The sequence below is a fragment of the Molothrus aeneus genome, chromosome 2 (genome assembly GCF_037042795.1).
Source record: "Molothrus aeneus isolate 106 chromosome 2, BPBGC_Maene_1.0, whole genome shotgun sequence".
In the NCBI taxonomy this organism is placed as follows: Eukaryota; Metazoa; Chordata; class Aves; order Passeriformes; family Icteridae; genus Molothrus; species Molothrus aeneus.
The window spans coordinates 54,237,548-54,525,905 of NC_089647.1; the positions used below are offsets into that span (position 1 = coordinate 54,237,548).

The 288,358-nt window shown below is 39.1% G+C and overlaps 4 protein-coding genes across 12 annotated transcripts in view; 3 read left to right on the forward strand and 1 right to left on the reverse strand.

Moving 5' to 3' along the window:
• The first annotated feature begins 52,758 nt into the window (after window positions 1–52,758).
• On the forward strand, window positions 52,759–77,080 carry HTR2A (5-hydroxytryptamine receptor 2A). Its single transcript, XM_066571258.1, has 3 exons — window positions 52,759–53,346; window positions 57,274–57,474; window positions 72,060–77,080. Exons 1-3 carry the CDS (start codon window positions 52,926–52,928, stop codon window positions 72,872–72,874), a joined length of 1,437 nt encoding a protein of 478 aa, XP_066427355.1. The 5' UTR covers window positions 52,759–52,925; the 3' UTR covers window positions 72,875–77,080.
• A 10,228-nt stretch (window positions 77,081–87,308) lies between these two features.
• Window positions 87,309–97,955, forward strand: ESD (esterase D). Of its 2 annotated transcripts, none has more exons than XM_066545003.1 (9): window positions 87,309–87,350; window positions 88,753–88,828; window positions 89,769–89,857; window positions 91,195–91,293; window positions 93,838–93,962; window positions 94,289–94,408; window positions 94,586–94,684; window positions 96,487–96,654; window positions 97,730–97,955. In XM_066545003.1, the coding sequence occupies exons 2-9, from the start codon at window positions 88,761–88,763 to the stop codon at window positions 97,808–97,810; spliced, it is 849 nt and encodes a 282-aa protein (XP_066401100.1). In that variant the 5' UTR covers window positions 87,309–87,350; window positions 88,753–88,760; the 3' UTR covers window positions 97,811–97,955. The 2 variants fall into 2 exon arrangements, with proteins under 2 accessions (XP_066401100.1, XP_066401101.1); XM_066545004.1 differs by lacking the exon at window positions 87,309–87,350 and adding an exon at window positions 87,540–87,798.
• Window positions 97,956–99,753: 1,798 nt separating this feature from the next.
• On the reverse strand, window positions 99,754–216,259 carry LRCH1 (leucine rich repeats and calponin homology domain containing 1). 6 transcript variants are annotated; one of them, XR_010783159.1, is made up of 21 exons: window positions 215,923–216,259; window positions 162,620–162,764; window positions 159,563–159,689; window positions 154,167–154,272; window positions 153,535–153,671; window positions 152,197–152,324; window positions 150,272–150,356; window positions 145,857–145,962; window positions 143,998–144,110; window positions 142,445–142,512; window positions 141,302–141,388; window positions 138,416–138,452; window positions 137,603–137,716; window positions 136,244–136,291; window positions 134,963–135,035; window positions 129,102–129,206; window positions 124,690–124,799; window positions 121,053–121,190; window positions 119,508–119,585; window positions 111,715–111,972; window positions 102,267–102,369 (listed from the first exon to the last, which is right to left on the reverse strand). XR_010783159.1 is itself a non-coding variant. In XM_066545001.1 (20 exons), the coding sequence occupies exons 1-20, from the start codon at window positions 216,161–216,163 to the stop codon at window positions 102,256–102,258; spliced, it is 2,163 nt and encodes a 720-aa protein (XP_066401098.1). In that variant the 5' UTR covers window positions 216,164–216,259; the 3' UTR covers window positions 99,754–102,255. The 6 variants fall into 6 exon arrangements, 2 of the variants coding, with proteins under 2 accessions (XP_066401098.1, XP_066401099.1); XR_010783158.1 differs by having other exon boundaries at window positions 129,102–129,209; XM_066545001.1 differs by lacking the exon at window positions 111,715–111,972 and having other exon boundaries at window positions 99,754–102,369; window positions 129,102–129,209.
• Window positions 216,260–278,782: 62,523 nt separating this feature from the next.
• The window catches only part of RUBCNL (rubicon like autophagy enhancer), a 23,081-nt gene continuing 13,505 nt past the window's right edge, over window positions 278,783–288,358 (forward strand). For 2 of the 3 annotated variants that reach the window (XM_066571269.1, XM_066571282.1), the window contains exons 1-4: window positions 278,783–278,808; window positions 279,373–279,481; window positions 281,647–281,755; window positions 283,832–284,497. In XM_066571269.1, coding sequence (XP_066427366.1) covers window positions 279,410–279,481; window positions 281,647–281,755; window positions 283,832–284,497 — 847 coding nt within the window. In that variant the 5' untranslated portion in view covers window positions 278,783–278,808; window positions 279,373–279,409. Of the gene's footprint in view, window positions 278,809–279,349; window positions 279,482–281,646; window positions 281,756–283,831; window positions 284,498–288,358 lie in introns of those variants that run through there. The other variant, XM_066571276.1, reaches the window with a different exon arrangement.

Consider the following 288,358-nt stretch of genomic DNA (forward strand, 5'->3'; position numbering starts at 1 on the left):
TCATTAAGTGGAGAGGAAGAATTCTCATGCTGAGCAGAAGGGGATTTCAGAGCTAGGAAATTTACTCTAAAAGTTGTTTTCTTGTCAATCTTTTATCTTCTTCAACAATTACAGGGTATGGAAATAGCTCAGAACAGCACAGCAGCCATCACTTTATGCAAACGTTCCCTTTCAGTAGATTGAACTGTGTAAAGAGACAAGTACGTGGAATGTTGGTAAAAATGTCAAAACTTGACCTAGAATTAATTCTTATATTATTGGCCATGAGATAATATAAAGAGCTCCAGAATTCTCTTGCAATGAATTGCTAGATAACTGTCACAACACAATTAACATCTTTCTTTTGTTCTTGCCAATTTTTCAAATCTGAATGTTTATATTATTGACTTCAGGCTTGCAAAGCCTGTTTCCTGAGGCATAGGGAAATGAACAAACTGTTAATAAAAAGGCAATAAATCCTCCTTGAAGGATGAACATTGTCTTTCTGTACATCCCTGAGATGCAACAGCAAGTATCTTTCTCCCCTTTTGTATCGAGCTCAGTATTTAACCAGCAGCCTGCTACAGACCTTTCTGTGGTGTGACATGAATTGGGGGGCACTGAGAAGTGCCCTAAAACCTCTGTCCTGTTCTCACTGCTTGTGCTCCTCTTTCTCCAGGAGGAGCACCCAGGTGAATTGTTCCTCCATCCTTCCTCTCTATCACCTCTCTGGTGTTTTTCTAAGGGGATGTGTTAACCCCACTGCTAACAGCACAGAAATGAACCTCATCATGGTTTATGGAGGAAATCTTGCAAGGATTAAGGATAGGGTTAGACTCGGTACTGGAAGATGTACTCCTGAGACTTACAGTGATGAAGGTTGGAGGACACCACCTGATCCAACATGATCTGTTTCCTGAGCCAGGAGCTTTGATACTGTTACCTCCACACTAAGCTGGATCCCCTGGGCCTGACTAAACACACTCTTTGAGAAGGGCATCAAAAAACGGCTGCAGAAAATGAAGCGACAGAGAATTTATCGTCTCCTTTGTACCCAGTGGCTTATTACCTTCCCTGCTAGAAATTTGTGTCTAATTTCTGCTTTGAATTTGGCTTCACTTCCAGCCACTAGCTCTTGATGTGCCTTTCTCTGCTACATTAAAGAGCCATTCAGTAACTGGTATTTACTCCCCATGAAGATTCTTACATGCTATAATCAAGCTGTCTTCTGATCTGTCTGATAAGATAAACAGATTGAGCTCTCACTGTTCTCTCTTTTATTTCCCCTTCCAGACATCAAAACATATCTGCAGCTTATTTCTATATCCTTTGTAGTATTTCAATATCCCTTTTAAAATGTTGACATCAGGACTGTATACATTATTCCATATCAGTCCCAATAATGTCACACAGAAAGGAAAGTCAATTTCTTCCTCCTACTCACTATTCTGTTGTTTATAATGACAAGAATTGAATTAGCACTTTTTGCCTCTGTATCACACAGGAGCTCCTGCTACTCCATTTCCTCTTAGAAGCCAATGCTATTTTCAGTCAGTGCTTTTCCAGGGTACAGAACACCTTTCTACAAGAATGGCTTGCACTGCCTGCTTTGAAATGAATGATTTGGTTTATCTAGGGTTTACCCAACCATACTGGAGGTGAGCCTCTTCTTGATTTTTGCAGTCCTGTTAATCTTGCCAGTACTTAGTACTGCATCACTAGGGATTTTGTATTAGATTACTAAAAAGGTGAGACAATTATACACCATGAAATTTCTCACCAGATTCTACAGAAGTTCCTAGAAATAACTCTGTCTGATAAAGACTCCCAATGACAATTTTTTTGAGATCTTTGAGACAACATACATTATTTATTTTGTTGATACCCTAGAGAGCTCCTTTGTTCTTCACCATATTGTGTGATACTAATCTGAGCAATTTGTGGAAGTCTGAATAACACCACACCTGTTTAATTGCCACTGCCAGCAGAACTTGTAATCTCATAAAAAAATGAGAACAGAGTTGTCTGAAAACAGCTGGATCCTTAAGGTATATTGACTGTCATTAATTGCTTACATTCACTGTGTACTTATTCTTAGGTTAGCTGGTGTGCTACTTTGCCTGCAGCAGATGTACTTAAATGTCTGTGCAATTTAAAGATCGTCCCACTGCACATTTAAATATTGCCACAGGAGAAGCACTTTCAGGGTCTTGCACACTTCAACTGATATTGCAAGGTTTAGTGGGAAATTACTCTGCTTACAAATGTAAAATATATTTATCATCTCTTGATTGCAAGTAGTGCAGGACTGATAGTTACAGGAATATATGTAATCTACATCCATTGATGTCCTGATTTCAGATGGGATAGAGTCAATTTTCTTCCTAATACCTGTTTTTGGATTTAGCATGTTGATAACACACTGATGCTTTAGTTGCCACTGAGTATTGCTTACACTAAGCCAAGGACTTTTTTCGTGTCTCATGCCATGCCAGTCAGCGGGAGCACAAGGAGCTGTGGGGAAATATGACCAGGACAGCTGACCTGAACTGGCCAAAGGGATATTCCATGCCATAGAACATCCTGCCCAGTATACAAATTGAGGGTAGTTGTTCCATAGGGACTGATCACTGCTGCAGGATGGGCTTGGCATTGGTCAGTGGGTGGTAAGAAATTATATTGTGCATCCCCTGTTTCTCTTTGGTTTTATTCTTTCTCTGTTTCCTTTCCATTAGCGGTGGTGGTGTTGTTATTAATAGCATTAATATATTTCACCTTACTTCAATTAATAAACTGTTCTTACCTCAATACACTGGTTTTACCTTTTTCTGATTCTCCTCCTCATCCCATTGGGCAGGGAGGGAGAGTGAGTGAGCAGCTGTGTGGCACTTAATTGCTAGCTGGGGTTGAATTACAACAATTAAATGAGGCAGTGTGACATCCTGCAGCAACATACATTTCATAATTCTCACCTCACTCTGCACTTTCTGAACAGAGTCTGTAAAACCTTTTTTAGTATCTTTGCATTTTCAGCACCATTATTAAAATTCCCATCTAGTACGTAATCCATACCAGTGCCAGGGCTTCTTTTGTTCCAAAAATATCAGTTCCTTGATACTGTCCTCTAACTCAGAGAGATACAGACTTTCCCCAATGCCCACCACTTTCTATTGGTTGCATATTCTTATAAGGTATTTCCTGGTTTAGCAGTGACATGTATGAAGCAAATTTCAGGACCCCACAGAACCTCTCAACCTTGGACCTGCTTTTTGAAGAAGGTGATGAATGACAGCACATCACCTTCAAATATATACTAAAATTATCAGAAAAGCACTAAATTCTAATACCTCTGTATGTTTTGTGCAAAGAACCACAGCAAATGCTAGATATTTAATGTAGTTTACCATCTTGTGACTGAGACTTTAGCTGACCTGCAACACCTTGCCACACAGAGTTTTTAGCATACAACAGGAGCTTAGAGAGCTGACCTAGGTGTAGACACCTGAATTAAAAAGTTTTGGGCATGCACAACTAAATGAATGTGTCCTGATTTTGAGCTGAGTCTCACCCTTCTGGTTCCTTCATGACAACCTGGAACTGAGCCTTTTTATTTTCTTCTTTAGTTCCTTATATTTATTTTAGAATGTTGTCATCTCATACTGAGTTAATTGCCAAGATGGGCTAATCCTCTGAGGCAAATGTGGTCTCTGTAGCCCCTTAAAACTTTTCAGTCTCATAGTGATGGTGTGTTTTTTTCCTTTTAGTTAAACTGCCCATTCTCAACATGTTTTGAAGCATTTTAGTTCCTTACTTTTACTCTCAAGAGTAAAGTAGTGTTAATTTTACCCTTTTTCATATCTTCTCAGCCATGCAGTAGCACTGCAGATGTTGAGGCAAAGTCCTATTCTTTAAAAATTCAGTTCTGCTTTTGTACCACAGCACCAGATGTATCTCAGAAAAAGACATTTGTCATTAAAAGAGAAGTCTGGCCTTCAGTCCACAAGGCCACCGAATTAGTACAGCTTTCTTCTACACAGTCTGACAATTCTTCAATTGTCAAATCATAATTTTCAAATTATCTCATATAACAACATGACTGAAGAAGGGTTAAATCTATGTCCATTTGTTCTTTTTGATGCTGGAAACATCTTTTTAGTTTCTCATACCAAGCCTCGATATTATGTGTGAGATTCTACTAATAACCCATTAGACAATGGGCTCTTTTTCACCCATTAGACCTCCTTTTTCTGTGCTGTTTGTTCCCATTAGCAAGACAAGAACAAAGAGTTGAGCTTTGTACTTGAAATGGCATGAAGTGTCCTGTGCAGCCACTCATATTTCCAGCACATTTTGATCCCTGTCCTTGATACTGCCTTTACCCTCTTAATTCCCAAACAAGTTATGTCTTCTGTATGATGGGATATCTTGAACTAGACACCTCTGCTGAGCTACAGGAGTGGAGATACCCATTTGAATCTTTTGTGTTTGGGTCCCCTCAGTCCACAGGACTGAGCTCTTGGAAGATTGGGATGTGTGGCTGAAATTAAAGTGGGACAAAGAATAAGTTGGAAATATGACAACATGGGTTGTAAGCAAGACCTGCTTTTGCATTGTTGAGGGTTGAAGGTTTTGTGATCAACCAAAATATATTGCAATATTGGGTTGCCATGCAATACAGCTGTGTGTAAAAGGCAAGCTGTCACTACCCAGATGAAAAGTAGACCCTGCTGTCTTACTGCATTTTCATAAAACAAGTTTGTAACACTAACTTTTAATTTACAAGCAGATTGATTGGTCTTGTACATTGAATATGCCATGTGCACAGAAAAAAATGTCAGCACAAGGCCCTGTAAGATGGCACCTGTTTCAAGCTCTTTCACCTAAACTCTCTACCTCTGGAAAATACACTTTACCACTATAATTTCTATTTTGGTCTTAAGGAAAAACTGGGTTTATTTATTATTCCCTAATCCTGCATTCCTCAGAATCAAAGGGACTAGTGATTGGCAGAGTTTAATCCATAATTTTGTGTTTATATTTTAGTTATGCAGTTCTGAAATGATATTTTAATTCTATGCCATGTCCATCAAGTAATTCTGTAGTAAACTGCAGGTAAATCTGTATTGAGGGCTATTTCCAATGAATCTCACTAACCCAAATATTTATCCAGCAAGTTCCTCTTGACTCCAATGTAGAAAAGTCTCTGTCTCTCTGTCCCTAGGAGACAAAGTACAGGTCAGAAAATGCATTTGAGGCAAACAAAATTATTTGACCATAATCATTAAACGATTGGCTAAATAGACATATTTGACCATTTGTTCTTCATTTCTGTTTTATTATCTCCAAAGTCATAAAAGAAAAGTTGCCAATGTAGTCATCTAACCTTCCTTGTTACATTGACAAAAATAGTGATTCTGAGGCTTCAGCTGGGTCCACACTTGATATCAAATTTGTACAGTTTATAAGAAGTTTGTCCAAAAGGGCAAATTTACTTCATAATTAGAAGTGTTCTAAAATCCCCTTACCTTTCTGATTATAAAATAGGTTCTACATTCCCCATAGAAATGGATGCTAATTAGGGGAACTTTTAACCTCACAATTACACAGAATCAAAGTTTACAGGCTTGCCCACGTGAGAAGACACTGATTAACATAAACTCTCTGTCAAGCGTTTTTAATCTTTTATTCATTATTTGCAGGACTCTGCTAAATCAGACCTTAGAATTCTCACTTGACTTTCCAGGGGAAAAAGCAGATTTATTCTCTGCATTTCTCACTGAGATTGAGAATAGTACTGATTTTTTCTCACTTGAGTCATAGCATTCTTTGAAGATTAAAAAATTAATGAAATTTTGATTACTAGTATTTATACATGTCTAGAAGTGAGCCCCATCACAAGTATTTTTCACAGATTTAAGGTTAATAATGAATGATTCAAAGGTAACAGTCATGACTTCTTACACCATAGCCTAGAAGGTGCTATGGGACTTTCTAGGGACTCATCCTTGTGTTCTGCGCATTCTTCATCTTTCCTTCTTTTCTTCTGTTCTGGAAAAACTGTTTGCTGTTGTTTCTCTTTAAGTCACCCCCTGCTCATTTTTTGTTATTTGCACTTACTTGTCTCTATCTATCCTTCATCCAGACCTGGTGCTGTAACGCTTCTCAGGCAACATGAAATTGTGAAAAATGGATTCATGCTGTTTCACACCTTTCAGCACAGTTTTTAAACAAGAGAAAATCAAAACAAAAGCTCTTTTTTAAGTGAAAAAAAAGCTGAGTAAACCAATTACGTTTCTTTCTTATCTTTTTATTGTTTGTGCAGGTTCTTTCTCCTCTCTTAACTCCCTCTCTTGAATTTCTCCTTTCTATCTATAATAACTTATATTTTAAACTTAGGAAGACAAATTGCCCAAACTGTTGGGCTTGTTCATGGGAAAGACTTTGCCAAAATAAACTATTTTTCAGCCTTTTCAGAATATAAATTATCAAAGCCACATTTCAAGGCCTGGACAAAATCCAGCAGGTTGTTTATAAAAAAGTAGTCAGACAGATCCTCTCCTCTAAGTAAACTCCAGTAAAAGAGAAAAAGAGAAGTAAAAGTGACATTTGAAAAAAGGTACCTCCAGCAGCATCTCCATTACCCTGCCTGAGATGATTTTCTTATGCCATCCCCTTCCCAGAGACTTATGGACAGAAGACTTGCTCTTTCCAAACCCTTGAAGGTGGAAATACTGAAAAACCCACTGTTACTCCATGATGATGTATTAGGTTAAGCATGGTACAGTGATAAACTGTGGCAGACACAAGCTCTTTGTCATAGTCCATTGCTATGTTGCAATATTTTCAATCTATTCTTAGGCTTCCTTGTGCTACTGACGCATTTTATTATAAACTCTTCATTTTTTAAGGTTTACACTGCAGTTCTGGCCTGTATCATTGTGACTGGTACATGGTTCCAGGCTCTATCCTAAGAGATTTTATGGTCTATGAAAGAATTCATACTCCAAGTCAAATATTTCAGTTGCAAATTCTGCCTCAGCATCCTTCAGGCACCACATCGACACACATCTGTGTTCTCACCACTGCTGTCCTCTGATTTTTTTGTACTGTAACCTTTTGAACAGAGTAGAGAGATGTGACAAGCCACAGCTTCTTATTAGGAAATAGCTGATCCTGTTGGATGGAATGAAATCTGTGCACCCTGCTGTCCTTCTTGGGGGACTATTCCAGCAAAATTAAAACCTCTTATAAATTGCACGGGTTTGGCATCAAGAAAAAAACATCTAGAAATTTGGCTTCCCTGAAGTGCTGAATGATTAGCTTTTCCTGTGGTGGTGAAAATAATGTGTAGAAACTGGCTAAACTTTCTCAGGGGAATCCCTGAGCTTCTGAAAGAATCAAAGGAACCCTACAAAATCAAGAAAGAAAGCCATGAGCTCTGCAAGCTCTTTCCAAAGGTAAAAGGAAAGCACCCCAGTGCTCACCAGAGAAAGGATATTGCTGTGAGGATGCTCACAGTAGCTTTGACCAACCTCACTGCAGTCAGTGAACAAATCACACTGAAACCTCCTGTTGTGGCTGACAAAGATAGTAAGGGCTGAGGAATGAGCAACCAGGATCTGCCCTAGCAAAGAGCATTAGATGGGGTCCCTGTCCCATCTCCCAGCATCTGAGAAGATGAAGCATTTTGTCTCTGAGTACCCTCATCAGGCAGAGTCCCTCCACTCACAAGCATTTGAACCTTTCTGCAAATGTGAAAGATGGCACAGAAAAATCTAAGGAAAGTGCTGTGTAAACTGCAATTGTATCCTGATCCTTTGAGAGGGCTTAGCAAAAATCCATCTCATTCCATTCACCTCCAACTTACTGATGTCTATGAGGCAGTTGTCCATGGGTTGTTTTGTGTTTTCCCTTCACTCATAGTTTTGATCAATTGTAGCAACTACCTACCTCTAAAGAGCTGACTGAGACTCTAAGAATCCTCTTCCCTGCTCCAGCATGAAAACACCATCTTTAAAACACTTCTGTGATTCACAGCTTTTAATTTAAAGTTTATCTAGCTCTTGTTCAATGATCTCCATACTCCTCAATACCTCTCAGATCACAGAGAAAGTCTCAAGCCAGGAATCTTTGCCACAGAATAAAAAACTCTCTCTGTCCTTCTGGGCATCTGTCACATGTCTGAAATATAACAATGACTAGAGAGATTCTGAGTACAGAGCCTAAGCTGAGAAACCTCTATACAGGAGTTCTCTTCCCTTTCAGTCATGTGGGAAAGTGCCACAGTGCTTGTAAAGCAAATATTCAATTTGCATTGCCATCCACAATGCCAGTAATTAACTCACTGGCTAATTTGTTTTTAGCTGCATCTAATGGATTCAAGATGAAACATGTTCTTGTTTTATAATGAGCTAGTCTTTGGTATACTTCCTTCTTGCACTGAATCTGAATAATTTTACAGAATGCCCATGTTTACAAATTACTTAAAGAGCAAAAATGAAATGTTGCATGCAGAGATATTCCCATCTTTCATAAGATCTGACGTGTTTCTACTGCAGCTCAGTTTTCAAGTTATACCTATTATTGAATGCTATGGATCCTCTTTTCCTATTCCAGCAGAAAATTCTGAAACACAGAAAGCACTGAAAGGCAATTCAGTTGCTATGAACAACCCAGAATTCATCTCCTCTTGTTAAACAGCAAAAGTGGGTAGCAATATGAGTTTTAGAGGTCAGTAATACTCGCAGTCAGGAAGAGGCAAGACCTTCTGGACTCACAGGAAGAGGCTCTTGATCCCACTTTTCACAGGATGACATTTACTGGAGCATTTATTTCCTCCTCTTTCCTATACACCCCTAAGATAATTTTACAAACAGCCACATAATTTGAGTTGTATCAGCAACCTCTCTTCTGCCCAAGGTCAGAGGGAATCCAAGGAAGGGTTGAGTGAGTTCAACCAGAATTATTCCCAACAGTGTATAGATCCAGTGGTTCAGAAAACACAAAGAACAATTACGTTGTGCCAGAGTCTCACATCCCATTGCAAGAGCTGGCCATGAGATGTTTTATCTTTAAATGCCACTTGTGCCTTACAAATTCATTAACAGAGGAATTTACTTGCACTTCAGTTGTTCTCTTCTTTACGTAAGTGACCTTAGAGGGTTGCATAACCCAGCACAACACTGTGATTCACTGCAATGCTCTACCATATTTAGTCTTATTAGCAGCTATTTGAGAAACGCTGCTGCTCACTCTGGAGAGACATCATTTATAGTGCTATATAAAGGTCTCTATATTTTTTCCTCATGAAAAGGATTGCTGCAGCATTCTTATCTGTAATGCGATCCAGAATAGGAAAGACTCATTGATTTTTGAGGAGGTGTTTTCAATATGGTGACCTGTTCCATACTTTCATTTGAAGTGTAATTATAGAACAGAAGACTAGGATGGGAAGTGCATGTTGTAGAGGAAAAAATCAAATGCACATTTTTTCTTGACATTTACTGAGAAAGGAGCCTTCCCTGTTTTCTAAATGTTAATGAACAGCTCACACAAGAAGAACCAGGGCATTTCTTCACAGAGTTAAACACCTACCACGCTGACACCAATTGCAGTGACAGTATTCTGAAAAATAGGGTGAAGGCTGAATTTTTGCTCCTGATGTTAGCTTTTTTACAGGAGAGGAACAACCAGAAGACAGATCTTCACTGCATGAGCATTTTAACATCAAAGTCAAGGAATAAATCCCTCGTCACCTCGTCCTCCCGCACTATGGCAGGCATTTTCTGGATTTTGACAGAGCTAGTCCTAGTCTTGTTGGTGCAAGTGGAAGAGGAAAAGAAAACTTGGTGCTAGTGTTAGTCTGTTTGCCAGAAAACCCATAATTTTTTCAACTTTAATCTGTGAATTTTATAATTTCTTCTGTCTCCCAAAACTTGAGACAATCAGATTTGGCAATCTGCCAATTTTAACAGGAAATTATTTTTATTGGAAAAGATAAACCTTTGATTCTGGTTAATCTTGATTTTTTGTTTATGGGGAATGTCCATTTCCTGCCCCATCAGAGCAAACCTCAACCAGGCCTTACAGACTTTATCAGAAGCAATATAATTTTTAAGCTGTGAAACATTAGGAAAATCCTGAGAAGTGAAGAGCAAATTCCATATACGGCATCTTCTACCAAAAGTAATATTCAAGGGTATTTCCAGGAAGAAGCACCATCTTTCGATATTTGGATCTTTATGACTTTTTCCTTTTTCCATAGAGAAAATGGAAAATGAGGTGCCTACATTGCATATTGCTATCCAATATATTGCCCATATTGAATTCTTTTAAAATAAGTATTTTTATTCTTTATGATCAAGTTATGCCTTTTCTTCTGCTATATATGATGTACATAAAACCTAAAAAGCCAACAGAATTGCTTGGTAGTTTTATGAAACTTTTAAAATGCAATATTTATTAACTTCACCATTATTAACTTTTTTGTACTATTTTCAGCATCACAGTTGTTTGTCTGAGACTTGTGGAAGAAAGAGAAAGAAGCTAAAATAAAGGGGATTTTTTTTTAATATAGGGTAGGGGATAAAAGAGATGGATCAATTCCTAACCATTTAAACCTTGGATTCATGTGCAGTAAAGACTACACCAGTACTGTCAATACCATGAAGACCGATAAAGCCACTGTGTGATATGATAGAGATTGGATGTCAAATACTGCTGGAGGACACACATACAAATATATCTTGCCTTTTTTAGCCCCTCCATCCTCAGGGGGAATATGCTTCTCAAAACCAGATGTTCTCAAATCAGCAGGGCGACAGGGTTGTCATTGTCCTGATCACAGCTCTGCAGCCACCTCCACTACAGCTATCACTCAGGAGATGTTGCCACATGTTTCCACCCATCAGACAACTACCAGATCTCATCTCCAGAGTGTCAGGAGCTTCCTGCAGTCAGAAGATTACAGTGTGATAGCAGGTCTAGATGAGTCAGCCCGGGGGCTAGAGAGATGACAGATAGGATGGAGCAGTGCTCAATCATGACCTCTCAGAGCAGAGTCCTGTGAAGCAACTTGCATTTGTTCTAACAGCTGCCACCTCTGAACATGCTGAACCCAAGAACCCCCTCCATCACAGTTTCCTTGTGCTGTCTGTCTGAAGTGGAGACAGGAACAACAGGGAACCAAACAAACAGGACTGGACATCAGGAAATATTACTTGGAAGGTATCACAGAGCTGGAACAGATCCCTGAGGCAGTTGTACAAACCCCACCCTTGAATGTTTTTGGGATTCATCTGGATGAAGCCAGAGGTGCTAATTCTGAATTGGTGTCCATCCTCTTTTGAGTGGAAGGCAGGGCTATATGACCTCCTGAGGTAATTTCTGGTTTTAAGATTTTGTGAAATTCACCTTAGGTGTCCTGTAGGTAGCCAACATCTCTTTTCACACTAATTTATAAAGGAATTGAAGCTACTCCAGGCACTGATCACATGTTGCCCATCTAAACCTCACAACACTGGGTTAATGCTTTCAGGTAAAGAACAGGGATCACAGTTCTGATGACTGCTGTGATTTCAGTGATGAACTTTTCTTTGCCCACTTCTGTGATTACTTTACTTAGCTAGAATTTACAACTGCTTTCTTCTTGCTGCAGGTCTGCTGGTTTATCAAAAACTGTTGAATTTCACTGTTAATTCAGTCCCCTATCCCACTGTCCCTTAGACCTGCATATCAGACAGAAGAATCTATAAAGACAATGGAAAAGAAAATGACTCTGGGGTAGTAAAGAAAAGGTAGCTACAACAGCAAGTTGTAAACATACACTTTTAAGCAGAGTTGAAGGAATAGTTAGTGTCTTTTTGTCACACTGAAAGAGATGGAGCCCTGCAGAAACCTGCTGTGACCCCACTGATTATGTCTTTTTTGTGGGCTGTTAATGAATTGAAAGTACATATAAATTTGCAGATAACATGAAGGAGAAAAGTGTATAAGCACTCTGTAGGATAGGTTCAAAACTAAAATTGATCTGGATAAACTGAAAAAAAAACCCTACCAAACCCAAAGCAGGAATTCTGCAAAGATAATAGCAAAGTGGTCCACTAAGGAGACACTGAATGAATGAGTCTAAAATGGGAAATGGTGTAGCAGGGAGAAGTACTACAGAACATAATGGATAAGTAAGAACCTGCAGGGTAGAAAAGACAGCTCTCTATCTCTATTAACAGGGGAGTTACACATAAGACACTGGAAGTAATTATTCTGCTCTCTTTGTAACAGAGTAAGCCACAGCTGGATAGTGGGTCCAGTTGTGAGCCTTGCACACTGAAGAAATTTAAAATTATTGGAGCCTACAAGAAGGATAAGGAACTTAGTAAAAATTATATAGGAGGAAAGAATTTGATTTGTTGTAGGAATTTTTGGTTATGCAAAGGATTGCTGGATTGACTTTACTGTTTGTGATGTCTGACTGAAAAAATTTAAGATCTGATTCCTGCCCAAAACAGATGGATGGACTGCATGATATCTTTGATGTCCTCCTCTGCTCTTCCAGGACACCATGAGTCGGATGCAACTGCATTGTGTTCTAAGGAGTTATCTTGTTAATCCTCTTGGAAATCCCTTAGCCAGTTTTGTGGATAATTCTGTGAGAGCAGTGTGAATGAAGCAATTAAAACTGATGACCAGAGGGCAAAGAAATACTGCCAGAAACTCCTGCTCAGATCAATGCTACTGGCTATATTTAAATCCTACTTCATCTGACACCTTGCCCCAGTATCCTGCATCATCCCCAGGACACATATGTATTTCTGGGAATTGCTTAATTCAGGCTCTCCAACTCCCTTCTCCTCACACACGCAGCACATCCTGCCACACACACTCTGATATCCCCCCTACTGAATTCTTTTGCAGAACCTAAAGTGGCCTCAGAAAATTGGCATGTCGTAGGCAAAAGGTTTTCATCTTTCTGTATAAGAATTTATTGCTGGGTAGCCATGGGAACGTGGCTTCCTGCAACTCCAAGTCTGTGTAAATGTACATCTTATTGTTCTAGTTCATGAGCAATGAGTTATGATTTGAGAGGTAGAACAGAGGGTGAGAAACCTCAGGAAAAAGCTCTCTACAAAGAAGATGTAATCTTAATACTTGCACAAACTTCATTGCTGTGGTTTTTCAGCAACTCACAGATTTTCTTATATTTTATATTTTCAGTTCTTGTCTTAAAATTTCCCCACCCCATAAAGAAGAAAAGCATTATATCTTTCTGCAGATTGGGGTGAGGGCTGGAAAACCAAACAATGTCCATGACTGAGATAACAGTAGCAAATCACTCGACCTGCAATGCTCTGCCAGCATGTCCTACCCTTTCAGGGCCTACATCATTTCCACTGCTCTGTGTTATTCTGATCTCATGTTAAACTTATTTCATGGCATATTCTGTACAGTCTGCAAATCCAAAAACTGATCTGTGAGAAAGTGTCATTGTCTAATGGCTGTCCAAGTGAAAAATAGAGAATAGCATCATCTATTGGCTGCTCCAGGTTTTGGAATCCTACACCCCTTTATATCCATCCCTGTGATATAATTCTGACTTGTTATTACTCAAAATGGAGCCCTTTGTCTCTGAGTATTCCCCCTGCATAAACTATTCTATGAGATCTTCTGAATAAGTTGGACCTTCACTGGGGAAACCAGACTGACTCCAAACATTATAAAGTGCATAATTTTTGGTGTGATTTCATCTGTTGTTGATTTTGTGGTTCTGCTCCTGGGAACAGTTTGGTGAGTGTTGTACCGGTAATAGGTATGCATATAGCTAATAAATAATGATTGTAGTTGCTGATTACAAGCTACAGTTTTATTGTATCCTGTGATATTTAAATATACACTAGCTGTTAATATTAATTACATTGGTAGATATACACATATACATGTACTTTTCTGGCACAACCTTTGAATAACTTCATATGTACATTAGCCTTATTAGAAATAAGTATACTTGCTATAATAATAATAATAATAATAATAATAATAATAATAATAATAATAATAATAATAATAATAATAATAATAAAATGAATCTTACATTTCCTTGTATGTTATGAAACCATAACAAGATCACAAACTCAAACCTGGTGTCACTGCAATAACCCTTTAAGTCATGACTGTTGCCAAAAAGGAGGTACACAGAAATTACTATCAATACCAACAGGCTTATAATTTTGACCTTTCTTACTTTATTTTCTAACATGCATCAGAAAACTACGAATGACAGCAGTGGAAGAAGTAAAGCATCATAAGAATACAGAGTACAGCCTGGTTACTGTCCTTGCCAGTGGCTGTAACTCTCCTGATGAGTGGGACCATTTGATGCAGTGTAGACATTACAGAACTGGTTCCCAATGCAGGATTTGAGGGGAAAATAGTAGAAGAAATGTAAGTTGAGGGGTGAAGAGAATTTTTCTGCAAAGTCTAGCGGTTCTGGTAAAAAGCAGCCAAATACTGTAGTTTCAAAACAGGCAGCAGCAGAGGAGAGGAAACTGAGGCCAACCTGAGAGATGGGAGAAAGCAGAAATTAAATAGCAACCATTCAAAGGCACATGAGTGGGGAGAGAAAGGACCTTCAGACTAAAGTACCAAAAAGTAGGGTGGGCTGTTGTGATCATAGGCAGGATAATCATTGCTGGTAGGGGGACTGGGAAAATGCTGTCCTTCAGCCCTCCTCTTCCCATCCTCATTCTAGCCTGGGAACACAGCAAAAAAAGTCTGAACCTCTAGGCCAGTGACTCATTTCATTGCACACAGCAAAGCTGGTCATTTGCTGGAAAGGCTTGTCCTCCTGGATCTCCACATCTATCTGGAGTGGGGATTTGCATCAATATTACAGAACATGACACACAAGAATCTTGTACATCTCTGGAGCTGATGTCAAATAGCTGATTTCATCACTGTTAGATACACTCAGAAACTAGCTGTTCCATCAATAGGGAGCAGCTTTTCTTCCTGGACACTTTGGCTTCTTTCCCTGTCTGTAGTGACACATTTGCACATGCTGGAGTTCATTATACTGCCTGTGGGTTTTGATGTAGTTTGGCAAATAGATAATTGCAATCCAGCATTAGTGCCCATTTGTTCAGAATCACTGTCTCACCAACAATGCACAGTAAGGGCTTGCAAAAATTAAGGAAGTTGGTAAAACAGGCTTTTATTTCCAAGTTCTTCTGTCTGGATGAGAGGAGTCTAAGTACATTCAACTCCACTCAGTGATGTATTCTGGTTCCAACAGCACTATAGCCCTGTCTGCAGGACATGTCCCAGGCTTTCCTCCTTTTCAGTGGCTAGTCCCAGTGTACCATCACAGTGAATCAGAGACTTCACAGCCCATGACAGGCAGAAGCTCACTCTTCTTGCCATCAGAAAGGTAGTGATAGACTTCTCAGTCACACAAATCTCCTTTCATTGATAAGAGCTCATTTTAATTCCCACTGATCTGATGCATAACCTAAGCCCTTCCTGCAGCACAGGCTAGTCCAGACAGAATGATATTTCCCCATGCTTTAAATGAGTTCGCCTGGAAGAGCTCATAATAAGGAAAAATGCACTGAGTTGCATTCACTGAGAGCCTTCAGCTGCTCTTTCTTCAAATTATTTCATCAAAACTAATGAAAAGTTGATCCAATTTCTTCTAGCTTCACCTCACTTCATCCCTGAATAGTACTAAATCATTAGCAGAAATTGGTTTAAGCATTAATATTTCTGGAGGGAAAAACTGTTTTGTAGTGCTGTCACATTGTATTTGTGGGGGTAAGCATGAATGATGTGTGCCTGCCTGTCACAGGACTGCATTCCTGGCTCCTCCTCCAGGTCTGTGAGGTCCTGTCCCCTCCTCACTCACCCACTACTGGACTTCATAGTCACCACATACTCCACAATGTTAATCCAAGAAAAAAGCTTTTTTCTGCCCACAATCATGTCTCCCTATACACTCAGCAAGGGATGGTTGTTGGGGCCCAAAGCAAGACACAAAACCCCAAAGATTTGAGCATATCAACTAACACCATCAACTTCTCTCCAGTCTTGCACTGTCAGAGTTTCCAGTTCTGCAGCCCTGGGGAAAAAAAATGGAGTAATAGGTCTCTTGGGCTTAGATTTGGGAGTAGACAGCTATGTTTGGTATTGTCAATAGAGCTGTGGCTGTCAGAGCAGTCATAAAATGGTTGTTTCTAAAAGGCAAGGACCAATGTTCCGAGATAAGCCTTACGAAATGAAATTGTCTGGTTAAATTTTCCTCTGTGCACTGAGGAAGCTGATGGGGGGCACTAGCAGAAAATTTTCTGCTTTAAGGATGTTTTAAGGATGCCATATCAAAATGCTAGCAGCACATACATTTGCAAAAATCACAAGTGCATAACTTGATTTTGTGGACAAATTGTGCAACTGTCTGCATTCTTGCTCAAACAGAGACCCCAATCGTATACCTAAGCCTTGCTTTAAATTATTTGCATATGTATTTGTCTTTAGAGGCAGCCATACCACTGTGATAGGGAATATAAATGATGTTTTTAATTTTTATGGATTCCAGTTTCATTCAAATTTGACTTAGCTGCCTGCTCACATCTCAACAGATAAAATCTTGCTGGCAGGAATAAATGCAGCTTAAATTCTGTGATGTGAATTTGGCTTCTGCTTATTTTTGCTCCTTGATTTAAAAAAAAAAAAAACAACTCACAGGGTGATCATTAGACATACATTAGTTATTAGCTTCAGCTTTGAAGTTATCTACAAGGACTCTCAGGTACATAACAAACCTGTTACTCACATTACAGCTATCTACGCAATATTCCTCATTAAAGTGGAGATGTAATACAGCTTTATTGAGGATGCCTTTTCTCTTTTTCTGGACAGCTGAGGAGCTGGTAGAGGCATGGAAAGGTGGGTGACTGGTGCTGATAGTCTCCTTGTGCTAAATACTACCATAGGGAGGTAAGATCAGCAGACCTGGCAGAGGAAGGCAGTGGAGACAAGGATGGCCCTCAGTGCATGGAATATGTGAGACTGGTCTGGATGGGTGAGGAAAACCAAGAGCTCACCTGCGGTCTCTGAGCCCGATCCTATTCTAGCCCTAGGAAGGAAGAGGGGGTCTCCTTCCCTAGACAGAACAGGTTTGCTGGTCAGGGGAGGACATCTATTCCAACTTTGTGATCTTGAAAGAGACAAAAGCTTTTGTCCATGTAAGGACTTCTCCTTTCAGCCCTTGCCAAGGGTGAATGCCCAATAACAGGAGAAAACAAATGATGGCAGGAGAGTAGAGGGAAGATCCAATCCTTAATGTGAATCTTGTTTTTCCTTCCCTGGAAAGCTCCTACAGCTGGGATGTGAGTCATACTTCCATTTACACTCTCATGCCTTTTCTAAGGATGCTTTGTGTCACCACTGTGCAGTAGAGGAGCCTCAATCTCTTAGTTAAACCCAAGCCTGTGTGTTTCTGGTTCATAAGCAAGATTCCTAAAAGCTGAAGAACTGACACTCATTAAGATGACTAGTCCCTAAAATAAGGTAGTAAAAACAGGTTTACCACTCAACTCTGGGTGTATTAGCTCAAGGAACTATTAAAATGTATTTACTATTGTTGAATCCCTCTGAGAAAATTAGGTTAACACTTCATACAGATTAATCAATTACTTTGCTTCAACCTACACATGTCAGATCTCATTTCATTCTCATATACTTTACATCAGTGATTATTTGAAGAAGGAAAGTACCAAAGATAACAGAGGAAGAAGTGTATGTTGCTGTGTGCAACTAAATTTTATACTGAATAACACAATATTATTATCATGAAACTGAAAGATCAGTATTAGATTGTCTTCCTTTTTTATACAAACAAAAACTTAAATATAAATCCACTTAAAATTTAGTACAAAAGTACTGGGAAAGGAAAGCAGAAAAAAAGAAAGCAAAATTTCTACAAGATTTTCTAAATGATGCTAAATCTCTAAATTATATTTGTCTGAATCATGGTCAGTCAATATCCCAGCAGATGGTGCCTGACAATTTCAATCCTGTTATGAACAGTATCACCAAAACCATTCAGTCTTCTGCATTGTGCAAAATCTAGCACACAGGGATAGTTGCTGCCAAATCCTTAGTTACCTTCTCACTTTTGTCACCTATATTATTTTTGAGACCACAGGGCAGAAATTAGAAACAGAAGTTCGTGGTCTTCCTGTACTATGAAACAAAGCAATTTTATTGAATGTTTGCCCACAGTGAAGGACCACAATGATTGTGAAAGCAGCACCATAAATAACAGAGAGGTGGTAAAATAGTGTCAAGAGGCTTTCATTTTAGCCAAAAGTAGATCAATGTACTTAGAACTTTAACACTGATCAAAAGATAAGATGAGACATCATCAGATTTCACTGGTTTTAGCAGGTCAGAAGAGTGTTCAAATTATTAGCTAGATAAAAGAGGGACACTTTGTAAAACTGCAAACCACAGGAAACCAGATACTGATCTTCACATTAGCACTGAACTCAGTTTTCCTGAGGCACTGTGTGAGCAAGCAGCTCTCATCTCCAAGGAATGCTCTCTGCTCAGGTAGCTGAGGAAGACTCAGGCATATTCCCAGTTAGCTTATTGCTAACAAGAGGTTAAAGAGATCCTGCTAACATTGTACATCACTGAGCACCTTAAAACTGGAAGTAGATAATTAGCAGCTGATAATTTAATAGAGATTCCTGAACAGTGCCTGGAAGTTCTCTAGGAGGGAGGCTCAGCTTACAGGTCATCTTGTCAATAACTTTTACCCTAAAATAAAGAACCAACCAGACTAAATAACCATGTGGAATGGGCATAATGGCACTGATTTCATAAACTGCAATATTTCACAAAAAAAGCTACTAAATATATTTACAGAATTCTATGAGATGGGAGATATTGTAGCACTCTCTTAATACCGAAAATCCTTTCATACACACTTGTTCAGAAAAGGATATTCAAAGGTAAATGAAGGCTCCCTAAGACAGGCCCCTTCATTGTTGGAAATCTAGTGTCATTAATATACTCCAAGAAAACAAAATGAGAAATTATTAAATCTTCAATTAAGCACTATCAGATATATTATAACTATATAAAAGCAATACCATGTAAGATGAATTGTTAAACCACTGAGAGAAACAGTGGATAAAGGAAAATTATTTAATATAGAGTATTATAAAATTACAGATGTTTCAGTCAAGAGTAATATGCCATTATGAGATGGTCAGATGCTTTCCTGTCACTGGTAAGTGCTGTTTCCACCTTCATATTACATACCTGAGGTAATGCCAACAGACCACAGGGGGCCCTTAAAATGACTACAGACCACTTGGCAAGAGGGTTTGTAGCCCCCATAAGATAGGATGACACATCCCATTGTAGCTAGACTCTTTTTGCTTTTTAAAGCTGCTCTAATTTATCTCTGCAGTTTGCAGAGAAAAATCAGCAGACAGAAAACCCTCAGGCTAAAAAAAATACTTTCTTCTGTCAAATTCCATTTAACTTTGTTTGAGTTATAAACTGTTAAAAACCACAAGATCCCATTAAATCTTGAAAACCTCAAGAAAACTTATTTCCAGCAAAGTGACAAAACAAGTTTAAAAAGAGGGAAGGAAGAGGATGTATTTGTTTATTGCACTGCCAAGGAGCACCAGTGGGTTCTGGGAGACACTAGACCATGGGAGCCTGCATCAGGTCTGGTTGCTCTGGTCACACCTCTGGCCAGCTGGAGCACTGCGCCACTGTGCCAGTAAGGCTAAGTCCCACACGATAGCCTGCTCCTGAGGAGGTAAAGGTTAAGGTTATAAATATTCCTTTCAAGTTTTTTCTTAAAAAAAAAAAAGCTAAATTTATAACCCCTGAATAATCTTGGTTCTCTAATTAATTCTTCACATCCATCATGATATAGTCTACTTTTATTCCTCTGAGCTATTTTTTCCCTTGTTGTGATCCAATTCATCCCACGTAGTGTAATGATATTCCTTGCAGAGGGGAAAGAATAGTGATAGCACATGCAGCCATGATGTGATTATTCCTGCATTCAGTGGCCATGTAATGCAATGCTGATCAGGTGTTTTTCCCCCCACTACAACATACATAAATACTGGTGAATCATTATGCATTTGGTGAATTTTCTTTTATATTCTGAGCATTTTCTTCTAACTTCCTGTTTTTGATGTGTCACAGAGTGTTTTGTTTCATTTGGTTTTGTCTATAAACTTCCCTGCAGTCAGAACTATTGTGTCATTTAATCAATGCCCCTAGCATCATAAAAATTTTATTACATTTTTCTCACTACTAGCATACTTTAAAATGTTGCAGCTATCTTAAGTGATGAGCTAACAGAAGTTTTATTGTGAGATTACTTCCTCTTTGAGACTTTACTGATGGAAATTTTTGCCTGATAAAAAACGTTTCTTTAATTTTTTTTTTTAATTCATATTTCTGCCTTATAACTCCTTGCCTTTGTTTCTCTCTTTTAAAAGCACCTTCACCAGGTTCACTGCTTTATACTACTCAAAACTTGGCAGGCAGTAAAGTTTTCAGTTAATCAGCATATACACAAATTAAAGCTTTAATTTAAGTTTAAAGCTTTTAATTTAGCTCCTCGAATATTTTCTCCCAAGTACCAGACATTTTGACAGTGATGTTGCAGGGCTCAGACACTGCTAAGTTCTTATGAACAATTAATCTGAGCACATAATTTAGCTTCAGAGCATTCAAAAATCAGAATTCAACTACAACTGAGTAAGACTGCAACCTGCAACCACTGTTAGAAAAGTAAAGGCAGATAGAAGATTATTACAGGCAATTTTAAGATAGCTAGTGAGCCTTATTTTAAGAGATTTTTTAACACTTTCCTTTCTTGTATCAGTGAAAGGAAGATGAATCAATCATGAAACCTGGCCAGAAGAACAGAGAGTCACGTAGCTCTTAGATAAGCAGTGGTTTCAGCATAGAATTCAGCACCATAAAATGTGCTTTTAAATGAAAATTTTAAAAAAGGTTGTGGAATCCCCCTCACTGGGGGGAAGAACCATTCAAGAACCATTTGTATGCAATCCTGGGTAATGTCCTTTGGGATGAACAGGAAGGTTGGACCAGGTGACCCACTGTGGTCCCTTCCCACCTGACCCATTCTGTGGACACAACCACAGGACCTCCAAAAAGGAAACATCTATTATTCTAATACGGCTCTGAAATGCACACTTGAAATTAAGAAATCACAGACAAGGCTTCATGTTTGAACCTTTAGAGAACCTTTAGACCATTGTATGGCATTTATGTGCAAAACATCCCTTCACTTACAGGTCAGGCAGATTGCACAGAAGTGAGAAACTCCTAAAAAGACTAAGGAAGAGCTGTGCCCTACATGGATTTCAGATATTTTACTGCAAAGTAAAATAGTACACAGTGTGTGCAGAGAAGAGCTTTGAACCTGGGAATAAACCCTTTTACTTGTAGAAGTGAAAGGTCTTTGGCAGATGTCTTACCAGAAACTCGATATTTCTGTCCAATTTCTTCAGCTTATGAGGACAGAAGGACTCCAGCCCCATCAAGCTCAGTACACTGAGTGTCAGCCTGTCCTTGGTTGATGAGGAAGCTGGAGACAGGAGAAGTGATGGGCTCGCTTCATATTCAACCTCCAAGCAAAGCATTTTAGAGACAACTGGGGTGGAAGATAACATGAAGAAGAAAAATTTGAAACTTGCCTCACAATTTTGCTGTCAAATCAAAAAAACCATCAAAAAGTTAGGAAGAGCTGAGGGAATTATAACTCCATGGAGACTTTGTACAACTGGAGTGGAACTGTCTGTTTCTGAAGATGGCTCCCATTCCTCCAAACCCCACAGGTGTCTGAGGGGAGGGCCTCAAACATCAGATCTCAAACATCAGTTTAAATCTACAGAGGACACTTAAAACCAAAGGATATAGCACTTCCTTATAAATTGTTTACAAAAATTATTCCATCTGCCATAGCAATGCAGAAAGCAAAGAACTGCATCTGAATTTATATCACGCATGCAACATTTCTTATCTGAAGAGTTCTTTATGCACAATGTTCATCAAATGCAGAGTTAACTACTGTCTGTATCACAAAAGGTATTTGTTATCCCCACATACTGTGGACTGGAGGGACTGATTATATTGAAGTAGGAATCTGCATATTGATTGCACATTGATTAGAAGCAGTTGATGACATTGCTTTGTCGTGTGGCTGATGACAGTAGAGATCGTGATAACAACATTTTATCAATTAATCAAGATATAGTCCTTAAGCTGAATCAGAGGAACAAGCATTCCTGGAATTAGTATAGAAGTGACTTGGTATGGTTAAGTAGAGAAAGCAATAGCTACCATAAGACTTAATGTACTTAACAGGAACACATTTTCTTAATTGCTTGTAGGCATGTACATGATGATAATAAATTCCTAACATGAGACAAAAGAAAACTTTTGAAACACGTAGCCAAAGAAAAGAAAACAGCCATCACAGATCTCTACCATATATTGCACACAATTTTTTGAAAGCAGGTCATACTAATTTGACAAGAGAATGAATAATATTATTCCAAGTTTTCCGTAAAATGTTTTATCATCTTCAGAAGAGAACAATTCCGGGCATCCTTCACAAAGTATTAACCTGCTGTTCAATTGAGAAGGATTTTAAAGCCAACATAGAAAATGGCAAACCTTTTTCTATGGCCACTGATGATGCAAACCATGGATATACAAAAATGTTTATGATAAATTTGTTTGTTGCTGCATGATCAACATGGGAATATTCCGTGATGTTCAGGACACTGAGAGAACTGAAAGAAATGCTTGAAAATGTGAAAAGTGTGTACTGCACTCCACTAGCTTCAATTTGGTCATAAATCATCTGTGACAACATTATGACTCTACTGCTAATGATGACTTTGGGATACACCTTTCTGCCCACAGATAAATGGAGAAGGATAACAAATGGCTTCTTGCCAATTGCCTTCACCTATACAATACAGCAATGCATGCAAAAGATAAATCAACAGATACAACTTGGACTGTGTAGCAAGGATTTTGACTTTTTTTCCTGGAATTCCAAGTTTCAGAACTATTGGAGGTCCTAAATTTGGTCAGTCTGAAGCAGTGAGGTAGGGTAGCCTGCACTGTGGATCTTTGCATGTCTTGTGATTGACAAAATATTAAAATGGTTTTCTGTTAGATGGAGTTCCTATAGAATGGTGGGAATTTCTGCCTTGAAACTTTTAAGTTATTTAAAAATTGTACATTTTGGGAAGAAGAAGACAAGTTTTTGGTGGCTTTCATTTCTCTCAAAAACTGAACAGTTCTTACAACCCATCCAAAATTATAATACTCCATATGTGATGAAGTTTATGAACTCATAGAAAAGTAAAATATAATAGAAAAAACATCAGGTTTGTTGGTCAAGAATGCCATTCCTATTTAAAAGCATGACATGACAAAGCAGGTGGAAGTGAAACATTATTTAGAGACATAAAATCCATATAAATTTCTCTTTTAATTGAGGAAAAACAATGTATCATCCTAATCTATTCACTTCCTTAAAAAATACAATTACTTTTTAAGGCAGACATAAAGATTCCTGAAAGGTTGAAACCTGACAAAAAGCTAGATCATAAAAATATATACATGTAAAAAAATGGTGTACTGAACAATTCAGTAAGAGATTTATACATATTTCAGGAATTTTACATTAGAAAATAGATAATATTCAACCTTCAAATCTTGTTTCAGTTTATTAAACCATATGGGCTAAGAACCACTTTATTATGTCCAGCTTAAGCTATATCCAGATTAGTTCTTCCAGCTTTGAGGGGATTGTTTCAGTGAACTAGTTTCTTTCCAGTTCTTAGATATCCATTCCATAAAGCTGTCTGCTCTACTCTTAATTTTTGCCATCAGTAAATGTTTCACTAAGATATTTTCTCAAGCAGAAACATTGTCTGTAGAGTCATCAGCTTTTTATAGAAATCCCATTTATTTATATCTCTCTGTAATGTATCCATGTGAGCTTTTCATTGCATATGGGGAAAACAAGGAACTTTTGTGTTGACAGATTCCATGCAATGTATTGACATTAATGGAATGTGAAACACGTGGGCATAAAAGCAAACTAAATGAAAATGGCTCTTAACATGTGTGTTTATTTTGCTAGCACATGGTTTGAGAAATGCACATGGATTTCAAATGTCTGTGCCAAAAATCATCTGGTTTTGTGCAACAAGTTTTAAGCCTTGTTGACAGAAACATCTAATGGACACACAGCTGCAGCAAGGAGAGGAAAAAGGAGTGGCTTTTGTTGTAGAAAATAAGATAAAAACACCAAATAGGATAATTTTCATTTTCTCCACTCCCACTGCTTACTTTTCTTTTCATACATGTTAGCACACTTCTTGTATATAAACGTAAAGAAAAATATATATGTTTCTTTGAAATAAAAATAAATAAATGAAAGCACCCGAACTTGGAGTTTTAATTTTAGTTCCTCCAAAGGTGTTCACAAGCTCCACTGACACAAAAGCCCCATCTCTGACTGCTTGGTACAGAGCCCAGTGCTGTGTGCCAGGTGCCAGGAGCACTCTCAGGTTGGTGTGAGGAGGCTTTTCTGCCTCCCTCTCTGCAGATGCCACAGGACTCTGGCAAAAAGGACAAGAACAGGCACTCCCTGTAGTCATCCTTCATGAGAAACTTAACTTGGTGGCAGACCCATGGCAACAGATTTTCCATCATGCCTTTTATGCAGCAAAACAGCTCTGGTACTAAACCTCTTCTTGCAGCTGGGCTTAACTTTGTGAGAACTCTGACAGGGAGCAAAGTCATCCTCTTTGACAGAGAAAGATCCCCAAAGAGAACTCGAGTACATGCATGGAGGGAAGTGATTAGAACTCATATTTCAAAGCTCTCTACATAAGGACTATGGGATTCTCTCTTTGTAGTTGCATGCTTATTTTTTTTCCCTCACTGCAGAAAAAGGAAATGTGAAATACATTCCTAAAGCCTGACATGAACTACATTTTCAACTTACTCAGGTTTACAGAGGGGCAGGTAGCAGATCTGTGACTTCAAGCTAAGGCCAAGTTCTGTCTAATGTTTTCCTATGCAGCTGTGATTTGGGAAAACAATACCTCCCAGAACTTGCAATGCAGGTTGTTGTTCCTTGTGCATGCTCACTGAGATTAATTTGACCAGAATTAGTTGTTTAATCTAAAGGTTTCTAGCTAGTTTTATCCCAAACTTATCCCATTATAATTTAGGAAGTTCTGCTCAGCTGAAGAATTAATAGGTAGGATGAAGGAAGACAAACAGTCAGGGGAGTGATGGTGTAGGTTAAGAGCTTGAAGCAGGTGTGAGAAGCCCAGTTAGCACCCAACAACAGAAAAAACTATACTTAAACCCACACTCAAAAGAAAAATGAAGAAATGAATGAAAAAATGAAAAATGAAAAATGAATCACAGTGTGATTTACCATTCTCTAACCAAGACAAAAGAAAAGAAAAAAAGGAATATAAAAGTTGGCAGAAGAAAAGCAGCTGCTGAGGTAAGCACTCTCAGACTCAAAGGAAAAACTGGAAAAATTATAAAAGTGGTCAGAACAAAGAAACTGTGACACCTGGACCAGAAAGCTGAATGCACACACAGCCTGTGGCTTGGTACTCATGTATCCCTTGGCATTCCATGCACACCAAATACCCACTGCTCCCAACAGACAAGTCAGGTGATATTATTATCACTGCTTAGTTTTGTGCAATTTTTTTTTTGCTCCCAGAAAGTTTCTCCACTAGATTTTTACTATCTTAACCTTCATTACCAACTGTTTGATTACTTGCTATCTGGGTTTATCCCTTCTACCACAGCCATGACAGTGAAGCAGAGAAAAAAGGGTGAGAGACCAGAAGAGGAACAGCTTAGGTGAGGGCAGAATTTCTTTCTAAAGGGAAAAGTTGTAGGTGAGAAAATAGTAACTGTAAGACAGTGTTCAGTCAGTGGAGAGAAGTTTTAAGTGCAAATTAAAGCTCAGAAATAAGTGTAACTCTGAAAGTGGGGTTGATGCCAATTAAATAGAAATGCAGTCTGAAACTCTCTGCAGAAGAAACAACGGTTCCACAGCTCTGTCACCAAAGTCTGTTTCCTTCACTAGAAGATGCCTTTCTCATTAAAAAAGCCACACTGCCTTGTTCTCATCTCAAAATAACTCAAAATTTTCTTCCTTTGGTTATGACTGTTCTGTCCTTTGTCATGGCAGGAAACCGAGTTAAACTGAGTTGCTGTTGTAATTTTCTGGAGTCAATTTGAGGTTCATGAATGTACATCAGGGAGAAATATATAGAGCACCATGGGGTATTAGCATGGACTCTGTGAGTAATATCCCCTCTTCTCCACATCTATCCCAAAATAGTGCCAGAAAACAAGCCCAGAACACTACCAGTACTTACTACTATTGAACTTATAACTTTGATTTCTCAAGCAATTTACAGATGATGGAAATGCACGTAACAGCTCCAAAATCCAGCCTCCAAAATTATCTCTGCCACTTTTGACCATATGTGTCCTAAATATCACTTGTTTTCTTCTATGAAAATTATGATTAGGAGACTCAGTGAGCCCTATATTTTTTAAATTACTCCACAATTATTTCCCTCTGTTTGCTACTTTGTAGCTCTTACTATTTCCTGTGGCACAAATCTCCATTCCCTGTCAAAGGACTTTGTTACAGCTTTGCCTTATAAGACCCTGACTGGAGATTGCACCAGGATATACAGCCAGGTAGAACCAGGGATCAGCTTGTAAACAGACCACTTGTTGGTCTGTTTACCACTCTGTCACTGTCTCTGTTAACAAAGGAAGGACATTACAGAAAAAAAAAACCAAAACCTGGGAGGTTATAGTAGGTTAGAAACTGACTATGAATAAAAAACATACTGCTGCAAGAAACTTCAATCCCATTGTGTGATGTATAAACATCATAAGTGGCAAAGGATGAAATTTTTCTGTTCCACACAGTACTGTTGAGAACCTGTCTGGAGTACAAATTTGTAAAAATATCATGAAGATCACAGAAGAAAGTAACACTGTTTCTGAGAGCTTTAGAAAGCAGACTGATAAGAAATTGTTTTCAAGAATTTTGTTGCTTCTATCTAGAAGAGAGAGACATAAAGAAAAAGAGAAATAGAGGTCAAATGTTTCCCACATCTTCCAAAATAAACAATTTTCATAAAGGACCGCAATCAATGGTTTCATTTTGCACCAGGCATGGAATGGAAGCTTCTTTGCCACAGAAGAGAAATAATCAAATATAAGAGAAAACACCTTCCAAAGGTAGTGATATGGTAAAACATGGATACTAGGAATATATGGCACTTCCAAAGCAGTGCAAGAACATGCACCTAATCTTCCCCACAGAAGGAAAGTGGATAAAAGGACTTCTTCAACACCCTTACAGGATTAATATTTTCTTTCGTTTGTGCACAACATAAATTCTACACGCCAAACTTTAAAGTATCCCACCAAGCTACCCCCACAGCCAATTCAAAAATGTTGCTGTCATCACTGGAAGCCCCTAGACAATTTCATTCATCAAATATTTGTTGGTATTAGCTGCCAACTAGACAGCTGTCCCAGTAAAGTCCTCCCTTTCATGGTTCCTCTTCTTTTGCTGGCAATGTTTCATACTAGTCTAGTACATATTGTATATAATCACATTTTTCTCCTCATTTCCGCTTATAGAAATTTGCTGTCTTCACAGAACTCAAGCACCTTTTGCTTTATTTTATAGTGTATATAATATAAATATATTATCTCTATAAACCATATGTTAAGCTGACTTTTACAATGGAACAGCTGCCTTGGGTTTGGTGGGATGGTTCAAAGAGCTCTCAAGAGCACTTACTCTAAAATCACTGGAGCAGGTTTGCATTCCTCTGACAGAGCCCCCAGTAAATGTTCAGCAAGCACATACCTATTCATGATGTGATGTGAGCCAGGTGTAAGAGGAAAACAGGATGGACATATGAATGGGGAGGTGTTGTTTCAGTGACTGATACTGAAAAGGAATTATTTTTAAGCAGGAGGTGTTGATTGCTGCTTTAGTCCCAGGCTAGATTTTAACAAAATTGTGTCACATGCACAGTTTTTTCGTGCCTTAGCTTTCTGACTGAAAAAAGGATTAAATGAAAAACTAATGTGTAATGTACTCCTAAGGATTTATCCTGTAAATCTGTGGTACCCAAGCTCAGCTGAGATCTGTAGTCAACATCTTAAACCCCTTATCACCTATAGTGTTCACACACAAATTATATTCCCTTCAATCTCATAAATTCCAATTAGCTTTAACTCTGATGCCTTACAGTTTCTGATTAAGCAGATCATAGTATCTACTTTGCTGCAGAATCCCTCAAGAAGGAAAGTAGAGCATTTGAATGATAGTCTGATATAACGTTAATAACCTACAAGCATTATGTTCAGAGCTGATATCCTTAATTAAGAAAATTACAGTTGTCCCACTTGAAAGCTCCTAAGAAATAATAGGACAGATAAAAGTTAAACATTTACAAAATTAAAGCAGCTCTTTAGCAATGTAGTTTTGATGACTTCCCTTAAGAAAAATTCTTATCACAAATGTATTTTGTGCTAGTGTAGTTCACCAGAAATTCAGGAGCTAGCATCTGAATTATACGCTTATGGTTTTAACTGGAAAAGTACTGAAGGGTTTACTGCATTGCTTCTATGACATGTTGCCTGCAACCTGGGGAACACACTTTTCTTTAAGTTATTGTTTAGTCTTCCTTTATCTAATGCTGCCTTTAAAGGTACAAAAGCCAGCTGCTTCTCACATTTTACAGTTGGTGCCATTAAAGACAATGATCTGCCATACTCTGTGCTTTCTTCCCTTCTGTTCTAGGCTTCTCCTTTTTATCCCCAGCCTTTATGTTATGGCTACCAATTTGCTTTGTATTTCTTGCAGGCAAACCTTTGTGATTTTTTTCAATTATGCAGATTTACTCTGTTCCTCAGACAGGCTTTTTGAGTGCTACCTTGGAAATTCAATTTGAATTTTCCTGGGCTAAACTCAGTTTGACTGTATATTCCCAAATATTTTTTCAGCATTACAGCACTCTATCTTCTTAACTCAAAGAGAGGCCTATCCTGTGTCAACAACAATAACATCCATTTCCACTACTGTAACTCAAAGCCAGACTGCTTGCCACATCTGTCTGCACTGAAGCAAACCCTCCAGAATGATTTAGTATTCTTGCAGACAGGTAGGATGCTATATATACAAAGAGTGATGTGAAACATGTTGAGCTGGTTTTAAAAGTATCCTTTCCATAGGAAGTGTTGACCAAAAATTTAAGAACCAATATATTTTGCTTTATATAAAGCAAAACCTATAATGCATGGATTCTTTGCCATCAGCTTCTTCACTTGTTTTTCTTCACTTTCTCTCTCCTTCTTTCTGCTGGAAAAAAAGTAGGGGAAAGAGTGAATAGGAAGCAGTGGAGTAAATGGGACAATTTCTCCAATTTTCCTCCTTCTAAAAAGTCTCATTCTCTGTTTTCTTGCTCTTCCTCGGCCTATCACAAGCACAATTTTAAAATAGAAAGGAAGAAAGTAAAACAAGTCCTGGATCTTTTCTTTTTAATTTTCCCTCTCCCTTACCACTAGGAAGGGGAATAAACTAAAGAGATGCACATAAGAATGAAGGGATCTTCCATATTTTCAAGACAATCTATGCCAAAATCTTCCCAAATTAAATTAGCTTATTCAATTCTGATCATGAATATCTCTAAGGTACAAGATACAGTTGTTTTCCTTTAAGTAAAGTGAGCAACTTGAGATGTTACTTTATGTCTGAAGTTTGACTTTGATATTCATTAAAGCTCTTCTCCTTCCAAAGGTGACAGAGAAACAGCAGCTGTGGACAGCTTAGTTACAGCTGAATCTGCAGTAATGCCTTCTGCAGGAATCCCCCTATCTTTAATATTCATGGAGTTTTTACCCTCTGACTGTCTCTTTTCTCAAATTCAATTTGCTCTCAGCTCTTTGCAGCACAACACATCTCCCCAAGGAATTCACCTCTGTATTTCAGAGGGATATTTGGCTTCCCTACATGCACAGAGATTGCATCTCCTCTGCTGCATCAGAAGATGCTCAGATCTGTGTGGGAACTGGATTTGTTGTGCATTCAGTGGTTGCTCCGTGGAAGATTCCTAAGCTATGGAAGAGCAAGGATCAACAAAGAGTCCATCTTCAGGAGAGCAGGGCAGAAATTCAACCCCATTGCTCTTGGGATGGGTGGCTAACACAGCCACCTGTTTGTGGCCACACCAAAGCAGGGAATATTCTGGCAATGGGGCCCCCCACAGCTCCTGCCATCCTTTTCCCTATGCAACCTGCATTGGTGTCAGACACCCACAACACCAGACAAGCACACAAGGGAGACCTGCAGCTCCAAAGCACTGAGCAATGAGCTCTGGATATTTATGGTCCCCACCGATGCAGCATCCCCAGTGTTGGGCAGTGCAGGTATCAGGCACAGCTCACAGCTGGGTGGGTGACAGAGGGAGGTTTGTGCTGCAGGCTAAAGGCAAAAGTACAGTTTGGGGTCACATCTGTACTTTCCCCCAGGACTTCCCAGAGGATGGCATCTGCCAAAACACAGGCATATGTTCTGTTAGCCAGTGTCAGCAAGCTGTGTGGTGATGGCCACATTTCTCCTTTCAGAAGCAGAGGACTTTATCATAGTAAATGACTACAGTACTAAAGCAAAAATCATTAATTGGTTAAACCCCTCTGAAGAATTAGATCTGAATTTCCATTTGTCTACTTTCTTGGAGGAAAAATAATGAAAACTAATGCTATTTTATAGCTAGGACAGAAAACAACTGACAAAATTATTCTGAATGTTGAGAGGTTTTCCTTTCTTATAACATTATAGCAAACTTTCTCAAACTGAAAATGTTACAGTGAAAATGCAATGTAGTTCTGCTTGCTCTGCTATAAAGAACAGTAATTCCTCCCAGGAGAGGACAACAGCACTCCAAGAACTTTTGCTGTCCTAGATACAAGGTTTCAGCTATCACCTGGCAGAAGTGATATATTCAGGAATATATTTGGGAATCTTTGCTAGAAGGGAGAGAAAAGAGCAAATACCTGCAACTCCCATGAGATGCTCTTGACACCTGTTGCAAGGAATTAATAAGAAGTGATTTCATCCCACAGCTTCTATGTTCCAGTTGAATTGTCTGTGGTTTCCAAGAACTACTGGGACTGCGTGTCTGGAGGGTCAGTTTTTTAATTACATTTATTTTCAAGTTCATAAGTCTCAAACATATTTTCAACTGTCTGCCTTAGACCACTACCAAGGGGATTATCTTCTGCACAATAAATATGATCTGGTTTCAGCCACCAGGACACAAGACTGGGGCCGAAGGCTGAGCAGGTCAGAGAGGAACAGCCACCCACAAACCCCAACGCTAGTGCAGCATTGTTTCGGGAGTGGAGCAGCACCAGGCAAGTCTGAGGTACTCTAGGGCCTGGTGACAGTCAGAGGAACAGCTGCAAGTACTGGCCAGCTCTTCCAAGCTGCCTCTAGCACAGCTCTGAATGTCTCACCTGGACCGGTGATCTGACCATTCAGAGAGTGAATTCATTTCTTTATGAGTCAGAATTGATCAACTGCTCTACAGAAGCAGGTACAGAAACAGGTATAGGTATCTTTCAGCTGAGCTCTAAAGTAAAAATTTCAATCACAGAAATAGAGATTTCATAGCATCTTCCTAAGTGTCCTGGTATTGATCAGTGTCTGCATACTGCACCTCTGGTAGTTTCCTTTTGTGTGCATGAAGTCCTGTCTTAGGTATCTCACAGAATGCAAGATTGGGGTCTTATTATTTTGTGGTCTCTTAGGACAGAAGACTACTTCAGTTCCATAGGCAAAGGAAGGAATCCTTTACAAAGAAAAGGTACAAAGTCCCCCAGTTCCAAAGTTTGGCACTGAGAAATATTTTTCATATATATATATTTATGCAGTATGTGCAAACATGTACTATACAACAGGATGTTATAAGAAGTAGGGTACTAATTTGGTATGCAAGTAGGAAATGTCAAATTAAGTTTTCAAAACTTGATCAAGCTCAATGTTTGAAGAGACTTGACTTACTTGTTGATTAAATTCTAGTCCAGCCTGTTTGTTAGACTTGTTACCTGTTTTCTTTAAGCAAAATGTAGTGATCAGACAAAGAACTCAAAGAACAGTCTCTTTTGTTTTCACTGCAATTTCCCAGCTTTACCAAAACTGTCTGCTCTCAAATATTTTTCTCAGTCATATTCTACATACCTACACAAGTTATTTTGTAAAATGTATCCAACAAGAAAATGTTCCCTTTATAAAAACATAAAATAAAATATAACAACCCCAAGCCATGTGAACTCAACCTCCCTTATACCCTTTGCTTTCACCAATAAAACACCAGTACCTTGGTTATCACCTTTGCTCTGACTCTGTGTATGATTCAAAGAGTATCCATAACAGCCCAGCTGGTGTGTAAACAACTTCTAAAAGTTAATGTAGCAAAAACTATGGAAGGATTATATGCTGCACAGTAAGTGTGCTCTTAACTTTAAGGGGCATTGCAATTGCTCAGCATTATGCAAAGTGTGAATCAGCATAAAGTAGGTAAGAATTATTTTTGTTTTCACCAACACTTGAGGCTCTAAATTATGTTGAGTGCAGCTAAATATAGGATAGTTCTTTGCATAGGGAACAACGTATTGTTGCAGAGGAGTGCCCATATTTATAATCACCTCTTGACAGAGGTTAAAAAAGTCTGCTTGTAAAACGTTTTGTAGTTTTCTGTAAAAAAAATTGTTTCTTATCAGTCTATTTAATTTCTCTCTGGCAAAAAAATGTATTTATTTTCCTCAAGCTGTGTTAGTTTTACCCATTACAGCAATCAGTAAGCTATTTCCCTGTCTTTATCCTGATCTTTGAGATTTTCCACACAATTTTCTCTCCTGGTCCTGGTCAGGAGGGGGACAAATTGCACAGCTGGACTTGGGGAACTTGACATGTAGCCAGCAGAACGTCTGCTGGAAATACTCTGTCTCCTCTTGGAAGTGTGTAAGGTGATTCTCAGTATACACGTGCTCAGGAGCAAATAATCCCTGCAGGTGGTGACCAAGGTGATCATGCCAGTACTTGCATGTATAGATAAACCCATTAAGGAACTACATGGAAATAGACAAGTTTATCATTTATTCTGAGCTGAGCACTCAATTCCCAGCTTACCTCAAAGGCAGAAACTCTGTTTCAGGTCACCCTTTATTCAATAAAAGTTATTTTGCTTTTCTGTCAAGTGCAGCAAATTATTTAAGCCTCAACTTTAGTGGAAGGGCAATTTAATTAATTCACAGAGTTAGTCTTTTAATTGGATTTGGGTGAATCAACTTTTCTGAAACTCAGAAAAAGGGGTTGTTGGCTTGACTTCACAGATGCTATTCTTACATTTCAGCTAGCACCAGAAGCAAGGTTATTTCTCTCTGAGGATGTCAGTCTGAGACAGTGGCATCCACTGCATTTTTATTATCTTACTAATATAAGAAATGAAGAAAATTGAATGTTAAAATCAAACTCTCTCCTTCTGGATGCATTTTTAAATGATGGAAATATTAATTAGACTGACACCAAATTGAACATCAGGCTATATCCTTAACTGTCAAGCAAAAAAAAAGTCAATTAAAGGGGAGAATATTTACATTTTGGTGATGAAATATTCTTGACAACACCATCATGCAGCTGTAGTTACTAATCCACCTGAGCTGAGGCTGGTAGATGACACCAGAGTGATGTCTGCAGAAGTGTTGTCAGTTGCCTATGCTGTATTAAGTAAAGTAAATTCAGTAAAACAATGAAGAACAACCAGACTAGTTACACTAAAATAAAAGTAGGTTCCTCTTGTAGTCTGGCAGGACTAGGTAGTTGAGGACATATTACAAAACCAGGACTGAAGCAAATAAAAAACTCTCAATGACAAATTCCTAACCTCAATCTTGAGATGCAAGACATGCAAGAGATGCACTCTATCAACAAGAAGGGAAGGATTCCCTGCCAAGGGAAGTATTTGCCTTTATCTCTTTTTGAAGCAGTGAATTCTTGAGTCACTGGGAGACACAGATCTATTATAGTCTCATTTCTAAATATTATGAGCTTCTGGCTGGTGCTGTAATATAAAAAATGCTCCTGCTTTCACTTCCCTTTCCTTCCCAGTGCACAGACAGGAATGGGCAGTGTGTTTGTGTTTATGTACCATGTAAAAGCCTCATCTGAGTCTGGGACTGAGCACATGGTCCCTGATGGCCCCAGAGATGGTGTGAAAAAAGAATAGGACACTGTTCTTTCCTCCAGAAGTTTCTAAGCCTGATAAGGCAAGAAATACTGTAAAAATAAACAGAATGCAAAGGGGTGAAAAAATGGTATCCTGCCTACCCACAGCCAGAGCTGCAACTCTGCTTCGCTTAAAACCATGCAAGGTGGTTTTGCACCTGCTTCTGCAGGACCAGCAGTCAGAGAAAGACCCTCACAAGGGGGACATTCTGCTAGCAAAGAGACTATGTATCTGAACTTCTTAAAAAACATAAAAAACCCAACCCAACAGTAACATAACTTTCCTCTAACAGCAATATAAGACAAAACTGGAATTCAGGTAAGACAATGAATTCGCATTCTATGGCTGCACTTGTAAACACCAAGGTAGATGTTGACATTTAATTTTCTCACATTTATCGTCCTAAGAGAAATTATACATTCAGTTTACACAGATTTATTGCCTTAATTGCTTAGCAGCTCTTGGTATAATATTTAAAAGGTCACAAAAAAGTTTTTAATACATATTGTGAGGTTCTGAGTCTCTGTGAATTATAGTTACAAAGCCTTCCCCCTAAAACAAAGAGCAGTCTAGATGTGAATGTGCACAAATGAAATGGCTTCAGACGTGGGAAGAAGAGGTAAAGGCTGTTTTAAGACACACGCACAAAAGCACACTGGTGGAGGTAAATGCTCTGGGGGTAGAAATATGGGTGCACAGTTGCATCTGAAGTCTTCAGGTGTGAACTTCTAATTGCCTTTCCTAAGCAAAGCCCCTGTAAGGGAAGGGAGCTTGTGGTTCTGTTCCTAGGAAAGTCTGATAAGATCATCCACTCCCAAACCCTGGGACTCAATTCATGTTTGTAGTAATGGGAAAATTAGGGGGTTTACTCAATATAACTTTTTTGCACAAAGCTTTGCTCTCTTTCAAATGCTTTCAGATTTGGAGGAAAAAAAAAAACAACCTTTCTTTTTATTAATCAACTATATATTCCTTTTTTTCCCAATGAAATGTCAATATTTTTAAAGAACATTTATTTTCCAAACAGTTCTAGTAGATATCTTATGCCAATGACTAATTATGCAACTGATGATCATTTAGAGGTTAATCTCTGATCTTGTGTAGTGCAGGTTAGCTCTGCTGAAGTCCAACAAGCCACAGTCAGGCAGTGAATTTTCCAAGATGCTGTGAAATCCGTAGCACTGCACCTCTCTCTGTCCTCTCTCTGTTGATGCCAGCCTCTTAACCTGCAGTGATTAATGTACTGAGTCTTATACATCTCCTTCCCCATTCAGATCAGCGCCGCATGCACCACTGGCCACGTGAGCATGGGCAGGAGTGTATTCCTTCTTCTAAATTCCTTTGCACATTTCCCACTTACAAAAGGCCTGAACAGCTTATGAGCTGCCCACTGTGGCTAGACAGGAAATTGCTTCAATCAAACAATTTCGACTCTGAGATGATGATATGTACTGTGATTTCAGTGCAGGACTCCTGCTGCTAATTTAGCTTAATAGGAACGTGCAACATCACAAAATCGTTTGGCAACAGCAGAGTTAGGATTCCAACCAGAGCTGTTGCCATGACATGAAGGGGAGTTTAATCTTCTAAAACAGGGAATGTTTTAGCTGGAAATGCTATTGACTGTGAAGAATTTAATCTGAAAATAAGGATGTGGAGTTTTTCAAACTACAGCATGTACATTACCAAACCAGTATGGCATTACACTGACCATACTGTAGTTTCTACAAATCCTACCTTAATACCATAATTAGTACCTTTATTTTGAATTCAGCTTTTCATCTGACTTTGATGGAAAACGAAATGTCAGGAAATGGTATTCTCTGTGCTTCTGCAGACCAATATTGCTCTTAACAAAATTCCCTGTTCCTGTACAAGTAGAAAATACAGCAGCAGGTTTTGTTGGTTTTGTTGTCATCTTCTAGACCATCAGATTAGAAATTAGAAAAAAACCTCTCCAGACATTGAATCCAATTTAATGCAAAATACTTGCTGTCATCTGCCTGTTTTCTAAAATCCTTATTAACAAAGTTTTCTGAGGTGGATTTCTCCAGAAAGGGAAGGAGGCAAGACGATGAAAGAAAATTGTCTCTTTGCTTCAACCTGTTTTTAGTCTACCCTTTTCCTTGCTATTTTCATTTATTCTGCAGAGAGTTCTACAAATACCTCATGTTTCTATTGTCCCTTCTTGTATACCTTTACTAATAATCCAACAAATTGAATCTTTCCTGTTGAATTAAACCCCTGCACTTGTTGGGGTTTGTTTGAGACCTGGTATGTTCTGCATCCATTGTACAATAATACTAAATTGTGTATGTCTGCACAGGCAGACTCCATCTTTGATCCACAGAGCTTCATTGGGTAGGAATGAAAACCAAACAGGACACTCCAACCAAACTTGGGTGAAACTACTCTACCAGCCCTCAAATCCATGTATAATTCCAACCTGCTTTCATTTTCACTAAGAGACCAGCCTCTTACATGAAATTTAAAGTTCTATCTAGAACTTTCATTCCCAACTACTCTATGCTGGATTTACTCAAAAAAACCCAAACAAACAAAAAAAAAAAAAAACAAACAACAAACCAACAAAAAAGCCCAACAACTCTCACTGTACATTTGCATCAAATGTTCAGGAATGATAAAGTAGTCAGCACCTCTCCACTCACAGTAAGTCCTCCTCAGATTGCATCCACCTGTCCTCTCTCAGGGTGTGTTTAATGCTTTATCACTGCTGTTTCTCAATGCCTCTTGTCCTGCCATCCCTACGTGGCTTCCAGGGTGGGCCACTGCTTGGCCAATAACACTTGAGGAGAGGATGAGGTGGTTTCTCTCTCTCCAACAGTGCTGTAGCCAAAGCAGGTCACAGCTGGAGGCATTGCCTTTTCCTAGCCTGGCTTCTGTGTGCTCTTCTGCCACCCTTCAGACCAGACTAGCTAGAATAAGGGACTGGGAATTCTAAATCCTTTAGCAGACCATCTAAAGTGATAAGAACACTTTAAGCAAGTGTTCTGCTTTATTATGAGAGCTCTGTAGCTAGACCAGTTGCTGCTGCAGACAGAAGATTTATTCATCTTAAGTGAGAAAAGAGACTTGCTTTTCAAACCAAAAGAGGATTTTTAAAATTTTATTTAGTACAAAGCTTAAACTATTAAGCTGTTCCAGTGTGGGTGTAAAATATAGCACCAGATCCAGTGCAATATTTCATAAATAAATCTGAGAAGCAGAGACATGGGACTCCTTGCAATTTCAGATCAGTTTTTGAAAGCAATTTCTCAAGACACTTCTGTGGCAGGGAGTACATGCACTCAGAAAAGCAGCACAGTGAGTGAGCAAAGGAGTCAGAGCTAGGGTAGCCAAATGTACAGACTTCTGCAATGAAAACACATTCAGTAACCCATAAAACATACTGATAGGGCTGAAATCAGCAGGTGTAACAAATATAGATAACATTCCACAGGCCATGCACCCCATGGGCATCAACTGCCCTGTAAGTCTGCCCAAGCACAGGTTCTTCTTTTTTATTTTTCCAGGAGTCAAGAACAATTCAACATTTCTTGAGGTTCTGGGACATAAACAAGCTGTCACAATTACACTTGGGGCAGTCCTACTTTGTTTTGCTCATTTATTTTTATGTGTAGGACAAGGTAAGCACCTACAAATATTTTCCTGCCCAGAGCAGGGAGGGGGATAGTTGCTGCTTCAGCAGCTTGAATTGCTTCACACAAAGGAACTGCCCTTGCTCCTGTGCTCAAGCAGTCATGCAGTTAACACTTATGCAAATGTCTGTCCATATACCATGGAACTTCCAGCTGGACCCTGTGCAAAATAGGATTGCTTGTAGGGTCCAAAACCCTGCCCAAGCACACGCAGCTGGAACAGGGCATGACGACACCACTGTGACTAATGAATGCAGCCTATCAAATAATCAAGGGACTTCCGACCTCAAATGCGTTTGGGAAACCTACCACTGGGCTTTGGGAAATTAGATTCATTTTTTGTCCTGGATGCTTATGGGTGTGGCAGTGCCAAAGAATTAAAATAGGAAGGGTTGAGTTTGCTTAACCCTTAAATACTTGTTTGCTGGACATTGCTTCCAGCAGGAAAGTCTGGACTGCACATTTAAAGAAAAAAAACAGAATATAGAAACATGGCTAAATCCTATGAGTAATAGAGCAGCTTAAGAAAGGTGTAAAAACTGCTCAGAAACAGAGCAAAACAAAACAATCATTATTTTTGCACTCTAGTCTGTTCCTAGTGGGTTGTTTACAAACCCCAGTAGGTTTCTTGATGCTTCCTCCCTATTGTTTTCTGGGGAGTAAGAGTGTAACACTGCCATGTCAAGTTATGTCAAACACATGCTGGTGGAAGACCTTTCCCTCTTAACGTTCACTCTGCTCCACCTTACCATGCCACATCATCCTATAGCAAGCCATTGTCTCAGTACAGAAGGATTTCCCACATCATTAACTGTCTTTCAAGTTACAAATCCAGCTTTCCATGTTCTCCGCTGTACCACAAGGATTGCTTTTCTCACCCTGCACACCAAGCAGGTGATCAAGTCAGTTGACAGTGGTACAGGTCCGCTTTTTTCCCCCCCGCTGTCCCTTAGCTGCCACTGATGTATCACTTCCTGCTACTGACTGCCTACTTGGCCTCCCCAGTTCAGCCTTCCCATGTAATCATTGCTACACCTTCTTCAGCATCCTCCTCAAAAGTACCTATTTCCCACTGATCCCCTGTCCTCCAATGCTTTTGTCTTGCTTTATCCCCTTCACCTGTCACAATGTCCTCTCATGCCTTATTTTTCCCAAATCTTTTTAACACAGATAGAGTTAATGATGAAATGAAATAGGTCATAAAAGGGAAGGGCAAAAGCTTCTCATTCACTTCCTTTTTTTTTTTATCTCCCCTGTTTTTAAGGGAAAAAGTCCAAACACAATTTAAAGGACTGAATATGGCTGAAATTACACTGGAGGCAACAATCTGTTCCAGCTCAGAAGGTGGTGGGAAAAGAGCCCAAGCAAAAGCAAATTGTCTATCTCCTACTGTAAAATGGAAGAACAATAGTATTGTCTTCCATTCTGTATGCAAGGGTTTGGCAAACCTGTCCTGGCTGCTGTATTACCACCAAAGCTGAAATACTAAGACATATGCCCAGTGAGAAACTGTAAAAGCAGAGCAGCAAGAAGGATGCGGGGGCTGCAGGAGGGAAGATCTGAAAGGCTAACTATGAATACAACTGGGCTTAAACACATCTGCAAAAGAAAAGGGACAACTATTTTCCTATCAATATTTGAAGGGTCTGCACACCAAGGGGAGTTACCTCCTCCAGGAGAAAGGATGCAATTAGTAACAGTGGATGAAATCACAAGGTGAATTTAAACTGCCCATTGTCAAGAAGAAAAAACAAAACCTCTTTACAAAGGAAGATATTTTAGGAAGCAGGCATCCCATTGCTTGGAGTGTGGAGAACTAAACCAACAGAATCACATTTCTTGTCTCAGTTCTATACAGCCAGGGGCACTCAGTAGCTGACCTAATAGGGTTTTTGCATCTGTTCACTCCATTTTCTGGATTAAATTATTACAAATTCACTATTTGTATGTATTTATTAAAACTGTTTCCCATTGTGCTCTCAAGATAGAGCCTGGAGAGGAGACCTTATAGGACCTTTCAGCACCTAAAGGGGGCTACAGGAGGACATTTTACAAGGATATGTAGCAATAGGACAAAAGGAAAAGGCCTGAAACTGAAAGTGGGCGGCTTTAGATTAGACATTAGGAAGAAATTCTTTCCTGTGTGTGTGATATGGCACTGGAAGAGGTTGCCCAGGGAAATTGTGGATGCCCCATCCCAGGTGGTGTTCAAGGTCAGGACAGATGAGGCTTTGAGCAACCTGGTTTAATGGAAGGTGCACCTGCCCATGGTTGTCAGTAGACAATCTTTAAGGCCCCTTCCAACCTAAACCATTCTATGGTTTTGTGGCTGACCCTCTGCTCCATGTCCCACAGCCTGCTATCACTTCACTTTTCTCTGTTGCCAGCACAAGTGCCACTTCAATTATTAACGAGGAGTGGGGTTTTTTGAAGCTTTTCTTATCCAAATATATTAAATCTGTCTTGGAGTTGTATTACTGTGTAATTAAATTTAATGCATTTGAGTTGGAGGCACAAATAAGGAGGATGCTGCAGTAGCGGTGTAATGATGGGATTTTTCTCCAGCTGATGACACACACCGGCGTGTTTCCAATTTTCAGATTGTGACTCTAATGGCTCATTCCTGTTCTTTAGCAGGGGGCATGTGTGAGACAGAGACACAGTGTGCAAGCACTGAGTGCTTGTTTTGTAAAAGTCAGGAGCTACACAGCATTTGTGAACCCAGATCACCCCAGAAAATGGGTGGGGGGACATTCAGAAAGCAGACTTCAGGTGCTAATTTGGTATTTAGTTTGGACAGTACAGAGCTCACAGATCTCCCTTGCCAGCACACACGGATGTTATGGGAACTTGGAACAACATAGCTAAACATCTAAAGAACAGCAGGAGGATGGGAAAATTAGGAGTCCTGTCCTAGACAGCTGCAGGAAGGAGGTTCACCATTCTTCAGCCTCATGTTTGTGTTTTTCTGGAGCTCTGGAAATTTCCAATCTGGGCAGTGAGGTGGGTAGCACAGACTTACTTATTTTGGAGAACCACCTACAAGTCCCAGTAAGTAATGTTACCCCCATGCCAGGAAGCACTTTGAAGATTGCAGCCCATAAAATAGGATCTGGATCACATCTTTTCAGATTCACTGAGATAGTTAACGCATTTTGACACAGGAACATCTGCCCCGCATTTTCCAGATTATGTTTTGTGGGAAATCAGTCCTGCATTAACTTCATATTAGTGGGAACATTAATGAATGGTCAGTGAATTCACTGTGAGGAAAAAGTTCTTGCTCTTACAGAGTCTTCCTTTATTTGTCTTGGATCATGCCACTTGCTTTGCTCACATATCACTAGCACAGAATAAGTCAAGCCGGATGCACCATTTCAGCAGCCTGATATTTAAGCACATATTTACAGGAAAAAGGTATTCCCTGAGCAGCTCTTGACTCAGGATTCGGACTCTGGCAGGCTGGCAGGGCCCAGGGATTTCAGCCATTATACAGGGCCACAATACAAGGCTCGTCTCCTGTCAAGCATTTGGGTGGATGCCCGATTTATTTGCAGAGGCAAATTTTTGGCTTGAATCTTGCATTTTAATGCCATGCATTAAATTAAACACTACACAAAGAACATCAAGGAAGCAATTCAGCTGTCTTGTGATGTACTGATTCTGCCTACCAAGTGCAGGTATGTCTCATTGCCTTGAAATTTTCCAACACCACAGAACATTTTGGTTTCTGTTCCCCTCATGGTGGGCTTCTTGGGCACAAGCTATAAAGCACAAATGGCATAAGTGTCCGCCTTACAGCAAAAATGTCTCTTCAAAGTCAACACGCTTTAGGCACTTCTGTCATTTTCACTCCCAAAATGCCCTTCACACAACTTCTGACTTCAGTAAACAGTATGTTGCTAAGAAGTGAGTTGTGTTCATAATAACTCTATGAGGCAACCAGGAAAGGAGATACATTTTTCCCACTGCCTTTTCTCCCTTGGACTGTGCAGTCCCAAAACGCCCTATAAATAAAACCAGACACATATAAACATACAGGCTCCAACCTCTGCCAAGCAGTCTGTGATGAGACTTCCAGTGGCACCCAGAGCTGGTCACTTCAACCCAAAGAGCACAAATCCCTGCTCTCAATTTGCTCCTCATTATAACCAGTGCAACTAGTTATGACTTCCTACCCACACAGTTTCTACTGTGCACACATGTCCATTCCAAGCCTTCCTTTGTAAAAGCAGGGTCTTCACTGTTTTTTCTCAGACTGTCATGGAATTTCAATTGTTCCAGGTATTAAAAGTCAGGAGAGTACACTGGCACAGTGCCTTGGGAAATGGCAGTAAGATCACTAAGGACCAGATTCTGGACCTGGCAAAGATAAGCTGTTTTCCTTCGGGAAACATGTTAGAGTGAAAACAGGAGATTTTCCATCTACGTTGATTTACCAGTGGTTTGAAGGACATTATGGTCCTTTGGCAAGCTCTCCTTTTCTTAGCACAAACACGGGTCTAAGTTACTTGGAGCAGTTTTTGTTCTACAGCATGCCTGACAAACACATGGAAACAAAACAGTCTAAGAAATTCTGAAGAATAAATGGGCATTAAAATTAGTACTTGATAGTGTATGATAGTGTATAAAATTAAAATTTTAAAGAAAATCATGGAACATGAAGACTCTTTTGGAGTTTTGGTTTTTGTAAGTTTTTGCACTTGAAGCAACAAACTTCAAACCATGGATGTGGGAAAGGGTCATTCCTGAGCTTACAAGAGAGTTTTTGTCAAAGATTCATCTGATGCTGCATGCCTGATACCTGACTCATGGATCTGTGCATCAGATCATATCTTCCTCCTCTCCCCTTTTTTTCCTTCATCCCTCAAACACCAAATGCTTCTCTAGTTTCCTATACACCCTTCACTTTCTGTTCTGCAGGTCCTGCCACCATGCAGCCGTCCTTGCTCCTGGTATCTCTTCACCTTATCAGACTGAACACCTACTTTCATATATGCATTTTGAAATGCCCTCCTTTTTTGCCCATGACTCTCTCACCAAGTGAGAGCTCTGTCACAGTTAGTCACTGCCCACATGTCCCAGGAATTGCTGTCTGGGCTTTCCAGGCTGCCTCCCACCCTTCCTGTGGCCAGCCCAAGGATGCTCATGCATCCTCCCTACCCTTGCACCCATGGAACTGGCAACCTTGATGAAGTTTTTCCTTGGTGGTATCTCACAAGGGATAGCTGCCAAGGCTACACAATGTTCTAGCAGCCATCCTCATGAGGAATATGCATGTTTTGGGAAGTATTCTTATCCACATTAGTCCTAGTCTGTGCCCAGACACACATATCTTCCTTGCTCTGGGTTGTGCCGGCACATCTCTTAGGACTTTCTCACAGATGACCAGGACAGAACAGCAGCTATTTGGGATTTATGGGTGTGCATTAACTCAGCGACCCTGCATGTACCACAGAAAGCTGCAGTGCCCTACAATGTATTAATAGACACTCTAAAAACTTGTGGCTGGAAGAGAGGGGATAACTCACCATTCAGCACTTTCATGCTCCTAATGGTAATGACTGTTCCCTCATTCCTTTCTCTCATCAGCAGCTCTCAAGGAAGCATCATTAAGATGGCATATTCCAGTACAAGAAAGACATCAGGCTCAGTTCATTTAAAAGACATATTTCAATAAAGCTAATTTAACATTCAGATCAGAGGTGCCCTCAGGGATTCTTGTGCCTGCCCTGCATGGCTCTAATACTCAGCTGTAACCCATGTTTGCACAATATGGGTAAGTAAAATCTGGAGAAGCCCAGTGAGTGTGGATTTTCTTAAAGGACTCTTAACATGTCAGCCTTTTATTGCACTCCATAATACAGTGGTGTTCTGACATATGTTAGAATAGTATAAATTAAATTACATAAAGCAATCACTTCTTCACTCGTAGCCCAATTCACAGTACTTGCTTCTCAGGCAGAAATTGAGAGTAAACTTGATATTTGGATCCTCAGTGGACTCAAAAATGAGTCAGAAGAAAATTACATCTAAAATGTTTACAGAGATATCAAACTTCACTGGAAAATTATTTTATATTTTAGTAGTATTCCACTTGTTTCTTTAAGTGATTAAGTGCTTTAAATAAATACTTTTGATTGCCTTAATTGTGCTAAAGAAAAACATTTGGATTCCAGTGATATTTAGGAACTAGAACACAGATAAAACAGTGTCTAATAAACTAGATAAATAATAACAGCTCCTTTTGCAAATCAAGCTGTTGGGCTTTGTGCTCTCTCTAGGACCTTCAGAGCAGAATTCTGCAGGCTCTGAAGAGAGTACCTGTTTACATGTTGTATCTAAAAAAGAAGGTGGGAAGTAACTCCATCACTAAATGAAAAAGATGCTACATTTCCCCCAGAACACTTTAAATTATAGTAAAACAATTCTGTGAGAAAGACAGTATTACAAATACTGGAAGTTACAGCAAAATATCAGCACAGCTGTTTGAGTCAACTAGTTCAGACAGTGTCTAGATGTAAAAGACAATTCACATATCTGTAGGTAACATAATTCTTGTACTGCATTTCATGGATCTGTCATGGTTTCCACTGTTTTAGGAACCAGACATTCCTATGAAGATACAATCAACAGCTGGAGATGTGAATTGCCACCTTACATGAAATGAGTAGAGGGTGGGATCCAGCTCAGCAGCCCACTGAAAGACTGGCCCTAAATTCACTGCCACAGCATCGATGGCAGCAATCAATCACCTTTCCATGGAAGTAGCTGTTCCTCCATGCACCTACAATTAAGGTGCACATCTGCCTTGAACAGGCAAACTGGATCCCAGCAGGTAATGCCAACCAACACTCCTGGCAAGCCATAGTCACAATATCATGACTGACATTTAAGGGTTCCAGCAGCCAGTGTGTCTGCGTTACTTGTTTGCACCTCCTTGCCAGTCCACATTGCCCAAACAACCTTGATTTAAAGCTGGACTATTATGAATCAAGAAAACAATTTTGCATATTTCCCACAAAATTAGACCTACTGGGGAACGTCTTTTACAGAACTCTTGCTTCCACCTATTAAGGCTCTTCTAATCAGTAAACTGATTTCTATAACTAAACAAAACCTGATAGCAAAAATTTTAAGTTTGCCATTGAGGAATAATTGCATATTTCTAGAAATACAGCACATATTCAATAACAGACATTCATGCTAATTCATGCACTGCATAATTTTTTCCACTTTGATGTTTAAAAATTACACACTGTAACTTAACTTGGAAAAATGTGCTGTCCTAGGAATAACAGAGGAAAAACATAACAGCAGTCGCCTGCCAGATGTAATACAGAGTTGTAGCAAGTAGCAGCTACATTTATTTATCTATATATTTTTATATATGTAAAACTTCAGGGCTGCAGCTGTTTGATTCTGCCAAATGTATGGAAAGTAAAAATATTTTAATCATCACTGTTATGGTGCTCACCTATTTCACAGCTCTGTGGTACTGTCTGCCATACACTGATGAACCCATGAACCTCTAGAAAGTACAAATATATTTGAGTTAAGCCCTGCCACCAGGGCTCAGCTCAATGCTGCAAATCCAGAAGAGATGACCTACATCTTTGGATTCACAATTGATTCTTTTTCTTTTAAATGCTTCTCCATCCATCAATGTCCAAGCATAAATGTAGGAGAGTCCTTATGGATTCATTTTAGTCTTGCATTTCTGTTTACATGTTACTAGAGAAATAAGAGCAAAACAGTAGCCCAGAGAGATAAATATGGCCAAATCATAGACTGGAACACACACACACAAAAGAAACTGCTTTTGTCTTCCTTTTGTTTTCCCTTTCCTTTGTACTAATCATCAAAGTGATGGAAGTTTTATAAAGATGGAAAGGAAAGGAAAGGAAAGGAAAGGAAAGGAAAGGAAAGGAAAGGAAAGGAAAGGAAAGGAAAGGAAAGGAAAGGAAAGGAAAGGAAAGGAAAGGAAAGGAAAGGAAAGGAAAGGAAAGGAAAGGAAAGGAAAGGAAAGGAAAGGAAAGGAAAGGAAAGGAAAAAGGATGAAGTGCCCCCACCTTCTCCTGCACTGTCTATCACCTGATAAAATACTTTTTAGCTGTAAGGTTCCCCAGAGATCATGCTGTCTTGGCAGAAAGGTCCCACAAAGCCACCTTTGCAATATGGTGTATTGGTTTTGGTCGCCCCATTAAAAAGCTGCTATTTCACTGGGTAACAGCTGACAGGAGACAAGCTTTGGATGATGACCAGTGTTAATTGTGGGCAGCAAGTGTATCTTTAAGGTGTAAGGAGAAGCAAATCAAGTGGAAAATACTCACTACTGCTTGGAAGTTTAAACTGAGGAAAAAGATAGTGGAAGAGGTTCAGGTATTAATGCATGGAATATGGAGCTTTATAAAATGGAATTTGCAGTGATGTGTGTCAGGATGCAGTAAAATTTTACCTACAGAAAAACTGGCCAAATTGTAACTCAGCTGACTATAATACAACATAATATTGTCTCAGAGCAAGCCAACCTATCAGCTAGCAGAACTGAAATGAAAATATTCAAAGCAGAACAAGTTTTAGTAAATCAAATGTCCGCAGATGCCTCTTGCGGTATGAAGGGTCATTGTCAGGTATATAAATAGTTAATATTTACAGATGAGAGCAAGATATGGAGAAGGACCTTTCCCTTCAGGTTTCACTAAAATAAAGCATAGATTTTTAGAGAGGTTTCTTTAAATAAGGCAGAGTTCCTCCTTAAAGCATCAGAGGCCTTTCATTGCTTCAGCACAAAAGCTTAGGGACATTCCCCAACAGTTCAGCCTCTGGTGGGAAATAAAGTTTCCACAAAATCAAATTTCTATTCAAGGAAAAAACCAAATCACTTTTGCTCAAAGCATTCAGGTTTCCTCTGGGAAAATAAAAACAAAGTATTTTCTTCAATACATGGGCTTGACCCAAACCAAATATTTCAGTTTATTTTTTAGCTGAACAAGAATATATTATTTCAACTCAGTTCAACTTGAAACTGCCTCTGGGTGTGCTGTCATGGTGGATATAAATTGCCCAGGAGAATCTGGGAATAAGACAATTTGCATCACAGCTGGTTAGCTGGCTCATAAGAAAATATTATTAATACAACAATATTAAAATATCATATTTAGAACAACAAGACTGAAGCAATATATTTGGATGCTTCCAAAACAAAGTTGTTCATAACTTTTCCTCCCACTATGAAATTTTGATACAGGGAAAGAAATTTTTAAATGGGTAAAATAGCAAATGAGAAAAATAAATAATTCTGACTCTAATTTCCAGCCAACTAATCATTCCATCAGTTTTTATGCCACAGTAATTCTATTGACCTCCACTGGAATGACACAACCTAAAGGGGCTGAAGGTACAGTGTTACCAATCTGGCCCCAGTGCATGGGTTTAGGCAGATAAAAGATGTGTCTTAAGGTGCTCTGGGTTCTCTCTCACAAATGACTTCCCCTTGGCACTGTAAGTATGCACAGGAACTTGTAGATCCTGAACTAATAATGTGGTTAGAAAGGATGACATCCTACAAATCTTCAGTAATATGGCACATCTTCCCAAAACACATGGATGAATGAGCCAATCAGGTTTTTAAAAACAAGCTATGAATTCAGCTTCACTTGGGATTGAACAGAGATTGAAACTAGCATTAGTGTGTGGGATAGACAAAAAATTTAGAGAGCTTCAGTTATATATATATGTATATTTTCTTATTACTTAGAAATTGTAGTTAGACTGAGTTATTCCAGCTTTCCCTTCAGCCTCAAATTCTAATACTCAGTTGTCATTCAAAAACAATCCAGAGCCAATTATTACAGACATTCTGTTTCACAGCAAAGACCATGCCAGTTACTCACCTCAGGTTTACAGTCACCAGGACACAGGGCTCTGGTGCTGTAATATCCAGCTTGCTCAGGACCATCACCTGTGAACAGCAAGGTTGAGGGATGCTGTTCCAGCATGATTTTCAGAAGGCTCATGTCAAGATGTTCTTACCTCACTACAATGGCATGGGCCTAGAAGGCTGAGAGGTCCAGAATGAGCTCAACTGCATCAAAAAGAGGGGAGGGTTTTTAGTTATTAGTCCTGGTTTGTAATAACTAGCCTCTGATTCACATCCAACAGCCCCTGATGAATACAGAGACACCAAACTGTAGTAGTGTCAACAGCAACACAAATTATTCACATTTCACTTGCCTCACTTTTAGATATCAGAGTGATTGATTGGCATCCTCAGTTACTCCTACATTTACTGATTACAAAATCTATTCAGAATTTCTGAGCAACTCAGAAACCAGGGACTTTTACACCTGAAACAATCCTGAGAACACCAAATTTGAATTATGTAAACTAGGTTTTTAACTTCTCCTCTTTCAGATGAAAATTGTTGAAAAGCAGCATTTCTAGGAAGTGTTTATGTGCACCATGCCAAGCATAAAATCCCTGCTGAAGAGAACAAAATAACGTCCTACAAAAAATTTCCAAGCAGAGCTAGGGAACAGGGGAGGGGCTGTCATGAATTTGTTACGTTGTTGCCTTCCAGAAATAAAAAAGCAATATGCAGTCTGTTCCCATGCCAGCTGTGTTTCTAGAGACTGCTTTCTGTCTACCACAACCACATTATTGCCATTTTAAGCTAAGATTTCACTTAATTTCCATAGGCTGGGGCAGAGCGCAGCTGCCTGCTCTCGGTGCAGACGCGCTGCCGGGGACTGCAGGTCGCAGCGTGCAGGGCTCTGCTGCTATCCACCTGCAAGCTCCTTGGTTTAAAGTGGAAGAGCTTGGCACCTACACCTTTCCAGAGCTTTCCACCTTGAGGAAAAGCAGTGGTCAAGGCTGGTTTGGACATGACTGATCACCTAGGAGTTGTTCCATACCAAATTCTCAAGGTAGAGCTCACACTTTGTTTTGCAGATGGATGAGAGCCCTGGTATCCTCTTTTTGTTGGGCTCTGCAAATGAAGATTGGACACTTTTTTGCTTGATACCTGCAGTGATACTTTATGGAAGGAAAACAATTTTCAGGTTCTTGGGAGAAGGTGAGATGAGTAACTTTTGCAGTCAAAATAAAACAAAAAACCTGAGATAAATGATAAACTCATGATCAGTTGCACATCCAACACACTTGCTAGAAGACTAAGATCACAGATTTGTTTCTGATATGTCAACCTGCGCAAAACTGGTTTCTGATTTATCAATGCTTCATGTGCAAACCTAAAAGAAAATTTAATAGGCCTGTGCCTCAGTTTCACATATGTCAAACTGCTTTCTGTCAGGAAAGCTAAGTTTTCAGAAGGTACTCAGACCTTGTGGTAGATACTCATGTGTCTACAGCTACACCAAAATAAATAGTGCAGTCCGTAAATGGAGAGCTTACAACTGTAGCTGCAAAGGTCTTACGCAAGGCAACATTCAGCTGGCTTGCACTTCACTTTTATGTTCTTGATGTCCTGAGTAGAGCTGTAGTTTTAAATGAGTCATTGCACACCCCCAACCATACTGTTTGTCAAGGTCCAACTCAGGCCAAGTTTGGAAGAAATTAACTTCTGTAGCTGGTATGCAAATATGACAAGAAGTCAATTATCTCACTTCATAAATAGTGAACAGCCAGGGCTCATTGATCTCTCCTGCAGAGCAGTGGACTGTTTGCCAGGGTCTTTGCTTTCAGTAGTAGCTCTCAAGGTTACTCCTCAGAGTTGAGAGATCCTTTGACTCAAGAGATTCTCAGTAAATGAATAATAGCATGCTTAACTCTGAAATCTTAGCTAAGTGACACAAAAGATTGATTGTGCACATATAATCTTTGAGATATTAACTGTTGACTAAGTCTAAGTTTGGAATTAGGCACACATAAACTCTCTTCTAAGAAGGAGTTTAGAACACAAGGAGGTCTTTTCTGAACCTCATGACTCAACAGGAGAGTCTCCTTCCCTGCCCATTTTGTCTGACCCTGTCCTTTATGCCATAAATAATCAAGTGCACCTTGTCATCAGATCTTATTAAACCTTCTCACATTTACCATGAAGCTTGGCAAAATCACTGAGTTATATCAAGAAACATATTGCTACTCTTTCTTAGGAGTGACACGCATGACACACCCACGACTGCTACGCTATAGCTGTCAGAGCCCAGAGCCAGCCTTCTAAGAAAGCAGCAGGACACCTGGGCTCCTCACAAAGGTTGTATGTAGCCCTAGCCAAGGGGTCCTGAGCCCTATTCTGCACAGTGGCTGCATTCAGCAGGAGTGGAGCCCACCCTCTGTATCAGATATGCACTCTCACGTTCGTGGGGATGGCCACCAAACCCTCTGGAGCATGGATGGCAAATTCACTTGGTGAACACAGTAAGCCATTTGGTTATTGTATGAAAGGAGAGAGAAAAGTTCCTTGTCCAGCTTCTGGACGAGACTGCCAGGGCTAAAACATTTCTTGCTAAACTCAGCATTACCATCTTTTTTTTTACCAGTTTGTGTTGTCTGATAGTCTCCTAGCCTCACCTGTGGGACTGGGAAATTTAGTATTGCCATGACGCATTTCCAAGTCCCACATGGGCATTAGTGGGAATTACTGCCTCATCTGCCCAGTCTTGCTGGGTTCACCTGTGGGTAAAACTGGCTCCAAAAAACTTTACTGCGAAAGGCTTTCTGTAACTGTGCCCCACTGATCTAAATGGGCTCCAGTGTGTGCCTGAGACTCACTTTGATATGGGTTTGGGTCCATGAAGAGATTAGCACATGTCAGCTGAGCTGTAGTAAGGCTCCATGTGTCTGAAGCTCCCCGAGATCTGCAGCAGGGTTAACAGTGCTGCACACAGAGCTGAGCTATGGGAGCAGCCTGCAGCTCCCAAGGGTCTGCCAGGACCCACGGGTGCCCAGTGACACTGGCACCTCTCTGAGCTCTCACTGTGAACTGCCTGAGCCTGCCTGTTTAAAGCCATTGCCCTCACCATGAGGGAAGCCTGCAGTATATTTCAGGATGTGTGGGTGAGCAGCAAACCCACTCAGCCAAACTTTTGACAACTACTAAGTCTCAGAAAGTCTGGGAACTGTTTTTTTTTTAGGTTGAAAATTGAAGAGTTGGCTATTTCTTCATGTATGTCCAGGCAGCAGAAGTAAAAGGCAGAAGCAGTGTCAGGCTGTTTTGTTACCCCTTTGCTCTACACACACTTTGCTTCACAGAAAGAACTGCTTCATTCAGGATGCCTGCTTGGGACAGGCTGCTGGAGTTAGCAGTTACATCTATCTCCTGACAAATGAGTATGACATCAGAGTGACTCCAGTTTTTTATAAATATCTATTGCCAGTTTGATTCATATGTCAGCACAGACCTGGAGTTAAAACTGAAGGGGGCTGCATATTATGCCTGCCTTTTAAGGCTGGTGGAATTTCCCCTCTTTAGGGAAAAAACTTCTCACTTACATATTTCACTAATATCTACCATTGCAAGCCTTAGATTTTGTCTCTCTCAAGCCTGCATCCTGTAAATCCCTGTAATTGCATGCAGCTGTTTGTGAGCCACCCGCTGCAAATTGAAAGCGTGTGCTGAAAAAGCCCCCAAGCAGAGAACCTCTAAAACAAGCACTGAAAAAGCTGCTAGTTTACCAAAAAGACCCTCTCTGCTCTGCCCTCCCCTGCCCTCCTCTGCTGTTGCTACCTTGCAGTTTCTGACATCCAGAGAGTGGGAGGTCTGACAATCCGAACAAGGCAGCAAGGGAGAAATTCCATTCCTGTTGCAATCAGTAATTCCTCCGTGCAGGCTGCTTTCTCGGGAGCGTGTGCGCGCGCTTTCTTTTGTGTCACTTCAAGAAGGGCTCTGATATCATTATTACTTTAAATATAGCTTGCCCTGGGGCGGGGAAATGCACAAGGAAAGAGCCGGCGAGCAGCCTATCTCTCAGAAGAAAAGAGCAAGCCTTGCAGCACAGGAACTGGCTTCACTCAAGTGTGCAGTTTAGAAGTCAAAAAACTATTTGAAATACCACCATTTGGAGGAGGCTGAAGAAAAAAGACACAGAACTGGCTAAACGCAGCGAAGAATATTGTAAACCAGGGTGCAAAGTGCATATATTGGCGGTTTGAAAGTGGGCTCTGAAGTGCAATGTAAGTCTTCCTTAAATTGTATTCTTTTATAACAGTATCTAGTTGTTTAATTTCCATTCTGAAGCCATGCTGGGCCAAAAGGTACAATTAGCTACAAAAATCAGCATGGAACAGAATGTGTAGTCTCTGATATGAGGCTGAAAATGGTTCTGAAATACAACAGAAGACAGAGACTATCAGCCATATTATGGAAGATGCACTATAAATAAGAGCATATTTAATTATTTCAAGAAAAAGACGCTGGATGGAATAATTAATCAACTTTCTTAATAGAGAAGCAAGAGCTTTGCTATTTAATACAGCAAGATATTTTAATACTGCTGTGTTTAAAATTGTGTGATAGCAGTTACCAATAGCAATAAGATGTAGCTCCAGAGGGGAGTCCTAGTAGTTGCAAAAGTTTTATGTCTTTTATTTCTCCAGCATTTTTGCTCTCTGAAGCCTCAAGTCCACATTCTGTATCCTACAGCCTGATTTTACTTTTCAGCTGGATTTTCAATAAATGCCAACACTGGACTTCCTCTGGAACTGAAAACAAAACATTTCAGCTTTTGGAGTAATTCTGGTATGTTTTTCTACATCGCACCAGTGGCAAAAATACAGTTGACAAAAGATTGTGCACCCTCAACTTCTGGCATGGAGAGCTGAGGAATATAATGCCCAATGGTGACAAAGGGTGCTAATTTCCTGTTTTTCACAATTTATGTCTGTGGTTTTGGACTTAGCAATGGATATTCTTTGTGATGGAGAGAGCTCTGTGAACCCAACTGCAAACTCCTTCATACAAATAAACCATGAGAGAAGATTCTACAGAAATGTTTATGGAGCTGGAGAAAATATATCACATCTCTGCAACTTGACTGTGAACTCTGACAACCTAACCAATCTTTCATGTGAAAGTAACATGAGCCCATCGTGCTGCCCTTCACAGAAAAACTGGCCGGCTTTGCTGACAGTGATAGTGATTGTTTTAACCATTGCTGGAAATATTCTTGTCATCATGGCTGTTTCACTGGAGAAAAAACTACAGAATGCCACTAACTATTTTCTAATGTCACTTGCAATAGCTGATATGCTGCTGGGTTTCCTTGTCATGCCTGTGTCCATGTTAACTATACTGTATGGTGAGTATTAGCTGTGTAACCTACTACATGTATTGATAAGCCTTAAACATTGCATGCAATAACATCTTGTTGTCATTATGATTTCATTCTCCTACCACAGAAAATTGTTATCACTCCATATAAATTGAAATGTGTGTCACTGGTTAATGGGTGGAACAGGTGAAGTTTCCTATTTTATTTTTCCAGCTACAGGCATTTTAAACACAGTCCATAACATCAGTTTATTACTCAGTTGTCAGATGAATTGTCTCTAAGTGTATATGAAGATGCTTTATTCTTTCTACTGCTTTCAGGTTTTTTCCCTGGCTCATAATTTTCATATTCCCAATGAGAATGTAGGGTCCTGCCAGTTACTCTGTTCTGCAAATATGCACTGAAACACTAATGACCACTTTTAGATTCAAAGTAGGCAGCCCCCTTAATTAGTTTTAACGAAGTAATACAAATGTAAATAATTTTCTTATCAGCAATACCCTGCTTAGACATCTACTTACTAGCAAATGCTGGAATAAATATTGCAGGAGTTAAGAAATGGATGGGCATTCATTCTGCCTGTTTAGTAACATTTAATGCAAAACTATTATTTCTTAAGAGAAGTTATTTAAGTTAATAATGACTCACAGTTCATGCCCTTGCAGGTGATTAAGAGCAGATCTTCTCATTTTCACCAAAATCATTTGCAGCACAGCTCATGCCAGAACAAGCAGCACCCTATGTGTTCAGCACCAATTTTGTCAGGCTGTTACTGTCCTTAAACTTCAGAAATGGTCCTTTCAATGTTACTGAATTGCTGCAGCCAGGAGGAAAGTAGATTGTTTGGAAAGATTTCTATTACTTCACTACTTTTGGACTTAAGGTCCAAACATGAGCCTGTTCTTAAGGGAGATTTAATCCAGAGAGTTGGAAGTTTATTTTCCATTTTCAGCGTCTCTACACAGATCGCCCCCAGTAGCATTTGCAAACCACATTTGGCATCAGTCATGGTGCAATACCGTGATTTACCGTATTAGTGTGCGATTATCTTTGGCGGGAGAAGCAGCGTGAAACAGGAATTGTCCGATGGGTGAGATTTGAGTCGTGCCTGACACCCTGAGACAAGCAACAGGGACTCCTGCTGGCCGGGCTCCGCTGCCGAGGGAAGAGGCGCCCGGAACCCGTGTCTCGGGAGGGATTTGGGGCTGGCTGGGGCGCTGGATGCCGTTCCCGCACGGCGGGAAGCCGGAGCCCCCGAACCGGGCGAGGCTGCGCCGCCTCCCTGCAGACGGCCGGGGCACCGGGGAGGGGCTGCGCTGGCTTTGCCTCCTCTCTCCCTGCTCCTTCCCTGCTAGATCAGCAATGGAAGCAGCATGACTTGGGGTGAAAAATCATCTGGTGGCACGCAGTGGTACCAGGAGAACCATCTTGGTGTGGTGCACCATCAACTTCCAGGATGATCAGTGATGGCATGGAGGGAAACCTCCCCTTCCATAGGTGCATTTTCTTGGCTGCAGCTGCTCAACTTGAGCCACATCACCTATGCTGACAGTCTTGAGCTCGAGGAGGCCTTTGCACATACCTGCTCTGCCAGAACACCTCCAAGCCTGTGGAACAAGAGTGCCCCACCACCCCTTCTGCAGCCCTTGAAGGGGTATGGCTCTTGCTTTGCCCAGAGATGATTTTCTTGAGAGGTTTATAGCTGCTGTGGGCAATTCTGGTTTGGGTGCCCAGCCATGCCAGCCATGTGTCTGTGCCAGTCTGCACCCTTTGGGCTGGGCAGGATTCTCCATCCACCCAGCAGCCCCAGACTGCTGGGAAAGGCAGCACCCAGTAAGTCCTGCCAAGGTGGACGTGACTACAAAGCAGAAAACTTCTGTAGGATGTTATCTACACCCCTATTAAGGGGGCACCTTATTGCATCCAGAGTTTTCTCCTCTCATATAGTTTCCTGAATCTGTAATCTCTAAGGAAGTTTATCTGGCAGATGCTGTTTTATGCCTCCCTCATCCTGGTTTATTGCAAAGATGAGAAGTCTAGAAGGATATGGCAAATGTGTTCCCAAAGGAAGAGAAGATGCATGTTGTCAAGTGTAAAAATACTTTAATGGTTTTCCCTGTGTAAACTGGCCTGGCCTGACAGAGAGATGCTACTGGGAAGTCATGCCCCTGAAAGCCAGCCATCACATAACACACTCCAGGGACCAGACTTCCCAACAGAAGAGCAGAAAACATGATAAAATACATCCATAACTGCTGTATGGCTTGTCAGGGTCAGCTTGTATTACAGCAACCCAAGAACACCAAGAAATAGGTCTCCTCAGGACTCACTGAGACTAAATGTCATTAGGCACAGACCTACCTCCTCCACCTCTCCTTCCATTCCTGCTGTTGCAAATTTTGTACTGTATCTCCAAAGGAGACGGGCAGTCCCCAAAATACTTACATATTCTCACAATGTGAGTTTTGGCTTTGCCCCGTGCCACTATCATGGGCAGCTTGGATAATATCCTCTGAATTAAATCACTACAAGATAACTGCAAAACTTGCTCCAAGGAGAGCTATTAGTGGTTCACTGCAGTAATAGAAGGGATTTTGAATGGGGGTCCTGCAGGGCTCTGCTTAGCCTGGGTCTGCTTAGTACTGCTCTGAACAACATGTATTGTGTGTGGAGTGAGAGCTTATACAGCTTTCCAAAAGCACCAAGCTGGGAGAGGTTACAAGCACTCAGGGGGACAGGATGAGAATCATCAACAAGAATCTGGACCCCTGAAGAGAAACCAACAAACAACATTCAGTGAGGATAAGTGCAAAGGTAAAGCAAACCAGCTTCTACTGGAGAAATTTGTGAGGCCTTCAAGAATGCTGAACAAGATCTGGCTGTCAAAATGTATCATTAGCTAAATGTGCTTCACTAGCATGATATTTTCATTAAAAAGACACTTACCATTCCAGGTTGTGTAAGTAAAGACACTCCCTTCAAGATGCATGAAGAAGTCTTGTATTTCACTTAGCACTCAGGAGGGCTTTGCAAGAGTACCGAGTCCTCTTTTAGTCACTGAATGATATACAAGATGCAGATAAATTAAACTCATTCTAGGGCAGAAAAACAAGAAGGAAAAAAAGTTTTAAAAGCATGATCTGTAAGAAAAAGATAAAGTACTAGGTTTTTCTTAGACTGGAGGACAAAAAAATAAACACAAAACTAGGCAAGCCATGATAGCCATCTCCCAACAGCTTTGAGAAAGGAAAGTAATCAATTCATCTTCATAGGTAGTGGAAAAAACAAGGAAAAAGTAAGGGCTTAATTAGCAGCAAAGAAGCTGTAGGTTGGATATTGGTAAAAACTAATGCATCTGCTTTGGCTTGCTTTCCCTGGAGGAGCCTATCAATATTCATTGACAGAGGGAATATCCTTATTTAGGTATGTGGTAGAGGCCTAAAGACAGGTAAGATAAATATCACTGGTATGCAATAAATAATTTTTCTTCTTTAGCTTCCATTAAATCCAAAGTTTTACTTTCAGAATTAAGGCAGCTTTGCATATCAGCAGGTGTTGAAAATGCAGTAATTACATGGATAGAAAGTCTGAAAGCAAAATTGAGAACTTGCAGATTTACAATGACAAAATTGCTTCTCTTTTCATAGATTTGCTGCCAAAAATGTTTAATCATAGCACCAAGCACTAGCATTATGCAAATAGAATTAAAAAGAAAACACATATGCTGCCTGTAGCCTGGGAAAGAAGCAGAGTTAACCCCAAAAGCTACTGTTAAAAAGCTGCAAACAAATAAAAATATTTTCTTAAAACAGTGTCAGGCAGCTTCTAAATGTATCACTTACTACTACATAGTACTTACTACTATCCTCTTAGAAGGATATATGCACTAAGGCACATGTCACAACAAGGGATATATGCCCCATCTTTAGCTGATGCCAACTTTCTCTTGTGCAGGATACGAATGGCCTCTGCCTAGGAAGCTGTGTGCCATTTGGATCTACCTGGACGTGCTGTTCTCCACGGCGTCCATCATGCACCTCTGTGCCATCTCGCTGGATCGCTACATCGCCATACGGAACCCCATCCACCACAGCCGCTTCAACTCCAGAACCAAGGCTTTTGCCAAAATCATTGCTGTTTGGACCATATCAGTTGGTAAGTGAGGCAACATTTCAGCATGTAATTGCAGCTTTCCAGCTTTTGAGAGGATTTGATGTATATACTGCAGTTTAAAACTTTATTCTCTGCCTGCAGTATTTTGCTTTCCACTTCTATGAAGTGCTGTAATGTAGTAATTATGCAATGGAAGCCAACAACAGTGGGAAATGGAGGAGACCTGAGCAGCACTGAAAGAATACACATCAGTGATAGCATGACCACATTCAAGTTTATTTTAAAGATATGTTGATTTCCCATACTGATGAATCATCATTACCTAAACATCTGAAGAGAAAAAAAATATATCAATTGAAAAAAAGTATTTCCCTCTTATATGTAAGTCAGTTGTTCCCAATTTCTTATTTGGGTAATTTGCTTAGAGATTTTTCTCATGGGCAGATCTTCTCTGCCTTTCTCGGTGTGTATGGTGGGGAATTTATGCATCCTATTTAGGAGAAAACAGATACTGTGTGCAGTAAGAGTAGTCTGTCCAGAGGACAGTTCAGAGTTACAGTCCAAAATAGGTATTCTGAATGACCTAGTACACAAATCTCTTTTTGCACTGGCAAAACCCAGAGCCTCAAAACTAGGCAGGGGAACACTGATCTTTTATTCCCCTGGTGGCAGCATTTCCAGGGCAGTCTTATGGTACAGGAGTTGGGAGAGTTTGGTGTCTGATGCCATCAGGAATTTCCTCACACAGCTGGGGTGGAGGTTCTCAAATGCTTTGAAAACACTTTCAGTGCTTGTAGACCCTTGAGCATTGGCAGCTCACTTGTATTAGAGGCGGGAAAAATTCACTCTTTTGCCCTGGAAGAGATGTGAGCTGTCAGCAATCAAAGGAAATTAGCTCCTTTCCTGGCTAATACAAATTATTGCAAGTGGTAACAGTGATCCCTTACCACTCTTCCCAGAGGAGGGAGAGGAGATGATGCTTAACATGCTGCCAGCCTGGCTCTCTAAATCATCTCCTGACCTCTCTCTTGATCCTGACCCACAGTCTGAGAAAAAGCAGTCTAGGATTGTTAAGATTTAAAATACTGTATCTTCTGCTGCACAGCAAGAAATTATGGGAGTCTTCACTCAACAGGAGAACAGTTTTGCATTCTACACAACCTGATGAGGCTCAACAGCATCTGGCTCTGGGATGCATTCACCTGATGAGATGTAGATGTCTAGCACTGGCCAGGTGAACTCCATCCTAAACATACCTAGTTCTCAACTATGAAGGAAGCCTATAGCAACTCAGATGTAGATGTCTTCATCTAGATTAAATGAAACATATCTTGTCTCTTCTACAGTCACATTTTTTTAACATTACCTACTCTGTCCAGTTTTTCCAGTTTTTGAAACTGCTAAGTGCAAGTATTTTCAGTGCATTTCTCTCTATATAGCATAAATAAGTCAAGCATCCCTTAAAATTGTGCATATTGTGTTTGTCTGCACTTTGTGTGTGGTGCTTTGTGCTTAGTGTGTGTGAAATTACTGCCCTTTTTAAACACAAATTCACAGAATTATCAGAATGACCAGGGGCAAACCAGTGGTCCACTCTGCTCAGCATCTTTTCTCAGACAGGGGCTTACTGACAGAGTATTTGAATTAGCTCACTATTAAAAGGAATCTGGAAAAAAAAAAGTTATTTTAGCTCTATTAGTTAGAACATGGTTTATGTAGCAGGAGGGTTTATTTATTTGATAGCTTGATATTTTGTTTCAAAAGTTATGTCTTTTCCTTGCAGTAATAACTAGTAACATATCCATTGTAAAAACACCTTTTCTGCTCTCTGGAGAAACTGTCTTCTAACAGTGATGAGTCACAGATGTTACTTGTTATTATCATGGCAAGTGATAGCAATGTGGTCTCTATTTATAGAACTCTGAAAAATACAACTCCTTATTTTATTGGAAGCCACTCCAGTGTGGCATGAGTGAAGAGGACAGAGTCCTGCTTTACTGCAGCTGGATGAGGACATGTGTAAAGGAACAGTGGATGTCAGGAAAATAGGAAGGATAATAGGATAACTCCATCTCATTCACACATTTTGTGTCACCAAAACAGTGACTCCTGCAAATACTTCTAGCTGATTTGTTGGGCCTGAACCCAACTCACCTAGATTATAACTTCTAGTGTACCCAATTAATTACACTTTTGTTCACTAAATTTATAATTTTCCTTTATTCACTAAATACGCAAATATATTTAGTCAATTTTAACCAAAGGCAATCAGTGATCTTCCTTCCATTGGCTTCAGTGACATATGAAGCATTTAAAAAACAGCAGAAAAAAAGCACAGATAGTTTAGTTTACTTGACTTCTAAAATCTTGATTTTATCAGTTTAAAAAAAGTAAATTGTGGTAACATTTGTTTTTGCATTTAGTGGAAGAAGAGCATTTAGCCAAAAGCCCTTGTTTCACTAGACCATGTAATGCCACAGGCAATTGGTTTAAAATAGATTCTAATTACTGTAACAGATTCTAATTGTGTCTTTAATTCTTAAATCATCCAGTGTGCACAGTGGTTAGATAATTAGATTATTTGTAGCTGTTGAAGGCAAAAGCTCATTAAACCCTGAAAATTATTCCATTTGTTTTAAAGCACAGAGGTCATTATTGAGAACAGGTGTAAAAAGCCAAAGGATTTTCCCTTGCTGGAAAAAAGTAGAATTTTGAATGGAAGTGGAATCTATAGAATTGTAAATAGAGCCTATACTGAAAAATACATGTAAAGTACCTTTGGGTCCTAAATGGGCCTGACAAAGGCATTGCTCTGCAAGAGGCCAACAGTGCATCACCCCTTCTTGAAAGGGTAACATAAAAGAATTACAGGCATGAATGTTAAGTCCTTATATATAACATTCCTCATTTCCTATTTCTCTCTATTCCTCTGTTAATGGTCTAAGTAATGTGAAGTCTGATGAAGCCCAGGCACTCTAAGCTGAGTTTTCTCTTATCATTTCTCACTCAGCCTACACATCTGTTCACTGCCTTCAGGCAGTCTCTGCACTCCCCAGTCACTAACAACTTAGATTTATTCAGTACTTTTCAAGCAGAAAAAAAAGCCCAACATGGATCTGGATGAATCTGGTAAAATACCTCCCACCACATAACTCTAAAATTTTGCCATTGCTTTTGAGGCTTCGAAAATGAGAAATACTGTGGCATGTGAAGCAACTTTCTCCAAAGTGCAGGGTGAAGTTAGCTCCAGGTGTACAAATCAAGCCCAGTGCAACTGAGCCCCCAGATAATTTGGCAGTGTGACATTTTATGCCGATACAGAGGCTTACACACCCTTCACAGGCAGCCTGCAATTTCTCTGCATGGCTTCTTGCTGCCTTACAGCATTTGGAGGCCAGGGAAGCAGCAGGGATTGGGAGAGTTCAACTACCAGTGCCTCTGGATTGTGTTTTGTTGACAGCTTTGGCCTCCTTAGGCTCAGTCTTCTTTCTGTCAAGGAGAGCTTTCATTTGAAAATCCCTTTACAGGTTTCAAAAGGCACAAACAGCTAATAAACTGCAGGCTGAGAATCCCTGTCCTGAATCTGCTGCACATCCATTTCTTCCAGGTGACATAATTTGCCATTTCAATCAATTCTAATTTATGGATGCCTTGGCATAGGAAAAGATCATTTTCTAAAACATGGAATATACTGCCAAAATATATAAAATTGCAAATAATTACACACTGAACAGTACTCTGGCAATATAGATTTAAAGCTTAGCACCTAAATTTGGAATTGCTGGAGCTAAACTTAAACCATCTACTACACTATCATTTCCCTAGGGAACATTTCTTTTATTTTTATCACACTCATGAAACCATCTCTCAGAGACTGAAAATACTGTTTGCTCACTCCACCTGCAGGATCTCAGGGGCAAACATTGTAGGTTTTATGTTTGGGCACCCTGGGACCTTTACAATTTGTGGATGTAGATGATGCCATAAAAATAAAATAAAGTTGAAAAAAATTGTTGCACAACACACAGAGAAATTTGCGTCAATTATAGTGAAGGGTGTTGGCCTGAAATATCATGAATAAAGTATTAGAGCTTCAGAACCATCTCAGAAATAGAATCTTCACTGTATTTCTTCACAGAGACACAATGTATGAGGCTCAGTAGTCAGCAGCAATTATGTCAGTAGAAAGTTCATTGCCATACTAATGACTCCTACAGTAGGGACAACTAATGAGAACAGGCCCTTCGTGTACAGGTTGTCTGGGGTTCAGTTCCATGGAAAAGGAACATTCAGTGCTGTGATGCACATTCCTGAGTTGACTAGCACATGTATTCTGGTCATGAGGCATTACTTCAGATAGTTCTGAGAAAGACACACGAATGTCCTATTTACTTTGATGTAAATTATCCCCATGTTTTCCATGTAACAGAACCCTTTGCTTGATTTGCTCTTCCCAGAAGAGTGAACACATCCACCAGACCATCAGCTTACCACACATATCTCCCTCCCATAACTGTGAAGGTTTAAAAACCTTGCATTTTGAACTTCTATACAAAGTTAAGGAAATGATCAGCATTCATTGCGTTTTGAACTTGTATATGTTTGTTCATCTGACAAGGAGGTGTTACTAACATTTTACTTGTCTTTATGGAAAAAAAATACTTAAAGGAATGTTAATGATTGAAGTGCTTTCTAAATTCTCCAAATTTGGAAACATAAAGATATGAGACACAGGCATGTGTTCATAGGGACACATTTGCAAACCAAAGACACTGAGCAATCCAGCACTCATCTGGATGGGAGAATATATTATACCAGTAAATACGTGTCATCAAAGGAAGAATAATTATTATGTATATATTGACCATGTTCTTTGGGTAATTACTTTAGGATGAGATTAAAGGTTTTGCCTATAAAAAAGGTACACACTCATTTTGTGAGCAGTCCTTTTGCAAGAAGCAATCTGCCTTTCAGGTGAAAAAAGGAATGAGGGGTGGTCATAACCTTATTGTGTGGCATTTCTTTCTGCTTTGGTTTTATTTTTAAAGGCAAGTTATAAACAGTAGAGCTGTATTTTTAATAGAAAAGAGCCTGCTTAGTCAAGGTGCAGATGAAAGAATTAGTTGTTTTTAAAAAAAAAAACAACTTGTCTTTGTTTTGAAGACCATAAGGACTGTGTTCTTCTTCCTCTTGAAGCTACCAGCAAGAAGCATAAAGTTCATTTGGACCAGACCTGTCCTGTTATGAGGGTTTTTTGAATGAAAAAAAATAAGTTGGTGGGTGCCAATATGGCCTGCAATCAGCCAGTCTCTCTTTGTAGGGTATATCAGAGTAAATGGAACATTTTAAGAAAAAAGGCAGTATCTCTAGTCAGAGGAGCTGGATTTCTGCATAGAAAATGCCACATGCAGCACAAATGATAACAAAAGAACAAGGTACAAGGAATTATGTTGGGATTCATAAATTCTGTTGTCTGTACACTGTGACTGCATTTAATCACCTTCTAAATTAAAAATGGTGCTGCACATTAGCACAAGTAGCACAGTGTTGCATAAACGAAAATGTCAAGAAAAGAGAAAATTTCATTCATTTTAAAATTATACAGAAAGATTTCACAAGTTCCTTTATTTATTATATTTGGCTTAAGCCAGATATTGTGTTTTATGACATGAAAAAAGGTTCATGTATCACAGAATTCTTTAAAATTAAAGGCTTACATTTATCTTTACCAGCAGGAACATTGCAAACTATTGAACACTTAGGCTGTAATTAACTTTCCCCACACATTATCTGGCCTGTGCCATTGGCATCATTTCTAAGCAGAAGCCCAGCAAAAAAAAGTCAAGGGTTTTGTCAGAACTGCAACAACATATTCCTAATTACCTGAGACAAATTTAGAAACACCTGTCTGGTGATTTTGCCTATGATGTCCTCCAGGGTCATTGATGGAAAATAGCTTGTTGAGCTCCTGTGATGTCCTGAAAGCAGGCTGTAGCATTGTGATAAAGGCTTTCTTTTCTGCCTGATCAAAATTGGAATCTGTGTATTTCACAGTATTCAATCCTGCTTTTATGTAGGAAATAAATCACACCCACTGGGAAGACTTATTTCCTTTTGGCAGAACATAGCCCTTGTTACAGCTTCTTGTATTTGATCTGAGTATTGAAATGTCAAATTGACCACTATTGCCAGGATCATAGTCTGAACTGAACTGTGCATATCCTGAGAGAAAAACTGTGATTTTAGGTCCAAGGTGCACTGAGTGAGCAGTGTAAATTTCCCCTTACAAGCGCAGAAGTACTCAGACGTTTTAGATTGAAAGTTCCCCAGTTAAATCCAGGCCTGCCTTGCACGCTACTGCAGGGCATGAGGAGGTCACTCCAGCATTTCTTGTTGCAAGAACAGATCATGTATTTATTTTTCATTTCCAAGGTGCTTTGTGACACTTAACAGAAAGATGAGCCTAGGGATCATGCTGTAGCACCCACACAGGAACCAGTAGATGGTGGAAATATGGGCAGATACAATCCCTTCAGATATGCTCTCTTTTTCTCTCTTCTTCAACCCTGTTATCTTGTAAGTGTGACCAGGGCATTGGCTGGTCTAACAAAGTTCAGTCAGGGTGAAGGGCATTAGCTACAGGGTGGACAGTGAAACATAAAGCACAGGATCCTGACTCATCATCTTCAGACCTGTGCAGGTCTCTAAGCTGCTTCTCATTCTGTTTTTCCTTCCAAATTATCCGTCATGTCAGGACATCTATCCCAATAACTGTCCAGCCACTGCTGCAGTCTTCTTGTATAACTAGTAAGAAGCTGACAATTTGCTTATTGAGCAGCTTCTGCAAGCAACCACAAAAGGAGTCATGGAGAAACAACTGGGACATGGTCTGAGGTCTAGAAAATCCATAAGAATTACAGGTTTTGTTATCTCTGCCCTTCAGATGGATAAGACTGAAATTATTGTAAAAAAAAATAATTTAAAAGTTTATCTGATAGCTACATTCAGCGTCCTTTTAAACTACACAATGAGGCCAAGTAGCACTGCTGAAGAAATCTCAGAGATACTAACAGAAAGGTCCATTCAGTTCAGTGGAAGATTAGGGCACAGTTAAGGAAATTATCAGCATTCAACAAATCACACCATATAATAATTAAAAGACAGAGATATAAAAACTGGAATATCAGGGGATCTTATCACTTAGACTGCTCTAGGAGGCATTATTTGCTTATGGTAGTGGAATATCTGAGATATTTCCGTAATTTCTGGCTTATTGCTGCTATAAGTATTTTTTTTAAGCCTTACTGTGTGTGTAGCATGTAAAGCACATAATAAATTAGCCCAAGGATCCTTTAGAAGCTTCATAGCTAAAAAGACAAACTGATAACATCTGATCTAGGAAGATCCTGTAAAAAAGGTATGGTATTTCCTTCTTCTCAAAGCACTATTATCCCCAAATCTGCTCCCCTAGGGGCCTGAACAGTGAAATGCTGCGAGGCCATCTGACATGGAATACAGAAAGCTCATATGCTAAACAGAGGGGGTATCACAGGTAGCTGGAGTTGATCCTACACAAGGTTCTTTTCCTTTGCAAATTAACATATTTACCTAGGCCAGTGCCAACCATAAATTTGTAACTTTTGAGTAGAAATTAAACTGTTGCTACTGGGAACTTAAAAACACCAATGCAATATAAACAATATTAATTGAGTACACAGAAAGAAAAAGGGTGTTTCACCTGCTCTGTGCACTTTGCTGAGCCACAGAAGCAGCAGCCTCAAATAGCAGGAGGAGAACCTTGTCCCTCTGTACAGAGATAGGCTGGAGACATGTGGAACCCCTTGCAAATTTTCAGACTAAATATTAAGTGCTACATTGTAAGGTCAGTTACTTTTTACCACTTCTAATCACCACGGATGAAGGGTGTCCTTAGCCTACAGTTGTCATTAGCCTACAGTTGGCATTAGCCTATGTCCCCTGGAGGGGCACATCATGCCCAGCTCCCTTCCAGCTCCCAAATGGCAGCAGAATTGTAGCTGCTGTCCACCTTGGACTTGGGCTCTACTCAGCCAGCATCCTCCAGGCAGGTTGCTTCCTCACCTTCTTTTATTTATTTCTAGCTGTTTGATAGGTGTAGATTTCTATATGCCCTTTAGTGACTGGGTAACCACCTTAGACAGAGAGATAACAGCTTCTCTTAATTGGAGATCTCTGTGAGAAGCCAAAAAAACACCTTGGAGGAAGCCTCTGTCCAAATGAAAAATAATGTCCCCAGTTGAAAAGCAAAGACTGTATTGGGGAATAGGCTCCACTGGAAACTGCTGGGCAAAAGGTTGTAGCTCCCTCAAATACTCAGGAGGCCTGAAAAATCCGAAAAGAAAATTAGGGAACCAGACTGTAAACAAGTCCTACAGTATAACTAGCAAAGAGAATTTGAGGAGTGCATAGGCAGGAAAAGCACTTAAAGCCAAAAGCAAAGAAACTATTTCCTGCTGTTGTATTCTTGCTGCCTTTAGGAAATAGGGCTGTGTGCACATTTTGAGAATTATATCAAAGCAGAAAGCGACCCATCAGCGGCTTCCTCTCTCATAATTCAGCTCACTCTGAATGCCAGAGTTTCTATAGAGCTGGGTCAAAAAGGGGCACCTGTCCTTAATTTCTTGCACTATCCTTCCTGTAATTCTCCTCTAATCCTGTTAATAGTTATTTTATTATCACAGTTCTACAAATTAATTTGGAGACACATATCTCTGTTCTTGTTAAGAAATAGGCTTCAGGACCAAGGACATAAATGGGGAACATACTAGGAAACACAGACTTCTCTGATTTTGTTTTTCTAAAGTGAAATAGATAATTTTTGGAATAAATTATCATTCGCCATACTTTTCTCGTATAAAAAGAATTGAATGTATCTCCTGCTAGGCTAAATAATATGTTTCCTTAGAGATTTTCTGAGCTGTCAAGAACAAAGCTGTTTCAAAATTAATGAAGTAATCCAGCTGTTACCTGGCACCCCCTCTACATGATGTTAAATTTGTTTTCCTTTCACTTGTATTAACTAGAATGCGTGTGACCAAATGAAGTGTTCCATGGGAAAGATACAGAAAACCAGCTTCATGTGTGCCTTTGAATAAGTAACTAAATTTGGTCTACCAGCAGTTACAAGGAAAATGCATGGACTCACTCTGATTCCATTCCTGTGAGTACAGCCTCTTGTGATGCAGAAAGGAGACGATGCTCCCCAGGACTGTGACTCACTTAGCTCTTGAGGAAATCCATCTGAAAACAAACATTATGTTGGGATTTGTGAGAGAATGCTCCTCATCCACTTCTGCCTCCACCAACACATGTACCTACCACCAGGGAAGGATTCTGTGCTGGTCTCACATGTGAGGAGAAATTCTAGCCCAGGACTTTGGGGACATTGTCACGCTGACTAGGGAAGGTAGAAGCTTTTTAACGTTCATGCTAACTAGATGCAGCCTCAGATGGTAATTCCCAATCCACACCGAGGTTTTCAACATCCCCTCTTCCCAGGTGGAAATCTCTGCTTCTGCACTGCCACCCATCAGCAACCTGCACACATTGGAAATATGGCTGGCACTACTCTGGCAGCAACAAAATTATCACAGTGAAGGGTTTGTCATGACTGGAAAAGAGTCAGTGGGGGAATAACATTGTCAGGTGCATGCAGAGAGCAGCTCTTTGCAGGTCTGAGGAAACAATGATGTAATGACAAAATAATGAAATGTCATGATGTACCAACCATAATGGTGAGTGTCAAATGCCAAACAGAGACACAAAGCCAAACTGAGCAGCTCCTCTGCAGATGTTTAAGTGGAAGTAACTGTTGCTAAACTCCAGCTCCTCATATAAGATCCAGACACATAGCCATCCTTGATACTCAGAGGAAGACATGGTCCATGGTGCTTCTGCCACAAGTGACTCACCGTGGCTTGTGTTCCTTGAACAAATATCCACACAGGGAACCATGGCTGCCCAAGGGAACAAATATTCTTTTGTGTGGTTAATTAAGTCAAAAATGTTTAAAAAAATGTGATGGCAGTGTGCAACAAGGAGATTTTTATACAGCATGAAACTGAGGTTATGCATTGCATGCCTTGGGATGTAGCAGGTGAGTTATACATGGACATCTGTTTGCTGGTTGAATGTGTAGATGTACCAACAGAGGATATTTTCTGAGCACAAACAGGCACCAGATACCAGCATGGTCTTTTCTAAAGAAAGTAGACCACATGGCCACATTGAGCTGCTTGAAGGAGACACTGGCCTTCTCAAGCAGCAATCCTTTCAGAGGTCCCCAATGTCACAGCACATCTTTGTGCAGTGGCCCATGAGCTGGCCCATGACCTGGTATGTATGAGTCAATATGACTGCCAAAACCTGAGATGGGGAGAGTTTTTTGTTTTTCATGAGAAAGTGAACAAAAGTGCCAAAGGTTTTGAGAAGCTGTAGTGACATTTCGAAAAGGTAGTTCCTAACCCTTAGACATTTATTAAGGCACAGAATAATGCTCATTTGTATTAAACAAAATTGAAATAGATATATGCAAGGTGAAAGCATGTGACCAACAGTTTCTGCTTAAAGGAGACTTCACTGAAAAAACCTTGACCTTATCAATTCACCTCCCCCTCCTTATCTTCACCCCAAGTAACCCAAGTGTGCCACCCTACACACACATTGTAAATTATGGCTTTGATTTATGGATAGTCTCAGCAGCTCAAGGCAGCTGCAAACCCAGTTTACCTGTCCAGTTAAAGTGGTTTTATGGCTGCTGTATACCTCTGAAGCCAGCAATGTGTAGCACTATATCAACCTTTGTCAATTTCAGCAGACTTTTTGAGAGAACAAAAAGGATACCATTGCTTTACTTTTAACCTTTGGTGTTTGCAAGAGCCTTTTGTCATTCTGAAACTATGCCCAAATTCTTGAGGTTTAATGCAGAATTTATTACTCATCTTCCTTGTTTGGGATCTGTTGTGCGGTTTATTAAAATCCACAGTTTGAAACAGCCACGTGTGTATAAATCATACCATCTAAATAAACCACCTTGTGCCAGAGGAACATAATATTTAGGGCTTGTTGACAAGGGAAAATGTTCCAAGTGTGAATGTCAACTGGAAATGGAGTGGCTAATGTACCTTACATTACAGTGCTTGAATGAAGTGCTCCTATTCTGTGCTGAATGCTTCCTTGTGCCTCAGTTTAGTTCTTTTGAAAGCCAAGGAAGATAAATCATAAAAAAAGCCCTCAGGGGATACCAAGATTTTTTCTAGACTGACCTTGAACTAGTGGGAGCATGGAATGGGCAGGGTGTGGAATAGCTTAATGTTACAGCCCTTCCAGGTTGTTTCCTCCAGATCTACTGTTGGCACATGCTTCACTTCCCAACCACCTGTTTGTCCCTACCTGGTAGCTCTGCATGATCCTTTCTCTGAAGCTGATTTTCTTCTTATGACATTTGAATGCACAGGCACCATCTGTGTCTCCTTAAACATTCAGTCACCAAGAGCAGGGAGCTGGAAAGCAAGGACAAGTAAACCAGGGAGTATACATCTGAACCATCCATGTGAAACAGATCATTCATATTCAACTTTTAAAGAATTAATTCAGTCAGTTGCAATAATGCTAATGCAACTTTAGACTAGGGCTTTTTGTTATGGGTTTACAGGACAAACTTCATCTTGACCAAATGTGACATGTGGGTGATATTCTTGGCCATATGTGATGATTCCTAAAAATCCCATCAAAATAGTGGATGTGAGTTGCACATGGAAGCTCTGTTACTGCCAGTTTAAATATGACTGCCTTTGAATTTGGTCCCTGTGTCCTCATGGAATTTGCTGCAGAAGCCAACTGTTGAGGGGGAACAAACCCTGTTGCTTTCAGGAGGACAACAGTAAATTTAGTTCCTGTAGAAATATGAAAAGAGAAAACTGGGCTGGACATTAACGTTTTCCATGCAGGAACGCCACAGTATCATTTGAGGGGATGCCCTGCATCAACTGAACTGGGCTTACACAAAAAGCAGTTTACAGCTGTCAGTGTTCTCTGCCACCAAAGCGTGGTATCTCTGCTGTTTGCAAACTCTATACAGGCCACTTCCCTGTGGCTGTAGGGGAAAGATGCCTTGAGTGGTCACTCAGAAAAACCTACGTGACTGTGACTAGCAGTGCCTGCTACAGCTCTGCTGCTACAGCATTTCCATGCTTGTTAAAGGAATGCAGGAACTTCTGCTGCACACTGAAGGCCATTTCCCTTTTTTAAAGCCAGAGATCTGGATTTAGATGCCAGTCTGCAGAAGCTGCTAAGAACAAAACAAAGCAGTTGGGGAATTGATCCTCTTGTTTCAGGTGAGAAGTTGTAACAGACTTTGGCTCTTCCCTTGAATAAGCATGCAAATTATGCTAAAATTTTCCTCTTTCTACTGCTGCAGCCTCTGCTCCCATGCCTCCTCATGCAGCTGAACCATAAGGTAGTAATGAAAAGCATCTTTTTACTCTGTCAATACCCTTGTTTATTTTATCTCTGCAGCTCACGCTAGGTCTTTGAATTAAATGAAAAAACAGCCTTGCTGTTATCAGCACAGGGCAGAAGCAGATGGGAAACTTGTGGTATTGCTCTGACTAATGCTGTGTCTTTGTGCAGCTGGAGTATGATGCTGGGAGGTGCTGGATGCCTTCAGCATCCCTTCAACTCATCCAAAAAAAGAAAACTAACTTCAAAGCATTCTTCATTTCCCTGGAGTTGTTCAGCACCCCAGATTACTCAGCCATGCCTGGACAGTCTGGCTTCTGATGGTGACCTCTGCCTCCATGCTTTCAGTGAGACAGACTCAGACCTTTTTAGCCAGTAGCTAAAAACACTGGAGGTTTCTGTCAGCTCAGCTCAGGAGCTGCCACAGACTGCATAAGTTTGCAGCTCACTCACTGGCTTCTCCTAGCCCAAGTTCAAACATTTAGAGCTTGAACAGGAGAAACAGAAAGGGTAATACCACAGGCTCTCCACCAGCTTCTGCCCTGGGCAGATAAGAAAAGCACTTTTCTAAAGTGGCCTGAGGCAATGCCATGACTCAGTTCAAAGTTGCAAAGACAAAATAAGCTACAGTGTTCCTAGAAAAAAAGGTCTTTGTAGAAGCTCCAGAAGAACAAAAAGAATGAAGCACTTGAACAGAATAATAATCTAATATTATTATTACTGTGGTAATTATTGTTTGGCATTGAGCCTGTACTCCACAGTCTTCCTCTAGGACTGGAGCTATTATGCTAGGCACTGGATATGTGTGAAATGAAGAGACAGGCTATGCTTTTAAAAGGCTTCCAGTTTAAGCAGCAGAGTGGGAAGAAGGGGAAAAAGTGAGATAGAGGAAGGTACCATTGAAACACAGATCTTTCAGGACTCATCTGAGAAGGAGTAAGGACACTCCTGGGCATCCACTGAGCCAAGTAGGGCACAGCATCCTCACATCATAAGAAATTCTTCTCTAGTCAATGGTTTTATTTCTCATAAGCCAAATACAGCAACTGGGATTTCTGATCCAAAATGCAAACAGGACTGAAGCTCACAGATTATGCTAACTTTCCACAGGAATCTGAATCCTGGTTGCTTTTATCCAAACAGGGCTGCACTATCACCCCCTGCTTCACTCCACTTTTGCTATCTTTGCAGAACATCATTTCTTTCATTGTGTGAACATTGCCTCTCTTGGAGAGACAGCATCCATTTGGAGGGGAAGAGACAAATTCTGAAGAACAACCCAAAACCAACAACCAGAGAAACAGCAGCTGTTTGATTTTTCCCAGACTGTAGTAGCATTTGCAGAAATCCCTGGCTGAGTAGGCTTGAAACAGGTAGAGCCGTCCAAGGAGAATGGACTTTGTCACCTTGTCTTGCCATTCATGACAAGCCAAGGATGCATGCTTCAGGTGAAGACAAATTTTGCATGGCTGTGTGCAGAGAAGGCAGCCTCTAGTAGCTGGAAATATAGTGGAAGGACTTTTGCAGTCCTGCAGGATAAACTACATCTCAGGCTGCCTCATAGTATCTCTCAGTGCTTAATTTGTTCCTGTCGTTCATCTGGCCATTGCCACATGGGAAGCTGGGTTTTGTTAGCATTTAGCATTTAACTATATGGAGATTACAGCAAGAAAAGAGAAAGACAAAATGAAAGATTAGACCTATGACAAAAAATTATCTTTCCTCCTAAAATTAGTATTTCCCAGAATTATTTAGAAGCCAGAACACTTTTAATCCTCTAATGAAAAACAGTCCCAAATCACTCTTATGGCACTCCAGAAAAGAAATACATAGTGTCATTTTGGTCATATTTCATAAAATCCTTTGTCAAGGTGGCAGGGACCAAGGAGCAAGTCTGGAGATCATTACAAGGGGCCCAAGATTCAAAATCACGCTTTTCTGGCTACCAGGTATCATAGGACAGTTGAAAGGAAGCAAATGTGTTCTACGTGTGGCTGAGGTAATGTGTATAGCTATGATCACCTCAGCCACAGGAAGAACACAGGTAGATGTTTATTTGTTTTTTCTTGGAGTCTGGAAGTGTTTTTCATTATTGTTTTTAACCTCTTCTTTCTCTCATCCACCTTCAGGTATCTCCATGCCTGTACCCGTCTTTGGACTACAAGACGACTCCAAAGTATTTAAGAAGGACATGTTTAAGAAAGACATCTGCTTACTTGCAGATGAAAATTTTGTTCTAGTAGGCTCTTTTGTGGCATTCTTCATCCCTCTAACCATCATGGTAGTCACTTACTTTTTAACTATCAAGTCGCTGCAGAAGGAAGCTATGCTATGTGTGAATGACATTGGCCCTAAGACCAAGTTTACTTCATTCAGCTTCCTCCCTCAGAGTTCCCTGTCCTCAGAGAAACTCTTTCAGCGCTCCTTGAACAGAGATACGGGGACTTCAGGGAGGAGAACCATGCAATCCATCAGCAATGAGCAGAAGGCTTCCAAGGTCCTTGGCATTGTCTTCTTTCTGTTTGTTGTGATGTGGTGCCCGTTTTTCATCACCAATGTGATGGCTGTTATTTGCAAGGAGTCATGCAAAGAAGAGGTCATTGGAGGACTCCTTAACATATTTGTTTGGATTGGCTACCTTTCCTCAGCTGTCAACCCACTCGTGTATACATTATTCAACAAAACCTACCGCTCAGCTTTCTCTCGCTACATCCAGTGTCGCTACAAGGAGGAGAAGAAACCTTTCCAGCTGATTTTAGTGAACACTATCCCAGCACTTGCATATGACTCCAGACAGCTCCAGCTAGCACAAATGAAGAGCTTGAAAAAAGAGGTGAAAATGATGTCTAAGGATTACTCGGCGGTCACGATAGGAACACATCATTTAGATGGTACCTCCAAGGGAAGTACTGGCCCGGGGAACGAAAAGGTTAGTGGTGTGTGATGGTCAGCAGCTGCCATGACAACCACTCTGTATGTGCTGAAAATTCCACCTGCTGTGAGAAGCTCTGATAGCTTAGGAAAATCAGCTGTGTTCAAGAGACCTTCCAACAACATCATATACTCCTCACATTATCCTGTGGATGAAAAGCAGGGTTGAAAGGGTATCAAATGTGCAATTTTTTTTCATACAGTACATTGGCTGTTTTAAGCACAGGCTTTATTAAACTTATTTTTTTAATATTCTAAAGGATATATTTCTTAAAGAAAAAAAATGCAATTTCTGGTATTATAATATGGGCTGTGAAGAAACCTACGCATTTCTTTTCTCTTTGCAAATGAAAGCTAAGCTGTCCTTTGATGTTCTTGCAGAGTAGGCTCCAGCTAGTTTGTCTTGCTACAAATGAGTTTTGTTATCATTAACTGAATGAGCACTTTACAGAATTTTAAACAAAATGATGGTTCATTTGCTAATATATATTTAAAATAAATCTTAAAGTACTTAAAAAATCTATTAAAACTGCTATAGATTAATTATATGGACATTTTGTTAACTGTTTTTATGCTATTTTTTCTTCCTCAGTAACCATCCTGAAATGTCCCTGGGTTTTTCTGCCATTTGTTCTGTATTTTAAATAAGTAATCTTAAAAGGTAAATTATACTTGAATAATCCTCTGTTTCCACCACCACTTATAATCTTTATTTCAGGACTTGCAATTTACTTGCATTCAAAAATTTCATGTGTTCAGCTTAAAAATTGAAAGTAATATTTTCAAAATTATTGGTCTTAATTCCCTGCTCCCTCCCACTGGTGTTGACAGGAAGGTGAAGTGAGAGAACAGTGGAAAACCAGGTACAACATTGCTAAATAATTTCAGCACCACTTCCAGATTCATGACTCTGTTCAATTCCAACAAAATCTGATTTAAGTAATGTCAGAGGAAACTCTGCATGAGTAAAGTCTTCAGTGAAAGGTTGAAGTAGATTCTTTCTCATCACTTCTCTTTGGTAAAAAAAGGCCGTCATGAAGAATGTGCTGGTTTTGGTTTAGGGCTTGTAAAGCCAGAATTATTAAAAAACTGTTAGTTGCTAAAAATAGTTTTCCCTTGTTTCACTGTATTGCTGTTAAGGCAGATTGCTCAGGAATGGTCAGAAGATTGCACTACTAGGACTCAGCCTTAATGAAATATGTATGGGCAAATGGGGCTCACTTGAAAAATAACAGGACCTGTAAACAACACTGCATTTCACCTGCATAGTTCCAAGGGCAGAATACATTGCTTAAAGAACATAAAATACATTGCTTGACAGACATGTCTAGTCATGAAACTCTTTTCATGACATCATAACAGATGTCACTGAGGGCAGTGGGACTTTGCTGAAGAGGGCAAATATAAATGCTGCACTCACATGCAAAGTTTAAATCAAATCATTTGATTCATTCCATTATTTTTTCTGCCATAACCTCATCAGAACCAGGATGTATTCCAGTTTCTTTGGAAAAAATACTGCCCATCCAGAAGAAAAACTCCAATGCCTTCATCTGTCCTTCTATTGAAGTTGTTCAGTTTTTACAGAGCAATTAAATTTCCACTAAGTCAAAGAAGGAGAGAGACAGAGAGAAAGTGGACCTTTTCTAGTCTACCAGGTGGGAGTCTTTGGAAGAAGGCCTTTAGCTTAAGATACTGTTCTATGGCAGACAAGGACTTAAAAGTTGGCTGGGCATTTGACTGATTTCCAAGAAACTGGTTTATTGTCATATACATGGTAAAACTAAATCTACTAGTTTTATGAGCCCTTTCTTCTGACATGGGATAGGTAGGAGCCACTGTGCACTGGTCACACAGAAGCTCTGCATGCACATGATGACACTGACCCACCCCACAGACCCCAGCCTTCATGTCTGGGACAAAGTGTCATGCTGCAGCCCCATTCGCAGTGATGATGCCATGCATGTCACCTATCACCTCGCAGACATGGGTTTCCCCCCAAACTGGTCATTTAGGATGAACTGATAAATCAAGTGGAATAAATGCTGTGCTTACCAGGTGCTGTATGTGCTCTCTCTATCTCTGGGTACATTTGACCATCTCAGTCAAACTGAACAGCTTCAGCAGAAGCAAAAATGAACTCGCTGCTCCTACCTCCCTATGCACACATCCTGCTCCTGCCCAGCACTGTGTGAGGAGTGTCACACTGGCAAAGAAGGCATTCCAAGGAGAATCTGCTAAATGCAGCTGAGTATGAGGACTACCATAGCAGTAGCTGGGAGCAGTGACTTTCCACTCTTTCCTGTCAAGTTTGATATTGACCCTAAATCTATTACTTTGAGCTAAGTACAATGCCCATCTTGTATCCCACAGGCCAGATGTCTCCACTCCACAACTGGGGTGATGGTTTTGAGGATCTGCCCTTGGAAACAGGTATCTCAGGGAATAAGCAGGCAGTAATAAAAGCAAAGATGTTTTGTGAGGAGAGTCTGAGGCTCTATATCTGTACCCAAACCAGATTGCCTTCATGTGATGAATATTGACAGGGGACTGAAGGTCTCTAAACCTGCATGTGAGGGGAAAGGAAACAAAGAGGCTTCCACCAGGGGAGGAAATCACCATATTTTTTACCATTTAGGTCTGACCTGATGCAAGTTTCTCTGGCTTTGCAATCAAAGCAGTAGGTGGGACAGACAGCTTGGATCTTATTGCCCATTTGTGCCAGGGAGCAGAGCCCACCGGCATCCTGTATGATGTATATGGTACCCTGCCCTTCTCCAGAGCTCAATTCCTCCCAAATCTCCTGAAGTCCCAGATGCTGCTCTGCAGAGTCTCCTTCACTAGCTCGCAGCTGATAAATTGTTACTGGACCTTTCACATTCAATGCTTCTGCTCCCCACTTACTGTCTGCATTTTGCCCATGTGGCAGAGCAGATCAGCCCTCTGTTTCTCTTTCATTTCACTTTCTGTTCCTTGTTCACAATGTCAAATTGCTCAGGTTGCAAATACTGACAGGGAATGTTTCACTACAATCACAGAGAGTTTCAATTACTGGCTTGAAGTTTCATTACAAGGTGACTCTGAACAATCTTTTTTTTTTCCCAGCTTATTTTAAAATAAAACATGTATTTTGGACATAAGAGACTTAACAGCATTTCATTAATTGACAGCTAGAGAGAACATAACACTGAGTTTTTGCTTAGAAGCAGGGAAAACTAATGTCTGACATTTTGATTCTGTAGCACTCAGACGGTTTTATTGAGTGATCAGCAGCTTTTGCCTAAGTAGCCTCTCAAGGCCAAGAATGCACAGCAAAGACCAATATCTCCAGCTCTTTATGGACATTTTTGACTTAGAAAAGCCTGATTCTGCCACCCTGCATCAAAATATTAATAGGTTTTTGTGCAGTTTGCCTTAGTGAGGATGACAGAGTCAGGATATGAATTTGTTCTAGCCACCATGCCAAATCTGCTAGGGGGTGTTCATCAGTAGGTAGCAATTAATGGACTCATTATACTGCAGACAGATGACAAAAGTTCAGCTGTTTTAAACTAGGATTTACAGCACTTGGCACATGCTTGGAATGAACACCGTGGTTTAATATGACCAGCTTCAGAGCAGCATCTCCATCTTCCAAAAAACTGTGTTTTCATTATACATCAGAATGGAATGGAATTTTTTTGTAATTTTTCAGGTTAAAAAAAAGAGAAGACATTCATACAGACTGGTTCAGAGGTTAGGGCCTTCTCCTACTTCACAGGAAAAGCATGCTGAGTCAGTCTGTCATATCTGCATCCAAAAAAACCACTTCATCTGAAAAAACTGTTCAGCATCAATTTTTCAAGTAGATTGACATTTTATTACTTTTAAAACTGCATCTGAAAAATGTCCAAAGACATGAAGCTCACCATGTATCTCCTAAGCTGGTGTGCATCCTTTTTACACTTCAGGGTAAAAATTCCTATGTATCTATCCCATCCAGTCAACCATGCACTGTACTTATGTAATTATTGCCAGATGGTGAGATGCATTCTATTTTGAATACCTATATGTTTGCTTATGTAAATACATAGAGAAAAAAAAATTTATTGTATTTTGTAATGTTAATGTAAAATGGTGTTTCAATGCTTTACTGTTTTGTCTGATCGCACTGCTAGTAAAGCAGATTAAAATATTCAAATGCAATCAGTTGTTTTATAAACTGGAGGTTTGTGTTAAATAGCTAATTTTGTTTGGTTTTATTTCTCCCATAAATATTCAGTACAATGTCAGCTGAAGGCTAAAGTAATTTTAAATATTTTTCTGGAGAAAAAGAAAGAGCATGTTGCAGACTTTTAACTGTCTCAGTAAACTGGTCCAAAATGAGCCATTGTAATAATTTGCTTTTTCTAAGGACAGCCATCCTTCTACTGAAGAGGTACTCTTTGGGTAAGTACATACAGCTTAGTTATTTTCAGTCTCAGAAACAATGTATTTGCAATAGTAGAAAGCCAACTAAATTAATTTCCCTAAGAAGTAGAACTATAAGATTAAAATTAATAAGCTGCATTGGTTAGCATGGTAAGGTTTCACAAGTGAGGAAGCTACAGGAGTGGGCCCTCAGATGCTTCCAGAAGTTTTGCCCATATCTGACAGATCCAATGCCAGCCAGCTCCAGGATGGATGAAGGTCTGGACAAGGACAAGCCCAGCAGCCACCATGATGGTGCCATGGGATAACAGATTTAAGAAGTGGGGAAAAGCTGCACCATTGCAGCCAGAGAGAGGAGTGGGAATATGTGAGAGGAGCAACTCTGCAGACACTGAGGTCAGTGGAGAAGGAGGGGCAGGAGGTGCTCCGGGCACTGGAGCAGAGATTCCCCTGCAGCCCCTGGTGCAGAGCATGGGGAGGCAGCTGAGCCCCTGCAGCCCAGGGAGGTCCATAGGGCAGCCTGGATCCCCCTGCAGCCCAGGGAGGTCCATAGGGCAGCCTGGATCCCCCTGCAGCCCAGGGAGGTCCATAGGGCAGCCTGGATCCCCCTGCAGCCCACGGAGAGCTCCACGCTGCAGCAGGTCCTTGCCAAAGGAGGCTGTGACCCCGTGGGGAGCCCGTGCTGGAGGGGGCTCCTGGCAGCATCTGTGGGAAGTCAGTGGAGAGAGGAGCCCCTCTGGAGCAGGTTTGCTGGCCCGACTTGTGACCCACAATGGAGCAGTTCATGAAGAACTGCAGAGGGAAGGATGCATGTTGGAGAAGTTCATGAAGGACTGTCTTCAGAGGGAGAAACCTCAAGCTGCAGCAGGGGAAGTGAGGAGTCCTCTCCCTGAGGAGGAAGAGCAGAAACAAAGTCTACCGGCTGAACGAGTTCCCATTCCCCATCCCTCTGTGCCACTGTGGGGGAAGAGGTAGAGAAAATCAGGAGTGAAGTTCAGCCCAGGAAGATGGGAGAGGGGTGAAGCTGTTTTAAGATTTAGCTTTTATATCTCTTTAGACTACTCTGATTTGATTGACAATAAATAATTTCCCTAAGCCAAGTCTGTTTAGCCCATGACAGTAATTGGTGAGTGATCACGAAGTTTTCCTTGTGTTTCCTCTGCCCTGCCTGGCTGAGGAGAGCAGTGGGAGTTTGGTGGGCATGGGGTGTCCAGCCCGGGTCAGCCTCACCGCCAGAGCAGCACAAAGAGCGTGGCACCGCTACAGAGACAGAAATAACCCCCGGGCCACAGAACCACAGTGCCATCTATTGTCGGTATTTTCTTTCACAAAGAGCAGTGAAATAAGAACCACAAGTGGATTTTAATAGTTTTCATTTTCCCTGTACTAAGACCAAAATAAATTTATTCCTCCAAGTGATCTCACAGCAAACAAGCTCTTGTTTGCAATGGCAATGCATATCAAAGTAGTACAGCTGTTAATAACAAGCCCTTCAAAACCTTGCTCTCATCTTAAGATTTCATTGAGCTTTATAGTGCATAGAAAAAAAGCATACAAAGCTGTATTTTTCAGAAGCTATCAGACACAGGGAATCAGATTGTTTTAGCTGTAAATATGTGACATATGGTGGTATGGTGAAATGTATCAGAACTGCAAATCCACTGTTTTACCTCAGCACTACTAGACCTCTGTATGTAGGCTCCAGAATGTCATAATTTTTTATGTTCTTTGGAAAACTCCCTGCCAGATTTACCTGTTTCTACATAATCTGCACTGATCATTGAAAGACAATACATTTAGTTTATCAGTATGGCCTTCAAGACAGAAAAGCAAAGATGTTTGGAAAAGAACTGAGTTCCACCTACAGATGTATTCTCTGAAAGGAGTCAGCATTGCATATGCATCAACGTAGTCCCTTATGAAAGGCTCAAAAAACCCCAGAAGTTAAGACAGTTTCTTGTCATTATCATCAGTCTTCACCATGAAGGCAGGACACCTGCCCTTCCATAAATATTTCTGCTAGTGCCTTTGCAATTGACCTTAAAAAATCTCAAAGAGTTTATTTGCAAATTCTTAGGTCACAATTCACTGACAATACAAATATTAGCATTTTTTTAGTTCACTTTTATTCTTTTATTCTTCCAGTTACATTGTAAGTGTTCTGTAGCAGAAGAAGAGATTGAGAGTCCCGGAATTCTTAAACACTTTTTCACAGCTCTCAGGAACCCAGCAGTAAAAACTGTATTCCTGCATCTACACAACTGCCACAGGAAATGGAAGCAAAGAAATCAGTATTCAAAACAATGGTTGCTGAATTTCCAATCAAATTTACAACATGCTTGTTTTGTAAAGTCTAGGCTGCTGAATAATTTGAAATGACAAAGATGTTTGGGTGATCCATGCCTCTTTGCAGAAAAAGCAAAAAGTCTGCAAGTTGAAAAAGTTATTTTTTCATGGAGAACTGCTGATGACTCCTAGTTAAATGTCCAGGCCTAAGCCAGTTGAGCCAGCTCCTAGAGGCAATAGAGAAAGAGAGGCAGCCTAAAATCAGTATTTAAGCAAGTGGAAAGAATCACCCTTTAGAATTACCTACTGAAGAAAATCCCAGTCTTCAAATCCCACAAATATAAAATAGCTCCATTCCCAACTAACCGCAGATGTAATCTGGCCACATAACTTTGCTTTTCAAAACTAAATACTTGGGGCTTATGGGGCTAAGTCTAAGCCTGGAGATAGGTATAGGGAATATTTTTCCCCCTGTAAGGGGACTATTAACAGTCACACTGGGGATCCTTAAGGGGAAATAGCTTCTTTGCTGAATGGGTCTTTTAAGGAACCCATTCTACCTTCTGGGAGAAGGTAAAAAGATTCTGATTCAGATTCTTCTGATCTGCCCAAGAAGCCAGTGGCTGATGAAAGAGGAGCACACTGTGACATATTAAGGGAGGTTTCACCTTACAGATCTACACCTAAGGATAAAAATGGGGAAAGAAGCAAGTTAAACAGATTACTGCAGTCACTGTCAGACTACATCCACTTTTATTTATTCTTACTGTTTTCAGGAAGAGACAACTGTTGCTGGGGACTTGTTTGCTGATGGGCAACTGAGGTACAGTGAGATAAAATCAGCAAAAGAAGCCACTCAGTAAGCTAGGAACAGAATCCAGAACTTAAAAGACATGGATGAAGGTCCCCTTCCTATAAAGCTCTACTTTCCAGTGCTAGTGAAAACAGATTTCAAACACACATCTGGAAATCTGCAGTTCTTATTGACCCATAAAAAAAAATCTAGCAATGCAGAGTTATTGCAATTGAGATTTATGTGTTTGAAATGAGCCAGGTTTACTTCCTTTAGGTTTGTAGAACTAGCAAAAATCTGGATCAAAAGTGGTTTGTAAAGGCACTTCCCAAGAGGAAGTCCAGCAGTTGTGAGACCCTGAATGACCCAAAGAAAGACAGATTATCCTAAAATTCCACTTTGATAATTCCCACGAGAAAAAAAGTGTTTTACTGTGTGGAAAGCAGCACACAGGACCTGAAAATTCATCCAAGGAAGGATACCTACTTCAGAAATTCTTTTGAAAGAGGGAACTATTCATGGTCAAACAAGGCAGAAAATCTCAGGATTCAGAAGCAGACTAATCCAACAGTTACACCACCAAAAGTTTTGGAATTGTTGCCTATAACTATGCATAAAATAATGGCTGAAGTTTCCACAGAAGCATAATCACCATGGCTGCACTCTGGAAGTCAATATTTCTGTTCTCCATGTGAGAAGTGCAGAAATTATTTTTCCCCCCTTCCTGTCTTGTAGACAGTGAACCCTTCAAGTGAGAAGGTTTGCTTCAATAGGTTTTTCTACAGTGCTTTGCACTCTGGATCTGTCACTGTCAATAGCAATAAGCTCTTTCCTTTTCTTTCAGTGAGCTGTATTATCAATAGTGACCTATATTATCAATAGTCCCTTCCTCACTGCAACTTAGATTTTTTTTTCCAGAACTCCAGAATATATTTCTAAACTGAAGTCTCCTCTTTTCCTAAAGGTCTATTATCCTTCTCTCTTTATCTTTGTTACTGCAGGGAGTGGCTTTTTCTTACCTACAGTCTCAGACTGCCCTCCATCTCATCACCCAGGTCACCAAACAAGACATCAAACAGTCCTGTCCATCGTATCAATCCCTGAGGAGTGTCACTCTGGCAGCTGGACTCTGGACTGCTCATCAATACTCTCTGAGCCCAGCAATGAAGCCAATTTCCCACCCACTTTATTTCTCCAATCTTTTTAAAGGAAACAAGGAGAATTATTAGAAGTTCTTTCCAAGCCCTTGATAATGTATACAACTTCAACTGCTCCTGCTTTTTCCGTTGATGCAGAATTCTATTCAGAAGGTAATTAGACTGGTCAGGTGTGCTGTGCTCTTGGTAAATCCATGTTGGCTATTCCTATTCACCTTCTTCTTCTCTGTATACCTGGAAATGACTCCCAAGAGGATTTGTCCCATTACTTTCCTGAGAATGGTAAGGCTGGTGGTAAGGCTGACCTGCCCTTAGTTTTCTTGATCTTTTAGACACTAATGTAGACACTTCTAGACACTAACTAAATAATCCCTATATTAGTGATTGAAAACTTGTTCCCTTCAAGTTTGGTTTTTTTTTTAAACTTTCGGAAGACTTTTCTTAAAATCAGATCAATCAAGTTTTTTGCCAATTGTCTTTGGGCAATATAAGCATCTACTTCTACTTTTTCATCTTAAAGGTTGAAAGTACAACCCTTTCATTGCCTGTACTCCCTCTAGGAATCATAAATATTATGGAAAAATATTCTCTCTGCTGAGGATCAGGCCAGTTGTTCCAAAAGCCATGTAGGCATGATACCATACTCATCTTTCACAGCAATAAATTACTCTTTTCCTCAGCTTTTCTAAAAACCATCCTCTCTTAAGTAATCTTTTCTTGTAATTTTGCATGACTCTCTGTCTTACCTCATTATAGCTAGCAGATTTAAATAATCCTCAAGTATTATGATAAAAATCCAGGAAGAATTTATGATACACATGAAGCTCCTTCTGCTACTTCGACCCTGGTTTTGATAAATGACTTCAAGTCTGTGGCCTGAACTGTCCACCAAGACCAAGAAAGGAAGTCTACTGTACATGTATTACTTCAAGGCTCATGTAGGGATCAAGGCATGCCAGCTGGTGTTGCTGATCTTAACTTATTCCATAAGACCTAAAGAAAAGCCTGTCTCCCTTGGAATGACAACCACAAGCCTAAACAAATGGCATTTATGCCTCCACCTCTCCTTGCAGCTCCCATTAATAAGACAAGCCCTGATTTTGTACTATATTATTTATTGGCTTAAATTGGATTTAAATTTGTCCTTTGGCATTTGCTAAATCAGATCTTCATGATTACATTCCTGTCAGCCAATATCTTTCCTTAGCTGCAACTATACATCAAAGTTTACTTGAATATCTGAATTCAAAATACCAGCCTCAAGGGTTCGGTAAATGAGATATTTAAAACTGCATGTGGAAAAATTTCTCAAACAAGCGGACTCTTCATAGGTTCAAAATTAATCCATACTAGAAAGAAATAGAAAACAAAAGACATAATACAAATGTATGCAAATAATTTACTATGAAAAAGAAGACTTCATCATTTTTAATTGTAACACATTAAAAGGAAGATACTTTCTGTCAGAATTATCAGAAGCATATTCCTCACTTGATTTAATACGAGTTGCAATGTGTTTAATTTTCCATTTTTCTGAAGTGATTGGAAAATATTACTAATATTTCTTACATTACTATAATAAAAGAAGCATGATTGGGTGGTTTTTTCCATTGGAAAAGTTGTAAGTGCTTTAACTTCTCCAGGGACAAAGAATTTTTCAAAAACCATTACTACTTCTATTTTCTTATCACAAATTACTTGTTTCTGCAACTGCAAAATCTTCTGTGTATATATTTTCCACAGCCTCTCTGCAAAGAGGATTTATGAACGTGCTCAGCTTCATAGCAGCTCAGAGCTATTGAGGCCATTCCTGACCCCCAGTGCAGTGCTGCAGGAGCACCAATCCAAGGTAAAGCCAAGTGAAAGAGGAGCCAGGGGAGCTATGGAACTGGGATTACAGAGCAAGCAAGACCAAAGGACAATGTTGTGTCCCCAAAAGACCTATGGACTCAAATGACACACTAATGAACAGAAAGGAAAGAATGAAATAAAGAATTAGAACAAAGCAGAAAAAAGCCCTCAATGTACACAGATAAAGAAAGTGAGGATGCATAGGAAAGAAAGAAAAGAAGCTCAGATCCAATTTCCATGTAGGAATAAAAGGTAAAAGATAGATGGATGTAGAAGGGGAAATAATAAAGATAATCACTAACAATACAGTTGTACAGAAAATTCTCCCTTTCCCTGTGCAAACTTTCTCCCATGAAAAACTAAAGACTTGAAACAGGTTGTGTCAATACAACCAGGATGAAATATAGTCAGGGATGATACTGCTGCCAGCATATATGTTTCTTGAAAATCACTGATAGCATAGCATCAGACAGTTTAAGATAATCTAGATAAAAATCATATTAGAATTCTAAAAGACTTAATTATAAACAATTGCAATAAAGAACACCGGATAAGTTCTTTACAGAAAAGAACAGCAAACACATAATCTCTTGGCCAAGTCAACAGTGAAGTGTGGATTCAGAGCTCTGAATAACCAAAAGTGATGATGAGATCACGTACAAAAAGTTGAGAAAAAAAGGCTGAAAAAGCAGGTAGGAGGACATTAGTAACCACCACCCTGAATTCAGACTACCACAAAAAGTATTAAAACATTAGAAAAGTGTGTACCCAGATGTGTGGCTGAGGGAAAGACTACTTACTGCAAAGAAAATGGGAAAGGAAAAATTTGGTGCCATAAGCTTAAAGACATACAGGTTGCTTGGTTGCAATGTAGAAGTTTCTTGCTGCAAGCTTCACAAAAATGTGTTTGGGAGTGTTGAAGCTAATGGTATGTTTTCCCAAGTACAGAAAAGATGGTGAAAAGGCAAAAACCTTTCTGACAGAATGCAAAGACTTTCTTACCCATACCAAGAGAAATTCTTGGTGGATGATGTGAAATCATATCTCACCACTGGATGAGATCATCCAGTGATCTGAGTGGTAAGATGGTAGAAAGCACTGTCTGTGTAGAGAGAACACAGAGAAAGTATGTTGGAACAGCATGTGCTGTATTGGAATATAATAAAGTAAGAGTACATAAGCCAAAATATTTTCCAAACTGACTATCTGTCATTCTTTTATTTTAATATCCTCATTTCTACTGGTTGCCCTGCTGTACCATATAAGAAGCCTTTTAATGATGAAGGAAGCTTGTTTCACATCTGGTATTTTTTAGAGAATCTGAAATAATAGGCAGAATGCAAACAAAATGAATTCACAGGTGAGAACTGCAGATGCTGTCTGAAAGGATACAGAAATGGAATTAAGGTCAAACAAATGTCTATAACCAAAGATACTAGAAAGATCTATACCACAGCACAGAAGAGACTGTACCAGCTTGGCTCCTTCTGCCTTATACTGTTCTTAACACTATCCTGGTGTTTCAGCTCTGTGCCATGAAAACAGCTCTCTGAAGGGCTGAGACACAGCTCTCACATAATTTACCTATGCATTTATGTTCAGCCATTTTTAACTGAAAAGACATAAAAATAATGCATACATCTTGACATGGAGATTTGGGGAGGCCAGGAAACTCATCAGCAGGCTCTCAGGTGAACCTTTCTGAATGTTCACTCTGGAATGGGAGTAAATAGGGCAGAGGTTATCTAATGGACTTGGACCAGAAGAGCACAAACACATCAAAATCTGATCAGTATCACTGCCTGAGATAGGCAGATTTCATACTGACAGTACATAAATAGATAAAAACAATTGCAGATACCAGGGAAAACGAGATGTGTGTAACATCTAGATATATAAGAGAGAAAACAGACTGGCTACAGTTCAGTTCAAATAACCAACTGGGCATTATCTTGCTAGTGAGAGACATTTAGGGAGCTACAAAATGCACACATAGAGGTGGAAGGAACAATCTGAAGAGTACTTAAGTACATAATTTAATTTGATTGATTGCAATTTAAACACAGCTTGAAAGAAAAAAGTTGGGATGAGGAGGTTTAAACAGCTCAGAAACAGACTATTTGTACCAACTACATCCAAGTACAGAGGTAGGATAGGAAAGTTGCTCTGGAAGACAGGATGCAAGGCCCAGATGTGGGGTCCAGCAGCTGTGGTCCAAATGGATCTGCTGGGGAAGAATGGAAAGTAATGGGGGGACAAAATTGTCAGTACCGTGCATTGCTAGAAATAGGGTTCAAAAATATAAAAGGAATTGGAAAAGTCAAGGCTGAAAAATGTTACAGGCAAAAATAGTTACTGCCAAAGCAGTATATGGTACAAGACTACAAAGTAGGAGGGAGCTTTGCTGAGGACATTTTTTGACAACTGATAGGCAAGTTTAGCTGCAAATTTATAAATAAAGAAATAAATAATAAAAGCCCAGCACAAAGTAGGATCATTTGGGTTATGAATAAGATGGAAGCACTACCAAATAACTTACATTGTGATCTTGCAGGCAAGGTGTAAAATACCTACACTAGAATTTGGATTTATTATAAAATCAGCAGTTGTCTGGTGGCATCTCCTATGAAGAACTCTGAAATCCTGAGGGGAAGTAAAACATTTGCAATGCAACAATGCAGTGGTCCCAGCTCAGGCCACTTCAGCAACTTTTCCCCTCTTGAAATGGTCAAGAGACCATGACAGGAACACAAAGGCTGCTTTGAAGTTCACTATTATGGATTCTCTGGTGCATTTCTTGAGTCAGTGGGTTTCGAGTCAATGGTCACATTCTCCCCATCAGAATTATCTTCTACTCAATTAGAGGTGATTTCAGCTCAGTTAATGAGTTTTCTTTGTTATTTTCTTCCCTGTCCCAGGAGTTCTGCCAAATGTCCTTAAGGCCCGTGAATTCTGCTTTCTTTGTGCCCACAAAGAGCAGCACATCCCTGTCCCCAAGCTTTGCTAACCTCTCTCTAGGTCTCAGACCACTGAAACATGTCAAGCCCTAAAATTTAACAAGGCAATTCTATCGACAATCAATTTGTCTTTCTAGCACTTGGACATCAATTAGAGCTTGTTCGCTGCTGTTTCACAGATTAAATCTCCTTTCTTGATTAGACTTCAAAGTATATAGAGACCAAACATCATAAAGCAACTGTGAAAAATGCCAATCACTTGTTTTTATAATTTTAAAAGTTTAATAGTAATAAAATTGTTATAAAAATAGTAATATAATTAGAGTAATAAAAATTTGGACAATTAGGATTTAGGACAATATGAGACAATAAGAACAAAGAGTTACGGACAGTCCGGGTACCTCTTTCTAGGCAAAATAAGCCCGAAAAAGGACACACGTTTACAGAGGATTAACCCTTAAAAGCAATAGCCTGCTGCATATTCATACACCTCATAGATGATGCATAAATTCCATTCAAACAAAGGATTCTGTCTAGTGAGTGTCAATTTCTTTCTCTTAATCCTAATGTCGTCTTCACAGCTGATTGAGGCAGGAAGAAGTTTCTTCTGATAATGGAGCAATAAATTCTCTTTCTCTGAAAGATTTAGGTGTCCTGTGGCTGCTATCTGGCGCGAATACCTCATTCCTTTCTTTAAAAAACATCTCACATACATAGTTTCTATTTTAACATTATGTTACAACCAAAAACTATATTTAACACACTACTTAAGAAAATTAATACAGCATAGCTTTCTAACATAATACATATAATATTCATTTTAATATTTGCGAAAAGCCAATCACAAAATACGCATTTTTCACCGCAACTGTTTTCAGTAAAATGTTTACACGTGTTTTGGCGTGTTGCAGCCCCGGAGGAGGCCGGGCCCGGCAGCGCCATGGCGGGCGGGGGCGAGGGCGGTGCGGGCCGGCCCCGGGGCGGGAGGAGGAGCCGCCTCCACACAGGGCCGCCCCTTCCCGCCGCTCTGCCGCGGTAAGGAGCGGGAGCGGCAGCAAGAACGGGCCGGGAGGGCGGGGAGGCGACGGCGGCAGCGCCTGGGCCGTGCGGGCTGGCGGAGGCGGGAGGGCGGCAATGGGGGCACAGGGGAGCGCTGTAGCGCAGCGGGCAGGGCTGGCTGTGGGGAAAGAGGCGTCCCGAGGCGGGCCCGGGCCTTGGCGGCGCTCCGTGCCATGGCGGTGAGGCGCTGCCGGGCGGGCGGCCTCAGCCTCAGCCCCAGCCCTGTGGGGACAGCGCTGAGCCCCCGAGGGCTCTCCGTGCTGCGTGGTTCTCCTTGCCCGGTGCCCCGTAGGAGCGCGCAGGTGTGAGGGATGGGACGCTTGTTTTGACATTGTTACCTGGTCTGATGTTACCTGGGTTCCCCTCAAGATTTTCTTGTGTGCCGGTGACAGAACCCGCGGGAATGGCCTGAAGTTGTGTCAGGGCAGGTTTAGGCTGGATATCGGGAAAAGGTTCTTCTCCCAGAGGATGGTTGGGCATTGGAGCAGCTCCCCAGGGAAGTGGTCACAGCCCCAAGCCTTCACAGAGTTCAGGAAGCATTTCCACAATGCTCTCAGACACATGCTGTCACACTTGGGGATAGTCCTGTGCAGGGCCAGGGAGCTGGATGCGATGATCCCCAGGCATCCCTTCCTGACTCGGAATATTCTGCAATTCTGTGACCCTGCAGTCTGTTCATCTTTCAGCTCCCTGCTTGGCCTTACTGCCCCGTGCAAGCTGACAGTGACCACTTTTGTGTCAGCCTTCCCTTGTTTCTGTAGCACACTTGCACTACCAGCTGTTCTAAAACTCCCATGCTGCTGCTTGTATTTTTCATACTGTTTGCTGTGGAAATAAGCCTTCTGCTCCTCTGTTTCTGCTGTCCCGCAGACTGTTAGAACTGGTAATTAACTTCCATCAAAGATGAGAATAATGCTCAGTATTGTGGTAGTTCGTGGCTGGATACTGTCACACACAAGAGAAGGAATGGTGGTACAGGTTTTTTTCCTGCATGGTAATTGTGGAAGTAATAGCCTGGCACAGGGAGGTCCAGTTTAACCACAGCACATGGGAATGCTTGTTTGGTAGCCAAAGAGCAAGCCACAGTTAGTACTGAGGAAAAGGTCATTGGAGATGTGGGTGTATAGGAAAGCAGGTAGGCTTTGCCCATTCTGCTCACAAGAGTTCAGCCTCCCCTGTCCCTTTTTTGTGGGGAAATGGAAAGTTAATGAAAGATCAGAAAGCATGTGCAGGAAATTCTTCTGAGAAATGGTAACATTTAGCAAAGATACTACAAGTTGTATTCAACTCTTCTGTTCTCAAAAAGTCTAAGACCAGGATTGTTTTATTTTCAAATTTAACTTTCTTCTTTTTTATTCTTTTTTTTTTCATTCCCCAGTTAAAATCATGGCACTGAAACAGGTTTCCAGCAACAAATGCTTTGAAGGTTTCCAGAAGGTGTTTGAACACGACAGGTAAACGCCACTAAAGCAACCAAGTTGTTTAGCTTGGGGCAGTGAATCCATTGCTGTCAGTGTTTTCAGTCTGCAGGAAAACAGCATGCTTTCACTAATATCCATATTTCATTTAGGAATAATGTCTACTGCTGCTTTGGCTGTGCTCTTGAATTTCTGTGTTAATGTTTAACATAATCTAGTATATTTAGTGCTGCAGAGCTGAGGTGGGAAGCTGGTACTTTTACCTTTGGAAATAGAGCTTGGTTACTTTGGGTTGTCCTGTTTGCAGCACAGAGTTGTGTTTGCCAAGTTCCACTTGCTACTGGCTCACTTACTTCTGTGCACTCTGGGAAAGTGCTGTGAGCAGTGACTCAGTGAATAGATTCTTGTTTATTGAAGGTTTATAAAACCAAGCTTTTAAAAAATTTTGATCCAAATAAAAATAAAATCATCAGTTGTGCTTAGATAAGAGTTTATTGATAGTTTTAGGCTTTAGCATTAATTGAGCAACTAATTGGTCGTAGACGTGGTAGACTTAGTAGATTGAAAATCTCCTTGCTGACACATACTGTGTATTTTCTGTTGTGCAATTCATGTGGATGTGTTCTTCAGTAAAAATTGCTTTGCAATTTGATTGCCAAAGCTCAAGCTAAATATTGCTGTGATTCAAAATTTGATTTTCAACCTGTTCTTTGTTAGCAGCACTGTGAAAATGTGGCTTATTTGTAAGTCTCTGTTTTAAGTATATTCAGAACAAGGTTGAAAAGTTAGCTGTTGCCAAATCTAGAGTCTAAGACTGAGTTAAAAATTGATTTTCCCTTCCTTTAACTTAGTTGTTACAATTCACTGATCAGATCTCCCTTTCAATGAAATGCACTGGTCCACTGAATCCTTTTTTAATGGTAGTGACCTTGTTAATTAAGTAGTGGTGATAACAAGGAATATTTTATTAATACAGTGCAGAGCTGAAATGCAAAATGAAATTTGGAATCTACTTGCCTCCAAAAGCTGAAACTGGGAAGTGTCCTGTGTTGTATTGGCTCTCAGGTAAGTAACCTGAGTCTTAGTAACTTTAAAATACAATCTTAAGCATTTTTAAACTACTGCACTACAGTTGCTGAAAACTTAATGTAGAGGTACTGCAGTGGCAGCTCTTGGATTCTACAGAAACCGATCTTCTGGAAGGCACAATTAGTTTGAGTGTGCTGTGATAAATCAGAATGCAGCTTGGGGGTAGCCTACCAGATTGTGTTCTAAAATGCTCTGTGTTCAAAGTGTTCTACCCTTTAGTTCTAAAAGGTTCCTATCTTTAGTTCCAAAGTGTATATATAAAGGCCTTCTCCTGTAAGGCCTTCCTGTTGGGACCCCTCCTGCTCTTGTTTGTTTCTAAAAATTGCTTCAGCTGACAGAGTAGGGATGTGCAAAGAGCCCGTGGAAGACAGCACGTTTGTTCTGTGGTCTCTACCTTGTTCCAAGTATAACTTTGCAGGAAGGAACTGGTGAACTTGGAAAGAGAGGTACTGTCAGCTGCCTTAGCACAAGCATGTCTGGTGTGAAGTAAACCTGTGGGATCAGAAAGGGCCAGGGGCTGAAGAGCCTTGTGCAGCAGGCGTGAAGTTGTCTCATCAAAAATTAATTAATTAATTTCTTTTTTCTTTTATTCAAAATAAAAAGCAGAAACTCTGTTCTGTAAGTTGAGGAGTTGTTTTATTGAGACTTGTGTTTAGAAAGTTGGAGACCAGGACTGTTAGTGTAGAGACTTGTGTTCCTTATCACAAAATTGCTGGTGGGTCTGATTTGTGTCATGACAGTGGGCTGGGTAAAAGTGTTTATACTTGAAGTTAGGAACATCAGAATTGTCTGAAGAAGTCTAAGCCATGCAGCACATTTATTTCATTGAATGTAAACTGTATTGTCCTGGGCAATACATCAGTCAAATTAGGTTACTGGCAACTTGTCCTCAGAGAAAAGTAGAATCACTAACTCCTCTCAATTTGCATAGTGAAGCAAAATTGAAATATTGGTGTGAAATATAATTTATTTGTAACTAGACTTTATTTGGACCTGCTGCTGTAGAAAAGGCATGTATTGCTGTGGCTTTGGAGCCAGGGTGCTTATGAGCCCTTTATCCTGTTTAAGTATGTAGAATTTGTCAGACCACATGTGTGGTTCTGTAATGCAAACAGCTGAGATGACAGTACAAAGCAAAATGTAGTTGGAGGATGAGGGGTCAGAAGCTAACAGTGTCAGCCTTAGCAAATGCCTGTGGTCAGTGGGTTTAAATGCACAGTGCTGGAAAGTGCTAAAACCTTTTCTGTCAAAAAGAGTTTTGAAACCAGAATGCCACGAGCAATGGGTAACCAAGGATGTTTTTATTTCCCTAGGGCTGACCTGCACAGAACAGAATTTCATAACGAAAGCCGCGTTCCAACAAGCGGCAGCCGAGCACGGCCTCATTGTGGTGGCACCGGACACCAGCCCACGTGAGTTCCACAAGAGACATGCTGACAGTCATGACACTGAAGGGCACTCTCTGTCCTCAGAGAAAGGAGTGCTGCAGTGTGCTGAAATGTGTGCTGCCCACCTGAGTCAGAATTTGACCTCTGCACACCTGCATTGTTCTCTAGATTACATTGTATGTGTTCTTAGTAACAGGGTAGTGAGGTTTGGACATTGGAATTTATTGTTGTGGCACTAAAACTAGAACAGAGGGCTCTAGAGTTCAGCACAGACGAGGAGAGGGAAGAAAAGTGAAACAACAAATGTGTCTTGTTAGAATTCTTGCTGACATTTTGTGTGCCTTGCTGAGACCCTATAAAACCTGCAAAACTGTGTTGCCACACAAAGATGTAATGCTTGCTCTTAATTGTATTTTGTCTTCTAAAGCAAATTAAATATATGCCTTCAGAGGATTACAATACTTGAAAAACAGACTAGAAACCCTTTTCCCCTGCAGCTACAACAGACTACTGAGGAATGGATTTTTAAAATTATGTGTTATTTGTATAAGGCTGAGCTTATGGTATGGGAAATCTGAAAATGGTGGATCTGCAGTTATTGGAAATACTGGGGATTAATTGTTTTGTATTTGTTGGATTCTGCCACAGTCTCATGAGTGCTGTAAGCAAAGGTGTCAGCCTTCTAATATTTACCAAGCTTTAATGGATTGGATCTGACTGCAGGCAGTATAGAAAAGAAGCAATGTTCTTTCCATAAAGTATTTTTTGCATCTAGGTTTTGAAGTTGTGTCAGGTCAAAGAATGTAAATACGTGTTTCTATCGAAGAAGAGAGGCAGAAGAGCAAAACTTGTGAATGAATGAACTTCACACTTTGTTGTTGCTATTTGCTGCAGGCTAGAGATGGGCAACTAACCTTTGCTTTATTCATATTGGGTAGTTGGACTGGAACTTGTTTTTGGTAACATCTGTGTAAATTGTCTCTTTCAATGTGTAACTGCCTTTGCATAGGTCATTGCTTTGTCCAATTTCTTTTAAGTCCCTCATGGTAGCTTCTCTTTTGCCTTTTAGCCTAATGACTGATAAGGATTGCTCTACTATTTAAATGAGTTTTGGTATGAGCTTCATATGATTCCCTTAAATTTTAGCTCAGAGACCTCAGATGTTCTTAAGTCAGTTTGAGCTGTCTGGAGAAACAAGTGAAAAGCAATTCAAATATAATTATGAGCTGAGAGGTATTGAAAATGCTTACATATGCATTTTAATTATGTAGTGCATGAGAATTACCTTCCAAGAGCCAGGAGATGTATCTGGATGGGGAAAAAGACTGCATGAAATCATTAAATACTTGTCATTACAGACCCTCAGTCAGGCCTTGATAGACTTCACTTTTCTTACTTTGAAGGGGTTTGTTTTTCCAGACAGGTATACTGAACAATGTTGTGCAGATTCCTTTTCAAATTTCTTTTTTTTCCAAGGCTTCCTGAAAGTTTTTTTTTTTAGCATAATGAGCACTATGCCTTCATTGCCTGGCAGGGCTTTCTGAGTTTTTGTCCATCTCCAAGGTACTGAAGACAGACTTCTTACATCCAACATATTTAAGCACCCCAGTCCCTGTGATTGCTGTACTGTTAAGTTACAGAATCACTCAGTGTCCAAGGGCATGTCACTGGAGCAAAGTCAACTGTGATCCTTGTACAAACCTGATTTCACACTGTGGGAGGGTAGCAGCCATCTCTGCACAAATTGTGAGGGACTGTTGAGTGACGTGTGGGTTTGCACTGTAATCTGACTGTGGTAAAATAATAGGTAGGAAATAATGGCCTCTCTTTCTCCAAAACATTCCTCTCACATATACCTTGAACTACTACATTAGGTTCTGCAGACCAGGCTGGTCAGTCACAGACTAATCAAAGGGAGGACTGGGTGGGATGTCCTGACTTTCAAGAACACATTTGCAAATTTAGTTTGAAAGTGTAGCCTTGGAAAAGAGGATACAATCCTGCAGGTATTCAAAGAAGAAATTATGTAAGTTTCATGGAAATTATAGGTGGGAGAATTGAAATGAATTGCAGAAAAGGTAGACTTGTGAAATGATAGGAACAGTGAATTATTCTTCTGGAGAATCTTATAAAGAGCGGTGTAGCAGGCATTATTTAAAGCACATAAATTGGCTTGGACACACCATTTGGTGATACATGGTTTGTCACACAGGTCTAATGGCTGAAATAAGATGGTAGCACCAATTAACAAGTGCCAGCTTTTGATTAAGTTCCTGAATAAATTGGACAAAGCTTAACAGAAATAATTTAGAAGACGTGTATATGCTATATTTATTTATGGAGATATTGACACTCTTTAGAATTGGATATATCTGTAGGTATTATGTAAGTGTAATTTTGAAAGTGTTGAAATAGCATTTGAAAGCATTGTACTAATGAATTAAAATCTGAATTGTTTTATAGTTGAAGGGGTAGAGATGTGATTGAGAAACTTGTGTCCCGAGTCTGATTTGTATGGCAGGCTCTCCAATTCTGAACATGTAGTAAAGGAAAGATTTGTCACACTAGGTGGCTGCAATATTGAAGGAGAAGATGAAAGCTGGGATTTTGGCACTGGTGCTGGTTTTTATGTGGATGCCACTGAAGATCCTTGGAAAACAAACTACAGGATGTATTCCTACATAAAGGATGAGGTAAAAGGGCTGTTGGGTTCTCCTGCTGTTGCTGGGTAAGATAAAGGGATGTGGCTCAGTCATAGGAAATTCCCACATCTTGTGTTACAAGGTCATGGGAGATTTCTATAGAGACACTTTGAGTTACTTATTATCAGCTGAACTGTTTCCTTTTGATTTCACGTTCCCCTTCAAGTTGCTTTCCGGCCATGATCACAAATGTCAGGCTAGAACCAGAGATTGGCCTTTGGTTTCAGTGGCATTAAAAGTTGGTTAGTTGTGTGCTTTTTTCTTAAACATACTCAAGTTGCTTTAACATTTTTATTATGCTTTTTTTTCCTTTACAGCTGCCTAAACTAATAAATGCCAATTTTCCAACTGACCCTGAACGGATGTCTATTTTTGGACATTCCATGGGAGGTCATGGAGCTCTTATTCTTGCTCTGAAGAATCCTGGAAAGTACAAAGTAAGATGAATTATAGCTTATATGAGGTATACTAATGCTTATATAGATTTCTGTAAATGTGACAGAAGAAAACATAATACTGAGTTCTTTGAGGGCATTAAATGTAAAAATAGTTTCATTTGCTGCAGTTCATTGTTACATAGTTTTGGTTTTTTTTGCTGCTGTCTTTCTGAACAGTCTGTGTCAGCATTTGCTCCTATCTGCAACCCAATTCAGTGTCAGTGGGGGAAGAAAGCGCTTGGTGGATATCTGGGACCAGATGCAAGCAAATGGGAGGTATGTGTTGCAGCTGCAGTTCTTTAATGACAGATGAATGAGTGATCTGTAAATACCTCACAGCAGGAGCCTGGGAAAAAACTCTGGATTGCCCATGAGCTGGTACTGATATTCTACTACACCCCTTAAGCACAGAAAAGCATTGTTTGTTTCTGGCAGGAGTGGCTCGCTGTTGCCTTAGGGTGCTTATGAAAATGTAATGAGATACAGGCCTCTCAGCAAATCAACTACATTCCTCCCAGTTTTATGAAGATTTAAAAGTCTGGGCTGAGAACAATTATGAGCAGTGTATTTTTGTAGTAGCCTGAAGAGAGAGACTGCTGCAAACTGTTCAGACTGATGAGCCTCATGACATCTTGCAGGGGCAGCCTGTGGGAGGCCTCCAAGAGGAGCCTGTCAGATACTTGGAAATTAGTATCCTGCAGAACAGCATTAAACTAGACAAAGTTAGATTTTAGCTCCAGGACCTTAATTTTGAGCTGTCAGTAGTTGTATATGAATGGCTAAGATACAAAAATGTTTGTCTGCATGGTTGCTGCATTATTTGGGCAGCCCTTCAGTATTTTTAATCTCAACTTAAACATTGCACTGTATTTTCATAATTAAGTTAGAAGGGATTGTCGTGACCACGTACTCAGATTTCCTTGTAAATAAGCACAAGCTGCAGTGCAGTCCTTTGTAAATTGGATTAAAGTATGTCTGAGGAAGACTTCCAGGTCTGATTAAAACTTTACAGGATTGGAGAGTGCTCTCTGCTTTTCTGATTGTTAATTGAGTAGTTTGTGTATTTAGAAACCACGAGTTAAACTTGCTTAGAGTTAGTGTAATGGATTTGTTGTGAAACAAAATATAGCAACCTCCCAAAAACCTGTTTTCTGTCCCCTTAAATTGTTTTGGAGTGCTTCTGCAAACCAATAGATCAACAGCAATCATCAGGAATATACCTTTGAAAGGATCTGGATCTGCCTTTGAAACAGATATACAACCTCTGATCTCTCTATTTTGGCTTAAAACTGCCATGTAAATATGTTCAGGATAACTTGATACCATGGCCACAGTGCTGGGCTGAGCCCAAGCTCCTACTTCCATCATAGTGTCATTTCTGGACCTGGTGGCATCCTGGAAGGATGGCTCTGATGCCTTGGTATAGGACTTTGGATTTTGCTGTCCATTGGTGATTGGTCTTCTCCACAGCATTTAAACACGTTGCTGTCTTTGTAAAGGAGTTGTTTATTTTGAGCATGTAATAGGCACAGGACCCCATGGGTAACATGTTCCCCATCTTAATTGCATTCTAATACATATATGTTTAGAGTTTTAATTTGGTTTTGACTGAGAAACAAATTATTCTTGACCAAATGATCATGGTAGCCTTCAGGTTAAATGCCTGCCCATGAGCTTAGTTGTGCCACACTGGTATTTTGACTTTTAGCTGCCAGAATAAATACACCAAGACACCAAGTTTCTTCAGCAGGATCTAGTTTCTGCAGAAGAGTGTGAATTAGTACTGACTATATTGCTGCTCTTCCATTCTGTAGGAAGTCAGCCCTGGGCTGAATGTGCTGTTTGGTTAAACTGCCAACTTGGTAATTATCTAGCTCGTACATTTGCCCTTTTTAAAGCAATGGGTATTATTTTTCAGTTGCCTGGATTTTTCCTGGTTTTCAGTTCTTCCAAAGTGCAGTTTGGTGTCCTGAGCAACACTGCCCAGGACTCTGTCTGTGCCATTCTTTTCCTGCGGTCAACAAACTGAAACCCGTGGAAGATATGTAAATGAAGTAATTTCTCTTGGATTTCTGCAGGCCTATGATGCCACACAGCTTGTGAAGTCCTACTCGGGCGCTCGCCTGGACATCTTGATTGACCAAGGCAAAGATGACCAGTTCCTGTCTGCAGGCCAGTTACTGCCTGATAACTTCATCGCTGCCTGCACCGAGCAGAAAATCCCAGTAGTCTTCAGACTGCAGCAGGCAAGTTGCTTCTGCACTCTTTGGTTGTCAGATTCTTTGTGATTTTTGGTTCTGTACAGCAGGCAGTGAAGAGAGTCTGTAAGGGGGCAGGCATGCTCTCACCGTGGGCCTGTCCCTGGTCACTTGAGGAGGAGGGTGAGAAGTGACACTTTCCTGTCGTCGCAGGGCCATCAAGGTGTGCATCACCCACCCGATTCAGCCGCGCGTCACCACTAGGTGCCGTCGTGCTTCCAGCTTGGACAGGCTGATCCCTGCACGGGGCTGCCGGTGCTCGGGTGGAGACACAGCAGTAATCATTTGTAATGAGTATCATCGCAGTCACTGTACAGCCAAAGTGACACATGTCCTTCTGCTGCACCCCTTATCTGTGCTGTGGGTTTCGTGTTTAGCATAAAACTTCATTATTTAGTTTGAATGTGTTTGTGTAAATTACGGAAGGGGTGGAACTGCTTGATATCCTAGATTCATGGAAAGACCCAGGTCTTTACATCGTTCTTACCTGTAGCACAGTGACCCAGAACAAGACTGTCCTGAGGGCAGTGGAGTCTTTGTAAGCCACTGGCAACTTCCACCCAGACCCCGTGAGGAGCTCAGTTGTGGAGAGTGAAGGATTGTCCTCTCTGCTTTATCATAAGCCTTGCACCTAAAGATAGAGTTAGTGCTGATGAAGGGCTGTGGACCAGAGGGTGACATTTCAGCACAGTGATGGAGCAGTAACTCAGACCTGGGCTCTGTTCTCCTTTATCCCCCCTGTGTTTTACCAGAAGAACAGTGCCTGTGAGGGCAACTGTTCTCTCAGATTGCCTCTCACTCTGCAGCTGAGCCTTGCTGTTACCCATCTCCAGCTTACAGGCCCAGATCTGGGCAGGTTAAGGGACTTTCTGTTTGTTCAGCTTCCTAGTGCTCATCTGTACTTAGCCTGTTATGTATACCTTGCTATTTTTATATATATTCCAGGTATTTCTTAAGATGGATAAAACCAGTAGAGTCATTACATTTCCTTTAAGAGAGCTTAGCATGATTGCTTTATCATGAGATGTTCTCTGCTGATTTCTTTATTGTTGTTCTTTTCTAGGGTTATGATCACAGCTATTATTTCATTGCTTCGTTTATTAATGACCACATCAAACACCATGCAAAATACCTCAATGCTTGAACCATTTGGATGCGAGTGCTGCCTGGATAATATGAATCAAGAGATAGTGGTGAACTAAACAAAAATCATTTGCTAAAGTAATGTTCGTAAAATGGAGCTCTTCTGATTGTACTTCTAAGAAAAATAAAAGTCCCACTTAATTTGATGTGTGTGCTTTAGAGTAAGTATTGGGAATGTTCTTGAATGTTTGGAAAACTCTTGATGCCATGAAGTTACATCTGCTGTATTTTGGGTCAAAATGTAAGCCAGCAGATGAGTGACTTTCACACCATCACCGAGGGTGTGGATGTGGCACCTGCAGACAGCTTCTAGTGCAACTGTGCAAAGAGTGTGATTAACAACAGTGTGCTCATTCAGCTAATTAATTACTGGGGTTTTCTTCAACCTTTAATAGAGAAGGAAGTTGTTAGTGGCACAGCTAATCAAGCTCCTTAATTAATCTGAAGTGGTTGGTGTGTTTTTCCTTGGCCTGTGTAAATACCTTCCAAGGACAAGGTCTGGTGGAGAATGCAGACAAAAGCCTGCTGTGCACAGTTGTTTACTGTCCTGTGCCTTATCAAGCAAATGATCTGGAGTATTCCATGGATGATACTTAAGAGAAAAGACCTCTTAAAAAACCTGTGAGGAAAGCAGTCTGTACTAAAAAGGATTTTTTCTCCACTTGTCTTTGATTCTTAGAGTGTGAAAGACTTGTAGTGTGCATCTTAGATGTGACAGGACTGAAAGGAAACTGCTAAATAGATCTGAAAAAAGCAATTGCTATCTAGATGCTCTAATATCTCATGGCTGAAATAAAGTATACTTATTTTACAAAGGATGGCAGAATTTAGTCTTGACAATTGTAGATCTGAAATAGCTCTTGGTGATATAATTCTGCCAGCTACCTTGGACAAGAACAGATTGTTCCAGTAAGCTGCAAGTAATCACCTGTAAACTCAGCTTTCTCATGGCTCAGCTGGACCCGAATCATTGCTCAAACCTTGACTCACTCTTGCCAGAGGAAATGCTACCACAGATGGGTTTCTTTTTAGGCAATGCTGAATGCTCTCCTGTGCCTCTGGTTCCTGCTAGATTCTAGGTTACAGAGAGGCTGGTGCTGGTGACAACCCTAATTATGCATTGACTTGTATCAGTCTTGCATCTATTTATTCATGAAGTAAGCTCTGAAGGCTGGGAAGATACAACTGTGTGCATTGCAAGAACTCTCCAGAAGGAAATTATTGCAGATGGATCCTCTGCTTCCAAAATCCCCTATCAAATGTGAAAGAGTACAGCCCATAAAATCACCTGTTCACTAAGGTAAAGACACTCCATTTAGAGAAATTGGAATCTAGGAGAATCTGTACTTGGATGACTTCAGAAACCTGCATGGGCAAGAGAAGACTGGATGCTGTGACCTGCTCTGTGTTTCTGCAGCCAGGGGCAGAGCACAGCAGCTGAGCACAGCCCTGGCACACTGGGTTATCCCCAGGGCCAAAGGCTTACTGTGTTTGCTGCTTGGATTCAGTACTCTCCAGGAATGTTCAGGTTTTGTTTGCTGAAGCAGAAGGCTGCAGAACAATCTCTGCATTTCAGGAGGAGAAAAGGCTGCCCTGTAGCAGTAAAATGAACAACTCTCATACACCAGTGTGAGCAGGAGCAAGCTGAAGGAGGGGTCTCCCCCATCTCCCTGAGCCCAGCCCAGCCCTGGCAGCAGAGGGCAGATAATTCACTGCCACTGACAGAGTGGTAGGAGGCCTTCACAACAGCAGCTGCAGGGAGAACATTCCAGGTACCCAACATCCTACCAGCTGGATCTTATGCCCACTTTAGCTGCAAAATGCCTTTATTTGCATCACATCATCATCTTCCCCCATCCCAAACCCATCATTTCCAGTGTTATGTTCTCCAACTACAGTGTCTTTTACAAGAAATCATCAGACACAGGGATAGGCATTAAAGAGTTTCTGTAAATAATATAGTTTAATTGTAACTACAGTAAAGATTTTCTATATACATTATGTTCACTGCGGAGGGTATTACAGATTTGCCATGCATGTTTTATTGCACATATAAATATTGTACAAAGGATCATGAAGATTCTGGTTTTAGCCATATAGGTTAAGACTGCATAAAAAAAGCTGTATTACAAAATACTTAGAGCTATTTATTTACAGCCAACTTCAAGCAAATACTGAAAGACACTATCAGGAGGAAAACAAAATTTTAATTATGAAAAAACAAGATTTGTCAAAATAATAATAATTACAAAGCTTCATGTTGCCATATATACATTGTAAAAAAATACTCAGGAAACCTGCATTTTTACCCTCAAGATGCAGAAATCAATACTCCTATTTTTATACTTGATCCTTGAATGCTTCTAAAATTTGATAAACTCTGACTTGAAAACTTATTTTCTTTACATTGTTCGTGCTTTTTGACAAAACAGATATTTGTGCAGCTCTGTAAAATATTAAAATACATTTTCATTTAGTGTTAAAGTGCACAGTACATTTTATAGGAAACAATATGCTAGCTGCCAATCAAATTACAATTTAAGTCTATGTTCCCTCTATAAAATAAATGTTTTTGCTTTGGTTGAAGTAACTGGATATTCCATGCATACTGTCTGGCTCATTGTCTGCGAGTCCCCTTTCCTCCTCCTCCTCCTCACACGCTGCTGTCACTACCTCCCAGCCCTGGAGCAAGTGGTGGCGTTGAAGTGTGTGCTCTGTGTTCAGACACCGTCTGAAGCTCAGCAGCTCTGCTGCTGAACATGGGTCGGTTTAAAGGCAGTGCCTCGAGAGGGGGCAGTGACAAGTATGCATCACTCTGCCCAAAAGCCTTCATACACTCTGCCCAAAAGCTCTCTCCACATCCTCTTGCTTAAATATTTAGTCCTCACACCCCCTTACCTCTTTTTTTTGCCACTCTACATTTCAAACTCCCTGTTTGTGTTTCCCTGCCAGCTTCTCTTTTCACCACATGCTGCTGCCCCGTCCTGCTTGCCCAAGTCCCCATCACTGGCTTCTTGTGTGAATGAAAATGGGATGTTCCAGATAGCAGAAGAATCGCTGTGCTGGAACTTTTTGATCTAAAATGCGTGATGTCTTGATAATAAACTATGCTTTTAAAAACCTCTTTGAAAAATGTAAAGTGGTAAGAAGGAGAAGAACTTTTATTTCCTATTGCTGACGTGGAAGTAGAGGTCTGATGCTGCAAATGTGCACTACAGAACATTGTGCTTAATTCTGTGGATACTTTTAAAGAGAAGCACTGTATCCAGGCAGGTTGGATCTGGAAGATCAGGTTTTTGAGACTGCCTTTGGCAATTTTAGTCATTTTGTCTCCACTTGAAGGAATCACTGAAGAAAACAAGTTAATTTTTTGGCTACTGGTTAATCTTGTTAACATTATTGTGCTATTTTTTACTATTTGTTCTGTAGTGCTGTAATCTTTAAAAGAAATCAAGTTACAGTGCAAAATTACATTTCAAGACACATGATCCTAATGCACATAAATAATTTTGTTGTGGCAAAAGTTAAATGTCTTGTGCATAGCAAAATAAGCAATCAAAAATATTTTTTCACATTTATTTTTCAAGTTTACATATTTCCTTTTGTTTTTAAACATCTATATACAAATAAAATGGGTGTGCTCTCACTTTCAGCCAATTTAGTCTATCTAGTGAGGGGAGAGGTGTTACTGGAATGTAGGAAACTCAATGGAATGCAGACAATTTTTTACCAATGTTCCACAGATTCAAGAAATAAAGAATGCCATTCCAGCTAGCTGTTCTTTTAATAGAAGCACCTATTTTGTTTGCTTTTTATCTTACATATTAGAAAATACAATTTACGGAGATCTAGAGCTACTGCACACCAAGTAGAATAAAAAATAACTAAGTATTTATATTAAAATAAAGTGTTTAACCACAAAAAAAAGCAGTAATAAAATACAGTTTCCTAATTTACATTTTGCATCCAAAGGATGAATAACAACTCACTAATAAATAATATTTATATAAATATTAAATGTCTGGATATTTTTAAAAGGCAATAGCCTGAAGCAACTGCAGAAAAACCTAAGGTGGTAGCAGTCTGATTTACTCTCCCTTCTCCCTCCCCCCAGGTGATTACAGTGATTGTTAGTTTAGTAATACAAAGTATCTTGCTGCAAGACAGCTGTGTACTCCACACGATTTTAAGTGGCAGAGAGGTGTTGTTTTAGTAAGTACTGTACAAAGTGAGCTAGAAAAGCAGTGAAGTGCCAACTTCCTCTAGAAAATGTTTCTGTTCAGTTTCTGCTTTGTAGTTCGACTCATATGTACAGTCTGAAACATGGGTTTAAAATCACAAATACTCTTGGAGTACTGGAGTTGTTTTCAATGCAGTTTGTAAAAATGGGCAGCTTTTTGATTTGTTCATGGCACAGTGTAGCTGGTAACAGCAGAGAGAGTAGTTTCATGTGAATAAAGCTTGTTTCACTGTGGTTACATCTAGCAATGCTTGAACTGTTATGCTTACTTTTACCAAGCCCTTTTCTTCTAGGATGTGATGTGGTAGGCAGAGCTTCTCCTAGAAAAAAACAAAAAAGGGAGTAAAAATTAGAATATTCAATACTCACTGCAGAACCTCACTTCACATGATCACATTTGGAACACAAATTCCAGCAAGCAGGAATCATTTCCTAGTTTTAATTAAAAAGAACTTCCTGTGATTTTGACAGAAAGTCTCTGATTTTGCTCCTGCTAACTCCTAAGAGTTTTGCTCTCACTAACCTCTAAGAGTTAGTGAGAGATCTGTTCATATTCTGGGCCCCAGAAGCCAAGTTGTTCTGCAGTCATTACAGCATGTAAACAGCTAAGAGTGAGGGCCAGCAAGCACACACCAAACTTTCACCTACAAAGCAGGATAACACAGCATTTGTCCTTTTATGACACATGTGTGAGATGGGGGATGGAAGGCTGACTTTAAAAAAAAAAGAGCAAACCAAAAACCCCCATTCTCCCACTGAGCTCTAGACAGGGCCCAGGATATGCACCTTGAAAACTACACACTAGCACATACAGGGAAGTGTGTGCAATGCTGGGTATTCAATGGGCTAAGTGTTTCATCCAAGTATTGGCACCTTATTTGAAACACCTGGGAATCAACTTTATTCACCCTAAGGACACAGCACTCATGGCCAGGATGGAGCTCACTAGCTGTCCACAGAGGCTGCTAGAGCAGGAGACAGGCAAGCAGGACACCCACCCATGAATAATTAGAGAAATTGTTAGAAGGGCAGCCTTGTGTCATGACTGGCCCTCTCTTTAGAAAGTTTTTCTCAATGTTGCTGGGTATTCTTGTTAAGAAATCAATGAAATTATGAAATTGGGGAGCAGGTCTGTAATAAATAAATGGAAAAGCCAGACTACATCACAGAAACCATAATTACAACTGTGAGACTCACTGCCACAACATAGAAGCCAAAAGTGTAAGTGGGATGACAAAAATATACAAGAGTAAATCCAGAGCTATTAAACACAAACACATGGAAACAGTGCCTGGCTCATGAAGTACTTCAGCTCTATATCATTGCTTTAAGCATGAAAATGGCACCATCTGTGTGGTCTAACCTGTTCTGTCTAACCTTCCCAAAACATCCATACATAACCATCAGCAGACTTGGAATACTGATTTTTTTGCAGAGAGGGTGGTTTTGATATTCTTACTACTGAATATCTTAGTTATTCAATAAAATTTCAGCTTTTAAAACTACTGATGCATTTGAGATTCTGTTTTAATTAACTACCTGTCTTCTACTGAATATTCCTCTTGAGTAATGTTAACTGAGGGTCCTTTATTTTATCTTTATACAATTTATGGTCCTTTTCCACACTTCCTCATACTGGTTACTTCCTCAATTTAAACCTCTCTGATCTCTTCAACCTCTGTTCTGATGACACATTTTTTCAGTTCTAGTCCCTTCCTTGACTCCTGTGGACCTTACAACTAAATACAATGGAACTGGTACACACAAGAACAATTCATACAGTCTTTACTATGTTATGCACCTATGTTTAATTGTTTTTATCTCCTTCCACTCTAGTCCAGTCCTTGCTCAGGAGACCTCCTCCAGTGGGCCACAGCTCCAGAAAAGTATCAGTACTTAACAGCTGTTCCACTACTTCTGATGTTTACGACTTTCTTTTGTTAATGTATATTTCTCTTATGCATAAAACATACCTATTAACTACCTGAAGAGCCAAACTTCATTTACAATCACAGCATCTGATACTGGTAACTGTAATTTATCTGTATTTTGTTCACATTTTATATTTACTACTGAAGCTGTTTTAGTATTTATTATTTTATGTTTGAAAGATTTCTTTAAGACCCAAGAAACAACTTCAAACAGATAATTTTCAGGGAGCTTGGCTGAGTAGGTCTGCAGGAGATGGACAACATACATTTCCCCACATGGAAGAGAGTATATATAGTAATATTCTTGCTAACACTGAGTTACTACTTCCACTGAGTTTGTGGATTCTGAGTCACATTAACCAAACTATTGTGGCAACAGCCTCCTGCTCCTGTTAGCCACCTTGCCCCTCCCTGCTGCAACTATTTGTCCAGTCAGGCCAAGGAACTACCCCCATCTTGCAGCCTGGTCATCAGCCACATTTCCATTCCAAACCTACCTACCAAAAACTGATCCTTTAAGTAAAGACAGTGAGTCAGCAGTTCATTCTTGTTTGTTCTTCTGATTGAAATATTGACCTGCAAGCTTTCAGAGATGGTTCCCCCCAACTTTTATTCCTCTAAAAAAAAGTGTCTTTTCCAGAAAATCATATAGTTTAGGATGCAAACTCCTAAACTGATACTGATTAGCTCTAGAGTAGCTACATAAGAAGGTAGATACAGTGATATCAAATAAAAGGGTGAAAAAAACCACCCAATATTCTTCTACTTCAAAGGTGTGATTTCTACTAGACATTTTGCCAATCTACTGTCCTGGGAGCTAGTTCATCTAAAAATCCACAATGCTCTGATTTCGATTTTTTTTTTTTAAGGAACCATATTAATCTTATTTGAGAATACAAATCAGACACCTGAAGGGAAATGTTATTCTTTCCACACTCTTCTACTTCTTTCCAGTGTCCTTGCACAGTAGGCTCTTGTTTCACAGATTTGGTGGCCCTTAGCATGCCAATATTTCATTATTCTTCCATGCTAGACAAAAGACATTTAATAAGAAGGCCTACTGAATCCAGTATCTGAAAACTAAGGGACTGGCATTACAAGGCTGAAGGGTATGGGCTGAACCCAAAACCCAACGCTAAGAAAACCTACCTTGCTAGATATTTATGTTTGAAAATATTCTGCATTTTGCTATTGAAGTCAGGTTTGCTTAAACTACCAGAGTTAAAGAATGTTTGCTTAGAAAAATTTAAATTCCAAACCCACCGTTTTTGCAGCACCTTGTAGCACTCACTGAGCTGTTCTGTCATGCATTCTGTTCTGTCATCCTAGCAAAAATCTTGCTAGGATTTTTGCAGTTGCTTGTAAGCACATTTGCACTTAAAGCATAAGGGAATGCATGCCCCATTTCCTATAAAAAACCCATCCAATATGTTTTTTTTCTGTTTTTAAAGGCAAGCATTATCTAATTATTTTAAAGACAGCAGAGTAATTTAGTTTGTATGAAGCAACCTCTCTCTACCTGCTGAATTTACAAGATGCATACTCCAATCAGGACAGCTGTTCTAGGAGGTCTGTAAAAAAATTAGGACCATACAACTGTGTTGTAGGAGTGAAAAGCTTCCCACCACGTAAATTTTTTACGTACCATTCTATGCCAGTGGTCAAAACATATATACTTGACAGCCTTCTCTTATGAAGCATGCTTGGCTCATATTTTATAATTCTGCAGCTAAACACATGGCTGCAATGAACTTTCCAAACTTGACAATGAGACCAATGCCATCTCCTAAAAATGACAAGCTTCTCTTAATGTTTCACAAATCAGTTCTGATACGTAAGCCCTAAACACTATTTTAAAAGCTTTGTAAATGGCTTTCATCAACTCTGTCTCCCACACTTTTCAAAACAGAGGTTTTTGAGTCACATTTTTACTTCTCAGACTAAGAAAAGGCAAATCCTGCCAAGGATGGAATCCAAAGCACAAACAACAGCTTTCCATAGCAGCAGTACCATCCCAGGTGTCTCTGTAGTTAAGTTCAGCTGCTGTCCCTGCTTCCCATGCTCTGCCTCATTCCCTCACCAGATACAACTGCTCTCTGGAAACCACCAACAGCAAAGCTGTGAAGCTGCAAGCCATGGAGACTTCAAAGCTTTCCTGAAATCCTAGCATTTTGAAGCAAATGCCTGGCCAAGCAAGAGGAGAACTTTCCCCTGACTCTGAGGAGACTCAAATTCACCCACTTGTCCCCATATGAAATAAAATTTCTGTCCCGATTACAATAGATGTTAACACATAGCATTTCTATACAGAGGTGTGAATTCTCTCTCTAAAAACACCCCTGTTGAAACCATCACTGAACAAACCCCAAAAGAACAGATGGAAGAAATAGATACTAATTCTACAGACAGCCTAAAACAATTGTGGTGGGAAGGGCTGCCACTCCTCATAGCAGCACCAATCCCTCTATTCTCTATCCACTACACAAATGAAAATCTATTATATTTTTACTGCCTTTTTTCTCTCTAAGAACACAAAGGAACTTAAATTACTTGTTGCAAGCAAACCACCTTCTTCAGACACACATTTTGAATGGATAAAGATGTCTTCAAACTCATAATGAAGCAAAAGAACAAAGTCCTCCTGAAGGAAAAAATGTTATGTGCACAAAAAGGAGGCAGCAGCAGGAGGCTGATTCACAAAGCAGCACAAAGAGACAGTACCACAGATGTACACGCAAACGTGCACGTGTGCATGTGCTTGCCACAGCAAGTTTCTAATCCTGGAACAAATATCTGATTTAGGATAGAAGTCAGGACTACACAAAGACACTAATCCCTCAAAAACATGTGACACACTTCACAGACATATCTATTTTTATTCGACAGTAGATGACTTCAAAGTCAAGACAACTGTTTGAATTAGTTTATGGCAGGGCAAGCAGCTTGGCAATTCAGACACAGTAAGCATTTATAAAAAAGACATTGCTGCCATAATGCCAGATTGGTAAGGGGTAAAATCACCACATCATGATAAGAGCAAGGCCCAACTATCTGTATTTGTTAGTAAAAATACAGAGGAAAGGAATCCCACAATTCAGCAAGAGCCTTTCTCTTTCCTCCTTGTATTTGTAGAATGTGAGATTTCAGATCTACAGGGGAAAAATATTAATTAAACAAAGAATATTGGAATGTGCAATTTCTCAAGGCACAAATTAGAAAACCTAAGTCCATGTAATGCTGATCATTTCATGTTTGAAGCCAACTATTTTGAAGTGGGAAGTCAATAAAAGAAACTTCAGGGCATTATGATTAAGCAAACTTATGTCCAATATACTCAACCTTTGCATTTTTTGTAGGACAAAACTAATTTTCTTTCTAAAGGTCAGAAAAGAAAGCTATAGCAAATATTTACTTTTTCATATATCTAAGGCAATTTAAAATTATGTCCTTTTAAATATTTTTTCCTTTTCCACTATTACTGTTGATGTTTGTATATGCCCAGATGCCCTGAACTACCATTTCAAGTACAAATGAACAGAGATATAAAAAAGCACAGTAATTCAGGCCACACTGCAGCTGCAAAATCATGTATTTGGAGTCATAAGCAGCTAGACATCTATATAGATGCATCTTCTGCACATCCAATAAATTGGAAATATTTGCAAAACTGTAATTGCTGATGATGGGCTATGGATTCTTCAATAAATTATGACATTGAGCCATAAAGTTTAAAAGTAAAATCCCTCACAGTTTTATTCTAATAAGCTTAGAAAACAGTGAGCTGAAACTTCAAGGAACAAAAATCTTAATAAAGACAAGACACACATGAAACAGTAAGAGAAAACACAGTCTTAAAAGGGAAATACCAATTATACCATAAAGTTACATATTAAATTCTGAGAAAGTGACGAGTGCTTTGTATCATCAAAGCAGAATACATCATTACCTTACAGTATTTTTCTACTGCTCTTTCTGCATAATACAGCTTGTGTTATAGAAATGAAGGAAATGGCAAAGGTTCACAAAACCAGCTGTACCATCTTTTTCTCATCTTACATGTATGACTGGGATTTTTGGGTTTTTTTTGTAACAGGAGAAAAATTTTTGTGAAAAACAATGACATGGCAATTCTTTAGTAACTTATTAATGTATACCGAGTAGAAACACTATTGAATATTTGCTCACATCTAATTCAGTCCCCATTCACATAAAGTTCAACTTTCAGAACACTTGTTAGGAACACAATGGGATCTATATACAGCTTTCAGCTATAAATATTTGTTAATTTACAAAAGGCGTTCAAAGGACTACTACACTGCATTACACTGCACTTGAAAATATTTCTTTTTTCTGTATCAAGGAAAAAGCCAAATTCTCACATCAAAATGCCATTTGTGATCCAGTGCAAACACATTTTGCCTGCAAGAATATCCACTACAAGCTATATTCATTATTTTATTACAGTATGGATGAGATGACCTCCACAGGACATGAGAGTATGATGGGCACAGTACAGACTGGAAACCCATTTATTAGGATGTCATGGTTTGAAAATCTCTGACGATCACCACAATGCAAAAAAATGAATGGGGAAAGAAACAGAGGAGCAAATATAATTAATGTTATTAATGAATATAAGGGTGAACTACAGTGCACTTTTTTTTTTAAACTCGAAGCGATCAATCTTATTATGTAACTAGCTATGAGCAGTAAGTACCAATTATATCTAACTGGGTATCTCAATACTGACATCTCCTCAAAGGTGAGGAACCATCAAAGAGTTGAACGGTTCGGTTCACAAGTACTAAAGCCACAGAACAGCAGCACAGAAGCGGGACTCTGAATTTAGCAAAAAACCTATTAGAGTAGATTAAAGATGTTTTAGTTTCCAGTTCCCCATTTAGTGTAAGAATTATTGACTTCAGAGATGGAAAGACAGATATTTTTCATATTTGCATTTTACATTTGAAATATATTTTGAGAAACTTTACTATATTCAGACTCAGAAAATGTAAGGGTAATTTCACTACTTCTTTCCCTGTAAGATTATAGATATTTGGAAGTGTAATCAATAACAACACCCAAAAAATACCAAACTGGATAAGTTTCATGTATGTTAGCACAGCTGTGCTTGTCATGAACCAAGTATGTTTGGTGTTTTTCACCATCTGTTTCAAGATGGCTTCACCATCTCTAACTGCACCAGAAACTGCACATAATGCTACACTTCAAATACCAGATATTGTCATAGCTGAGAACACACAGAAAATGGTCCCTAAGTCATGACTCTGTTTGCATGGTAAGCATATACAAAGTTAGGACTTCAGACAAGTTTGAGAGTTAAGTGTCACTGGGGGACATTCACTTGGTCAACACTAGCACAACAGTAGTTCAGTTTCCAGCCCAGTGTCTACTCTGATAAAGCATTCAAAACCACTGAAGACATGAACTTCCATTTCAGCACACTGAAAATGCAAAACACACTGATTACTCCTCTTACTGCCCTCCAAACTATTGGATACAGTGGATAATCAGACGTGTTATTAGACAGAGACAGATGTGTAGATGGCAGCAAAACCTTTCTCCACATGATTTTCTCATTTGAAAGATGTACTCATACATGCAGCTCAGAACTACATAAGGAGGGCACAACACAAACCATCGACAGGAGACCTGTTTACCACTTATGAGAGCAATAGCAAAACCCCAGCCCTATAGAAGACATCACTTCTGTCTCAAATGCCAACACTGGACTATAAACAAACATATTAGTAGATTCTGAACTGATTCAAGCCATATGTCACTCAGTTTCATCAGAAAAGCAAAATAATTAGAACAAGACAACAAAAAAATCAAAACAAAGATCTGCTCAAAGTGAAAGCTTAAATGTCAAGCTGTGATGGAATAAACAAGTGTCTGGTGTTGGAATTGCTGAAATTAGGCTCACAGTTAGAAGACAGGCCTGTGCAGGATGAGGGCACAAGTCTACAGCTACATACCAAATAAAGAGCTTAGATGCACTCACTGAACTCTCGCTTCGTCACAGATGACACTCTTTACAATAAAGTTGTTATATGTATGCACTGGAAGCTTCCAGACACCAAACCCTTTAAAAATTTTGATTTATCCATCATCAGAAACTAATTTTTCCATTGTAAAATATATATCTAATACACTTGCTACTTTTTATGTATATCTGTCTATATATATATCTATCTATATATTTAAGCCACAGAAACCAGGAATAGAACTGCACTTAAAAGTTTTTTAAATAAAATTTTACAAGTATCTGTGGAGTGGGAATATTTGGAGAGCAGCATTAAATAATAACTGTACGGCCAGAATAATCATTAACCCACAAATTCTTATCCTAGTTATACTCTGAAAGTCTATAACTTATTTTATTATATACTAGATGGGGGGAAATGAATGAATGTATTTCCAAGACACAAAACTGAGGTCCTTTGGTTAGCTAGCCTGAACTAAAAATTTAGGCAACAGCATCTAGGCCAATATCGCAATGCCAATATAGGTTTAAAATCAAGGGTTTGCATTTTTCAATAAATGTTAATTTGTCAAATTAAAATAAATAATTAATATTATTAATTATAAAAATAAACAATACAGTTAAATTTCAATCAAATTAATATTTCATGTCAATAAGGAGAAAACCCCAAAATTGTCTTATTTTTAGTTTAGAGTAGATGAACAGAACCCAGAACTGGAAGGGAAATAGAAGTCATCAGTCCAGCAGTCTAACCATAGGCAGAGTTCAAACATACCAAAATAGTTCATGCCTAGTGTATGTCTAAACTGCTCTTTAAAACTTTGTAGGATGGAAAAGCTAGAGTCTTCCCAGAGGATCCATTTTCCTACCTATTTTGTCTTTGCTCCATTGGTTAGACAAACAGACAAACAAACAAACAGTATCTGCATGTTCACAGGTGATGAAACAGAGAAGATAATGATGGGACTTGCTTGATGCCAAAGAATGGCAGGTAAAGGAATCTAATAGCTTATTCCCAAACTGTGTCACTGTACTGCATGACCTTCATCCTGAAACATTCTAAAATCTTGCTCATATCCACTGCTAATTTACAGTCACCTTTGGGGACTAATGTAGCAAGTGTTTAAAAGGACTCCAACACTGTTTTGTGTGACAGAAGAAAAAGATTATTCTACCACAGGAAAAACATAACTACTCCAGTATGGAATTTAATCAGAACAGTAGAGATGAACAATAATCTTTAAAGTTACAGTACTCTTGTTAATATATAAGACTTCAAAAAAAATCACAGTAATTTGAAATATAGCTCTCTAAGTGCTCTTAACACAGTATGTGCAGAGATAATTGGCACCCACACGGAAAATACTATCACCTGCTGGAAGTGCCACCTGAAACTGCTTCAGTATCTGCAGCATTCTTGGATTTTCACAAAAGGTAAGAGGCTCAGCTCTATTTAGCTTGTGATACACATCTAGCCTACACCCAAATATGGAATAAGAGGAGCTTCACTGCTTCAACACATTTAGTGAGTAGTCTAGGCAACATGAAAGAAAAGCTATAAATAAGGAGATACATAAGTTCTTAAACTACAGCTGGAGGGGATAGAAGACATGGGACTTGCCTTCAGGATGCTACTCCTCTCTTCTATTTCAAGAGATTAATAAAGATATTACAAGAAAGTAAGGGAAAGGGAGAAGTTTGAAAGGCAAAGGAAGGAAATTAAGTACCTGTAATTTTTCAGAGACAAAGCAGAAAGTTTGTGCGCACATGCGAACAGGTTATGCTGTTAGCAAATTCCAGTGATAAGTTATATACATCAAGACTATAAAAAGTATATGGAAAAGACAAAAGCCTAATAGATCCCAGGAGCGAAAAGTAGAAGTTGATTGTGGGGGTTTCTCCCCGAGGGCGAGCAGAGTGTCAACAGTCTTTCGAATGTGACGAATATCCGACTGCAGGATGTCATACGGAGAGCAGAGGTCAGCCTATCCCGAAGGGCAGCCATTAGAACAGAAAAAGAGTGCAAAAAATTAAAAATACAAAAATAGAAAGATATTGATAAATAAATTATCACAATATTCTAGCATAAACATGTAGGAATAGTTTCTTCCTAGTGTTGCCTTAGTCACTAGACATCCCAGCTTCCTTTTATTTCCTCTAAATACTGAATCTATCATATAACATCAGAATGTTAAGATAGAAGAGCTCAAGCCTTCTAATCCTTCCAAAATTGTGCCCAAGTTCACAAGGGTTAGGAAGTGCATGTGATCCGCTCATTCCAATAATGTCTGCACACCTTTGTCCATCTGGACCTTATTCAAATGCTTAAATGGAACCAACTGGAAAAACTAACTTAAAAATAGCAAAGAGTGGGTTAGAAAGCTGTTAAAAGCACACGCAGCAGCAATATGAAGTCTAAAGAAAAAGTACTTACAGAAATCATTAGAAGTATGCAAAATTCTCTAATATAGTAATCTAAAACGTGGTATTCAAATATCACCTCAAATGATACCCAGGAATAGGAACTCAAAAAAGCATTGTAGCACTAACTATACTTAATTTTAATAAAGTTTCTAAACTGAAGCATTGGACACTAAATTTCTTACATAGCATTTTTTAAATTATTAGCAAGTTAGATTCCCATACATTTTTGGAAAGTATCAATGATTTGATGTGGCAACTTACTCTGGACTAGCTATACAATATGAAGTGAAATATGTAATAGTACCAATATATTCACACAATATTTAACATTTAAATCAAACCAAGCAACACTAGTACTTTGAAAATGCAATCTAAGATACCATTTTACATTGTAAATAAGGCCTTAATGAGATAATGAATACTTACTGAACAAAATTACATGCAGTAAGAATTTGAAAGAACACTGCTCCTGTGGAAGCTTTTCAGTCCCACTTCCTTAATGAACTGACAGTACACCAAATAAACCAAGACATGGAAGTTCAATGTCTGTTTTCTGTTAGTGCAAAGTTTCAAGCTCTAGTTTGAAATAAACTTTAAAATATTTTAAATGCCTTTCTATCCTGAAAAGTGACTAGTGAAACTGGAAGTCAAAACTGTCATTTATACACAAATTAAATAGTGACACTTTTTTTCTGTTTTATTTTTGCTTACCATGAATGGTTCTAGCTTTACCAGGAGTCAAAAGCTGCAGAATTTTGTTACTTAGGCCAGCAGATACAGAGCAGAGAACCCACCTGCCTAGCAACAGCACTTTTTTTGCAGTCCTTTTTCAGAATTTTTTAACTCAAAACTCTAATGTGATAATAAACTTTGGTGCAATTCTGTTATTTTTTAGAGTATGAAAACTCCCAGACAGCACAAAACATGCTGATCTTGTTTAAAAACGGGATAGATTTAGTACTGTATTTGAGAACACCTACATCCACAAGCTGCTTACCACAGAAACAAGTTTTAGTGCAAACTATTCATGACTACCAACTACATAATATATTGCATTTATACCAAAGACACCAATAAACCCAGTAAATGCTGGATTAATTTTGGAACAACATCCAAGACTCAATTCCTACTTACTGCAAATACATATCAAAAGCAAATATCTAAGATAAGTCCAGTTTATATTTTAAAAATAAAATGCCAGACCTTTATAACAAGGACCTTTTAAAATTTTTGTCCAAAAAACCCCAAAACAATGCCAATAGTCCCTACTGCAGTCAAATGGAAAAGGGAGTAATTTCAGACTTTAGAGATTGAGAGATGGTAATAGGCTGACTGTTTACAGATACCGATGAAGTTGCTAACCCAAGATTAACATCCTAAGCAGCACAAGGAGAAGCCAAAGCGTACAAAAACAGCCAACACACGTAGAAGAAACTTTCTACAGAAACTGCCATGATGTGTTTTAGTTAAATTCAGTGAAACTTGGGGAAGCCTTAGGAATATCTATTTTTGTGTGTTCTGTGATGATGGATAACCTGGTGTTATATTCACACCTTATAATGTAAAATATTTCTATTTTATGTATTTTAGATTTGTAGATGAAAAATATATAGCTTTTCTAAAACGGTAGACGTATTTCCCTTATTGCACTGATCTTGTGCAATAAAAATACAAAACTAAAACATGACATCATGAAATACTGTAAAAGCACATGACCTCCATACAAAGTCTCAAAGATAATCACTCATCCACCCATCTATGACAAATACTGCCCCTCTCATTTAGGGGATTGAAATTATTGCTAGTAAGAATGAAAAAGATACATCTATTTAATAATTACATTTATGGACTGACATGTTACGTCTATGAAGCTGTATGATTAAATCATAGAGCTGTCAATCATGCACACAGCATAAACACAGTAAGACAGAAATACGACAGCAAAAGCATAACCAGCAGTTTGTGTGCACAAACCACCCTCATTCTGCATGCCCTTGCAGTAACTGAAAACAGAGAGCATTTCAGAACTGACCTCCTCGGATCTACACTCTGGTAAAAAAGGTCAAGAGTAAGCTTGCAGAAGTGCATTAAAGAAAGAAATCTGTAGTGCATATGCACTATACTCAAAACATAAATGAAAGGAAGCTCAGAACTCTGATTTCAGGACTGTAATTGAGAGTATATTGAACCACTTAACTCCATACCGTAGGCCACACAGTGTCCATTACCGAGTCCAGAGGGAAAAGGTGGAGAAATGAGTCATACCTGATAAACTTACTGCAACTTCATGGATGTCTCATGATGAAACTATGGAGAAGTAACTGATTACGTGAAGTGATTAGAAAAGAAGCATAAGTGGCAATGATAATATACCTTGCATTAAACTGAAAAACATGATTACCAGTTGAACAACTAACAGGTGGATAGAAGGTAAAACACTTTACAGTCACTGCCTGGCTGCCTCCTTTGTTTTGGTATTTTTAGAATACAAAAACCTCCTGTTTTGTTTTTCTTTATTATTGTTTTGCTTAATTTGCAATTCCTACACTAACTCAAGACACACTGATTTTTAGAATAATCCTGTCTGACATTGCCACAGAGAGAATCTCATTATCAGAGGAGAGGCTGATACATAGTCTTAGGTCCCCTTTGCAGGACTAAAGTCACTCAGAAGGGGCACACATAAACCTTTCGTAGTCTGCATCTTTGTACAATGATGTGAGATCCAAAAAGCCATTCCTTAACATCACTCTCTTTTCTGCTCAGTATGTTTACACAATGTAAATGACTGAAAATTCAAGAGATATGGCAGAAGTCTCTCATTCCTACCCAAGGTATTATTGGTCATACCAAATCATGCTGCATCACTGCTGATGTGCTGGAACACAGACACTGGAACATTTGGCTGTGAAAGATTTCATTTTATCACTACCTTTTACAAATAGAAATTACCATTCTATTAGTAATCATGATAACTTCAGTCTATCTTTATTTTTAAACTGTATGATGATCAATACAATATGTTATGTGGGGAAATATTTGTTTTCCTTTTAAAAAGATAAATCATATTTCTCTGACCTGACCCCAATAAAGAGTCAAAATATGCTCAAGTGCCTAAATTGTTAAGATATTACATTAGTGTAAGCTGAATACTATAAAAATTAATTCCTGTCTTTGTAAAAAGCTAATTTCAAAGACATTGAAAAGACTACATTTTCTTTTTCAAAAAATGCTTAGAAGATCCTACTTCTGATACCCCTTATTTGTTCATAACTCAGAACCAGAAAAGATGTAGACCAAAACTTGTAATTTTTGTCTTTCAAACATATTGCATGTACAGCTTTGTTTTGGTCTAAATCTTACTTATAGTAAAGTATCATTCAACCCACCACAAATCAATTTTTAACTTTTGAAAGGACTACTGGTTCACACTACTGAAATTGCATAACACCCTGTAATATGGATTGCCAGGAAAAACGGCTACCAAGAATAAAAGCTCAAGTTTAATTAAGTTATTAATTTGCAGGTTGAAATAGCAAAGTCTATGTCCTTACTCCTAGTGTGAATACTGATTTTGCAATGACAAGTTGAAGAAATCTGCATTAATATTTTTGCCTTTATTTACATATATTGTTACTGGTTTTATGAAAGAGCAGTTGTAAACAAAATACTTCCATAACTTTACATACAAGGTAATGTGATGATAATTCACTCTTCTGACAATTTTTAATATCTTTGGCATGAGATGTCATTAGGAAGAGTAAAACTGCAATAGAATCATTACATTTGACACTTTGGGGGCCACACTTCCACACAAAAGAGAAGCAAAAAATCCAGCTTTATTTTTCAAACCCTCAAAATGTGAGAGGGTGGGTGCAACATGGATGAACCGAGTTAGCAGTGAGGGTGGTATTATTTGTGGGCTCACTTGACATTAACAATGTTAAGTCCAGTGAATGGCACAATCCAAGTACTGTATGTCACTAAAAAATGCAGCAGGGCCTCAGCCCTGCTGAGGTAAATTAGGTAATTTGATGGGTTTTAGTTAACCACGTCAAACAAAGTATTCTTTCGCAATTTTCTAAGAAACAAGGACTGAACCTTTTTGTAATATAACTCCTGAGGGGCATGGCAGACATTTTCTGAATCTTCATACTTTCAGATACTTACCTGCCAATATCCCTTTCTCACATCAAACAAAATGTTGTTTTGTCTCAAAAAGTGATTTAACAGGTTCACTGATATGGTGCTACAGCAAAGCCTAGTAGCAAAATTGGACACAATTTGATTGTTTTGCAATTCTCACACTTTTGACAGCCTCCTGGTGCAGCCAGAGCATTGCTATTTAGTTTCTTATTAAGGGTCAGACTTCAAACCTCCCTCCTGTGTGTGATCCAGCACGTTCCTTCTGCATGCAGTCAAAAGCATCATGTGGCTGTTAACAGAAATCAATTTCAATGTGTCCCCCACTGTATTGGAACTCTCACCTGGCAGGTAATGGCTTTCAGAGTCTTCTACATACCAGTCATGATAAAGAGACAGTGATGTTCCTCAATTTTGTATTTGCAATTCTTTGGTCAAGATGCCAAATACTCAGTGTGACACATTTAGATAGCAGCTGCATTGTTCTACATCTGTATGAAACTTCCCAGGATCATTCTGGGAAAGTAGTTTTGATCCAAGAATTGAATGCTGGAAACCACAGAAGTAAGAGACCATGCACATCAGCACAGCACAGCAATTACTTAGCTATTTTCTTATTTTCATTTTACATGACTAAACAGGAAATTATTCCAAACCGGTGGAGTTCAAGAAACAGCACGTACTCTATTCCTTAAATAACTGAAAACAAACCAACACAAATTATGACCATTTAAAAGCCTTTTCAAACCCATGCAGCAGAATTTCAAGTCAATTCTTAGGAACTAGACATGGGCATAAGTACCACAGAAAAGCCCAATACCTACAGGTATATAAGGACTCAAAAGTAGAACCCATCACTTTCCCACATAGGGTGCTTGTTTTAAAAAAAAAGTCACTTCTCTTCCTGGTTTCTCCAGAGATAGTTAGGTACAGCACAGCTCATCCATCTGAAGCAGCATGAGCATGCCATCTGTAGTTCTTTAAAAACTTTGATAGCTGACTGCCATACTCACTATTACACAACTTTGCATTCCTAATCCATGTCCCTGGAACACACAGCAAAGTTCTAGCATCTACTAGCTAGCTCCACAACACGATGCATTCTCAGAAAATATAGCAAATTTTGTAAACATACATTTGCAAATTACCAATGGCTAATAAAAAAAAATATGCTCAGACTACTTAAAGACTTATTGTAAGTTTACAATTGCAAGCAGTTAATTTAATATTTAAGTGAATGAGCTTTTCCCTTCAAGAGAAGTTAATGCTTATTTAGATACATAAAGATGGTTAGTTTACAAATCAGACTGGTAAGATGTGGCTTTGAGCCCAAGCTTCCATGCAACTCTTCAATAAATAAACTTTAATAAAATTGTAAAAAATCCTACAGAATTCAGCAGTAATTTTGATGAAAGGATAAAAAAGAAGGGGTAATAAATATATTTATGAAAATGCCTATTCACAAAATACCAAGAAGATATTTCTCCAGAGAGCTTACTTAAAGAAATCCAAAATCAAAAAGAAGGAAAGATTTCTGAAAGATCTCATAGCAGCAATGAAAACAGACCTTAGCCTTTTCTTTCCCAAAAGGCTACAGCCAGGAAAATTAGACCTGTATTCTCTTCACTGATAATTTATGATACATCAGAAGAATTTTGGGGCTGCTTAACAAATGATCCATGTCTAGAAGTCCAGAACAATGAGATTTCCACCTTCTCTGAAGTGAAATTTTACCTTTAATATGGAATCATTCTAACATAATAAATTACATAACTACAAGAACTAAATAAACCATTACAGCTTAAGAGACCCAGCCATTACATTGAATTGTCAAATTAAATTTATGATGAACCATTCATTGGAACTGTAAGAAAGTCTCCCCCTCAAAATTCCTACAAATAGCAAAAATGATCTGTCACTTTTGCTGTCCTCCAAATCAAGTGCTAAAATATAGATAAAACAAAGAATTGACACTATAATTCTTTCCCAATGTGAAATCTTGCATTACCATCTGCTCCCCAAGGGGATGGTGATGGAAATCACACAAAATATCTTTACATTTCAGCATTCTTGAAACAGACGAAAAAGAACTCAGCCTTAGTTATACTGTCATATGTAGGCACCAGTGAAAATACATAATGTAATTTTCCTGTGTTCAGTTTAAAATGACCTTATATAACACTTTACCTTCTTTTGAGGGTCACGTATTTGAAATTTGACTTTTTCTTAATAGATTCTTCTAAAGCATAAGGAAGTCTTTGAAATAATTCCAATGCAACTGCAGCATTCATTACATTAGTTATGAAGATGAGAATAAATTACATGATGAGTGATACCATTCTTAAATGAAAATCAGAAATTACCAAGTACTGCAATTTCCCTGTTTCCAACGACTGAAATACTTATAACTACATGATAGACTCTTACACATACGTGCTTTCCGTACTTAACATACAATGCTTTTCTTCAAATCGCTGTAGAAATACTTCAATACAAGAGATGAGTCTGTTATTAGTCACCAATGCATAGAGTACTTAACATTGTAAAAAATGGAAATATTGCAAAAAAAGTAAAAATTAAGAAGGATGAAGTTCATATTTGAAAAGCATGAGGTAAAAATGCAGTTATGTTGTGCAATGAAAAAAAAATAGCAAGCTTTTGGCTACTTACATAATACATTATCATAATTCCTTATTTATTTTCCATAGCAAAAAAGATGTATTAGAGATAATAGTGAATTACTCTTTTGAGATAGCAGCTGCAATTTTTAAGTGCTATGAAATAAGCCATTTAAATGCACTAAAGTAGTATTAAATCACATTATTTAGCTCAGTTTTAAAATTCTGTGTCTTTATTGCTAAAAGCCTGTAGTGCATAAAATTATCATTCAGCTTCCATGTAATTAATGTGTTTTCGTTTTTGAACATCTAGAAATGACAGACAATTAAATTACCTCTGGTATCCCCAGTTTTCTACATGCATCCAAAAAGTTTTCCACATTTCTCCTGCATTTGGCCATGCTAAGTTTAGGCTGTAGAACAGAAAAAAAAATCATCTATGGCTAAAGAAGTCATGAAGAACAGACTTAACTGTAATTAACAGGCTCACACCTTTAAAATTTTTTATGTACTCACAAATTTATAGTAGCTATATATTATATTAATGTCCCTGAAGAATCAATGTCTCATTACTTTAGAATCTCAAACATTTCTACAATTTGTCTCACTCAGAACTATTCACCAAATACTTACAGAAGTATCATGTTACCAAAAAGAAAAACCAAAACCCAAACTCCTCACTATTTTAGTTTCTAATTTTATCAGATGTGAAACAATTGTAATTTCTGAATATTCACTTAAACCAAGAATTCACTGTAGAAGCAAGGAATTCAAAGAACTGATTTTCCAGGCTAAAGTAATTTGAAGGCTATTTCAATGAAGAGAACATCAATATAAAGTTGAAACAAAATGAAAAAAAAATTAAAATATGTGCTTTTTGTTACAGAAAATACCACAAGACACATATTTTTTTAAATCAGCATGAGAAGTTTTTACCCCAGATACTCAAGTTTGCAAATTTTGGCAATGTCATATTTTTACCAAAGATAGAAATTATTTCAAGTCAAGGAACAGCAAAAGAAATTGCACCAGAATATCTGAAAAAGTATATTTTTCTTAAATCTGTCTTCTTGAAAGTTCTTACAGACTGCCTCCAAAATACACATGGTATTCTCAGAATTGAGTATCAGGGTGCACATGGCAAATTTTTACCAAATTGTATGTTAAAAAGAAAAAAGGCAAATAGTTGAAAACACACAAAACCTCTTCAGAACCAGACTGTTATCAGAAACCTGGAACAATGATCTTTTCAATAAACAGATATAAACAGAGAAAACACAATAGTGTTTTCTTAAGTTTTAGTAAGTGCACACAGTTTATGTACTGTAATCTTCAGGTCCTTAGATTTAGGTAAGCCAATATTAAATCACTACAGTGCAAGTTTCTGTTCTGTCTGCGGGTAAAAGGAATCACCTCTACATATTACCCAGCAGGACAAATGTACTAATAACTGTTTTAAGTGCTTTAGTAGCATGACATCTGCTAAGCCATACACCGCTGAAGCCAACCTCACTTTTTTTCAATCAATGGAGGACAGGCTAGTTTTTTAAGGGTTTACTAGAATGAAAACTTGTAACCAAAGCATTTCATATTGTTCTGAACAGAAATGCCATTATGAAAATACCTGATCTTGTTGCTAGATTAGGAACAAGGCAGGATAATTTTGTTCATTTATAAGTGTGCTTGTGTATATACACACACACATATATATAAATGTATTATATATAAAAGTTAATGAACATTTGCAATCATACAAACGTTGCCTGTAACAGCAAAGATTTTTCATTGAACAGTAACATGGTTTATGTACCCACATATCATTTGGGAACGAAACAGTAATCAATAAAACATTTCAGTGCAGCAAAAAACTTGCAACTCACTACTGCTGGTGAGGGCACATGAATGCTCCCGACAGAGCGAGGGCGGACGTGGTTGACTAAATGGCACAGAACGACACCATCCATCAGAGCCGAGCCCAGGTCCTCGGGCAAACAGATCTTTAGCCTTGTTTCTATGTTCTGCAAAGGAGGAATGCAGGCACAATTTGATACAGAAATGCATGAATGGGACAAAAAGGCAATAAATATCCTCATCTCCTATCCTAGCTATGCTCTAGGCACATAGCCAGGTTTGGAGTTTTTATTACAAAAACCACAATTCTTTTCTATAACTAATTCTTTAGAAACTAAACCACAACCTCCTTTATGCTGGTCACTCAACTACATAAACTTCCTTAAATGAACTCAACACTGCAATGCTGTTGCCACAATATGCAACTTTTTTTATACAGAGAGGTATAAAAACACATATTCACGCAATTAGTCACATGACTGACTGTATGTGACTCCTTCCTTTTACCATTTCCCCAAGTCTTCTACTTATCCATCTTAAATTTTCTTTATCAGCAGAAAATTGAAACAGAACTACATTGTGTTAATGACTGAACAAGCATAGAATAAAAGGCAATCTTTCCCTAGTATCCTAAAAATTACTCAGGAAGCTTTAGAGTGATCAGAAAAACAGATAAGAGAAGGCAAAACATTCAGAAATAAAAGAGAAATTCTGGATACATGTTAAGAAAAACAGAAGTCTCAACAGACAGAATTTGATATTACAAAATAAAATACTTTTGAAAATACTTAAGTTTTTAAAAAAATACAGCAAACCCAATAGATTGTTATATATGATGAGTTTCCTGAACTGTGTTCCAATTTTGAAAACATTCCAACTCTACATTTAGAGATAATTACTCCCCATTGTCTTTAAATAGGTATTTCTTAGTTGAACCTCTTAATGTCATTACTCTCTATTAATATCTTACCTCAACCTATACTAGTTGAATATGAATATCTATGAATAGGTAATTCTTTTTAGAATAAAGGAAGTAGGTTGGAAGAGATTTTTGGAGGTCACAGTCGAACAAACTTGAAGTGACACCAGAGCCCTGGTTAGTTAAGTTTTGGATATCTACAAGGACAGAGAGCCCTCAGAATCTCCAAGCAACTTCATTCAGTGTTTCACTGCCCTTATGGCAAAGAATTTTCTCCTTATAGCTATTTGAAATGTCTTTCTCTGCAATTTATGCCACTGTTTTTCATGGATTCACTGTTAATCTTTAAAAAGCCTGGCTTTACACCTTCTCTTTTACTACCCTTCAGGCAGCTGAAGACAGTCACATTATATTCTCAGCACTCTAAAGCAAGAAATTCAATCTAAAGAAATCTAGCTCTTCACTTCTTTCTCATACATCGTTTATTTGGGTGGCCTCACCATGAAATAGCCTCCACTGAAGCATTCTGGGGTTTCATTATATTTTCCCATTTTTTCTTTTACTAGACACACCACTCAAATACTTGCACGTAGGTTTCTCAACTGGCAAACAAGGGAGTGCATCATGTTCACTAATACAACATTTCATTTTCACCTTGATTTAATTCACAAATCAGAAAACATTTTTACTAAGTACACAAAAAAATACACTTTGAGACTGTTTTTTCAAAACTTGTTACAAAAAGATTCATATAAAGTTAATAAAATAAAAATGTATTTGTTAGAACACTAATTTGTCTGTTGGGAGACTGACTATTCAGTGTACCTCAGGTTGTGCTTTTTATAGGTACACAGTGCACCTACAATACCAACTCAGTACCATTTCATGCTGGAGTTCATGGCTCTGTGGAATCTCACTACATGCTAACTTACCATTAAACAATTCAAAAGCAAAATTTACTAATATATGTATTTATTGAATAAAGTAAAAACTTAATTACTTGTATGTTCTGGGCTATTTTCTTGTGCAGTACATAATCAAATGTTCTGGTGGTTACCAATGTCACTAAAGGACCCAGTATATCTATATAAGTTTTATTAATTTGAAAATCTCACTTGGTGTTTTCAAACACAGTCAGTCTTCTAGCTCAATGACTTGTAACCAAAATTCTCACAAGAAACAAAATAATTTGCATTCTAGGACATGATATTTCAGGGTGAGAGCAAAGAAGGATAGTGAGTGGAGCTAAAACATAACACATTAAACCAGCATTATTGGTAGTAGCATTAGGTAATACCTAATACTGTGTAGAGACATCCTTATTACTTCTCCACAATCATGCCTGATTATGACACAGTGAATAACCTTGTTCCACTTTTCATTGTGAGGATTAACTGAACTAATGCACAAGGCAGGGATCTTGCAAAAATTATCTATGATTATTTTTAGGAACTTGAGGCTTGCTACATACCCATGGTAACTCTTCAAAGAAATGTTTGAAAGCTGCATTGATGCTGCTGAACAGACTAGGCTCAGAATAACTACAAACAACTGCAGTTTATTACTGCTACTTCCCCATTACCACATTTTCTTTCCCATTGCCAATAAGTCTGTCTCATCTAATTCCTGAATCTTGTCCTTTTGGCATCATTCAGGTTTAGAATTGATAATACACTACATTCTATCAACTATGTTAAATCTTTAATAAGACCTGTTCTGTTAAAAAATATATAATCAGCAGGGCAAAGTTAGGTTAATTCATACTTAGAACAGGTGAGGGCTGAGGTAAGACAACGCAAATCTAGAAGTCTGTATCATTCTGCATTAAAAATCCCACCTTTTAAGCACTTTTTGGTAAAGAGAAGAACCCTGTTGCTTTAAAACTAAATAATAGAAGATATGTTATTTAAAACAAACTGATGATTTTTCAATTGGCCATTCCATGAAGCTAATGAGATAAGAACAAATAATCTTGTAATTCAGATGTGAAGTGAAAATCACCTATCACTTTCAGGATTTGCAGTTATGTTAATGTCTGTCCCTCTGTCCTGTTAACGGGATGTAACTGGAAAAACCTTGATGGGTTCAGGCTTGTGACATTCCTCACAGCAAAGGTTGTCATCTCTTTTTTTCAACACAACCAGGTGTCACACAAACATTGCTACCCAGGTAGTAGTTGTGTAACACAAATCCTATGCACCAATTTTTCCATCAGGTTCTAGCTCTTACATTCAAGACAATGTATCAGGAAATCAACTTCTGTATTCAGATTTTCCACTGATGAAATACTGATTTAATTTCTAAGAAAGCTGCTTCAAGCATTAGTTATCTACTTTCAGCTTGAACTAATAAATTTCACTGTGCCTTTTACATGCAAAACTGAGGATTTCTCCAGCTGCTTGGAAATAGTTCCTAGACCTCTCTCTCTGTCTCAAGTGCTCACTTCAGCCTTTCTGATTAGATTAAATTAAACAATTAGTTAATTCCACCAGTGCAAGGCATGCTGATTAAGTGGATGTCATTCAGGTAACTCCCATTATTATTTCTCATTTTTACGAAGTCTTTCCTGAAATACAGACATCTGACTGTGATAAAGAACTTCAGCAATAGTCTCATCAATGTGATTTGCAGAAGCAATATTGCCTCATATAACCTTTCTTGTATTTTTCTCCTTCGGCAACTTTCCCAAAGAAAAACTAAAGAAGACATTCCATCAGCATAAATTAATTCTACCAACACTCACATACCTCACGTAGCTGCTCCACAAGCTCTCTCTCTTCTCTCATCTGCTCCATTTTCCTTCGAATTGTGAACTGTGGGTCTATTGATTCCAAATTTCTCTGTGGTCTTAAGAACACTGTGATTTTTAAAAAGAGAGATTTTAGTTTAAGAACAAACACTTTTATTTTTTTATTTTTAAATTAAGCAAAATCCTTAGGCATTGCCTCCAGCAAAAAAAGTTAGAAATTTTTTTTGTCCTTCAGGACAGAAAAATCTGATCTTGGATTACAATTACGAATGGCTGCTTTTGGATATTGCTCTGGACAGTGTCCTGAGGCAGCAATGGTGCAGATAATTTATCATCCAAATCCTAATCTGAATGGGCAAGCTTTGTCAGATGATTAAGCACCAGCAGTGTCCCTTAGAGAGTCTGATCTCTACAATGCTTTGTATTTAACATGGCAGGAAACACCTCTTACTCTTAAGTAGAACTCTCTCCTAATGAGATGCTGAATTGTTTAAAAAGCTGTGACAAGACTCCTATGCAGAACAAAATGCTTACTAGATAAGGTTATGCTAAAAAAATAAAAAATAAAGACAAACCCATCAAACAAAGACAAATGTAGGAAGACTCAGCCATTCAGTAAGTGCCTACACTAAAAAGTCATATTGCAAATGACATAGCACACACCCTTGGCAGTTCTCCTTCCTACCAGTCCTGTCAACTCTATCACTGCCCACAATACAGTTCCTTGAAACCATTACATGACATTTCTGCAAATATGCACCTCCACCCTTCCATTTCTGTGAGCAGTAACTGCTGTGAATGGGTCGGAAGAACAAGAGGATATACAGCCAAAATGCAACCGTCCCTGTTTGTGACTCTGTTTGCCACCTGACACAAGTGTGGTCACAAGGAATCTCACCCAACTGTGTGCAGGTTTAGCTGTATGCAGGCTGTTTAAGTAATGAGATAATTGATTTAAGTTACTTCTCTAGCCAAAGGGACAGACAGACAGCACCTATGGCACTTCAGCCAAAAGGCAGAGTTCTTTCCCCTAGCTACTATAAGCTTAAGGCAACAAACTCCTTGTATATCTTTAGGCTATTCAACTTAGGCACCAAGACAGAATAAACTATGGCCAGTTACCAAACTTGCTTCCTTCCACTACTTGACCCGTACAGTCCTGATTTAACTTTTCTCAGTGAACTGAAATTTGCTGTAATTTCAGTAAAATCAGTAATTTCTGGAATGCCATATTAACGCTATTTGTTAAACAGAACCGCTTTTAAATAGAACACCTAATATTACAGTTCTATATTAGCAAACTAATGTCATCAGAAATCCCAGGGATAGAGTGGGAGAGCATCCTGTAGAGAATGTGCAGGACAGAACTACACAGAGTGACTGCAGCTCAAATCCTCTCTCTGGGTGGACAACACATCTTCATCAGTGTCACCATTCAGAAGGCTCTCCACAGAGGTGCACACATCTTAAATAAAAACATTCTTCATGCTGACCTGCCACACAATGCATGAGAGTAGCAGAGCCATGCCTTCAGATACAAAGATTTTACTGATATTTAATCTTCTGCTTTGTAGAAGGCAGACTCAACATTTGGAATTGAATTCTAAATCCAAAGTAGGGGGTATGAACAGATCCATGCTTCCTAACATTTTGTAGAAAGGTGACATGTGACTATGACTGTTCATGCCCAAAAACACAGAGGTTGTTAGAACACTGCTACATGGTGAAAAATACGTAAATTGTTATTTATAAATTGCATCATTTAAGACGGCTACAAAAAAAAACCCCAAAACCATAAGTTTTTCAAGAGCAGAAACCCTTATCAAGGACTTCTATTAACTCCAGAACTGTACTGTATTAAAATTTCTGCATTAGCAACTCTGTAATAATTTACTGGAGGCTGTTTCTAAATTTTTAAGAGGTGAAATAAAAATCTCCTATCTCATTAATTAAAAATAGTAGCTGCAATTACTAAGATTTTCTAGTTCATTGTACAAGTCTAATAATTGAGCTTTGCTGCCTCTCACAGATGAAATACCTAGAGAAAAATTATTTTTGAAGAGTACAACCATGGTCTAAATGGTACTTAAAAGCCACTGTAGCTTTATTAGCAGTAGCAACATTTCAAATAATTGTTTACAAACCCAGTAGTACAGAATTATGTTCAATTTTCATAGAATTAGAGTATTATTATGGTCTTCATTCAGTTGGCCACAGCTATCGTTTTTTAGGCCTTTGTCAAGTCAAAGTTCCAAGATTTACTTCCTTCCAATTTCAGATTATAAACATACCTTATACATTACTTCATCAATTCCACCACAAGAAAAAGGCAGGCTAATCTTAGGCAGTGAGAAACTACAAATATAGAAGCTTTTCAATAAAATAAGTTTAATTGATTGAAAAACAGAATTTAAAAACCTCCACACTCTAAAGCATTAACTATAAACGTTTAGTTATGTACTGAATTTTTTAAAAAGTGTTCCCATAAAAGGAAGTTTTGGCAGTCCTAAGTGTTGCTTGCTTCTCAGCATTACACACAATCTCCAGCAAGGAGAGCCCATAACACACACAGCTGAATGTCTATTTTTCACTCTTTCAAATAATCAGTTTCTGCTTTTTGAATCCATGCTCAAGCCAGGTTATTAAGTAGTACTTGTTCCAAAAATTTTTTAAAAAGTATTTTGCATAAGTGTCAACAAGTTAGATGAGTAATAGTTAATAACATAGGTAATAACATACTCAACATACCACTGTTAAGGACAAACTTCCTGGTGAAAATTTTCATTTCTGCAATGAATTTCAGTGCACATTTCTCCACTATTAATTGTACATCAAGGAATTCAGTGTACTGAGTACTTAGTGTAACAATGTTATCCTTCAGGCAAACCACAAAATTATTTAACCTGACTCTAAATATAACAGACAAAAAGAAGGTTGGACTAGGACAGGCAGAGCTGAAGTCAGGCTGCAAGTTCATAGTTACTTTTCTTTTTGATTGACTTATTCAGTCTAAATTTAAGTAACAGAAATGCAACAACCCCAATTAAAAAAAAATATGCAGTTGTAAAAGCAGTTTCCGCTATAACACTCCAAGACAAACGCTAGCATTTCTATTTGGCTTAAGATTTAAGAGTGACAGGAGGCTTCTATTATTTCCAAATGCACAAGCTAGTCTGTGCCCCTCCTTTCATTTAGAAGATTAAAACATTAAAAAGTATTAAAAATATAGGTAAACACAGATCAAATTCAACACTGATAGAAGAAGCACCTCTAGGTTTCTCTGTTATGCTATTCATCAGTGAAATGTTAACTTAGCTTCAGACCATCATGAACTAAATTCAGTTTTTTCAAGTTACCAGTATCAGAATTCTTACATTCCACACTCACTTCCCTTATGGAGTGATTCCTTACATATGCTATCTTTTATGGTTTTATAATCAAGAACACTGAGGCAAATAGGAAATACTCTCAACTAAAGACCTGAACTAAGAATGAAACACCCCCCGTGAAGAGGGTTCAGTCCTGAAGGCTTGAGTGGTACAAGTGTGACTTCCAGAGTGGCACCTGAATAGTCAGACAGGAAAGTTTCCTTAACTGTAAGCTAAATGTTTGCATGTATCATTCAATATTTGTGGTCTTGATTTCAATCTGATTATTTTGAAAGTTTTGTAACCTTTTAATATCTTAACACCTTTCCGTTTTAGGGCAACTGGCAAAACATGGCCCACTTTGCATACAAAATATTTGCATACATTTGCATACAAATGTTTTGTCAAAATACACTGTGCCTCAGTGTATTTTGACAAAACCCTGGAGAAAAACAAAACAAAAGCAGCAGTAATAAAAGTCCACTAATGTACCTGACCTTCACTGTGAACAGCTTATTAACAACAGTTTCTATTGGACAGAAATCACTATCTTTGCTTAGCTGATTGTTTCAGCTTTGTTTCTTTATGGATTATTCTATTATGCTAGTTATGCACCTGCACCAATAAATGTAGATGGAAGAAGAATATTTTAATAGTTAAGTAACTTTCAAAAAATATTAAAAAATGCAGAAGAGAGAGCAGCAAAATTAACTGCTGTTTGAGTACAACTTGTAAAAGCTGTACTCAAACAGCAGTTAATTTTGCTGCTTGAAAATAAAACAAGTAAATAAACCCACAATGAAACTAGTTCTTGGAATTAATATAATGGGAAAAGCTGTTCTGCAGAGTAGAAAAGAGTGAAATTTCACTCTGACTTTTGACACTATATATTCCAGAGCAAATTAAAGTGCCTCCTCTGAGAAATTTAGTCTTATAAATATCCCCTGGAGAGTATTGTCTTTTGTCCTTAGCCACATGGGGCATTCACCACACATTCATGTTTCTGAAAACAAGTAAAGTAAGTTATATATGGAACACCTACCATTGTCACTGTCTCCTTCAGATGGGATACTGTAGCTAAAGTTGTCCCATGTTTGTGCCTGTGTAAGTGTGTTGAAGGAGATAGGAGGAAAACTGAGGGATGGGTCTGCTGGAGGGGAGTGATAACCAGTCCAACCATGGTGGTAATAAGGACCGGAGTGGGGATAAAAGTGGGCAGCAGCATTTCATATATGGCATTAGGATTGTATGGTAATGGCAAGGATGTAATTCAAAGGTGATTAATACAAAATGCATAAATTTTGAGAAAAGAATGAAAGATGGTGCAGAATAAAAAGAACGAAGAGTTAAATGTTAGTACTTGCAAATCATACATCATATGTGCAGTTAAGGCTGTTAAGCTTATCAAGATCATTGTAACCATAGCACTTCACACAACTTGTTACAACCAAGTTTTAAGAAAAAGTACCCATAGATTTTACTTTATAGCCTGATAAAAACCTTTCTCTGAGTCAGGAGGTAAATATACTAGCTGTGAAGTTTCAAGAAGGAAACTACCACAGAATCAGGATTTTTAGATATTTGTGTAACTACATAATAAGAACACGTCTCACAAAGAAAATTTACACATCCATATGAAAATATTATTACATTACAATTTCCCAGCTGATTTTGGAAGTAGCAACTACATTATCAATTGGATATCACTTCTCATTTTGTTGAAGGATGTTCAGTAAGTGCATGTACCACAGATGCTTTCCTTTCATTTTAATTTACTTAATAACCAATGAAGCACTACCTTTTTTTCTTGCTAACTCCCCCAGCAATAAATTCAAATCTACAATGGGTCCACCACGTTATGTAAGTACTGGTGCTCCATAACTTTTAGAGAGGTTTCCCAGGGACAAGAATAGGCATAGAATACCCCAAAGGCTGATCCTGAGTTTGCACAACAAGCTTTGGCAAACTTGCACCACAGACAGTCTTCTCAGCATCATTAATTATTCAACTGGAGTCCCTGAAGTACACAAAACTGTACATTTCCACAGAAGCTGCAACAGTCTGCAGACTATTCACCAGATGACAGTAAAAGCTTATCATGTCTACAGTTCATGACCACTCATGAACTAAATTGGGGCAGCAATACAGCTCCTCTTCTCCCTATCCATTCTGCCTTCTCTCCTTTAACTAGTCACAACACCACCTGTTACTGATCCTCAGATCCTTCTGCAGAAATTTTTTTCCTTCCCCACCACATGTACTCTGCACTTCTGTCTCTTGTCTGAATTGTGGCAAGGATTTCTCCCCAGGCTTTCCTCAAACCTCCATTCTACACTGTTTCAGAACTGGATACTGACACACTTAAAGTATCTCCTTCCTGAATCTCTTCAGCCTATTTTCTGACAGAGATTTAAATGTCTTTTCTGCCTTTCATAGTGATGATGCCCCTTAATGAACTCTTTCTGTATTTGATCACAATGTTCCTTTATCACTTCTGAAAAAAAAAAAATTCACTCATTTCTTGCTTTTCTACATGTATCCTCACATTTATCTATTGAATCCTACACACAAGCAACATTCATGTTCCTCAGACCAAACTACATGCTATAAACTACTTCTGCTCTAAATGCTAAACCATAAACACAAATCAATTCAAGATTGCTGTGTAGATCTAAAAGCAACTAAAATCACCCAAATATTAGAAGAAAGTCCAAAGTAAAGTTTCAGTAAGGACAAGAAGTCCCTCTTTTCTAACATTCCCAACTAATATTCAGAAGGATCTTATTCATGTAGGATTTTTCCTTCCCACAATTTTGGAATCTGTATTAACATGATAGTAATACAGACTGTGTCATATAAAACTTCACCTTAAACTTCTTTTCAGAGTTCCACAGCTCTCTCTCTTGCTCTCTCTCTTTAGACTTTCCCAAGGCTGGGTCACTGCTTCTGGCTATTGGGACACCAGCTGAACTTCAGAGTCGGCACAACAAACTCTGAGTCAACACTGGGGGGTAACAGTACACAGATTTATGGCAAAAAGTAAACAGTCTGACTCTGGTAGCAATTGGGATTCTCAACTATTTTTCAAAGTACACAGATAATGCAGTTAGGGAAGAAAACAAACTGAAGGAATAAATATCCAGAGATAGAAAGACAGTAATGAGCACTCAAATGAGAAAAAAATACTGTCAAGTTTCATTGATCATTATATGTTCCAACTAACTTGAAATACAAGCATGTCCCAGCATAGCTACTAACATTGTGCTTCAAGTTCTCTACAAGTCACCCAAACTGAAGGCACTAGATTCACAAGTAATGTCACACTATGTGAACAGTAGCAAGGGAACAACTTCTCACTTCAGAATACAAAGTGCTTTGTGACTTCGAGTTTTGTCAGTGCTTGCTTCAGCCTCTGACAATAGGAATTTTTTTGTCTGTGTTGTTGTCACTTTTTTCAGCAGAAACTAAGAAATACAGTGACCTAGAAATGGCACAACACAAAGGAAAAACAACTACTGATTGCAAGATGTATTAGAAGCTGTTCTAATGTCTGTTTCAAGCCAGACTTGAAGGTCTGGCATATTAAAGATAACACAAGACCTTGGCAACTCTCAATTTCAACAATTAGCACCACTTTGAACATTTTAATTAATTCATGGATGAAAAAGGGAGAATTTAAATCTATTTGCTATTTTTAGTGATTCCTTTTCAGAGAGCTAATGCATTTCCCAAGAGGAGAACTACAGCTCTAACAAAATTGTTTCTGTTCAATGGAATTTTTTTAAGGTTTTCAAAATTAATATGAATTTGAAAAGTCCATATTCTCTGAAAATATTTAAAATACAGAAGGAAATAATCTGAAAAATTTAAAAATCCTTTTACATTCAATGTAAACTTCTGACCCTTTGAAAAAATCTTTCAAGAAATGTAAGCACATTCATTACCTTTCAAAATATTTTTTTTGGGTACTTTGGGTTCTTTCTGTCAGCCATCGGATATGAATTTTCCTGATGTTTTGCCTAGCTTAAAAATGAAAGTATAAAAGGACCTTCAGTCCTGAACACATATCAGCATGTAATAACACAGAAGTTTAAGCCACTTATATTTGTGTGTGTACTTCAAAAAATTGGAATCTTTACCACAAGTCTAGAACAGCTTACTTTCACCTTTCCAAGAGACATAAACCATTATGAAATGATGAGGAAGATGGAAAGTCAAATAGAAAGCAACATTCACTTTAAATAGATGAAAATAAACACAGTGAAAATAAACTCTCCAATTTCAGAAAAAATACAGTTGCATATATTTTCATTGAAAAATTGCCACTATTTTTTCCACAGAGCATGGTGGACACATTTAAGTTAGAACACTTCAATGTCCTTTTAATGTTGCACTTGGATTTAAGAGATTTATAGAGCCAATTAATTCAAATGGAAGCTCTAACAAAGTTAAACAGAACACATTAGGACTATTTAACTTCATTAGAGCTTACATTTCCAGTAAGTTTTAACATTTCCTCGAAGGCCATTAAGAACTGAAATAAAAAAATACTATTAAAATACACTACAAACTAAGCTGAAAAACCTTTCTGGGTCACAGAAATGCTGGACCTCTTCACTAGCTCAGCTCCATGACAATAAAGCAGTGTACAATTAACAAGTACAAATTCCAACCAGTGTTAGAATGCACAAAAGATGTACAAAGTTTTAAAGGAAATACAATGAAGAAACTACAGACCTGCCAAGCAAACCAGCTTTAAAAGGCTGGCTGCAGGCTTCACAAACATGCCAGTATTCTCTGACATGTACTACTTCTACCTCTAAGTATTTCTTATGTGTTAGCAAAACAGCAGAAGATGAAACAACATGAAGCTTTACTATGCCTGTGCAAGGTTTCATTTTGCTACATGGTGTATTTTTATCTGAAACTGGACATTAAGTTTTACTATTGCCAAGTTCCCCTATCTTACAGGGTATAAATTTAAGGTAAGATGACCGAAGCTAGACATGATCAGGTGAGAAACTGTGCAGTAATGGGTTCATCTTAGTGCCTGTAGTACCTCATATGGAAAAGAAAATAAATTCACATTGTCAAGTTTAATGCAACCATAACGTGACCAAAAGACACCCCAGTACTGGCATGCTCAAAGATTTTAGAATATATGAACTTCAAGTAGTACAGTGCAGAAAATCAGCATGTTCTAACCAACTGACTTTGGTATTCAATGAGGCTACACAGAGCTGCAATATATAAAAAAGGGATGAAGTGTAGGACTTGTGATCAGCTGGTCTTAAATCATGTGACTTGGAGATTTTGTTGCAAACATTGTAATCCAGTCTTTCTAGAAATTCTCTCAAAAAAAGAATCACTAGGCTATTTCACCTGCATTCTAGTCATGAAGTATAAGAAACTCAGGCACAGTATGCCAAGATTCAAAAGTGCATGTTAAACTAACACTTGAACAAGAAGTCACAGTCTTGCATATTCTTCCACAAAGCAACTTCTAATCCCCAGCAGATTTCACTGTGGGCTCAGAGCACAGCCCACATCCTGTGAAAGCAGCAACATGGCCCAGGCTCCTTTGCTTTTTTCTCCTGACAGTGATATTGCAATATTGCCACTGGACTATGCAATATTATTCAATGTTTTATTTTCACCAGATCCTGAAAGAACCCATTTGTTCATCATTTAATCTGTATTTTAAATTTATGTAGAAATATCAACATTTCTAAATCATCAGAAACAGGACAGACCAAGTTTAACATTCTAACAACCAAAGAAATGCAGTTGAACAGATCTGTCTGACTATATATCACAACTACATGAGAAACTTAAAGTGTATTCCTTCACAAAACCAGCTTTCTAATACTTAAAAAAACCAAAAACAAACCAAACAACAAAAACCATCTAAATCTATGGGTACAATTTCATAAACCTTTTTGCGATGTTCCACCAGCAGTTTCACAAACTGCTGCCATTATTACCAAGTATTTTGCTATGGAAACTACAAGCTTGTAGGGGTTTACCATCACTTGATTAAAAGCATTTGTGGTGGATGAGAAAAACCAGAACTACAGTCTTAGTATGCTGAAACATATTGAAAACCTACAGCCACTCATTAGAGGTGATATGGCATGACTTAATATTGACTACCTCCACACAGAGAAGACAAAAACTGAATTAAATCATGTAGCTAATCCTGTTTTTAAGAGGAGCTGTTACCAAGCCCTCAAATATATCTCTAAGTTTGGGAGGTTTTTTTGTTGTTACTTGTTTTTAAGTTTAGTTTGTTTGTTTTCAAATAAACTGCTGCTTGTTAAAAGACTGGTGGTTATGTAGATACAGGGCATTGCAAATTCATTGAACTCAGTTGCTGGCTGAAGTAAAGATGTAACCTTTCCATAATGCTTGATCTTTACTCAAGCCTAACTACTGACAGACTCAATGAAGTGAAAAATTTTCAGAGCAACACAAATGTTTTCCAAAATAGCCTAATTATTCACATATATTATTGAACAAAATCTAAATTGTATCACCACATGCCAATCAAGCAAACAATCTTATTTCAATTAGTATGTCAGCACAGATGATAAACATGTATATGTATATAAAATATGTGTAGTTATATCCAAACACATTTTTGATATACATATAATTTTATAAAACATCCAATTTACTAGTAATGAATGAAAATTGATCCACATATAATGTGCCAAATAAATACTTCTTACAAATTCAATCTTGATTCAAAACTAGAGAACCTTAAAATGTTCTAAGCTTGTTATAACTGTATGGAAAATGTTACATTGCTTGCTTCTTAAGGGGGAGAAAAAGAGATATCTAATTATAACAGAGGTGTAAAAAACCCCAAACCAGTACACACAAACCACTTTCCCACATTACCTGATCGTGGCTTCAGGCCAAAAGGGATTGTGGTGTTTGTAGTAGGAGACATTGTTGGACTTTTATCCTTATTCTGTGTAATTCCAGAACATACATCAAAGTTAGAATAATACCCAGAAAATATCTCAGCATATCTGACCATGCAAAATGCAAAAATTAACACTACTGCATGCTATAACTATTCCCATAATCTGATCACAATATAGTCCCAAACCTATGATAATCTCCCTTTTTTATTGCACCCTATTTCTCTGGTAGAAAAGACTAGGTTTCTGACAAAAGACAGCAAGATATTCCCCCTAGCTATAAATAAGCTCAATTATTTATCAGTTTTCTCCCATGTCATCACTTGGTTCCATCAAACATACATTTTGTGGCAGAGTACATTTAAAAAACCAAAGCAAAGGCATGTTTTTTCCTTAGACACGTTTGTTTCTTTCACAGAATTAATTACTACTCTGCATGGTAACACTGAATTTCTGCATTAAAAACAGAAAAGAGGAAATTAAGCTTATGCCTCAGAGTAGGATCTCCCCTGACCCTGAACTCGGCTAAGAGCTGCAGCAGGAAGAATGGAGCAGCATCATACCACCAATGGCAACACAGAAAGAGTCCTATGACCAAACCCCATAATGGGAATCCCACTTAAAAAGTGATTCCACTGGGAGCTGGGAACTACAGAATTCCCATCACCAAGACTGGTGGATGGTGGCTGGGTGGTCACAAATTTGCAAGATGCTTATGCCCAATGCAGTACCGAGAGAGAAGGCCTATTTCTGCACAAAAAAAAAAAAAAAAAAAAAAAGAAGGAAGGTAAATAATCTCCATAAGGAGCTCCATATGGTTTTTGCCTTTTTGATCTTCCAATGAGATTTACACTAGAAAGATACAGGATCAATAAAATTAGATTCCACTCTGATAACTAATCAAGGACTTGACACAACTGTGCAAAAAGAAACTGCACTGAAATCAATAGAAAATCTTGTTGAACAAGGGGGAATTAAAAAAGAAAAATTAAAAATTGTGTCTGAATGGAGAAAATGTAAAAAAATTAAACGTTTTGTACTAAACTGCATAACTCTGAAACAAAACCATCAGAAAGCATATTTTTATACCCTAGTAAATCTCTGAGATGACAAGATTAAACCACATGCCAATCAAACCACATATTCATTTCTGATGCAAATCTCAGCCATGTGTTCTGTGGAATTCAGTTACGTTTCATTTAGTCTATGAAACATTAATATAAAACATATAAGAGACAAACAAATGACATCTTACCTCATTGTGAGAGGTTTGCCCACTTGTGTTCCAAACAATTAGATCATTCTTCATGTTTGGAAAATAAAAAAAAAAAAAGAAGAAAAGACAAAAAACATTTCAGAACCTGTATTAGTGATACATTGCAATGGGAAATTTTACTAATTATAGTCAGATACACATTAATACTTAAGTATTTTTTTCACTGAAATTAGTTATTTGCATGAATCATAAATGTTTCTATTGCTAGCTGAAGAACTTTTTTAAAAAGCATGTGGAAACAATTCACACAGATTTGTCATTAATTTTTTGCTTCAATACTAAGGGATTATAAGTACTTTTATAAGATTTTAATGTTTGCTGGTTAAAATGCCAATTTTAATTAAACTCTCATGAAGGTTTCATTTGCAAATATAGATTATTTCAAATACAGATTTGAAGAGAGGTATTCTGTAAACAATTACATTTAGAATTACAACATAACATACCTTTTGTTACCACTTCTGTTATAGTTACATAGGAAACATGTACATCACATTGATAAATATGAAACAAAATCATTAATTCAGCAGTGATCATAACTCAGCAGAAAGACAACTGGAATAAGTAAATCATAATTCAATCAAAAACAACTTCTCTAGGATCCATTTTTTTTTTAAATTGACAAAACATGGAAACACAAGAGAGCACTTGGAACATTAGGTCCCAACAATCACAGGACTTTATCACAGTAGTATTTGATATTATGATTATACATACGAATATTTGAAAAGCATCAAGATAAATTAAAAATAAAAACCACCTATTTCTGGATAGAACAGACAATATTAAGGTACTGCCAATATAGACAGCATCTTCTGTAATTTTGTTCTCACAATACCCTTATTTAAGGTTTTTTTGTAGCTCTACATTTCTGGATCATTACAATGTACAAATCTTCAAATTTGCAACTTTGAAAACTATCATCTCAACCTATATACAGTCTGTTTGTAATATTAAATACAATAAGAAAACCTGCTGTTAATATAAACTTAGAAACTTATATAACTACAAAAGAGTATTTGGGGTAAGGGGAGGAAAGGAGTCAGGTACTCCCATTTTCTTGAAGACCAAACTTTGAGATGACATTTTTTCCAGGGGAACGCAACCCCTGCAACTCCTATGCTTTTTATTGGATATATTTGTTATATAAGTTCTTTCCAAATGGATGAGTCTTAATCAACTTTCCATTTACAGTCAAACCTTGAGACTCATGCTAAGCCAAAAAAAAGCCCAATCCCCACACTGGGCCTAAACCCATTATCCCCACATACAAATTGAGAGAATGCAATGATCCATTCCAAATGTTTCCACATTTATTGCATCTGGACATTTCCATACCTGGCTCAATGACCATTTTTCACCCTGTTCACACGGTCTTGCTTCAGGCTTTGCTTTCTCCATAATCAACTCCCTCCTCCTCTGGAATTCCAGTTCCTCTTCAGCATTTTCTCTCTGTAAGATAAATAACTCTTCTGTCAGGAGATAGATTTTTTTTTTTTTGGCATAGCATTACCTTAAAGTATTTATTACAAATAGTGTGATGAAAAGCAGACAGAAAAGCAAGTAGATACTATGTAAGAGCAGTTCCAGCATTAACAGGTGGATAATGTAAATCTAAATCAACTACTTCATAAAAAACATCATTTCACCAGACAGGATACAGAACAAATAATAAGCAACATATATCACACTGTAAAACTCAAACCCCTTACTTTAACTATACTCCCTGTAACTATAGCGACAGAACTCTGGAAAAGCACTAATTTTTATTTTACAAGTTATTTTGGGGTTATTCTTAATGAATATACTACTGTTTTCCTACACCAAAAGGTGGAGATTTGGTGGCAGGGGGGGATCTAACGGTAGCTGAAGATGCATAGCTGAACTGACATACAGGGAGACAGGGTGGGGAAACTAAAATGAAAAAGTAACAAATAAACACAGAAAAACTTCACATACACAGACAAACACACACACAGAGACAAAAACAAACAAACCCCACAACAATTCCATAAATTAGCTTTGCCCTTCAGCCTACTTACATTTTACCTTTCCTACTTGGCAGATTACCAATTGAAATTGAAATTGTGGGCTCATTTTCTGTCTTTCCCCCGCCAGAATATTTTGTAATTATACACTCATTTAACATACCTGACCAAGAGAAGACATGTCCATCTGTATTTGACCGCTATGTATAAAGACAAAGGCAAATATGTAATTCATTGTGTAGCAACTTGAACATGATGCATCTAACAAATTATTTTTTTTTTCTAAAGAAGGTATATAAACACACTTTACTGTAGACTCGTGAAATTCTAAAACTGTTGCTGGTTCTGTAGGATACAGATTCACTGCACTGCTCTCTGAAATACCCATGCTTAATCTGCAAGGTTTGAAATAAAAACATTGTACTGGGCTATAACTTTGGCAACCATTATGTTCAATATTTAATTTCAAACAAATATATACATGAAATACTTTTACAGCTATCATTTTAACCTGTTCAGTGTCATCTTTTAAGAGATTTTGGAAATGCCTCCTGATTCTTCAGTTCAGTCTGAAGCATCATTCATGGTTTCATTTGCAAAGTACCACCCTGAGCAATGGTTTGTATCAAAACAAAAGGACCTGTTTATTACCAACAACCATGTTGTTATCTAGAAGTCTGCAGATTTTTGTATCTAATCTCTAGAATTCAGTGTTCAAATGGAAGCCACAGCCCTGCCTAGATATTTCCACTTAATCTACAGTGGCTGAAAACAAAGTAGTGAAACAGAAAATGAAAGAAAGCAGGAAATATAGGAAGGCAAATATAGTAATACAATGCAAACATCAAAAATACTGAAAAAGGTTGAATTCAAAATCTCTTCCCAGAAACAAAATGCTGTCTATGTGTAATAGTGTATGCAGATTTTAAATTCTGCAGAATACGGGAAACAGTGTTCTGCAGAAGAGTAACTGGACAAGCATTTAACAAGTTTAATAATCACACCCACTAGCAAAAACAGCTTGAAAGAATTCCAGTCAGTGCACATTAAGCACACCAGAATCACCAACTGCTCCAGCCCCTACAGTGTTTTCTCCTAAAGAGCCTTCAGTGTGAGATAAGGATGGTCCTGCACAGAGTTAGTTATTTCAACCAGGTTACATTGACTAGGCCACCAGAGTTATACGGATGAACAAAGGAAACTGGAAAAAGTTACAATTGTTGACATGCTCTAGATTTAAGTTAAAAGCAAATACAAGTTTTGTGCATCTTAATAATAAGGAGCAACAAAAGCATTTACATTCCTTTCTGCACATAAAACCTCTTGAGTATGAGAAAACTATGAAATGCCAAAAAATCCAATAATTATTAAAAAAAACTGTGAGGAACCCATGGCTCAGAGGACTGAAAGTCTATGGCATCATTTGACAAGTACTGGGTACTCAAAGGTATCTTGCTGCTTAGGACTGGATGCTAATACACAGGCGGTGTACATTCAAAAGCCTATATGGCACTCAGAAAATTAAATATAAATGCTCATATTTTAAGGTTAGAAAAAGAAAGTGCAGCCACAAACTCCCCAACATGCTGTAAAAACAACAGTAGAGAAATACAGACATACATGACATGATTAGCCACCTCTAAAAGTAATTTTTGGAATTTACTGTAGTATTACTAATGAAAATATATCTGTGTGTAAACAAGAACCAGATTTTCTGTATTTTATTGACCTTCTTAATTTAATAGAAGTACCTAAATATGAAGGAAATATTAGGGCAATGTCTGGAAACAAAAAAAAAAACCAAAATGACTAAATTTATCAGGCTAACAACTAAAATAGTTTTGCTGGTGTTTTTTCAAAACAAACACTTTCCTTTTTTAACTACAACACTCTTCTGAGAAAGTAATAAGCTTCATATGAGATGCAGAAAAAATGGTACTAGGAAGCTAGAGAAATTTCCTAATTGTTTATTTCCTAATTTTGTATTTTATTAAGCAAAAATATTTTTGATTCAAGTATTTAGTGTATGATTCAAACATTCAAGTATTCTTTACATGATGCAAAATAAACCAGCTAACTGCCTCTTTAGAAATACTATCAGGAATCAACTTCTGTCCTAAAAGTACAAAAGTCTGCTAGGTGAAAAAGCAGCTCAAAACAGGCATTTAAAGTAAAGAACAGTGTAGTCACAAAAGCAAGTAGCTATCAAGGGAGGAAAGAGAACCAAGCATACTTAAGGCTGAAGTGACAAGGAGGTTTTCCAATCTTCAGAGAAATGAAGCTGCCAACCAGCTTCTTCATAGAAGTAAGAATTAAAATGAGTTTTGAAATGAACTTAATTTCTGAAGCTGATTACACTAAGAAAAGCAATAGCAAGCATCCAGACAGACAGAACTACAGAACCACTACTGTCATACATTTCCAGCAGGGCAATAATTTGCTTTCTTCTAAATACTTATTCTTTTGTTTAGCCACAGTTCCAGAGCCATTCTATGTGACTCTGGCCACTTAAACTGGGCATCTAAATTATAAAAGCTTGTCTTCTGTAGTCAAGGGAAATATAAATAACTTTCTTTGCCTCTTCCTCCTTTGGATTTCAGAAAACTAAAGAAACTCCACTGCTAATTCAGGCACCTCCTTTAGGGGCTTCATTGAATTGGCATGAAGATGGGCCAGAAGCCCTTCTCACTCCAACAATATATACCAAGCATGAGTAAGAGGAAAATTTATAGTCCCCAAAAGAAATGTGACAATCCTAGACAAAACTTCAGATAATCACAGTAGTGTACATGAGATGAATGGTTAAGGGGTGTTCTCACCTCTGGTTTCTTTTGTCCCTTCTTAATTTACTGGGAATCTTGTCTAGATACTCGAGAGAGAATTTGAGTTTCCTTCTTAACTACCTTGCACACGCTGGTATGCTAACAAAGCACTTGGTAACCCTAGAGAGCTTTCAGTTAAAAGGGAACTCTAATGTAATTCATAAAAAAAATTAAAATATATTACATTATATTATTATGCTATTATATATCAACTACTGTAAGCATACCTGTTGGAATCCTGTAATAAATCTACAGCTTCTCTTAGTTGTTCTATCATTGCTATATCAATAGTTTGTTCTTCTGATAAATTTATTCTATAACAGAAAACAAAAACATTCAAAAAAAAAGGTACAACAGCAATTATCAAGGGTAGCCTGAATTTCAGTGTGAGACATCTACCTTCCAACTGGCATGCAAACACTATAGGGGGAAAAACAGCCTCTCTGCACACTGGGATGTGCTGAATTTATGGAAAGAGCTCCTTCTGAAAAAAACTCTCCAACACTTTGTCCTTAACAAAGCTTCCCAGCCTAATACATACATAAATAAATGTGATGAAGTAAAACTTTTAGCATTCAATTAAACAGAATGACTTCTAAAGTTGAACATTTATTTATCAATATCTGACTCTTAAAGGCACTCATCCCATGTATTGTTTCAGCACGAATAGTAAATACAATGAGTTTTTATAAGGGCCAGCTTGCTTTCTTTTGCTTTTCAACATTTATTGTTCTTTTTGCGGATTAGAAATATAACCTCCCATTAGTTCTGCCAATAAGGCTCTTTCAGAAAATATTTGTTCTTTCCTCCCTTCAGGTTTGGGTCTTTTTTTAATACTATATAGGACTACACTGTTCTGATGAGTGACAACTTCACAGTACAGTCACGTTGAATTTCCTTTCCTTATGCACTTAGCAACTGATGCTCATTTGTTCTACTCTGGAATTAATATCTATAAATTAATGTTTAGTTTAGTTTCAAGGTTAAAATTATAACAAGTAAGAAAAAGAATAAGATATGTTTTCTAATTATATTGATTTTTAAAATGTACATTAAATTTAGATCCTGCAAGTTTTGATTATCTTTTTTCAGCAATGCCTTTAATAAACAAAATATCTAAGTACCTAATTAAAAAAGACTGCATTCTACATAGATAAAAAGTTATTGGGGAATACAAATTAATTAGTTGTAATATAACATCCACTCTATTTAGCAATAAAATGTAAAATACTGAGCATACACAAAATGCAAGGTTGTTATTGTCTTGCCTCCAATTCTGCAGAATTATTAAACAGCAAAGTCATACCAGTCCTGGTCAAACTAATTAAAAGACATAGCTAATTATTAATAGATACATAAAAAATACTCACATTTCGTCTGCTTGCCATTGCGTGTCCTCTTCTATTCTCAGTAATTCATCACACTCTGCTGCTCTGCTCTGTAAGCAGACAAAAGTGATAATGAGAACTGAACTTTCCAATTAAGTAGGCAGATAAATTTGCTTTCCCACTCAGCACTGACCTAATTTATGCAACATTTTAGGCTGGCTGGTTGAAGCAATCCAACACTTCTGCTCCATTCCTTACTCTAACCCCTTTTAAGATACTGATTACAAGATCTTCTTTTCAGAAAATTTTATTGAGGTCAACAGCCCTTACCCTCTCTTAACTGTGAAAAGAAAGTCAAGCAGCATAACAATTCTTTGTTCTATGTCCCAGATTCCATTTGTGACTTTCTGGCACATAGAAACAATGCTTCAATTAAGCACGATCCCAACTCTCCTTCTCCTCGCTCTCCTACTGCAGCCAGATTTGTTTTCAAATCAAGGAAATTCCAAACATGCAAACAGTGGCAATTACATACTTCATGCATAATTATTAACAGCATTCCTATTTTACAGTTTTGACAGCCATGAATCATTTCTTTTTAAAGAGAACAAATTGGAACAAAAGTTGCATCCAGGAATTCATATCAGTCAGCCAGTTATTTTGGGTTCAATGTAGTCAAATTAGATCCCCCACACCTATAAACATGAAGTGCTATTTATTTGAAAACCTGAATCTTTTTTATGCTTCCACTTGGTATTTTGCAACTTCATCTCAGGCAGGAGCACTGAAGTAGATCAGCTGCCAGTAAAGACAGAAGCTCTCTGAATGAATATGTATTTGTACTTCTAGAGAGAAAACAGAGGCTTATCCTCCTTTGTGTCATGTGTTTGGCACATCAGTTGCATCATCCTGTACCAATAAATTCTGCCCAATTCTGCTGTATGTGACACTGAAGACTGTACCAGCTTCTCTAACACTCTCCAATGATGGCTCATTTCCCAGTGACAATCCCTAGTAGAATGAATAAAGCCATTCTTTTTCATCTTTCTTCACCTTACAGGAATAAAGACTATGTTTTCCTGTAACAAGGGTACGTACCATAAGACAACAAAAATGCAGCACTTATTCTAGAAGGTGATTTGATATAATTTGTCTTTAAGGATCTCTCAAATGCTACTATAATGCTTAAAAAATTGAGAAAATGTATTTTAATACCATAACATTACTTCAAAACTTTATCCACCACAGCTAGGACAAAGTCATCTCTCATTTCAGCAATGAAACCAACACAATAAATCACTCAGTTCAAAATATAAAGCAAATAGCACAGAAAAAACCTGCCATTTTGCTTAAAGCCTTAAACATAGTTAAAGGATAACTCTCACATATCCTAGAAAGAGTTCTGGGTAAATTGTCCTAGATCAATTGTAATAATTTTAAACTTACCTGCCTATTTTTGCTTTCTGCATTTTTAGAACAATTACTATCATCTGCATCTTATTCATTAAAATACCTGCTGTTTATCGTTCCTGTTTACTCTGCACTTATCAAAGTAGCAGAAATATTTTCCCCACTTAACATTGTGATAAACTTGCCTTAATGTAGCTCATAAATTCAGTAGTAAGAGTATCCTGTTCATCAAACTGGTTTCCTGTTTCTCGTGACTTATCATTAACAAACGTGTGAGAAGATCCTTGATGGAATTCCACTAGGAACAGCAATGAAAAAAAATAGAAGAATTATTTCAAAAATGAAGTTTAAATTCACATTAAAAATTTCAAACAGGTTAAGATCCTATCATTGTAAACAGGGATGCCAATTTCTAAGTTGTAATAAATCCATTTCCTGGGCATATAGAGTTGTGTATCAGAAGCACCAAAGCAGGCATTGAAGAAGCCAGTTTTGAACTACACCAAGTCTGTCTTGCCAGTAGCAATACAACAACACAGCTGGACAGCTGTGCAGTGTTTTAAGAAATTCAGATGTCTTAGGCAGTGACTTGCAATTGAATGCAATTTCAGAGTTACCATGCTGTAACAAACCAAACACCCAGAAAAATTATTTAGAGCCTGTCTCAATCTTTTCCCTATGTATACTATTTCCAAGGATATGAAGCTATGATTTACCCTCTCCAGTTTGCTAATAAACACTGTAGGATAAAATCCTGTAAACTCTCTTCATATTCTACCAAATTCTGATGAGTTCTCCATGGAACTTCATTAAAGTGGGTAACACTGAGGGTATGCCATCTCCTATTCATGTGGTTTCCATATGCAGCTTGCTGACTTCATCCTGCCATTTATCATTAGTATGTGCAGAACTTGGAGAACTCTTGGGTCGGCTGTCTGTTCTCTGCCCTGAGATGCATGGGAGGTTCTGCGGCAGCCCGCACTCTGAAGAATGAGTCTGGACTCTTCACTTTTTCGGTCTTCAGGCTGTTTATTATTTCTTATCTACAAAGTTTTCTTTCTGCCCAGCCGAAGTCCTCTCAGCACAGCAGCCACAAGCACTCTCCACCGCCCCTGAGGCAGTGTCGTCTTTTTATACTACAAACTACGAATAACATATTTACTTTTAATTCCTAATACCTATCACCTATGTTAGACAGTGCATCTCTATTCTAAACCAATCCCCAAGTGCCAACATCACAGCAAAAAATGGAGAACAAGAAGAAGAAAGAAGAACGATCACACACGCCCTGATTCCTCCATCTTGTCCCCATAACCCCTATACCAAAAATCCCAAAATCTACATTTTCACTCTGTGAACACCTTGTTATTACACCATTCAAACCTGTGTGGCTTTCACATCCCCATGCCAAGTTGGCAATTCGCTGGAAGGATCAAAATCAAGCCACCAGGTGTTCCGGGCAGCATGCCAGGGTCTCCGAGCCCCCCGACGGGGTTCTGGGCAACTCTGGACATCCGGGGGGATGTGCTGAGTTCCCACAGAGAACCACTGTTTATCTATCAGCATGTAGTGTAATTTAGAAAAAATGTAAGTTACTTTTAAAAAATTGGATAAAATTAGATCTCTCACAAAATACAAATAAATTTACTCGTTTCCAGAGGTGATGCTGACTGACTAAAAAAGCTTTATATATACACTAAGTCCAGCTACAGAAATAGACTCCATTATTGTACTTTGCTAAATTACTGAACACTGATATTAGCTGAAGGATAGTACTGCTCAAACCGACTTTAACTTTTTTTCCCCCAGTCAGAATCAGATCTTATTAATTCTTGAGACAAGGTGCAGCAAGTTTTTTGGAATTGCTGTTGAAAATCACTAGACAGACTCAACTCAGTATAGTAAAGATTTTCTAAGTAACATACTTTTTTTCATTTTTACACAACTGCATATGCATGCTCAAAGCCTTCTGGGTAAGTAGGCAGGCATGGAATCAACAACAGAATTTCCCTGTATTTAACTTCCATGTTTTTTACATTCCAACCTTTTCTTGAGTTAGCATGGTGACCTGAATCGTCCTTTATAATATGATCTTCTTCCACAATGTCCGACATTGGAACATTAAAGCTGATAGTATCTTCATCAGATGGCTAGAAAAAAGTAAGAGAAACACTAGTCCAAGCTCAAACCAAGAATGATAAAAATGTACATGTTAACAAGATTGCTCACCAAAGAGCTGCAAATTAAGATGGAACAGGATACTAGAGCATCTAACATGACCACATCCTGTTGTAAGAAGTTATAGTCACGCTGAATATATCCGCACATGAGGTTTGCCAAGTAGAATAATTCATGTGTCCTCTTTTCCTGTCTTACTCATGGCACTAGTCCTCTCCTTGCACTGACACTACTACACTGTGCTGCTCTCTGTGCTTCCCTGGGGCAGCTGAAAACTGCAAGGGCCTCCTTAGAGCCACCAAAGTCTGCAGAAACACTGAGCCTCATACCACAGCCCTTTTTTCCTTTCCTTCCATGACTCTTCTTCCCTGCTTTACCATGCAGCTTCTGAACTGAACGCCTACAGCAAGCAAGATCAACATCAGGGAAGGCACCTTTAATTATGTTAACTGACAGAGCTGAAAAAAAAAAGCACAGACTCTCAAGTACACTAGCTTTTTCTGACTTAAAAGCTCACCCATTTTTTCAGCTCTATTGGCTGGTACACTAAAACACTGACTTGTATCTAACAAACCTATCCTGTCTATGATTTTACAGATAGTTTACAGAGAGCAGCTGCACCAGGAAGCACAGACTGCTCTAAGCCACTATGGCTCTGTTTCTCTGCAGGGCCAGCAGCGACCTGCTCAAGTGGAACCTGCTCACATCCTCTCCTGAGGTGAGCTACAGCAAAACCACAGTTTGCAGAAGAGGCCAAGTTTTTATTCTTGCTCCCCTGAGACAGAGAACTTACCACCACAACAGTGTCAGAACTTATAAATGTATTTTCCATAAAGTCCATGAGTATTGTTCATTCTTTAAATGCTCTGTGTTTCTGTAACTTGCTACTCTGTGCATACATTTTCCACACATGTATTCTGTAATTATAACTGATATAATACAAACAGCACTCTGCTACATATCCTTAAAAAATATATTTTTAAGGAAATTACATTCCCCATTTTATCAGTTCAGACCACTGTAACAAAAAAGATCTGTAATGAAATGTGTTACATATAATCAGTTATTTAATTCTCGCTAGCTTCTAGTAGAAGTCTGCCATTCCTGCTACTTTTAGATGTTCATAATCTATGTAGAAATTATTTTTTCTAACTCCTGAAGCTAAAGTTTGTGATAAAGGATGGAGCAAATCCACCTTGCTCTTAAAAACTCAATCAAAGATACACGTGGTTATTCCTATTTTCCAAGAATACATTGGACCCAAAACAGGTAAACATGGACAATGATGAATGTTCTTTCTCATTAATAAACTGCATGTTATTAACTCTATGAATTCACTGGCTGTATTCTTCGGCTTAAGGAGAAAAAAATTAAGGAGGAAAAAAGGGTGTTTGGGGACTTCAAAAAGCTTTTTTCAAAATAAATTTTAAATTTTAAAATTAATGATATTTTAAAATGAAACTCCAACAGAAAATAAATGACACTCCAAGTACTCTAAGCACAAAAGTCTTTTAGATCTGAAGCAATGGCAATCCAACAACTTTAAAAAAATAGAAATAAGATAGGTACAATATAAATTCATTCACACAACCAAGGTTACAGCAAAGTTCCTTCTCTTTCAGGCTGTATCTCATATGTCACTTAAGTACTAAATTTGATTATTCTCGATCAAAGTTGATGCTGTGTTAATTTTGAAAATAGCACACTAAAATGTTCCTACACACTTTATTAGAAGTCCTGGATCCAAAATATAGTACAATATTTTTTCTTACCAGCGTAACACACACTTTGAGGAAAATATTTTGGAGTGTTGGCATACAAAAAGGAACAGACCATTCAATTTGGAAACAAATTCCTTTCAGGACCTATAGAATTCTGCAACTTATTTTTCACCACTATACTATGAAACTGCCACTATACGATGAAACAAAAACTATCCAAAGCAGCCTTGGATAATACAAAAGTATCACTCCTTCACAGGTGAAATACTGTATCCAAGTTCCTTCTTCCACATTTTTAAAATGAGACAGCAAGAGAAAACAATAGACAAATCAGAATCAAAAATATCTAACATTATTCTAAGACAGAATTGAGATGATGCACTTTGAAAGATTCTTCACATATATTCCTGCTGGTAGTAATGCATTATTCATACATGTAATAAAGCACAGACGCCATTCTAATTTCATTCTAATGAATTTTAACAAAAGGAAAAATAAGGCCAAATGAAGGGAGAAAAATAATCAAAATGCTGTATTTTTCCTAAAAGGTGAGGTAAATGGTAGACTGCCTTAAGGCAGAATTTGCCTTCAAGTTGGAATGATCAATTTTACAGCAACGCTACAAGATACCTTTCACTTGAAGTGCCCAGGATAGCTACAGCTGGGAAACTGATGCTGTAGGGACCCTACAAAGTCCAAGAGCGATATATAAAACAGTTCATTTCATCAAGTATTCCCTCTTCTGTGTATTCATCCAAAGTCAATTAGCAAGCTTCCTAAAAACTACATTAGTGTTCAAACAAGTGATTCATTTATGTTATTAAGTTATACATGAAAAACGACAATGTAGTATTTTCTGTAAAAGAATAGAAACTCAATAGCCACTACTCTCTGCACTGAACAATAGCTTATATTTCCAGAATCATATTTTAATGATTATGACTGATCATTTAATGTTTATCCAAAGTTTGGTATGTAACTTTCTGACTGTAATTATCAACACATGTGAGCCTGTATTTGCATCATGCTAGTATTTTCTGCATGATACCCATGTGTTACATGGGTATTAAAGGTCACATCAGAAGGAAAGTGCATGGTAAATTTACTAACAAATGCATTTGGGATTACTGATCTCAGCATCTATTTCTCCTTAAAAGCAGAGCAGCAGTCAGGTGGTGATAGAATGAGCAAACTGTTCTTATATTTAAAAGTTTTGTGCTATTAAAAATGTATTGGTTCATTGTTGGTAGTCTTCAAAATATTTATTGCAGTATTTCAATCACTATCTTTTGATTACAGGTAGCATGATCTATTTTCTAAAGGTGATATTTATAGCTAAAGAGAAAATCCTGGGATAAAAGTTTCATTACAAGCCAATTGAGCTTCAGGAAGAGTAAGACTGGCAAAATGGTTTGCAGCTAGAGGTAAACCATTAGAGATTTGGCTAGAATTCATAGCAATTCTACTTCATTTCCACCTACCAAGAAACTTGACAAAATACTTGGAAATTCACATGGGGTTTTTTAAAGTACTATTGTATTTAAAAGACCAAACAGTGAGTAAGTGGATTCATGTCCAATTTGCTTTTGAGTAACTATAAATTCAGTACCTAAGCTTGATTCTTCATACATTTGTTCCAAAAGAAACAAAATCCCTTTTCCTCAAAGGAGGATAAAACCACTAAAGAATCAGTGTAAAATATTTTAAGTAGCAAGAAGGTCACCCTTTTAATGTGAGGCCTTTCCCATTAAGTCAGACCACAAATCCCATTACTGTATATTTCAGAAAGATAATCATCACTGATTTATACTACTAATTATTTACTTATTTATCATTATCTATTCAGTTCAACTCCACACAGGTTTAATGCCCTGTTCAGCTTAAGAGTGCCTCAGAAAAAAACCTCTGTGAATCAGTTCTAACTGCTTAGGACAACACTAGTCCCACAAAGCTACCCTTTCTCTTTGCTCAGACAGACAGTAAAGTTCAGGAAAAGATCTGAAGGTTTAGTTTCAGCTTTGCCTAACTGACAGAATATTTAAACACATTAAAATCTGCAAAGTTTCTCAAGTTTCTACACTACAGCAATGTTTCATAACCACATCACACAACATACTGAGACTCGGCACTATAAATTCCCAACAGGAAAGAGTAATCAGGCAAAGAGAAAAATATGTGAGAAGTCATCAGCTTGTAACCTGTTACCTTGTTTACTTTGTTGAAAACAGCAGACATGAATTCTGGTTTGTTTCTCATTCTCTAGATTATGTAAACTGCCAGAAAACTGTAGAGGATTTGCACTATTGGTAAGTGTGTAACCATTTGGAAGCAAGCATCTCATGCCCACTCCAGACAGTGCACAAAAAAATAAAAAAAAAATTTAAAACCCCACAGTCTCCTTTTATTTTTGTTTTAGCCATTTCTTAGTGTAAAATTCATGTCAAGGATATGGTTGCAGATGTTTAGGTCTAAATATCTTTTCACATTCTTACCAAACTCAAAATACAATCAAAATACGAGTGCTGGGAGAGGAGTTTGACACACAAGGTAGGTAACTTACCTCTGTTGCTGACAAACGTTTATCACCATTATCACTACCAACACCTGAATCTGAGTCCTTTTTACTTGGATAGATGTCATCAATGCTAGACGTGAATAAAAAAAATTAAAACTCAGTAAAAAGCTATCATAGCATTTACATTCAAATTCTGTTCTGGTTTCACTTAACTCTGAGCAAATTTCAAACTATCCTTAATGGAAGAAGGTGAAATCACCTAGTACAGTAAAACACCAAACATTTAATCTGGTGATGGAAAAATAGATCAGACTAAATGGCTAGTTAGCCTAAGGATTAATGAAGCAACAGAAATAATCTGCTACTAAGCTTGCTTTTGTCCATACACTATGCAAAACTGCTTAGTTACTAGCTAAGCAGCACAGGACTGAAGCAATTTAGCCATGGGAGAAGAAACCAAAATGGTAAAACTCAAAGTGGATTCAACTGATACAACTGCAATCACTGATCCATTAAAACAGAACTCATATCTCCCTCAGGCTTGAAATAATTATTAACACAGAAACCTCCTTTTAGTGCCTTAAAATAGACCTTGGAATTTAGGTTTTTGAGAAAATTACTGTAACAACGGCAAAGGCTCACTATTCTGGTTTCATTACCCAATACGACCTCTACTCATTTTGAAGTGCACTATTAGATGCAGTACTCTCATCACTTAAATTTTTTTTAAAAAATATATCTTATATCCCTTTATTTGCTATCCTGAAAGCTGTGATACTGAATTCAGATTGACATTGCAATTTAAGAAAGGAGCTTTATTAGTCTTCACATGAATAAAGTATCTGATTCATTAATCCTAATCTTAAATTACCTCTTGCCAGTAAACACTGAAGATTGTTTTGCAGAAACTGCCTTTGGAAATCTACTCGTCCCCTTACCCTAACCTGCATTCTCCAGTATGACCAAATACCAAACAGGACATGACATTCCTGTCAGTTTTCTTGTATACTAAAAGAACAAACCAGAAAACCAGTAAGTGTTTGCCAAATGGAATACCTACTCCTCATCCTGGATTCTTCTCACCTTTGACACTTATCTGATGGAAATTCACACAGGGATCCCCAAAGGTACATGGACAAAACCAATTTCATTCAAATCTAATTGAGATGACTGAAAGGGAGATTCTGTAACAGCTCTTGGTTTTTTTTCTCGCAGGATTTTAGCAGTAACATCTCTACTATTATTCATATCAACACTTTGTTTTTATTGAGTATTTCTCTTCAAAGATACCATACTTTCTCTGATTGGTTATATTGCACTGCCCTTGTTAGCAGAGAAAGACTGGGCTAAAAGCTGATTTCCAACCAGCTATGGAGATTCTCATAGAAAGGAGCTGCTTTGTATCTGGTTCCTGTCCTTAAACCATGGCACAAGATGCCATTTCCTACAAGTCTGATACAAACCAGAAGATTTTGCCTCATTTTGCTAACAAATCAGCACACTTCATTTAAAAAGCATTCATGCAGTTCACTTTGTTTGACAGATGACTTTGGATGAATAAAAAAAGATGAAAATGTCACAAAAGTGCAAACATACAAATCACATATAAATCATAAAATACATCACAAAAATCACAAAACAACACGTGAAATTTAAATTTATTTAATGTGTAGATAGATCAAGCCAACACCTAGTGTAACTACCATCTGATTATTTTCAATGTATTCCAGGAGTCCACTAGAAAGAGGTTAGATTTAAACTAAGGTTCACTTATAAACTCTTAACTAATGTGCTGCTAACTTTAATCAGAATTGATTTTTAATTTTCTGAACTCTTACTGGGATTGCATTAGAATAAAAGTAAATGAAATCTCTGTGCAAAAAAGTACACTCTGAATAGCATCTAAAGAAACAAAACTGGGGAACATAAAGATAAATATTATTTTATTGTTTGTAAGACTTCATACATACCTCTCTTCCACAGGTTGTGGCAAATGCTGTGGTTCAATGGCATTAAGATACAGCGAGTCTGCTGTTTTAATCTGACATGCTTGTACAGTCAGATATTTGAATATATGCACCTTACCCTTTGTACAAATCTGTGGAATAAGGAAAAAATTAGGTTTATAACTAGAATTTAAAAAGCAATTTATTCCAAGTGTCACTTAGTATAAACTTCCCTGAAATTCAACTAATATTACAAATTTAGCTTAAAAGAAAATAGATTTTTTTTAATTACTAAGTACTTCAATTATATACTCAATTATTTGTGTGTACCAGTATAAATACCCTCAGAGACTAAGACAGAAAACCAGAAAACAATGTATTCTTCTTTAAAAAAATCCAAATGAGCTTCTAACTCAAAAAAAGGACATTAAAATATATGGTATGGCCTATTACTAACTACAAATAGAGTAATAAATTATTTTCAGAATTAGTGTATCATGACATTTAATTAGCTGGTGTGCCCTTTATATCCTTGGTCACATTGTTTTTAATAGTGTCCAAGCATACTTACAATGCAATTCACCTTCATTTTAGAATTTTCTTTAAGTGCACACCTCTTGCTTTGTATTTTTTAGTTTAAAGGCATAATCAGTATCGATTATGAAAAGCATTTCTCCAATGTAATAAAAATTCTTAAGCATTTCAACAACTGAACACTGTTGAGCCAGAACACTTGTGGCTTTCAGAGATGCAGTTTGAATTTACTGTCCAGTAAGTTAACAACAAAATTGTCCTTAAGCAGCAAACACAGGATGCATTAATTTACTTTTATTACTCAGAGTGGCATACAGTTCCAAAGAGGAGTTTTACTTCTTTGTGCATCAAAATCCACGAACTTACACTTTAAAGTGAAATAAATTTCACATGGATTGTGTTTTAGACTATTGAGGCATATTGTTTAAGTTAAAGTTAGCAAATCACTGTAGAACCTTGTAGAACTGTATTCATTTTACCATAAAGAAAAATAACCCAGAAACTTTATCACAAGTCTTTTTCAAAATTACATGCACATTCCAATGTTAAATTTCATATGCAGATAGAAATCACAAAAATTAACAGCTATCAGAATGGACATCTTCTAGACATGTGTTGGTTTAAGTGCTGTGCAAATTCATACTGAGAACAGAGGATATTTTTTATATCTTATTTAGATACATCCTATGTCTTATTTAAATATCAAAACTATAAGCAGCCTGTGATGACTGAAATTCAGAAGCCTGCAATTGCAGAAGATGACATTTTACACTCTAAAATGTGTTAGCAGCCATCCAATATTAAGGCACAACTTAAATTATTACTTACTTGTGCTGGTGGAGATTGCAAAGGATTATTCTCAAGCAGTAATACTTGTAACTGCACCATCTTTCTAAAACAAATTGGAATCACAAGCACTTTATTGCAGGAAAAGTCAAACTTTACCAAGGGAAGTTGTACTAGTTCTAAAAGTAATAAAAAGGAGAGAAGGTGTTATATCTGTTTTTATTTTTGGCATAAAATAATAAAATATTTTTGAATAACACTTCTTTTGCACTCAGGAAAAATACAAACTCAGGGAGGAATTAAAATCAACATTTACTCTATTTTATACTGGGAAATAAAAGAGTGTTGCTATACAAGTGACAAGAAATTCTAAACCAAATACTTTGAATTTTTTTTCCCCTGAAACTCAGCTGACAGTTCCCATACTGCACCCAGACACTTGTTTAACTTAAAAGTTGCCTAGAATCATAAAGATACATTGAAGAAACCTCACACACTGTTCTTCAGTAGATACCATTGAATGTTATGTTCTGCAGACCCAAATGCAATAAATTTGAACACAAGGTAATAGCTACTTCTAAATGATATCTATTTGGATGACTAAAAATGCTTTCAAAATTATAATAAGAAGAGCTACTGTAAAGATATATTTTTTTTTGTTCATTTGCTTTTACCTTGGGGTAAAACTTCGAGGTAATTTCTTCTGACATTCAGTTCTTTTAAAGATTTCAGCTGGCCTATCTGCTGTGGCAAAGCTGTGATTTCATTACAGCTGACATCCTACAGTAAAACAGTAATAACAAATACTAATGAACTTTCAGCTCCTACATGTTCCATAATACAAACATAGCTAACATTTTATTATGAAAATGACATTTTATTAACCAGAAAAAATGCAACAATCTATGTCCTGTAGTCACAACAAAATAAAAAAAATACATGGGAAAATATTTGCACATGAGTTAAAACCAGAGCAAATTGTTATTTGGAGAACAAGTTAATTTTAAAAGTTAATTTAATTTCTATAGAAATATTCAAAACGACTTAACAAGTTCTAGCTTTTTGCTCTTTTCCTCATATAAAGAATTCAGTATAGTGATTATATAACCACATATGTTAGAAGGAAATGTAAAAATACTAGTGAATCTGAGTTTTTAAAAAGGTTCTTGTTCTTCTTGATGGAATATTTAAGCAAAATAAATAACAGTAGTAATAATAATAATAGAAATACAGCAATAACATTCTGTAATGATCCTCACTAAAGACATAAATTTGATCATCAGGGCACATAGTAGACTATAATGAAAAGGGACAGAGCTTATTTGGCATTACTTAACTATTTCAAGCAAGAAACTGTTATGAATGTGCATGAAAGATCAACTTCTTGGATTAAGTCAGTGTCTGTGATAAGACAATTGTTAAATACTAGCTATCATTTTTGCTGCCAAATGGACATTGATACCTCTGCACATATCCCAGGCAACCTGCAAATTTCAGAGATGTCCCAATTATGCTGTCATTTCAGTACTAAAAGAAGGAAATAGTATCTCACAGTATGAAAGCTAAATGGGGTAATGCCCCATTTTCCTGAAAAGCCAACTGAATACTCCTACTCTCTCAACTGTTTCAAATGCATTTAAAAGTATCTGGGAGCTCATAGACTACAAAAGTTTGAGAAGCCAGATTTCCAAGTCATGTCTTTGAAGATGCTTGCTTTAATGCCAGTCAAAAACATTATATTAACTCCCTATCTTTGAGCCTAAAATCTACTTAACAAAAAACTTATAGTAAAACCAAAATATGATCTGGCAATGCTGTTCCCTGTATCCAGCATGTTTCTTCTTGTAATAGAATCCTACTGCTGCCAAGGCTTCCTTCCCTTCTCAAAACACAGTCAGGAAATTACTGTAGCTTTTAGACAAGGAAATTAGAAATCCCAGCTAACGAGTGCATTTTTGCCCAGGCTGTCACAAAGTTTGGTTAATTGCACTGTTCCCCAATAATTTATTTTTAAAGCTTTACTGTCCTATTTTTAATTTACAGTCTTTAAATTACTTCATAATTAGATACTTGATTTTTAGGGCACAGAATTTAAAGTCACCTTGTGGCAAAGAAACTCTAGACCAAGTGTACTTAGGCACACATACCAGAACAAGTCAGGGAAAGAGACAGAATTCTAGAGGAAGCATCAAAAAAACAAAAAGCAAGCTGGCAGTGTGTAACCTCAAAAACAAAGTCCACTTCCACTTACAGCCTTTCAAAACATCCTCGATAAGACTGATCTGTTGTGACAGCGTGTCAGCATTCAGAAGATTTCTAGAGACAGCAGTATCCTTTAGCCTACTAAACACAGTAGTCCAACTTGTATTTTTTATTACTTTGTTTGAATAGCCATGGAAAACAAAGACTTGCAACAATTACTCAGTTATGCTCTTGACTATTATTAGACTTCATGAGTGTGTTTGTGACAGTGTTAAACTTTCTCATTGCTCTGGCAGTAATGGAAACAATACTATCAAACACCTATGGTTTCCAAGCTAGTAATTTTTTAAGGAATTATGCAACCAGCAGTTTGGAACTCAGCTTCAGGGACATTTGCAGGTAACTGAAGTGCAAACACAAGTTCCATGGGGAACTAGTATTTGCTGAGGTCAGACTTCTGGTATTAATTCTATTTTGTTCTCATCAGATAGACCATGTCCTCCCATGACAAGGCAATTTGTCAAAATCAGAGAAATGTAAGGGTTTTATTTAACATTTATTAAATTAAGGAAATTTAACACTAATTTCTGGGGCATGAAAGCAAAATCATCAACTGTTTCCCTTTGTTTATGGCAATGTTTAAATGGCCTTAAATCAATCCAACTCAGCATGTATGTTCGGCAAAATAAACAAAAAAACCAATAAGGTACTCTGACTCCACATTAACATATTTATTCATACACACACAGAAGTTTATCCAAACCATTCAAATTGAGGCAAACTTCCTCCTTACATAATTTTAAACTCAGGACTCCTGACTGAGCCATTATTCCTAAAAAGCACCTGGGCTCAGTCAAAGTTTGTGACACAGTAGCCACACTGAAGAGTACAAAGAAGTTAGACTGTATGTGAACACATGGACCCTTTTAGAAAACAGCAGGCAGCAAGTCCCACGTGGTCAGGCTGCTGTCTCTGATTAGATGAATGAGGTAAAAGACATAAATCTTAGGTGAGAAATTTGAAGGCTTCCAACATGAGATAGGAGCATCCCAGAGATAGAGAGGGCTGTTATCTGAAGAAGGCAGAAGTGCAATCCTGCCTGATAGGATGGAGAATGGAATTTTTGTTTTTGATAGTTTTGAGTACAATTACCGAGCCATCTCTGCATAATTACTTTTCCTTGGCAGAAAGTAAGTTTCAGATTATCTTCGCACTAATTTTGCACTCTCCTGGCTGACAGTAGAGGCATGATTGAGTCAAAGATTTTTTTGCAGCAAATAAAAGTAAACTTCCCAACCAAGTTTTTTGCCAAATAATTACAATGTATTCTGCAAGGAGAAAAACTTATGCTACAAGCACTAAAATAAGTTAGTTGTCAAAACCCTAAATATAAAAATACCTAAAAGTTTCCTGCATGTAATATCAAAGCTATTCTATGCTACAGGTATGAAAATCATAAAAATACATACCTGTAAAAGGAAAACCATTACCTGTCCCATTTTGGAGGATAGAAGGGAAAATGCAGAGTTTATTGGAAAGATCTAATTTGCAGCAAATTACGTTTGCATCATTCTACAGTGTCTATAGGGGTAAATTTTGTATTAAAAAGGTAGAGAAAAAGAACCCTTTGCTATGTAGATACAGATCTCACTGCATGCCACTTGTGGAACATCTGGGGAAGCTGAGGTTGCTCAGAAATGTCCTATGGATACAAGAACTGCATGGAGCCAGGTGGCATCTCAGAGTCTATCCCCTGGCCCAGGCTAGCACCAGCACTGTGTACACACCAAAACAACAGCACTCCCTGCCAGAGTGATGCTTCTGCTTGAATCCCCTGCTATTCAGGCTGGCATTGCTCTCACAGCTGAACTTTTTGTGCAACAACTGCAATATGACTTCATGGTTTTTGTTTGTTTCTATTACTCGTTTTAGAACAACGATCACCTTATTATCTAAACTGCTTTACAGTTTACATGCCAACACAGATTCCCCACTCTCAATCCTACCACTATTTGCTTCTCCCAATACATCACAGTTATGTCATTTCCAGTTAAATAGTGCAACTCATTTCACTAGAAATGTACCAAACACACATGGTGGCATCAAGTCAGGTCATCTGAACAGGCTCATGCTCAATTTAACAAAAACTTGTTTTTCATTCAGCCCCCCCAATGCCTTCTAAATCACAAAGAACAAGCACCAGACCTTTTTCAGTTTTCATGTATCTTCTAGGCTACCAAAGTGACATGCAGCTAGAGCTCTCATATGAAATACTTTTAGAGCAAGAATTGTTCTGCTCTTCATGACAAACAGTAACACAAACTATATTATAACTGGAAAGCAATATGAAAATCCAGAATTCCAGAATTTAAAGACATGATATGCTTGAACCAAACAAACCAAATCTGCTCTGGGTAAAATCAACATTGATTTCAAGCTTTTAGCTTTTACTAAACTTTTTACTAAATTTAACTTAAATTATTTATAAAACTGGAACCATCACCCTCTATTGTGTCTATTTTAAGCACAACAAAAACAGTGCTATTACCTAACATATTTTTAAGAATAATTAAATCAGAACCATCTGTGTAAATCTCACTAAACCCACCACACACACACAAAAATTTAAAATATTTGATAAAATAAATTAATAATGCTCACCAAAGAAAACAAACTTGGTAGTCTTGAACTCAGTCATAACTCAGAAAGGAAAAAGTAACTACCCCAACCATCCTCATCAACAGCCACATCAATTCTAATATAGAACAGAAGCCTGATACCACAGGATTCTGCTCAAGAATATCAAAAGGAAAAAGCCCCACAGTTGCTACTTCATACTACCTATGAAGACTCAATAGCAGGGTTGGGGCCTCAATGTTATTAATTTCTGTAATGTAATTTATTGGAGGAACTACTGTTATAAAAACAAGACTATGATAATAAGGCACTTTCAGGCACAGAAAAGCAATGCAAAGTAAATGCTGTCAATGGAGATACCAGCAGCTGGAATCAAATCTGATTGTCTGACTATGCATAAATTAGCAATGTCAAAATACAGTTTGTCAATTTATATCTCAAAAGGTCAAAATGAATAGAAATAACCAGAAGACTTATGTCATAAAGAATTCAGAGTCTCAGCCTACAATATATAGCAGAGGAAGAGAAAGGGAGAGAAAGGGAAGCATTCTCAAATATATTTTCCACAAACATGAGCAATTACATTAATTTTATGCTATAGTACCAAATAAGTTTTGCTTTTTCAGACTGTCATTGACTGGACAATATATTCTAAATAATCTACTGCTCGTAGAAACAGTACTTGTGTAGACAGCTTTGAAAACAATGACTATAATAATTTTCTAGATCTGTTTAGATGGGTGTTCCAGGAAAGGAAGGTTGCATGACAAATGTAGTGAAATAAAATGAAAATAGACTGATAAGACCAGTAGCTCGAGTGGAATGCAGTGCGGTAAGCAGATAGTAAAAACACAGAAAGGAAGCAGGAGGGGAGGGTGCTACAGGGGGGTACAACCTTGCAGAGCCTGATGCCAGAACTTAAGGACTTCATACAGTGAAACAGGGAGCCAGGGCAAGCAGTGAGCAACGCTGGTAAAGATGAGGAACTTTGAAACCAAGTTTTGAATGAACCAAGAGCAGTGATGTTGTTTTAAAAGAGTCCTGAAGAACATAAAGGAAACTCCTATTGTGTTACTATCCAACACACTTGAGAAGTTAAAAACTTAAGTTCTGCAAACTACATTATAGTATAAAGCAGTTGTTCAAATATATGTGAAAAGTGAATTTTACTGTTTCTATTTAAATTCAAAAGAAGTCAAAATAAAAAGTGAAAAAAAGATCAGTAACATACCAATTCCATTAACTGTTTTAGCTGACCTATCTCTTCTGGAAGGGAACCTAGCTTATTGTTACTTGCAATTAAGACTTTTAGAGGAAGACCACACAGGCAAGCTGGCAAAGAAGAAAGCTGATTTCGACTGCAACAAAACAAAACAAAAAATATTAAAACCATTGGTGATGTTCTCTACTGTATACTCACAAACTCTGAGAGCTGCAAATGTCTTCATTTTTGTGGGTCATATTTTATGCAGATAAAATTGAAATTTTCAATAGGCAATAATTAAGAAGACACTTGCCCATTAGAAACACCTGATTATTGACTAACAATATTGCAGAATTCACCACTGTGGAAAAAATGCATTGTATCAGTTTAACAACATTGTAACAAATCTGTTTGTCACAAAGAACAGCTGTTTCCCTTCCTAATGAATACAGGAAAGTCAACTGAGACAGTATTTTGCAAATATTTAAACATTCCTGTGGTTTAATGTGCCATTAAAATGGATGCCTTTTGTTCCAGCTGAAAGACAAATATATAAATCACAGACAAAATGGTTATTTTCTCAATTAATTTAAAGCACATTTATAGTTGAAGATGACTTGGTACATCTTGGTCTACGGTTCTCTGCTATTAACCCAGGTAAATACAGCAAAAATTTCTGGGACTATCATCTTGGTTCATTTCTTCCCAAGATTCATAAGCTAGAGCTTAAAGATGACAAATATCATGACCCTTTGTGATGTCCACAAGATTAAAAATAGTAATTTGTGGCTCAATTCCCAGAAGAAACTTTATGCTTATCAGAATAACATAGTTACTCTCTTTTGGAATATTTAAACATTTCCTTAAAATACAACATTTTTTTCTTATGATTATTAACATGTAGTAAAACAACGAACAGTAACTTGAAGTGGTACCCCAGTATAAACCATTTCTTTAGCTCCTGCCTACGTCTTAAGGCTTCAGAAAGCAAAGACATACAACTCTGGAACACATGGTAAAAATTGTCCTGTGTAATTTCAATAAGAGTTGCAATATTGACATGAAACAACAATAAGCAAAAATCAAAATTCCACAAGTTGCAAAGCATTTCTTCCAAGAGCTAGACCAGCACCATGCTACAAAGTTGCATATAGAGATGCATATTCATGCTCTACAAAACGGTCTCAAAATGTTGCACAAAGCAAACTACCATTTCATCTCTGCTGTGCTTGCCAGGATACAGACTGATATCAAGTAACAAACCCAAAGAAAATAAAAATGAGAAGTCTGTCTGTTAACCAGCAGAAGCTGAAAAAAAGTATGAGCACTTATTGTGGAGCCAAGTTTCTTAATTCTAATGCCCTTACAGAAGACCAAGACACAACTTTTTTTAAAAATTACCTGGAAGTAGTTTCAAGTTCTAAAGAACTCAAATGGAGGAAGCTTAGAGTCTAAAACAGTAAGCCCTATGCTGCAGATCACAGATAAAAAATAAGTAAAACCAATTCTTAAGCTCCACAGAACTCAGAAGCAACCCAGTAAGAGATAAGGAACAGAACATAACCAGGGCAAGTGAGTAATAAATCACCATTAGTTTCAAAGGAATTTCTTTAAATAAAACAAGAACAGTATTCACCACGGCCCAAAAACTATATATAGATCTCTTGGCATCACTTCCTAATGCTATTCAACATATGGGCTCTGCTGGTAACAGGCAGAAAAATACGCATTTTAAATCCATCATTTATTTCTTGCCAAGAAGCAACGTGGTTAGAAACTCAAGGATGTATTTATTTCCTTCTTCAGACTCTTCAATGCATTCAACTAACATGGGGAAGGGCACATCCAAGTAAAGGGGGGATTTTAAACTGAGAGAAATCACCTTAGTTAATCAAATGAAAAATCCCTTTTATTATGTCCAATTTGTCAGATGTGATTTGAATTGAATTTGTCCAACTGTCATATGTGATATAAAATCTATTATAGTTTTGTGATGATTCAGACAAATTCTATCACTACACAGAGTTCTAATTCAGTGTTTCATGACATTGAGTTCTAACCAAATTAATTCTAATTCCTAAATATACCAAGATGTTTTATCTATATTTAATAACTTAATCCAGTTTTAAGTAATTAATGTATATCTAACAAACACTAATTCAAAATCTCAAGTCCTATTTCTTGTATGTGTGCAGATACTCAGGACACACTGTTCCACCTAAATTTTTAAGACAAAATACTGTTCCACAGTGGCCAAAACTGCAGTATAGTAAGAATACAGACTTGAGAAAAAAAGACATGAGAAAGATCTTCAGTGTTGATAAAATTGATGATCAGGACTTCATTCCCTGAATTTAAAAGGCTGAGAGCCACTTCACCTTCTACTCAGACCTCATTCTCACAAAGAACAGACTGATAGAGCTTCACTATTATTGTTTTTACACATTAAACTACAAAGAAAACTCCACACCTTGCCCCAACTGAAAAAGGGCTCACCTGCCCTCCATCAAGAGCACATGTGCATTCATATGCACTTGAACTAGCATCAATTCTCTGTACTGATTAGTATTCACACAGATTTTTCCTGGAAAGGAGACAAAGATGTCCAATTCTTTGCCACTTTCTCCTCAAAAAGGCAGCAGCTATATTTCTTTCATAATGTGACTATGCTAGTGATAGATACAGTATCTCACTCCTCCATTCTATTCCCCATGGGGAAAAATATAAATCCTCTGTCCCTCCATCTTTTGAGCTGCAAAAAGTATGTCAAGCTTCACAAAATTTGTCATCAGAAGTGAATTAAAAGAAAACAACTGTGTGGATGTGATTAGCATTCTGGATTTGTTGGAAGATTAAGGGACAGAACTGGATTAACTTTCTTGGTTTTCTTTTAACAATTATTTTTACATTTTGGCATTTATGATGCCTTCATACAGAGCTGTTAGCAGCCAATGAGCTTTTGTGTTACCCTTTTCAGTAACATGAATAAATGCAGTCAGTTGTCCCAGAACATTATAAAGTGCAGACAAAAAAACCTTTACATATTTGCAAATAAACAAAAAAATGTAGCAAAGATAAACTTACCTCAAATTTAAGTAAGTTAGCATTTGTAAGTTTACTATGGCATCTGGTATTACTTTGATACAATTGTGGTATAGATTTAGTGTTTCCAGTGACACAAAATGGCACAACTCCGTAGGAACTTCAGTTAACCTATTCTTGGATAAATCTGAAAAAAGGAAAAAGAGAAGGTATATCTTTTGAACCATTAGAAAGATATACTTTGAAAAGCTGCACTTTATTAAAGTAAGCGAATAAATATAATTTACAGGGAGACAGAAAATTAGATCAGTGTCTTTATTATGCAAAGGAAAGCTAGTGCAAACTTCTACAATTTTGAAATGGAACAGGCTGCATATAAAAGAGCAAACATTCAATTAGGATTTATTTGGTCTAATAAAAAGTAATTATTTGCAGAACTCAATATGCTGAGGAAATAGTTGCAAACAGATTCCAAAGCTCATATAATATAGCCAAAGATCTAGCCAATACACAGTTAGACATCTGCAAATAACAACAGCATTGAGAGAAAACAAGCAACCAGGATTACATGTTTAATTTATTTAAATAGATTAATAAATAAATCAGGTAATTCTTCAAACTGGCCCGTATTTCCTGAGTATAAACCATTTAAAAAAGAATGCTACCCAAAGAAACAGTGGTGGTCTTCAAGAATGGATTTTATGTAAGTACATACAAGACAACAGTGATGGATTCCAATCCCCCAAGACCCTGCTTGTACCCACAGAACAAAAGCTTTTGACTTTTGATCAGTTATTCATTCTTCATTTGCCATTCTAAGCACACAGACACAAAGGAAAATAAGGAGGGAAAAACATTACTGAGCTTTGTTACTTAACTACCACTGTATGAAGAATGAAGTGTCATAGTACTGGTGTGAGCTCAAGTCATAAAACAATAATGCATACCAGCATTCAACTGAACCAACTGGGTAAAAATCATTGTTTAAGTAGTGTGGCAGAATAAATCTTATCCTCAGAAACTAGACAAATGCTACCTAGCCATGTCACCAGCCTGATAACCTGCCCTGAAGAATGGTCACCTGTGAAGTGAAAGGAACAGGAATGCACCTATGCAAAAAGCAAAATGTCTGATGGTAAGGAAAAAATAGAACTTAATGATCTCCTCACTTCACTGCTGCTATTTTAATCCTAGTGCCTGACCCTTCAAAGCTTATTTCAAAGCTTACTTAAAATAAAAAGAAAACAGCAGCCAAAGTATGGATTATTTCCACGGCCCTGTCCTTAGGGCCATAAATCATATTTTTGCTTTTTGTGAACAAACAGGTAGAAGTCAGAAGAATTTTTTAACTTCCTTTGAAGTTGGCTGTACTGCAGCACAGCTTGAATTCAAACCTATCACCAGCCAGCACTTATTAGTTTTGTTCTTGTTCTGCAATGTGAGCTGAAATTCAGCACATTCTAGTCTTGTCAGCCTCCACTTGGCTTCACCTCATTGCTTCAACAAGAAGTTGGTTTCATTACTCCATCCCCTACCAAGGCAATTGTGATGGCCTGCAGGCACAGTAACTGAGAGCAGCTCTGCTGACCCTAATGGCAGCACAATTGAATTGAGCACTGCAAACAAAATTATTCACTTCTAAGTTACGATACAACAGCAACTCTAACTGCTCTGCTTTCTCCTACCAGGCTTTGATGGTGGTTAGACAGAGCATTACCTCATCTTCTGCTTCCCTTCATTTCTGACATCAAACTAAAGCATTTCCTCTTGAGTGACTCTTACTACTGTTTCAAAGCAGGAGAAAGCTCTTTATTGTTCCTCTGGCTTAGCACTTTAATTCTCTACTGTTTTCTATTTATCCTGAGAGCACGTGTTTATCAGCACAGCATCCCAAAAAAATTCTGCTGCCTTTCTAGCTATGTTTATTATCAGATATTAACAGAAGACTGCCACGCTGTAACTTTTCAAATGATTCAGGGGCTATTCATATTTTACAATTCAAGTGCAAAGAAAACCTCACTTTTTTTAAAATCATGCTTTTCTGGGGTAACATTGCCAGGAAAATCCTGCTCACTTTCTCCTTTAAAGTGGAAGGAGCAGCAAAATCCAGATAAGTGAACTCTCCTGTCTAGGGTGAAAACAACCTGGCACTAGATGAAGAGTAACAACCCATCCATCACCTGATCCTGATCCAGTGATACACAGATCAAAACCTATGAACACTAAAATGTTACTTCTTCTCGAGCTCCTAAAACTGCAGCCTGCCACCTTAACTCACTCTTCATGCCTGTTCTCATTTATCTTCACATCAAATAAAAGACTGTTGCCACAATATTTGACTCACTCTTCAAAAATTCTAGCATCTCAAAAAAGTAAAATAGCAACTAGATTAACACCACTCCTAAACCGGGCATTACTAACACAGTTAAATGCCTTTTCCCCCATTATTTATTGCTATCTTTTGTTCTCGAGGTTTTAACTCTGTTAAACTGATGAAAGAAAAACAAAAAACCACACAGATCATCAGAGACAAATCCCTTCCTGTCATCCACAGGACCATGGGTTATAGGACACACTACATGCACAAAAAAAGGAAGTCAATTATTTGTTGCTGTGTAGTCATCACAGTAAGATAATTTCAACACTTGTATCTACTGCTGCTTCCTAAATAATGATAATGATGACAATAAAAATATTTTTTTTTAAAATCTAACCTATTCACATTATAGGGCAAGGGAATAAAAACTTCACATTTTATTTACATATTGTTGTAACATAACTTAATAGAAAAAGCAGAAGTTTATTATAATTTACTGATAATTTACTGATAGAAGGTATAATTAACAGGAAATCTGAATATCTTCTATTCTACACAGTATTGGAATGGAATCTGACATACAGAATGCCCATCATACTTTTAACTAGTGGTATCACTTTTGCCAAAAAATAGACCTCCCTGATCATATGAAAATTAAAGAAGAAAACAGATTGCTTTTGTACAATCTTAGAATGAATGTAAGCCTCTGAATGTGATGCAGCTGTGAAGAAAGCTTAGCAGCTTTCTGAAAATTCCACACAGGAAAGCACATGTTGTAAGAACCTAAAAGGAAAACAGCCTGCATAAAAGTTTTATACTGTACTTTATAAGCCCACACAAACATGTAGAGAAACCTCTGAAGTTCACATAATTATTATGATCCTACTTTATATGAAGGTACTTTTGCCTCAAATTTCTGCATCTTACAGAAAGTCTGTATAAAACTCAGAGTTAACCTGAAATACAAGTTCTAGCATAAAATACAAGGGTTCAGACTTTAGAAAATTGCAGAATCATTTGAGCATACTGAAAAAAACAGTATGCCTGTACCTTGGTTTTGTCACCATTCATAAACTTTCTGAATTTTTTTGCTAAGGCATTCTTGGGTTATTTAGGGAAAAGAATGCAGAAACTACATTTTTAAACCACTTGTGACAATACTTTTAAAGTACAGAAACAACTAGTTGGCAAACCTTTAGTTTCTTCCTGCAATTCTTTAACTCTACACTTCCCAAATTGCTAAGCTGCACAGCCCCCTAACATGACTAATTTGAAGAATAACACTTGATGGTAATTACTACTAATAAGTTACTGTACAGACTGGCTTTTGCTACAGAAATGGAAATGAACAGAGGGGTGGAATTTGCTGGTGTTTAAAAGAATTTTAGAATTTTAAAAGGATTTAGACTATGCAACACAAGGGAGATCTAACAAATAAATCAATCTATGATAGCAGAAGAACATTTCATGGTTGCCAAGACAGTACAGGTAGGTTTCACCTCAGGTCACTACTTCCTGTAACTTCCATTATGAAATAGGTGACACAAATACGAAACAATGGGGCAGGGGAGTCCATGCAATGAAGTGAGCTTCCTGTGTTAAATGAAATGCACCATTCATTCATTATTTGTGGCACCAAGACATTTTCAAACTACATCTGGCTTCACTTCATCTTTCCCTGCCAAGAACAAGTTTGTTAAAACTCCAAAATAAAGTAACAAACACAAAAAAATAAGCAATCCAGTTTAGAAAAATATTTGATGGAATCTTGATCTTTAAAAGAGTCAGCAGAATTCTGGCACAATGACATGGCTTTTGTATGACAAGTGTTACTATGTTGGAAGCCAGACAGGAACTACACAAAATAAGCCCTTCCTTAGCTGGGAGAGAACAATTAAAAGCAAAAAAGTTCACACTGGTAAATAAGCATTTAACAGGAGACTCCAAGCCTTGTTTGGTAACTGGCACACTGCATGGCCAGGAACCACACTGCCATTAGAGCAGTAATTACTGGCCCCCATCCCTGCAGCCAAACCTTTGCATTCCTACAGCTCTGACAACCTCCACCACAATGAAGTGCTGCCACTGAGTAGGACCTTCCTGACTCCACAATTTACAGCCAGACAAACAAGTGCCACTATACATATATATACTATATATGCATGCTATGAAAAAACTGCAGTGCTGAGACCAAAACAGTTTTGTCAAAATACCCCCAAAAAATTAGAAGTCAAATAGTAACATTTCTTTCACTAAAACTCCTGAAGTGCTCCAATTTTACTACTTTGCAGTGATTAATAGATTTTTAAATATCAGTTATTAGTACATTATTTAATTAAAGTTGCACACTATTTATGGGAGAGCTAAACAACAGAAGACTTTAAATTGTAAAACTAATTCCTTAAACAAATATGCACATGCACTACTACATCATAAATCTTGACAAAGAACTTTAAAGAAAGTAGCTTATTAAAAGGAAGTGATTTACACATTTCAGATGGTAGACAAATTCACTCTAAGTTTATGTTTCTAGAACACAAACCTGCAATAGACAAACTATCCACCACAGGACAATAAAAATAATTAAATCTATCTATCTATATATATGAAATATCTGTATTTGCTATGAAGTCCTGAAATCAAGAAATTGCAAGGGAAAAACGTCACCCAAACAACCTTAATTCCAGGCCACTAAGTTCCTTTTTTTCTGCAGGATTCAGCACTTGCTGAATAAAAGACAGGAATCATTTTGAAGAAGCTATTTGCATTTGCACTAAGATACCATTCAAGGTATTCAAATGAGATGTCTGAAATTTGATAAGGCATTCAAACAATTCACTGAAAAAAGCCTAAAAAAATTAGTCAGTTCAACCCTAGTTTCATAATGCAAATAAGAACATTAGAAAATACATAAAGAAGTCTATAAAGGCACAACCACATGGAGCTCTTCCTTTTATACTGTAAGCTGCCCATAGTTTTATCAGGCTTTGAGGAAGCCTGTATTTCCTCATTAGCAAGGTCCATCTTCATTGGGAACTGAAGCCACAAATGATGGCGCTGTATCTCAGATACCTTTTGGAATATCTACTTAAAGTGCACTTCAGATCTTTGGCAAAGAAGGCAAGTCATCTACTATCAATGTAATGGCACCTATGAGAATCAATCAAATGTCAATGCTCTCTAATGTAGCAATTACTTTGTTCTAGCCTTCCCCCCAAAGGGTAGGAAAATCCAGCATTCTAGAGGCAAAGGCTATCCATTAGTCATGAGAACACTCACGGAACCATGAAGTGCTACATACTTTTAAGACATGCCCTACAAGCTGTCATGATCTCCATACTCATGGCAGGATACCTACTTGTCCTCTCCCTCCACCAGAATTTATGAATAATATCCTGGGTGTACAGCCAGCTTTTATTGCAGTCAGCAGCTTCTAGGACAGGGATGCTACACAAGTGAAAAAGAAGGAGCAAAGACCGCCACTGCCTCTGGCATCAAATGCATTCTGCTTTACTCATGACAGTTATACCAAAAAAATGAATGGCATTTCTTCACTAAGAGACATTTCTATCTCAGTTACTTAGCAAACAGAGTAACAAATAACAGAAGACAAAGAACATCCAGTAAAGTAAAAACGATTCTGCTCCCTATTAGAAAAAAACATGACATAGTAATGCATAGGCTCAAAGTTTTTCTTTCTAAAAGTACAACTTGTAGCAGATTGAAAAAGGGGTAGCTCTAAAGTTGATTCCTAGCAAAGTCATCATTACTGATCCCATAGTATGCAACAATAGCTTCTGAACATTGATCAACCCTGAATCCAGATGTACAGCTGCCGACTCAAAATATGTAGAAAGTGCATCTGTCTCAGGCAGGAAGACAAAAACATACAGAGTACATTGAAGAGATTATGAAGGAACTCTGCCATCTCATCCACTTGGTAAGCACGACTTGAGCACTTTCAGCATGTTGCATGTTTCCATCTGTCTCCCATTCGTTAATTTAAGAACCAACATTAAAAATTTCCACCCAAGCCACAGTTAAATTGAGATTACACTAGAGATGTAGGACATTTAAAAGTGATCATACATCTACTTCTCTATCCACTTTTAATCACTAGATTTAACATATCAAAATATTCTTCTTTACCACTGTGTAGAATACGTGGACAAGTTAAAAGGCTAATACAGAGAGGAACTAAATGTGGGATTTAGAGAAAGGGGAAAAAAACCCGGACTGAATAAAAACAGGCTGAGAGCAGGAAATCTTAGAGCCAGGCAGAGATGTCACCGCTAGAGGGGGCCTCGATCTCACGACTTGGCCAACACCCTGCACGGGTGTTTCTCCTTCTGCTTCTTCCAGAGCCCATCCCCAGCGGATGCAGGGGGCAGAAATAGGAAGGTTCACTTTAAAACACCCCTGGGCACTCCTGTGAACCTGTCGCCCATCATAGTTTTGAAAAGATTACAAATGTGGCTGCTCAGTTGCAACCATTACTATAGGAAGCCCTTAAAAAGAAAGTCTATTCTGAAATAGCCACATTGAAATACTTTTCCCCAACCTTCACTCAGATGATGGAAGAATAGAAGGCATCCTTGAACCCTCTGTTGTACAACACTAGCAAAGTATGGCCAAAATGATGATACATTTGACAAACACCGTCCTTGCATTCCACCCCAGCAATCCTTATTTACTCTATTCCATCCATCACTCCACAATGGAATACACAGCTTACTTTTCCACAGTAATCTGCAGAAAAGCATGGCCAAATGTAAGAAATGTTATATATAATATAAGAACACCCTACGTTTTTCCTCAGATAGTGCCCTAACTAGCCTGGAGCAATCCAGCAGCTTAAACTGGCTCTCCCAGTGATCCCCAAATTTTGTGCAAACATCACTTCAGAGTTGTTTCCTCTGTATGAAATAAAAGGTGAAGGAGGAAGCAATAGGCTAGCACTGGAGTGTGCCATGGAGATATTAGTATCTCCATATTAATGGAGCCACAGACCACAAGTCTGAAGGAATAAAAAAATGAAGGTTACTATAGTAGTCTGCTTAATTATTGTACCCGCTTTTAGGTGACAACATACAACATTTAAATGTCTCCTTCATCTTCTATTCCTTCCTCTTTAGGACAACAGCGGTTTGGGATTAAGATTATCAGAAAAAACACTGTTGGGAGACGAATCTGGTGTGAAAGTGCATAAGACTCCCTAAAAGCATAGAGTAAAACAACAGGATTATTCCTGCAGACCTCCATGTGGGTACAAAGAGATGTGGACTGTGGTGGACTGACCCTAGCTGGCCAACAGCTGCCCACCCAGTGGCTCTATCACTCCCATCCTCAGCAGGACAGAGGGAGAAAACACAAAGCAAAGCTCACAGATCAAGATAAAGACAGGAGAGATCCTCACCAATCACTGTCATGGGCAAAAAACAGATTCAGCTTGGGGAATTTGATTTACTGCCAATTAATAAGAGAGTAGGGTAATGAGAAACAATAGCAACTAAAATCACTTTATACTCCTTTTCCAGACTAAACCTCTCTAATGATTCTGCTATTTTTCTCCCAGCCTCCATGTCTCTGAGTGGCGAAGGGAACAGGGAATGGGAGTTGTCGTCAGTCCATAAACACCTCATTTCTGTCACTCCTTCCTCCTCTTACTCTTCCCCTACTCCAGAACAGGTTCATCCCATGGGTTACAGTCCTTCATGAACTTCTCCAATACAGGTCCTTCACACAGACTGCAGTCCTTCAAGAACTGCGCCTGTGTGGGTCCTCTTGCCATGTGAACCTCACATAGGAACCCAAACACTTGCATTATGAGATCGGAAAAAAGGATCTGGCAACAAACATGTTCCACCAACACAACAAACATTTGGTATGAAACCCACGTCATGGCTCATGAAGAATTCCTCCTTCTCCCATGCCTTCTGCACAAGAGGGAGGATACAAGTCATTAATTTTCACTCCTCAATAAACAACCAGGCCTAGGAAGGATCAATGGATTGTATCATGCCGGTATTGTACGCATCAGCTGAGCAGTACAAATATTTCAGGTGTTTTTTCAGACAGTAGCAGTAAAAATAAATACTCATTCAACTCTAAAAACTTTTAAAACTGCCATCTAGCTCCCATTTTTAGCCTTTATAGTAGGTTGACTCAGGGCACTGGGGAACTGAAGTGTTAACATCATACTCTGTCCAGCTGAATCCCCCCTCTACTGTATGGAACTACATTTCCCTCATCTGCTTGAACTGCTCCTATTGGCACATGAAAGAAAATTCCACAGTGAACTCCCACAAATGAGGGTAGGGCTTTTTCCCTGCCTTCTCTGTGGAAACAAAAAGTATATCTTGATACTGAAAAGTCCTCAAGATTAGCTTCAGCCACCACAGATACACTGAAATTATTAGCATGGAATGATGAGAGATCAGGTAAAACTGCAGGTTATAAGGGGACTTCCAGGTATATTAGAGATGTCTAACAGAACTAAGAAATTACATAATTCTTTTCTGAAAGAAGAACAGAGACCACTACTTTCATCAAATACAAAAGTAAAGTTGAAAAATATGTATATTTCATTTGCATGTATATAAATGTGCAGGCACACAAGCTTATTTCATTCAAGCAACTTCCACCTATTGGAGAACTGGAAAAGATGTGAAATAAAACCAGGAATTACATTCTGCCCAAAGAAGGCAGTGGATCCCTGCAGAGACATACTCTTCCAATACCTTGTAGTACAAATCTCTTGTTTTAGCCACAGAGATCATCTTTCTTAAATCTGTCTACTTTGGAAGTCAACACCTTCCACCTCCATTGGGGAATTCCACATGATGTTCTCAAAAACAGCAGGATGCAATCTAATGGTCTAGAATCTTTCCCAGCCCACAGACATCACTAGTAAGAAGGAACAAATGAAATGCCCAGATTTGTTTTTCATGTCATTCGCTCTTTTAATAGCTATTATTTATTTTTTTCTCAAGCTGTGAAGAGAGGACAGTGCTTATGCTATGCATTATCTGCCTCAGTGACCTGCTGAAAGAGGAGTTACCTCACATTTACCATCTGGTATAAGTAGCACAAACCAATTCCTGTGAAGTAGCTCACTTGCCCACACTTTGAGGAAAATTATTTTTCACACCTGACAGACTTAAATGCTACATTTGCTTATTTTAAATTCATTTTACACATGAATAGTCTCACTGTTCTGTAAGAAAATTTGCTACAATCATGGAAATGAGCAAAAGTTATTTGCTCTTTAAGTACATCAAAGGCATGAGGGCAAAGACATGAGAAAGCTACCTGATGCTAATTTACAGTGGCACGGAAAGCAGAGTATTACTCATCTAATCACTTCCCTTTCTGTCTGCCCATCTCCCACAGATTTCAGGGTTAATCTCCCTTATCTACATTATTCATGTCCTTCTCCCCCAACAGTTCTTGAAGTCAGCACAACATAATTGTAACAGTTTATCAATACAAATCTGTTTTGTGCCATGAAAGCTGACTTACACTATTGAGCACAACCTTAAACAATAAAGTAATTATGTGTCTGTTACACAGGAGGTACAACATCTGAAAGAATGGCTAAGAAGTATTCCGGACTTCTAAACAGAACAGAAATCCATGAAAACGTTATCAAAAAGGTACCAAGAAAGAAAAACCCTGAATAAACAAATTATGTTGTAATAAATAATCAAAAATCAGATGCCTATTCCTAGACAGAGGGGGAAAACAAAAGGAAGAAATAATAAAAATACTTCCTTGAACTGAAAGCAAAATGAGCACAGTACATATTTTATCCATCCTTTAAAAAACCCCAAACAAACTAAAAACCACGTAGCTGGAACCACTGGAACTACAGACCTCTAATTTTTGTACTAAGATCTCTATCCTATGTAACTGTTCCCATGGCTCTTCCTTAAGTTTAAGACAATGTTTCTCAACCTTCTAATTTTTTCCTTCCTTCATAATCAAAGAACCTTGCCTTCTTTGGGGAAAACAAAACCAAAATAGATATCCAGTATGCTGCTTGTTGGTCAGGGAGGGGTTGGATGGGTAACATGTGCAACTTCTTTTTTTAACTTGTTTTAACAAGTCATAGTTTACAACAGGATTTTAATCTAACATCTTTACAAGATGAGACACATCAGATACACAGACTCCAAAAAGACTTGGGAGGGAGAAGTAAAATTAACACACACAACCTCTACTTATAAACAACCTAGTGCCTGTGACTAGGCAGGTAGAAACCACCCGATGTTTGCCATAATTCTTGCTGGGGCATACGAGTGGGAATAAGCCAACACGCACCAATGGCACTTGTGGGCAGCCTGAAATCACAGGTAAGTATCAGTGCTATTGCTGTTTAACAACTGCATGGCAATGTGTATTTTGAAGAGACAAAAGAAAGTCTCCTTCTGGTCTAATTTCATCCATTTGGTGGTTTTTTTGGGGGGGAACACTTCACAGACAGTTTTTTGAAAGGCATATAATAATTTAACAGAGTATAGCCTACTAAGCCTGGCCTAAATTTCTGCTTCTGGTGTAGATTAATTTCTACTTCCTTATTCATTTTCCTTTCAAACCACCCTTCATGAGGTCAAAGTTCCACCTTACAGGCTTAAGTATTATCATTATATTTTTCTATAAGACTGATTTTGGGCTGAGTACTCTTTCTGAAGGAATTCTGCTGTGCTTTTGCTTTTATTCATATCTTACATCACAAATTCCTCTTAGTTTGATGGCTTGTGTGCTCTCACTGTGGTAACAATGGCTTATCACAGACACAGAACAGGTTGCATTGAAAGTAGAGAAGGGACCGGGAAGTATTAATTCACAATGTCATCCCTATCAATAATTAAAACAAAATGTAATGAACTACAGACTCAGAAGTCTTATCCTGAAGAGGCTACATCAGCTCATTTATTTATGCCCAAATGAGACCCCTGCAGGTGGATAATGAGGAGTCCTGTGAAGAGCTGATGGAAGCATCATTTCCCTTCAGTTATCATGGCCTGATGGGTACATGGCAAAGTCTACGCAAGCTTTAATAGATCTTAGATTTAAGAGGTCCAGTAACTGTTTTTAACATAACACTGTTGTTGTATTTTAAAAAATAACAACCCAAAACGTCAACCTTCTACTCAATCCACTTTCTTCCTGTTGACAAATATAATAATGCTTTAATGAAACAGTTGGAGGTAAATTGCCCTTGTCAGAAGACAAATGTCTTCATTGTACAAGCTGGGAACCTGCTCAAATCGATGACAAGTAACATTTTCATACATATGCTCCTGCAAATCCAGGTCAGGTTTTGTGAAAAACAGATACGGCTAAAAGCTTCAGGCCAAGAAGGCAAAAGATTTGGGGAATACACCTTAAACTATAACAGCAGAAAATGTAAAAGATTTTTTGGGTGGGAGGTTAAGAACTTTTTGGCTTGATTTGTTTACCAGCATATACATTTTAAAATCTTTACAATGAGATGAACCGCTGACTTTTAAGTTTGCCTCCAGAGGAGGTGCTGAACCTGGTTTTTCAGAATGCTGAACCTGCTAACCTTATACTACCACATCTATTACTCAATGGCTAAACTTCTACTGATATTATTAATCATATCAGACTGACATCATTCCAAATGTGCAGTTTTGAGTTAATTCAATTTTTAAGTCATTAATGCACTGCAAAACTCACTGACTTAATAACATACTTTTAACTGTATCCTCTAAACATTCTGACTCAATAACTGATATTTCAAACATACCCCCAACAAGTTCATTAATATACAGGTAAAGAGACCCACTGGTGATTTAGACAATTTTGTGACTTTTCATACAACAGTAAAAGTCATCCTGTCAGGACTTGGAGTCATACCAAATCAATGCTCATGACTCAACATCAAGTAGTTCAATCATACCTAGGAAGAAGAGGTTACAGATATTGAGAAAACTGTGGTTTTAATTAAAAAAATGCCTGGAATTCTCGCATTACAATTTCTTTTCTGCATTCAAAAACCAAGTTTCACACTTTTATCTAACTCACTCCCAATTCAGCCTCTTTTTAACCAGAAAAAAGAAAAAAAAAAAAAAGAAAAGAAAAAAACCAAGAGCTCATTAGAGGCTCTAAAATTTTTATTTGGACTTTTCCAAAACTGCATAATCCTTGTGACTGAGACATGCTCTCCTCAGCTCACATCCCCTCTTCCCTCTGCATCATCAAAACATTTAGAGAGGAAATTCATTCTTTTGGGAAGAACTTCTAAAGAGATTCACCAGCAAATGTACAATTATAAATGCATTTTCCTTCAGGAAAAAAAGGCTCTGATTATGCAGAAACTATGAATCATTTCAACCAACAGTTTTTTCTCTGCAGAGATGACAATATCACATACCCCCATGTGTTTCCTATGCTTGCTTAATGAAAGTCTCATCTCTGAATTTTGTTTATTCCAGATTAGCAGATAGCAGAAAATCAACTCTAACACAAAGAGCTTCTAATGTGGCTCGTGCTGAGCTCTCTGCCAGCACACCTGCAGATACACTGAAGGTGTCACTTGAGACTATTATCCCAGAGTTATATACTCTGTGCAAGATAGGAGACAACTGTTGTGCTATAAACTGTCAGTTGATCTGTTTTCTGTACACAACAGGATTTGATTTCACAGAAACACAATTTTAACTCTTGACTGAGGACAGAAATATCTATTTTATACCATGGTCTTGTAACAAGTGGAAAAGGTCAAAAGGTTCTAAAACTTTGTTAAACAGTTAATTTGTGCTTTCAAACCAAGCATCTCAAGATTTTAAATGCCAGGAAGCTTAAGATATATTCTGTCAAGGTCTGCTATATCATCTGAAGTCTTTTGCTGGAAGCATTCATGAATAAAAAATTCTCCTCCAGCTTTTTCCAACGCCTGACATGCTTTTTTCCTTGATTCTACAGCTCAATTGCTACACAACCACCCACATGGACACATAACACTAAGGACAAAGACTGTCCTCTTAACAATTCCTCCCCCTACTTTTTCCCAGTGATATTCATGAGAACATTATTTTCTCCCAGCCATTCTCCTAAAACACTAATAAGCAAGCTACTTTCCTCTTGCCACAGTTTTCCTGACCATTCAAGTCTTTCTGCACCTGTTCCAGTCTCAAGCCATCTTTCTTGAACATGAATGGGACAGAAACCACCACAGAAGCTTTATGTTACACCATTGCCATGCATAAAATCATGAAGAATTTCTAACCTGCATTGAGCACATTTTCTGATAAAGCCTCAAGACAAAATCATATGGTTACAATTTGTCATACTGGTGGCTTGTGACCACCTTTACAAGTATCAAATCCAAGCTTTCTTCCTTCACTAATTATCAGTGATAAAATTGTAACTTAGAGCAGACACTTCACTTTGTGACCCTTTAAATTTTATTCTGGAGCATTCTTCACAGAACAATGAATGTTTCCAGTGCTAAACATATCTTGAGTGCTGTCATAAATCAGTGTTCTCACCATAAAGAAGTAAAAGTGCTTAAGAAACAGAAAACAAGTGGGGGTGGGGGGGGGGGGGGGGGGGGGGCGTGGACCACAAACCCAAACCCTGATACTAGAAAATACTTTGTCTCTATAACAAAGTTTCAGGTCACATAACTAATTTACCTACTTCAGATTAAATTAAAGAAAACAGAAACAACCAAACCACAAAAATAAAGAATGGAAAAAACACCACCAAACCTTTTTGCTCACAAGTACACTGTAAACCACAGGATTGCATTTTCTCCTACAAGTTTGTAACAACAAAGTGTTTGGCAAGTATCTGCAAGCATATCTGGCATTACAAATCTCAGTTGTAATTCCAAAGATAAAAGCTGTGATCCTTTAATAAACTATGCCAATAGCCAAACCAGTGGTTTATCAGTAGATTATTTGAAAACATGAGTTTTGTCATTTGTTACTAAGTATCACTAGGTCTGCTTTTCTCAAACATCTGAAGAGCATCTTGCCCACGTGCTTCCTTCCTGCCAACACATCAGCCATATCTTAACCATGAAACATGTTCTTGACATTTTCCACTAGCAAAGCTCATTTCAGAGGTTAAATAAACCTCTAAAAAAAGAAGAAAAAAATTTTAGGCTTACTTTAAGGTTTGTTTTAGGGGTAATAAAGGTCTAAAGCAATGTTTATTGAAACAATGTTTATTGAAACTTTCACAATATAAAAACACTTGAACCAAGTATGAACAGATTAAACTTATTTTAATAAAGTAAGCATATTTTATTAAGAAATACTTTTTAATATAAAGCTTATATCATTTATAGATACACTTTATAAATTAATAAAGAACATTATACCCATGGGTCAGTCTGCTGATGTGAAATGACATCAGCAATTCCCCATCAACATCAACAACTCAGAGGTATGCACTAGCATTTCCACTTCATGTTGCATCTTCTCCAATGTGACAGAATCAATGCAAACAACCTCAGCAGCTCCTATCAGGGAGGACTCATTTGTTATCCCACAATTCATTTTTTAATTGAAAAACAAGAAAAAATGCTTCAAGGAGGCAAGGTAACTTACAAGTCTGGACATTGTAGCCAAATTCCAAGAACATTATTTAGAAACTATATGCACACTGGATTTATATGCAAATATTTTTCAAAGAGGAAAACAAATATTAGCATGTACAGAGGAAGGAGGGAACTTAGCCTCTCCTTCAGGCATGATGAGCAAAGCATCTTAGCAACTGTGGCAGAGAAACTGGGTAATGAGTCCACACCAGCAGTTCCCTGAACAAACACAGGGACTGTCCAAGAGGACATTGGCAGGAACAGGGACAAGCCGGCAACGACATGGACCAGCATCTCCTTCCTCAGGCAACATTGTAACAAAAATATACAGCCTAGTCCCGCTGGAGTCCTCTTTGCATACATTGGAGACAAAGTAGGAAAAGGGAATAACAGCACCCAAGATGGAAAACCCTTATTTGCTCAGCTCCAGTGAACAAGGGATCTTCAGCATCATGTAGAACACAACACTTAAAAACATTTTAGAGCCATGAATTAAAGAATGACTCAATCAGAGTTATTAACAGATCTGTGAGATCACTGCCCTTGACAGAAAGGAAGGGAAGGCAGAGTCAAATTCTGCTGCCTTTCAGCATGTGAATGGCCAATGTAGAGTGTATTCAACCACTCACTTGCCCTTGTTTTTCCAAGCAAAAGAAGCAGAGATGATTTTTCCCAATTTTTTCAAATGTAAAAGTTAAAAGATAATAACAGAGAATGAGAATTTTTTCTTCTAACTGCGGTTCTACTTCAGATGAGCAATGCATACAGACTACTTGCTCCCGCTACAGTAAAGAGTTTAACCTCAAGTATTATTTCATTCTACAGACAGTGAAGAGGAAAAATTTTCATCACTGCCATCTATTTATCAGCTCTTGAATGCTTAAAGACAATGTCAAAGCTGAAAGCAGAATTTTCCTTCTAGGATAATTAATTAGTAATAGGACAGTCTGGGATCACCATGTAAAATGCATCTGGTTTAGGTAAAACCTGAACAAATTAAGATTCCAACATAGATACATGCTTTAAAGGAAATAAAATCCTTCTACAAATAAGACTGCATTATTTAAGGAGATATAAAAAAGGTTGGTCTAAGGGGTGGGGGGTTTTTTAAACATTGTAATTATCATACGTTTTGTCAGTAGACATTATCATAGTCTAAATGTACCCAAATGGCTTTGGATTCCTTAAAAAGGAAGTAAATTTCAATTCAGACATTGCATGACTGTTACAAGAACAGTTTGTCATTGACTGGAACAAGAAAATAGGGAAGGAGGAAATTTCAGTCCTTGCATATGCTACACTCATAAATAAGCATGGATAAAAAACCCCTCTCAAAAGCACAAATGTCACTGACATACTAACTCTTTGGACTACAATAGTCTAAGTATTATTATTACACATGTAATAGTATATGTATTTAAGTGACAGCATGAAAAAAAATCTCCTTAAGCATAGAAGTAATTACTTGAAGTCTCTTAATACATATCTCATTTTTTTTTCTTTTGGCACTTGAACATAAAGTAACTGATAAAAAGCATATCACTGAGTTGCCTCAGGCTGCTTCTAGATGTAGATGGGAATTTGTTGCCAGGAGGAGCAGTCTACATTTTTGAAATTGTTTCTGCATTCTCTGTATACAGATTGCCAAATTATTTGCATGTGGTAGACTCATGTCATTTCCAGCTGCTCTTTGGTCCTTACTGTTTTCCACCAACATATAACAGTTTTCAGTACAGCTTAGTGAAACTTGGCCTCTGAGCAACAGTATCTTCCAAAAACCACAACCAAACATGCAAAACCTCTCTCCCAGTCATTAAAAGGTATAACAAACAAGAAATATAGCCTTTCCTTACCAGCCAAAGCAAACAACTCAGTAGCTTTCATTCAATTGTGCTTTAGCAGCTTTCACTGTCCAATTCTGACAGGCTAAAAGCCCCTTTCAGGCCTCAAAGTTTGCTTAAAACTCATTAACCAGTAGGGTAAAGTGCCTTTTGAGACTTCTATGAGTCCTTCATATATTTTCAGTAAGTCACATACTTTAAGAAGTCTTACAACAAAATACTTGTCTCTAATAAATGAACTCCAGTTTCTATACATACAACTGCACTACAAAAGCAGCTGGTGAAAGTTTATTGGAAGTCTTCAAAATTTATTTCCAGATTTTCATATTAACTTTTCAATCGTTCTTACAATTTTTCTGGTCTTAAATACTTACAAGAAAATCCAGCTGTATAAGAAACTATATATTCTTTGCCTTCACATGGGTTTCCAGTGTTGACTTTGAAACACAACTAATATGCACTGACTTAGGAAAATAGTGTTCAAAAAACTTATATGTTGACTATAAATCATATTTTTCAGAGTCCTAAGTTCAGTGAGCTATAAAGCTCCCCTAACTCCACTGCAATGGTCAATGAACCATAAAGTTCACCACGAATTTAACCAAATCACTGTCTGGGTACTGTAAATATGAGAAGGATTACACTGACTGACAGGTAACCCATAGAGTATTCAGATTGTTAATTCAATCAAAAAATTAATGAAGCAATGGAAAAAATAATACTGATTTTAGACACTGCTCTAAATTATTCTCCTTACAGCATGATAGAGGTAAGTTGGTGATTATCCTCTTTGGAGGAAATGGATGAGGTAAAAAACATTCTAATCAGCAATATAGTATACTTCAGTCAGAAAGAAAGCATTGTTTCACATTGTCTTTCAGAATTTAAAAAAGTTTCTTAAATTCAATTAAATCATCCACAGTATTTCTCATCCAAATTTCTACACAAATCCTCTCCAGTTTGCTTTGGCTACATTCCTTGGCTGAACCCTCTTGACTGAGGTTATGTGACCCCTAATACTATCCTGCCATGGCAAATGCCCAAATACACAGGCCAGACACTTTGATTCCCTAAGATTTTCCTACCAGCTTCCCGAACCACTATTAATACAATTAATTAATTCCACTTTAATTTCTCACAACACTTCTCACCTATTTTCTACAGAGAATCAGCCATCCTAACAGCAAGGAAAATAGTATTTTAACATTTTTCTTTATTGAATTATTTGAAGAATTATTCATTTTTTATTTTCTTGCCAGGAGTTTTAACATGTGCAGTTTAAAAAAAAAAGCCACCAAATGACTGAAGTAGTTTGGAAAGGCCAAGGAACTGTAAAAATTAAGGTATCATCTTCAAACTCACTGTGTAGGGCTTACAGAATTTTTTTTAATTACTTTGTAATTAGTTCTGGAACTCTGGTATGCCCCTGGCATTCAGGGACACACACATATGAGAGCAAGAGGTCATAGGACTTCATGTTCTTGCTCTACACAAAATCTACATTTTGACATACATGTGACAGCAAATTACAGCACTCCATTTCCTATTTCATACCAGCACTGTTCTGATTCCGCTTCAAGACAGTTTTTCAACTCACCAGCAATTACTCAGATATCTTCAACAGAGCAATATAGTCCATGAATATCTTCCTAGAACACTGCAAACTAATCTAAGTCTGAAGATCAGAACAATTGCCCAAAATAAAAAAAATTCAAGAAAAAATAACCAGCATGATAAAAATAAAGCTTCACAAGCACGCTATTTTATGGCTCCAGGAATAGCTAAATCACAGGCAGATCAAAGTGGCACTCAATATGAACATAATGTACAAAATTCTGAAGGAGTTCAAACACCCTCACCGTAGATTGCAATCAGTAGCTTGTGACTACCAGTAGACAGGAATGAAAACAAGACCATTATGATATGTAGTTTTCAACTTAACCTTCTGAAGTTATTGTCCAAATCTATTCAAAGTGGTGAGTGTATGAGGGAAAAGTGTTGACTGTGCTATTATTAGTAACACTGCAAATGCATTTACTCCCAGACAACTGAACTTCCCCAAAAGCTGTTTTGAATGCTTAAGCATATGAACTATAGCAAACACAGAAAATTAACAACTCAACACAAGTAAAGAAAAACAAAGTAAAAAAGAAAGAGAAAAACCATATTCAGAACTTCATAAGACACAACAGAAGTTTAGCTTTATTTCATACTGATGTTTTCACAGTACTACAATTAATTTAGCAATGTGTACTGTGTACATCCAAAACATACTACCTTTTACTCTACACTGAACAAAGAACTTCTCAAATAAAAACTCAAATATACTATTTCTCCCTACAGAAAAAAAACTTCAGTATCCCTAACCTTGCTGTCAGAAGGTGAGAAGTTGTTTAGATATAATACTCACTACAGCTAAACCCAGCTGAATGAACTCACATTACACTGATATCAAACATGCCCAACCATCTAAACTGCCTTAACTGGGAGTCCCAAAAAGAACGTCTGAGTACTAAATGTCTAAGTAGAACAAACTTAAAGAGCTGAACAGAAATTGAATTAACATCACAGAAATCTAATACAAATTTCTCTGCACAAGTTTAAGAATCTAAATTAAGAAATAAACTTTAAAATAATGTTATGAAAAGAAACTGCATGTATTGCTTTTTATTACTATTCTATCTTAGTCTGAGCTTACAATTGAAAAGTTCTCACCTATATGATTTTGAGCAATGTCTTTTACCACTGTATTAAAGAAGTTGTTTATCCTCCATGAATTTAGCGTCAGAATTTTTAGAAGTTAGGACTGCTGCAACATCCCCCTTATTTGAAATCAAATAAGGGGAAATTGGTAAGAGGCTCCTGTGTCCATACATGCAAGCTAGTAAAAGAACAGACCACAAGGCCTTTGGCTTTATTCCTCCACAGCTACAAGATGAAAAAAGTACATTAGAGGAAGGAATGTGAAGAAGGTTGATAAAGTTATCAGGGTCAGATCAAAGCAGATTTATAAGCTGTTATATTTCTAAACGAGCTCAGCTTTTAACATCTATTTTGCAAGCTGTAAAGAAATTCTATCCTGACTAAAGGGAGAAATTGGGAGCAGCTGTTCAAGTGTCCATACATATATTTCTCTATATTCTTGCTAAGTCAATAATGCTGCTTGCATTCTGTTAGTCTAACAGTGGCCTGCCAGATCATGACTCAGTTACCCATTCCAACCCCACAAGTGATAATACTACACTTCTTATGCCTGTAAAGACAAAACTAAAATGAAGTGTTGTCAAACGACATGAACACTGCACAACCAGTGCTACATGTAAAGATGAATGAAGCATAAAAATAATGCATATGGCAGGTGGAAAATTGATTTAACACATCAAATAATGGGATTTAATGGGAAAATAAAATCTTCATCCAACACAGCATATTGGACTGACGTACAAAGTTCCCCAAAAAATGCAAAGTACTGACAGAAGATTTGCAGTGTTCTGGTGTGTTTAATACCTTTCCAAATCCTAGAAAGAGGCATTCAGTAAGCAAAGCTGGATGACACTTTTGTCCCCTCCCTCATCACTGTATTTTACTGCAGAGGATAGAGATTTCAACTTATATAGGATTATCAAAGAGCAGTACTCAGCAGTGCTCATCATGAATTGTAAAAGTAATTAAATCATTTGGAAAAGCAAACAAGGAACAATACATAAACAGACAGTGCAAATTACCATGTCCCAAATAAATCCACAGAGCTATGGATCTATTTTGAAGACTGTATATGGTTCTAGCAGACTCTGTACCAAAAGAATATGGCCAAAACCAAAAGGCCAAAGAAGATTAAAAAAAAACAATGAAAATATCAGAACAATTTCCATGAAAAGGAAGATTAAGTTGTTTAAGATTGTTTGGGATGGAAACAACCTAGTGGAAGAGACATTGGAGTCAAAGTCAGGAATGGAACCAACTTGGCCAGTAGGGAATGTTAATTCAACTGTCTCTCTGTCTCTGTAATTCAAGGAAAAAACCAAAACAAAACACAGCATGGAACTCCTTACAAGTGTTTACTGGAATTCAAAAACGAACAACACAAACTTTCTGAAAGAAATAGCCACCAAGGATTTAAAGGTGACACTTCTGCCTCATGAAGTCCCTCAGCTGCAAATTTTTGAAAATAGGCCATTTGTTCTGTGGGGGGTAAGAACATGTGCCAGGCTAATCAGCTCCCTTCCCCAGGCACATATGGACCACTGAGATGGGCTCCTGGGCTAAGCAACACCTACTGCTCCAAGCTCTTCTTTTTCATCTTTTTCACGCTCTTCTGAGCATACAAAAAGCTTAGACTAAGTTAAAGCCTGCAAAAATTCAGAGAAATGGCTTTGTTAAAATTGCCAATTGACAGTCATACATTATGATTAATGACTGCAGTTCACTGATTTACCGTAGTCTCTTTGCTGCACAACCATGAACAGCAAAGCTATTAATCTGTTTCACTGCCCAAATCATACTCCTGTCATTTCACTGTGCCACCTGCACTGCAAACCTGCTATACAGCACTTTTTACTTCAATATCAGTTATTTTAAGGTTAAAGCAGACATTTACTATACCTCAATATACTTCAAGACTTTCAACCCTAAGTTCTGTATGCATGACTGCTTGATATTTTAAGATGACAGACAAATGAAAGTAACACTTTTAAGGGAAAATGGTTGCAGCCCCTCTGCCACTGTAATGATGGCTTATCAGTTTGAATGGAACATATATGTACTCTCCTAAAAACGGACTGCAAAAAAGCTTCTTCACATCCCAGCAATATACTCATTTAATAAGATAATAAGCAGTATTGTTTTAGGGGCACATCAGCCCTACAACCTCTATGGGAGAGTTGGTAACTTTATACAAGTAACAATCATGTTACACAAAGAACAAAATCATCTCTTTTCTAAAAAGTTATGAAATCTAGACATAGACAACTACACACAGAAGATGTGTAATATGCATAAGATTACAGGCAGTTGTCAGTACACCTAAGTTCTACATGAACAATGCTTTCCAATAATAATGATCCACATCATAGAGCATTTCATTCTTGTCACTAAATTGCACCATACTGGTTTTACCAACAGACAACTAGAAACATAACAAAAAAAAGGAAATGTAACCCACCTGCTTTCCTTCATAAAAACTGTCAGATCCCTGAATTAGGAATTATTTTTACCAACAGATAAAGGGCAGGCAACAAAAAGTGCTAAACTGGACACCTTTCTCATAGCACCTCACATATAACAATAAATGAATCATGGCATCAATTAGGTTGGAAAAGACCTCTGAGATCATCAAGTCCAACTTATGACCAAACATCACCCTGTCAACTTGACCATGGCACTAAGGACCACATCCAGTTCTTTCCTTACATAGCTCCAGGGATGATGTCTCCATCACCTCCTGGAGCATCCATTCCAATATCTCATCACCCTTTCCATGAAGAAATTCTTTCTGATGTGCAACCTAAACCTCCCCTGGCACAGCTTCAGACTGTGTCCTCTTGTCCTGTTACTGTTTGCCAGAGAGAAGAGGCCAATCCGGCTGCACCTCCTTTCAGGTATTTGTCGGGAGTGATAAGGTCCCTCTCCTGAGCCTCCTCTTCTCCAGGCTGAACACCCCCAGCTCCCTCAGCCACTCCTCTTAAGGCTCATAAAGTTACATGCTGAAATTTTCAGCTTTGTGAGATTTCAGAATAACAGTGAAGTTGAGACAACAAAACCACATTGCTTGAATCTCTGGTTGGCCAGTTGAGATGCTTTCTCCAAAACTCTCCCTAAATTACATGTGATAAAACAAAACATGCTTGATTCAATTAATCCAGCAATTACACCTAAGAAGGGGATGAACCTGAACACGCATCTCACACCTTTGTGGGCACTGGTTTACAAGCACAATGGTGACAGTGAGCTTAAAACAGGAAACTGAGTTCCTGTGAAGAACCAAAGGTACATTGAATTTATTACACCAAATATTTGACTCTCAGTTACAGTATTTCACAGCAACCACATTAATAATATATTCACCATTCTGCAAACATGAGAGAGTTCAAGTGTAACTACTCCCATTTGCTTCTCCCTTTGGCTTGAACATCATGTTCTTCTGTCTAAGAAAATCATGACCTAAATAAAATAAACTGATTTATAAACTGTTAATAGACAGAAAAGCAGTTGCTTGGTAATTCTGGGCAAAATCAATCAATCCCCTGCAACAATTTTTTTTTTTTCAGCAGCAGGTGACAAAAATGCAAACTTCACAACGGATCTATGAAGGGTGATGAATTTTTGTAAAGCTTTTCAAGAAAACAGGGTTGGTAAAAATTTCAGTTAAAATCGGGAACAGCTTTCAGCAAGCTCATCTACCGACAAGATCTGAAATAATTTAAATTCAATTGTTGTAAAATCTATTTTTATGTAAAATGTTGCCTAGCTTGGACCTGTAACATTAATTTTTATATTAAATTACTTTAATGCAGGCTGACAGAGTAAAAGTAATTCTACGTGGAATGGAACTTGATCAACCTGGAAAAAATAAGTGCAAACTAGATGTCAACTTTTTACTCAAAAAACACATGATGTTGCCTAAGAGATGCAGAAAGAACATATGTCCCATATAAAGACTGATTTTAATAAATGACAAAACATTTAAAGATATGTGCCTAGATACTTTAGGAGACCAAATTCCACCTTCAGTGATTTCAAAGTCTAAAATCACTGAGAATGCTGGTGTTTTGAAAAAGTCCACCTACACATAAGTATTACCATATAAAGAACAGTCCAAAAGGCTTTCAAATCAGAGGAAATTCAATTTAATTCAGCACGTCAGAGCACTCCACATATTAAGGCACAGGGGAAGAGAAACCCCACTAGATTACTTCAGTAATTCATTACCAAACTACAACATTAAAAAGACACAAAAGCAGCATGCCTGATTAAGATGTTCTCAAATCAGTTTGCTGTAAAAGCATTTCTAGAAAAGCAAAGCAGACTAAACCATTTTAACAGAGCCAGAACCATGCCCCAGATTTTATACTACTGGAAAGCTTGGATATAAAATAACCACAAGATGAGCACTTAAAAACAAAGGGGGATTGAAAGACAAACATTTGTGTTTTGTTTATAATGGAGGAGAGGAAGAACCTCATAATGGCAAGAGAGAATCACCAAAGCCTGACCAGAGGATGAAGAAGTCACCCCACATCCTTCCCAACACATCACACCCTCCTCAATGCCTTGGGGATCAGCCTCCCCACAGAGGGACAGGGGCAGCCAAACCCCAATCAGCATGGTGGCAGTTGGGAGGGCAGGAAGTGGGGGAGGCCATGGCTTGGGTGGGCTGTGTGATTTGGGATGGGGAACACACTTTACTGCCAGCCTGCAGCTTAGCAGACTGGGTGGCCCTGCCATAAAGCTGGGACACCCATGCTGCCAGGAAGACGTGTGTGCAATTAAGTGAACTCACACTCCTGGAAGAACAAGTGCTGCTTGTAAGCCACACTGCCCATGGAGCCTGTGTGCCAGTAACTGTGTGGGGCACGAAAGGGATTAGCATTTTTCTCTTTTTTATCATTTTTCTCTTGAAAAATTATCAAGTGTTCAGGTATTTGTAAATGTTTATTAATTTTTCTAATGGTCTGACAGTCTGGTTTATCTGTTGTATTCCTCATATCAATCCTAAGCATACAGTTTCCTGATTGCTGTTTACATTGCATTAATAAGTCACTAAACTGCTTTTTGTAGTTTAAACTACATGATCTGAGCATTTTTTTCCCTGCAACAGTCAGCAATATGAGTCTTTGAATATGTCAATCTTTACATTAATTTCTATAGTTTCTTAGCAGCTGTCCATAGATAATACAGACCAAACACGCTTTTTTGCAGGAAAAAAGAAAAACCCAAACATTTCCTCAGAGATGATTCATTATTCAGCTGCATCCATTTAACTTAAGATACATCTTTCAACTAGACTTAGACTGAGGAGTTCAAACCAAAAGAGGCATCCAGTACCTTTCTAAACTCCCCAAATTCCTTCACCTCTAACGAAATTCAAGGTGGACCTCTCCATCAGTTGAGTCTTTTAAAATCTTATGCTAGCCTGTTTTCACAGCATGACATTACATCCAGAATAATCAGAGATCTCATATATATACATGTTAGTTAAAAACAGTTCTAAAAGGAAAGGAAAAATATGTTGAAAATGATTAGACAGCAACCATGAAACTTCACACTGCAAAGTAACAGCTCATATACAAACAAACAAACAAACAGGCACAGTTCAAACCACTTGCATTTTAACAACTTAATTCCAAACTGGTTTTACAGCCTCAAGTTTTCAGGTTTGTTCAACACTGCTGAGTAAGGTAGCAAAATTTTTACCTCTAGGGAACTAAACACAAGGTCAGTCTCAGAAATACAGGTCTTGCCTCAGCAAGTTTACTTCAGTGAAACAGAAATACTTGTCCTCGTTGTTTTGCCAGCACTGCCCACGCACAGTTACCATGGTTAAAAAAATTTGAGCCCATGCCACTCCCACTACTATTTTTCTCTTTTAACTGTGAAATGAAGCCTCAGTTTGGCCAGATGGCGTCAGGTCTCCTGAATCAAAATGTCTGTGCCCTGTAGAACTACCTTGTTACTCACATAATATCAGAAGAGAACTGAATATGAAAAAACTTCTGCTTATAAAAGAAGGACATATGATACTTGAATTAACACCTTTACCCAATTATCACCTTCACAAATGGAAACTAGGCATTGCAAGCAAGGCAGACTGATGCACAACCCACACCCCCACATCATACAAGGCTTTCTTCCCCACAGTCATCTACCTCAGAAGTGCCTGGCAGGAACAGAGTGAGTTTAAAACTATATGCAAAAAAAATCATGACTCACAGGAACAAATCCTGATCGAAAGAAAGAGATAGCAAGTGACCACATAGTTACAGAAGTCATCAGTATTTTTGGTAGTTTGTCCCGTGTGGTCCATCTTACAAACAAAACCAAAACAGCAAAAAAATAAATAAGCCCAAATTTAACTTGGCTTTGCATCTTCTGGTACAAGCACAGTGCTCAACCCCACCTAACATTCCATCAGGCAGTTTCTTTGAAATGCACAACTTTTAACAAAAATCTGTCTAATCATTTCTCTGATGCAAAAATTTTAAATGGCTGAGACTTGAAAACCAACCCAGCTCCCTTCTGAATTTCCTTTTTGCACTTCTAACATTACAATCCCATAAACTCAGCTGTTTCAAAATCCTTCCAGAAAAAGCTACACCTGAATTTCTAACATGAAGACCAAAGGGCAGGGGGACAAAATCATTCAAGGCAGATGTATGGAGGTATTTCCAAGTTTTACATCAGACTGGTTAAACTGAAGAAACAAAAAAGAAAGTGAGCAGCTACCATAAGCTACTAAATTTGTATTTTGAAATAATGACTGGAGTAAAGAATCAGTTGGAAAAACCCCATAAAAAGTCATTTATACTGCACAAAAAGTGTAGTATTTAATGATATATTATATACATAACCACTTTTGAAATCCATAAGAAGCACATAAAATCTAGGTGTATAATCCATTAAAACATATATGCAGTATTTTATGATTTACAGTGGCGTATGAATTGCACACCTACAAATCTTTTTCCTCCAACTCTTTCCAACTAATGCAACTGGCTCCCAGCAAACTTTTTATGAATGTTTACCAAACAGTCTCAATGCCTGTACTAGCTAAAAAACCCCAGCCAAACAAAACCTGTTTCTTCATGGTCAGATACAGCTGTACAACAAAAACAAAAAATACTTAAGGCTTTGAAATTCTAGGATTTGTGAGAGGTAAAAGAAGTTGACGAAAGTCCTGATTTAGTTTTTTTGCATTTGACACTATTCCAAGTATCAGACTCTCATTTCCTGAGGAATGTAATTAAGTTGTACCACAGTAGAACAACTTCAGTTAAGAGAACTATAAACAAAACTGAAAAAATTCTTTTTAAAAAGTAAATATAGCACCATAAAGATTCATCAGCATTTTAAAAACTGTTAGAAATGGAAAGATGCTAAATATTAAACAATAATCAAATTCATTAGTGATTTGCATTTTCAGCCCTGAAACTCAGAAAAAAACTGCTCCTGCCAGTTGCAGATGATAGCAGTTTTCAATGGAGAAAAAAAAATCAAACACTGAAAAGCAGAAACAAAAATATTTACTGTAAGGGAATTCCTAATAACCATTATACATGGCAAAACAGATTTCTTTTATTGTTATGAACAAAGCGCTTTGAAATTAATTTCTTAATAATCTGAAATGGTTGGTAGCTACTATGAAAAATAATTTTTTGCTATTTTTTAAAAATTCTCTGGTTTATCACCCCATTAGAGAGACAAGCCAAATAATCTGTGGTATGCCACTGACATGTACAATTTACATACCAAAAAAATAGTTTTTAGAGTGCCTTACAGGCTGCAGATAATGGATTTTTTTTTTTTTTAATTCTAATGAAAATGTGACTTTTGATCAAATTCAACTATGCTTTTAAAATTCTGGTGCATCCAGAAGTAAAACCAACTGTATTCTGGCAAAATAAAGCTTAGATTTTTCTGCCAGTAAATTCTGAATCTGAAATTCCATCTAAGCAAACAGACTTCTCTTTTGCTAAGTAAAAGAGATAACATGATAACAATATGAATATTCCAAACACATGGGGAATGTTATATAATGGATCACTGAGAGAGGAAAATAGAGTCACCCATTCATCAGAATTTTAAGTGTTTCCAGAGCACAACTGAACAACCCACACAATTTATTTCTAAGAGGTCAATACAATTGTTTGTTCTATTATTGATTGTCTTCACTAAGTATTCAATAAAGAACACATGTTGAAGAGCTTGAATGTACAATGTAGACAATAAAATGCAATATATGCCACAGGAAATGTCAATGGGAAGCAAATTGTCTAATTCTTGGAATTCTGCAACTCTCTCTGCAAACATACTATCGAGTCAGTAAGACAGACTGGGTAAGTGAGCCCACCAATCACAATCCCTGGGTTACACCAATGGGGCTGCCTCTCTGAATATGAACACTAGTTCATATTCATCACCTCCAGATTTTGTTGTATTAAGTTATTCAGTAATCTCATAATATAAGCAACATACTTTACTCAGAGGATACACAAATTTTGCACCCCACGTTCGCTTTCTATCTTCTTCCTTCTAATAAAATACTTTACACTTTAGGGACTTCTTTTTCTGGTCTACCTTTATTTTAAGAATTGGAAGATCTGAGAGGGTTTTATGGCAATGTTAGTCTTGCAATGCTGTGGACTTGCAAAAAAAAAGTAAATAAAGATTGATAGCACATAATAGGAGAGAGCATCACCGGAGAAAACTTATTTTGAAAAATTTCCAGTCTTTCTTGGCTGGAAAAGTGGCACCACATAATAAATAAAAACAATGTTCTCCTTTAAAGCAACATCACATATCATGCTTCTGATTTGCCTGTATTATTTTAATTTTGTTGACTACAACTCCAACAAGCAACTGAAAATCAAGATTACCTAATATCTGAAAAAGGATGATCTACTATAACACCTTAGTGTTAAATACTACTGTTCTGAAAAGAAAGGGTGACCCATCTTAGTCAGAAATGAGGTCAAACCTTGGGCTTACAAAGCTGCTAGAAGATGAAAAATTCCAGAAGGGAAAACCTAAGGCAAGGCTGTACTCATGAGCAGAGTCCATGAGGGACAGTGTGACAGCATGAACTGCAGGAAAGCTGAATTGCAATCTCAGGTAAAAGCATGCTCTGGTGAGTGCATCCTTTAGGAAAAGAAAAGGAATAGCTCAAATTGTCCATGGCTATCAGTGTCATAACTAATGCAGCTGTGCAAGAACCTGGTCAAAAGTCAAGTCCATTTTTCTAAAAAGTCATTGTTTCTTGGTTGTTGTTTTTTTTTTTTTTAATATAGCAACAGTGCGAGCTTGACCGAAACTTTTATTTCCTCATTGTCTTTTTGGGCCCTCATTTTTTCAGGGAGCTAGCCAGATATCAGTCACCTCCACAGCAATACCACAGCTTGTCTTCCATCAGCCATTTCCTAATGTAAGGATTATGTTTTGGGTACCTACAACAATCACTGCATCTACTGCTTTATTAATGAGCCTATGGCTTATACATTGGTCTTTTTAAGTCCTAAGAATTCTGTATCTTTTATGACCAGTAAATTTTCACACTCTTTATAAAGCAGAGAAAGTGGCTGAACTTCTCAACCTAACAGCATCAAACAATATTTTAACAACTGAAAAAGCGATAAGTGATACAATTCCCTTACTTTTTTGTTGTGGTTTTGGGTTTGTTTTTTTTTTTGTTGTTGTTGTTTTTGTTTTTTTTTTTTACCTGCAGTCTTTCAAAGTCATTACTAGCACTGGGGAGCACATCCTTTTTACCCAGGAATCAGGGCAGTATGCAATACAAACCTAGGTAAACAATCATGCTTCTTCTTGGTAAAATGTACCCAAACAATGAAGCTACACCCCATACAGAATGGCAGGAACACTGCTAATTCCAATTTCTTTGCTTTAAACTGCAAGTTGCAAATTACTATAAAATTTGCCATCCCTGCTTGAAGGAGCTAACTTAAATTAGTAGGATGCAGTGAAGACATTATGTTTCTTGGCAGTCAGATACTTCTATAATGTTTCTAGATCACAGTTACTCTCTGTCAAATCCATAACAACCAATATTTTATGTCTTAACTAGACCTGGTAAAACTCATGTGTCTTGCCATAGTACTTGGCAAAGTTGTACCACTTTGTTTATTACTAAAACTAGAGGGAGTTTTGATGCCATATATGCCCTGATGCCATATATATGAACCTTGACAGTATTCACCAAATGAAGCTGGAGATGATAAATGAGTTAAACTCTCTTCACTACTGCATGAGAACACAACAGTCAGTCAACTAAAGGAAAGTAAACAGTAAAGTGGAACAGGACAGCCTTACATTTCAAGCTGGAGGGGAGATGACTAAGAACTAAGTATTCTAAGAATTCAGAACTAGCTTTCTAAGAACATTGGTTGGCATAAAGCTGGCATAAAACAAACTGTTCAGGCTTCAGAGATTAAAATCATGTTATAGAAGCTCTCTACTTCAGTCATTGTGTTTATTAACACAATTAACCACAAATCTATCAGGCAGCTTTTGTTAAAATAAAACCAGAACATTATAAACAGCAAAGCTTTCTGAATCTCCCACTACACTACTTCTAATCACACTCTGTAGTATGGAGGCAAGATTCTCTCACACAAGCAGTGCCCCCTATTTCCAATTATGTTGGAAACAAATTGAATGAAAGGAAATCATACGACTGCTGCTTGTTCCTCTTCAAACCAATATTTAGAGTTGCCCCTAAAAAACCTAACTATAAAACTATGAAAACCATTAAGAAAACTCAACTCCAAATGTATCTTGCAGATTTTCTTTCCCCTGACATAGACGGTGCTTCATAACTCAGCCGTATAGCAGATCAGTCCTTTGGATGGCTGAGTTGACCACTGAGTTAATCCCTGAGTTAAGGTAATTGGATTCCTTGCGGTAAAAGGGACAACTGAACTGCGATTGAAGGAAGACGGGGATACCCAACAGAAAATTCATCTCCTGAAGTTTACACTGGAAACTGAGTTTTATATTAACAGCACTTCAGGAAACATTTTAAAACAAGGGTTAGGAATGGGAGTAATCCTAAAACAGACTTAACTACTCATGTTTACACCTTTACCAGTGTTTGTGTTAAAACAGTTTTGCATCATTTCTCATATGTTTTTGCATAAAAGTCATTTAATCTCTCTCCCCCGCTATTACTTTCTACTTGTTTCTATTACATATTTTTATAGCAATAACAGAGGACTACTTAAAAAAAAATCAAACTAGGATACTTAGCTGATGTGCTAAAAAACACACTGTAACTATAAATCAGTAACAGTGTTTATTCACTGTTATATAAAGTTAGGACTCTGCAGGCATTAAAATCCAAAAATGAGAGTACCCTAAATTTCAGAGGTGATAATCACCCAAAGGACATATCAAATTCCAGAAGAGTTTAGGGTGTTAACCATTTTTTGAATACCAGGCCTCCAACACTGAAAATTTTGTTCTGCACTGTTAGATGCAATCCTGATACAGAAAACTTGCCTTGAGGGCAGCATCAAAACCTGCAAAGGATCCCTCACAGAAAACTAACAACTGAAGCAAAAAGCTTATTTGTTAGGGATAGGCAAATAAGGCATACTGAGGGACTCACAGAAGCTCTCCTGTCCTGGTGAATAAGAGCTATTGCTCCCTAGAACCTTTCCAAGCATAGGAAGGTGGAGCAGTAATTCCAAAGGACAGAGAGACATGCTGTAGTTAACACATCTCACCACAAACACACAAATGAATAGAAGGGAGCAACACTGCACTGAATGCCTACACAAACACAGACACCACAGACAAATCCATGCTGTTCCTAAGGATCAATACTAAGAGATAAAATCCTTTCACTATTTTCTCTATAAGCTTTTGTTCCTCCACTTTCGCTCACTCATTCTACTTGCTGGCTACTCCAGCCTGAAGCCTGGTAGAAGATCATGGACACATCCCATAGACATTCACAAGGCAGGGGAATGACAAGAGAAAAGAATTATAAAAAGTTTCATAGGTTAAGCCATGGTAATAGGGCAACAATTTGCCTCACCAGGCAAATGTACTAGCCTGCTTTAAAATGTAACTGTCCCCTTTTGTCCCTTCTTCCTCTCCTTTTCCCACACTCCTTCCTCCCCACTTCATTTGAACACTTTTCCACTTCTGATCCTTGCCTTAAATAACACACATCAGATCTGTACAATCTCAAAATTCTTTTACCCTGTCCCCAGTGCCACTCTAATACATCTTATTTACCCTTTTTAACAGTTACCCCCCCCCCCCCCCCCCCCCCCAGTTTGCGTGGCATTCCAAAGAGTTTCTTCCAGTGAATCACCTCAGCAGGTTTTACAACAGGGATAATGGCTTCACTGGTCAACTTTGCTCATTTTAGGAATAGTTTAAGAGATTAAGTAGCTCAGTTTTTCACCTTATGACTACATCTCTGGTCATTATCTAACTATCTGAATAGCCATTAATCAGATATCATTACACATACCTCAAAAAGCAACAAGCTTTTGACACAATTTCACCAATATTTAGCTTTTTTATTGTATTATCATGCTCTGTTTTTATTTAAAAATATTTAAACATTATTTAACAAATAAGCATGATTAACCACATATTTTCCCACATAATTTCATATTTTCAGTGTACTGTAATCATTGAAAAATAAGAAATCAAAAGAACACCTTCATGACAGTTTAATGTAGCTGCAAATTATACCAAACTGTTAAAACAGCTGCAGGTGAGGGCAAGGCTAATCTTTCCTACAACAGTACAACCCATCTTTCCCCCACTTGTAGTTCCAAACTCTTGTCCATCTTTCCCTATTAATTCCAGCACTTGTTCTTGTACATTTTAATGAGTCCTGAGATATTGGTGTATCCCTCTTTATCACACTTGCTCTCATGCTTCTAGCACATAAAAATTGCTGCTATGTCTATTTTACAAGGAATTGGAGACACAGTGACTTCCTTGAAATTAGCTTTTCAAAGACACCACACATCACTTGCTTCAAGAGCAGTGGGAGTTGTATTATCCATATTTAATAAGTAACACAAGCCAGCAAAGCCAGACTAATAGAGAAAAGCCAGATTTGTCTGTCTTACCCTAGATGTATGTTCTAAGATGACATCTTATTCCCCTAAGGGAAAATTATCAGGCACAGAGGCTGTAAAAGGATTCAGAGGAAGGAAAAATGCACAGTAATATTGGTGAAAGCAACAGAGAGTGTAAGAGAGAGGGACTCTCCCTCTTTACCACACACAGTTTTAAAAACCAGGAGAGGAAGCTAACTTTTGCCTGAAAAATCCCAGATACTTTCAGTTTATTTTTGCTGAAGACTGAAGAGTTCCATTGCCCAGCATTTACTAAATGTAAATGTTAAGATTCAGCAAACATGCCTACATTGGCAAAGTTCAGGTTTCTGGTTTGTGCTTGTGCTTTAACAACAGTAAGAGTGCAGACCATAAACTAATAGCAGTATCCAAGATACCTTTTGGCATGTCTAATGATATATGGCCTTAAAAGGTCTTTTTACCTATGAACCTATAAAAGGATAGAATAAAATCCTATGATTTTAAGATTGGTTCCAATATTTTCACACCATTTTTAAATAAGGCACTATTTCTTTCAGAATTAAAAAGTGATTTGCAGTGCTTTATATAGAATCAAAGGCTAGGCATTCATTTAAATAGCCAAATTCTTCTCTGCTTTTCTGCTGTGCTCTTACATAGCAACTATATCCAATAATAAAAAAGGCTCAGTTCTACTGAGAATTGAGATATCACACAGAAATTGTATGTCAAAAAATGGGTCTGTGTTAGCATTTACTATCAACATTGTCCAGAAACTGTGTCTATGCTGTGGTTAGTCTATTTAGTTATGGTCAACCACAGGCTACTAATTTGCTAAGTTATTCCTAGGTTATCTTTTTTGTTGTATAGTTTTATTTGCTTTTCCCCCTTTTCCCAATAGTCCCATCTTCATTCACATTCATTTCAGACAATTCTGCAAGGAACACACAAGCACTGCCAGTGTCAGGGACCTCAGCATAACCCTTAAGAACCTACATTCTTTCCTACCTCTCTTTTGTTCACAGCCTTGCAAATTAGGCACCTCAATTATAAAGGCACATAAGAACTCTAAGAAGGCACCATAAAAAAATACAAGCCGGAAGAGAAATTTAAGCTTATTTCTAGTTCTCAAATAAAAAATTAATTTGGAATATTTCTAAATATATTGTAAAAATATACTATACTTTTAAATTAAAACAGAGTAGTTCTGAACTTTAATATAAACCAGATATTTAAATCAAGGATATTTTCTGAGTCTAGAATATTCATATAAAGTGCAAAAAAATACCCAGAGAGCTGAAGTTGTTACATCAAAAAAAAAAAATCCTTTCTAGAATCTCTTGACTAGTTGCTTAGCTCTCCTTTAGAAAACTGCTTAATAGAGGATTCTGTTTTGTTTCTGGCTATTGCTTGTATTTTCAGCAGTCATAAGAGAAAGAGGACATTCTTCAGAAAATGCTCAGGTTCCATGTCAAGGATCTACAAATAGCTTTAATGGGATGCCACTTTCTAACTTTTATGTAATCAATGTTTTTCAACTTGGAAACCACTGCCCTTGAGAAATAGTCCAAAGTGAAAAATCAGTACAAGATGTCTCCTGCAGTGAAAAATCAGAACAAGATCTCTTCCATCTCCAATTCCGACAGATTAAAAACACTTACAGAAAGTCTCTGACATGGAATTCTCAGCAACACAATTTCAAAGGGAAAAGTTTTCCATACCTTTGTTTCAGTAAGAAATTTTAAGTAAATTTTTACACACACTTGACCGTTATATATCTGACAGCATTGTTAAATACTTTTCCTACCTTCATCTATTCTTTCAAGTCTACGTACATCATACATCTTGATTTGACAAAGACACAGGGATGCCCTGGCTGTTACAGTGGTCCCCATTTCTGCAGCTCCAAAGCATCAGGACTGTCTAAAGAGACTTTAGGCATTTACTACCACTATAGTTAGGGACACACCTGTATCAGCATTATATTATTCTTCTCAGACCCTAAGCAATCTTGGAAATAATGATTAAAACTTATATGGACATACTCACAGAAATCATAAAATCATGAGTGAAGGGTAAAATATATATTTTCTTGCTAAACTGTAACCAGACATACTTAGAAAAAAAAACTGCACAAGGACACAAGATTAAAAACAGTAGGATAGAATTATGAGGTGCTAGCACTCTTCTACTACTTACTTTACCTGTAAAAACAGAATAGGGATTTTAAACAATGATCAGCTGCATCCTTTACATAAGATTACCACATAAGATATAGTTACATAACAAAGTAGCTAATGCCACATTATTACCTAAACACAATAAAGTTTAGATATGAAGAAATTCCTGTAAAACTAACATAGTGTGTATTGTGAGTAGCAACCAAAATCAGAATGAAATATATATATACCATCTCTTTGAATAAATTCTGCATAAATCACAAAAATTTAAAACTGATCCTGAAAAGCTCCAATGATTACATTAATTACCTCTAATTTCAAAATTATGGACATAAAAATGTGCCTTTTTTTTCTTCCAGCTACAAGGAAATGAAAGCCAAAATTTTCAGTCCATATGCCGGAAGAGTGTACCTGTGTTTACATCATGTCCCACACATCTGTGGACATTGGCTTGCACATACCTGCAAATGAGAGAATACAATGCACAAAGACTGGGGCAGTTCTTTATTCAAATCCATCCTTGCTTGACAAACTGCATCATACAGAACTCTGGTTAGCAGTAATTTCAATAGCCAGTATGATTTGAAATATTTTGCCTGCATGTACTTATGAAACTCTAAACAGATGTGTCATTATGTGAGTAGTTACCCTAGGGAACAGTCTTTAAGAAGATACATTTTCCTGGCTTAACTGTAGTTTTATCTGGCAAAAAAGATACCAACCAAGGTATATTACCTATCCTAGCAAGGCTTAGAGAGGCCTATATCTGATGAAGCACTACTAAAAAGGAAAGTGAAATTCTTAGATGATGCCCTTTTCAAGCTGTAAAACTTCAGATTTTGTTTCTCTGCAAAAAGAGAAGGTGGGCTCAATCTTCTGTTCCCCCCATTTTTCCTTGGTATCAGAGGGAGGCCAGAAAGCATTTGCACCAAGACTCAACTTTTCAGTGAACAAACTGGTTTCATCACTGTAAAAAGAGGTTAAACCAAAAGAGGGGAGAAAAAAATTTCCAAGTGGTATCCTAAAATTCAGTATTGCCATCTTACTCTCATACACAGAACAGCTCTATTCATTCTGCAACTCCAAGTTAGTTACTAAAACACTGTGCAAAACAATACATTCATGCTGCATAACTTACAAATTTTCTAAACCAGCAAACTGCATGAGAATGGCTAAAAGTGTAAAGGTAGCTCAGTGTTTACACAGCAGTTTAATGAGACCAGAAATACAAGCTTCTTTAACAGCAACAGCAAAACAAGCTGCAGTCTAAAAAATTACCTATGACCACAGTAGAAATCCAGTGGAAAGTCCCTTAAAAATTTATAGATGAAACAGTCAAACAATTTTATATTTAAACACTAACTTCCTCCAGTTAATTTACTGCCAGGTACACTGACTGACAAACATTTTAAACAAAAACTGAAGAACACAGAGCAATCCCCCAAAGAAAATACGTATATGCTATTGAGCTGTAGAAATACAGCATAGTGGGATATAAGCTCAGTTATTATACTCACTGTACTTCCTTTTTCTTTAAAACTTACAGCTTACTACTTTTATAAGAACAATATAAGAGGCAGTTTCAAATTTAATCACACTCAAGTTCAAAACCATTCAATGCACCTAAGACAGTAAAACCATAACTCTTCCCATAAAACCATAACTATTTGCTACTATTTTGCCTAACAGTTACTCCTTGTTTCTTTACCATTAGCTATAAAGGCTAACAGAAAGCACAAAACCCCTAACAACAAACAAAAAAGAGGACTAATAGCATTTAAACATTATTTAGAAACTTGTCACTTCCCATTACACCTGCTGCCTGCTCCATTCCTCATCAATTTCTCCAGTTAAAACAGCAAAATTCTCACTAGTTGAAATCTACTATTCTGAAGGTTTATAGCCCTTGACAGTTGTTATGGGAATAAAGAAAAAACCTCAAATACTGTTAAATGATGCCTTAATGTTTTACAAGGAAGAAACATATTGGTAACCACGTTACGAAGTAGAAAATTCAATTAATACAAGAGAGTTCTGTGAGAATAACATTCTAAGACTTCATTTGATTAAATGTTACCATTCTTCAAGAAAATATGGTACAAACAATAAAAAAACCTAACAACAAAATCCAATGTAACAATAGTGATGCTTAAGAGCACAGTTCTCAGTGCATTTCATTACACACTAATACATGGCTGAATCATGAAAGTAATCTGGTATCATCTTGCCACAGATGAGCTCTCCTGCAGATTTTCATCTGATTAAATATAGAAAACAGGCTCCTTTTAATAGCTACGGTTTCTGGTAATTTGTTGAAGAAACTAAAGAGAAGAAACCAAAGGGAAGAAACCTAAGAAAAACAGGTATTTGTCATGTATAATATATTCTGTTCCTCCATCTGTGTGGGAGGAGACCTTTCACATCTTAAAACCATATTTCATGAAGTTATACAGCAGACACACTGCATACCATTAAAATATATCGGCAGTTAACAGAAAAATCAGGAATAATTTTCTAACATTCAGATCCCGGAATATAAGAACAAATTTTCTAAATATTTTATTGTTTACATTCCTGCTGTTACAGATTCCCTGAGACAGTTAGAAAGAATGAAAACCAAAGGATAACATGTGAGACCATACACACTATCTAGTGAGCAAGAATAACCATATTCCAACAGCTCTGACTGCATTACAGTCACATTATTTACCAACTACTACACTCACGGTGACACAGACATTCAAACTCCTGCTGAACTTGCTCAACTCAGATGCTGAGAGCAGGCTAAGTACAGCAGCATGACAGGAGACTTTGCCCAGAAAGTAGGTTAAACAAGCCTGTGCTGAGGGTTATGCAGCTGAAAGAGGACTGGTAAACTTCCTTACACTGCTATAACCTAGTCCAAAATATCATTTGTTTTAGAACACTAGAACAGGCAAAGTTCCACATACATCAGTCAGAAGGGACTTTGCCAATAACTTCACTCATGCCCACGTTTCATGCTACCTACATTTGCATACCAAATTTTCAAAACAAACAAACCCACCCACAACTTATTTTGCTTTGCTTACATGTACAGCTTTTACTTTGTCTATTAAATTCCCCAGCTCGACCCACACTTTTAACCCTTCTGACTCATTTCTCCATTCCACTGTGGGGGAGTGAGTGAGCAGCTGTGTGGGTCTTAGCTGCCTACCGGGCTTAACCCAGTACAAATAAGTAAAATTTACTGCCATACAACTTTAAACAGTTTAGCAATTCTAAACACAGGCATTCCACAGCTGCCATCAGAACTTAAAGGGAAAAAAACCACCACACACTAATCTCAACATAAGCAAGTCTGTGTCTCTGAGTATTTTAACTGAGAACTCCAGTCTTGATTGCTACAAACTCCTCATGAACATCTTTCTAATGGAGAAACACCAAGGTACACAGAACAGGATTTAAAATTACACATCACATTCTCTTTTGAAGTGCTGTAAAAGCACTTCCAAAATGCATTAACCTAGGTCCTCTCTTCAGTATTTCCTTAACAGACTAACAATAAGAATCTACATTTGGTAATATAGATGCAAAACGTGTCAGAATTTATGTCAATACACAACTGGAGCAAAACTCTACAAGTAGGTCTGTGGATAAATATGTCAGCAAACAAAAGGTGTCTGAATAGTGTGTTTTGCATAGCTGCAAAGCAAGGTTGTAAAACAAATCTAATCACCTCGGGTGTTTCAGTGTGATGTAATAGCCTGTTTCAGTCATCCCAGTTCCTTCCCCAGGTGTGCCAATACCCTCTCCCTTCCCCTCTCCCCTTGCCTCCTGCTGAGAGCTGTCCATCTTGAGAGCTGTCCTATCTTGGTATTCCTGCAAGGGCATCATGTGATTGGCAAAGTTCAAAAGATGCCTCTCAGCCCTGGGGACATTGGGCATTCAGGTGTCATTTGTCCCCTGAGACTTCCCCCCTCCCCTTACCTGGTTGGTAAATGGTTCCTCCTCTTCAGGAGGGTCAGTGTTTTCCACTGAGGCTTCCACGTCATCCATTGGAGCACTAAGGGCTTCCAAACTTGGCTATTCTTTCACCACAAAAATGCTGGGAATTCATAACCGAAGGAATACCTGGGACTTCAAGATATTTGGGAATGCCTCAGCTAAATGAAATATGCTTCATCTGACAAGAACAGATTGAACAAGTTTAGACTTGGCCCAGCTTTGCACTGGTGGTTGGACTAGATGACCTACAGGGGTCCCTTCATCAGCATCTTAGGTCCTTTCATAGTTATCCTGTGATCCTATAAAATTTAGATACAAAGTTAGAACGAAGTTGTTACTAAATTAACTGCATATTCTAAGTGATACTTACCATTTACTTACAAACAAATGTTCTCTTAAAGAAGCTGTTTTTGTGAAGTTGTAATTAGATCTTAACCTAAAGTTTTTAAAAGGACAACTCAAATGCCAGCAGAACCAAAATTATCACAAGTAAGAGAAAAACACATATAAGAGATCCAAAACAAGGGAACAGCAGAGCTCTTCAAGCTCTTTCTGACAAGAAAGGCAGTCGAAGGGTTATGTTTTAGATCACAAAATTTTACCTGGAATCTACTCTATTATTTATGGAATAGGTAAAAATCCAAATCACCTACTACTCTATTGCCTTAGATTTGATCACCTGGACATCTGTACCACCAATTCACCTTAAATAGTAAGACTACTTAGAATGCACATTCCTTTTATGTCACTGACACTTCTAAAGCTGGTCCTTCTGTATCCATAGCACCAGTACATAAAAAATTCTGATGTCATCTGCATTCCACCAAGGGTGGAGGCAGACAAACACTTTCTCAAAATGAGTTCCCAAGAAATCTACATTCATAAAACCAAAACATCCTGTTTCTATAAATGGAGTTGTCAAGTAATCCATTCTAGGACAGATACTCAGGGAGGAATTCTTAATTATAAAGCAATTTTATCTGTATTTTATTTAGAACCTTCCTCAATATTACACATAACCTTCATTTTTATGTTCCTAATTCATAGTACAAAATACAAATGGAGACAAGTGAAAAATTACCACAAGAAGAAAAGTCCACTTGGATATCTTTAAAAAGACATGGTCATAAGCCAGGATTTGTAGACTATTGAAACAAATCATATTCTACAGCCTCATACAAATACACTATCCACTATAAGAGATTTTTTGTTTGCTCACACCAGAACATCATCATTTTGATGTGACTGTAGAATGTTAATCTGACATCTACTCAGAGAAAATGAACAACACCCTCAAGAAAATCATTAAATGTCTCACAAAAAATTAGTTTTATTTATTTCTTCACAACCCAGCATCAGACCTTCCTACCTAGAATACAAAGCCATTGCTGATAAAATCTGTGAGTGATTGATGGTAATGGTGCTATAAGTAATGCAAGGCCAAGTTATAGATACACGGGGACCTGGAGCACACAGTAGGTCAGACACAAGCAAGGTCATATTTAACTCTGTCATATGGAAACGTAAAAATACAACAAGGAGGAATACAATCATAGAATCACAATCTTGGCAAGTGACAGCATAAGCCTGGAACAATGACAATCATGAGCTCCCACCAAGTCTAGAGGTGCAAATTACTAAAACGAAAGTTGGGTGCGCTAACAGTGACTACTGCAAAATAAGCTGAACACACATAATCCGAAGAAAGGTGTTTACAAAGCAACTCACAAACTGCTATGTCCAGTTGTTTACAATGAAGCAAAAGACAATAACACTGTTAAAACACCCAAAAACCTGTAGAGTTTCATCAAACTGCAAGATTTTTGGATCTGAAATCATATTCACAGCAGAACACCAAAGGTTCATCTGCTTAGGACTGTCTCACAAGCCCTTGCAACATTTAGTACAGCAATGTAAGATAGGAGCAGCCTCAATTCTGTCCCCCTCTGCTCTGAGGGTAGTTTCCTCCCCAAGAAAAGGCACAGCAGGCAAAACCACATGCCAGCTCCTTAATGCCACAATTCCAAACCTGCCCTAGGAGTTTAAATCCACCATCATAACCATTTAGATCTTCACCATATTTACATGGGCAGAAGTTTTCAGCAGGAAGCTAGATGGACAATTGCAATGGCATCCTAAATTACTTTAACTGGAATTATCCCTCATTAATCAAATACAGAAGTTTATCAGATGCAAAAGTAAAAAATAATGTATAACCAACTACAGAAGACTACATGCCTGCTACAGTGGATTAGCTGATCTTGTTGAGAAAAAAAGAATAAGTGACCAGAAGTTGAAGCTTAAATACAAAATTGCTGTGTAATCTCTTATTTGTTTCCAAAGGAAATATATACTCAATCCTACTATTATCACTGGCATACTTTAAAATTGAGACAGTACACATGAGCCATAAATTTCTGATCTAGATACACAGACTCAGGCAGGGAAATTGATGACCAGCATTAGGCACAGGGACAAACTGTATCAACATAAAAGTCTCTTTTATTAAGACAAATCAATTGCTTCAACATGTTTCAGCAAGGATAGTCCACTACATCAGAATGTAAACAGCAGCACAAAATAAGATGAGACAGTCTGGAACAACAGGACTGACTAAATACTCTTTAGGTATTAGAGAAATTCCTCTAAAAGCAAGAAGCTTCTTTTCATAAAGCAAAAAACCCTGGCAACTTACTACCCTCTACCATTTTCATTTGTGCAAGACTGCTTCCCAATTATTTATTTATTTTTTCCTCTTCCACAGGAAAAAAAATAAACTGTAATTTTGGAGATAGATAGCTTTCTGAGATGCTCATGCTTTATTACTCCCATACCAATACCATTATTTATTTCCTCATTTTAGAGCCTTAGCACCAATAACAAAATCTGATAACTGTCTTTGAAAAGCTATTAACTAGACTGATCATCTCAAATTTGTGTGATTGCAAATTTGATCAGAACTCACTTTAGTTTGGCCATATTTCCAGATTATTACAAAAGCTTACACTGCAAAGTTAGAACACAACCCACTAGTGATTTCTTGGGTGATTTTAAAATGAGGTTCTTTGGATGTTTATGAGCTACGTCTAGAAAAACTCTGATTCTCATTCAGCATTTGCCCATGTTGACTTCACACACAAGAAGGAAAAAAAAAAGTGTATTTTTTTAAATGAATTCTATTCCTGAAAACTTTACTTTCTTGCAGCACCATGCATTACTTCTATTTAGGCTAATTCAAAATATTGGGGAAAAAGCTAACAGATTTGTGAGGCATATAGAGGGAAGCAACCTCCAGCCTTTTTTGCAAGTTTCAGACCTTTTACTGGTGTAAGATTTTTCAGATTTAACTAACCTGTTCACTATTCCCTGACTATTTCAAACTCTATCCAAAGTATTCAGAAATCATTCAGAAACATATATTTATAATGAGCAAACATTCACATCTAGTAACTGGTACATTTGTTTCTTGGGGGAGGGCAGTGTTAGGGTTGTGGTGGATTTTTTTCCCTTTTAAAGGTAAACCCTGCAACACTGGATAGAAACACAAGGAAACTTCACAGGCTTCTTCTATTGCCTACATGTACAGTCTCAACTGCAATGCTTGAGTTTCACTGTTCCCACAGCAATACCCTGATTTATTTCTTCATTTTAGAGCCTTTCCCTGTAGAGGCTAAACCTTACACTGTCTCTTACTTCTCTTTAACAAGTACTTGTAGAAAAGCCTTTTTTTCTTCAGGCTTCATAGATAAACATGGCTTAAATTTTTCTGATAAATGAGATGCTGGAGGGATCCCAGAGCCACATCTCCCACAGCTTAGCATTTAAGTGCATAACTAAAATGCTTCACTGAGACTACCAATTACTGCAGTTCTGTTACTACCGCACAGAACTGCTCAACACCAAACAGAGCTATGAGATTCCAGAAGCCATTTTTAGCCCAGGGCACTAGGCCAAAAATAACCTTTTCAGTTCTCTAGGAAGCCAAATGTACAAAGATATGAAAACTGGCAGAAGGAGTACAGCACTTCTTGCCAAAATACTGATTTTTTTTTTACTGTGTACAGTTACTACTCTTTCATATTACCCAATTCTTAACTGATTGCAAATCTATAGTGATATTCTTTTTGAGACTATTTGTGAGTTGTATGTCTGTGCCAGAAGCTACTATAAAGTGAGCTTCTGCATTGTGTTAATACATTTAAAATCACTCCCAGGACTTAAAACCTTAATGGAAGCTTTAAGCCTTCACTGCTATCCCAACATCTTCCAGAACAAAACTAATCCAAATACCTCAACATCCATTCTTCAAGATATCATACACTGACAGTTAAAAAAACATACAAAAAAATATCTCCAAAAAATACCAGAGAACCAAAGTTGGATTCCATTCACAGTTTTGTCTCTGATCTGTTCTGAGATCTGGATTAAGTGATTCAAAATTCCTGCTTCTCAGTTTTTCCAATCTATACAACCAGGGATAACCGGCATCGTTATAGAGCAATGAAATAACTCACTGTGCAAAGTTTGCACGGTAATTTTTTAATGGAAACATGGAGCAAGAGCTATGCTAGGAACAACTAAAAGTAGAAATCTTAAAGTCATTATATTAATGACTTAAAGACTTTAGCTCTTAAATTCATTACATTAACAATCAATATAATTACATAAAAGGCTTTCAAATTACAAGAAATTCAAAAGACTACTTTCTCTACCCTTAGAAGTTCCTGACTGGTTGGCTGAATGTCAAAGTCACACACAGCACACTTCAGCAGAGCAGTAATAGCAGCAATACCATGATATAGAAGTGTCTCATGGTCTACACCATGATAGTGTCTATCTTATCTCTAAATTCACTTACAAAAATGTCAGCAAATTGAAGTTACTGGTTATTTAAAATAAGTTCTGATTTTCTTTCAAATCATAAGATCCACACCATTTGCATGAAAGATTTTTTTTGCAGAGAGTCTGCCAGATTATCTTCACTTTTTATGGCGAATTTGAGCACATGGAAAAAGAAGAAAAAAAAAAGAAAAGAAAGTTCTGAAGACGAGGGAGAAATTTGACAATTTTTTAAAATGAAAAACAATTTTAGGCTCTGCAGTCTTTTTTGTCCCCCCCAAATAAAACCTCAGAAAAATAACATATAAAACTACACATTGCCAAATTAACATAATAGTTTTCCATCACAATTGAAAGTTCAGACAGTGAATGGAAACATCCATTATAACATGGCTACAATTCAGTAAATCAGTCTTAATTTCTGTACATTATGACTAAGAAGCTATATCATCATATTGATGCTGTATAGAAACTAGAAGGAAATGGTACTGATGGGTCTCAACAGAAGTCAAAACATTTCAAATGGATAGCGCAAGGATGTTCTTGTTCATACATGTCCCTTCAAACATACTAGTAAGCAGGGGGAAATAAAATACCACGTCTAGCAAACCTTGCAAGTGACAGGACATGTGTGAGTGAGGAAAAAAATCAAGTCAGTAACACAAGGCAATCTGAACAGCTGCTAAGTGGAACACAAGCAAAGAGTAGGCATTCAGCCAGACTGGAATTCAAACCTTGGAAAGGGGATCACAGACAAAACTTACTGAGCAGGGAAACTACACTGTACAAAGTGGAAGGCAAAAGGACAGTTTTCTTGAACTGGGATGAACTCAAAAAACCCCAACAAAACAAGTAAACAAGAAGCCCTAGCAACACAACACAAAATGAGCATGGGAAACCCTGGGTTAAGTTGTTCCCCTTGATCAATCACAGCTGTATTTAGTAACCAGGGCATCCTTGTCCTGCTCCAACTGCTGAGAAAGCTCCTTTCAGCTTTGACCAGACACTCATTCCAGAAATCTTCATAACAGTCTGCATTTTATAATTATATAACATATGAATTACACTATGTTCTTCCTCCTTCCCCACTGAATAGACACACAGCTTTGTTGTTAATTCATTTGCCCTGCCTTAAAAAGACTGAATCAAATGAATTCAGCTAAGCCTCACTATTCTCAAAATACAGTCATATAACAGCAGCAGTAGACAGGTACTACCTGTCTATAGTTCAATAATCCCTACTTCTCTTGTCATTAAGTTTTTAAATAGCTAAAAGTTCAAATAGTACAAAAAGTTATTTTAATAATAAAATCTTTGCTGACCACGATAACAATTTCACTGTCTTTAAAATTGGACAATGTTCTTACTATACATAAACTATTGCACTTGCATTTTTGGTATTTTGCCTTACCCTGTAAGGGTTACCCAAGCGTGTATTCTGCTCCATGTCTTTCCTTGGCTTACCCTCTGATTCAATTTTCTTTTCCTACCCCAATTCTTGCCCATTTCACAAAACTTCTCCATCAGTTTCAGTGATTTATTTGCACACACATTTTATGAACCTGTTTCTTTCTGTTCACCAAACAACAGATCCAGCTTCTTACTCATGCTTTTCTCTTCACATTTAAATGTGGTGGGGTTTTTCCCCCCCCTTCTTATTTGTTTTTCATTTTTCCTTTTTGGCTGTCTAAGGTAATGCTACAAAGGAGAAGCATCACTGCAAATAGCACAACCAAAGATGCAGACTTTAGATGCTAAAAACCTCATTCTGATGGCATAAGATAAATTGAAGTCAAAGTGTCATTTGCAGTCACTTTGCTATTTTTGAAACATACTACTTTAGAATATAAAGTAGTATTATAATAGTATTTTAGTACTCTTTACAGTATAAAGAAATCAAGTCACATGCTATGTTTAAATATATTTCCAAGATATACTTTGCTGAATTTTACTTAATTCAAAAAACTATTTGCCTTAAATCCTTCACACACATATGAATGCCAGTTGCTCCAGCAATGTCACTTCCTACCAGAAATAAGTATTTATCAGATGACAATAGTAGTAGAAAACACCTAGTTCATATGATTAAATCCAAAACCTAGAAATTAAAGCAGTTACTAATCTAGTACTTTAAAGCACCATGGTCCTGAAAGGAAATAATAATATTACAACTACTGCACTTCGCACCAAGGAATAAAATCACCCATCTACAGAAAATCGACATAAAAACCCTCTCCATTCAGCGGCACAGGTCACTGCTAACATTGGTGCTCAGCTATTTTGCCCCTGTTCTGCTTCTCATAAAGACCAAGAACTCTATTCTGATATTTAAAACTTCCAGCTACTTCCAGTAATTTCTCTAACCATTCCTAGAAGAACCACCTCACATAATCACCATGAACTTAGCAGTTACCTTTTAAAAGTTTTAAATCCACACAAGCTCAGCTGAACATGAAACACTTTCATGCAGCTTCAAAAGCAAGTGCAAACCTCTTCAGGCTCCAAATTAAGTGCAAAACTAATCCCCACTTGGCTCTGCCACGATCATCTCACAACTTTTGACTTTTTGTTTTTTCCTTTAAGAATATTTCTCCTACAGCCTGGGATAGGAGGACAAAAGACTGTTATTGTTATTTCTATTTTTAAATAGTTAGGAGGTTTGCAGGCATTAGGGTGTTCTGCACCATACAAGGAAAAAAAGAATAAAAAGCTGGCCAGCAAGACACCCTTAGAGAAAGACGCTGGGGAGAAAGCGTCAGAATTTCATAAATGAACTCCTCCCACAAAGAAACATCTATGCACAAATTTAGCAGAAAGGAATTATTCCTCCAGAAGCTTAACTCCTCAGTTGCATTCCAAAGAACTGCTCTGATGGGTGTATAACACCTTGCACAACATGGTCAGCAGAGAACAGTCAGAAGTCAGATGTATTTCCACTATTTCCAGTTTTGACAGTGATCCGCTCACTGAACGCAGGGGTAACATTTCTGGCTTTTTCACTTTTACACGTCGGAGGACAATAAATGGGTGCACTTCCCACAATTCTGGTCTCAGCAGAACAAACTGAAGATATCTCTGGTTTGGGAAGCGCCATTTCAATTATTTAAATCATATTGATTTTAACTGTGAATTAGCAATCTAAGCAGCTTGGGAATGTTCACAAACCTAATAAATGCTTACTAACAGTCAGCAAGAACACAGCAGGCAGAATGATGAGCAGTCAGCCTGTGGCCCAGAGAAGTTACTCATCTTTCCTAGAATGGTCATTCTGATACAAAAACACCAGTCTCTCCATCTTGCTTGATCTTGTAACTCTGTAAACAGCAAAATCACTGGGTTTTCCTAATGCTGACAAATGGATGCTAAGCTTCCCAAACTTAAATTCAACAATTAGCATTTTAAAGTATAAATTTGAAACTATTATTTGTAGCATAAAGTCTGTAAATGTCATCTATCTTGGAGCCAAACAATTTTCTCCATGTTTATCTGATTCTCTATCCACACAATTCTAATCATTATGAACATAACTGGCATTTTTCCTCAGTTTTGCAGATTTCAGAGAATTATCCCAAGCCATTACACACATCTCCCTTCTTTGACTTCATATATTTTCTTCAACAGTTCCTAAGTTTTCACTCTCTATGACACTTCTACCTTTAACAGTATCATCTTTTTACCTATTTCCTTGTTCAAATCTGTATTGCATTGGCATTTGCCCCTTTCCTCTTCCAAGCCTACTGTGCAAATATTCATTCCACTTTGTCATAGCTGATTCTGCCCCTGCCTCTTCCCCTCACAGAATTATTCAGTGTTTTCAAAACTCTCTGGACAGTAACCGTGTTAAGCTTCCTACAATCTCTCCTGTTTAAGAGATGTCTAAACCAAGATGCCTTTTTTGCTGAAGACACAATAGAAACAGACCAGGGAAGGACTAAAAGAAGGCTCACAAACAATGTAGGGATATTTAGCTTCTACCTCCCACCAGTGATCACAGGTGAATGGATCTGCAGAACTGCTTGTCTAAAAGCATTTGAAAGGGAACCTGTAGCACCTTGACTTTCATAACAGCTCTTCTGGAGCTCTGAGTCAGTCTTTTCCAAGCAGATTGGCCAAGGATGCACAAAGCAACAATATTTCTACAAAAGCCTTCAGCTTTTATTCATTTTCATGCACAGCACTTCCAAACATAGCAATTACAGGCAGAGCTGTTTAAATAACTGCTACCCTAAAGGGGAAGTTCTCTTTGGGGGTAAAGGTTCAAATCACAGCAGAGCCTAATCCTGCTGAAAAGTGAGGGGTTTCACCCTTTCTCCTATCCCTTCCCATGGTTTTTAGGCTGGCATCTCTCCTACCTCTTAGCCTGTGCACTAGTTTTGACTAGCAAGCAAGTCAAAAAGAAAAAACAAACAAACAAATACAAGGGAAACACACACACACAGTCAGTGGTAGAAAGCCATTAATCTGCTCGAGCCACATTCTGAAACAGTAACCAGACAATTGTGTACTCATAATTTGTTCCATGCAACAAACAGTCTGAGCCAATTCACTTTATTTTGTGCTGAGGAGCATGTAACAGCACCTGCAAAGTCACATTTCAGCTATGGGAGCAAAAATCTCCAGACAAAAGAGGTAACTTTCAAAAGCACCACTGACTAGACTCCACAGCAAGAGAACTAACAGACTGTTTTCAATAGAACTCAATAGCCTTGATGTTTATAAGATCCACAAGCAAGGATACATTCAGGCTTCAGGAAGAACAAAAGGGCCAAGAGAGCTTAAATGGTATTCTGCAGTTATAAGTTGCTATGCACATCCATGTTTCTAAAAGAACTCTTTTAGTTTGATAAAGCTCTTTCCCAAAGTATTGCTTATTAGTAAAAAACCAGAAATTAGAATATGTTGGCACAGAGATGTCCAGACACATCACACAAATAGGTGGTGTCAGAAACTGTTAAATACATAATAATGAATACAAAACTGATTTATCTTCATGTTTTAGCCATAAGACTTACATCCCCTAAGTTTTGGCTGCAGGGTAATACTCAATTCATTGGTGATAATAAGCAAACATACTTACTCTCTCTCCCTGTCCTAATATACTTAAGATACTCTTGTGTAAAAAAACAGTAAGTAAGGTTAGAAATCTTCAAATAAACAAGAAAGGCTGTAGGAAGAGACTGACTTTTGAAATTAAAAAGAAACTGAGTTCTATTATTTTTTTAGCCTTATAAAGACATTACTTATTGATATGAGTTTAAGTCAAGTGACCACAATGGCTCTCAGCCTTATCCAAAAATCCACAATTTAATCAAAATATTAATTCAAAATTATGAATTATTCAAAGTAATTATCAGAGAGAATTCTTAAAAGGAGCAGGGCATATCAAATATATTTTTCTCTAGTGGCCAAATAACAATCAAATTCTAAAGAGTCCATATAGTGGTCATATTTGATATTTGGAAGTGTGCAGCAGCACAAACAAGCCATGACATCCTGCCCAGTACAACCTGCACTTAGAAGAGGAGGAACCAACTGCACATCTACTGCTGAAATTAGGAGAATTGTCACATGTGAAGGAAGAATTACATTAATAAAGCAGGTGGAGAAAATAAGTAAGAATAAACTATGGCAATCTAATGTACACAGAATCATAGAATGGTCTAGGTTGGACTGAACCTTTAAATGTCATCTGGTTCAACTCCCCTGCATGAAGCAGCAACATCTTTGACTAGATAAAGTTGCTCTGAGCCCCATGCACAACATATTTAATGTTTAAAAAAGGGGGGGGAAACAAGAAATACTACTGTTGATGTTATCAGCAAAGAGGAATGAAAGGAACATATTCACCCAAACCAGCATCAAGGCTCACAGCAATACTATGATTTTTCAACCCTGAAAGCAAATCCATCATTACAGTTGAAAAAACTATTTCAAAGATGCTGTCAGGCAAAGGTGTCTTCAACACGGCATTGTCTGACAAGTATAGTCCACTCAGAAGCACTTTAAAAAACAGCAGGCAGGAGCTCTTTTATCAAGAGAGCATTTTATTGCACAAAAAAAATACACATTCCTTCCAAAATTTCATACTGCCCAATGTAGCAATAAAATACTTCAATAAGTAATTATTTTCTAAAAATCTAGCATGCAATTTAAAGAATTTATCTTCTTCTCTGCCAGGTCCCTACCAGCAGCAGCAAGTAATCCCTCCCCATGTGCCTAATTCATCCAATAGAAATGGATGAAGCAGGTATTCACCAGAACAAGTTCAGAGGATCTGTCTTCAGAAATACAATCAAAGCCCACAGAAAGAGGCTGAGGTAATACAGCAGGCAGCCATGGTTACATCTTTGGGCCTTTCTTGCTCTTTTATGAAGTAACATGCTTCCAGCATTCCCAGTGGTTTGGAGGAATATAATTGCATGCTATTACTTAAGAACTGTGTGATTACTGTGCCACTGCCTTCCGCATAACCCAGCCTGTAATAAAAGTGATAAGAATAGCATTTATTATTTTTGAAATGCTTTTTGCATTGCATTCACACTGATGTGGTTTAAAATGCCTGACTAAACTCAAGACACTTTGCATAGAGGTTTTATTTTCTTCTAACAGTACTGAACACCATGAAAACACCATTCTGTGTGCAGAGATCTGACCAGGTCACTCAGCACTTGAGCAGAACTCTCAAAGACTGAGGAAGAAATGCTCTATGAGATTTCTATGACCAAGATGGATTTAATGCAAAGAAAAGTCACAGAAGAAAAAGCATAACCAGAAGCTGCAGGAATAGAAAGTGACAAGTACAGTTCAGCCTCTGTAGTTATAACAGAATGTAACTGCAGTGAGAACTAGAAAAATCAAACTATCCCATCCCAGCTGCTAAAGGCAAACAAGTCATGTCCCTTTCATAAGTGCATCAATTGATATAGAAAATCTGACTTCTAACTTCAGGAACAAAATAAATGCATGAACAGAGAACCTTAAGTTGTTCACTCTTTCCTTCCTTAGACCTACAAAAAGCACTCAGAACCTTTCTAGAAAACAAGTTTGATAATATTTTATTTGAGAGAAGCTGTAGATGATCACTTTCTGAATCAAAAATATTTTCAGTCTGCAGTACTAAAACACTGTCAAGTGCAGACATGGTTTCAGTTTTCTGGAAATTCCCTGCTCCTCAGAGCCCTAAACTTAACCCCCCTCACTCATCTCCTCTACATCAAGAAGTAACTTCCTTTTTCAGCAAGCCTGGCAATCTTCTCCTCCCCTCAAAAAAACAGTGAAAGGCTGCCCCTACCCTAAAAACCAATGTTTCAGGACTGCAGAGACATGTCAACACATCAGATCCAAAACTACAAATCACTCATTTCAAGGATCTATTCCAAGTAGTACAAGAAAGTGTTGTACTGTGCACATTTATGGAGAGGAAGCAGAAGAGAAAATTCACATCAAGAGTTTGCCCCAAGAGTTTCAGAATCTTGGCCTTAAGCCAAGCATCTCTCCTGTTTATATATTTTTCATGTAATGTAACAAACGGAAAAAAAGATGGATATTTTGGAAATATATCAACACATAACTTTCAAGGCAGTTGCCATTAAACAGTTACAACAAGCTGTTACAAACAAAACCTTAAAGCAACTATAGATTAACACAATGTTCTTCTAAAAAGGGACAATGATAAAAGGGCTGCTGTTGTCACAAGATTAAGAGAAGGGTTGATCTACACTACTGTTTATATCAAACAAAAAGAGAATGAAAACACAATTCTACATTCAATTTCATATTGAATTCATATTGTTTACATGTTTTCCATGTAAACTCTGACAAAAGCACAATAATGCTTGGAGACTATTTTTTCCCTAGAAAAACCAGTAGAACAAGCAAGCATGTAAGAAGCAGGTGCTACCTCTATATACTACACACAGCTCATGCCTGTACAGCACATACTTACACAATACGCAAATACTAACATGCAATCACTACCAATCAAACTATTTTCTTTCCAGTATACAACCCCCTCAGTATACAATTTGGTTTTCCAACAATTTGGTTCAATATCAAACAAGCTCAACTTCTGGATTTCCAAACTATTTATCTTGTATTGCAGCATGTCTACTGAAATTCAACTTTGAAAAAGAAATGAGATAAAAAATGCCTTGCTTGGGATGACAAGCTGAAAGTTCTTCTAACCACACAGAGTTCCCCTACCCTGCCTATCCCTTTCACATCTGCTACTGAGTCAGCTGATGGTTAGAACGGTAATTCATGCTATCAATTCATGGTAGTTTCATTCATCAAGTTTCCTTCACTTCTTTAACTGATATCAGGATATAGGTGCTCACACAGACTAATGTGAAATCCACTCAGCAACAGCCATCAAGTAACACAGTTAAGCAACAATAACATATGACACCTACCATACATCTGAGGCACTAACTCTGGGACAGACACAACAACCACGTGTTGTCTCCATATACAGGAAGGCATAAATGCCCTCACGTGCAGCAGTAGCTGAGAATTTAGATTCATGTTATCACATGTCTGCATGCAGGTATAGCACCTGCTGTTTTATGGGGCAAGAACAAGTGACTACACGTCTCCTGCTCTGCTGCACAACACAACTGTCTCCAGCAGGCAAATGGGGACACAAGGGCATGTGGAGGCTGTATGCTGAAGACCTTAGCAATACACTAATATATTCCTCTAATGTGGGTTTACACCCTTCTACCTAGTGACACCATGTAAAGAAGGAATTAGGTTCCATCACCTGGGATAAACAAGAGCAGGAAAACTCACATGACCCTTTGAGGTGGGTCTGCTTCCCTAGGTGAGAAATAAGTGTGCACTTTTTCCTGTTGGAAAAAAGGTGTGAGAGCAAGTTAACAGAGACTGAATACATGTCTCCTCACCACTCCTGCCTGCAGGGTTGTCAGGCCTGTCCCCTCTGCAGATTTATGTAATGATGGTGTCCCCACTGTAGAGTACATACAGTGCCTGTGAAGACGAGGATTTCTCTCTACATTTGCCCTGGAGGACAGCATTGCATAGAGCTGGCACTTGTGGCTACATGACTGTAATGACATTAAGGGGCATGTCAACCCCACTGCTGAACAAGTGGCATTTGTGAGAGGTAGCATGCTCCCTGGGGCATCTGCACAGCAAACAGTCTTCCTATGGACATGCCTCCCCTGTGGCATGCAAGCAGGTGACACGTTCAGAGGCACACGAGTATCTCAGTGCCGCTACATACGGACTTGCATCCCCTCCGCACCAGGTGGGTTCACCCACGAGCAGCAGGACAGAAGCAGCAGGTATCCACCCTGGCACCGTGTGTGCATTCCTGCCGCGGCTGAATCAAAGGAGGGCTGGCTGCCACCGCGAACCTCAGCAGTCAGGGAAGGGTGGCACAGAGACGCACGTTCCCCAGAGAGAGAAGAGGACAGGTGCGAGCAAGAATTCCCCACACATTCCCCCAGTGTGCCAGGGGAGAGGCAGCTCTGCCTCACCAAGAGCGGAGCGGGGGGATGGAGGGGAGCGTGCACAGATCCAACCATATGGAAGCAGACACCTACCTCATACACCAAGGCGGGGGAATAAAGAAAGCACAGGGTCCAGGGAGAGATGGGGGTGGCCTCGGCTTCCGTGTGGGGACGGGCCCCGGAGGAAGGCGAACGAAAGAGTGGGGAGTGGGTACTCGCCCACTCGCGGGAGGCCGGGGGGCACTGAGGGGGCGGGGAGGGGATCCCGGGCCATTCAACAAACCCGCCTTCCCCGCTCCCCGGCCGCCCCCGCCCTGCGCGCCCGCTCGCTCGGGCTCACCTGCCCGCACCGTGTCGGAGAGGTCATGGCTGAGGGCGGCGGCGCTGCGCGGGAACTCCTTCAGCTTTCTGCCGCTCAGGTTGAGCCCCCCGGAGTGCGCCGCCTCCTCCAGCGCCCGCTCCAGACCGCGGTTCAGGGGCGCCTGCAGACCCAGCGCCCCGCTGCCGCTGCCGCCCACCCCGGCCGCCGCCGCCAGAGCAGCAGAAGGGAAGGGCTGCGACTCGCCTCCCAGCGTCGCCATCTTTCCCTCGCCGCTGGGGCTACCCGAGAGGGCCACCGGACCTGCCTCCCTCCTTCCCTTCTTCTCTCCCTCCTTCCTCCTCCTCCTCCTCCTCCCGCTCGCGGCGGCGGCGGCGGCGCGAGCAGGGGGCGGAGGCGCGCGGCCCGGGCGAGGCGCGCCCACTGCGCATGCTCCGCCCCTCCCGGCAGCTCTCCCCGCCGCGGCGCCACCTAGCGGCGGCGCGCTGCTCCCGGCGCTGGAAGTGCCAGTGGGGAGGCGGAGAGGGGGCGGCTCTCCATTGTTTCCTTGCCATAGCATTCCCTGGAAAGCCAGCCCGGGAGGCCTACCCGCCGCCGACTTGGGCCCCTTCTGCGGGCAGCCGGCGGAGCTGTCCCCCGGCAGGGCCCGGGGGCTGGATGGGTGGCGGCGGGCGGTGAGCCGGCAGGTGTGCCGGCAGCAGAGTGTGCGGGCTCGGCTTTCCGCAGTGGGGAGTTAAAGGCTGCAGCGGCTGCTGCCACCGAGCGAGGCCTCGGGAGCATCTGCCCTGCAGAAGGGCTTTCTGTGCTGTGCTTCTCCCGCAGCGGCCGGTGCGCACCTGTCTGTGGCTCCTGCCCCAGAGGGACCCTCGGAGGATTTGTAGTGACAAACCAAGCATAGGAGCCACCATCCGTTCAGTTTCCGCTGGGATGACCTTTCCGAGCGGTGAGGGTGATGGGTTTGGTTTATTTCCCCTTCCCTCTCTGCAGCTTGGCAAAGGGAGATGGAGAGGAGCAAGACCAGGTGTTCCCACAGGGGTTACAGAGTTTTAAGTTAACACAGGACTTGTTTAAAGTTAACACAGGACTTGTACAACGTCACCCCTGACCTGTGCTTTACAGACCATTACATTTCACTCACTTACCCTGAGCCGTGATCAATGGTTGACGTTAAACCAAAGCCTTCCCAGCTCCAGGAAGTGAAACCGCTGAGTGCTACAGGGACAAGGAAGACCTAACTGGCACAAGGAAATAACCCCAAGTTCCTGAAGAACAGGAGACATCATAGCGAGTTTAGCAGTCACAACCAGAAACAGCACTGGGGAATGAGAATGGGAGAAAGGGTGTTAGAGGTGGACCTTTTCACATAAAAATATCATAGCATCCATTAAAAACTTGTTCTTTATAATTAAGATATTTTCTCAGTATCAGAATTTTTCATTTTTGTTTTATATGCATTGTGTCACTGCAAGAGTGTCAGCAAGCAGCATAGCAGTGTTTTTAAAGAGATGCCTTACATTGAGGAAAAAGCTGTAGGGTAGATGGGTAAAGGATGTTATTTTACTGTAATTACATTTATAATGCACCTAAAATACAACCCCTGAACTTAATTTCCAGTGCAAATTCCCCTCATACCTACTACTGGTACCCGAGCACCTACAACTGCCAGTTCTTTATTTTGATGCAGAGATCTTAGTTTTTGGGATGACTAAATCAATGTACTACCAGTTCAAGAAAATTTTGGATGCACGAGAGAGTAAGCCTTGACAGCATTCCTTGGAACAGTCCCTAGCCAAAGTTAACCAACAGTTACCACAACATTTGTGCCCAGATATCACATTGCTTTTGACAAAGCTTGTTGGTGGGTTATGAAGATCATATTACCCACAAATTTCCACTAGTCACAGCATGTTTTGGTTTTGTTAAAATGTTTAATTCCAGTTTGCGTGCAATCTTTGCATTGCTGCTGGAAAGCACAAAGAAATAGATAAATTGCTACATCTTCTCAGCAATTTAAAGAAAAGTGTTGATAAACAGTAAGTAATAAAAACATTATTCAATTCAAGTTGAATAAACTGTGAATAAGAACTAACTGCTAGACTCCCCCTATATTTTTAAATGCAATTTCTTAAATGCAAATTTAATGAACTAAGTACTATATTCTTATACACTTAAATCTGAAATATATATATATAACTCAGTAAATGACTTTGCATGGGAGATTTCCTGTGTATTAAATTACCAAACATCGTGGAATTTTATTTGGAAATTTTAAATATAGAACGAAACGTTCAGGCAGCATAGATGAAAAATTCCTCTTCCAGCATCAGGTCTTTACAGTCGGGAATCAGGCCTGTCTTCTGGTGAGGTTTGTGAAGTTTTCTCACCAGTGGAACACAATGTCCCTTCCTCCCCCACATCTGGTAAGACATTATTTCTAAAAATGATTTTTATTAAACAAAAAAAAAATTGTTTTATTTTTCTCTTCATTGACCTCACAGCTTAACACAAATCCTGTGAATTGATTCACAGCATCTTGCTGAAGGGAGAGTAGCAGTGATACCTTTCTCAACCTTATTTGAAGGACAGCTTGTCCTCCTTTGCAGGAGGTACCCAAAGCCCAGAGGAGCCACCAGGTTACCCTGCTTGCAGGCAGACACCATGTGCCCACCTTGCCTGCCCTGCTGGGCTCACATGAGGCTGACATGTGGCTGACAAAGGCAGACAAGTCAGTACAGCCTTCCCTTTGAAGACATGCAGCATGAGGACAGCTAGGATTACAGAAAGGCTGAGGCTACATGGGCACTTGGCCTAGCAGGGGTTAAAGATGTAGGTTTTACTTTATAGCAGTGCAAGGGCACACAGCAATAATCAGGGATCAACACTGATTTAAACTGCTTTTTGATCTGAGCAGCTGAGCTGCAATGCAGGCATGACCTCTGCTTATCACACACTAAGTTGAAACTCCTGGAAGTAACACGATGAAAACAGTCCATGTTACCAAGATTGTAGAAAGCAAAAAAAAAAAAAAAAAAAAAAAACAACAAAAAACAAACAAACAAACAAACAAAACAAAAACAAAACAAAAAAAAAACCAAAACCAACCAAAAAAAAAAAAAAAACAAAAAAAACCACAACAACCTGCAAAGCCTGCGTAGAGCTGAGGCTGTACATTGCCTTCACTTTCTCTCCTCTCTGCCTGAGCACTGTGCTAGATCTAACTCTGTTCCTATAGATACAAAGGATTAGAAACTGGAAGCACTACAGAAAACAAAAAGACCAATCACACCAGCACCAGTTTCCTATCTATGCAGGTGCATTTGGAAGGTCACACTCCATATTTTGGCTTTGGTCAGATCACTAAGTGGGCACATCCTGGCACAGCAGCTAAACTAAGCTAGTGGCAAGGTGTCACTGCAAGCAGGCCTCCTTCCATTCCTTGCCCCCACTAGTTCCTATGTGACAGTATTTGCATTTGTTTGTCTCTTCAATAAGACCTAGAACAGCTTAAAAGGAGCAGCTCTAGGAAGAAAAGAATGCAGAAGGAAGTCTTATGGGTGGTATCAGAAGACAGGTGACTCTTCTGCCAGTCACACATAATGGTTGTGAGAAGAAAACTCATACCAGAAATGCACAGAAAGTACCACAGCTAAGGGATACATGAGCCTTAGAGTTTCAGAGTGAATTTCTATGACTCTAAATTGACAGAAAAAAAGGCAAATGGCAAGGCCTATGTGCCTTGTGAAGATCAGAGTTGGGTGGGGACTTATGTCCAGGGACTTGGTCCCTCACAAGATAGCATGGGACCTCAGTGTGGGTACCTGTCCTGTGCTAGACACAGCACTTTCACAGCATGCAGCAGGAGAGCCTTACTTTACCTCAGCATGAAGACATTCACCTCATGCTCCATGTGCTCCAAGATAATGCTGAAGAAAGAATTGTGAGAAGTAGTTCAGACACAGTCAGGGTACACCAGTGCTTTCTTCACATGAGTATCACAGGTGGACAAAGCTGTCTGGTCTAGAGACAGAAAAAACACATGCATTTTAAGTAAGACATCAAACAGAAAGTGTGTGGCACTCAGCCTGAAAGGCTGCCTCTGTTTGGTGCCACACAAATCAGCAGCTACAACTCAGGACACATTATACATCCTTGGTAGCTTGACAAACAGCACCAGGACAAAGAAAATTACTAGAGGAATCTCAAGAGAAAAAGTATGCAGACTGAAGCATCAGGTGGCACAGAGTGAAAGATGTTCCTTTCAATTAGAGCACAGACTCCCTACACTGCTGACAGCATTCTGGGATGAGCAGTTCATAGCAGACACACCAGAAGGATTAGTAGCCTACACAGAGCAGAGCCACCAGGAGAATGAGTAGCCTACGCAGAGCAGACAGTGCACTGGAGCTTTCTTGCAGCGAAGCTGGTGAAGGGAGTCTGAAAGGCAAGGAAGCTATATCAGGAAATAGCTCAGAAAAATCCATCTACAGACCACCTACCTATCAGAATACTCATAAAGAAAGAAAATAAAAAAGGGTGAGGGGAAGAAGAGAACAAATAATTGATAGGAGACAAGAGATCAGGGGGAAGCTTACATACAAAGCAGGAGCTCAGAAAGGAGAAAAGCAGGATAGTCACTGCTCAGAAGACAAACAAGGTTCATCCTTACATAGACTCAAGCAAGCTCATTATATAATGGAACAGAATTATTTAAATACTACAGAAAAAGAAGCACTTCTTGGTGCCTACTACTGATTGTGACAAGCATTGGGAGCTCAGGAAAGCATCTCCCTCACTGTGTCCTGAGACCTAGCAGGTGGCCAGGCTCAAAACACACCCTGAATGATGGTTGGTGGGACTCATTTGCCACAGGATGGATCTCAAACACCCCCACATACACTGGGCAAATTGGCAAGGTTCACTGCCACTGTCATGACAGTGATGCTCTGTACAGACACTGATGCAAGAGGAGAGAAGCTGCAGAAGATCATGACCACAAGCTCAGTTCTAAGCTAACTGGTCATGAATATAGAACTGAATGCAAACTAAAACCAAAAAGAAACTTAATATCACTGAAATACTGGAAATGACTAAGGAGTTAAAGGCAATGCACTCACATGGTCATGCTTGAAATACTAATTTAGCTCACATTATTAGTTGTTAACTGGCAGAGTTTTTTCAAGTTTTTCAGACAACCTTGAAATATGCAATGTGATAGTAATAACTATAGTCATTCTTACCTTGTATCAACTTCAGCAGAGGTTCAGGGGATTGTAACTGTGATGGCAGCCTTGCTCTACAAACAGGAAGAGCTGATAGGTGTTTGAACTAAGGAGACAAAAACAAAGACACACCTAAGCTGGGAAAGGATTGTCTTCCAGGAGTTTGCCTTTATGAAAATTTGGAACAGCATCTGGTAAGGGAAGAAGCCATCAGAGTAAGATATAACCTGTCTTCCAACAAAAATAGAGAGAACAACTAGTTATTGTCAATAGCAATGAGACATCTATGGAGACACATTGCTGGCAGCCTCACAATACCTCCAGTGCATGCTGTTGAAATAAAGCAGTTTATATGTCTGTTGCAAAAACACTATGCAAACCTGATTTCCTACCCACATCAGACTATTAGCACAGACACATGAAACGAAAATTGAAATAGCGAGTCATCAGTCTATTGCAAAATTCAGAAAATGCAAGGAGATAGAAGGCATTAGCCAACCAGCTGAATTCAGGTTTCTCGGTGGAGCACACAAGGAAAAGACTTTGTAAAACCCGTGCTAATGATTATGGGAAAGGCAGTAGGTAGAATGTTTCATATCCCTTTAAAGAAAAGCAAGAGCACTGGGACCAAAGAGAACTACTGCCTGGTAAACCATTGTGACATAGAAAGGGGAAAGTGAAGGCCTAAAGGCCAAAAGCAGCAGTGGAAATGAAAGAACAGCTCAACCCTACATGCAAGCCCAAATATATTCCTTGCAAACCACACAAACCATCTCTCTGGTATAAACAAGTTCTTGAGACACCTGGGAACTCAGTAGAGCTGTGGACCAACACAAACCTAGTGGCTGCAAACCACCCAGCTGGCAACTGATTTTAGTTGACCAGCACTGTGTTTAGGCCTTGTCCTCACTCATTCCAGCCATGTTGCTGATACCAGTCAACTGGCAGCAATAAATTCTGAGGTGATACTGCAAAGAGGTTACCTGCCACTGGGAAAAAAAATACACCATGCATGCAGTTCTTGAATGAGGAATTGTATCCAAAAACATGTTAGTAGCCAGATATGCTCTGATAATGTGCACAAATATGGATCCATTGCGACCACCAGCACCTCTTTGTCCAGAAGGTGTTCCACCCCTAAGAGGTATCTTTGTTTTCCAAATATGTATCCAGGGCCCCTGAAACAAGAGTTATTTGGAATAACAGCACCATCAGAATAAGACTTTTACTAGTAAAGAATAACATTCTCCTTGGTTGTCCTAATAGCCCCCAAACATCAATAAGGATGGCAAGACACAATATTTTATGAAGAGTAAATTATGTGCTCTCAGGTTTAATCACATATATTTTATAGACAGATTTTGGCCCACATGGGGATGTTGCCTTGGTACATGGCCATGGGAAGTGCTGGCTAGGAGGCCAATACTCAGTACACTTTGTGTTTCGAGAACTGTGGCTGCATGGCTACAGGAGAAAATTCATGTCTTAGAGCAATCTTGATTCTTTTATATTTCATATATGATGCCAGAGCAGCTGATAGTGTTTTACAGGTGATCAAAAATAACTTAAATCCACATTTGCTATGCTGCAAATACTGTGGTACAGGTCTTGAAAATCAGTGGCAAAGAATCAGGATCAAAGTTTACCATTTAATTGCAATTTATATCCTCATCCCTTCCATAAAGATCAAGGCATTCAGCAATTCATATTAAACTTCCCAAAAACAATAATTTTGCATAACTAGCAAGAAATATATAATTTACTGGGTTTTTGACAGAAAAACAGCAATTTATCCTGTTTCATCATAGCTTTCTAACACATCTAAAATAACTATAATAACTCTATACCAAGCTAGTTTGTAAGCAATGTTTTAGAGGCATTCTATTCACAGTTAGATACAGAACACACCACTTAGTTTAGAGCAATCTTAGTTTCTTCCAGCACAAAACAAAGCCTCCAACCTGTAATCACTTGATATTAGTTCCCACTTTGTGATCTGGATCACTGGAGTTCAACATGGGCTGAGCTGGGGTGCAGTGGAAATGTGGAGGCAGGGACAAGAGGAGGTGAGACAGCTCTTCTAGGTGTGACTTTGCTGCTCCACCTGTAGCAGGGAGCACTTTCCAGCACTGCATCCCAAGCTTGCAGCATCACTGAAGTGAGCAGAATCCTCACACAGCAGACCATTGGTGCCTTCCAGTGAAGTCTGGATCTCGCAATCAGAGTACAGGGTTGTGAACCTTCCACCACTCCAAAATCTCATGTGCTAGGTACAAGAGAGTGACCAGACACCGTAGGAGATGGGTGGGAACCACAGACAGAACCAGTGCTCAGATGAACCGTGCTAGAGAGGTTGCACTGTCCACTGCAGCCTCACTCCAAATTCCATGTAACTTGTCCCTTGTCCCTGTCACCTTTCAAATCACACCATTTTATGAGAGCATCTCAGTCTTTGCCAAAGATGACAGTAAGTGACAGATTGTTGTTTAGGGCAAGTTCCTCTTATTTTTATTTAAAAAGTGCAAGAAGACAATTAATGGCTGGAATCTCTTGCACTACAAGAATCAAATAATATTTCATATATAGAGGCCTGCATGTTTGGTGACTGAGTGCATATCATGAAGTAAGAGGGATAATACCAAGGATCTTGATGGAAACAATAGATTCCTCTTGGGAAGAAAAGATATGCAATGTTTTTAGTAAGACTGTCTGCAAAAGAGCTCAAAAATGGTTCACATGGGGTAAGTCCAGGTTCCTGAAGTGCTGGGCAGACAACACCCCTCCCTTTACCTCCTCCTCTTTCCAGATACACACTGTCAGAATGGGCAATGCTCAGCCAGCAAAATAACTTTCCTTCTCACTGGCAGGTGGAGGTACAGCCTGCTCTTGTTCATGGAAAAATAAAGGCAACCCTATTAGCTGCAGGCTTTCATGTCCTGCATGTAGTGAAGGCTAGGAAAGTGCCACAGTCTGGGTGGTGCTCTGGCCACTTTCTCCCAATGGTTTGGCTTCTGGGAGATGCCAGACGGTCCTCCCGTGCTGCAGAAGCTGATGGGAGTGAAGGGTGCTCACCTTCTTGCAGAATCTGTCTGTAAGGGACATCCTTACATTCTCAATGTGCACCCATTTAAGGACAACTACATCAATGTCCTTTTCTGTTCTCTCCCAGTTTTGTTTCAGCCATCTCCTTTACCTTCAAGTGCCTTTAAGTGCTTTCTTAATGTCTCACACTCTGTTTTTAACAATAGGAGCTGAACATTGAAACAGCAGAGCTAAGTGAAATGTATGCAGAGAGAAGAGGAAGGAAAAGCAATTCTTCACCCATCCCCCCATCTGTGATCAGTACATCTCTGCTAATGTGTAAAACACAGAGCAGCCTGTACAGCCTACATTACATGTAGCAGTTCAAGTAGGGATGTTTTTTCCATGTGTTGCCTATCGCACTGAAAACACTGCTATTACTACAACACCCAAGCAGTAATGCAGATTACTGGTCTTCAGCTATTCTAACAAATGAGAAAGAAATAGCAGAACTCCCTGAAAAAATACCTTTCAGGGATCTTGCTGCTTTCTCTGAACTCATTTGGGCATATATTTGGGCAAGGGTATATCCTTTATCTGATTTATGAGAGCCTAGACAGCTGTTTAGAAAGAATGAAAATAGCAAACAAAGTGAAACAAATGTTCTTAGTACTGCAAAGAAAAATAAAAGAAGGAAAGTGCTAGTCAGGGAAAGCATCCATTTAAGGCTTTCCATGATAGGTAGGAGATAGAGATTATTTTTACAGAAAAAGAATGGAAATAGGAACTAGATGTTGAGACCAGTGCTTTACTGGTTGGTTGGTTGGTTGTTATTTTGTTTGGTTATTCGTCCACAAAAAAAATCTGAATTCTCCATCTTTGCAAAGAAACAATTGATTTTTCCCAAGATACTAACATGGGAAATTATTAGGATGGTTGCTACTGTAATGCTTCTATATTGTAGAAGCTTCTACAATGCTACTATAATATCTTGTGCTCTGATGAGATACCATTCTCTGTAATTACAGGCCACAAAAATGAGGCGTGTTTCATAAACAATTTCAGAAGTTTTATTCTGAACTTCTAAATTGCCTTTCTTCTTGAACATACAAAACAGCTTAAGTTCACACAAACCAGCAGCAATCTCCTCACATCTTTGATCTATGGCCACTTCCTTGTTCTTCAGGCCAGCAAGTCCTTCTGCAGCAGCATCTCTTACAGGACAAGTCACAGGGCTCCACATCTCTCCCAACAAGTACTGCCCACCAGCACTGGAGCATGGGGAGCTTTTGGTCCAGTCCTTGAGTGAGTTTGGCTTGTTCACAGCAAACTTCTAAATGCCTGTAGGACCTCTTCAAACTGCCTTTGTGTGGGTGGTTATGCCAAGTGTGCCTAATCTTGGACACGGCAGTTTGTTGAAACTAGGATTTGGGATATTCACATTCACATGAAATTCATAAAATGTCTTCCCTGAGCTTTGTTGGAGGTACATGTCCTAGGCACTTATTCATAGCAACACTGCACCTTTCATTCACAGACAGCATCTCCAAATTACCTGACTTTTGTCAGGTCATGGATATTTAACCAGGGAAGTGAGGAAGATTGATTTCAAGACAAGCATATATTTAAAGCCTAATTACCAGGTGTGCCTCATATTTGCAACATATCTGCAATAAAACCTCTGAAAATTGGCCAGCACTCTTGTTTTTAACAGAACACCACCCAGTGTTAAGTCAAAAGCCTTAATAAATCTAAATATATTACAGTATTTTTATCAGCTAACGATATAAATTCCTCAAGCATTAAATCAGGCTTGCTTTACAATAACTCATTTTCACTAAACCATATTGATGGTAATAATTATATTTGTATATGTCAGTTCCTTTGAAGCCTCATGTCATTTTTCTGTCATTTTGCCTACAACTGATGTAAGCTAATAAGCCTATAATTAGTGGCTTGTCACACCCTCTGAATTCTGGCACAGACTCCCAGTCTTCTGGAATTTTCTGATTGCAAGGTGTTTTCTGAACATCTTTAACTGCTGATATGTTGAAAGTCATGTATGATTCTGCCAGAATACAAGTACACCCTGGTATATTCTGAAGAATAATTTTCTGAAATATTTCTGCCTGTTCTGCATCACTGATAATGGGTTTTTTCTGCTTTTTCTAGTCATGGGCCTAAACCATTATCATTGTTCCTAGTAATTGAATGATTTCATATTATCCTTGGCTCTCATTAGAAGATTTTTATTTACTTATTTTCAGCACCTGATGACTTCTTACTTTTATGGATTGTTCTTTTTTTTCACTATAGATGTTGTCTTTTTAACAACTGATTTCCTTCTGCCACTGAATCATAACTGATGTTTAGTCCTTCATTGACAAAGGGGAAAATGTGACACTTTTCTATCTGAATGTCTCTAAAATAAATCTCCATATTTATTTTTATTTTTGTATTTCTATTTCATTTCCCATACACTTTTTTCTTAATTTATCATGCATCAGAAATTTAATTTTCAGGATAACCAGTACACATACACAACTGGTGGCCTGTGTGTATCTCTTGCCCATATTAAACATAGTCAGATCATGGTCAGTGACCCTGAGGCAAGCAAAGCTTTCCATGATAGCCATTAATTCTTTTTTATGAACAGAAACTGTAATGCAAATCCTGTGCCAACAGCTAAATTAAAGTCATAGAGATTCTATGCATTCTAGGTGTTCCTACCTTGTGAATATCTGGTTTTTACAACAAACCTGCACGTTCTTCTAATATAATGCTATGGGGAGAAGGTAGGAATGCAGAGAAATTTTTTGCCTATTCTTCCTTTTTTTAAAACACCTGAAAATGCCCCTGATTCCCTGCCCCCTGATTTTGCCTTTGGCGGAATGGTCAGGACCAGGGCCGGAGCTGACTGGCTCAGCAAGAGCCAGAGGAGTGTAGGACACTGCAGAGTGTTTTACAGGTGATTGTCTTGTCAGTGGCCTTGTCCCCAAGAGAACAGGCAAAGGTCAAATCTGTCTGTGGATTAATCAAAGTCTGTGGCCCCTTCATGGATTTCCCCTCAGCTTTGCAGGGATCCTGTATTAGCAGACACGTTTTCCTCCTAGTCCTTCTCAAATTTGACCTCTTTTGCTCTCAGCCTATCCAGACTCACCTTTTCCCATTCCTGACTTCTCATTCCCAGTCCCAGCCTCCTACATTTCCTCACCCAGCCCAAATCTCCCCTCCTTATCCCCTTCTGCCTTTGGTCTATCCTTGCCCAAAATTGCTCTCATGTATCCCAGCTCTAGCTCTGTTTTGTCCTATATTTAAACCAAACTTATCTCTCCTTACTACCACCCGCCAGAAAAAGAGGGACATTCAGAAGGCCAGGAAAAACAGAACCCAAGGCCATGAGAGCCCAGAGCTGCAATTACACAGTCCAGAAGGAATGGTGTCCAGCTCAGACAGACTTTTCAAGGTATTTAGCACACAGCTGCAGCAGAGATTTACGAAGTGTGCTAGCTGCATTTTTTCTGCCCTAAAAAGTCTACAACTTAGCCATATTTGGGTTCATTTTTCTGGAGATACTAAGTATACAAAACTCATCTACAGTTAGTTTCATGTCCCTCCTATAAGCATAGGGACCAACTGGAGTTTCCAAATAAAAGACAGAAATTAGCATCATAAAATAACACATATTTTCTAGCCACATTCTTGGAAGGGACTGAACTGTTTTATGTATGCACTTAAATTTCAGCTAAATGAGGAAATGCCCAGCAGGGAAGCTTTTATTCCCTATTGTTACCATTTGGCAAAGTTATAAACATAGGGAACAGGAGCTCATCATGGAAAACATTGGACAAACAATAGATGGTGCCACCATTAATACAAATATTTTTATTTTTAGATTTCCTATAAAATCTTCATTAAGTATGTGAAGAATTTAAAATACCGTTCTTCACTGCAATTACATGAACATTTGACTGAAACCTCTGGGGATTCTATGAGAGCTAATAGCACCAATAAAGTGCAAACCAACTGCTGAGATGGATACAAGTTGAGGAGATTTTGGAGACAGCTTTATAATAACAAATAGTGTGTTATGAAATTGGGCCTACTGGTTAAAAAATACTGGAGTCAGAGGGGAGGGAAGTGGGGGGGAAAGAGCAAAAATATACCAGAAACCTAGGGGAAGTAAAGCCTCAATATTTATTAGTTGAGTTTATGTGTCCCTCCCCACTATAGTAACCAAGAATCTATTTTGACTGCATTTAAGGAAACAAATAACAATAAAAATATTATAAAGTTATGAACAAAAAGATAAGCAGGGAATTGGACATAAGAGAAACTTGAAGAAATTGTCAACTTGGGACAGTGCATTGTACCCTAAGATTTATATTAATTACACAGGTTGACAGACAGCAGTGAGAAGGGATGGAAAGTCCCCTTTCTGTGGTCCAGTAATCACTAAATAATAAGAGCATTAAGACAGCAGATGTGCACTGATACAGTTCTCTTTTGTGCTCAAGTGCATCAGCCTTCAGCCAACTGAGAATTGCGCCAGCCATGGCCAAGGGCAGCCTTCACCTCATGTAGTGCAGACTTAGGTTACTCCTGTCCTCATTTTGGTTACTATATTTATCTATCTTGGAAATTTAGCTACCTTTTGCCATTTGCCTCACACCATGATACATGAGTTCTTGATAGCAACACAGTGAGGTTGGAAAATCTCATTTAATAGACAGGAATCTGGAAGAGCAAGACCAAGATATTGCAGTAGGAGGCCTTAAGCAGGAATTAGGCAATCATTTCTGTATTTTGTTCCCTCTGACCTGAAATTACTTGCCCAAAGACACAGAATAAGTAGCAGAATCCAAGTCTAGAATGTCCTACCCTAATGTTGTAGCAACCATCTTCCCTTAGAGCATAGGCAGTTAGTGGCATCCTGACACTGCATTTCCACATTGAATGATAATATTTGAGACTGTTCAGCTTCAGGAATATTTGGGAAGAAACTTCTCATGAGAGTGTTGATTAGTCAAAAACCAAAATCTTCTCTGTGGAAAAGAAAAGAAAAGAGCATGGCAAGAAAATTTGCAGTTCAGACCCACCCAGGGATCAAAGTAATTTGTTCTAGGATGGCTGCTGCTGTAGCCAGGTGATTGCAGGCACCTCAGCTGTTTTTGGCACTTCAGCACTTCTGTTCAAGGTCAGTTCAGTGCATCTGCATTGCACTTATGGCTCTGAATGCAGCACAGGCATATGCTCTGAAAGTGGGTCATAGCTTTCAAGATTATGAAAGCTAAATCATACAGCAATTATGCTCAGGATTAATCTGTTGCACTAAGACTCTCAGTGCACTTTGACTCTTAAAATAAGAACCTTTAAGTAGACTGTGCAATACTAGTTCAAAGAGTTTTGTGCTTTATCTAGTCCCAGTGCAATTATTTTTAGGCAAAACTTTAGGAAACCATTCAATCTGCAGCTATTAGCAAAGGTCAGGTGTCTAGTCTGAAAAAAATAATACTTACTGGGGATAGTCTGTGGTGATACTCGGTTCTGCTGAACATGTCTCTACAGACCAGAGCCCACAGAGCTGCTGCTTACCTGGATTGCAAGACAAGCCCAAATGTCAGGTGCTGCTTGTACACTACCTGGCTACCCCAGTGACACAAAGATGTGAGAATCCACAGCATCTCTCCCTGCAATGACAACTCCTTACTCACTGCATTTCCACCTTCAGAACTCCCAAGGCAAGTGACATTCCCAGCAGCATGGACATCTGTGAGCTGAACACCTTCTGCAGAAAAGAGAGGCCAGAGAGGCAGGCTTTTAACACAACAGAACTGCAGGGCACAGTTTATAACATACAAGAGGGAGGCATTTAGAGACACCAGGTTAGCTCTGAGTCATTACTGCCAAAATACAAGGAAACAATGTTTAACACTTCTATTTCCATAATATATAATTCTACTGTCTGGGCCTTTTAACAGTAATGTAGGTTATGAATAAAATAGATTCAGAACAATAGAAACGTGAGCCTGGGTACTGATAATCTCCTGTTACTTTTTAACTAACACAGGAACAACAGCATTTAATTCCTCAATGAAAATGACTCAGCCTGTTTGTTTCCAACAAGGCATCTTAAAAGATGTAATAGAAATAGGTGTTCCAACATTCAGTACCTTGCAAAAGCTGGGTTATGTTCATGCTTCAATATAGCTGAATGCATTAGAATTTGAAAACTATGGCAGAAATTTGTCAATTTAAAAGCAGTCATCTATCATCCTTTGAATGATTGGATATATATTTTTTTTAAATTAGTGCTGTTATTGCAAAATTTTAAGATTTTGCAATAACAGCACTAATTTAAAAAAATGGATGTGACTGGCTGGGCTCTTCTTTACACATTGCTACTGATAAAAATTCCCTTAAATTAAAAGGTGTCAGCTGCTTTAAGAAAAATACCCAATTTTTGTTTGCCTCCAGTGGGTTAGCACAAGCAAGAAATAGACAGAAGAAATAATGTTCATGCTGCTGTTGGTCAGAAGCAACAATATTGCTTCCAGCTTTGGGACCTAGAACATCATTTCCATATTGCTTTCTATATAAAACTATATTGAACTATGGTTCAACAACCCTCCCTAAAAAAGAATTTAATTACTATTTTTTTTTTTTTGCATAGCAGCCAGTAGTATGAGAAAAGGCCATAAAAGGGTTATTTTCATTATAGCAAATTTTTCAAGGTCCAAGACATCCATAAACTTGCTTTTTGTGATGATCTCCATATTGTATAAAAATATTAGCTTAAAATATAAGCTAAAGGCATTCCAGAAGAAATGGTCTCTGTAGTTCATGGATCATTGAAATCTTAAGTGCAGCAAATATTCACGGTACATAAAATACCCCTGCACCAGGATCAGATGCAAGCTTTAAGGAAGGAAGTTATAAATTTAAAGAGAACTAAAGGGCTTAGGTAAGAAGTAGAACTTTGGTGAGATTCCACTACAATACAATGCATCTGTGGAGAATTTGCCACACACCATATGAATCAAGTAATGCCAGAAAGGACCAGAGCAGCTTCAAGTCCTTCTGCCTTCCCAGACCTTGCAGTTTCATACAGCTCTCTAAATCCTTCTCTTTCTTACACCAATACCTGTGCCAGCTTTGCATGTCTCCAAAATGTGGCAACAGATTGGTGTTTTATTACCTTTGGGTAAGGAAAGCAGGATACTCTACCCTCTGCAGAGCTGAGCTTGATCCATGGTGCTCATCTTATCCCCTGGAGATTAGGGTGCTCAGGACAGCTCTCAAGGCAGGAGCTACAGGACTGAAAAGCAAATAAAGTGTTCTTGGGAGGAAAGAGCCTGTCCACCTTCAGCTTTACAGCTGAGGAAAAGAAAAGAAAAGAGCATGGCAAGAAAATTTGCAGTTCAGGCACACACACGCAAGTGTCGCAGACATCTTTCATGAAAAATCCTTTCTTAGGATTTTTCCTTGTGAGAAGCTGCAGTTCAGTAACCAAAGTAAACAATGGTTATCTGCTGCTGTGGAATGCAACAGGTAGACCCATGATTGGTCTCCTGTGGGTGTTTGGATTTCTTGACCACTCATGGCAGAGCTGGCTCTTGCTCTGTCTGAGACACAGATCTTTGTTGTTCATTCTTTTCTATTCTTAGCTTAGCTAGCTTCTCAAGAAACCTTTCCTTTCTATTGCTTTTTAGTATAGTCTTCATGTAACCTATATCATAAAATAATAAATCAAGCCTTCTGATCATGGAGTCAACATTCTCGTCTCTTCTTCATCCTGAAAACCCTTGTGACCACAGTCACACCCAAGGATCTATAGTTCTATCTGTACTGGGGGTGACTGGAGTTTAACAACGTTTTCCGAAATCATTACCCCACGTATTCCTCATCTACAGCTTCTCAAGGCTCATTTGATAGCACATGAGGAGGAAGAGAATCAAACCACCCCTTAGGGAGACATAGCACGATATAATCTGCTCCTGTATTTAATACAAGTCACAGTAAACATCACCCAGGAACAGGGGAATTCTGGTAACTTTCCAGCCTTAAAAGCCTCTAATGTTTGCTTTTAGCTGCAGTGCTGAAAAGAGTCATTACAATGACAGAGTGACTTGAGAAGCAGCTCCATACAGTGTCAGTGACAGTTTACTAAGTTCCTATTTATTCTGTCTTCCCCCAGAGTTATCTATGCAGCCATGCAATGAGCCATTCAGGGAAATGCATTGGATTTTATAGTTTGGGACTTTTTTATTTTTTGTTTTTGAGGTGAGGAAGTCAGACTGGGTCTTTGGACTGGATGAGAAGATAGGAAATTTTTTTTAGGGAAGAACAAAGAGCTAGCAGGCTGGGTGAGAAGGCAGTTGCTGGCTTAACACTTCCACACAAGTGTCAATGCCACATGAGGGATCAGTATTGCTGGCTGGAATACCTAGTAGCTCCTCTAATAGATTCATTTTATCTTCATGGTTTGGATTTTTTTTTTTAATCTGGATTTTTATAGCACATTAAAATCTCCAAATGAATGGTTAAACTGCCTTATCTTAGCATTATATATACAGGACACAAAGAAGGAGATGAACAGTCTGTTTTGATTAACAACTAATTTGATATTTCTTGGACCAAAGGCATTGATCTGTAGCAAACATCGCTGCATTTATAATTCATAAGCACAGGGAGTGCCAAGTCCCACTACGAGGACAGAGGTAAGATTAATTATGTGCCTTTGCTGTAAGTTTCCATATGGCACCATATTTTGTTTAGGCTGTTTTCTGGTAAGCTTATTATTTACTCTGAAATTTCTTGGTTTGCAGTGTACACTTGTGCCACAAGGAAATTACTTGTGTATTTCACCTTAGCCTTTTGTAACCTATTTGTATTCCTGACCATCACCTCATTGGTTTTCTCACCATCACCTTAGTTTTCTCTTTGGCATCAATTTCCCAAGCAATTTCCAGTTTTTATTTTCAAATAGAAATGATCCTCCTTAGAATAGCTTCAGCTGGCTGAGTTTTGGCTAAAGACTGCCTCAGCCTGAACACTGCCCTGCAAACATTTGCTAGCACACAAGAGGAAGTATCACCTCCCTTGCAGCAAGGATGCCTAAGATAGACTATAAAAGGCTTTCTGAAATTTGTTCACCCTTTTGTTTTTTTTAAAAATGCGGTAAGTAACAAAAGAGAACTGGTTGCTTTGTTTTACTGAAACATTTCTGAACTCTAGCAGGTTTACAAGTACACATGAGAGCTGCTGCCAGCCAGCAGCTCCAGCTTTCCCCCAGGGCCTTTTGCCTGTGGCAGGAGTAGCCCTGCAGGAGCTCCCACAGTGCACAGAGGGCTGGAGGGGGTGAGCAGTGATGCCGGGTGTCACGGCTACACTTCAGCCTCAGGGGTCTCCCTCCAGAAGATTTGTTGCCAGGCTCCAGCATGTTCTCAGCTCTAAGTAGCAAGATCACTTCCTGCAGCAGGTTGTCCCCTGTAGGCAATGATGTAGGGAAATCAAAGGTAGCTCCTTTGGCAGTTCCTTGGCACTTGCAAAAAGAGGATACTTCTTGCACATATATATCTATATCTATATCTACATATTAATATATAATATATATATTCCATAGCAATAAAGATTCAGAACTGAGAAACTTATATATATATATATGTTGTTATATATTTATATGTAATATATATATATTCCATAGCAATAAAGATTCAGAACTGAGAAACTTGAGCTGTAACTGGATCAAAATAGTTGTACTCAATTGTATTAGATGTCTTTTTCAATCAAAACAATTTTATTATTAAAAAATACCCTCAATTTTTCTCAAGCTGCATTTTGAACTTGATTTATCTTTTTTTTTATTAGTTATTTTTTGAACAAGAAATGGAAACAGAGCTGAAAAACAATAGCTATATATTGATTTAAAGTCATGGTTCAGTGAAGAATATTGTGGTATGACAGATAATTTTGCCTTTTCCTTGTCCTTTGCCCTGCCTCTTTAAGCCATCACAAGTTAATTCAACAAGCTGAGATGTACTGATCTGCTTATTAAGTCATTATAAGCCCATGTCAGAACAATTTCAGCTACAGCTGAAGCTGTTGAATCAAGGCTTCACACCTAAATTTTGCAGGCTGCTACAGGAACCTGCCATTGTCTGCTCAAGAAACATACACAAAGTGAGAATGGGCCATGATATTATTATGCCTCTATGAAATGGACTATCCAGACATAAAAACTTAAAGGCTCCCTTCACTTACACTAAGTGAGCTCCACTGATCTCCATGAATTTACACTACCATAGATACAAACTAAACTGGATCTAAAATCATTGTAGGCAGAGGGACCTGTTGGCTACAAGAGGTCATGTCCCAGCTCAACCACTGGGAAGCTGCATTTCTGACAGCCTGCTCTGCTCATCATTACTTCTTCACCCTCTAAAACTCTACCACTGAAATGGGCAAGTTGAGAGGCCACTGAGAACATACTCCAGTCTACAAGATGCAGTGAAAAATTATATAAAGAAATGCCAGATCAAAAAATATAAAGTCAAACTTCTTCTTTTAAGTTGTGGTGCTTTACTTAGAGACTGGCTTCTTTTGTAATAAAATATTTCTGAAGTTCACTTCTCAAGAGCTCTCTTTTTTTCCTTACTGTTAGCTGCATATGGCCTATAGCTCAAAGATTTGGGTCTTTATTTACATTAATCAGTAGCAAAAAAATACAGATCTAATATCTAATCTTAGGAAATTAAGATGTGCTTGTTGAAACCCCCTAAATTTTGCAAGCTACTGCAGAAACATATTCTTCTTAGCAAGCCCACTGAAAGTGGAAATTGGGTGCCTGATAGAGACTAGATACTGTATACAAAGGTTGGGCTATCTCATATTGCATCATTGTCTATCCAAGTGACAGATCCAGAGCAGTCACAGGTGTCTAAAACTTGCCTTCGTTACCCAAACTAGAGTGGCAATGCTGGAGACAACTGGTCAATTTCAACTCATCCTGGGAGGATCCCAGCCTATAAAAGAGGCTGTCTGCAATGTCCAAATTTCCTTGGCTGACTGAAATGCTGCATTTCCACCTGAGCAGCAGCAGCAACCAGTGCATTTTGGCTGTGCTGAACAGGGGCTGGAGAACAACCACCATCCTGCAGTAGGGATGTCTTCTGAGCCCTGTGAGCAGCTGGGTTGGGAAGTCCTCCTTTCACTATTGCTGGCATGAGCTTGCAGGGCAGCCTTCCACGAGATGCTGATTTCTTTAAACCCTGGCAGAGTGCTTCAGGTCCTTCACTGAACTGGACCCTGAGTGACCATTCTCCTCATCGCACTTGCTCTCCACTTTCTCAGCCTGGTGCTTATGCCAGACAGATAAACTGCCTATAAGATTGTTCTCTAACACAATTCAGAAAAAAGTAGCTTCAGTACCTTAAAAAAAATCAGAAATAGGCTTTTGCTATTAAAGCCCAACACACTTCATCTGAAAGAGGATTGATCGGGAGTGAATGTACAAGCAAACAAACCATCTGTCGAGAGATGGCAGGGACACAGAAGCAGACAGAAGTCTCTGTTTACACCAAAAGCAAGGCTGAAGCTTTTGATGGCTCTTTGTTGCAAAACTAGGGCCTCTTCCCATGGGAGTGTGCGACAGACTGGGGACAAATCAATGCCATCTAACCTGACACCTTTATGGAGAGATGTCTATATCTGAAATGGCATCTCTATAAGCAAAGGAGAAAACAAGACATTTCTGAGACACAGATGATATAATTTCATATGCTACCATCTGCTTCGTCCAAATTCTCTCTGTGTCTGTCTCTCACCATGCCTTTAGCTCTGCCTAGCAGGGTAGCCAGAGCTTCGCATTTTTCCTGCTTGCATATAGGGAATAATATTGACCAGGGAAAGAACATGGAATACATACTGAAACAGCTTCCATACACCCGCTGCCCACCAGAAAGGTCCAAGTATTTATTGATAGCTTCCACCTACCCCACCTCACCATTCTTGTACTCCTACATCACTTCATCCTCCACAGTTTTTTTATTTTGCTGGATTGTGCCTCTTCAGCACCTACTGATGTCTAGTGAGAACCAGCTGTGTTTTCAATAGTTGCTCACAACTTGGTTTTCATCTTTCAAGGCTGTCTGTTATCACCCCCTTTCCAGGTTATGCCCCCATATCCCTTTATATCGCCTGTCTTGAGAAGTGTATTGAAATTGCAAGTAAACATCTTGTCTTTCCATGTTAGGTTAGGTTCAACATATTTATTCAGGGTCACTGGTAAATGAGAAATGAGAGGAGAGGTGAGATGGGTTTGAAGACCCAGGCACTGCCAGGCTGTTCCTAAAATAGCTTGGAAAAATGCATGTGTGCACATATATTAAGGGCTTGGTATATTGCTGTCCCTATTTTGGTTCACTCTTACACCTGCTAATTAATTTTAACAGCCCATTAGGGAATTCACAAAGCCCAAAAAGAGCCTGATTTTCCTGTCACCTGATAAACGTGCCTCAAGATCTGCTCTGATCTACAAACCCTCCCCAAGCCCCAGCCCCAGTGGGGGCACCCACATGCCCAGCAACTCCACAATATTTTTACCCCAACAAGAACCCTACATCATGTCAATCCTGCACCACGCAGCTCATACTCACAGCTCTTGGGGCTTTGCACTCTCTCACACGGGTGGTGAAGGGAGAAGAGAGCAATCACAGTGTCACAGCCAGCTGCTCATCCTTGCAAGCTGAGAAAAGCATCTAAGAGGTGTTTTCAGCTCCTCTCCTTCTTCCCAAATGAGGTGATGGAGAAGAGGAGTAGTGAGGATCAAAAATGACAGGTCAGGGAGGAAGATTTCTTTGGGTTTCCTGTGGGTTTCTGTTCTCCCTCCTCAAGACAAAGCTTGGGGAACAGCATTTCCTCCCCCACCAGAGCTAGCCAAGGAAGAGAGCAGGGTGATGGAAACCTGTGGAAAGGGCCTTTCCTGAGAAGGAGAAAAAGGTGTTTGATACTAAGTGATCCCCAGAGCTATTTGAACATTTTCTCTTCTCCTCCAGTGAGCACTGGCACTGTGTGGTCTTGGATCAGGCAGGAAAGATGCCTTTTACAGAAATAACCGTTAAATGCTAGGAAAAACTGAGGTCTTCACTGAGGCAATGATGTGTGGCTTGTACGTACTCAGAGAGCTCACCCGTCTGGTGGCAAGGGGTGGGGGATGTTGTTCTCCCCAGAAACTTTTCAAAGCCAGCCTTCCAGACATGCTCCATGCCACAGGGACAGGGCACTGACTTAGTGGGGTGATGCCAGGGTCTTGAGCCCCCTGTCAGTCCTTTGCCACAGCGAACACCTCCATGCAGTTGTCCTGAGCTTGTGCAGCTCAGATCTGACACTTTGAGCATCACAGAGGCCATGGTGACCCTTAGGGCAGTCACTGAAATAAAGTCTCCCTGCTCCCCCTGCCCTTATCCTCCATCAACTGTACACTCCCTCCTGAGCTGTTTCTCCTGTGCTGCATGCTCCCAGAGGCTCATAGCTCCCTGGTGCTGGCAGATTTTGATCTGGCTCTTCCAGTTTTGTTACATTCCCATCAGAAGCACAATAATCGCAGCAGGTGCTGTAGCACGATCTGTCCCATGGGTCAGCAAACTGTGGATCCTCACATCCTGCTGGGCAGAGGCTGCATCTGTCTGTCACAGGGTAGAGACAGCCACTCTGGGTCTCACCACTGCAATGCAATTCCTTTGCATACAGCTTGCATCTTCTTTGGGCCATATCCTGGTGGCTACATTTAAGCAAAACTCCATCTGAAGCTGATGGGAGTTTTCCCTGTAGAAAGTGGGATTTTTCCATAAGTTTCCGCCCATTTCAAAGTAAACATTTATCTAGCCCAGGCTGAACCAGACTGGTCAGGTTAAGGAAGCCCTGACTCTTCATGTCCTTCTAAAGAACATTCCTGCATACCTTCTTATCACAGAAAAAAAAAGGTTCTTTCTTCACCCTGGGGGCATGGGAGCAATCTTATTAAAAAAAAAAAAAGAAAAAAAAAGTCGTCTTTCTCTCCCTCTTCTCTCTTTTTTTTTTTTTTTTCAAATAAAGAAGGACAGACCCTTTAGCAATCATGGGGTTTCCTGGACAAGAACACAAGCACTCCAAGCATGTCATCATTGCCCCATAGTTGCAGAGCTTGATCAGATTAGGGCTGTACTGACTGCTGGGATAGAAGGCAGGATTAAGAGATACTGGAAGGCCTCCAGGCCATTTTCTTGAGGAAAAACCCGGTGTGACTGCAGCACTGCTCATGTGTCAGAAAAGATCAGCCCTGCAGGTGTCATCCCACCGGAATCACAGTGTAGGTCCCTCACCGAAAGGATGAAGGTAAAGTCCTATTTAATCAGAGTGAAACATGTATTGAAAATGGCTGGAGATGCATTACCACGATTTCTCCATCCCAGGGAAGGACATGACATCTCAAAAATAGCTCCAGTATGTGCAGGCTGCATCTGTACAATGAGGCCATCATGCAGCCTGACAGGAATGGCTGCTGGATTTCAAGGGTGAAGTCTGAGAGCTGGTGAACAGAGAGAGCAAATGACACTGTGGCAATCTGTTACCACAGTAAACATAATTCCTCCTCACCCTGCCCAGCACATATGCTCCTTTCAGCTCGGGGTGAGAGAGGAGGCCAGGATTGCCATTTAAGGGAGGGGTTTTTGTGTTCCTGCTGATGAACCTACCAGAACACCTCTTATCATATTTTGCTAAGACTCACACACAGCCCATCTGCATTTTGTGCAGAGGAGTTTGTTTCAACATATCAGAAGTGCTCCACAGTCTCCAGGAACCCTACAGTGCCTCAAAGACCCTCCTCCAGAGGAGCTACAGGTCTCCAAAGCAGTCCCCACATGACACACTGGCTTCTTCCCCATCCCCCTCAAAGCTCCTGATTCACTTGCTCACAAGCAGATTCATGTTTTCCTCCTATTTTTACACACAGCAGTCATCCTGGTTGTGTGCTGGCGTGCATGATGCACACTAATATGACCTGACATCCTTCCTCACATATGTGCATATTTGACTAGACCTTGGGTCAAGGCAGGCAAAATCACACAGGCTGATCTTTTGAGTGTCAGGCATGCATTCATCTACAGGGACCTTCTATTAGGATAAACTCATGTGTCTATTCACAAGCCATTATGTGATTCTCTGTTATGTCTGGATGAACAAGACATTCAAATTAACTTAAATGAATTTATCCATATGGCGCTGCAAACCCTAGTCACAGAAAGGAAACAATGCATAGAAATATCGCATCCAAAATTTTCAGTGGTGACCCCTGAGTGCCCAGCATCCAAGTTTTTCCTCTCGTGTTTGATACATCTTTGTTTACCAATTCTATTTGCATCGAGGACTTGGCTGTTTACTGTATTTTGAATATAAAGCTCCAGTTAATGTCAGTAGAACTTCTGCTTGCAGATATGGGAGGAATATTAAATAGATCTGCAGTGCAGAGAGAGATGATATTTTAGTTCCTTTCATGTATTTGAGTTAGAAAATAACACTGTAGTTGGTTGGTGCCTTAAATTCCCAGAGATTTCAAAGTACTGTGCTCAATACCCAGGCAGAAAACTTCCCACCACCGAAGGGAGGTTTCTCCTGGTGTGGGGATCATTGGCTAAGCCTGACATGGGAAAGAAAAACTAGCACACTACAGGTGAACTGGAGTAGAAATATAGAAGGTCTTCCATGCCTGGGTTAAACAGGCAGGGCTGCTCAGTGCTGGCAGCTGCAGCAGAGAGACGGTGGGGGTCTGAGCTGAGGGCACAGGAAAAGACTACAACAGTCCATCTCAGGCAGAGGTTTGTAGAGATGATCAAACAATTTTTGCCTTTATGGGTAATGAGCATGGAAGCATTTATCAAATGTCTTTTTTTTAGCTCTCCAGTGTCCCTCACTGGATATATCAGGGAGTAATTCAGATGTTTTTCAAGTGCTGAAATTGAAAGAGCATTGGACTTCTATATGACTAGAAGATGATCGTGCCTTTCCAAATGCCCCTGTTGTTGATTGCTGCATTAGTGCAATTTATTTGAACTGAACACTTTGTCTGGAGGCGTTGTATTGCACTAAATAGTTATTTAGTTGTTTGCACTGGGTGTTAAAAAAGATGTTATTGGGTCACGTGGATGGTATACTCCCCCTCACATGGTTTCTCCCTCACATAACCCCCTGGTTTCTGTATACCCTGGTGGTCTGTCCCACGGGTGGTCCCTCCCCTCGCCCCTCCCCAGTGTTATCCCATAGGCCGCGGTCCTCTTTCCCCGCCACCATCACCTGGGGTATAAAACCCTAGGCAGGTGTGGTTTTGTCTCTTTGCTACCTGGGTGGTCGCTGCCCCAGAAGTGTCCTGTCGCGAGCTAATAAACTGGATACTTGTCTCCACGTGGCAAAAAGCGCTTCTCGTCTTTTATCTTCTGTCTGTGCAATTCCGTGTGGGCTTTAGTCCTGAGCAAGCCAGATCTGGATTTATATTAGCCCAGAGACCCACGGATTTATTGCATGGAGCAGTTGGGATGTGCTTTCAAAAAGTATCCCCTTAAGACTACCTTCACCTTGGCCTTACAAAGCACCCTCTGTGTACTTACTTGCGGAAATCTCCACCATAATGAGTAGTCGGATCTGTTTTTGTCTTCAAACCTCATTTCAGGAAGTAATCTGGGGCTTTTCATGCCTGCTCCCACTCACAGCAGGACATTCTTACTCTCCTTTGAGAGGCAGAAATTCAGAGGAAAGCAACATTTTGGTGATAAGCATATGCTGGCAGGAGCACCACTATAAAACTTGCAACAAAGACTTTAAGAAGCCAGTGCCATAGCAATTAGATTCACAGCATCTATCAAATCATAATCCCAGCAGCACTGAGGGTGAGAAAGCCTGTCACACAGAGCCAGCACCTCTTCCCACTTCTCCAAACATTTTTTGCTAGTGCAGTTTGACGGGTTATAGAGACTTTGATATGGCCAAAGTGACTCCTTTAGAAAGTCAAGACAAATATTTACAAGTGTGTTGTATTAGTTGACTACAAATATCCTTCTATGCATCTAAGCATCTGCCTTTAGTACTGCCATCAAACAGGAATGGGCCAGGAAAGCTTAGGAGCCAGGGAGATGGCACTTCCTGCTGGAGGGGCAAGGGGCTGGGCACAGGAAAGCAGCCGCGGCTGTGCAGGAAGAGACCATAAATGATGTAAACTGTAATAAGTGCGGATGCAGAAACACCAGTCTGAGAAAGACAGCTGCCCAGTGCCGCCTGCAAGGAGTCTTCAATGCCCTAGCCCTTCTCCCTGACACTCCAACCTCTCCAGCAGCCTGATGGGGCCAGGAGGAGGCTGCCCACCTGCTCCTGGGGCCCAGAGGGGCAGGTAATGGTGCAAAGAGCCGAAGGAGAGGATGAGTCATCTGCTACAGCAGGGAGGGAGAAGCTGGTGAAGGCACTGCGGATTGCTGCAATGCCACAGCAGCTCCCCTGGGTCTCTGGCTGGTGACATGCCTTCCCCTTTCGGGCTGCCTTAGCATAATTCTGCAACTGGCTGTTTCTTTGCAGCTACAGCCTACGGAGAAGTGCAAGCAAACAACAGTAGAAACAAAAGAGCAAGTGCAAAGCAAATGGGAGGGGCTTAGGAGCGGTGCAGGAGCTCAGCATCTAACTCCACCAGAAAAGAGAAGGGAGCAAGAGAGGAGGAATCGAGAAAAGCATAACAAAGTCACAAGGAATTGGGACACTTCTGGACAAAACATGCTGCCCAGATGAATTAAAGGGTACATCAGCAGGCTTCCACTTCTGAGAAGTTTTTGAGTTTAGCTACCTTATCAGGATCACGTTTAAACCACATTTATCAGATCCTTGAGCAGTAGGAAAATGCTTTGAAAATCATGAAAGGTTTTTCTTTGTTTGGTTTTTAATTTTATTTTATTTTAATAAATGGTAGGTTCTTTCAATTTGCCTGATGGTTTCTGTGCCTTTAGGGCCTTTTTAATTTGCATATTCATGTCATCTTATGCAATGATTCAAGCCTTTTAAAATTATCTTTTTATTAAAAGCTCGGATTTTCCCAGAATCAAATTCCAAGTAATGGCAAAATGCCAAATATTGTCAGGGTAGTAATAAATTAGCAAGCTAAATTTAATAAGAATTTTCTGATAAAGAGGAAGCAATTAACAGACTGATTACAGCAATCATTTTTATATGCTGTTGACCCAAATGCCATTGTATATTCTTTTCATGTGCCCTAAGTGTGGCCTGACTATATTAATGTATGCACAGATCCCTACTATTCTGAAATTTGGGAGTTAATCATATGCTGAAGTAGAATTACAACAATCTGGTGAACTTGTTATATGACCTTTTCCTTTAAATTACTTTATTTGTATTTCTATTTATTTTTAATTTAATTTGCTCTCTCCTTTAGAGTCCCCATAAGAAGGTATCAGATTGGAGCATTTGTTCAGGGAATGTTGTGCAAACTCAGTCTGCATGTCTTAGAGACCTCTCAGAAATATCCTTTGATAAGTAAATAACCATTCTTCAAGGGTTTGAACTTTTGTTTTATTTTTCAGCTGAAACTTTTTTTCCCCCACAAAGCACATCAAACTTTTTTGTTCAACTAGAGGACAAGTGTCTTCCTCGATGCTGCCTTTTGAGGATGATGAAGAAGTCAGCCAGTTCCAGAATTTTGTGGAGTCTTAAAGGCAACCATGGGCACAGCCAATTGATTTAGGGAGGAATCACAGAGCTAGGAAGGAGTAGGGGACTAATGTTGTGTGACATGATACTCACTGACCCTAATTATCAGCTTCAAAGCAGCTCATCGGTAGTGGAGTTATTGCCTCCCAGCAGACAGATGCTTCTGACTTAGCCCTGGCCACAGCCCCAGTTAATGTCAGCATCATTTTTACAGACTGCAAGTGAATTAAAAATAATGCCAGGGAGCAGGGAAGGAAAGACAGTGGAAGAAAAGCCAGTAGAGTCACCAGCATTAGTGGGAGGATGGCCAGAACTGGAGGGCAAACTGGAGCACATTGAAACTCTTTGGGTAAGGGAGGGGAAACTCCCTCCTACACTGCCCTGGGCGTGAGGGAGGGCAGGCAACACCCAAAAGAAAGGACACACAGGAGACCGGGAGTATGACACAGATTTTTAGAGTGGTACTTGAGGGTTAGCAGTGAACAGGACCAAATGTCAAACCAGAAAATGTGACACTAAAACTGGACTGGCATTAAAGGAGGCAGCTGAGTTACACAGTCTGTTTGCAAATTGAGTGAGATTATTAAGCTTGGACTGGAGGGGGAAAGAAGATTTAAATTATTTGTGGTAGGATGAAAGCTTTTCCTCACAAAAGTTCAGGACATAAAGGCAAAATACAGTCTAGTGCTAAGAGGCACTGGGAAAGGAACTGTCCATCAAAACTGCAGTCCAACAGGGAGTCTTCAACATCAATGAAAAGAAACTTTCTCTGGTGGATTTTCTAGTTGTTTGTTTGTTTGTTTGTTTGTTTGTTTAAAAAGGGGAGATTTTTATGCACTTTGTTCTTCACTGATATCTTCCAGTATCACACAGGAACATATGCAGATTCTAATCCAGGGATATTGTAGATCAAAGTGGTGCCCCAGCTGCTGCATCACATCAGATATGGCTCTTGTAGCAAGACTCTGGTTTTCCCTTTCCAGACAATTTCCCATCAATAAAAAAAAACAGATCTAGAAAAACAAAAAATGGAGAAAAGTGCTGTTATTTAAAATAAAAGCTTCCTCTTTGAGCTCACATGCTAAAAGCAATCAGCATGGGAGAGTGAAGCACCCCCTTCCCTTTAGAGACATAGAAGCAGTGCCATTTCTTCTGCATTAGGTATTTGCATTCCATCCCTCCAGCTTGGAGAGCTACCTGTGTAACCATGTTACAGTGTCTCTCCAGTAAGCATAACATCAAAGAGGATTTTGGAGCTCTGAGAACATGACTGTAAGAAATAGCCTATACTTTGTACCACTGTCAGGATATCTCTTTGGGCCACTGAGCTGTTGGAAACATCACTGCAAGCAGCTGTATTAATCAAATGATGGTGAATACCCAGTAACTTGGACATTCCTGCAGCTTCCCTCTTTCACTGCAGCTAGTTTAATTCTGATGTTGCTAGGATATATCGTCTTAGAGAACATAAACCCTACAAAGCCCTCACCGACAAGAGGATTAGAAGAGTCTGTCTACTGGTGGATTATGTATATGAAAGAAGAATAAAATCAAACATAAAATATTTCATTTCGGGCTAAGCTTATGTAATTATGTGGGTGCAAAGATGAAATGGTCAGGGTAGCTTTATCTGTTGTGCACCCCCAAACAATAATGCTCTGCTCCACCTTTTCTCTCAAGGCACATCCCTGCAGAAAGGCAGTGGTTGTTTAGGGAATACCACAAACTTCTCTGTCATCTGATTAAATGTAGACAAATCCAAAGCAGACATAAGTACTCACTGCTTGACCTAGGTAACCTTATTTCCCATTTATTCAGTATCAAGATTTGCATGTTTTTAGAGAATGAGTCATTTCTCTCTCACATGGGGTGGAAATTGTGCCATTGGAGTACCAGGCCAGAGAGGTCCAACTCCCTTTGTGGGTCAGTCCACCAGCCCTTCCCAATCCAGCAAGTGGGTCAATGCAGTAGCTGTGCTAACTGCATCAGCAGAGCAAATACACATACGTATAAATACATGTATATGTAGAGCCATATGTAGAGACACATATATAAACCCTCAAAAACATAGGACCTCTGTGTGTATGTGTCTATATATGTGTGTATGTGTCTAAACTGCTCCTGTGTTTTATTCATCAGATTCAGGTATCTCAAATTTTGTGATAATTTCCCCACTAAGCATTGAATATGTCATTAGAAAAAATCTGCCTATATCCATCAGGCCTTTTACCTCTTTCTCAGTACCATCTAACTGCTCAAACATTAAATTGTTGCATTCCAGCAGTCAGTCGTGTACTTGACATCTGTGTGTGGACCAATGTGACTCAAGTAACCAGGATCCAGCAGGAGTTCAAGTCTGTGATGATTTGGGCTGGGGTAGAGATAATTTTCTTCACACTGGCTGGTATGGGGCTGGGTTTTGGATTTGTGCTGAACATAGGGTTGATAATATAGAGATGTTTTTGTTATTGCTGAGCAGAGCTTACAAAGAGCCAATTTTCTCCTTTTTGTGCTGCCATGCTGGCAAGAAGGCTCAGGGTGCATGAGAGGAGACACAGCCAGCACAGGTGACCCAAACTGACCAAAGGGAGATCCCAGACCATGCAACACCATGCCCAGTATATAAAGTGGGGGAAGAAGGAGGAAGTGGAGGACATTTGGAGTGCTTATCTTCCTAAGTACCCATTACACATGATGGAGTCCTGCTCTCCTGAAGATGGCTGAACACCTGCCCGCCCAGGGGGAGCAGTGAACTAATTCCTTGCTTTGTTTTACTTTTGTGTGCAGCTTTTACTTTCTCCATTAAATGCTCTTTAAATCAATCCATGAGTTCTCCAGCTTTTACCCTTCTGATTCTCTCCCTGATCCCACTGGTGATTGAGTGAGTGAGCGGCTGTGTGGGGCTTAGCTGTTGGCTGGAGTTAAACCACAACCAAGTCACTGCTCAGTGGAGTGTAAATGTATGCATACAGATATGCTCATACCAAAATGAATAGGATTAAATTAATGGATTGCCACACTGGCTGGTCAAAACCACCTTATTTAATCCATGAAAGAGTCAAATAAATTGCTTGTAAACCTAACAGGAATACTCTGCATATTTAAGTCATGTGTTTAGCCTGGGCTTAACTCCAAGTTTTCCTTCACAGCAAAACTCTCCCCTCTGTGGCACCCCTACCATTTGGGGGTAAACCTTAGTGAAAGAGACCTGATAATATGCTACAGATATTTGTGCCTAAACATTACACATCCTTGTGTCTAAAGCACCACTCACTGGTACTCAGCAAACGTTCGACAGAGGAAGCAAATAACTGGAAACCCATCAGATTTGCTGACTGATCTGTACTAATCTGAAGTTGTTTCTCTGCTGTGTACTTCAGTGTCTGTAACTGTCTCTGCATCAAAATGGTGTGCTGTTTGATCTTGACCTTTTACCTAGACTGTGACCTCGATCTTTTCCACTTACTGTCCTGACTGTGATCTCTTTGGGAACTCCAGATGATATGAAATTTCCCTGATATTCACCTCTTTATGCGACCTATCTGCCCTACTCATTCACTACCACACTGATGGTCACATGCTTGGCCATGGATACCTTTCCATAACACTATATGAATATTCAGGATATTTCAGTCTCTGAGATCCCAGATGGCACTTTCTTTTTAGCTTGTGCACAAAAAAAAAAAACCAAAACAAAACAAAAAACCAAAAAACCAGAACCAAAACCCAATCAAACAAAACCAACAACACCAACAAAATACCCAAACCAAATTATAGACAGTGAATTCTACTTCTTGTTTTCTTCTGAGCTTTGGCCTTATTTCCTAATTCAAGTTCTCAAACTCATTAATGTTGCATCTCTGGGAACTTACTGGTAATGTAACTCTCCACCTTCCTGCTCTTGCCCTGCACAGCTACACCACAAGTCTCATTAACACTTGCAGCATTAACTACTGTGAGAATCTCACTTAGTTTCTGAGTTCTTTCCTTCACTGTTTCCACAGAGGAAGCCCCCTCTCTTTAACAGGTCCCCAGTACAGGTCTTCCTGAGGACCAGGTACTCTTCAGGCCATCATTGGCAGACACTGGGATTGTGACAAGTTGCAGCAAAGCCCAATGTGTTTTTGGTAAACCTGAACTCTAGCTGAGCTGGCCAAGCCAGAAAAACCTGGTGTGCTTCTTCACACCTAGTCCAAGCACACTCTGTGTGCATCAGGCTTAGCAGCAAGCACTTGCATGCAAAGGAGGTCTTGTATCAAGGTATCTACAAATCCTAGTTATCCCTGTCAGGCAATGTCAGGATGCTTACTAGAAAGACCATATCTTTCCCATCACCATGTAACAGGCTACCAGGACACCAAGTGGAGCTGCTAAGACAGAGAATTCTCAGAGCATCTGCACACCCTGGTCTGTGTTAAGGGTTTGCCAAAGTTCAAGCTTTCTCCACCAGACCAAGCTGAAAATCAGCAGAAATCTTTGCCTGAGTGCTACCAAGGTCTTTCATGGGAAAGAGAATAGTCTGAGGTGAGTCTGTCCCCAGAGAAGATGGTTTTCCAAGATTTGCTGGAGAGTAATTTCCTATCAGAGTAACTGGAATTTTGAGTCAGGACTAAACAGAAGGCACTTTATGAAATCCTGAGACCTAATGTTCTCTTTCAGATAGGAGATAAGATGTCTTTTAATACCTGAGAGGCCTCACTGTGCTTAGGAGAAGTGAAAAACTGACCAATGTGTTACTGCACAAACTGGCTTGAGGGTTGCTTGTTGTCATGCATGTAGCTCTGCTCAGCACAGCAGACTCATTTCAGTCTAATTAGCAGATGTCCTTGAGGTGTTTGAGGCTGGTGCCTCAAGACAAAGAAAGAGGTCTGCAGATCAAAGTACACCTTTCATCATCCAGAACATTATTTTTATGAGCTGGGCTAAAACACCGCAAATTCCACAGATTCAAGCATAATGAATAAGTCAGAGAGCAATAGGTGGTATAACTTGACACTCAGTTTCTAAATTCAGAGATTACTTTCTCAACTTGGTGGCTGCTGGGCAGCATGATTTATGGCTTTGCCTGCAGGAGGTAATTCTACTGCTAATAGGAAGTGAGCTATTTGTTAAACAGAAGAGCTGGGTGTCTCTGTCCCTCAGTTCTGCTTCCCACATCGTGGCTTTTGCTGCCAGCATTAAGTTTCATATCATGACTTCAAAGGTTTATAGGAAGCTCTGTGTCTGTTTGAAGAGCTATGAATCCAATTCTGGGACAAGAACAACGTTCTGTTTTGAGAGCAATGGGAGCCTGGCTTTGCCCTGTATATGAAGTCCATGACACACACAAGATAAGGTCCTCTGCAAGGGAGTTTGTATGGATTGCCGGAGCTGGGAAAAGGCCATCATGGAGGTTGCATAAAGGCAACTTTTCTTTGTCTTCCAAGGCTGTTTCACATTTCAGATGATATAAGATGTGTGCACCATTTTATTTGGGGAACCTCATTGAATGAGCAGAGCAGAAGGATCATGGGGGAGTCACATACCACTGACAGAACTGATCTGAACACTGGGGTGGAACATACATTTTTTCCAAACTGCTTTTCTTTTGCCCTAGAATGATACTGATTTTTGTCAGAGGAAATGCTCACAAAGTTCAGCTGTATAGGTTGTGATATACCTGCTGTTATCCTCCAATGCTTTTAGCAGTTATAGATATTAGACAGACATACATACATCTAGGCATACATACATACATACATTATACAGACATACATGCATCTAGACACACACTTTCATGACCTGATTGTAACATAACACTGTTGCTGAGCTGACTTAGTCTTTGTCAAGTGCTTTTTCTTGCGGATGTTACCCATCTCTCCTGGGGTCGTGAGCCCAAAGAGCTCAGCTGGCAACAAGTATGACCAGTGCCAGGTAGAAAAACTAAGCTTTGTGTTCATCAAGACGTCACTGAACTGTAGTGGAGTGTATTACTGCAAAAGCTTCAAAATATTTCATCAGTGCACTCGAAGATCATTGAATGACAAGACCTGTCAGCACATAGAGACATAAAAGTTTTGTTCTGACTACTTACTGGGTTCTGTAAGTACCCATAATTCAGTGTTCATGGTTCTGACTATGTATATTTTTAAATCACCCTGACAGATGCAAAGACTGGAGGCCCAGCTTTCAGCTATGTCTCAGGAACTGTAGATCAGTAAAAAGTATCTGAGTAGTTGCCAAGACAGTTGTGTTTGCAGCGTGACTGCTGCTGGGAGTGACAGGGCTATAAAGGTCTGATCTACCACAGTTCTTCCACTTCAAGGCACGTTGATAAGTTTGGCAGAAATCCAGCAATGGCAAACATGGCTTGGAAACAGTGGGAACCACTGATCCAGTTTAATGCTTGTCCAGATCATTACCCACAGGAAAAATTCACACTGAGAACAAGCTCTCTCTTTTTTCTTTTTTTTTTTTAGATTATTGCATTATTCTGGAAAACAATTTGAAAAAAAAAAGTTGAGTGGAATGGGATTTCTTTTCCTGACACTCTCAAAAACAATCATTGTTTTCCCTCTTCCTGCACTGCTAAATCACGTTGCGAGTCTTATCATGCTTTGGCTTCGTCAGGCAGGTCACATGTCAACATCAAGACAAAATCATACTGAAAACTGCACAGCCCTCGCCTCTAGACAGACCTGAGCTTGCAGCAATGCCAACAACCCACAGACTCTACTGAAATATCCGCAGTAGCTACTTCCTGCCCCTGCAGTCCTAAGCATATTTCCTAAGTCAGGAATATCTTCCAAATACTCTCCTATGAAACACAGAATTGTCTTTCAAGTAGCAAAGTAGAAGTAATTGGGACTGCAAACCTTCCTTTTTGTCTCCAAATAAAGAAAAAAAAAAAGAAGCATGTTTTGGTTGTTACCACAAAGCAAATAAATGTGCTTCAGGGGTCATTAACTTCAAATCCGTTCTTTTGGAAAAAAGATTAAGTGCAGCACTGTACCTTATCCTGAATCCCCTGCCAAGCTTTGTTTAGAAACAGCATTTTACTGACAACTTTTTTTTTCTCCCCTGTGAGAAAAACATGCCCACCCAGGGCAGAAGCTGACTGCATGCAGCACCTGCCTGCATAACAAGTGCCACCCTAGACTGCTTAAGCACATGAAAAGAGCCTCACTTCTCTTTTTATTATAAGGTTTGGTCTGGCAGTGATAAGGGAGTTCAATTGCTGCAACTCAGGGAGCAGCACAGCACAGGAGTGAGCAAGCATGCCTGCCAGCCACTTCAAGGTCCCACATCAGCATCCGGTGGCTTGGGGTCACCCACATCCTGCCAAAGAGGTTCAACCAACTCCTGCTGCAACCTCCTTTAATGCTTTTTATGAGAAACTGCCATGAAAGACAGCAGGAATTAGGAGATTTTGGGGTCAAGAGTAAGGAGAGGGGAAGGGAGCCAAGGTGAGCAAGACACCTGGGTGTCTATTTGGAGCAGAGCTCACTGGGAGGGTGACCCTGATGAGTGCAGGTCCTTCATGGCACAGGTGGTCACCTCTTGTAAGTGAGCCATGACTGCTATGGGATATTTTATGTGGGTGAGATTTTCCTTTTAATTGTGGATGTGTCTTTCAAGCATTCATTCAAATACCTCCAGTAGCTAATCAATTTACTGAGCTCCAGGGCACCATTTACTTTGTTGTTATTGACAACAACATGTTTTAAGACATTCTAATGTATCCTGCATGTCTTGAAATCAGATAATACAATTCTCCTCAGAAAGACTGAAATTACTTTAGTTTGAAGCTTTACATAATTCAGTTTTTAACAGGTTCACTTGTGAAAAATATTCAGCATTTTCTCTGCATCTAAAGTAGGAATGGCATCATGAGTTCTAAGGGGCTTAAGATCATGAAAGGAGGAGGGTTTAGTCAATTTCTTAATAAAAGACTCCTGAAACATGTTAAAGCTGCTGTGTTGAGACTCCCAGTATATAAGAAGTCTTATGAAAATATGTTGTATCCAGCTTTCGATCAGATTGAAGTCACTCAGGAGAACTTACAGTACCTGGAAAGTCACTGGGTTTTTCAGGGAAATCATCTTAGTCTGATTGAGACTAAAACTAAAATGTGAAGTCAAGTATTTGGATATGTGGCAAAAGCCTTTTTTTTGTTCACTAAGAAGTGTTTTAGGTAAAAACTATACTTATTCCTGAGGAACAACCAATTCTGTCTTGTGACTTACCTCTCATAAATGCATGACATAGTTAATTTCAGCAACATATCATTAGGTCATTCAATTTTAATGTTATCATATTAAAAAAATCTTGTGACACATTGTGAAAGAAATGTTAAACTTTTGATAATATCCCTTTGTCAACTACATCTAAGTGATCATTTAAGAATTTTAAAGTGCAAGTGGAAAATTGTTACCTAAGACTGAAAGAGATAAAGAAGGAATTTTGGCTGTTTTTTTTAAGAGCTAGAAAAGATATTTTCAATTCCTTTTAATGCAAATCTATGAGACAATCATCATCAGAAGATATACCTACATATTTTCATGTGTCTAAAGTTAGCAAAAGTGAGATCTCTCCCGCAATTATAAAACTCTTAGAATTGAGAAAATATCTGTAAGTGTTGCTAAACTGCTTTTAAAATCAAATTGCTTTGCTGTATGTAAGAGGTTTGATCAGCTGGAAGAAAATATTTTTTTTTCTGCCAGAGAGGTATCTTCCAAAGTTAACAAATATATCATATCAGCTCCTGGCTAATCTTGGGACCAATATTATTTAAGTTACAGTCAAAACAGTGATCTGCATATTTAATTATGGGTAATACTGTTCTAGCATCAGCAGCAGCCGACAGCTCTCTGTTAGCAACAAGTCAAATAATTCAAAAATTTCATCCATTAATAATTCCTCTTGTGATTAGCTCTTCTTGCTCTTAGTCTTCCTTCTGCTACAAAACACTTTATCTTCTCTATACACTATACATATTGAAGCAATACCATGTCCTGTGCATAATTCAGCTCAGTATTTATCCCCTAATAACTGCGTAGGATAAATTATCTTTAGATAATAAAAGGAAAAGTATGGAAGGTAATCTTAGGTGTTCTTTCAAGTAAGCTAAAGCTTTAGCTGGACTCAATGATCTTAGAGGTTTTTTTCCCAACCTTAGTGATTCTATGATTGATTCTATCATTCCTTGAAATGCATTTCATCCTGCTATTTTTACATTTGTACATTGCCTAAAATTGCTTCTCTATGAAAGACTGGAAAGAAACAGGACTGTTTGATTTTAAAAAATGATTCTTTGACATGAATATAAGTTGGAGTAAAAATGCACAGAGCTACACCAAGAGAGTTTGGGGGAAATGAAGAAGCATCCAGTAGAGATAACTCTAGGTAATTCATTCAGATGTCCTCCTGGAGGAAGGAGTCTGCTTGGTTCTTTTGCTCCTTTCTCCCAGAAGGTTACCTATCCAGGCCACATTTTTTCTTCTGCAAGCAAACAATAGAACTATGGGCATACCCACTTCAGTGTTTTGGAAGGTTTTCCCATCTCAGTTCACCTATAAAATCCTTACCTAAGCCTTGACCTGAGCTCAGAGGGAAGCATTTGCTTTTCCATGCTGAGATTATCAGGGAGCTTTGTTCCTCCAATGACTGCTTTAGTATCACTGAGCTCCTGGTGCAGCCCACTGCAGGAGCTGGATAATTATTTTCAGGAGCCCTGCTGAGACCCCAGTCTTGACATCTCCAGGCCATGTTGTAAAGAAGTATATTGACACCATGGCTTAAAGCCCAACCCTGCACACTGTGTTCACAGGAGAAGCATATGAATGGAATTTGTTTTGGTCTCTTGCTAGATGGATGCTCACCTGGGATGTCCACAGCTACTTGGCTTCCCTCAGAGGTGCCAGAATGTCCTCTGATGGCTACAAGCGCAGTGTGGGCTCCACCCAGATGTGCACCTCTAGCCAGAGGTGTGTTGTATGGAGAGAGGGCTTGGCAAACTCCATGGGTGGAGATGTGAGACCCTCTGAAATCACAAGCTGTAGAACGGAAAGGGGCAGGAGGACTCGGTCATTCTGTGAGCAAACCAGGCACTTGTCTGGGACAGACAAATTAGAGGAAAGTGTTCTCAGAGCTGCAATGTGACCTGGCTATCTGCCAAATGGATTCCCACAAAAAGGGGGATTTTTGGTTCATCAGTTACATGGACTTGTATGCAAGTTACATGGACTTGCTTGCTGTTCAAGCAGTGTGCTGCCCTCCCAGGACCATAGGATTAGCCCTATAAAGGGGCAAGGCCAACCCTGTCTCCGGGGTAGACCTGTTGTGTTCAGAGACAAAGCACCAGTAGCAAGAAAATGCTGGATTATACATAACCAGGACTTAGGAAAGAAGCCACAAACCTGTTATACAGGAAAGGAAAAGAAAATAGCAGCAAGAACAGAAAGCAATTTCTTATTGCAGGGACTCTTTCCTTAGAAGAGCAGTCCTGTCTTGAAGGCCATGAGGAAGAGGACTCTCTGTGTGCTTTTAGCTGCCCTGTGTGGCTCTGCAGACCAGGTGATCTCACCAGGTCATTTTTGTGATGATCTGTGGCCTGTCCTCAAGGTACATTTATGCAGTCATGTTTCCTTCAGCAGAGTTATGACTACATAAACTGAGGGCTGAAATCAGCCCATCTGAAGTGAGTCAAAGCAGAAGAAACTCGTTTTGCCTTTGGGCACGATGGTAAATAGATCTGTCAACCTGGTGTTTATGGTGGTGCTGTACAAGAAAAGCATTCCTCCACCTCCTGGCTAATGCCTGACCATATGTTTATAAATGCCCTTTGGCTTGGGCAGGCTAAAGGCTCACAGTCCAAATCTAATAAAAGTCCATATTTCACTGATACTGTACCTGCTGCCCCCTCATCTCATTTCATTTATAATAATGACATTTCTTGTAATTCTGTTATATGAGGATGTGGTCTTCCTTGTAATTTTTCTCAGTTTTCCTCATATGACATGATCTATACATTACCAGCATATTATGAAAATCAAAGGAGATGTAAATCCTTTTAATGCTGGCAGGCCTGCTTTAGTATTATAAGCTACCAGTAAAACACCCAAGTGAAAATGAGAGTTAAAGTGCACAGAAAATTCAGTTTCTTATGGAGTGTTAAATCCATCCAGATGTAGCTGACACCTTTCACAGCCTTTTCTGTGGTTGTGGGTATTGATGCAAACTAAAACACTTACTGTCTTACTTATTTGTGACTGTGCATGAATGCTGGTATGATCAGTGATATGTATAGCCCTGGAACAAAACATACCAAAGTTGAAAGATCAACAGCTTTTGTAAATTACAAACACCTCTAACTGAAACAATTTTATCATCAACCATGGTACTCAATTCTATATTTCAGTCCAGCAAAAGGGTTGGAGAAGTTTCAATGAAAGCTATTTGAATAGACAGTAATTACATTACTCTAAATACAGAAATACTGAATTTTGTGCACTGAAGTGACTGGGGCTCCAGAAGCTGCTACTATTGTAAAACAGAGTGACAAGATGTACACAGCACTTAGGGGTTGCCTGGGGAAAACCTCATGATTACAGATAAATTCTATCCATGTGTCTGCCAGAAAGGCTGCTCTGCACTAAGGAACTCAATTAACATGATTTGTGTCTAAGATTTATTTTTGTCAAGCCACCTATTACACATGTTTTATGTGTGATGCTTCCCCTCAGCCAGGGAGGGCAAATATATTACACTTTTGACATCATCCTCATTGTGTTTCTCCACTTGCTAAAATTATTTGGATTGATTTAAGTAGAACTGATATGATTTACTATTTCCTTTTGCTTTTCTTTTCATTTGTAATAGCCCTCATAATTTGCAGCCTGTTGTAGCACTGTGTGCATGACAACCTGCTTTGGTCTTTCCTTAGCTGGGCAGTCTTATACGGCTCCACCACGGAGGTGAGGGTGGGGCCCTGGTTTTGGAAGATGCCTGCAAAGAGCAGGGTTGTGCTGCAGCACCACCTTTAGCCAGAGAAACCCCACAGACATGCAGGAAGAGGCATTACAGTAATACCCATAGAAAACACAAGTTATCAACACCCAGCAGCAATGACATCGAAGATCACTGTGACCGTTTCTTCTGAACAACATGATGTTGCCTGGACTGGCTCTTGTTTCATATCCCCTGACCGGTGACTGTGCATCTGGAGCTGCCCTACTCCAACTTTTCTTGGATCTTAATGCATGGTAAAGATCACAGCAGGATCAGTTCACAGCAAAGTGATCTCCCTGCTCCTACATAATGTTGCTTTAAGTGTATGTACTGCATACATATATCAGGCTTTTTATTCACAGCATTACACTTCAGTTGCTCAGTCCCCATGGTTCCTGGTATATTTTTAGCTGGACATTTAGTTATGGACTCCTTGCTCTGCTGGAGTCACTCCTTGTGACTGCTGGAGCTTGGATCCTGTGTGACGGTAGAGGTTGAGGCTGGTGGGAATCCTTCACTATCTCTGCAGACAAGCTATGGAGCAGGGCTAATCATTTGGATCCTGCAGGAAATGGCCTATCTGTGAGACCACAGCAGGCTGATGGGTTACTACAATTTGAGTCATCTCCCAACAGTACAGCTTATGCAGCCTTGAAAATCAACATTCCTCTTGTAGACATTGCTCAATATCTCCTCCAACAAAATTTAACAAAATTCATCACCTTTCTGCCTCTTAACATCCTCCTACCATACTGTCTCTCTGAAGAAAAGCCATTTTTTTTAAATCTCAGAAAGGTTATCAAAATGCTATATGTTCTTCCCAATTCAAATTCTGCATGAAGGAAAGTAGAAAACTTGAGCTGATGTTCTACAACTGTGCTCTGGAAAATCAGCAGGAACTTCAAAATTAAATCAAGCAAGTTAGGACAAGCCAGGCTGTTGAATATAATACAGTGTGATACATCAAGGTGTCATTTAGTAGACAAATAAAAGTTTAGCATAATGGAAAAACTTTTAGGTGTCATAAAATACAAATAATTCACACTTTAGACTTCACTTGAAGATGCCATTGAAGAGGCATTCACCTCTCTCCTTTGTGTCTTGTTGCTTCAGTGGGAGACCCTCATATAAAAATCCCTGCCTCATTTTTAAACTTTACTTGTTGGTTTAAATGAGTCATATTACAGCATTTCTGTAGAGCCTTGCCATCCTAAAGACTTCTGCATTTTCTCTCAATCAAGGTACCTAAGCAGTGCAATGCTCTGGTGTCTTAATTTTCTTTTTGAGATGCTAAAAAGAAAGAAGTCTTCTGTTTTCCCTATTTCAGATTTTTTGGTTTTTTAGTTCTTTAAAAATTCTCTGGTCTTCTCTCTGTAGTTTTTATCAGTCTGTTTCAAATGAGCCATGCAGATCAGATGCTAGACTGGTTTACTGGGCCCTCAGCTCTTGGCCCCAGAGTGCTCCTAACTAGCTGACTCTGTCCCTGGCCATGGTGTGTTCTCTTTGTTCTTACTTGGATGTCCTTTCATGTGGCTGGGCCAAAGCAAATTAAATATTACAATAAGGCCTTTCAACAAAACTTCTATTAACATGTATTACAGCAGTGCCTGGAGTAGCCAGTTTGAGATGGAGACTGTATGTGTTGTCTAGTTAAACATTGTCTCTGTCCTGAAGCAGCAACAATCCCTGGGTGAAGTCTGCCACACTCCCCTGGAGTATCTTGCTGCTCACAATCATTGGCTCCATTGAATTCAGTGGTACCATCTGTCCATCAGAGTATAATTTTTCATGAATGGCAGCAGCAGCAGCAATCTGTTAAAGTTCTGAATTACCCTCTTCCCTGGACGTGTGATATTTTTTGAATTCATTATGCAAGACAAGGTGAAAGAAATATTGCAAAGATCAGTAGAGCTGCTTGCAAATTCCTTCTGAGAATCCTATTTCTCCTACAAGGATAGTAAGAGACACTTTTAAACTAGGAGTTAGGAATGCCATTTTATTAAACTGGTAGATGAGGACATACTGTATGTCCATTTGTGATTAGTGGACTTCAAAGGATTCAATGGATAATGCAAACATTAACTGAATAAAAACTTAATTGGAAGACTAATAAAACCAGAATGATACCTGGCTGTTCCATTTCAGTTTTACCAAACTCCATTATTAATAAATTCTGGCTATTATTGTGGTCATATCACTGTACAAGGGCTTGCTGACCTATCAAAGCAAGATAATGGAGCATCCCCCTAATGTATAGTTACATTTTCTCCACATTAAGTCTAAATCAAAACAGGCAGATAATGGTGAGGATAAATGAACCATCAAGTTTCATTTACTCTCATTTTTAGAATGGGTTCAGGGCTCCAGGGAGCACTGAAGAATTTCAAACTTGTTATTAACCCAGAGCTTTATAAAATGAATATATAGATGAATATTACAGATAGACTGAATAATAAATACAGAACAAGTGTTTGCCTGTTTTAATACACTGGCAGATTAGGTCTTCTCTTACAGACTTGCTCATCTGCAGGTAAGGTTGGAACATCTAGATTTATTAGCCTAAAAAAAATCAGTTGCTTTGTCTTTCTTTTTTAATTCACAAAAAGGCCCAATTTTTATGCAGATTTTTTTTAAACTATAGCTTCAAGCAGAATCAGCTTCACTCCTTATCAGATGAAATGGGCTGCTGTGCCACCACATGCTTCAGGGATTCATTCAAAGGAGACAGAAGATGGGGATGCCAAAGCCCCTACAACCCAGACAACAATGGCCCTCAGCCACTCTGGACTTCAGGAGCAGAGCCAGAAGGTTCAGACCCACATCTCTTCACTCACCCAGTGGGAAGAGCCTGCTTTTCCCTATGAAGCTGTCCTACTTTGCAGCACGGACTAAAAGATTGAAGGGGGCAGTAACTAAGCATAGCTGTAGTCCAAGGATTAAGGGATTCACCCAGAAGGGAAGAAAACTGGTTTAATCTCTTCTTTAAGGGCTGCTTTATGCTGATGAATGCAAAACAGGTAACCTGCCTGTGGAACAAGAACTGGCATGAAAGTACCCCTCTTAATGCAGGCATGAGCTTTGATGGGGCTGAGGGAGTGAAGATTCCCAAAGGGAGGCCCCTTCAGAACCACTGGACATAGTGAGATCCCTCTGCAAGGCTGATGGACAATCAGTCACAATTTCAGCACTGATTGCAATAACAATAATCCTGAGCCCTGGGATTTTCAGGAGTTTTAGGACGAAAGCAGCCCTGTAAAGTTGAACCACTGTGCAATAAGGCATCACTTTAATCCATTAACTCTCCATTATGGGCTAAGTATGTTTCTTAATTACCACGAGTGACTTTGGAGGGTAGCTTAACCACATGATTCCCACTAATAGGAATGAAAAGTTTATTGTTGCATCCTGGACCTTGCCTAATGTCTTAATTTCACCCTCAGAGCTGTGCCTGCAGGCAGCAGTCAGATGAGATCCACTTAAAAAAAATGTGTTTAGTGTTAGCGTTCAGGATTTAGAGCATATAGCTTGATCCTCTTTATTTGTAATTCCCTGTTAAGGCACTTCCCTTCAATGCTGTGAGAGCATCGTGAGCTCTGAAAAGGCTGAAGGATAACATGTGGTGCAATTACAGCAGAGTTGCTTTTCCTGAAGTTAAGGAATGTGAACAAAAGACTTCCTGGGCCTGTCCAGTTTTTAAAATCAATTGTGTCAAGCAGGGAACAGGAGGCAAGGAACAGACAGGGCTTTGGCCTTTTTCTCCTCCCTTGGACTGCCTCCAGTGTCACCAGTGCACAAGCTACAATCTCAGCTCTCCGATGATTTCTGTTCAGCTGCAGGGAGCTGCTGCACCCCTGCCCCCGCTGGCAGCCCCCTCAAGGGCATTGCAACAGCTGAGAATAAAAGGAATGCAGCAGCTCAGGTCGCCTTTCTCTCATCCCTGCTTCAAAATACTCCTCTTCCAGAAAGGACAGCCATGGTTTGTTCTGGTAGTGCCACACCCTTCAGCAAGTCTCAAAATCACTATAACCAAGGTTGTGGGGAAGGTCTGAGAGGTGTCAGTGCAGGGCAAACAGCTGGCACCTTAGAAGCTGAGGCTCTTGATTTGGAAAGCCGTCTCTGCCAGTGGGAAATGGGTTAGAAAAACTTCTCTTTCCATTTCAGCCTCTTCCCAGCCACATGCTGCAGCTCATGCTACCCTCAGTTGTGCCAAGGCAGCTGCTTTGGGGACTGCTGCAAACAGGATCACTTCAACTCCCTCAGTTTAAAAATAAACTTTTTTTTTCCCTATTATTCTTTAGCTTAAATTATGTCAATAATCCAGTCCTCTGCAGTCCAGAAGCTGGTGCATTGCTCAGTGGAGGGGACAGAGAGGCACAGTGCTGGGAAGCAAAATTGTGGCTGAGGAGCTCTTTCACTGTAGCACAGCTCTGTTCTCCCATCATGCTCCTATATCGTGACCTGGACATTCCATTTTATACGGAGCTCCTTGGTCATTAATATGAGCTGTACACTACTTGGTCAGGCAGCAGTAGAAATTTATGCCCAGAGTGAAACATGGACATACCATTGCACTGAATTTAGGAAATAATCCACCATGGACTGTTGAATCTTCACATACTTATGCTAACCTTATCTTATGGCAAGCAAAGCAATACCTTTCCTGCAGAGACTGCAAAGAAAAAGTTACCTCATCCACAGTCCCAGTTATCTGGAATTAAGTTCAATAAACAGAATTTGGCATGTAAATCAAGCCTATGTTTTGAAAAAGAGTCCTAGCATGCTTGAAGGAGACCCTACAGTTTTTGGATTTCTCAGTGATGAAAACAGGTGTAACTCAAAGCAACGAAGTGAAAGTAAAAAATGAAAAATTTACATTAAATAAAAACAGAAAGAATGTTGGATTCTGCACAATCTTGCATGAGAAATAGCCTGAATTTCTTATATCCTAGAAAGATTGGATTAAATATTCAAATGACAGCATAAGGAATTATTTTTCATAGGTGAGACAGGCACAGAGATAAACTTACTGGTCTTTATCCCTGTCTACTCTCCATGAATCTGAAAATGATTAATGGATTTATTTCCCACAGAATATGTAAAATAAAACACCTTTTTCTACCAGTTGCAATGAAACTGATCTTATGAAATACTTTATTCAGCTCAGCTAACCTGTTTATATGAATAAGACAACAGACATCAACCATAGGATGGCCATTTTCTGATTGGCCTGGAAATGTCACCGTAGCCCTGGCCTTGGCAGTGCCTGTCTGAGCCAAGGCAAATTTAAATGCTGGATGTATAGCACAACCTTCACTGTTGTCATCTTATCACAGGGGCTTCATACTGTTGTTTCCTATCACAAAAGTTTTGTACCTTCTTGGTGTTTCTTGTGGCCAGAAGAAAGAGCACTGACTCTTTCTTCTTCACAAAGCAGCCAATTGACTCCAGCTCCCTTCTCAACCAGCCACCCCACTCTTTTATAGCCCTCTTCTTCTCACTGGTTACAGCTGTGGCCTGTTAAAGTCAGGCCTGTTCCTCATCTTTGGTAATTGGCCCAGCTGCAACTCCTTAGGGGTAAGATTACTTTCTACACTATCTTTATTTTCTTATATTCTATCCCCCTACACTTCACCACATAGTTTTTATACTGATTTTAACTATTTTGACTCCAGGTGTGGCTTACCTTGAGGAAGTTAAATGACACTGCCCCAGGGCAGATGCTTGAACTGTATTTCTACTGGAACTTGTGGCTATCTTAAGGAGGGCGGGCTGTATATGCCACGGTCCCATCCAACCCAAGCAAGTGGCTGATATGTCGTGTCTAAGCAGTACCTAAGTTGCTACTGACCTGAACCCAAATTTTCTCTGCCTTCTTTCAGCAGGGAGTCCTGAGCTTGGTTGATTTACTTGATGGGTTGGACAACGGTATAAAGATGAACATTAGCAGACAACTCTGGGTGCTGCATTTAAAGAAGAAAGGAACTTATTAAAATGGATGTTTACACTTTGACAAGTCAGACAACATCCTCAGCCACCACCTGCATTTCTCCATTTATTCCACTATGGTTTTTTTTTTAAATGGAAACACTTCTCCAAAGGGACACCAAGACAGATTATTACACTGCAGAAAGAAGATGAGTGTTTCCTACCAGCTATGCCTTCTTTCCTTTGGGTCCTCTCTGCATATGAGAATTCTAGACACTGTATTGCTTCAGAGATGCTTCCATTAACAATAAAAGGCATACTAGAAATAGGATAAGGAATTCTGGGTCTCCCTGTGGGGCCATGTACATTATTTTTAAGCCTTGAGCATAAGGAAGGCATCAGACTTGGATGATCTGAGTGCTGCTTGTTGAGTTTGTCCTTATAACTCTCGATAAGACAGGGAAATACTATTCTTACTTTGCAAGTTGGGTGGGGTTTTTTTCCTAATTACACCATGGTCAACTCAGAAAAGTATTTATCTCTTATTTACCTACGGATGTTCATCTTCAGTCCATCTGAATTTTGCATGAACTTTTTCCCCCTCAAAACCCAATACTGAGAAGGCTGACATCATGAGGTAGTTTAACATCCTTGTGACCAAAACAGAATTTCCCACACATTTTGGCTAGATAAACAGTCTAACTTTGGAGGGAGCAACATTTCCTGCAAGCACCCCACTTTTATATGTGAATGGCAGCTTTACCTGAGAACAGGCAACAATGCCAACAAGCTGTTCCAGGTGAGGTGAGGCAGGTGGCCTCATTTCTTTCCCACCTGCCAGTAGTACCAGCACAATGACTCATATTATTCCTCCACTTATTCATGAGCTTTTGTATATTTATCTTTCCCCTGTCGGACAATATTAGTACTGAGTATCTATTTGTACCTCCTCTTTTCTCAAGTGGACAAAGACTATTAGTTGGCCTTTAAGAAGCACGGGCATTACGAGTCCCCCTTTTCTTCTCCAGCCCCGCGCTCCGGGGAGACCGTGCGGGCCGTGAGGGAGCATCGTCAGCCCCGGGGTGTTCCGCAGGCTTCCCTCGAGCGGGTGCGAGGGCCGGGAATGCGGGAATGCCGGGCAGGAATGGGCCCGGAATGCAGGAATGGGCCCGGAATGCAGGAATGCCGGGCAGGAACGCCGGGCAGGAACGCTGGCAGCGGGGCGCAGGGCGGAGGAGGCCCCGCGCTGAGGGCGCTGCGGGCGGGCTCTGCCGCCCCCTGCCGGGCACTGTCCGCCTCACGCCCGCCTCACGCCCGCCCCGCCCGCGGCCTGTGGCCTGTGGCGCGGTCTCCTCGTCACCCGCTACAGCTCCCAGCGCTCCTCTCCGGCCGCCCAGCGTGGGAGACACAATGCAAACCTCAGAAGATCGTGGAATCGAGAAAAGACATCCGAGATCATCCAATTATTAACCCTGCACTGCCAAGGCCACCACTTAAAGCATGTCCCTCAGTGTCACACCTACACACGTCTTTTAAACACCTCCAGGGATGGGGACTTAAACACTTCCCTGGGCAGCCTGCTCTAATGCATGGCCATCCTTTCCATACAGAACTTTTTACCCAATAAAAACCTCCATATACCCTGTGAAAAATGCATATCTTATGATTGGCTTTTCGCAAATATTAAAATGAATATTATATGTGTTATATTAGAAAGTTATGCTGTGTTAATTTTTTAAAGTAGTGTGTTAAATATAGTTTTAGGTTATAACAAAATGTTAAAATAGAAACTATGCTATGTAAGATATTTTTTTTCAAGAAAGGACTCACAGTGAGATAGCAGCCACAGGACACCTAAATCTTTCAAAGAAAAAGAATTTATTGTTCCCTTATCAGAAGAAATGAACTTCTTCCCACCTTGCTCAGCCATGAAGACGCTGTTAGGATTAAGAGGAAGAAGTTGACGATGACCAGACAAAATCCTATGTTTGAATGGAATTTCTGCATCATGTATGAGATGTATGAATATGCAACAGGCTATTGTTTTTAAGGGTTAATCCTTTGTTAACATGGGTCCTTTTTTGGGCTTATGTTGCCCAGAAAAAGGTACTTGGACGTCTGTAATTCTTTGTTGCTATTATTTCATATTGTCCTAATCCAAATTGTCCAAATTATTATTACTCTATTTATATTGCTATTTTTATAACCATTTTATTATCATTAAACTTTTAAAATTTTAAAAACCAAGTGATTGGTGTTTTTCACATACCCAATCTAAACCTCCCTGGTGCACCTTGAGGTCCTCTTGTCCTATCACTTCTTGCTTGAGGGAAGAGACTGACCCCTCCCGGCTCACCCTCCTTTCAGGCAGTTGTAGAGAGCAATATGGTCCCTCTGAGCCTCCTTCTCTCCAGCATAAACACCCCCAGCTCCTTCAGCCACTTCTCATCAGACTTGTGCTCCAGACCACTCCCCTGCTCCACTGGACATGCTCCAGCCTCTCAATGTCTGCCTTGTAGTGAGGGGCCCAGAACTGGACACAGGGTCTGAGTGTGGCCTCATCAGTGCTGGGTACAGGGACAAACCTTGACCCAAATTGACTCATTTCTACCATACACAGTGATGCCATAAGCACCTGAGAGCAATACCAGCCAGGTTTTTCCAATGCAGAGGTCATTGCACAGCGTCTGATTCTTCTTTAACCAAATGGGGCCTAAACCTAAGGCAGAAGTGCATTCTCCAGCATCCCACCCAACATGAGTTCATCCAAATAATCACCAGCCACAGGTGGCTATATACAGTGGCTATATACAAGTACCATCAGGATCCTAGTTCCCATAGCCACTTCAGGGGAAATGAATATCTAATGTCCATTTTTGAAAAAGCAGAGCCCATTATTTTTGATCAAAACAAAAGTTGTCCTCCTAAAATGGAAGCTGAAATGTAGTACAACTTGTAGTTGTGGGTCCCTTCCAACCCAGAATATTCTGTGAATCTGTGAATCTGTAAAAAAAATACCATGAAGTACCAGATAGTCATATTTTCAGAATGTGTCTGCTGCTGGAATTAAAAGTATTTGCTACTATTTAATGACCTATAAACAAGCATGTCTGTGTGAGGATTCCTCCACAGACTTTTCCCTTTTCTCAACCTCAAAACTCCAATTTTGGGAAGTCTGTGTACAGGCATGACATGGGACCAGATCCCACAGCCATGCACTCTCAACCACACACCCACCAAAGCAAACGGACACAATGTGAAATAAAAAGCAACTGTTCTATGAAGGCTTAAATCTGTCTCATCTGAGGCTACCATAGTCACCTCCCTTTTTTCCTTCCCTCCCCTCTCAGAAGCTGACTCCAGCTGAATTTGAGGAGTCTGATTTCAGTTTAGTTTAGAGATGACCCCAGAACAACATTTGGGCTGCCTATTTTACTACATATATACCTATTATACTATACTATATATACACTATATGCTATATGTAAATATACCTATATATACCTCATCCCCTGCCATTCAACAACCGACTGAAGTTATTCCAAACAGCCTATTAAATTGGGGAACTACAACAAAAGCAGAAGCATTCTATGACATACAAAAATTGTACTTTTAGCATTAATCACCTTTTTTTTCTTCTAGGAGACAGAAAATTCATTTCTTGCTGATTAGATCACAGTGGGAGCTACCCAACAGCTTGTCAAAAGCAAATGTGATCCCCTCCTCAAAAACCTTAAAGAAAACCTCAGTGATATTTTGATAATGCTCTTGTGCAAGTTGTTTTTATGTTTGGGGGTTTTTTTTATAGGGACTAATTATCTCAGACTAATGCTAGGAACATCAAACATTCTGCAACTACAACCAGCTTATTTGCAACTGCAGGTAAATCCTTGCACAATGCTCCCTTTATGAGCTTTCTGATTAGGTTAGTATTTCTCATAAATAAAATCAGTAACACTGGCACACTTTCTGCTCTCAGGATCCCAGTGCATTTTACTGCAAAGATCTATTAGATCACCTAAGTCAATTGACCCATACAAATTGGATCTTGTCAAAAACAGAACAGAAAGCCTTTTGGGGAGTTCATTACCTTTTTTCCTGGGAAAGTGTAATTGGAAATCCTATTTTAAATAAGTAATTAGTTCAGTTTCATATCCAAAGATCATTTCCTCCTTTCATTGCTATAAATGCTTAAAATGCCTTAATTATCAGCCCCTTAAATCTAGCACATTCTTTCTCAGTTATTAACACGGATCTCACTGCTGCTAAGCAATGCTGAGAATGGATAAGGGGGCTCTGCACTCATTTACCTCCATGGGAAGAAGCCCACATTGCTGCCAGTGCCTCTGTTTCTAATTATTCCAGGTGATTTGTTTCATTCAGGATCTCAGCTGACAATGTGAACCATTCAGTACTGCAGCATGGATTTTGTTCCCATGGAGCCTGTGAGCTTTTCTGTGTTTGGCCATCAGCTGACAGGGAGACAGGGGCAGGTCTTGAGGTGGCCTGAGGTGCCTGTCACAGAGCAATATAAGCATGGGTTTTCCACAGGGTATGAGGTAGGAATATTAGGGGACATTTTCACAGGCAAGGCAGCCATGAAGTTGGTCTCTTTTACCTCAATATACGCTAGCTTCATTTCCTGAAATCTTGGTCTGTTGTGGCTGTCTCACCACTGCAGAAGTACCAAAATAACAGGAAGCCATGGCCAAGATGGGGTCACCAAACCACCTCTCAATGCTGGCCTCAGCAGTGCCCCACAGAACATTATTTCATTCAGCACAGCCAGATTCCTAACCCAAGACTTAAATGCCATGAAGGCAGACTGACGTGATTCTTCTGTATGCTCCCACATGTCATTAGCTTTTATAAAAAGGAATCAGAATATCAAGGAAAGGAAAGAAGGAAAACAAATATGAATCATTTAAATAGATAATAGAAAGTGAATGGAAAAGGAAATAGCCAAAAGAGGATGTAGCAAACACTATGCCTGAAGAACAAACCCTGCATTTACTTGTGGCATTTAATTAGAGAAACAAAAAAATCCACTGATTTCATTGAGAGCAGAATCATACCTTGGCTTGAAGCCCGTAAGTTTTAAAAAAGATATCTATGTTTCCCATTTGAAATAACCCTTCCATACTGAAAATTCACTACCACTTATCTGCCAGGGCTTCATCCAGCTTCAAGGACTTCAATGGTCATAACAAAACTCAGTAACTTCTCTCTTTACAGCTAAGTCAAGTCTTTAGTCTCATTTACGAATATTAAGATCTCAGCCTTCAAAGTAGCTCACTGCTTTTCTTTGAGGAGTCTGTGGACTATTTTAGCCTTGAAAAGCAACTAAGATAAGCAAGGATATGGACAACAGGCTTCCATTCACCATAGAAATTTACTCCTCCTTTGAAAAATGTGTAGGATGTTCAACCTTGCCTGCACATCAGAACAGTTCAAAAGCAGTGCAGACAGTATCAGGAAAAAAAACCAAAAACCTAGAACTGGAACAAGACAGAGAGGGAAAGATGTAATGCAGAAAGAGACAGCTGTCCTAACAGGTCAGCATTATAAAGAAGACAGAACAGAAGGATATAACCAAACAGGTTCTACCACTGGATTTCACCAAATTAATTGCTAAGATTTGAGCCTTCACTGCCAGATCAATACCCCCTCAGGTAATCGGGGATGTCTGCTGTCTCTTCCCTGTTCAGTCATTAATGCAGCAGAGGTCAGCACATCACTGACAGAGGATTTCTTGGCAAGAGTAGTTTACATTGTGTATGTTCAAAGCAAGGTTTTCCTCCCAATATCCCCTCCTTTGTGTGAATGCCCTGACAGCAAAGCTACACACTCAAATTGTGGAGTTTTGGGGTTTCCAATGAATTCTTGTTTCACATTACATCTTTATTCACAAGGAGACTGAGCACATGCAGGTCACAGCAACCCAAACCCTAATGCTGAAGACACAGTGTGTGTGTGCTGAAACACAATGTGTGTGAGACCTCTCACAAGGAGGAAGCAACTGCACCCACCAAACCTGCAGTCTTCTCACTCAGAACCTCAGTCAGCCCCTTTCTGAGAGCCTACCTCTTTGCTTCTCTCAAACTGAAAGTTAGTTTTCTTCAAATCCCAGAGAAAAAAAAACAAACCACACACACACAAAAAATCCCAAAGAACCAAAAACTAACCAAACAAAAAAAAAACCCCAAAAACCAACCCCAAAACAAAACCAAAAAGAAACCCCTGAATTATTAACATCTATTAATTGGGCAAAAAAGGTATGGATTTTCAGCTGTTCAGATAGGCAGTGAAATGAAAATTATTCTTTCAAATAGTCTTACCCAGGTGTCAATTAGCTGGGAATTTGTTCAAAGGTGTCAGGTACTGACACAAACACACCCACTTATGGTTAATGTATTCAGTAAGTTGGTTGCAGTAGATTTCTGAGAACTGATAAAAAACTGCAAATGCAACAGTTTGTCTGTTTTCATACAGCTAATGCCAGTCCTACCAATAGCCCAGAAAAGTTGCCCCTCCCTTCAACCTTGCCACTTCCAAAATGTGAAGTTCTTAGTAGCTGTTAACAGATCATTTTATTATTATCATATACTGTTAGGTGTCAAATATAACCACACCCTGCAGAGTGAGGTGGTGCCCTGTCCTCTCCCTTCCTGTAAATAGCTCCATTATCCAGTGCCAAGTGCAAGGCACTTGTGCAAGGTCCAGGTGCTTGGTCAGGGCAAGCCCTAGTACCAACAGAGACTGGGAGATGGATGGATTGAGAGCTGCCCTGAGGAAAAGGACTTAAAGCAGCTGGCAAATGAAAAACTGGGCATGACTTGGCAATGTGCACTCACAGCCCCGAAGGCCATCTGTATCCTGGGCTGAAAAAAGCAGTGTGGTCAGCAGGGCAAGGGAGGGGATTCAGCCCCTCTTCTCCACTCTGGAGAGACATCACCTGGAGTGCTGGCTGCATCCAGCTCTGGGGTCCTCAGAGCAAGAAAGACATGGACCTGTTACAGTGGGTCCAGAGGAGGGACACAGAGAAAGTTAAAGGGCTGGAGAACCTCTCCTATGAAGACAGGCTGAGAGGATTGCAGTTGTTCAGCCTGGAGAAGGTGCAGGGAAGACCTTAGAGCACCTTCCAGCACCTAAAGGAGGCTATAGGAGAGCTAATGAGGGACTTTTTGCAAGAGCATGCAGTGATCAGACAAGGGGGAATGGCTTCAAACTGAAAAGAGGGCAGGTTTAGATTAGATATTAAGAAGAAATTCTTTAATTTGAGGGTGTTGAGGCACTGGCACAAATTGCCCAGAAAAACTGTGAATGCCTCATCTCCGTGTTCAACACCAGATTGAATGGGGCTCTGAGCAACCTAATCTGGTGAAAAATGTCCCTGCTCACGTTAAGGGGGTTAGACTAGATGATCTTTAAAGCTTCTGACTTCAACCATTCTTTCATTCTGTGATTCTATGAAATGCTACCAGTAGCTGAAGCTCCAACATAATTCACACACTCTACATGTTAAATGTTCTTAAAATAACACAACCTGAAGACCTCCTTCACAAAGGAGGAGGTCTTTTTTCCCCCATGTAGTTTTGTAGTGTTACAACCACTACAAGTCTGCTGTTGTCAGTGAACCTATACATGTGTTGAGCTGGTGTAACTAAGGAGAGACCTAGACTGCAAGACACATATTTTGAATAGGTATCAGCTGCTCCTTAACCAATTTTTTTTTGCACATATTGCCCAGCCCACATAACATGAAACTCATCCCAAGTCTGACTGCTGGGTGATGCTGTGAAATGAAAAGATGATTTAGTTTGGCTTTCGGCCATTTGCATAGATATTATTAATGAGAGTTTGGATTCATTTAAATTCTGTTTTCAGCAGACTCCAGAGCCAGGATAAACTCTGTACTTTGTGCACACAGGGAAGCTCAGTAACAAGTCTGTACTTGAAAACAAATTCAAACTCAAACTCATCTGGCAACCTGGGCACACCCGGTATTTTATTCTTCCAAATTCTGCCACACACCACCCACTGTGGATTTACAAATTGGTGTCTAATTGACAAATAACTAAGCAGACACCTAGATTTTCTTTTCTGTGTTGTGAAAGAAGAAACTGCCTTTCTCATAACCAGTTGCCCTACATCTTAAAGGCACTGTAGATTTTATCTTGACTAAAGGATTTTACCAGCTGAAGTCCTGCTAGCACAGGTTTCTGCTGGTGGTTTTGAAAAGCTGCCCAGTAAAGTGCCTCAAAGCAGTCATGGAGAATGGTGGGAGATATTACAGTGATGTCTAACAAGACTCACACCATTTAACATACTGTATGAAAATACACACTAGGACGGGCTAGCCTGAAAACTTATTTCTTAAGTTTTTCAATTGAGTTTGTTCTAAGTCAGTAGTTAAACAGTTCTGTAATTTTTAGGGTTCAAAATAGATGGTGTGTGCTAAGATTTCATTTCGTTGATATAAGCTGCACACACAGTAGGAAAATTTTTTCAGTAACATTCAGCAAAATTTTTCAGCTGCAAACCTAACCTGAAAACCATCTGGTTTTAATATCTTGGAGAAGTAATGTAGCCTGTATGCAGTGATATCAGAAACAGATGATGTTCTCATTTATGCAGTAAAAGAAAAAATAATTTGGTGTGGTACTATGTACAGTAGTACCTAATATACTCTCTCAATAATATGAAATTAAAATGTTGACATTTCCTGTCATCTTTTCCTTCAACATAAAACAACTAATTTATTAGCAAAAGTGCCATGAAAATGTTTTTGTTTCAGCAGAGAACTCTCCTGAGACAAAATAATACATATGAAAAATCACTCTGACCTGCTCAAATTAGCAACAAAATTATATCTATATTTAAGGGCAGATGATATACATATTTAAGGAAGGAAAGCAGAAGCAGAAGCAGAATATTTATCCATTCACATTTAGCTTTGAATTTAAAAGAAAGTGTTAGTGATACACAAACAAAGAGTGATGTAGTTTTTACAGAGAATGTGACAATTTTGAGTTATAGCTCAGCTTTCCAATGGATCTAATAGGGTTAAACATGAGTAAACACTAATGTGACAGCTATAAACTATGTCTTGGAAGAAGCAGTTAAGCAACAAGAGCTCAAGCACTGCAATTCTTAACACAAGTGTGGCTGATGCAAAGGCTGTGTGCTCTACCCCACTACATCTTTTCCAGAGCACAAAAACAAGGTTTGCAGCATGCTACCTGGTGGCAATGCCCTGCCAAGATTGACTTTAGTATCTGAGCCCTGAGAAGACACTCACATCCATGAAGTACTGCAAAATCTCAGCTCCTACTGAGAGCAGTGGGACTAAGAAGCTCAAGAGAAGTGCAGGGCCAGATCTCTCCAGCATCCCTTCCAAATCTTGGGCAGTTGAAAAATATCCTGCAGTTCATCCTGCAGGCATGGCTGGAGCTTCAATAACAGGTATACAGCACCTCAGAGATACCCCTAGCAAGATCTTCTCATTCATTGGAGTTAATTTATGTCCTCAGAGGACATGGTTACACAAGCATTGTTTTGAATGGCAATAGTGCCCCATGGAGCTCCCATTCCCCTTGTAAATTCTCAGGCCTGTGTTACCCCCTTACTGAGCCAAATCAGGTGTGTCTGTGTATGCAGCTGCAAGGTAAACTGATCTGGCTGGAAAACAACCTATTTTTTTTCTGAACCACCCCAAGCTGTCCCTGTTCCACCACTTGGTTCATAACCTCACTGTGCAAGCTGCTACAAGGGTGGTTCAGGGAGGCAATGGGAACAAGAAGCCATGAGCAGAGCAGTAGGAACCAAGCCCATTAAGCATCTTAGGCAGCACTACCACCAAATGTGAAACCAGGGTCTGCCACTGTATGTGTTGCAAAGAAATAAAAGTGAGCCACAACAGTGCACAAATGAGTGCTGGCTTACAAACCCTTGGCACAGACTCGTCTTGTGCAGGACACTTCAGGCCAAACCCCAACTCCCTCATAGCTGTTACACAAGTCCTTGGTCCACACAAAGAAAAGTTGGAGGAAATCGGAGCTGTAACTATACACAGTGAAGTTAGGTTACCATGTAAGAGATTTCAGGAAGAGAAGTTCTCATGATATATCTTTGTAAGGGAGAAACTGCATAAATGATGTACCTCACATGTGGCTTGCACTTAGCTTCATCTGTGCAGGACAAGCCAGGCCAGCCTGACTTCTAGTTTCGCAGTTAGTAAAATGTTTGAAACAGAGTATACATTCTTTGAAGTCTGGAGTTGGTACCGTTATTTAGGTGCCTACAGGGCAGGTTTCTGATCTCTTCTGGCTCTTTTCTCTTAGGAGGAACTGAATCACATCCTAAATGTGCACAAGTGCCAGCCTGGCTGAAGATGACTGGCTCAGAGGCGGGGATGGAAGTGTTGGGTGAAACGCGTGACTCCTCACCTGGGAGATACAGTCAATGTGCAGGGCCCCCACCTCAGTGCCATGGCGTAGGTAACAGATGCTGATATGACAACATGCAGCTGAGAAAAGTGTGAATGAACAGAATCCCCAAATACACCTGCAAAGGCATTTTCCCCAGAGCAGGTCATGCTAAAGAGGAAAATAACAATAATGAGGTTTGCTTAGGAGATGGCCATCAGCTGGATTAAATAGTAACCTGGAAATTACTGAGAGACTTCTCAAGTAAAACAAAAAAAAAAAAGTGGGCTTCAAAAGAAGTCTAAACAAAGCATTAAACTTCACAATGAGGGAAGAGAAACCTGGCCTGACAACGCAAGGCATCATGCCATGGGGTATGTGATTTATGGGTGCCTGTAGCTCTGTGCACCTGGGAGGGGGTTGAAATTTTGGGCAGTTCTCATAGAAGGGTGTTCAAGCATTTGTCAGTGTTTGTTAACATTCTGATTTATCTGTTGTAATGCTGGTACAGATTCCATACGTGTAGCACACTGACCACCATGTGACTATGTGACATTAATAAATTAGTGACCAATTATTAACGAATCCCTATGATTAAAACCACATGGGTGGAGCAGTTTTTCCCTGTGATGGGAACTAGCAAATTCTACCCTTGTCCCACTGGCAAAAATACAGACTGGAGTGGAAGTAAGGCTGAAAAACTTTAATGCCAGTGTATTCATACAGTTTATCTCTGAGATAATCCTTTTGGAATTCTGAAATTCTTGACAAATCTGGATTTTTTTCTACTCTTCCTCCAGCAGCATTTCATAGTGATTCATGGAAGACAGGCACATATCCATTATCATAGATCATATAAAAGTGTCTGTGTGGTAGGAATTTAGTTCTGTAACAATACTTTTCTACTGCATACCACTCCCCCATATTTGAAAAAGTGTATTTTTAGGCCTGCTTGAATGTTCTGATGTATTTCCACATGTAGGAAAGTATCAGTGTAAGGTGTAAACATCACTAAATGTGTTTCTTTTGTCTCACATAAAAACCTAATTTTCTCCATCATTACTAAATTTAGTGATGGTCAAAAGACTGTTTTTCCATGCCTAGCTAGAACTACAAAGTTTAAGCATTTTACTGATTTTTTTTAAACCAGCACTTCACCAAGAAGTATCAAAGGACTTCAGTGTGTGGATATGACCATGTGTTTACAACAGAAAACCTTTCATAATTACAAAGTAATTTAAAACAAGCACTTTTGGTTTAGACTGGCTTTTTTTTTCACTCATTGATACCAGATCTGTCCTACAGCATCACATAAGAGTATAAATTTCATCCATACGAAGTGCCAGCCCACAATACCACTTCTGTCATGTTAAAGCACAGGACATAGTGTTTACAACCGTGCTATGGTCCCTGGGTTTTGGCAGATGATACCTGATCCACTGTAGAATATGCTCAGACAAAATTGTCTCTGCAAAATATGTATTACACTTCAGCTGGCATTATGAGTTTGTATGATTGTGTGTCAAGTAACTGCAGTGATTTTGATCCTGTACTTTGTGCCCTAGGACCCTGCCTTTCATCATGTGGAACCATGGCCTTGGATGGTTCCATTGTTCAGGCTCCATGAACTGGGCCTCCACCCTCAATAAGATGAAGGGCTTTTTGTGTTCATGGAAGCCAGCCTGTTCTTCACCACTGCATCATGTGGTCTAATAAAAGACATTACTTCTCACTGCAGGCATTGCTTCTCACTTGTAACCACTTGATAGTTCAAAAGTTTCCTACCCTGAAAGAGCCACATGCCATTTCTGTATTCTCTCTATCACCAGAATAATATGTGAGCAGAAAATATCCATTATATAAATGAGATTCTATCACAACAAGGAAACTTCTCCAGGAAGGAGCCTTCAACTGGACTGCTCCCAGTGTGTTTGTCTGGGTGGAGAGCTGTGCCTCCTTATACTCCTCATGATTTCCAGGGAACTCTGTGAGTATGATGCTGTTTCAAAAATGGGACTTCTGGCTCTGCCTGCAATACAAACACCACACCTGTTTGTAAATCAGTCTAATTAAACAAATGCTTGACTGTCCTGGAGAGAAAGTTGAACTGCTTTTGCAAGATTTGTTTATTTAGAACAATTTAGTGTGGCAAATACTGAAAAGCAGAAGTTCATAAAATAACCTTGCACATGGATTGGTTCATGTTACAGTTGAAAGGACGTGGGAGGTCTAAATAGCAGAACTCCTGTTTAAAATTGGAAGGCAGAAGTAAATGAATGAGTAGTCATCTGCTTCAAAGATGCTGAACTGCAAATATCTGCATTTCCATCAACAGTGGTGATGAAATGTACCCACTCTAAGTATGTTGCCATCATTTGTGAACACAGAATGCTTGGAGGAAAGAAAGAACATTTTTGTTGAACTCGTACACCTTTTGTGCACTTTTCTATGTAGATAATGACATAGAAGCTTGATGGCAGAGGCAAGAGCAAAATATCTTGAAGCAACTGAAAATATGATGCAGTCTGATATAATTTGTCATGGTTCTGCTGCTCAATCACTCAGCAGTCATTTTTTTCCGTGGTGTTTTCCTACATTTTCACAGCAAACAGCAGATGTTACCAAGACTTATCTTAGAAATCGATCTAAGCAGTAGTCCTGCAGGCTAAGGAAGTGGCATGAGAAGACCCTACAGCATGCTTTTCAGCATTACAATATGAGAGCTTTTGAGGGTCTGTCTCTGACAAATGGACCCTCTTACATTTCTCAGGGTAACACATCCTGTGAAAATACTCAGTTCTTCCAGCACACAGTCTGGCAACTGCATCTCACCAGGACAGACCAAGCATCATTTCATCATTGTGCAACTCTCCATTACAGTGGTTACACAGCTCAGACATCAGAAGTCAAACTTGTGATTCTGTGAATGAAACATCTATCACATATCTGTTGAATGCTAAACATTTGAATCAAAAAGAGCCATGCCCATACTTTTGATCTGTTTAAATGAAAGAGCGACCTCAATGTAAATTTGGTGCATCAACTTCACATTTTTATTTGATTCACATAGTTTTCCCAGCAAAGACTGGAGGAAAAAAAGCTGTGCCTATTGGGCATGCCTACTTCAGTGACTCTCAATGACTAATTCTGCTTGATCTTTCACCTTTCCTCTTTGCAACTATGGTTCTCAGCATTTTATTTTGGGTGCTTTTCTAAATTATTTAATGCAGGTGAAATGACTTGCTACTGAAGTTTTGTGAGGAGAAGCAATTCTTTCCTCAAAGTAAACCGCAAGCATCTGTGATGAGCAAAATGCAAGAGGAAAAATCATCTCTTTACAGGTGACTGGTCTAGAGACACAGATGTAGCTCCTTGATCTATTTTATATCATGAAAAAAACTGGTTTAACAAGCAATCAGCCCCATATTTTGCCCTCATCTGCATTTTCTTCTTATACACATGCTTTCTCATCTGTATCAGTCCTGTGGAGCTTGCTGTACATTGGATTGCCAAATAATTACATTTAATAATAGGCTGTAATTCTTGTTAGTTTTCTTTCTTGTAATGTATAGTCTGAATTACAGTGGCACGGCAAGTGAAGGAGCAATGCACTGCATACTAGATGTGGGAACACAGAACTATGAGACAAGATACCTGGCAGCAAGGACAAGAACTCCTTAGGCCACTTTTGCTATCCTAGAAAATATCCCCTGTCTCTACCCAGATGGGATATGAAGTATGATCCACCTCAACAGTATCTGTTCTCCCTGTGACACATTTATGCCAAAAAAACCCATCATCATTGGTAAGCATTGTGTGAATTTGACTCTCCACCTCAAGTAAACAGCACAATAGAGAGATAGCTCTTAAATGTCTCTATTTCCTCTGTCTTTAACTTCTCTGTGATTCACTCTTCTCCCTTTTCCTCCAGGATTCTTCCAAACACACTTCACTTCAGAAATTGCTATGCAAGTTGTGTTCCTACATTAGTGAGGGTTTTTTAAAGTTGTACTCATGAGGAATAGTTGCATCCTCAGCTAAACAAGAGGTTAAAAACAGAAGTTACTGAAATATGAATCTACATATAGTGTATTTTTGACTTTAAATACCCTGCATAATCCTTGCCTCAGCAGTTGTACTGGTGTAGAGTTTATTGTTTAAAACATCCAAAAGTGATACTTTTTCAACTGTTTCTGATGTTCAGTTCATAGCTGTAAGGATTAGCCTTTTCCCAAAATTCCAAATTTTCTCATAGGCCTTGAAATGAACAATACCGGAAAGCCTTTGCAGACTGATTTTAATGGAAAACTGCAAGGTCTTTCCCTTTTTTCTTTCCTCAACCTTCAGAATCCAGCTCTACTCCTCCTGAAAGCAGCTCCCCTCTATCATTTTCTCTGCTCCATTTTCAATGTTTAAAAGGACGCATAAAGGACACCTGACTCTGTCTTCTACTGAGAATAATTCAGCTCATTACAGGGTTTTTAAAAAGGCTTAAACTCATCTAAAATATGAATATGTGTCAATTATGGCAGTTGCACAGTACCAGTAGTGCAGAGTCAGAATTTCTGAATGGGAATGACTGAAATGCCTTTGGTCTCCTTGACCTTCTGACTTGAGTGGCCAAGCTACTCATCAACCTCTATTCAAATACGGGGATTAAATGACATTGCCACAGCAATTATGGTCTTTGACTGCATTAGAATTTGCTACATATTTGTAACTAAGTATCTGCCAGGAAAAAAAAAAAAAGGAAGAAAGCCAGACGTTGATTGCTCTGATGGAGATGTGCCACAGCCCTGCAAGGTCTACCAGCATGCCGAGGCTCTGGTAGCTTGCTCGGGAGCAGCATGGCCACACTCCCAGCTGGGTGGGAAGCTGAGGACGCTGTCTCAAGCTGTCATCCTCTGCCAGGAGACCAACATCCTCAGACATATTTTGTATTTTGAGTTGATGCCTGTAAATCAGCATGTTTGGAATTCTTTAGAAGGTCAGCTGACCACCAATTTCCTGGATGTACATTTGGCTTGGAATAGTTCTCCTATCCTTGTAATTATTTTGGTTTTACATGCAATTACTTGTGCACTTCCTCCTTTTATATTGCTTACATGTTTAACTTTAAAGATATTCCTAGTAGCTCTTTTCTGGAGAATTAGGAATATTGAATCTTTTCAAAAGTCATCTTCTCCAACAGGTAGAGTTGGGTTATTCTGCAACATTAGCCTTAAAATTAAAAAGAAAAAAAAAAAAAAAAGAAAGCCTTTGGGGCATCTCTGTCTTCCGAACAATTGCCAACTTTGAGCTATTTTAGGTGTGATTAAAAATCCTCCTCTTCCTGATTACTTTCAGACAGTTTTATGCAAACATTACAGAGTCAGAACTCTCCTGGGTCCCTGTCAGGAATAATGCCTTTAACATAAAATAAATAAACTATATTAGAGACACCCAGTAAATCTGCTTTAGTTCTCCCCAGTATCCTTTTGTACCTCAAAGATCTCAGTGGTCTATACTCTGAAGTTTGCAGGACATGCATTTCCATGCCCAAGACATGGAAAGTAGGAAGGTTCCTCTACAGAAGTCCATTAATGGGCTTTTAATGTGCCATCTCTGCTCCCAGCCTCTGGGTTTTTACATTCTGCTGTAAGGTTTGGGATACATTTTTGCTGATGCTTTTTGTTTTGGCATATACACCAGAGAAAATAAATTGGGTTTGCCTCTTCCTAAGCCACTGTGGGTGATATTTTTATTGCCAGTTTGGTGCATCCTAGCTTTGTTGAGTTTCCACCTAATAAACTTTAAAAACAGTCTGACATCTTCTTCCCCTTTTTCCTTGTGATTTTGATTTGTCCAGTTTTCTAATCTTTCTGTTGGTGACATCTGCAAAAAGTGCTTTTAATCATATCTGAGCAAGGGGTCTGATACAATACAAGGGTTCCTGGCAATACACACACACACACACACACACACACACATGTACAAGGAGTGCAGCAAGGAGGGGAAAAAAAGCACTAAATGGACATGAAAATGCTACCACAATTTTTGTGTGTGTGTGTGTTGTGTTGCCTTCAGACATACTTAGTGTTTTTCATTTGTATAATTATTTTCCTGTAAAGATTTTGGAAAACTTTAGGGGAATGAAACACAAATTCCCTAGCTACATCTTTTACCAGGCTTTAGTAAAAATTACAAATAAATCTATAACCTTTCCATCTTATTACCTGCCCTTCCTGACATTAATACATCTCAAAAGTAGAATTTATTTTTACAAATAATAATGTGAATTTACCATTCTGTATCTGGGACTTTGAAACTCACACCATGGGATAACATAGAATCATGGAATAGCTTGTGTTAGAAGGGACATTTAAAGGACATCTAGTCAAACCCCCCTGGGATAAGCAGGGACATATTTGATGATATCAGGGTTACATAGAGTCCCATCCAAACTAAATTCAGGCAACTGTGCAGCGTGGCCAGCAGCTCCTCCTAAGTTTCTACAGCCCATTTCCACTGTCCTATTTACTGGCTAAGTCATCATTTATTCTTAAAAAGGACACAATTACTCCAGAACATCTGAAAGCCACATTTTCAGCTGCAGCTCTGTTTTGCATTCTATTTACTGCTTCTACTTATTTCTGCATGGTACCATCTGGACTATATCTCCTTCCCACTTCCTCATGATTTGCGATTTCCCAAGTTCCTGCACATATTTTTTGCTCTTTCTGAACAATCAGCAATTTTTTAGCTTCACAAATACAGCTCAGCATTCCTTCACTCTATTTTTAGCTCAGACTGGCTACTAGGTACTACAGCCTGCTAGTTTTGAGCCTGCTAGGGCAGCTGACTCCGTAGATCAGCCTGGCAGATGGCTCAATTCTTTTCCAAAAGCTCAGTGAGAATGGACCTAGCACTTCTAATCAGCCAGTTAGCAAGTCCTCGGATATAGCTGATTCTTGAGTAGCGTCTCCAAGCTGCCTGGAAGTTTCACTGTAGTCCACCCCAGTTCACACCGACCGAGAGAACACCCTCCATTCATTCCCAGTTGACTCCTCTTGCGTTTGTTTGGTTGTGCGATACTACGGTGATCACCTAGTCCAGCTTCTGAGTAATTGAGCGCTGACCAAGCTGAAGCATATTGATAAGGTCGTTGTCCAAATGCTTCTCAAACACGGACAGCCTTGGGGCATTGACCACCTCCAGGAACGCCGTTCCCCTCGGCAAAGAAACGGCCCCCAATGTCCAGTGTAAACTTAAGGAGCAGCTTTGAACCATTCCCACGCGTCCTGTCGCTGAGCGAGAAGAGCTAAACCCCTCCCTCTCCTCAGGAAGGTGTAAAAAGCAACGAGGTCGCCGGCCCTCAGACTCATTTTCTCCAACCCAGACAGGCCCAAAGCCCCAGCGCGACTCCTCAGCAGCCGCCTTTTAGTTGTTTAGATTTGTTCGGCGTCGTTTGGTTTGGGCTCCGCCTCTGGAGGAAGGATAGGCGGGCCGGGAGAGAGGGAGAGGGAGGGACGTGGAGCGGGCAGGAGGCGGCCTCAGCATCGTCGGCGCGGCGGCCGAGCGGGCGGGAGGCGCTGGAGCCGCGGCCGCAGGTGGGAGTGGGAGCGCGGCCGGGCGGCCGGGGGAGAGCGGTCCGTGCCTGCTGGGGCGGCGGGAGGTGCCGGGGTCTCCCTCCGGGTTCAGCGCTTGCCGAGCCGTGATGGCAGCAGAGCCGTGACTGCGCGGCGTGCCGGGGACATCGCCGGCGTTTGCCATCGCCGCTGCCCCCTGCCCCTGCCCGGCGTGGGGGTGCAGCCTCTGCTGCAGAGCCGGAGCACGGAGCCCGCTGCTGCCCACTCTGCTCCCTCTCTTCCTCCTTTTACAGCAAACTGTAAAGGACCACACATCAATAATCTTCCTCTTATGCATGTGGAAGGCTTTTCTGTTGTGTTACTTAAAAACAAGCAGGCAAACAAACGATTCTCCCGTCCCCTGAGTTAGGCACTTTTTTAAAGCACATTTCCATTGTTGCTGAGCTCTGCTTTTCGGTGAGCTTCTATAAGCGTGCCAAGTCGGGACGGAAAATAGTTCAGAATATTAACTGTAGAGTCTGCAAAACAGATGGAGAAGCACGGATAACGTAGCGGTGACTGTAATTCTCTGTCTGTTGCTTCCAGGTACTTAACAACACCGAAAAATGAAAGCTTTCCCATCATGTCTCTCCATGCAGTAGCGCTCGCCAGCTTCAGCAGAACAGAAGTCTTCAAACATCCCTGCTCTGAGAAGGTGAGGCAAGGGAGACCTCTGAATGGTGGCTCAGTGTGCTCCTAGCTCAGGAGGGTTTTGGTTCAAAAACCAGCTTTTAGTTTCAGTGGATGTAGTAAGTTATTTTTAAATGCTGGTAGAGTTAACTTGGGAAACACAGTCCCAATACTCAGGTGGGGGAGGAAAAGACAGACTTCTTTTATAGTAGGAAGATGTCAAATTGTCTTTGTTGGTTTTTTTCTTTTTTATGGTTGGGGTTTTTTTTTTGTTTGTTTTTTTTTTTGTTTGTTTTTTTTTTTTTTGGGTTTTTTTTTGGTTTTTTTTTTGTTATGGCAGTGTGTCGTGCTTTCCATGTGCTTCTGTTGTTGTATTTCCTTATCACTGTTCTTTAATCGCCTTTTTTTTTTTGCGGTTATTGGACAGTTATGTGACGTTTTTTTCCCTGTGATTTAATTGAAATCGTAGCATCTGGAGAGTAAATGGAAATTGTACCTGAATTCTCACACCGTTCTGATAAGAGCTGAGAAATGGGAGCATTGTTTAAAAACAAAGACAAAAGTCTTAAAACTCAGCACCCTTAACAGCTATGATTACTGATAAAGTACTTGTATTTATCTTGCTGGGCACTTGGGATGCTTGTATCCTAAGAGGTAGAATCTGTTAATTGCTCAGAGTTTGTTAATTGTATTGAAAACAATTTTGACCATATGATATTTATGTGTATAAAGTCTGCCTACATGCCAGTTTATCTAAAGAAGTACAGAGGGGGGGAAAAATAAAAAACACTAGCAGATACTGAAAAGCGTATTTTTCTAAACACTGGCATAATCAAACGCTAAATATTTTAAATTACGCATACTATTTTTGGTTTGAAACATTATTCTTCTGTTAAAAGGGAAATTCTCTGTGGGTTTTAATTTCTTCTGCTTTCCGTGAGTCTGAAAGAAGGGTATTTGGACAAGAGCTGTACTCTGAGTCACCTCACTGTTGCACGTAGGAAGTGTAGAGGTCAACAACCCGGAGTGGCCGAGGACAGCACACCTTTAACTCCCTTCTCTTTTTATGGGATCACAGAATTCAGGGGAGGGTGAGAGGAGTCCTGGTCGTGCTTCAGTGTGCAGACATTCTCACTGATCTGTGAGGAAGGCACAGCGCCTTGGTTAAGTGCCTTTTAACGATGTGCATGTGGGAGCAGGGCATCCCTTTCATTTCCCTGTTTTCTGTGTTGTGCTCTGCAGGTCCATCACATACTTGAGGCAGCAGGGAGGTGGGTGACAAATTTTAGGTCTTCACAAGGAATTTATGAGCTTAGGGAGAATACCCGTTGCTTTGCTGTCCTGAGTGTATCAGAGTCTCTTGTTGAAATTAGCCCCTGAGTATCTGCACTAAATTGTTTCCCTGGTTCAGCTTACAGTGGTTTGACAGTATGGTAAATCCAGCTTTGAGGGGTAGAAATACTGAATTGGAAGCATCCTGCCTGCAAAAAGTGAAGTGCTGATCTGGTATAAACCTGCTCAGGCAGTTCAAATACATTCAAAATTTTGGTCAGCTTATACTGGCAGGCTCCTATGCCAGGTCGAGTACTAGCTATCTGTGTCACCTCTTGCATTATGCTGGGTCAGTCACATTGCTGACATGAGCCACATGCACTGTGTTCTATCAATTTAGGTGACATGACCACACTTGCTCCCAGTTGTTAGAGCTGGGAGATAAAGCAGCACATGGGTCAGATATTTGTGGAGCTGGATCCTCATAGATTTAGCTTACAGATTTAGCTTATAATTTGTGTACATCTAAAAACGCCAATACTTCCAGATACAGATTGGTGGTTCCTTGAATTCTTTTCCACTCCTTTGCTGTTGTTTTGGTAGATATACAGGCATCCTATTCAGCATTTTGTCTCATTTATGCACATGCTTAATCCTCCTGCTGTGGAGAGTTTCTTTTGGTCACCTGCCTTCTGCAGTGAAATGAGAGATGCAGAGCTGAGATGTGAGTGCTCTCCAGACAGTGCATGCTTCTGGGGAGATTTCCAGGCAGCCAGAAATGTAGGTAGTGGTTAGGTGACCGTCAGCAGGCTTCAGAAAAGTGTTCTTCCTGCTGGGATGACTGTGACACTGAGGGTATCATTAGCAGAGTGCTGTTATCTTATAACCAAATTGTCTGCCTCTCTGTTCTCTTTATAGTTAAACCACGAAAGTCTAAAGGTGGCGTTCACCGACTCAGCGTGTTCTTCAAATCCCTCTGTGAGGATTAGCTGCCTGGCTCCGACACCTCAAATCTCTGTTCTCTCAGGTAATGCCAGTTTGTCCCAAATTGCCTCCCTCTGGGGGAGTAGTGCTGGTGCTTGTAATGCTAGCAAAAGCTATTGGTGTTTGTGTGTACTAAACAAGTCTAGTTTGTTTGAAGAGGGTTCCTTGCTTATTGGCTTTGAGGGTGGTACAACATCAAAATACATTATACAACTTGCAAGTATGGGTGGTTTTTGCCTTTTAATGGTAGTTTGGCTGTTTTAGTTAATGCTGACATTTGCATGTGAGGGTGGATCAGGTTGCCCAGAAACTCTGTGGATGCCCCCTCCCTTTAAGTGTTCAAGGTGAGGTTGGATGGGACTCTGAGCAATTTGGTCTACTGGAAGGTGTCCCCACTTACAGCAGGGGGATTGGAACTAGATGATCTTTGAGGCCTCTTTCAGCTCATAAAATGTTACAATTTTTTTTATTATAACACTACATATTTAGCACAGAGAAGATGATGTTTGCAGCCCAAATTTAGGTATTCCTGTGCAATTGAAATGTCAGTAGTTTCCAAAGTGTCTTTCTTTCCCTGAAAAGTTTGAAATGTATTTGTTTAAAAGTCAGCTAGTTTTAATTTTCCCATTCCTGTCCTTATATTGCCATGGCTGGCTACATTGGCAAGTGTTTGTTTGCAAGTGCAGCCAGTAAAATGTGCAGTTTTGTTCTATTTCTGCAAGAGCAGTGTCCTGGTAAGTGGCAAGTGACTGATCCCTATTACTGACATGTTCTGGCTGATTTTGACCTGGCTTTACTAGGTTAGTTTTGCTAGCAGCTCTTGCAGTTTCAGTTATATGTGATGTTCTTGGCTTTTTTGAGATTTTTCTTGATGAGTTCTGGTCTTTATATGGACTTGCTGTTCCAAAATACATAGGTTTTTTTTTTTTTTTTTTGGTTTGGTTTTGATACCTTCATTGGTAAACTTTCTTATCATGTTGTTTGCGTGCATGCAGGCTTCCAGGTGAGAGACTTACAGAGAAGTTTACTGTTTTCCAATGAGATATGTCCAAGGAGAGCAACCTCTGGGCAAAGTCTGGAGTCTGCAAGACTTCCTCCTTTTTTCACCAGCAGTGTTTAACAATCCTTGTCATCCTAACTAGGAGTTCTTTGTCCTGGAAATAATTCTTCTTGATTGTATCTATTCTTAGAATTTTACAACTGACTTATCTTCCCCAAAGGAGATTGGTATTAACTTCATTGTGTTGATGTAGTCAATGGTTTCTTCTTGAACATAGACTTTGTGTCTAATCTCTCAATTACTTGAATTATGGCAGTTCCTCTGAGGCTTTTTTTTTAGTTTGTTTTTGGGTTTTTTGTTTGTTTTGTTCAAGGTACAGGACTTCAGTTTATTCTTCAAAAGCTGCTGTTGTGGTGCACACTTGTGGGTCCTGCTAATGTTCTATGTCTGCCACTAAGAGATGTTTTTCTGCTTTCTGGAGCTAAGTTTTGCAGTAGATCACATAGGACCTTGGCAATACTTTTCATTCTTTCAGAGGCATTATAATGATCTTGGTGTGACAGGGCTAAGTTTGTTATGGTTTGGCCAAGTGTTGCCACCCCATGAATAATGGGACTGAAGTTTACTTTAGCCATTTCCAGTCTGCCTGAACTGAAACACACAAGCACGTTGACCTTGTATTACTGAGTGTAATTTTTGTTACTCTTTCTGCTCTATTGATCTTCCATGTGACTTACTATAATGTAATCTTCCCTTCTATTGGCAATAGGATCAGTACCAGTACTAGTAATAGTTTTGTTATCCTGTTTTGTAGAACAGTGATGTTTTTGAGCACACTGACAATCAGTCACCATTAAAGTCTTAGCTGATTGTGTTTGGATAGCAGCAGAATACTTTACTGTTGGTTTATTACTTAGCCTTTATCAATGACAGAATTGCTTCCTGAGTGCAGAAAGCAAGAGCTTTTTTGCAGGAAGAGGCAGCAGCGAGTGGTGAGTGAATTCAGCTGTCCTGTCTTCTCACCTGTGTAAAAAATACTATGCATTTTATTCATGTTGTGTATTAATCTTTTCTTAGTATTGTTTCCTAACCCCTTGTTTTATTCTAATTTTTGAACAGATGAATCTTCAAGGCCAGCAGTGATCGGACATGCTGGAAGTTTTGGATCATACCCAGGCAGTGCTGAAGCTATCAAAGACATTCTCATGTCTGTTTTAAATGCATCTGGTTTAAAGCCCTCTTTGGTGTTGGAGCAAAGCACAATGCAGGGAGCTGAGCATCCTGACAGTGATGTGGAGCAGTGGGAAGAAAGCAGCACCGGGGACAGCCATGATGACAGCGACAGTGATTCTGCGCATCACAGCACTGCCTGTACACAAACAGATATTCGGTTTACCAGGCCCCGGGCATGTTGGAACAACACAGACTGTGATTCCCCCAAACCTTCACTGGATACTTTCCCTTGTCCCCGTTATACTGATGGAGATCCTGCTGCTTCCTCCTTGAATGGTTTCACTCTTTCAAGTGTGTCCCCTCTGAAGCGTGACTGCTTTACCCAGGTGACATTAACTGGAGGCACCATCACATCCGCTGTTATGCATTCTGGAAAAGAATCTTGTGCCTCCCCTGAAAGAGACTTGGCTTTCACAAGGTTGCTTTCAGATTCAACTGTTGGTAAAACAGATCTAGTGAAATACCCTCATGCCGTGGAGGCTGTGCCTCTCGGCAGCCACAACAGCGATTCTCCCAGTGGCCTTTCCCAGTCAGAGCCAGTCAATCCAACAGGTAACTTTACAGCTGCATTTTTGTTGTAAGATCTCTGCAAAGAGGTGTAATTGAAGTGGTCCTTATTTATGGGGATTGCAAATAAGACTGATGCTGTCACTCAGAATGGGAGAGAGGGGAGAAAGAGCTTAAAAACCAAGGAGAACCTGAGGGGTGGTTGGTAAAATGAGAGATGCTTAGGCTTTTGCAGTAGGCATCTTTCAGGATGCAGAAATACTTTTGTAATATACAACTGTAGATAAACCATAGAAGTTGCCGAGCTGTGAGAAATGTAGAACGTCCACTGGATGAGCTTTCTACCAGCTTTATCTTGTCTTCACTGTTACCCTTTTCCCAACAGCAGATAGCATGGGTTGGGTAGTGATTCATTGGTCTGTGTGGGATTGTGTTGTGTTTGGCAGCAGCTGGAGGAGAGGAAGTCCTTGGATTCTGGGGTTTTGGAGGTAGGGCATTATCACCCAGTTTATTATGACTAAATTGGTTGTTCTGGAGCGGAACTGTTTTTCCTGTTCTCCTTTGCAAGTGCCCTGAGGTTTTGGAGACACAAACCCCCATCTGATGTAAAACAGGTTCTTTATACCTTTCACCAGTTTCCAGCTATATGGATAATCCTGTGTGTTGTCTGTGAAGAGGACTGGCTGAGGGCTGCTAGCAGAGGGTGCCCTTTGAGCAGGGTGCCTTCTGTCCCTGCAGTGTCAGGGGGTTCTGGGCAGTGTAGTCCTGTAGGTAAGGAGCTGTTCAGTGGGAAAGTTCAGCATGTGTCCCTGAGATGGCCGGGGGAGCAGCTGGCCTGGCCTTGGGGCTGTGGGGCCTCCATGGGGTGGGCCAGCCTTCCTGGGCTGCAGGCTGGGGTCCCTGCCCTTTGGCTGAGGCAGCAAAACAGTCCTCTCCTGTTTAACACCTAATATTGACAGGAGCAGCCTTTGGTACAGCGAGATGAAGCATTTTGGGTTTGTTTATAAAGGATGTTAGTGGCATCTAAGGACTTAATATCCAAAGATGTTCAGATGGACAGAGCACCTCTCCTATGAAGACAGAGCTTGGGTTATTCAGCTTGGAGAAGGCTCCAGGGAGACTTCGTAGCAGCCCTCCAGTACTTATAGGGGGTCTTATAAAAAATAGGAAGAGTGACCAGATATTAGGAAGAAATCTTTTACTATGAGGGTGCTGAGGCACTGGCACAGGTTGCTCAGGGAAGTTGTGGATGCCCCATACCTTTCAGTGTTCAAGGGCCAGGTTGGTTGGGGTCCTAACCAACCTGGTCTAGTGAGTGATCTTTGAGAACTTGGTGTAGTGGAAGGTGTCCCTGCCCATGGCAAGGGGTTTGGAGCAAGGTGATGTTCAACTTCTGTTCCAGTCCAAACCCCTCTATGATTCCATGATGATAGATTATGAGCTTCATAAAATATATTGCAGCTGAGGTCTGATTTTTCTACTGGAATAAAAGCAAAGAGCAGGGAGTGTTCATCCTGCCTTTGTATTATAAAATAATAATACAATGTCTAGGTTTTATTGGTTTGTTTTGATTTGGGTTTTTTCTTCTCCCTTTGGTCAGTAGTAGTCCTAACGGTGACACTCCACTGACCTCCACTTCCAGTTTCTGATCCTTTCTAGCTATTCACCCAGAACTCCTCCAAGGTCTAAGTTGGCAGCAAGGTCTCAAACAGGCACATGCCATTGCAGGACTGTGTGCTCTTAGTAACACCTCTGTCATCTGGGACAGGCTGTTGTCATCAGCTAGTATGTGACGATTGTGGCTGTTTCCTTCTGCTGGGTGTTGCGTGTGCTCCGTGCCTTTGAGAAGTGCCCAGCAGGGAGAAGGAAACCGCACCCAGCAGTTGGGGCTGGCTGAGGCCAGTCACACGTTTGGAGAGCTGGGTCTGGAAAACACAGCCCAGGCTCTCGGGGTCAGCGGGGACTGCGAGGCACGTGTAGGAGAACAAATACATCGTGCGTGACTCGACCTTCTGGCACGAGGCGGATGTGTCACAAGCTTGTGTTGAGGTAGTAGTGCTGCTGGCTCTCCAAAACAAAGGGAGCAAGGAATGTGGCACCAGGTGACTGAAGAGCATCCTTGATTTTACTAAAAGATACTCCTCAAAGGAGGCAGGATCCTGATAGACATTTTGCAATGTGATATGTTCGGCCTTAGACTCGGGCCTTTTCTGTACAAAGTGAAAACTTCTGCATTTCTTCATTCCTTGTTGCTTTTAACCATTAACTTGCTACTGGGTAGCCTGGGTAATGAGGTCTCGTTCTCTCCTGCACTGTCCAGTACTATGAGGATGTGAAAAGTGAATAGCAAAATGAAAAAGAAGAAATACAATGCCTAATTTGAGTGCAGGAATTACACAATAGGATTTCCTGACTTGCTGTCTTAGAGATGATGGTTTCTCACAGGAGAATTGCTGAGGGATGCACAAGACACAAGAAAACTATGTAATATCACTTAAATTGGGAAAATTTCTTTTTCAGTGGAATATAATTTTTGTTTAGTGGGATTTTCTGCTGGTCCCCTGAAATTCCTACTAGGCTGTGTTCATATGTTTGAGGCTACCAGAGAATGGCCCTTATTCAACCTTTTGAAAAGGCTCTGTCACTGTTAGTGAAGAGTTTGTGACTGAGTTTAGTGTTTTCTGGGGGCTTTATTGTGGCCAGTGTGTCACTGAGTTCACAAGCTTGTTCTTGCTTTTAACCTCTATGTACATCAAAGTCACTTCCTTCTCTGGCTCTTAGGGCTCTTTCCCCAGCCCCAGCAGCCTCAGGCAACAGTGCTCAGGAGCAGAAGGGCAACCAGATAACTTTCCTGCATCAGACCCAGAGTTGCATCCCATTGCTTGATGTGCTGGGCTCCTTCCCTGTGCTTTTTTTACATTCTTTTTTTACTTAAAGATGCAAGTGGGATGCAAGAGGTAAGCAAAGGAGAAAGCTCCCATTAGATTTCAAAGTTATATTTAAGATGAATTGGGTCTTATGTTTTAAAGAGAAAGGAATAATTTTCCCATTTCCTTATTTCTGCTTATTATTTTTAGTTTAGAGAGTAATATTTGTTATCTTAACTGACGAGAATGTAGTCTATTATCAAGCTATAGAGCTTACCTAGTAAGATGAGTCATTAGGTAGGTATGAAAATAACTTAATTAGGCCGTTAAATGTGTTTTGAAAAGTCACATTGTCAGCCTTTCTGGTTTTCCTTCATGGTATACACAATGGAGGTATTAATAATTCTGTACAAAAACTCTCCATCTGTGTCGCTCTGCTCGAGTGCAGTGTTGACTTTACAGCCTGATGTCATTGATGCTCAGGGCAGCATAATGGTTTCTCTAGGTACAGCAACATAAATAATCCAAACTAGGCCTGAGAGTCAGTGTCCCTCAGTTGGAGAAAAGTTTTACATAAATTATGATCATATTTTCTGGGAGCTCTTTAGCCTGTGGCTTTTAAACCAATTTAGGAGGGGCATTTTTTAAAAAATAAAAAGCCATTGATTAAGTGTGCTATTTGCAAAATGTTTAAATGGTGTCTGTGTGGCCCTTTTCTACCATATACAGTCTGTTTTATCCTGTGAACATCATGAGGGTGAAACAGAAACTCTGAGTTCAAGGTCCAGGAAGAGGTAGTAAGCCCCAGTAAAAACCTGACGTGTTCTCTGCTGTACAGTGAGAAGTTCTTATTGGGGAAAAAGAGATAAAATTTATTTCAATTACTCATCAGAGACTATCAGGAGAAAAAAACTGCACTTCTGGGGATAATTACTGTGGCTAATGCCACAATTGGACACAGTACCAGTATGGGTTGCGTTTGGAAGCAGGAGGGACATTTCCTTGGAGCATGGAAACGTAATGGCAAGATGTTTTCCAA

Bases quoted from the DNA above. Each gene is read 5' to 3' on its own strand.
- HTR2A (XM_066571258.1), top strand. From the start codon at position 52,926: ATGTCTGTGGTTTTGGACTTAGCAATGGATATTCTTTGTGATGGAGAG. The intron at 53,347-57,273 runs GTGAGTATTAGC...TCTCTTGTGCAG, and splicing joins CATGTTAACTATACTGTATG to GATACGAATGGCCTCTGCCT. The intron at 57,475-72,059 runs GTAAGTGAGGCA...ATCCACCTTCAG, and splicing joins TGTTTGGACCATATCAGTTG to GTATCTCCATGCCTGTACCC.
- LRCH1 (XM_066545001.1), bottom strand. From the start codon at position 216,163: ATGGCGACGCTGGGAGGCGAGTCGCAGCCCTTCCCTTCTGCTGCTCTG. The intron at 136,292-137,602 runs GTATGGAAATGT...CCAAACATGAAG, and splicing joins AAAAATGGTCATTGAGCCAG to AATGATCTAATTGTTTGGAA. The intron at 102,370-119,507 runs GTAATTTAATTG...GTTTTTTTCTAG, and splicing joins GAAAACTGGGGATACCAGAG to GAGAAGCTCTGCCTACCACA.
- ESD (XM_066545003.1), top strand. From the start codon at position 88,761: ATGGCACTGAAACAGGTTTCCAGCAACAAATGCTTTGAAGGTTTCCAG. The intron at 89,858-91,194 runs GTAAGTAACCTG...TTATTTCCCTAG, and splicing joins TGTGTTGTATTGGCTCTCAG to GGCTGACCTGCACAGAACAG. The intron at 94,409-94,585 runs GTAAGATGAATT...CTTTCTGAACAG, and splicing joins AGAATCCTGGAAAGTACAAA to TCTGTGTCAGCATTTGCTCC.